Raw genomic sequence first — 209,638 nt, 5'->3', positions numbered from 1 at the left:
AATCTTTTTTTGTGTGGTACATTTATTTTTACTGTAAGCATTGGATAGTAATCGTTTGGGATAGCCTTTGTTGGTGAAACGATCACATAAAATTTTTGATTGTTCCTGGTAATCAGTATCCAAAGTACAATTTTTTCTTATACGTTGGTATTGCCCGTATGGTATATTTTTTAGCCAATTCGGAAGATGGCAACTCTTATAATCTAGGAAGCTGTTAACGTCCACTTTTTTAAAAAAATTAGAGGTGATGATACTGTTAGATGGAATATCTTTCTTAATTAAAAGATCCAAAAACTCTATACTAGTGTCACTATAGTTAAGGGTAAATTTAATGCCCCATTCATTCTGGTTTAGAAGATGCACAAACAGAAGCGCATCATCATTAGTCCCCGTCCACACCATGAATAAATCGTCGATATAACGACGGTAAAAAAACACAAATTTACTGTACATCTCAGAGACTTGGGACTGTGCGATGAGCTCTGCCTCAAAACGACCCATAAAAAGGTTGGCAAAACTTGGGGAGAAACGAGAGCCCATCGCACAGCCCTTTATTTGACGAAATATATCATCTTCAAAAGAAAAAGCATTATGTTCCAAAATAAAACGTATACCCTGTAATATAAAAGTGGACTGAGCTGACGGTAAAGAAATATCATTGGTGAGATAATATTGTGTAGAATTTAAACCTAATTCAATGTCAATGTTGGAATAGAGTGCTCCTACATCTAAAGTGATAAAGGAAAAATTAGAAGGTAAAGAAAGTGACTGTAATTCAGTAATCAATTGTGAAGAATCTTTAAGAAAAGACGGTAGTGCCCAAACATATTTTTGAAGAAATAAATCAATATAATGGGAAAGATTAGATGTGAGGGATCCCACCCCCGAAATAATAGGTCTCCCTGGTGGTTTCTTCTCACATTTGTGCACTTTAGGAAGATAATAAAAATAAGGAAAATTAGTATTAATAATAGACAAAAAATCTTTCTCATTTTTGTTCAGAAAACCTTCATTCATCGCTTCTTGTATTAGAATATTGTAAGCAATAGTGTATTCATGGTTAGGATTAGTATCTAATTTAATATAATAATCAGTGTCAGATAATATTCTGTATGCCTCCTCAAGATAATCCGTCCTGTTCAAAAGAACAGTGCCCCCCCCCTTATCAGCCGGGCGTATTACTAATTGAGTATTGGATCTCAGAGAGTCTAAAGCATTTCTCTCACCTCTTGTTAGATTATCCCTATGAGTATCATTGTAAACTGTGCTATTAATATCTCGTAGCTCATTAAGAACTAGTGATTGGAAAGTTTCAATAAAGTGACCCTTATTGTGTGCTGGATAAAAATTGGATTTATTTTTAACCGGGACATGGTGGTATATATCAGGCGGGGCATCAACACTACCACTAGAGAGAGTGGGCAGTAGATCATCAGATTCTTTTAATTTAAAATGCCGTTTGAGAGTCAATTTGCGTATAAACTCATTTATATCCAAAAAAATTTTAAAATTATCGGGATATGACACTGGACAAAAAGAAAGACCCTTACTAAGTAAGCTAATTTCGTTCTCCCTTAAATTATGTGTAGATAAATTAAATAGTTTAACAGTTTGTGATTGTGTTAACAGAGGTCTATTTTTCCTTTTTTGTCTTTTTTGTCTAACCCCTCCTCTGCAGCCTCTAGGTATGTTTTTCTTTTTCTTTTTGCTTCTGACTGGGGGGACGATGTTGGATTCGGAATTTTCTGAAAATATTTCAGTATGTTCTGTGTGTTGTTGTTCACAATTTGTGGAGCATGTATTGCAGCCTCTACTATTACAGGTCGGGAGTCTAAAAAAATAGATGTATCAGATAAATTGGAAGAAGTAGTACTAATTCCTGCGGCATTATCTATATCTGATCCCTGGAAAGGCAATGTCAACGGATTTTGTGACGGTGTGCCATATATGGAAAAATCAAAAACAGTATCTGCCTCAGATATTGTCTCAGAGTCAGACATCGAGGAGTTCGGCAATGCATCGCAATTGGAAACAAACGCATCGGACAACATAATACCAGTTGAAGCTGTAAGTACCGCATGGTGTGAACAGTCTCCCACCGATTCAACTGGGGCAGCAGTCACAAGGGGTTCCATATTAGTAGTAACAGTAGGGTTAGAAGGTAACTTTTCTTTTGGAACCATGGTGTGATTACCAAGTGTGTTATATGGTCTACTGGAATTAAAAAAAGTGCGACTGGAAGAGTGTGAATAAGCTCTAGAGGCAGAGTTGCGTTTCTCTGGATTTGCAACAGGTTTGGATCTGAATCTGGGAGCCTGGGTGTGTCTCACAGATGGGCGTCTGCTAGGCTGTTGCAGGCGGCCAGCTGCAGGAGTAACCCCGCTCACAGTGTGGCCCTCAGTGTTGTAAGTTTGTTTTTTGGGCCATTTTCTAATTTGTTTGGAGAGATAATCTTCTCTGTCACGGTTAAAAGAAAAAGAAAAACATACCTAGAGGCTGCAGAGGAGGGGTTAGACAAAAAAGACAAAAAAGGAAAAATAGACCTCTGTTAACACAATCACAAACTGTTAAACTATTTAATTTATCTACACATAATTTAAGGGAGAACGAAATTAGCTTACTTAGTAAGGGTCTTTCTTTTTGTCCAGTGTCATATCCCGATAATTTTAAAATTTTTTTGGATATAAATGAGTTTATACGCAAATTGACTCTCAAACGGCATTTTAAATTAAAAGAATCTGATGATCTACTGCCCACTCTCTCTAGTGGTAGTGTTGATGCCCCGCCTGATATATACCACCATGTCCCGGTTAAAAATAAATCCAATTTTTATCCAGCACACAATAAGGGTCACTTTATTGAAACTTTCCAATCACTAGTTCTTAATGAGCTACGAGATATTAATAGCACAGTTTACAATGATACTCATAGGGATAATCTAACAAGAGGTGAGAGAAATGCTTTAGACTCTCTGAGATCCAATACTCAATTAGTAATACGCCCGGCTGATAAGGGGGGGGGCACTGTTCTTTTGAACAGGACGGATTATCTTGAGGAGGCATACAGAATATTATCTGACACTGATTATTATATTAAATTAGATACTAATCCTAACCATGAATACACTATTGCTTACAATATTCTAATACAAGAAGCGATGAATGAAGGTTTTCTGAACAAAAATGAGAAAGATTTTTTGTCTATTATTAATACTAATTTTCCTTATTTTTATTATCTTCCTAAAGTGCACAAATGTGAGAAGAAACCACCAGGGAGACCTATTATTTCGGGGGTGGGATCCCTCACATCTAATCTTTCCCATTATATTGATTTATTTCTTCAAAAATATGTTTGGGCACTACCGTCTTTTCTTAAAGATTCTTCACAATTGATTACTGAATTACAGTCACTTTCTTTACCTTCTAATTTTTCCTTTATCACTTTAGATGTAGGAGCACTCTATTCCAACATTGACATTGAATTAGGTTTAAATTCTACACAATATTATCTCACCAATGATATTTCTTTACCGTCAGCTCAGTCCACTTTTATATTACAGGGTATACGTTTTATTTTGGAACATAATGCTTTTTCTTTTGAAGATGATATATTTCGTCAAATAAAGGGCTGTGCGATGGGCTCTCGTTTCTCCCCAAGTTTTGCCAACCTTTTCATGGGTCGTTTTGAGGCAGAGCTCATCGCACAGTCCCAAGTCTCTGAGATGTACAGTAAATTTGTGTTTTTTTACCGTCGTTATATCGACGATTTATTCATGGTGTGGACGGGGACTAATGATGATGCGCTTCTGTTTGTGCATCTTCTAAACCAGAATGAATGGGGCATTAAATTTACCCTTAACTATAGTGACACTAGTATAGAGTTTTTGGATCTTTTAATTAAGAAAGATATTCCATCTAACAGTATCATCACCTCTAATTTTTTTAAAAAAGTGGACGTTAACAGCTTCCTAGATTATAAGAGTTGCCATCTTCCGAATTGGCTAAAAAATATACCATACGGGCAATACCAACGTATAAGAAAAAATTGTACTTTGGATACTGATTACCAGGAACAATCAAAAATTTTATGTGATCGTTTCACCAACAAAGGCTATCCCAAACGATTACTATCCAATGCTTACAGTAAAAATAAATGTACCACACAAAAAAAGATTTTAGATAAGATGACTAATAACCACAAACATGAAACTACTTCTGAAGATCTCAATAAATATGGCATTTCTATGGTTACAGAATATAATTGTGGTACACAGGAAATTAAAAGGGTCTTAACGAAACATTGGGGTATTATTCTCAGTGATCCTATTCTAAAATCAATTCTTCCCAAACAACCTAATGTTATTTTCCGTAGAACTAAAACATTACGTAGCCATCTAGCACCTAGCAAACTCCGTAAAATTACTTCAGATATGGAAAATAGTAATAATACAAACAAAAATAATAATACAAAAACTAGATCTGTGGGCACCGTACGCTGCAATGTAGCGAGGTGCTTATGCTGCAATTGGATAACAGATACCCCAGCACCAACATTTACCTCTATAGTCACCAATGAGATATTTTTTGTCCGTGAAATGTATTCTTGTTCATCACAGTATGTTATTTATCTCCTAGAATGCCCATGTCACCTGCAGTATGTGGGACGCACCATTCAGACGGTGCGGTGCCGCATGAACAAGCATCGAGCTAATATTAAAAATTCATTTTTATTGCATAGTGTCTCTCGACACTTTTTTCTTAAGCATAATTCTGACCCTAGTAGTTTGAGACTCACTATTTTGGAACGTATAGGAGAGAATGTTCCCAATAGATACAAGCAGCTCATTAATAGGGAATCGTACTGGATTTTTAAACTTTGCTCTTTGTCACCAGATGGCTTAAATGAGACACTAGAAAATACGAAGGTATAATTTTTTAACTTTATATACTTATTTTTAAATATATATATATATATAAAAAAAGAAAAAAGAAAAAAAAAAAAAAAAAAAAAAAAAAAAATTTTAAGGTTTTTTTTTTTTTTTTTTTTTTTTTTTTTTTTTTTTTTTTTTTTTTTTAAAGTTTTTTTGGAGGGTTTTTTTTTTTTTTTTTTTTTTTATACATTTTCTACACATTATTTTTATTTATATACATATTCGTTTTATATACTCTTATATATTATTGTATTTCAATGCAATGTAGTATATAGCTATATGCCTTTCTTTATTGGTGTTACAGGTGTCTGTGTTGATTGAAGTGGGAGGTTCTGAGTCCTCCTCCCCTTTTGATGTCATCTTGGTTTGTGATATATAGTGCTGTTCTGTTTTATCAGTATCATGACTCTTGAGAAAGGAACCGGTGCGGTTCCGAAACGCGTTGAGTCTCCACAATAAAATATATTTTTATTACTCACTGTGCCTCGATCTCAAGTTGGACCTGCGCCCCATAATCCGTGTAGTCTGGAGTTGGAGGTTGTTTGCATCAAGGGCTTGCAAAGGCAGGCTTCCACCCACAGACAGCCGTTTCGGGGTTTTTGCCCCTCGTCAGTGTGGGGTAGGATTCTGGCTAGTTGGGGCAATGAAAAATCAACCAACAAAACACAGTAATCACTGAACTCAAGGAGAACAGCGAAAAAAATTCCAATGAAGTACTCAATCAAGAGTCTCCACTGATGCCCCCAAAAATTTAAATATGCAAAACAAGAGTCCGTGGAGCCTCAGTTACGAGTCTCAAAACACGGGATAGCCAGATATCTCTAGCCTGTTGCCAACGGGGTGCCTCCATGATGGGGAGAGCACCACACCACCCTGATAGATAACCCCTTAAGTCCCACTCGGTTGCGAGTATTGGAACATAGACAGGGAAACAACAGGGTGGCCCCTTTTGTCAATGTCTAACTCAAGGTGCGAGTATTGCGATCATGACAAGGGCTTGCAAAGGCAGGCTTCCACCCACAGACAGCCGTTTCGGGGTTTTTGCCCCTCGTCAGTGTGGGGTAGGATTCTGGCTAGTTGGGGCAATGAAAAATAAACCAACAAAACACAGTAATCACTGAACTCAAGGAGAACAGCGAAAAAAATTCCAATGAAGTACTCAATCAAGAGTCTCCACTGATGCCCCCAAAAATTTAAATATGCAAAACAAGAGTCCGTGGAGCCTCAGTTACGAGTCTCAAAACACGGGATAGCCAGATATCTCTAGCCTGTTGCCAACGGGGTGCCTCCATGATGGGGAGAGCACCACACCACCCTGATAGATAACCCCTTAAGTCCCACTCGGTTGCGAGTATTGGAACATAGACAGGGAAACAACAGGGTGGCCCCTTTTGTCAATGTCTAACTCAAGGTGCGAGTATTGCGATCATGACAAGGGCTTGCAAAGGCAGGCTTCCACCCACAGACAGCCGTTTCGGGGTTTTTGCCCCTCGTCAGTGTGGGGTAGGATTCTGGCTAGTTGGGGCAATGAAAAATCAACCAACAAAACACAGTAATCACTGAACTCAAGGAGAACAGCGAGTTTGATTGAGTACTTCATTGGAATTTTTTTCGCTGTTCTCCTTGAGTTCAGTGATTACTGTGTTTTGTTGGTTGATTTTTCATTGCCCCAACTAGCCAGAATCCTACCCCACACTGACGAGGGGCAAAAACCCCGAAACGGCTGTCTGTGGGTGGAAGCCTGCCTTTGCAAGCCCTTGTCATGATCGCAATACTCGCACCTTGAGTTAGACATTGACAAAAGGGGCCACCCTGTTGTTTCCCTGTCTATGTTCCAATACTCGCAACCGAGTGGGACTTAAGGGGTTATCTATCAGGGTGGTGTGGTGCTCTCCCCATCATGGAGGCACCCCGTTGGCAACAGGCTAGAGATATCTGGCTATCCCGTGTTTTGAGACTCGTAACTGAGGCTCCACGGACTCTTGTTTTGCATATTCAAAATATGAACAAGACAGAGTACAGGTTAGAAAATACTCATAATTTATCATTTATTCAATTGAAAGTGGACAATGCAAGTGCTCACTTCTTGCCATTCCACGTCTTGGGATGGACATGGATGACATGGAGTGGCGGATGTATATCCTGAACATTGTGTTAAGGCAAAACCATGGCTGCAATTAGTGTCCATTAGTTGAAAGATGTCACTGCTACATTGTTTTTTGAGCTGTGAAATGGCTGTTTTATGACTCAATGAACAGTCCAAAAAGGCTGCAAAAATGGACCAAAAAGAAAAAAAACACAAAAAGGCATTTTGGACCTTTTTGTTGTTAAAAATAGCTACAAAAACCGTGTGGGGACATAGCTAAAGGATGTTGAGTTTAGACTTTTATCCTTGTTCAAACAGCAAGTAGGATAATATTCTGGACGTAATACTACATATAACTTCGTAGAATAACTGCAGAATATATACTCCATATAACCACACACTATGAATTTGTCACTGTGGTCACAAGTTTGACAAATTGTTATTATGTACATTTTAGGTTACAAAGTCAGCAGAGAGCACAGAACACATACTAAACCTTAAAGTGAATGTAACACCTTGATTTTTTTTAACCAATCTGTGAAACATTTTGTTCTAATATATTTCTATTTTGTTTGGGGGTTTTCATCATGCCTGTTTTTAACAGCATTTAGAGAGCTGCTTTACAGCTCTCCCCAGGCATAATAGTTTGGAGAAGATCCTATTCATTTGTATAGAAAAGTTTTCTAGGCATGCTCTGTGACCTGTGCAGAGGTCATTGTGCAGGGGAAGGGGTGGCGGGCCTCTGTCTATCAGCTATTTAAAATGTGTGGTATCTATATATACTGGTGTCAGATCCTATTAATTTATATAGAAGAGTTTTCTAGGCATGCTCTGTGACTTGTGCAGAGGTGATTGTGCAGAAAAGGGGGAGGCGGGGAATTGTCCATCAGCTATTTAAATTGTGTGGTATCTATACATACTGGTGTCAGATTTCATCGTTCTCCTGTCTGTGATCATAAGGAGGACAGTACTGAAAAAATTCAGCGCTTAGGCTAGGTTCACACTGTGTTTTCAGCATCCGTTTAACTGATCCGTTTTTTGCAAAAACCGGATGCACTTGTGTGCATCCGTTTTTGATCCGTTTTTCTATTGACTTCCATTATAAAAAAAAAAAACGGATCAAAACGGATGGTTTATTTTTGACGCACAATAAAGTACTGTTGACACTACTTTTTTGACCGTTAAAAAAAACGGATCCGCAGTGTGAACCCACCCTTAGCATTAATTTCTTATATACCTCTGGTAAAATGAATGTTTAGCTCTGTATGGTTGCTATGAGTAACAAAGAGAATCTTACTATATAAAACAGAATAACACTTCCCCTAGGTCATCTTCTGATGACACGTCCCATCGGGTATACTTTTCTTTTATGTGAAAGTCTTCTACATGAAAGGGATAGAATTATCTGAAAAGAACACATTTCTCAGTTCTACAATTCACTCTAAAGCTTATACTACAACTTTAATTATGTTAGATATGTGAACATGAAACCTCTAACTCCAAATGTATTGCCTTCAATTACAGTGCCACCTACAGGCTATTCATAGGAAGAGATATTACTTTGATTTAGTATGAAAATGTTTATGCATCTTTAAAAAACAAAAAACAACTGGATGTCTGAAAGGAGAAGTGATTTTTTAAACTTTTTATCCAGCAGGAGGGGAACATAATAAACAATTGCTACTTACCTCTCCTCATGGCTTTGCAGCGATGGAATGCCGCTTTGGGACCCTTATTGGGCTCTGGGATCTCCTTCAGCTGGAACATCAGGACCTTCGTTGCAGTCGCTGTTCAGCTGATGGCGCAATCCATGAGCTGGTTCGGTATTTCCCCTCGAATTGTGACATTAGAAAATGCCTTCCGATGGGGGTCCCGGAGCCTGTGACGTGGCGTTTTGGGGCACGTATTATTACTGTTAGCGTATGACAGCAGAATCATAATGCAAAGTTTGTGTGTAGTCTGTTACCATGGAGACACATGGGTCTGCATAGGACCTGTACAAAGAATGCTTGAGTCCGATCATTTGGCATTTAAATACCTGTGGCTGACGAAGTTGGATGTGGCCCTAGGGAGTCTAGAAAAACATGGATACAGATATAGGCTATTTTCACACATCGTAAGAGACTGGCTGTTCCGTGACCCAGCCGGGTCATTCCGGTACTGGCCGGATGATCTTTGCAGCCGCAGAGTTCTGATGTGGGCGCATCCGTGCGCGCCCGCATCAGAACTCTTCACAGCACACTATGGAGCGTACGGCTGGAGCTGCTCGCTCTATAGTGTGCACTGACAGGGTTTTCTGCGGCCGCTATTCACTGAATAGCGGCTGCAGAAAACTGATAAGTCAGGCTGCATTCACACGTTCCAGGAAGTTGTCCGTGCGCACGGACAATTTTACAGCCCATTGCTTTATATTGGGCTATTCAGACGTTATGTGATTTCATGGATCTGTGATCCGTTCCGTTAAAAAATAGGACGTCATTACTCGGAACGGATGCACGGAAAGGATTCCCCATAGAAATCAATGAGATCCGTGTTTTTCACGGATGTACACGGATGTGACATCCGTGTTCATCTGTGAAAAACACGGATGGGATGTAATCAATGTAATTTAAAATGCTTTAACACAGATCCATGAAAAAAACGGACACGGGTACAAAACTGATGCAAAACGGACTGTTTTGCACGGATCACGGAGGTTGCTGCCAGACCACAATCACGGACCGGGTAAACCACTGAACGTGTGAATGCAGCCTCAGTATACGCTCCGGCTGGGATCTTTCGCGGTGCCGTAGAAAACTATGTGTATACACTCTGGCTGGTATTCCATAGAAGACTAGGCAACGTATCTTTCCGTAAAAAGCAATCGGCAACAACAGCCGTACTTTTACGAAAAGATACCTTGTGTGAACATAGGCATAGGCTGTATCCATGTTTTTCAGACAGCCTTAGGTTTCGATCATCTCTATTCAATACTGTTTGCAAAGCGGCATTGATTTTCATGTTAGGCGCATTGGGACAGTGAACAGTAATTTGGTGATAAATGGGACATTTAACTATATGATAAATCTATCTATAGTAAAAAGGTAACGTCTTCATAATGCTACACAACATTTTGCATCCTGTTCGGCAAATACATCATAAATAGACTGAAAAGCCATGTATATAACATATCAGATGACATATGGCTGCCTCAGCAGCTGCACAGCTCTGCATACTCCTTGTGTTCCTCTAAACCCAATATCAGTCTGGCAGAACAATAGGGCCCAAGGGTCTAATTCAAATTTGTTGCAGACATTTATGCAACTGTGTCATTTATCTGAATGGACCTTGCAGATATCTATGCACATGCTGCAGAAAAAAAAAAACATTTCAGATTTAGATTGTGAACATAACATTTGGACGTAACATTAGAGATAAAGTCCAATCAGCATTTTATTACCAATGGCTGAAGAAATTGGATGCAGCCCTACATGAATACAGTCTATGGCCTATGGCTGTATTCATGTTTTCCAGGACACCCTAGGGCTGCATCCAACTTCTCATTTAGAAATCAAATCAATGACACACTAAAAAGTAGTGGATTATATCAGACTCCTCCATGAGAGCATATAGTAATATAACATGGCAGCAGCTCTTTACCTTTTATCATTTACCCCCAATACCGTCTCCAGTCAGAACATGGAGGAGTGACCACTATAGTAAAGTTAGACTGCTCCTACATGCATTCTCTGTGAGGTCACACTAATAATGTGTCCCTAACTCCCATATGACAAGTCTTCAGCGTCCTCTATCATCATTCACATAGTCCCAGTTTCCTGTGTTGCTTCCTCTCATTGTGATCTGTACTTCCTTCAGTAGCTTTATACCGCTGAAGAGGGCAGCGGGTCTGTCTGTAGAAGCCCAGAGACTACCCTGACATCAAGTGTGCATGAGTGGGAATTATCTATTGTTTCCATATCCGCCCTTGTGGTTTATGGTATTAATGTCTTATAGGTATCTTTTAGCATTACGTCCATCTAATGTACACTGAACAATTGCAGTGTATCCACCATTAAAGTTGTGCTCTGGAGATTTTTTTTTTTAATTCAACTGGTTTCAGGAAGCTATACAGATTTGTAAATTACTTCTAATTAAAAATCTCATGTCTTCCAGTACTTATCATCTGTTGATTGTCCTGCAGGAAGTGTTGTTGTTTTTTTCAGTCTGATACAGTGCTCTCTGTTGCCTCCTCTGTCTGTGACAGGAACTGTCCAGATCAGTAGAGATTTTCAGTAGGGAATTTACTACTGCTCTGGACAGTTCCTGACATGGACAGAGGTGGCAGCAGAGAGCACTGTATCAGACTGGAAAGAATACACCACTTCCTGCAGGACATACAGAAGCTGATAAGAACAGGAGGACTGGAGTTTTTTTTTTTTTTTAAGAAGTAACTTACAAATCTATATAACTTTCTGACACCAATAAATTTGAAGACATTTTTTTTTCCAGAGCACCCCTTTAAATTCAAGAGCTCGCCTTCTGATGTACGTCTTGTAGGATGCTTGTGGGATACATTAGCATTTTTTAGATTCATAATACACTTGTCATAAGATACATTTTGTATGCCGTATTCTAATACCAATAATTCATCAAAATATAAAGTACCAGGGTTGATATATCTTGCATGTATATTTAGTGCGTCTTCTTTGAATAGTTACGCAACCCAGAGCAAATTTGAAAGAAAACCTGTCATGTGGGTAATGCTACATAGGGACAGATAATTATTATTTATAGCCATACCTTGGTTAGAGGAACAAGAAGTACCTATAGCTTTGTAGTATAAAGCCACAGGGATTGAGAGTGGCTCCAGGGACATGGCTCTGCCTGGTGCATGGCTTCTTATGGTACATTCAGTCAGTCAGGATCATACAGCTAGCCAGTAATCATATGTAAAAACAATATATCAAACTATACTTTACACAATACTTGTATAAATCCCTTCTAATTGTATAGAAAGCTATCCTAGCATTTAGAAATACAATACCAGAACTATGTGAATGGGAAGTGGGAACGAACCAGGTAGCATTATGAAGGGAAGATGAAAGATACGTATCAGCGCACATTATGATGACACTTAGCAGGGGGCTGAATAGGTTCAATAAATGAAACCGTCCTTGTTTCAGAATGGAGAGGTCAGGTACACACAATGACATCATTCCCAAAAAGAACAAAGGATGAACTTTGCTCCATGTTTCCACTTAGCAGACCGTGTGTCTTAGGTAAATAAGAGACTTGCCTGCATAGGACTATGCTGCATGACTCATCTAGAAGAATTGATCTTCTCCAGATACCATTACTTGGAGTGGAGGTGGAGTGCAATATTCAAAAGGAATTGGGTAGATTCTCTGTTTAAGTGAGTTTTACATGGTTGATATCAACTTCCCTTCATTTAATAGCCAATGTGATCTGTAACATATGTGTAAATCGTTTAATTTACTAAAAATTAATTCATACACACTAAAAAAGTAATCGAAAGTCTTGCCCACTGGGTGCCTCTCTTCCCTGCAATCTGATTTGTTTGTTTTTAGGCTCAGTCTGTCTCTAGTAACAAAGACACCAAGACAGAACACAGCATGTTGGGGTGTGGCTTAGCAACTACTATGTGCATGAAAGAGGGAGAAAGACCCCCCCACCCCGGTTGTCCCGCCCCCAGTGCACCAAAGCACCTAATTAACATATGGATTTAATTGAAACGGTGCTGAGGATGAAGGTGACAAACTTACCCTTATCCCCAGCGCCCCATGCACAATAGGGACAAATCAGCATGTTAAATTCCTCTAGATTTGCTGAGAGTTTCCCTTTAAAAAAACTTTTGCCATCCCAGGCATGAGGCCATCTTACCGCGGTGTGATTGTACACACTATTTGTAAATAGTATGCCGAGGGCCTCATTATTTTTATGGAGATTTTGGGATCCTGAATATGATGTTACAACTGGCTCTTGCTGAAGTGGTAACTGCATTCACAGTTTGCTCTACAGGATACTGTATATCAAAAATCTCCCTGGAAGCATTAAATTCTGTGCTTTTCCACAAAAACTACATACTCGAAACAGGAACTTGCTTAGAACCACATTACCTGCTATTACTTCTAACACACCAGGTCAAAATATATGCGCTTGCAAGTAGGAAGGCAAATATATTACTTGTGACGAGACTGCCATCTAGTGGCCTTTGTGTTACATTTTGAGAGGGTTATTTGTAGCTAATGCTAGAAGAGCAGGAATTGTGGACTGTATGTTTGCCATGCTGAAAACATTCTCTCTGTCGAGTTTTGGGGCTCCGTTGCTCGTATACCTCAAAAAGAAATTCTGATGTATAACATGGCGTAGCCTTACAATTTTCTATGCAAATGTCCCACAAGCAAATTGCTGACATTCATGACAAAACATAGTCACTGGTAGCTAGAGTCACGCTGCAGGTAGACGGCAAAACACCCTACAAAGGTATGCTAACATATACCAGCAATAGAGCCCTGAAAGGCAATGTGAATAGGGTTCAAGGTGTGCAAACATGATACTAGCATCAAATGAATGCTAAAACATAAACGAAAACACATACCGGAGCGTTCTTATCACCCCATGTATATGACATGGGTGGTTTATTCACAAAGATGAATCAGCATGGAGTGTCAGTCAGTTTAGGAGCTACTACATATGGCAAATATAGCCACAGGTCACATAAAGGTTACATAGTTAAAATGCATGATTGGCACAAAGTTAGAAAAGACAAAGACAAACAAGAGTAAGAACAAGAGTAAGGTGCTAAATATGAAAAATAACAAATAATAATACAGTTTTATCCCTTAATCTACACATAGCAGAGACAGCCAGTGTGTGGGCTAAACTAATACACGGTATATTGGTGTCTGAATCTGATGACATTATGGCTGCCTCCAATAGGTACATACAGCTGGGGCAAACTTCATGAACAAACTACATTTCTAAAACTCTACAATTATTCTGCAAGAGTGCCACTTAGTGGTAGAATAGCCTTAACCATTTCTTTGCAGGGCATGTCTTCTGCAAATTATAAATTGCCCCTGACCCTTTTGACATAGTTGTTACATAGTTAAAGGGGTTATCCAGCGCTACACAAACATGGCCACTTTCTTCCAGAGACAGCACCACTCTTGTCTCCAGCTTGGGTGGGGTTTTGCTGCTCAGTTCCATTTAAGACAGTGAATGGAGCTTAATTGCAAACCGCACCTGAACTGGAGACAAGAGTCGTGTTGTCTCTGAAAGTGGCCATGTTTTTGTAGCACTGGATAACCCCTTTAGGGTCTGTTCACACGTACAGACTTGCTGCGTAAAACTCGCACAGAACTCGCATCAAACTCGCATGAAAGTATCTGCGTTTTCTGTGGTGTTGAACTTGCCTGTGAAAATCATGTGAAAATCAAAACTCGCATGTAAAAATCGCACCAAACATGCAGCGAGAATACACATACATTGACTTGATAGCAATCAGTATTGCTGTGGAGAAACTCACAGTGATAAATACGCAGCGAGTCTATACATGTGAACAGACCCTTAAAAGGAAACTAACAGCAGGTTAGAAGCATCTAACCTGCTGATTTCTTCTCCTGGCTCTATCTAACAATCCGTGGAAGAATGAGCAGTCCGACCAAGCAAATCTTTTGACAGGTCTCTAGGACATGACATGTCACATGTTTTTTAAAATGTACTTTGTTTTCATTTCAGATCAGGCACATGGCTGGCAAAGATATGTCATGCAGGACACTAGGCACACCCTACTACAGGTAAGTATAGCCAGTTGTTTTTTTTCCAATGTTCTCCCAACTCTTTATCATTTTGGTTTTCATACTCATTTGTAGTGTTCTTTAATAGATAGGAGTTGGGGAATGATTTCAAGTGGTTTACATAAGTGCTTGTTTGTGATCGTATATCGTTAACCGGAGAAAACAAAAAAAATTGCTTAGTCTAAAAGGACCCTAATCCCCTGAATATGAAGGCAGAACAGGCTCATGAGAAAGGTTTGCACAGGGCACAGCCAGAGGACAGGAGTATCTCTACAGAAGAAATTAATCCAGCCTTGGTGTAATTCACACACAGCATTTTTTTAATATTTCATGTAGCTATTTGAGTAAAAGGGGTATGAACTAAGGGTCCTTTTACATACACAGATATCTGATAGATTTATCTGACAGATTTATGAGACCAAAGGTAAGAATGAATTTAAAAAGAGGAGAAATCTGTCTTTTCTTTATGGCCTGTTCCTTGTTTATAATCTGTTCCTGGTTTTGACTTCAAAAATTTGTCAGATAATCTGTCAAATATCTGTGTGTGTAGAAGGACCCTTAAGGCCCTATTACATGAAACGATTATCGGCCGTTACGGCCAATAATCGTCCTGTGTAAGAGAGATTTATCTAACAGATCTTTGAAACTAAGCCAGGAACAGAGTATAAACAGGGAACAGGTCATAAAGGAAAGACTGAGATTTTTCTTCTTTTCAAATCCATTCCTGGTCTTGGCTTCAAAAATCTGTCAGATAAATCTCTCTGTGTAAACGCACCATAATAGAAGACCATAATCAGCCGAATAGAAGACCATAATCAGCCGGCATGAACCATGTTGGCTGATGGTTGTCTGTCGTTTGTCTTTCAACATGTTGAAAGACAACCGACTAATATAGCAGCGATATGCTGCCATCGCTCTGTGGAACAGGAGAGGCGGCAGCAGACCGCCGCTAACTTCTATCAGCTACCCTTCTGGCTCTCACCCGCTCGCTGCCGACGCATGTAACCACTGAGCATAACCACATGGAACAGAAACATCATATCACTTCAGTATCACTGCAGTTCCCAGTCTCTCACTGAAGTGAACGGGAGCTAGGTTTTGGAAGATGACAATGCATGGTTGTTGGCATGGAAAGCAGTGCAGCTTTCATGCCAAAAATCATATAAGCATTACCTATGTGAACCTGTCCTAAGGTCTCGTTAACGCAAATGAAAAAAAAAAAAACATTTAAAAAAGTTGTGTTTCTTCTCTTGTGTTTCTGCCATTACAAGTCATGTGATTCTTTCATCATGAGATTCAAGGCAAATCCTGAAATAGTGCAACACCTATTAAGGCCCATTTACATGGTGCACAGTCTGTGATTGCAGGTGACCCATGGATGATACTCAGCGTGCTGCCTGCGATCATGGACCACAAGGGAAGGGAGTGCAAATCTATGGAGCAATTGCATATAGAATGTCTACGGTCTATGCATTTGCCCCGAGCAAAAGAATAGAATCCACCATTATACAGTTGATAATGGGCAAATGCACAGACTATGGCATTCACTGTCATGTGCTTTGGCTCACAGACTAAAAAATATAAATTTTAAGCTGGTAAAAAAAGAACTATGACATTTTTGTGTGATAAAAAAAACCACATAAAAATGGTAAAAAAAATCATCAGAGCTGCAACGTGCTGCATTTTGAAAAAATGTTGCTGATTTTTTTTACAATAAAAAAGTTTTAAGTTGAATTTTTAGTTGCATTAAAGTGTTTTTTTTTCTAGATTAAAAAAAGGGGGGGGGGGGGGGCAGATTATTTTTCCTAAACTGGCAGTGTATCTGTTCTTAGGCTTTGGGTGGGGTGGCAGCTTAGCTGCACTGAAGGGGTGGATGAGCTATATTATCAGACACAGCCAGTGGATAGTCAAGTTTGTGGAGTCAAAACAAACAGAGCTGGGGGCCCATTGTATGGCTTATGCCACATGCTGAGCTAATATAATGGCCACACTAAAGGATATATTGTATATTTACATGTTAAAAAAAAAATCCAGAATTACCTTAAGGGTATAAACACACACACCGTATACGCAGCGTATTTACTGCTGCGATACGCAGCAAATACGCAACAAATACGCAGCAGATTAGATCTAAATAACTGAAAACAGCATCAAGTCTTCACCATCAAATCTGCTGCAGATCTGCTGCGTATCTGCTGCATATACGGTGTGTGTGTTTGTACCCTAAGGGTACAAACCCACTTGACGTATTTGCTGCGTGAATCAGTCTTAAAAATAAGCAGGCAAAACGCAGGTTGGCTTTATACAATTGTTCTGCTTTAAAATACGCAATTGCGTATTTTTGAAGCGTGAAGCTTGTTGTTAGCAAAGCATCAGTTGTTAACAACCTGTGCGAAAAACGCATGTAGCTTCACGCTTCAAAAATACGCAATTGCGTATTTTAACGCAGAACAATTGTATAAAGCCAACCTGCGGTTTGCCTGCTTATTTTTAAGACTGATTCACGCAGCAAATACGTCAAGTGGGCTTGTACCCTAAAGCTCAATTTGCAGGACACAGAGAATACTGTCTGTTAGAGGTGCAAATGGTAAGAAACTAGATTCATCATTAAGGGCTATTGTAAATCATGATATGTAGGATACAGAAGTACATTCATGTGGTCATATGTCTTCTATGGATCTTTGCGTAAACTCAAATGTTAACTCAGAATTACGAGCATTTGTGATTTAAGGCCCCATATACATTACATATGTGTAGGCTGAACCTGTTGGTATTGGTGGGACGACCAGCTATCTAGTGTGTAAGGGGGCCAACTGACTCCCCCCCGACACATGATGCTGGACTTGTGGAAAATGATTGGACTTGTTGCATTTCAATTGCCAATTACTTTTGTTCTTGAGGAGATAAACTGCCTCTGGGGGGGGGGAGGTTAGAGGCGCCAGGCCTGAAGCAACTGTATGAGCAGGTGAGGTGAGTTTGCTGGCTTTGATGTTTTAATGCAGAAAGGCAGACAGTTAACTATTAGGTTTTCCTAGAAAAACCCTTTAACTAAGCCGAGCATTCATGTATATGAGGAGATCAGATAGCTATTGGCTGACAGCTATCTTGTGTGTTTGGCTACCTGACATTGCCAGTCATGTATGTCCACACAGAACAACAGATCAGGCAAGTTGATAACTAACATGTTTCCCACATCATCTATCATTGGGGGTAGTTGAAACACCCCATATACATTACTGGGGAGATTTATCAAACAAGGTGTAAAGTGAAACTGGCTCAGTTGCCCCTAGCAACCAATCAGATTCCATTTTTCATTCCTTACAGACTCTTTAGAAAATGAAAGGTGGAATCTGATTGGTTGCTAGGGGCAACTGAGCCAGTTTCACTTTACACCATGTTTGATAAATCTCCCCCTATACTTTCAGTGAGCCCCATCAGATAATCAGCTTTGTAGCAACTGACCTCTTACCGGAGGAGATTTGGCTAGGCACCGTGCAGTGTTTTACTGTATATCCTCAGCGGTGGTGATATGGATTGGTAGGCACCCGAGAACCCCCAGCGGGTCTGCCTCTCATAATATAAATGAGATTCACATAACATATTATTTCAAGTCTAGTTCTGAAATGAGTCCAGGTAAATCTGGCTGAAAGAATTCCACAATAAAGTACCCGACAATCAAAAATTAAAAAGTATTTGGCAGATTTAAGGCAAATCCAGACAGTAACACACACACATACCATACAATAATAAGAGGTTAAAATGATTTGTGATAATTTACAAGATTTCCAACAAGCGCAATTCATTCCAGTTGGGTGTAAAATTAAAGAAAACTGTCAGCTAGAAAAGACGTCCCAAGCTGCTTTCATGACTTTGTAGCTATATGAGCAGTGAGACTATCCATAGCTTTATTGTAATTGTTCAAGGCTGCAATCACCTAAAAATATGCTTTTTATTGCTGCTCTGAAGTGTCAAAGAGGCGTGGTCAGGGCAATGAAGTGCTCTGGTCATACCTCTATGACACTTCAGAGCATAGGTGGTTGCAGCTTTGGCAATTACAATAAAGCAATGGATAGTCTCACTGCTCATATAGCTATGTAGTCATGAAAGCAGCTTGGGACGTCTTTTCTAGCTGACAGTTTCCCTTTATGATATAAAACAAGTCAGCCACAAGGCCGAGCGCCGCTCTTCAAGTCACGGACAGGTGGTGTTAGGAGGTCTTCCAAACTCTGTTCAGAACTTTAACTACTTCTTCATAGATGACAAAGACAATGGCCACATCCAGACAAACTCTGCCCAACCGTGGCACTGTGCCCTTATAAAACCTAAGAAGGAAAAATATTATAGGCTGATTAATAGATATGAATTATAAATGGTATACAGTGTTAGGGGTTTTGCACCTGCTCCCATTACAATTTGCTCATCTGTGTCACATATTCATCAGGATCCGTTTAAATTGGGATGCGGACATATACATGCACATACTGGAACTGGCCTGAACATAGTCAACAACTGACTAGTGGGGTAATTTCCCCTACAAATAAATTTAGTCTCTAGCAGAATACATCCTACAGGCACCATACATAAACAATGTCGGAAGACCTGCAAAGAATCCACATATAGGCTTAGCCCCACTGACATCAGCCGGGTGGCTTACTAGACAAACGCCAGTGTCCTCTTGTGGCTGGAGGCATAATGCTGCCACTGACCAGAAAAAATGATGGACAGGGCCAGGAGCTAATTTAACTGTATGTGCTCCTGATTAGGATAACGTCTAGTTAAAGGGCCAGCGTCAACACCTGGTAACACCTGCCCGAGTGCTGGTGTTGGCCCAGGTTGGCTGGTAGTGCATCTGGAATTCCGGATGCAGATCTGGAGCTGTCTGGAATTCCAGGTGCCCCTATTGGGTTCTATGAGCCATCTGTGTTGGGATTTCAGACATGTCCTATAATTTCCAGACCTATTTTCTGGCATGGACACCCTTCAGTAAAAATCCTGAAGGGAGCCCATACCCTATAAAACCCTATAAGTCAGGAAATGTATCCAGATTTCCTGATAAAAAAATTTGCATAGATTTTCGTGACATGTGCAGGGGGCATGGGAATGTGCTCCAGTGGGAGCCAAAAAGAATTGAGTGGTGGGCCGACATGTATTGGTGGGTAGGACAGAGTGCATAGCAAAGTGTTGGCTGTCCACTCATCAGGTTATGATAAGGCAACAATGTATACTCTCCAGCGACTGCATCAAAAGTCATGGTGGTAGCTAGAATTCATGACATATACAACTCACGGCAGGTCACAGAGGAGTTTATGCTATGAAATGGTGCCCCATTGGAAGCTGGGATTGGATTTTATTTTGAATCCGTCAGCTGAAATTTAAGTTTACAATTTATTGCCATTTTATTATGAATACATTAAACTATGTTACTTACGCCATGGGACCCTCATTGCGAAGTATCTGGCTTGCACAGTCTAAAGTGTTCTTGTATTTGTGAGCCTCCAAACCCTGGTAACCAGAACATAGGTATCACATAATACGGTACAAAAGAACTCAATATCAACCAAATATATTGTCCATACCATAAGCACAATAACCAGCAGTATCAGGCTCTGTTCATATTGGTTATTTTATCCATGATGCCAATCTGAACAGGACAGCCATGAATGGGCGTAAAAGTTTGTAATAGCTGAATACTGACATTATATGACCTTATCAAGTATCTGAACAGATCTGCAGTGATAATAGCCACATTACCTGCATCCTGGTCTTGATGACATCTAGAGGTGTATTACCAAAGACACTAGCAGCCCCAGCAATGGCGCCAAATAATCCTGTGACAATAGGATTCATCGATCTTTGGGGATCATCACCTTGAAAAAGAACAGTGGTTACATAGAATACCTGGTAAAACATGGACATTCAAAGAAAAGCAATTAATCATTGTATCTGGAACATCAAATATGGGACAGCACTGCATGTATTCTAGATTGCCAACTTTTAGAGGAACTTATTAAGGTTTGGCGATGGATCACATCACATTTTCCCCTGACATCTGAGGTATATGGCAACGCTCTGTCAAAAAGGGATGCAAACATACACCTCTGCATACTGCAGGCATCTAGGTTCGGGACATTTTCGCATGTATGTTTACTTTGCACGGTCTCCCGCACTTTTGTGTCCCACAAGGTAAACATATACATGGAGAAATGGCCCAAACATAGTTGACTATGTTCAGGCCATTAAACCAAATGAGGCTATGAATGTGGTGTAAAAAGACAATAATAAGAAAATGCCATATGTCGCTTTAGACTTTTACGCCACATTATTTGGACCTAATAACATGAGATTGTATGAGAATGTTTCAGCACAGACACATAATAACAAGGCTGCCTGATAAATATCTATGTTCCATATTGTTACACTATTAATGTCTATGTCCATTAAAATAGTCATCAAGACAGTGTGGGCTACATTCATCTTAACACATAGGAGAGGACAGACAGTTATGGATATCAATAGGACATCACAGGCAATAATTTACATTATGACTTTTGGACAACATGTAATATTTTTTAACCACTTTTAGGTTTAAGGAGTATTCTACTCAAACATAACTTTTCATATGTTGTTGCCCATGGTGAGACTATCAATTCATTCCACACTTGCTATTACCCATTCAGTCTCCTTCCTCTAGTTCTAAGCTGTTGTTTCTGCTGAAGACACAAAAATCTGTGTGTAAGCTTTTCTCTCCATCACCCCCTCCCCCCCTTCCTTCTGAGACGGCTGATGTAAACAGGTCCCTGGCAGGTTTTCTCTGCAACTCTTTAGCTTCTTTGTAATGCTGGTAGGTAGTTGCTGATGAACTCACTGTGATTAACCCTCGCGGCAAACTTGCTACAAAGTTTTAGACAGGGACTTGTTTACATCAGCTGTCTCGGAAGAGAGGGGGAGGAGGGGGAGATTAAAAGAAAAGCTTACCCACAGTTTTTTGTGTCTTCAGCAGAAAGCAGCAGCTCAGAACTAGGGGAAGGAGACTAAATAGATAACAACATGTATGGAATGAATTTTTAGTCTCACCATGGGCAGCAATATATGAAAAGTTGTGTGTGAGCGGAATACCCCTTTAATGAAAAGACATGTACCACTCCAACCTAAAGAGCCTCTATGGCTGGGCCCTATTACATGGGGGGGTTATTGGCTGAACAGACAACTATCACCCTGCGTAATAGGGCTATGGATCAAGCCATAAACAAGCAAATGCTCATTTGTCGGCTGATCGGCCTATGAAAATTATTGCACATCTTCCTATCTAATATGTGTGCCCGACGGCCACTAGAAAGCGCCACATGACTGATCAAGCCATGTAAAGGTCTTAGGCCATCTTATAGGGTCCTTACTGTTAGAAATATCTGTATCTCTTATTATCAGCCTCTACCAGATACAACTTAAGTGTGTCTAAATGTTCATTCAAATATTTATATGCAATTTATAAGTAAAGTGTATACATTATTATTACACATTACATTGATAACAACCAGAAAAGTGTGTCACCAGGTTACTACTTACCTAAGTACCAGTTTCGTAGAGAGGTCATGACATAGAACCGGATTGCCTGATTGGAGCCCTGCTTTAAAATAGTGGGGGTTAGTCCTTGATATGTCCCTCGCAGACCTGTATTGTAATAAAGACATATAGACAATTTTTAAAGGGGTACTCTGTAGAAAAAAATGTTTTTAATTCAACTGTTATACAAATTTGTAAATTACTTGTATTTAAAAATCTCAAGTCTTCCAGTACTTATTAGCTGCTGTATGTCCTCCAGGAAGTGGTGTATTCTTTCCAGTCTGACACAGTGCTCTCTGTGGCCACTTTCTATGTGGATTTCCTACTACTCATAGACAGAGGTGGCAGCAGAGAGCACTTCCTTTAGGACATACAGCAGCTGATAAGTACTGTAAGGCTTGAGATTTTTAAATACAATTGGTCTGGCACCATTGTATTTGAATTTTTTTCTCTGACTAAACCTACATCAGTATAATGAGAATTGTCTTCTCTATTTACAAATCTATCAATACAAGTGCCAAGAACATGAACCCACCTTGCTCTCTGATAATTTCCCGCACTCCTTGGAAAAAGCCCCGATACCGGGGTGCAGAGGAGGCCTGGTCATGAATGAACTTTACCTGTCAAGAGAGAAAAAAAATGAAGCCAAAGAGTTCAATGTTCCAAGGAGTCATCTGCAGCAGATCCCTTTGCTATAGATTTGTCTCAGATTTTTTATGATGGATTTGACCTATACACAGGGTAAAATCAATGGCAAATCCACGCCAAAAGCCACAGGTCACAAATGAAGACTTTGCAGATTTTTTTTGTGGACAAGATCAGTGGCAGAAAGAGTCTGCAGGGGATGAAAAAGGAGAGATTACACTTCTATGGTTATGTTCATACAACGTCAATAAAAGAGAAAAGGCAGCCGTTTTTTCTATTTAAAGCAAATGTACCATCAGGATTTGCGTATTACCCATGTATAGAATGACTCTGATGCGGGAAAGCCGCTGCCGGTGTACGGCACCGTTCTATTCACGGGTACTGGACCAGGGGTGAAGCATTGGAGGCGGGCTGGCCTCCAGTGCTCTATGATGCCTCTATGAGACGGCTCCATTGATTCTAATTTAATCCTCATTTAATCACGGGTGGCCTGATATTACAGCACACACTGTGATATGTACCCTTGGTGACCATGAGAATGATGCTTCTTCTTCTGTACCATTCATGTGTGCAGTGCTTTACTCTGACTGTTCTTTTGTTTTATTTATTTCACAAATGAAAAAATTAAACCTTAAAAGAAAAGAAAACAACATATACTCTAGTCTATGATATACATTAACTAGTGGATCCAGCTCTATGGAATGGCAGTTTTCTGTCCAACAAAACAATGGTAACCCTGATGAAAACCACTTGAACAGAGGCCAACCTGACACTTTTGTTGGCTTCCATCTGGTGGCTGGGGTCTATGAATATGTTTACTGTATGCATTGGGAGATTATGAAATGGATTATTATGGATACTTTTTGTCCACAGACACAGCACAATGAGCATCTCTAGAGCATAAACCACCATGGTGCACATTAAGAGAGCAGGAAGATTCACAAGTAAGGTGTCACTATTTGGGTGAAAAAAACACACATACCTTTATAGTTTCCATAGGACATACGATCAGAACAGCCTCGGAAACCCCAGCTCCTAGACCACATAGAAAACTAGACTTTCCATCCAGTTTCCCTGAGGAACTCCTTGCAAAGTTACTAAGGAACTCAAACGTGCCGAATCTGAAAAAGAATATATCATGGAGAAAGCACAACATTAAAACTGAGGAAAATCTCTCAAAGAAGTACACTGTAGGACGCCTCATCTAGGCTACATTTCCCATGTGGCATTACATGGTGGCCATTCAAATGAACAGTAGTCCATGTAATACATGGAGGCTCTGAGCCTGTCAGAGAGTCTCTTATCTGTAGCCATTGGGGGAACCAATGGTAACCACATGTCCTAATGGATATATGAATAGGGTTATAATTGTTATAATTTTTTATACTATACAATTTTATACCTTTCATCCCTGACCCCTTACCTCACTGCAGACTTAGGGATGGATCCATATAGCAATGAGCTAAGACCTCGATATAAACCTCTGACTCCATGATCCTGTACAGTGAGGGTGACACAGTGCCCTGTGGTGAAAGATAAGAGGTCACATTGAAGTTGTATCTGTTCTCCATAGCAGAAGGTTTAAATGGTTTTCTTATGTGACACAGTTATGGCATATAGGTTTGTCCCCGCGACTGGACTTCAATCTAGAAACGTCTGTAACTCTCATATACAGTAAGGTAAAGTGACCATGTGCCACCTCTCCCCTCATGAATGGTAAGGGAGCCCCTAATTTGTGAAAAACACAGATCCCATAGACTTCAATTGGGGGATCCTTGCCGTGATCTGCCTCCGTGCTGGGACATGTCCTATTTTTGTGCGGTGCAGATTGCAGAGCGGCTCACAGCATGGATCGTGTAAATAGATTCATAGGATTCAATGTCCCCTAACACTATCCGTGGTCGCGGATCCGCAATCATAGGCAGTTTTACGGGACGTGTGAATAAGGCCTAATTCTCAAGATTGGTGAATTATTATTTTTTTAAAGAATTTAAGATTGGTGAATTTAAAAGAAGTGACGGGGAATAAGGGCAGTGATTGGGTTGGCTGTAATCTAAGATGTCTCCATCCTGTTTCCATCTGGGGTCAATCTGCCAGTCACCAAAGACATGAGGTTTTTGCCCTGATACAAATCTTACAATGGCACATATTGGTTAAATCTGCACCATAAAATCCACAGTGGATTATTATCATGTGATCCTACCCTTAAAGATGTTTTCCACTTAAAACCTATATTGCAGTTTCCATTGGTTTGAATGACTATTAATTATAGAATAGAGGATTCTATCTGAAGTGCTGATTCACACTGGCTTCTTCTTTGAATTACTATTTTCAGCATAACATCAGCCGTGTACTTTCCTTGTAGAATACCGAATTAAGATGTGGAGGTATGCGAGGTTGAATGTGTCACCATCAAAGAGACAGAACGGTTCCACATAAGCAGTTCTGACATGTGGTGAGACAGACTGAGGGCACAGCTGAGCAGTTTCCCTTGTTGGTGCAGTGATGCATGGTCCAGCCACCGCTGCACGTCCGGAGATCAGGAGTGCGGAGTGAATCACCAGGAGACAGTTCAGCAGATGGATTATCACAGGTCTATTTCTTCTGCTCGACAATGCAATATACATATCAACTATGTGGATCATTTATTTATTTTTTTATTTTTACAGCTCACATAAAAGATCACATGTAATATACTTACTTTGTAATAAAGTCTGTGTTAACATTTGGCTCCACCATAAAAACTAAATTCATGGATAGTCACTAGAGATGAGCGAACCGGGTTCGGGTTCGAGTCGATTCAAACCCGATCGTTCGGCATTTGATTAGCGGGGGCTGCTGAACTTGGATAAAGCTCTAAGGTTGTCTGGAAAACATGTATACAGCCAATGACTATATCCATGTTTTCCACAGGGCTTTATCCAGCTTCGGCAGCCACCGCTAATCAAATGCCGAACGATCGGGTTCGGATGGACTCGAGCATGCTTGAGGTTCGCTCATCTCTAATAGTCACGTGGCTATAGACTGCTATATGTAGACATATGAGGAAAAACTCAATAAAAACCAGATATTGAACCAGATATATGAGGCTAGAGATATACCCATAGTAGCCAATATGTATATATATGAGGCTAGAAATATCTGTATGCCCACAGCATCCTATATATATGAGGCTAGGGATCTTTGTATACCTATAGTAGCCTATATATGAGACTAGGGATAAATGTATACTCATAGTAGCATAATATATATATAAATAATATATATATAGCTAGAAATATCTGTATGCCCATAGCAGCCTATATAAGACTATGGATAAATGTATACCCATAGTAGTCTATATATGATACTAGGGATATATGTTTCCCCATAGCAGCCTATATATGGTATATGAGGCTAGAAATATTGGTATGCCCATAGCAGCCTATATATATGAAGATAGGTATATCTTTATGCCCATACTAGCCTATACATATACATTTAATTATTAGCTGTAGACTTCCACATGCCATTTATTTTCTTAAATTGATGGAGAACAGCAAAGAAAGGGAGAAAAAGTATGTATCTTAATATGTAGTCACAACACACATCATGATAATATATTTAACAGATTCTTACCTATTCCCCGATAGCGAGGAGGATTGGCCCGCTCATCCAGCTGAAGCTGGGTCTTGACATATTCTGTAGGGAAGGTAATGCAGATTTCTATGCCCCCGGCGATTCCACCTGACAGACACAAATCACACTGCCTATCAGTGAAAAATATTTTTCTAACACCACTGCTATATATAATATATAAGTAAACAAATGATGATCATTATCTACATCCATCCTTATCAGAGACCAGCACTGAAGATCCAGTGAACAGGCAGAAGCGACAAGACCACCAGGGAGCGTGGAGAGGCAACATATATACTTTTATTAGTTACTATATACAGCAATGGTGGCACGATTATTGAGCCATGAAATAGGCTCAGTAGGCAAGCGCCGATCTAGCAGATCGGAGCTTGCTTATCCGGAATACGGGGACGTGTAATATGGCCATTGGGCTGCATTCACTGCATTTGCAGTTTTTTTGTGTTTCTTTGTTTACATAGTTGGAGCCTCATTGATGATGCGATATCTACATGGACTGTCTGCGCTTTGCCAAGTAATTAGCATTACAAGCTTCATTACAGGTCTATGTTTTTTTTTAACGAACTGACAATGCTAATCGCATGGCAATGCCGAGCTAGTCACTGAAGAGTAGACAAAGTTGCAGAGACCATATAATTATTTAGCCTCTACTAATGTAAACAAAGAAACACAACAAAACTGCAATGTGTAAACTCAGCCTAAAGGCCCTATTAGGGTCCTATTACACAGAGTGATTTTTAAAGATTAACGACTAACGATAAACAATGGCAAACAAGATTGTTTATCATTAACCTGAAATCGTTCACCATATTACACAGAGCGATGGTCGTTAGTTACGATCGTTATTGCGATCATTACTATGATCGTTTACTCCTTCTGATCCCAGCAAAACAATGGACAATGGGCAATTAAACTGAACGATTAGTGAACAAATGCAGAACTTGAGCGAACGAATGTGGAATTACAGCAAACGATTAACAATATTTTCAGGTTCAGATCTAAATCAATGATCAACGACATGCAAACAATTTTTCGATCGTTGCTTGCAATTCCACAGAACGATTATCTTTTAAATTCAAACAATATAACGATTTTTCACACCATAATCAGCCTGTGTAATAGGGTTCTTACACAGGCAGATTATGTGACCGATTTTTAAAACCAAAGCCAGGAATGGGTTTGAAAGGAGGAGAAATCTCAGTCTTTCCTATATGACCTGTTCTCTGTTTACAGTCTGTTCCTGGCTTTGGCTTCAATGATCTGTCAAATAAATTTGTGACTGTAATATGGCTATTATGAAGAGTAGAAGTCGGATCTGTTTTTTATTAGGGTTTAAGAGCTATAATAATAATATAATAAAATTCTTACAAAACACTCAGTCCAGCATGCTTTATTACTGCAATCAGTACACAAAAGGAATGTGTTTGGGTTATATACTCTTAGGCCCCCTTCACATGTCCGGAAAAAACATCCGGATTTCCGGACTCATAGGCTTGCATTAGTCACGGACACCCTTCCGGATTTTTCCGGAAGGGTGTCCGTTCCGGAAAATAGGACCGTATTTTTTAGATCCTGTCCTATTTTCGTCCGGAAATACGGCACGGACGCCCCCATAGAAGTCTATGGGAGCGCCGGAACCACGGACGCTTTCCTGATGTACATCAGGAAAGTGTCCGGGGTGCCGAATTGTCTGTGCACCCCCACCGCCGTAGCCCTCTCCCCCCAACCTCACCAGCCGCCTCCACCGGCCTCCTGCTGCGCCGTGCTGCCCTCCTCCCATTCGCTCTGCTGCTGGACCCCCCGCTCTGCCCCCCACCCCCGGACCTTAGCGCCCGCCGCCCAACGCCCCCCCTCCCCCAATTCCGTCTCCGGACCTCAGCGGCCGGACCCCCGTTATGCCGCCGCTTTATTCCCCCGCCCCCGGAACTCAGCGGCTCTACCGGACCCCATTCTCCCCCCACCCCCCCCGGATCTCAGCCGCGGCCTGACAATCCCCCACCCCTCCCCCGATCTTAGCTGCCGCTCAGTGGTGCCACCAGACCACTCCATTCTGCCGCCACCAACCCCCCCCCCCCCCCCCCCCCCCGGACCTCGGCCTGCCTCCCGACCCCCCCCCCCCCCCCCCCCCCCGGCCTCAGATTGCACAACCCCCCCTCCACACACACACATATACTCACCTCAGCGCCTGGCCGTCCCCCCTGGACCTCACAAGCGATGACAGAAGAGGAGAAAAGAAGAAGAGCAGCCAGAGCAGGATCGAGGACAGGTGAGATGACACACTACAACCCCCACCATGCCCTGCTGACAGGTCATGATGGGAGTTGTACTTCTGGAGCCTGTGGCCATCCACGTTGCAGAAGTATAACCCTCACCATGCCCTGCTGACAGGTCATGATGGGAGTTGTACCTCTGCAGCCTGTGGCCATCCAGGTTGCAGAAGTACAACTCCCATCATGACCTGTCTGCCGGCATGATGGGAGTTGTAGTTCTGCAAGCTGTGACCATCCAGTTTGCAGAACTACATCTACTATCATGTCCTATTTTATTTCTTCTGATCAGGAAATCCTGAAGGCTTTTCCTGATGGTTTCCTGATGGTAAAAACGGATTACTGTCAGGAAATCCTGATACTTTCCTGATGACATTTGAGGCTTCCTGATCAGGATTTCCTGACAGTAAAAACTGACACGGACGTGTGAATGGGGCTTTATATAACTGAACTATTATTGTCACCTTAAAGATTCAGGCTTTATTTTGGGGTATTTTACTCAAATTACGTTTTTAATATGCTGTTATTCTTGGGAAAAACATAACAAACAGCCTATTCTTACCTTTCAGTGCTCCCCATGTCCTCCTACATAATCTTTGGGTCTCTGACTGAAAGATCCCACCTCCACATCTGAGATGGAATCATCTCAGCAGTGACTGCCCGCTCAGCCAATCATTGGCTGATAATGACTGAGACAGGACAGTGCCGCAGCCAGTGATTGGCTAAGCGGGCAGCCACAGCTAAGATATGTCTGTCTCTGTATGTCTAAGATATGTCTGTCTCTGACCCAAAGATGATGTAGGATTACACCGGGGGAGTGCAGAAAGGTAACAATAGGCTATTTGTTATGTTCTTCCCAAGGGCAGCAACATATTAGAAGTTAATTTAAGCAGAATTCCCCTTTAAGAATGGTTTAAAATGTTTGATCAGTGGTAAGTCAGTTCCCTTGGACCAAAGTATTTGCTTTTAGAAAGACTATCGTTAATAATATTGAGGAGTATTTAAAGGGTCCCTGTTACTTCTGACACATATTACATGCATGGGCTCTATCCAGTAATTTCTATGGAAGATGAGGATTTTCAAACATTGCAAGTAAGAAGAAGCTACATTCACAATGGCAGAGCTCATTGCACATTAATGACATGCAGTGGAATTACATGTGCAGGTAAAAATTCAAAAAAATACTGGAAAAAAATACACAATATTCAATCAATTAAAAAAAAAAAAAAAAAAAAAAGACAACTGGCTCTCTTAAAGGAGAAGTCCGGCCAAAATTTATTTTTAATATGTTGTTACTTATGAAAAGTTATACAAATTTCTAATGTACATTAATTATGGGAAATGCACATATAGGGCTATTTCCCTTAATTTAGCAGATCAGGAAGTGTTAGAATTCTCTCAGATCCAGTGAAGTCACGACGAAAGGTGTCATTCCTATGGAGTATTGTTTCTATGGATTTCTATGTAATGTAATGTAGTGTAGTGTACAGTGCTTTATTGAATTAATACATTTATGGAATACTTTGGGGACCAAGTGTCCCTGCTCCCCAAAGTATTGCATAAATGTATTCATTCAATACATTAGGATATCACAGTAAGCCCGCCGATCTGCCGCATTCCCGCCGCACTCCCGCATATACACTGAACTACAGCTCCCATCATCTGCTTATAGTATGAACAGGTGATGGGAGCTGTAGCTGGGTAATGGATATGACTTGCCTGCGATGCCACTGCTTATGCCGCCGGGCGCAGGGGGGAGCCGCTCAGTACACAGGAGCGCTCCCCCCCCTCCTCCTCCTTCTTCTGGGATACCTTCTCCCTATACCACTGCTGACTCCCCGCCTGGCCGCCGCTCTCATATACCGGCTCCCGATGCATCAGTGCGGACACCAGGAAGTATCAGGAGCCGGTATATGAGAGCAGAGAGGGGCGGCCAGGCGGCCAGTCAGCAGTGGTATAGGGGGAAGGTTCCCGGAAGAAGGAGGAGGAGGAGGGAGCGCTCCTGTGTACTGAGCGGCTTCCCCCTGCGCACGGCAGCATAAGCAGTGGCATCGCAGGCAAGTGATATCCATTACCCAGCTACAGCTCCCATCACCTGTTCATACTATAAGCAGATGATGGGAGCTGTAGTTCAGTGTATATGCGGCGGATCGGCTGGAGTGCGGCGGGAATGTGGCGGATCGGCGTGCAGCAGAAATGCGGCGGGCTTACTGTGATATCCTAATGTATTGAATGAATACATTTATGCAATACTTTGGGGAGCAGGGACACTTGCTCCCCAAAGTATTCTGTAGATGTATTCATTCAATAAAGCACTGTACACTACATTACATAGAAATCCATAGAAACAATAAAGTCCCATAGACTTCTATATAGAGAGCGCCCCCTGCTGGACACTCCATAGGAATTACACCTTTAGTCGTGACGTCACTGGATCTGAGAGAATTCTAACACTTCCTGATCTACTAAATTAAGGGAAATAGCCCTATATGTGCATTTCCCATAATTAATGTACATTAGAAATTTGTATAACTTTTCATTAACAACATATCAAAAATTAATTTTGGCCAGACTTCTTTAAATTTACAGAGCTGCATGACAGCTAGTATGGATTTATACTGACAAGTCCTGCCAGATGTCATTACTCTATGGTATAGTTAACGCAGCTGGCTTTTGTGTCACAAATTGGTTTTCTTATGTAGCTGAATGATAAAGCGCTATAGGACATATGAACCTCATTGCTCATCATGTGCTCAATCCTTCATGACAAGCAGTAAACAGGACTATTAGCAAATACCCTGGAAAAAGTGTTGTTCAAATCTAGCAATATGAACCTTATACAAGAATCTGGACAGGGTCTAAAATAGTTAGTACTACAGCCATATAGCACTGGGGTCCAGGGCTTAAATCTAAACAAGGGTAACATCTTTATCCTGGTTTCTTCCGACACTCCAAGATATAATCAGAGGGATAGGGGAACTCCACCATTCCCCCCCAAATGCGCAAAAAGCATATAGGTGTCCTACCTGATCCCCCACCAATTGTTAGACACCTTTCCCACTTGTCTAGTCTGCTCCTAGCCCCAGATATAAACTTTTATAAACAAACCATTTTCCATCATGGCACCAGGCTGGGAAACTGCATCTCCCAACATGCACTGCACATCAAGACCAACTGCAGGATACCCTCCCCTGTCTTGGTCTGCTTCTGCTTTGCACAGTTAACACAGTGGGGGAGATTTATCAAAGGGTGTAAAATATAGACTGGTATAAACTGCCCACAGCAACCAATCACAGCTTCTCTCTCATGTTACCAGAGCTGAAAGCTGAGCTGTGATTGGTTGCTGTGGGCAGTTTACACCAGTCTATATTTTACACCCTTTGATAAATCTCCCCCAGTGTCTCTCTATCTCTCTCCTTCTGTTTATCTATTCATCTACATAAATAGATTACAGAAAGAGAGATGGAACAACAATGTCTTCTTTCCCCTATACTGCTCAAGAGAGGCTGCTGTTTCCCTGCAATTGGCTGCTGTGCACTGATTAGCTGAGCAGGACACATGCAGCCACAGTGCCAAGCAGGTAATGTATGCTCTCGGCGGCGGGCTGCGGGCGGTTGGGGGTTAACTATCACAGCGGGATGTCATTCCCGCTGCGAGTATGTGTCTCATAGGCATGAATTCCACTGGATCAACAGCGGGAAATCCGCTGCAGATCCGGTAGCTGTGATGGCACCCTAAAGCAGTATTACCATCCCTTATGCTGGGAGGGGGTTGCCTGGAGCGTTGCTTTAAGGGCATATTCACACACAGTGTAAAAATACATTGTTGATCTGAGCTAACAACAGACACCAAAATGGGCAATGAAATCTGTGCAGGAGTCAAGGTCTGTATAGGACATTATCAGAGCCCGATATGAATAATGGATGAAGAGTAAAAATTTCCCATAACCAATTTCCTAATGGTATAGAAAATGTACTAAATCTAATTTGGACGATACTGAATCTAAAAGTAGCTCAGTCATGAGAGGCTGGTGATGCAGAAGCCAATCTGAACCGCAGCCCAGACAATACGAAATGCCATTACTCTAATGAATAAAATCTTGTCTGACTATAAATAAGGATAAGATTTGCGTTCCAGATCCCTCCAGGTTGATGTTTTCAGCAGATGGAATCTGTCTAGGTATGGCATCCGTCATTTATTTACAGCAAGAAGTAAAATACCATTTGTTCTGGCTCTATGCCAGCACAGTCAGTAAATAAATTGTGTATGGATCACGCAGAGTACTTGTTATCTATGAAATACAATGACAGCCTTCAGATATAAGGCCAAAAATCCATTTTAATTCACCTGACGTCAAAAAAGCTGTTCAGCTGGAAACACGGAAAACAAATTTAAAAGCATGATGGATTATCTGGCAACTTTTACATCTCTCATTTCTTGTCATGTTTGATAAATAGAGAAAGAGGCATTTTTCTCTGATAAGATATATTACAAAGTTTCTCCTCCTTGCCTGTACTATTGATTTATGCATAGTGGGTTTATAATGACAGGTACACCTTGAACCCTAGCTTGGGTCAATTTATAATTTCAACGTTCTTTTGTTTCATTTTCTCCCAGAAAAGTAGTTTTTTCTTAACCCTGTCTGTAATATAACAGATGTTTGTAGCAGGAGCGGGGTCTTCTTTCTATATTCTGACATACATAATCTTTATTGTGCAGGGCACAGAAGGAAACATTAGCCATTTAAAGTGGTTGTCCAGAAAGTTAGATTTTAAATAGAGATGGTGTAAGAATCAGACATACTCACCTAGTGTAATCCCCACAGCTCCTGCTCTGATGCCATTTGGTTCCCGCTAGTCACTGCTTCTTCCTGCTTCTGAAACAAGTTGCCTCAGCCAATCACTGACTGAGACAGGACATCGCTGAGGCCATTGATTGTCTAAGCAGACAGTTTAGGCTGAGAGGGCTTGTCTCAGAAGCAGTAAGGGCCAGATTACACAGCTTAATGACTTTCTGTAAGTGAGCGCCGATCTACTAGATCTCCTGGATCAGCGCTTACTTACTGAGCCCATACACTGGCTGAAAATTGATGTCTGTGCAGCCCATGTAAAATAATAAACTCCTACATACCTCTCCAATGCTTTCTAATGTCCATTGTCTGAAGTCCCAGGCCGCTCAGTCAATCATCAGGACAGTAGCGGGATGGCAAGCTAGCATGATGGCAGGGAGCGTGGAGAGGTATGTAGAATTTTTTTTTTTTTTTTACACAGTCCCCAGTGGTCAGCTGTGCATCGCTATTACACGGTGGCTCATGGTTTTAGGTCTGGGCCTAAAGAAATGATCAGCCGATGATTGTTTCATCAGGTGATCGTTGTCTCTATTACGCGAATCGATAATCGCTGGAATCGGTTTATTATTACTCTGTGTAATAGGGGTCTAAATTAGGGATGGAATGTGTCAGATCAGGACTAGTGGGGGAATTAAGTGGAGGTGAGCAAGACTTATGGTGTGTTTACACCGGCAGATTTATCTGACAAATTTTTAAAGCCAAAGCCAGGAACAGACTATAAACTGAGAACAGGTCATAAAGGAAAGATTGCGAAAATCTGTCAGATAAATCTGTCTGTGTAAACACACCCTTAGGCTATGTTCACACTACGTAAGTTTCCGGCCGTAGCGCGTTCCATGAATAAGCGGCCGGAGACTTACGTAGTTTGCGTATAATGGAAAGTATACGAAGTACGGCTGCACAGTTCACACTACATATGAACTTACGCCCGGATCGTACACGGCAGCGTAAAAAATGAACCAGACCATTGTTTGCGGACGAAAATGCCGTAACTTACGCCCGTAGCGTTACATGGGGTCACGTACGTAGTGGTGATTTCTTCATTTTTGCAGCTTTTTGTGCCGATCCAAAAGGTTCTGTGGGGTGTCCGGGGCTAGGCGAAGATTTCCAAGTAAAAGACCGCTGTCAGATTGCTACGTAGGGCGCTCGGGAAGCGTAAGTAGACTTCGGGCGTAAGTTAGCGGTCCGGACGTAGCCGGCCGCAAGTAACGTAAATCTATGGCCGGAGTTTACCGCATATATGTCCGGCCGCGAAGATATGCGGCCAGACATATACGCAGTGTGAACATAGCCTTAACCCCTTAACGACATCGGGCGTACCCATACGCCCCCGTTGCCTGGGCTTTAAAGCAAACGGGCGTATAGGTACGCCCGATGTTTCCCCGATTGCGGTCGGGGAAGATGGCCTGCTATAATGTATAGCAGGCCATCTTAGCTTCACGGCACGGGGGGTGGTTAACACCCCCCGTGCTTACGATCGCCGCTATAGGCTGATCAATTCAGATCAGCCAATAGCGGCGATCGGAACCTTTCCGGGTCATCGGTAACCCGATGACCCGGGAAAAAAATGGCGGTCGGTGCTGTCCGAGGACGGCACCGACCGCCATTACTGTAAAAAGTAATGGTGGTCACCGTGCCACCGGCCCGATCGCCGTGAACGGCCGGCCGGCCGTTCACGGCGATCGGGCCGGTGGCACGGCGATCAGAGTCCCACAATATAGTAAATACCTGCCCTGGACCCCTCTGCTAGGTAGCCGAGGGGTCCAGAGCAGGTATTTGTACATTACTCACCTGTCCCGGGCTCCTGATCGGCGTCTTCCGGGTTCGCGGCGTCCTCGTCTTCGTTCGGGTCTTCGGCTTCCTCCGTGACGTCACGTTCGGCTTCTCTCGGCTATTTTCGGCTCCAGCCTCGTCATTTTCCGGAATTTGCGCTCTGCTGCCCTCTAGCGGCTGATATGTGTAATACACTTATCAGCAGCTACAGGGATGTTCAGAATATAGAAAAAGTTTTTTTTTTTTTTTTCAAAATTTTTTTTTCTATTTTCCACACCCTATCGCCGCTGAGTGTTGATCAGCATCGCACGAAAGTGCGCTGCTAATCAGCAACTCCTCCTTTTTGGCGTAGGGTGTTTTTTTTCTATATTCTACTGCCACGGTCTGCTGATAAGTGCCGCACATAAGTGCGGCATTTATCAGCAACTCCTTTGTTGGCGTAGGTTTTTTTTTTTATACTTACTGTAAAAAAACACGTAAAAAAACACTACATTACACCACACTACATTGAATAAAGTTTGACACTACACCACTACATACCCCATATACTAGTCCCCGTATAAAGATGGCCCCTAGGGTGTTTTCGGTGTCGAACGCATACGTTATTATTGCCTCCGACACCGAAACAGCCAGTGAGGATGAATGGGGGGATCCTTCTTTCCTCCATTCATCCTCATCCTCCTCATCATCCAGTGACGTGTCTGGGGGTAGCTTAGCGTACGCTGCCCCCCAGACACGTCTTTTCCGCCAGTACCGTTCCAATAAGAGATGGCGGTATGGTGTGAAATTCTACAAACTGTGTGAGCGTACCTCAGGGTACACTTACAGATTTAGGGTACGTGCTCACTGCGGAATGGTGAAGGATAACCCTTTGTGCATTCTGCAGCTGGCACCCGCCGGCGGACTGATGCGGGCGCATGTCTCCACCCGTGTCATAGACTCCATGTTATGCATGGGCGGATTCCATCGTCCGTCCAAAGAATGAACACGTTGGACGGAGAGCGGAATCCGCCCGTGCATAGAACGGAGACGTGCGCCTGCATCAGTCCGCCGGCGGGTGCCAACTGCGGAATGCACGAAGGGTTATCTGTCGCGATTCCGCAGTGTGCACGTACCCTTAGAGTGTATGTAGGAAGGGACACCCGAATCCAGCCCCCAGATGCCCCCTCCCCCCCCCATCCTCGGAGTTAGTGGGAAGATCGTCCGGGAACTGATCTTCCCACTGTTGGATAAAGGTCACCACCTGTACGGGGATAACTTTTATACCAGCACCCCCTCCTCTGGTCTCTCGCTGCCCAAGCTACTGTAGCTTGCGGCATGATCCGAACATATCAGAAGCCGTAATAGCGCCCTAATATTTAGTAGCCATGGAGCGGACCCAGCGCTTCTGGATATGAGGGACCCCGTATCGCACCAGGACAACATTTTCCAGGTGACGTCCCCCACACTGGAAAACAGGAGACCCCAGAAGAAGTGCAGAGTGTGGCGTAACAGGGGGATCAGGAAGGACAACATTTACCAGTGTGACACCTGTCCTGATCACCCCGGCCTCTGAATACAGGATCGCTTCAAGGTGCACCACATGTCATTGGGGTTCTACATTATCTAAATTCTGTCCCTTATTCCTATTTCAGGGGTCACGTTGATCCAGGGATTATTCTGATCGCCATTATGGAGTCGGGAAGGAATTTTTCCCCTGTGATGAGGCTACTGTCGTCTGCCTTACGAGGGGTTTTTGCCTTCCTCTGGATCAACACAGGTTGAGTTTGATGGACACCTGTCATTTCCAACCTTATAAACTAATAATTGGCCTAATACCCCCAAATAAATTAGAATTGTCCCTTTTCCCCAGCTAAGTAGGTATGGCCGCCATTCCCAGTAGAGGATGCCATGATGCAATTACAAAGCCTCTGTGCGGCCAGGACAGTAGAAACCCCCCACAAGTGACCCCATTCTGGAAACTACACCCGATAAGGAATCTAACAAGGGGGGCAGCGGGGATATGGCCCCCTGGTTACGGCCACATTTGGGACGTGAAAATGAAAAAAATTGTATTTTTTATTTTCTCGGCACATGTTCTACGTAAGTGCCCGTCACCAGTGGGGTCCATATCCTCACTGCACCCCTTGTTAGATTCCTTATGGGGTGTAGTTCCCAGAATGGGGTCACTTGTCGGGGGTTTCTACTGTCCTGGCAGCACAGGAGCTTTGTAATTGCGACATGGCCTCTATCCTCCATTCCAGCCTCTAAATGGCGCTCTGTCCCTTTGGTGGCTTGCCCTGTGCCCATATGGCACATTATGCCCACATGTGGGGTATTTTCGTACTCAGGGGAAATTACCCTACACGTTTTGTGTTCATTTTCTTTTTTAACCCCTTGTGGAAATGGAAAAAAATCAAGGCTAGACCAACATTTAGTGTAATTTTTGTAAAATTTTTACTCTAAATCATTAATCTTGTCATGATTTTTTCATTTTCACAAGGGGTTAAAAGATAAAAAAAAACATTTAATGTGTAGCGCAATTTCCCCTGAGTACGGAAATACCCCACATGTGTACATAAAGCGCCATTCGGGTGCAGGGTAAGCCTCCGAAGGGACGGAGCGCCATTTGGTTTTTGAAGGCTGGATTTGGATGGAATGGATTTCGAGGGGCCATGTTGCATTCAAAAGGCCCCTGTGTTGCCAAGACAGTTGAAACCCCCCACAAGTGACCCCATTATGGAAACTGCACCCCTCAGGGAATGTAACAAGGGGTGTAGTGAGCATATGGACCCCACTGGTGACGGGCACAAATGTGGAACAATGTGGCGTGAAAATGAAATATTAAATTTTTTACACTATAATGTTGGTTTAGCCTTGAATTTATCATTTTCACAAGGGGTTAAAAGAGGGAAAAAAAACAAAATGTGTAGAGCAATTTCCCCCGAGTCCGTAAATACCCCACATGTGGACATAAAGCGTCATGTGGGCGCAGGGCAAGCCTCCCAAGGGAAGGAGCGCCATTTGGATTTTGGAGGTTGGATTTGGCTAGAATGGATGATGAAAGCCATGTCGCATTTACAGAGCCCTCGTGCTGCCAAAACACTGGAAACCCCCCACAAGTGACCCCATTCTGGAAAATGCACCCCTCAAGGAATCTAACAAGGGGTGCAGTGAGGATATGGACCCCTTGATGACGGGCACATTTGTGCCATGAAAGTGAAAAAATGAATTTTTTTACTTTTACGTCACATTGTTCCACATTTGTGCCCGTCACCAGTCGGGTCCATATGCTCACTGAACCCCTTGTTAGATTCCTTGAGGGGTGTAGTTTCCAGAATGGGGTCACTTGTGGGGGGTTTCCAGTGTCTTGGCAGCACAAGGGCTCTGTAAATGCGACATGGCGCTTGAAATCCTTTTCAGTGAAATTCAGCTTCCAAAAGCCAATTGGCGCTCCTTCCCTTTGGAGGCTCGTCCTGCGCCCCCTTGGCACTTTATCGCCACATGTGGGGTATTTCCGTACTCGGGAGAAACTGCGCTACACATTTTGTGTCTTTTTTTGCCTCTTATCCCTTTAAGAAAATGAAAAATTGAAGGCTAGAACAACGTTTTAGTGTAAAAAATTAAAAAAAAAATTTTCACGCCATATTGTTCGGAAAATCTGTGAAGCACCTATGGGGTCCAGATGCTCACCGCACCCCTTGTTACATTCCTTGAGGGGTGTAGTTTTCTAAATGGTGTCCCTTTAGGGGTGTTTTTTAGGTTTTGGCACCCCAGAGCCTCTGCCAACCTGAAGTGGTACAGTCAAAAATGACCAAATATAACGGAGGCGTTGAAAATCACTAGGCGCTCCCTTATATCTGAGGCTTGTGGTTGCGTCAAATAGCGCAATAGGGTCACATATGGGGTATTTCTATAAACTGCAGAAACGGGACAATAATTATTGGGGTGCATTTCTCTGGTAATAGGTTTATAATTATGAAAAATATTGGATTACAATAAAATCTCTGCACAGAAAATTAAAATTTTCAAATTCCTTACACACTTAGCTTTTATTTCTGTGACTCCCCTAAAGGGTTAAAACACTTTCTGGATATGCTTTTGCAGAGTTTGGGGGGTGCAGTTTCTGAAATGGGGTGCTTTGTGGGGCTTTCTAACATACAGGCCCCTCAAATACACTTTAAACCTGAACAGGTCCCTAAAAATATCTGATTTTGAAATTTGACTGAAAATTTGGAAATTTGCTGCTAATGTTTTAAGCTCCCTATTGTCTAAAAAAAATGAAAGATAGTTTAATAAATGCCACCAACATAAAGTAGACATGTTGCTAATGCTATTTAAAGGGGTTCTCCAGTGCTACAAAAACATGCCCACTTTCTTTCAGAGACAACACGACTCTTGTCTCCAGTTCAGGTGCGGTTTGCAATTAAGCTCCATTCACTTCAATGGAACTGAACAGCAAAACCCCGCCCAAGCTGGAAACAAGAGTGGGGCTGTCTCTGGAAGAAAGTGGCCATGTTTTTGTAGCGCTGGATAACCCCTTTAATATATAATTTATGTGGTATAACCACTTTCTGTATACGCAAAAAAGTTTCAAAGTTGGAAAAATGCATTTTTTCACATTTTTTCACATTATTTGGGATTTTTTCATAAAGATTTGTTATGAGTATCGACTCCAATTTACCAGACATGTAAAGTACAATATGTCACGAGAAAACAATCTCAGAATCAGCCGGATAGGTAAAAGCATCCCGAAGTTATTAATGACTAAAGTGACACTGGTCATATTCATAAAATTTGTCTTTGTCATTAAGGCCATTTCAGGCTCTGTCCTTAAGGGGTTAAAGTAGAAGTCCGTCCAAAATTAATTTTTGATATGTTGTTACTTATGAAAAGTTATACAAATTTCTAATGTACATTAATTATGGGAAATGCACATATAGGGCTATTTCCCTTAATTTAGTAGATCAGGAAGTGTTAGAATTCTCTCAGATCCAGTGACGTCACGACGAAAGGTGTAATTCCTATGGAGTGTCCAGCAGGGGGCGCTCTATATATAAGTCTATGGGACTTTATTGTTTCTATGGATTTCTATGTAATGTAATGTAGTGTAGTGTACAGTGCTTTATTGAATTAATACATTTATGGAATACTTTGGGGAGCAAGTGTCCTTGCTCCCCAAAGTATTGCATAAATGTATTCATTCAATACATTAGGATATCACAGTAAGCCCGCCGATCCGCCGCATTCCCGCCGAATATACACTGAACTACAGCTCCCATCATCTGCTTATAGTATGAACAGGTGATGGGAGCTGTAGCTGGGTAATGGATATCATTTGCGTGCGATGCCACTACTTATGCCGCCGGGTGCAGGGGGGGAGCCGCTCAGTACACAGGAGCGCTCCCCCCTCCTCCTCCTTCTTCCGGGATACCTTCCCCCCTATACCACTGCTGACTCCCCGCCTGGCCGCCGCTCTTCGCTCTCATATACCGGCTCCGGATGCATCAGTGCGGACACCAGGAAGCATCGGGAGCCGGTATATGAGAGCGGAGAGCGGCGGCCAGGCAGGGAGTCAGCAGTGCTATAGGGAGAAGGTATCCTGTGTACTGAGCGGCTCCCCCCCCTGCGCCCGGCGGCATAAGCAGTGGCATCAGTGGCAAGTGATATCCATTACCCAGCTACAGCTCCCATCACCTGTTCATACTATAAGCAGATGATGGGAGCTGTACTTCAGTGTATATGGTCCGGATCGGCGGGCGGCGGGAATGCGGCGGATCGGCGGGAATGCGGCGGATCGGCGGGCTTACTGTGATATCCTAATGTATTGAATGAATACATTTATGCAATACTTTGGGGAGCAGGGACACTTGCTCCCCAAAGTATTCCATAGATGTATTCATTCAATATTGCCCTGTACACTACATTACATTACATAGACACCCATAGAAACAATAAAGTCCCATAGACTTCTATATAGAGAGCGCCCCCTGCTGGACACTCCATAGGAATTACACCTTTCGTCGTGACGTTACTGGATCTGAGAGAATTCTAACACTTCCTGATCTACTAAATTAAGGGAAATAGCCCTATATGTGCATTTCCCATAATTAATGTACATTAGAAATTTGTATAACTTTTCATAAGTAACAACATATCAAAAATTAATTTTGGCCGGACTTCTCCTTTAAGGTCCTGTTACAGGACAATTATCAGCCACACAGGTCAATATTCATCCAGAAAGAAGAATAGGCTGTGAATCCTGTCTAAGTCCTGTGTCACTCTGCAAAAGTTTCCGCAAGCTCCTGTCTTGTTAGAACCTGGCAGAGAATGCAAGTCAAGTTCCTTCTAATCCCCTCAATTTTGGATAGATACCAACTAGGGGAGGGGTCAGTGATAAGAGAGAACTGTGGGGGAGGATTCCTGCTGCTGCAGAGTCATTGGTCCAATGGTCTGATCCATGTGGAAAGGCACAGTGGCTCCCAGGTTACATACATGACTATTTCCTACATTATCTCATTATCAAGTGGAGTACTTTTTGTAAATCTTGTGTTTTTTTTGCTTATTATGTTACATTATCTACATTGTCTAAAGCTGGGTGTTCATCATTTACTGCAATTAAATGATGCAGTAACGCAATAAAAATGCATGTGTGGAGATGGCCTCAGGGTATATTCGCACACAGCAGTTTATTGCAGTAATGAAATGAAGGACGGCTGGACGGCAATTAAATGATTATTTACTGCAAAATCATGTAGTAACGCAAGTGTGAACACAGCCTCAAGGGCTTAAAGGGGTATTCCGCTCAAACATAACTTTTGATGTGTTGCTGCTAATGGTAAGACTAACAATTCCTTCCATACTCTATACCACTGGGTGAGGCACCAAAGAGGTAGTAACTAATTAAAGTCCTATATGGTCATAAACACTGGATGGCCAAGCCGAGCTTCATCTGGTCAGTCAGATCAGCCAGTTTGCTGAGGGCTAAAGCCAAATATAAAAAGTCAACCTTTTATTAGGGATTAAAGAAGCCATCAGGGATAGAATTGTCATTTCCAGGGATTATATGAGCCAATTTAAATAACATTTCTTCATGTGAACCACAGCCATAGGACTTCAAAAGGAGAACTCAAATCTGATCAGGGTGCTATTATCCCTCCAATAGTCCTAAACTCGGGTGAATAAAGTGCACACTCATCTTACTACATCTGTAACCTTGTTTTGTAACATGAAGCCAGATTTGACAAATAAATGTATCAAGGGAGTGTGACAAATAAAGTAGTCTAGCCTGGAGACAAGCGGTCAATCAACCCCACCCAGTCCATGCTTACTAGTCTTGCAGCTTCTGAGATGTAAGAGAGCGATATGCATAACACAAGCCTGGCTCCGGACCTCAGCAAACAACAAACGGCGTCTGACTGTCACGTCTCTCCCCCCCCCCCCCCCCCCAATACATAATATGAACACAGGGTGGAGCAGCATAAACCGCAAATTTTAAGGGTCCATTTACACAGAAAGATTATCTGACAGATTATCTGCCAAAGATTTGAAGCCAAAGCCAGAAACAGACTATAAACAGAGATCAGGTCATAAAGGAAAGCCTGAGATTTCTCCTTTTTTCAAATCCATTCCTGGCTTTGGCTTCAAATCTTTAGCAGATAATCTTTCTGTGTACATAGACCCTTAGAACTACAACATTCCCATGTATGATATAAGCTTTACTTGAATGTTTACATCTCTATCACTATCAAGTGTCCCCCTACTGCTTCTTGTCCTATTACTACTACACCAGGGTTCCCCAACCTGGGACTCTCCAGCTGTTACAAAACTACAACTTCCAGCATGCCCTGGCAGTTAGTGATGAGACGTCTCTGGTTCTATATTTAGTGCACAGCACTTGTAAACATCCAGGATATCTGGCACACAAACAGGGTGACTCATCAAAATTAGTCATAAAAAAGTCATTTTTATACTATTTATTAGTAGATTTGTAGCTACCTCCTTAAACAGGACCTGTGACCACTCCTGACCTGTCTGTTTTAGCAAATAAATAAAAATCCCAAGAAATAACAGTTCTGGAACATCTTTTCCTATAGCTCTGTGATGTGCCATTCCTCTGTTATCCTTACTAGAAATCTTTGACTAAATAACCAACTGGGTGTTACCAGATAGTGGGGTGTCCCTACGCTATGTGACACTATCCAATCAGAGCTGACAGTGCCAGACTGTAGAGACATGCCCACAGCTGGTAACACCCAGTTGGCTATTTAGTCATAGATTTCTAGTAAGGATAACAGAGAAAGTGGACATCACAGAACTATAGGAAAAGATGTTCCAGAATTGATATTTCACGTCCATGTATATGCTAAACAGGTCAGGAGTGTTGACAGGTTCTCATTAAATCACACCCAGAATACAGTTTAAAGTGTATGGAACTGCCATTCTGTAAGTATTCCCCAACATGTGGCTCTCCAGCTACTGCATTACTACCATTTCCACCATACAGCTGTCCATCCATGATGGGAGTTGTAGTTCTGTAACAGCTGGAGGGCCACAGTTGAGGAACACTGCTGTAGGGTACATGATGTGGAGATACACTTACAGATCAGTCATGGATTTTTTTCCAGACATGTTATTCTGACTTATGAGAAAGCTGGGTGACCTACGACCCTCATTATAGCCATATCTTACAGATTGCTGACACGTAGATCTTACAGAGAGCCATCCCCACTAGTATATTGCTGCATTGCCTTTCAGGAGTCTAAGAAAGCTGGGTGACACGGCAATGACAATCTTAAAAGGTCCCATATAGGATGTTGCTCCATTTTATAGACTCTTGATGAGTAGATCTGATTTGTTGTACAGAGATCCACTGCTTACTAGTATTGCCCAATTTGTGGCTCTCCAGCTATTGCAATGCTACATCTCCCATCAGGCTTGGCCAACCTCAGTTGTAGTTAAGCAAACCGCTGGAGTGCTGCAGGTTGGGAGACAATGTCCTACTGTATTGCTGCATTGCTATTGAGGAATCTGAGAAAGTTGGGTACACCCCTATGAACATCACAAGAAGTCCTCCAGGGGAGGTCATCCAGGTTTCCCAGACTCCAGACAAGTATATCTCACTTGGTATACAGAGATCTACCCCTGCAACCTGTGGTTCTCCAGCATATACATGGTGCCGGTGACAACTCCTACCATGCTTGCAGCTGTCAGTGCAGGATAGGAGTTGTAGTTTTGCAACAGTGGAAGAACTACAGGTGGAAAACCAATGTACTGCCTTTTAGGGGTCTGAGAAAGCTGCGTGACACAACTTAAAGGGGTACTCCACTCAAACATAACTTTTGATCCTTTGATCTTGCTTTATCTGCAACATTGTAGCTTCTTTGTAATGCTGGGAGGGTTATTCTGTCCCTCCCAGCATTACAAAGAAGCTACAATGCTGCAGATACAGCCAGGAACTTGTTTACATAAGCTATCTCAGAAGGGAGGGAGGAGGAGGGGGAGACAGAGAGAAAAGCTCATACACAGATTTTTGTGTCTTAAGCAGAAAGTAGCAGCTAAGAACTGGGGGGGAAGGAGACTGAATACACAACAAAAAGTATGAAAGGAATTGTTAGTCTCATTGTGTTTCTGCGGAATACCCCTTTAAAGACCCCAAAGGGGGTGCCACCCAGGTTTCACAGACACCTGCCAAGTGGATGTGACCTGCTATACAGAGCTCCATCCCTGGTGTATTGCTGCACTGTCCTTCAGAAGTCTGGGAAAGCTGGGTGAGCTGTAATGTCAGCACTATAATTTGCCACTAAACTTTCCCTAAATGAAGAAACAGAAGAACAGGAGGAACAATTCAAGGACTTAAAGCGTTTCTAAGTGATTCTTAGGCATAAGAGGTGAGTGTGGGCACTGTGCAGGGAGCCTGGCATCATGTGCCACCCGGGGTAAACACATAGATCATGACTGCTCTGACCTTAGCCATAAAAGACTTGGAGGGGGAGTACTCACCAGCCAATATGGCTTTGCCAGGGTGTGTGATTTTCCCTCGCCCTCCTCCTGGAGCAGCAGCCGCCAAGGACCTGGGGACCACCCGCTTGTTTCCATTCACTGCAGTCCGCGACAACCCGCAGGGCCCCTCTGTGACCGTGAACGGCTGCAAGATGGAAGACATGGCTGCGGAGGAGGCGGCAGCGCCGGAATACAACTACAGAGACCACCGAGCAGCAAAGACCCTGCGCCCGGCCACGCCCCCTTTATTAATATGCCAGGAGGTCTCCCCGCCTGACAACACTGATTCATGGCAATACAGCCACACCCACTCATGAATATTAAATAACATATGACCGTAAAGACCACGCCCCCTGTAAGAGTAGCCGCTCCTGTACACGAGGCTTATTAATAAACAGTAGGCGGAGGGCGCTCATTGGTTCCTCGGTCACTCCTGTGTATCGTCTATGTGGTTTGCGGACTGGGAGTAAAGGGGAGGGACCTGTCACCTGATTGGCTGGGTGTGTACTATGGCGATTTGCTGATTGGCTGGTGTTAGATAAGGCCAGACGAGAAGATGAAAGAGGGGCCGAGTGATTGATAGCCGGTCTCCTCCTGTGCCTCGTCACCTCATACACCTGATGTGGTGATAGTGACTGCTGATGGGCGGTTACCGGGCGCTGCTTAGCCCGCCATAGCCCCGGTCATACCTATACGTGACAAGGAGGGCGCCCATGTATATATCATGTATCCTGCTTGTAGATGGCCACTGCCTTCCCAGACGCCCAGCAATTACCGACTACTTCAGCTCCACTACCCTATTCTTTTTTTTCCTAGCAAAATAGGCTAGAGTATGATTTTTCTTTATACAGAATACTGTTATATGGTGGCTGCTAGCAGTGGGGCGATATGGGCTTCTCTGCTGCCACCAATGTCGGTGTCAGGAACTGCAGGGCTACACAAGCCTTGGGGCCCATGCACACTGAGCAATAGGTGAGAAATTAAAGAAGAAAGTTTTCTGCTTAAAATCCCTCGCTAAGGCTCCGTTCCCACTGAGCAAAACTGGCGGAATTGTCCGCCGCGGAATGCCGTTAGCCTCCCGCTCATAATGGGAGTCTATGGGAGGTGCGCGCTCCTGCTCTGTTCGCACCGAAGAATAAACATGTTCATTCTTCAGCGCGGACAGGGCAGGAGCGCGCGCCTCCCATAGACTCCCATTATGAGCGGAATTCCGCTAGTTTTGCTCAGTGGGAACGGGGCCTTAGGGTATGTGCACACTCTGGAACCCAGGCGGATCACCCACCATTGATTGCGCAGCTCGCCCCCGCTCCCGACCATGTGCATCTCTGCCTGTGCAATGCAAAGAAAGAATCCGTTCATTCATCGGGGGAACGGCGGAATCTGCCTGACCAAAGAATGGAGTCTATGACACAGGCGGAGATGCGAGCAGGGACAAGCTGTGGAATCCGTGGTGGGTGATCTTCCCGGGTTCCGTTGTGCGCACATTCCCCTATGCAGCCCTGGCAGACTAGGAGCTGAATTTGAGCGGAATTCAAACAGAATTCTATAGGACTTCTCTAGTGGAATACGCCCAAAGAAGTGAGGCCCTGTACATAACATAGAGACAGTGAGGCAGGTGGGATTCCAAGTGGAGTCCGCGGCAGGGATTCCGCTCAGAATGTCCGCCTGTGAATGTACCCTCATAGTGTATAAATAAAAACGTAAACATTTATTTAATGAAGTTTATTACTCCAGTGATAATGAAGTTCATTACTCCAGTGATTGTGAAGGGGGCAGGACCTGTTTATCAGCAACTTGGGAATAATGGTCCTTTTACACGGAACGATTATCGTGCGAATTTGCACAATAACGACCGCATCTGAGCGATAATCGTACGTGTAAACACAGCGAACGATCAAGCGACGAGCGAGAAATCGTTAATTTTGCTCTTTCAACAAGTTCTCAAATCGTCGTTCGCTAAAAATTCGCAGGTCGTTCAGTGTGAACAGTCTTTCACCGATGTCACCTATGTGTGAGATAGGCTTAAGCGATCGCAAAACGATTTTTCCGTATCGTTCCATCTAAACTCTGATCGTTATAAAAAACACATTGTTCATTCGGAATCGTTAATCGTGCGATCAGGTGAATTATCGCTCCGTGTAAAAGTACCATAACCCTCCCAGCATTACAAAGAAGCTACAATGTTGCAGATACAGCCTGCCAGGGACTTGTATACAATAACTGTTTTAGAAGGGAAGGGGGGGAGGAAGGAGAGACGAGAAAAGCTTACACACAGATTTTTGTGTTTTCGGCAGAAAGCAGCAGCTCAGAACTGGAGGAAGGAGACCGAATAGATAATAACAAGTATGGAAGGAATTGTTAGCCTCAACATGGAATGCAACATATGAAAAGTTATGTTTGAGTGGAATATCCCTTTAATATGTGTAAACACAGCCTAAAGCTGCCAATACTCACTGAGATGTGTGACAAGCCAGTCTCTTCAGGCCTACTGGCACTGAGCGCATGAGAGTCCTCCCTGTGGCTTGCCTGAGAGGAGGTCTGAAGCCCATGGAGCATGAGCCAATAGATTGTATGATACCCCATACTGCACTGTGTGCACTACAACTCCCAGCATGCCCCACACAACAGCTGGAGAGCACTAGTGATATATAGCACTACTCTCCAAGCAGGAGGAGGATGATGGGAGCTGTAGTTTTGCCACAGATGAGGGGCCACAGGATAGAGTTATATTGCTGCAGTGGGTGGGGGTCTGGAATTCAATAAAAAAAACTTTATTGACGCAAAAATTAAAGCAGCTTTTGTCTGGGACAAGTGACTCTATCCCTATCTGCTGCATTCTGCTGAGTGATGACCGCATGGTGTGAACCCCTCCAGTAATCTGCTGTGCTGATAGAGAAGACAATGCGGCCGCCATGTTGGAGCCCAGACAAGGATCGGCGGCATTTGTCGCTTGTTTACCTTCGGCTGGAGATAACCTGAGCACAAACAATGGAAGCCCCCGAGCACACAGACTACCGGCAGGGGACACGGGGCGGTCACTGACGCCACTCACAGTATGCAAAGCGCGGGAGGAGGAGGAAGCCGCGGCCACGCCCATGCTGTCATGGAGACGCGTCCTCCCCGCTTCCATGGTAACCGCCTTGTTTGGCTGCAAGGAGATGAGCGGCTGAGAACGGGAGGCAAAAGGAGGAATCCTCACAGCGGCCATCACCAGGTATCCGGGGGAGCAGCTGCTGCAGAACCTCTTGAGAAATAACAAGAGAAAAATATACAGAAAGACTAAGCTTATTCCGTGCAGCTTATATGGGGCAGTATGGTGGGGCACATAGTGACTGATAGGGACAGGGTGCCCGGTGTATGGGGGATACATGTATGTAATGGACCAGTATGACCGCCTGCTGTCTGGGGCACTGGTCCCACAGCCCACCGACCCACTATGCTGTAGAGAGGTGACACATGGTGTTAGTGGAAGACCCCTTTAAGTGCACAAATCAGTGAGAGATTGGTAGAATACATGTATAGGCCCAGTGCAGTGTGACAGGGGATATACTGGGCTGTGCACATAGACACACTGCAGCCTGTAGTCACATAGCAGCTATACACATACACTGGGTGAGCAGGGAACATTATCCCATTGTCTCAGTGTTATTCTGTCACTTGTGTGATGTCATGGATAGCCGGTTACCTTTATCTGCCTATCAGGTGGTGTATATACCTGTATTCCCATCACGTGGTTTATATACCTGTATTCCCATCACGTGCTGTATATACCTGTATTCCCATCAGGTGGTTTATATACCTGTATTCCCATCAGGTGGTGTATATACCTGTATTCCCATCATATGGTGGTGTATATACCTGTATTCCCATCATATGGTGGTGTATATACCTGTATTCCCATCATATGGTGGTGTATATACCTGTATTCCCATCATGTGGTGTATATACCTGTATTCCCATCATGTGGTGTATATACTTCCTGTATTCCCATCATGTGGTGTGTATATACCTGTATTCCCATCAGTTGGTGTATATACCTGTATTCCCATCATGTGGTGTATACACCTGTATTCCCATCATGTGGTGTATATCCCTGTATTCCCATCATGTGGTGTATATACCTGTATTCCCATCACGTGCTGTATATACCTGTATTCCCATCATATGGTGGTGTATATACCTGTATTCCCATCATGTGGTGTATATACCTGTATTCCCATCATATGGTTTATATACCTGTATTCCCATCAGGTGGTGTATATACCTGTATTCCTATCATGTGGTGTATATACCTGTATTCCCATCATATGGTGGTGTATATACCTGTATTCCCATCATATGATGGTGTATATCCCTGTATTGCCATCATGTGGTGTATATACCTGTATTCCCATCATGTGGTGTGTATATACCTGTATTCCCATCATGTGGTGTATATACCTGTATTCCCATCACGTGCTGTATATACCTGTATTCCCATCATATGGTGGTGTATATACCTGTATTCCCATCATGTGGTGTATATACTTCCTGTATTCCCATCATGTGGTGTATATACTTCCTGTATTCCCATCATGTGGTGTATATACCTGTATTCCCATCATGTGGTGTATATACCTGTATTCCTATCATGTGGTGTATATACCTGTATTCCCATCATGTGGTGTATATACCTGTATTCCCATCATGTGGTGTGTATATACCTGTATTCCCATCATGTGGTGTATATACCTGTATTCCCATCATGTGGTGTATATACCTGTATTCCCATCATGTGGTGTATATACTTCCTGTATTCCCATCATGTGGTGTATATACCTGTATTCCCAGAAACACAATCTTTTCTTTCTAGTTCCAGATTTCACAGCACAGCTGACAATGGCCAGGCTTGTCCAACTTCCACCAAAGTTCCTACCTAAGGAGTGGAGCCTTGCTAACCAGACCCAGTATGCCAGCGCCGAGGTTCAGAGGTCAAGATCTGAAAGGCTAGTAGCTGAAAGTCAGCGACTAGTTGATGAGATTGAAAAGACAACACAGAAAACGCAAAAGGATGTCAACAAGAAGTTAGGTAGGACTTGTGTATTAGTGACTAGACTGGCAAAGCAGATCTTCTATGAACTCTATGTTCAAAGGACACTTCAGCCAAAAGCATTAGCACAGCTTTTCACCTTACCGTTTGCTCCGATTTACCCAACACAACATCAGCCCAGGTCCCTGCTGAGCTCAAACTGCTATTCTATTCTATTTCTAATGTTTGGCTAAACTCAGTATTATACTATAGTTCACTTTTCTTCAGAGCTGTACTGTGTGCACAAGTACAGACACTTGTCTATATAAGTATAGGAAGAATGTGGGAATTTGCAAGTGGCAAAGCAGACCCCCATGTTGGGACTTACATTTGTAAGACATTTATGGATATTCTATAAACGCCTATAATGACTACAGACCTCTGGACTGCCTCAGTGTCATGATCCTCATCACTTTATTTTCCTATGAGACTGGCCAAATTGTAAAATCTCATCAGGTTACCTAAACCTAGTTGTACACACTAAACATCATCAAATCCTAGGCACCTTCCCTGACTGAATATAAGGGGCTTTAGAATTTGATGACCCATTGAAGGGGTTATCCAGCACTACAAAAACATGGCCACTTTCCCCCTACTGTTGTCTCCAGTTTGGGTGGGGTTTTATAACTCAGTTCCATTGAAGTAAATGGAGCTTAATTGCAAACTGCACCTGAACTAGAGACAACAGTAGGGGGAAAAGTGGCCATGTTTTTGTAGCGCTGGATAACCCCTTTAGCATTAGATCAGACTGCCAGGCCCCTGCGGATCAGCTGATAGAAGAGGCCAGTATGTTTGTGCAGCGGGAGAGAGAGCGGGGAGGGCGGCCGGTGGGATGGACAGGTGTGGTGGGTCTGGGGGAGCGCGGACTCCTGGATGAATGGGTGCGGGTGGTCTAGGGGAGGGCGGCCAGCAGCATGGATGGGTGCGGGGGGGGGGGGGGCTAGGGGAGGGTGGCCGGTGGGATGGACGGGGGGGGGGGGGGGGGGGGGGGGGGGGGGCTAGGGGAGCTGGTGCCTGATGGATGGGTGCCGGGAAGCCTCTTCCTGCCACCCGGTGAGTGCACAAGCTGCTATGGATGACTGCAACTCGTGGCAAAATTACAATGTAATTTCTCCATATACTGTACCCAGGGCCGTCTTAACAGCATTATGGGCCCCTGGGCAGAGGTGCGAATTGGGCCCCCCCCAACCGCCGCCATCAAATCCCCCCCATCTTTGCATATAGTGCCCCCCATAGTAGCCAATTCCCCCATATAGTGCCCCCCATAGTAGCCAGTGCCCCCCATAGTAGCCAGTACCCCCCATAGTAGCCAGTGCCCCCCATAGTAGCCAGTACCCCCATAGTAGCCAGTACCCCCCATAGTAGCCAGTGCCCCCCATAGTAGCCAGTGCCCCCCATAGTAGCCAGTACCCCTATAGTAGCCAGTGCCCCCCATAGTAGCCAGTACCCCTGTAGTAGCCAGTGCCCCCATAGTAGCCAGCACCCCTATAGTAGCCAGTGCCCCCCATAGTAGCCAGTGCCCCCCATAGTAGCCAGTGCCCCCCATAGTAGCCAGTACCCCTATAGTAGCCAGTGCCCCCCATAGTAGCCAGTGCCCCCCATAGTAGCCAGTACCCCTATAGTAGCCAGTGCCCCCATAGTAGCCAGTGCCCCCCATAGTAGCCAGCACCCCTATAGTAGCCAGTGCCCCCCATAGTAGCCAGTGCCCCCCATAGTAGCCAGTACCCCCCGTAGTAGCCAGTGCCCCCCATAGTAGCCAGTGCCCCCCATAGTAGCCAGTACCCCTATAGTAGCCAGTGCCCCCCATAGTAGCCAGTGCCCCCCATAGTAGCCAGTACCCCTATAGTAGCCAGTGCCCCCCATAGTAGCCAGTGCCCCCCATAGTAGCCAGTGCCCCTATAGTAGCCAGTACCCCTATAGTAGCCAGTGCCCCCCATAGTAGCCAGTGCCCCCCATAGTAGCCAGTGCCCCCATAGTAGCCAGTGCCCCCCATAGTAGCCAGTACCCCTATAGTAGCCAGTGCCCCCCATAGTAGCCAGTGCCCCCCATAGTAGCCAGTACCCCTATAGTAGCCAGTGCCCCCATAGTAGCCAGCACCCCTATAGTAGCCAGTGCCCCCCATAGTAGCCAGTGCCCCCATAGTAGCCAGTGCCCCCCATAGTAGCCAGCACCCCTATAGTAGCCAGTGCCCCCCATAGTAGCCAGTGCCCCCCATAGTAGCAAGTGCCCCCATAGTAGCCAGTGCCCCCCATAGTAGCCAGTGACCCCCAAAACAACAAACAAGTTACTCACCTGTCCGGCGGCCCCAGCAGCTCCTCTCCCGGCAGCGCGCACTCCCGTCATCCTGCGGCACAGGCAGCGGGATACAGAGAGACTGCTTGTGCCGGAAGTGTCCGGCTGCACGACACATCCAGGACACAGGCAGCGTCTCTGTACCCCGCTGCCTGTGCCGGAGGATGTCGGGAGCGCGCTGACAGGAGACATCAGCTGCTGGGGCCGCCGGACGGGTGAGTTCCTGGACTGCCCGCCCCTTCTATCGCCACTTAGCTGAGCCGATCAGAAGCCCAGGAAAGTGCTGCTCATTGCACTTTCCTGGGCTTCTGATCGGCTATCAGCTGAGAAGCGATAGAAGGGGCGGGCGGAGGGGGTGGCTCAGGGCCGCTCACTATGCATATGCATAGTGAGCTGCAATAGAGGGGGCGGGCAGGACGGCTTCCTTGCGGTGCTCAGCACTGCTTGGAAGCCGTCTTCGCTTTATAAGACGCACTTAGTTTTATAAGTGCGTCTTATAAAGCAAAAAATACAGGTGTGTCCCAGAGGGCAGGGGCCCCCTAGGACGCAAGGGCCCCCGGGCAGCCGCCTACCCTGCCCAATGGGTAAGACGGCCCTGACTGTACCCCCTGCTGGACTCTTCATAGGAATTACAATTTCTCTGATTCGTGATGCCACGGTTTTTTGAGAAGTCTGCCTGATCTACTAAATTGAGGAAAATAGCTGTATATGTGCGTTTCCCACAATGAGTGTATATTAGGAATTTGTTTAAATTTGTCTAACTTTCCTTATGTAATAACATATAAAAAATACATTTTAGCCAGAGTTGTCCTTTAAATAGGATAACAGTATCTAGCACAACTGCTACAGACAGTGTTGTGTTTGCAGGAAAAGAGCACTTGTAAACATTGAAGAAGTCACCGTGCTCGCACAAGCAAAATGGCCTCCTCTATCAGTGGATTAGCAGAATTCTTGTAATTTGGACCTGCTTCAATCTAATATCAGTGGCCTATCCTCTAGATGGGACATGAGTTTGTAAGACTTTACTTTGTACAGCCACATAGTTAAATTCCTGCGTACACCCCTGTTCTGTATAAGTGTCATGTATCTCCACAGAGCAGAGGCTGGATGAGATCCAGTTTTGGAAGAAAGAATTGGACAACAAGCTTGAAGACACAGTAAATGATATAGAACAGTTGCTGGCATATAAGACCCGTCTGGAAAAAGCACTAGAGAGCTGCATGGAGCCACTGTCCATAGCACAACAATGTCTAGTAGAAAGGTAATGACTGCAGTGTATTCAGAGTTCCATAAGAAGCTACTGACATTTTGAGACCACCAAGAGGCTTATAGATAAAGTGCTTAGGCCTCTAATTTCTGGGAACAGAGTTTTCATTTGTGGACCAGGTAGAGTATTATCTACGAATGTGTCAGTGTCACGTCAGATGATGATACGGAGGTAGCTTTAAAATACCCATAATGTAAAATAAAAATACATATATATATTCTTGCAGTCTTTCTGCTGTCCAACCTGCCAAAGCGTATGTTTAACATCCTGATCACTTTATTATAGAGCGAAAAGAGTTGGTATAGATCTGGTTCATGATGAGGTGGAGCGGGAGCTTATCAAAGAGGTGGAAGTGATCCAGGGAGTGATGGCTCTGCTGCAGAGAACACTGGAGCAGATTACTGAGCAGATCAGGTACGTTTCACATCACAAACTTACCTTGTTGTTCACCACAGATTTCGGGGGGGGGGGGGGGGGGGGGATTTTTGATTTTTGAAGTGTTGTCAACTACTGAAACCAATATGGCAGATGGCTTTTTAATAGTTATCAGCAGGGCTCTGTAAATGCGACATGGCGTTCATCATCCATTGTAGCCAAATCCAACCTCCAAAATCCAAATGGCGCTCCTTCCCTTCGGAGGCTTGCCCTGCGCCCACATGGCGCTTTATGTCCACATGTGGGGTATTTACGGACTCTACGTTTTTTTTCCTCTTTTAACCCCTTGTGAAAATGATAAATTCAAGGCTAAACCAACATTATAGTGTAAAAAATGTAATATTTCATTTTCACGCCACATTGTTCCACATTTGTGCCTGTCACCAGTGGGGTCCATATGCTCACTACACCCCTTGTTACATTCCTTGTGGGGTGTAGTTTCCAGAATGGGGTCACTTGTGGGGGGTTTCAACTGTCTTGGCAACACAGGGGCCTTTTGAATGCAACATGGCCCCTCGAAATCCATTCCATCCAAATCCAGCCTTCAAAAACCAAATGGCGCTCCTTCCCTTCGGAGGCTTACCCTGCACCCGCATGGTACTTTATGTCCACATGTGGGGTATTTCCGTACTCAGGGGAAATTGCGCTACACATTTAGTGTTTTTTTTAATCTTTTAGCCCCTTGTGAAAATGAAAAAATCATGACAAGATTAATGATTTAGAGTAAAAATTTTACAAAAATTACACTAAATGTTGGTCTAGCCTTGATTTTTTCCATTTCCACAAGGGGTTAAAAAGGAAAATGAACACAAAACGTGTAGGGTAGTTTCCCCTGAGTACGAAAATACCCCACATGTGGGCATAATGTGCCATATGGGCACAGGGCAAGCCACCAAAGGGACAGAGCGCCATTTAGAGGCTGGAATGGAGGATGGAGGCCATGTCGCAATTACAAAGCTCCTGTGCTGCCAGGACAGTAGAAACCCCTGACAAGTGACCCCATTCTGGAAACTACACCCCATAAGGAATCTAACAAGGGGTGCAGTGAGCGTATGGACCCCACTGGTGCCGGGCACTTACGTAGAACATGTGCCGAGAAAATAAAAAATACAATTTTTTTTTCATTTTCACGTCCCAAATGTGGCTGTCACCAGGGGGCCATATCCCCGCTGCCCCCCTTGTTAGATTCCTTATGGGGTGTAGTTTCCAGAATGGGGTCACTTGTGGGGGGTTTCTACTGCCCTGGCAGCACAGAGGGTTTATAATTGAATCATGGCATCCTCTAATGGGAATGGCGGCCATACCTATTTAGCTGGGGAAAAGGGACAATTCTAATTTATTTGGGGGTATTAGGCCAATTATTAGTTTATAAGGTTGAAAATGACAGGTGTCCATCAAATTCAACCTGTGTTGATCCAGAGGAAGGCAAAAAACCCTCGTGAGGCAGACGACAGTAGCCTCATCACAGGGAAAAAATTCCTTCCTGACTCCATAATGGCGATCAGAATAATCCCCAGATCAACGTGACCCCTGAAATAGGTATAAGGGACAGAATTTAGATAATGTAGAACCCCAATGACGTGTGGTGCGCCTTGGAGCGATCCAGTATGCAGAGGCCGGGGGGATCAGGACAGGCGTCACACTGGAAAATGGTGTCCTTCCTGATCCCCCTGTTATGCCACACTCTGTGCTTCTTCTAGGGTCTCCTGTTTTCCAGTGTGGGGGACGTCACCTGGAAAATGTTGTCCTAGTACGATACGGGGTCCTTCATATCCAGAAGCGCTGGGTCTGCTCCATGGCTGCTAAATATTAGGGCTCTATTACTGCTTCTGATATTTTTGGATTGTGCCGCAAGCTACAGTAGCTCGGGCAGCGAGGGACCGGAAGAGGGGGTGCTGGTATAAAAGTTATCCCCATACAGGTGGTAACCTTTATCCAGCAGTGGGAAGATCAGTTCCCGGACGATCTTCCCATTAACTCCGAGGATGGGGGGGGGGCATCTGGGGGCTGGATTTGGGTGTCCCTTCCTTCATACACTCTAAGGGTACGTGCACACTGCGAAATGGCGAAGGATAACCCTTTGTGCATTCCGCAGCTGGCACCCACCGGCGGACTGATGCGGGCGTGCGTCTCCGTCCGTGTCATAGACTCCATTCTATGCACGGGCGGATTCCGCTCTCCGTCCAACGTGTTCATTCTTTGGATGGACGATGAAATCCGCCCGTGCATAACACATGGAGTCTATGACACAGGGGGAGACGCGCGCCTGCATCAGTCCGCCGGTGGGTGCCAGCTGCGGAATGCACAAAGGGGTATCCTTCGCCATTCCGCAGTGTGCACGTACCCTAAATCTGTAAGTGTACCCTGAGGTACTCTCAGAGTTTGTAGAATTTCACGCCATACCGTGATCTCTTATTGGGACGGTACTGGCGGAAAAGACGTGTCTGGGGGGCAGCGTACGCTACGCTACCCCCAGACACGTCACTGGATGATGAGGATGAGGATGAATGGAGGAAAGAAGGATCCCCTCCATTCATCCTCACTAGCTGTTTCAGTGTCGGAGGCAATAATAACGTATGCGTCCGACGCCGAAAACACCCAGGGGGCCATCTTTATACGGGGATTGGTATATGGGGTATGTAGTGGTATAGTGTCAAACTTTATTCAATGTAGTGTAGTGTGGTGTAATGTAGTGTTTTTTACGTGTTTTTTTACAGTAAGTATAAAAAAAAAACCTACGCTAACAAAGGAGTTGCTGATAAATGCCGCACTTATGTGCGGCACTTATCAGCAGACCATGGCAGTAGTATATAGAAAAAAAACACCCTACGCCAAAAAGGAGGAGTTGCTGATTAGCAGCGCACTTTCGTGCGATGCTGATCAACACTCAGCGGCGATAGGGTGCGGAAAATAGAAAGAAAAAAAATTTGGAAAAAAAAACCTTTTTCTACATTCTGAACATCCCTGTAGCTGCTGATAAGTGTATTACACATATCAGCCGCTAGAGGGCAGCAGAGCGCAAAATCTGGAAAAAGACGAGGCTGGAGCCGAAAAAAGCCGATGGGGACCGCCGGAAATAGCCGAAGACTCGATGGAAAGACGGAGGACGCCGCGAACCTGGAAGACGCCGATCAGGACCCCGGGACAGGTGAGTAATGTACAAATACCTGCTCTGGACCCCTTAGCTACCTAGCTGAGGGGTCCAGAGCAGGTATTGACTATTTTTGTGTTCTCTGATCGCCGTGCCACCGGCCAGATCGCCGTGAACGGCCGGCCGGTACCGGCTGGCCGTTCACGGCGATCGGGGCGGTGGCACCGTGACCACCATTACTTTTTACAGTAATGGCGGTCGGTGCGGTCCTCGGACAGCACCGACCGCCATTTTTTCCGGGTCATCGGTGATCGCCGCTATTGGCTGATCTGAATTGATCAGCCAACAGCGGCGATCGCAAGTACGGGGGTGTTAACCACCCCCCGTGCCGAGAAGCTAAGATGGCCTGCTATGATTTATAGCAGGCCATCTTCCCTGATCGCTGTGTGCGAACACACAGCGATCAGGGAAACATCGGGCGTAAATTTACGCCCTGATGCGTTAAGTACCAGGGCGCGAGGGCGTAAATTTACGCCCGATGTCGTTAAGGGGTTAAAGGGTTTATCCAGCACTACAAAAACATGGCCACTTTCCCCCTTCTGTTTCCAGTTTGGATGGGGTTTTGAAACTTAGTTCCATTGAATTAAATGGAGCTTAATTGCACCTGAACTGGAGGCAACAGTAGGGGGAAAAGTGGCCATGTTTTTGTAGCGCTGGATAACCCCTTAACCAGTGCTTCTCAATTCCAGTCCTCAGGTCTCACCAACAGGTCATGTTTTGAGGCTATCTCATGCAAAGGACACCTTTGTTAATACCTGATGAGTATAATTATATCACCTGTGAAATACTAAGGAAATCCTCAAAACATGACCTGTTGGTAAGGCCTGAGGACTGGAATTGAGAGGCACTGCCCTAGACGACCTAGGACATACCGGCAAGTCCTTAGCTATGAAGTGCACTCCGGAGCGGAGTGCGCTTCATACCAGGTGGGGGCCGGCTGCAGTGAACAGCCCGGCCCTGACCGTTAATGACAGCCTGCAGCGATCACGGGACCTGTGTGAAAGCCGACATTCAGAGGTCAGTGCTGACTTCAGAGGAGATAGCCTGGGGATGTAGCAGTAAATTAACTATTTGTTGTCCTGTTTTGGTGCCTCATCTCCCTCCACCCATCCCCTCTCTATAAAAGAACCATGAAGACAGGGGGGAGAGCTTCAAGCTGATTTGTCATGATAAAAATGCATTTACCAGCTAATAAACCCAATTACAAAGTTTCTTAAAATCGCCTGTACTATTGATTTCTGAAAAAAAAAAAAAAAATTAAACAACAGTGACACTTTAACCCATAGCTGCACCAGGACGTTATTTAACGTCCTCGTGCCGCTATGGGAGTTCAGAGGGGGGTCGCGCGGCGACCACCCTCTGAACTGCCGCGATCCCGGGTGCCGCGAGTAGCCCGGGCTCGCGGCTATTAGCGGGCACGGTCCGATCGCCGTGCCCGCTAATTAAGTACTTAGAAGCAGCTGTCAAAGTTGACAGCTGCTTCTAAATACTTGCGGTTATACATCCCTGGTGGTCTAGTGGGGGGATCGCCCCCCTGCGGCGCGATTGCGGGGGGGCGATCCCTGCATCCATACCGGGCCGGGGTCTGCTCCGTAATGGCGCTGATCCCGGCTCGGCATTCTATTGCTTTTGGCTGCAGCAGCCAAAAGTAATAGAACACCGATCTCATGGATTCATGCAGTATAACTATACTGCATGGATCTCTATGAGAGATCAGAGTGCATATACTAGAAGCCCCCAGGGGGGCTTCTAGTATATGTCTAAAGTAAAAGAAAAAAGTATTTTTAATAACACAAAACCCCCTCCCCTAATAAAAGTCTGAATCACCCCCCTTTCCCCATTTTATAAATAAAAATAAATAAATAAATTAATAAACAAACATGTTTGCTATCGCCGCGTGCGTAATCGCCCGAACTATTAATTAATCACATTCCTGATCTCACACGGTAAACGGCGTCAGCACAAAAAAATCCCAAAGTGCAAAATTGCGCATTTTTGGTCGCATCAAATCCAGAATAATTGTAATAAAAAGCGATCAAAAAGTCATATATGCGCAATCAAGGTACCGATAGAAAGATCACATCATGGCGCAAAAAATGACACCTCACACAGACCCATAGACCAAAGGATAAAAGCGCTATAAGCCCGGGAATGGAGCGATTTTAAGGAACGTATATTGGTTAACAACGGTTTGAATTTTATACAGGCCATCAGATACAATATAAGTTATACATGTTACATATCGTTTTAATCGTAACGACTTGAGGAACATGCATAACAAGTCAGTTTTACCCCAGGGCGAATGGCGTAAAAACACATTTCCCCCAAATAAAAGAAATGCGTTTTTTTTTTTCAATTTCACCACACATATAATTTTTTTCTGGTTTCCCGGCACATTTTAGGCAAAAATTACATCTGCCTTAGCAAAGTACAATTAGTTGCGCAAAAAATAAGGGCTCATTTGGGTCTCTAGGTGGAAAAATGCAGGCGCTATGGCCTTATATACACGAGGAGGGAAAAACGAAAACGCAAAAATGAAAACTGGCTGTGTCCCCTAAGGGTTAAGCAAATACCAAGAAGGGCATAAAAGAGGGTTGCTTCAGATGTTCTAGCACTGCAATAGTTTAGTCCTTTTATCTATTATCAACAGCTACCTCCCTCCAACCTCTACATAAAAATAGCTCAATAGTGAGACTGATCATATGATAAAGCATGTTAAAAATCCACTTTATTCATTTCATCCATTATCTATGTGTATCGGCAGTTTCATTCCATTTTTAAATTATGTAGCATGCAACAGAGTGGGGCAGAATAGCAATGTGGAATTTACTGTATGTTCTGTATATGGTCATAAAATTTGCCCATAGACACCTTAAATATATACTGTTATTTTCGCGTTTGTATTTTTTTTTTTTTAAAGTTTTTTTCTTTTTGGAAAAGCTTCAATAAAAAAAAAAAATGAATGATAAAAAATTACTACTATTATTTTCTAAACTGTGTTGGAAAAATTATATCTGATAGCTTTCCATGCAAACTGCTCAAGTGGTTGCACTAGTTGTTCTCTATAGGGGCCCATATAACAGTGTATGGCTTATTGTTTTCTAGGTGTACCTCTAGCGATTGCATTTGTACACTATACAATTTTCCGAATCTCTGATTCCTTTATGTACCATTGCACACTGATGACCCATTGGTTCTCTAATATGTGCAGGTTGAGCCGTTCAGCTAAATATGCACTGGAGAAGGATCTAAAAGACAAGTTTGAAGCCCTGAAATTGGATAATCACTGCAGCACATTAACCAACAACACCCCGGACATTGCATATGCATCCAGTGTGGTAACAGTCCAGGCAAAGTAAGAGATGGCACAGCAAACAATGTTGCGTTATAATGCATTTGTTAAGTAATGCACACAAATAGAAAGCATCCAATTGGCTACTTTGTGCATAATGTAGAAATCTAGTAAGATATTACCTGTAATAAGTAATGTAGTGGTCTGCAGTTTTCCCCTGTGAAATGTTGGATAACCCAAAACCCATTCATATGACATATATAACCCTGTGTAACCTATGGAGATGGGAGGGGGCGGAGGGAGATTAGTCGCCAGCAGAGAGCAGAGAACGAAGGATTACAGAGCGGGACCTGTGTAAAAGCTGGTATTCAGAGGTCAGAGGACTTCAGAGGAGATAGTGATGTAGCTATGAACTCTTTGTTGTCCTGTTTTGGTGCCTCATTTCTCTCCACCCCTCCCCTCTCCATGAGAACCATGATAAAAATGCATTTTTCGGCTAATAAACCCAATTACAAAGTTTCTTAACATCGCCTGGACTATTGATTTCTGCAAAAAAAAAAATTAAACGACAATGACACTTTATGCATATTCGAGTTTGTCCAAACCCAGACTCTGTTCATTTGATTACTCTGAAGAAGTTAGATGCAGCACCTAGGAAGTCCTGGAAAACATGGATACAGCCTACGACCATGTTCACATGCTGTATGAACATCGGACATTGTTTGACACGGCTGCTGCTTGCCGTGTGAAACAGCCAATGTCTTAGATGTCAACGGCCAATACTGCAGTATTGGCCAGGTTAAATTCACGGTTTCGTCTACATGCAATGCCTGTGTTCCTATAAAGTGCTCATGCTGGTCATTCTAGGTCCATTGCAAACGGCCGTTACACTGCCACTACAGCTAACACTGATCACAACCAAAAAAGAAAACATTCAATTCATAGACTCAACCTACAGATAATTGATAAATCTCTGATCCACCCTTCATCTAATATTATTTCCCCATCAAATCTAGAGATCCAGAAAGTTAGATACCTTTTGCAATAATATACAATGTGTATCCTCCAGGACGCCACCACCCCACCCACACCAGGGGTGGTGGCGTCCTGGAGGATACACATTTTATATTATTGCAAAAGGTATCTAACTGTCTGGATCTCTAGATTTGATGGGGAAATAATATTAGATGAAGGGTGGATCAGAGATTTATCAATTATCTGTAGGTTGACTCTATGAATTGAATGCACTTGCACTTTATTATTTATTATATTTATTATAGTGCCCTACTATGTGACTCTTGAGAATATATCCCCCTGTTCTGTGACATTTGTTGTTGGTCAGAGATCTCAGCATATGTGATCTGGTTACTGTAGAAACACCTCCAGGATAGTCACTGTTCTTTTTAATGTTTGGTCTGTCTCTCTTTTTTATGGTAATGGTTTTAATGTATATTCAATAAAGATATATAAGTTGTTTGCTACGAAAAATCAGCATTTGTTTTCTTTTTTGGTTGTGATGAGTATTGGCCAGGTGAAGATCACTTCATTTTAATTGGAATGCAGGCACATTTGAGTATGCCCGCACTCCAATTAGCCATAGAGCACAATGTAAGATACAACCGGGAGCTGTACTTTACATTTACATAGTGAAGGCAGATCTTGGTTATCAGGGCTGTTTGTTTGTTTGATGATCTATGTTTATTTCTTACACATTGAACAGAATAAACACATTTAGCTTCTATCAGGAATCTGGACAACACGTCTAACAATATTGTCTTGTTTTAATTATTGTTAGCTCAGTAGCACCTAAAGAATGGGAAGATTTCAGCAACGCCAACATAGAAAAAGCAGAAAAGCAGAGGAACAATGCTGTAGCCCTGCGGACTCTGATTGACAGCATCTTATCTGAAACAGCCTCTGACATGCACAAGCAGTGCGATACAGTCAATTTTGCCTTCAAAAAACGTGTAGCAGAGACAAAGGATGCAAAAAACAAGCTAGAGGTTCACTTGGCTAAGGTAAAATAGAATAATTACTATGTATGCAATTAATATGTTTAATTTTCATATTGATTACAGTAAACTAGACTGCTTCTGGCATCTACACTTACACGCCTCAAGATTTGCTTCATAGTCTACAGTGAAAGGTTTATTGTATATAAAATCTTTATTTTCTTTAAAAAGGTTATGGATGAGATTAGTTCTCAAGAAAAGAATATAGAACTTCTTAAGAAAGCCATTGCAGATAAAGAAGGACCGATCAAAGTGGCTCAGACTCGTCTAGAGACCAGAACACTGAGACCCAACGTTGAGCTGTGTCGTGACCCCGTACAATACAGACTTGCCAGTGAAGTCCACGAGATAACTACAAATGTTGAAAGGTAAGTGAACCATAAGGATCATGTATGGAATTTTACTGTGTGATAGATTACTACATTCAGAGCTGCCAACAGCTACCATACAGGCAAATGGTTAGAGCCCTTGGGTGCTCTAACCATGGCCCATGGCTTTAAGGAAGGATTCCACATTATTTTTTTTAGGGATGGTCCCGAACGCTCGGCATCAGATCTCCGCTGTCTGCCCGCTTCGTGGAGCGGGTGGATACAGCGGGAGGACTGCCTGGAAAACAGGGATACAGCCTATGGCTATGGCTGTATCCCAGTTTTCCAGGCGGTCCTCCCGCTGGATCCGCCCGCTGCACGGAGCGGGCAGACAGCGGGAATCATTACCGAGAGTTCGGGTTCGTACGAACCCGAACCGAACTCGGTTTGGACCATCCCTAATTTTTTTATTTCCACGACCTGCTGCAGGCTGGTGCATATACTTATCTTTGATAATCGGTGTCCTATCGGTACTGTCACAGCTCTTCTGAGCCTTCTTTCGTCAGGGCTATTGAGAGCCGGAAGTCAGGGTCTCCAATGCATCTCTATGAGAACACTTTCATAGAGATGCATTGGACATTCTGACCTCCGGCCTTCCAGGTCATGCGGGCGCCTGCTGGATTTAAACGGCGCCATTGGAATGGAATGTAGCTGCATCATGGGACACTGATCATTAATGGTAAGTATATGCGCTAGCCTGCAGCAGGGGAGGGATAAAAAAAATTAATGTGGAATGCTTCTTTATCCCTTTCACGACCTGGGGTCATTGATGCATCGATGCCCAGGTCGTTTTTGGTCATCAGCTTATGAGATCATAATGATCCCATAAGCTGATGTCCATATGTCTGCCCCCTGCCGCTTTTACTATCTTGTGACAGCGGCAGGGGAGAGAGGGGACGGGGCAGAGCTCGCGGCCGCACGCCCAGCGCGGTTTCGGTGCTGAGAGTTGCGGCGGTTCCCCCACTACGGATGACACAGGCACAGCTCCTGCGCCTGTGTCATCCTAGATCGTAAATTAACGTCGCTGCAGCATCAGGCATAGGCTTCAGCGACGTTAATTTACTGTGCAGCAGTGGAAGGAGGGTAAAGACCAATCCACTTTTACTATTTTTGCACATTAATAGTACACTTTGGGGGCACAGAACTGACATTGATTTTGTGAAGTAATGGGTGAAGAAAATGTTACATATTTTCTTTTACAGACTGCGTGAGACTCTGAGCCAGGCAGAAGCTGAGCTGAAAGGCTTGATCCGCAAGCAGCTCTCTCTAGAGGAAGAGATCCAAGTCAAGGAGAATACTCTGTACATCGATGAAGTGATTTGTATGCAGATGAGGGAAGCTATCTCAATTAACAACTTCTAGATTCTAATAAAGTCCATATCATAAATGTTATACAGTTGCATTTCTGCATCCCAGCAAGTCCTTGCTCAAGGGCAAATGTAATGGCTGAAAGGATCCTAGATCCCTATGCTGCTTTCTGTGTTAGTCATCAGACCCACAGTGTGGCTGACACTTGCGACTATAATATGGACTCAGAAAAGCAGCTGTATTTATACTTACAGCTGTAATTATACTGAATTTATTGTTAAGATCCTAAAACAAGATAAAATATAAAAGAGGATAGTATTTAATGTGTTATATGCGTTTTATTATTCACAAACCACACATCAAAGCAAATAAAGGGGTTTAATAAATTTAGGAGCATCATACCCGAGTTCACTCTGCATTAATACTGGCATATGAAGCGTTAGTGCAGTAAGCTCCCATGTTCACTCTAGCTGCAGGCAGACAGAACGGTATGTTATAAATGTATGTCTATGCAGAGTATTTGGAGTTTGGTATCAGAATATCAAAGCTCCGACTGCTGTAAAGTATTATGAAATTATAGGGAACCAGTCAGCACATTTGTGCTGATTGGGCTCCCAGAATGGCTGCACAAACCTCACAGCCAGGTCTCCTGTGGTGTCGGGGGGTTCCGGGCTCCGTAGGCTTCATGTCGGGTAAAATGCTTTTTAATCCTGTGCGCAAGGCAGGGAGAGAGACGTGAATTAGTTATCTGGGCTGTGACTAGTCGTGGCTCTGTGTCCTGTCAGCGAGCTCTGCAGAGCAATTGACCAGTTAGCGTTTTAAAAAGTGTGGAAATTCATGATAGACCGATCAACCATCTAATGATCTCTGACAGCAGATGTTGCAAGTGTGCAGGTATTCTCCCTAAAACTGGGTATTATTCAGATTATTAGCATTCTGATGACAGCTATCTATAAGGCTATGTACACACATAGGGGGAGATTTATCAAACATGGTGTAATGTGAAACTGGCTCAGTTGTCCCAAGCAACCAATCAGATTCCACCTTTCATTCCTCACAGACTCTTTGGAAAATAAAAGGTGGAATCTGATTGGTTGCTAGGGGCAACTGAGCCAGTTTCACTTTACACCATGTTTGATAAATCTCCCCAATAATGTCTAATTAGCGTTGTGCTATTTTACAGCGAATTGAGCAATTCTTGGCAAATAAGGTTGAAAAAAACATAAGACTCCATCAAGTTCAACCTACAGAAACCCCTATGAGGCAGATGACAATTGCCGCATCACAGGGAGAAAAATTCCCTCCTGACCCCAATGGCAATCAGAATAATCCCTGGACCAGCATATCACCAGAAATCTAATGCCCATAACTTGTAATATTATATTTATCGAGTAAAACATCCAGGCCTCCCTTGAACTTATTTCATGCCATGACAATATCACATGGCAGAGAGTTCCATATTTTCACTGCTCGTACAGTTAAGAATCCCCGTCTGTGCTGATGGTGAAACCTTTATTCCTCTAGACGTAGAGGATTAACCCCCTTCCCCCCCCTTCAGGCAGTGGTATCACTGCTTGAAAAAGGCTGTTTGTAGCCGAAACGTCGCGCACTGGTGTGATATTAAAAGTGGACACTTCTTTGGATGTGCTGTCTCCTGCATTGTTCTCCAGCTCTGCCCATACACATGAAAGTTCCGCTTGGTTTAACGTTCATGTATTCACATTGGAGAGAGGAGAGGTAAACTGCGGACAGACTTCAGGCAGGGTCCATTCACCTGTACAGGATCTGCAGCAGATTTTATATACCGTGTTCAGCAACATAGTTTCATTGCTCCTGTACACGTGAATAGACACAGACAAATGATATACAGGTATATATTGAATGTAATCCTTGAAGAAAAGTTGGTAATCCAGCACTTATGTGGAGAAGTGTACTTTATTTGTTCAAATGGAATATGTACACTGGAACACCTCAGGTGAGCAAGGGCGCTCATGCACTTGAAACACGCCTGATTCTGTGGGGCCACTGCACTCTAGGTGTTCCGTTGTACATATAGCACTTGAACACACAAAGTACACTTCTCTGCATAAGTGCTGGATTAACAACTTTTCTTCAAGGATTGTATACAAACGCATTTGCCAGATATGAGTCCGGGCACCAGAGAAGCACTAATCGGTGAGCTGACATTATGTTCCATATAAGCTTGTGGATGGTGCGTTGAACCATACATAGAGTAAAACAGGCAGAAATTCCAAGCGGAATCCCCGCCACAGACTTTGCCCGGAATCTCATCTGCCTCAGTGTCTCAATGTAATGTGTTTTGCGCCTCCGCTCAAAGAATTGACAAGTCAGTTCTTTGACAGAGAGCGGTGGAACGCAACACATTACATTGAGACACTGAGGCAGGCAGGATTCTAAGCAAAGTCTGCGGCGGGGATTCCGCTTTGGAATTTCTGCCTGTTTTACAGAGTGAACTGGGCCACAAGGCCAGTTTCACACATAACGGAGTCATAGGGGACTTTGTGCTGTGAGTTCACTGCGAAATCTGCTGTGATTCCTGACACTGTCAGTTTCAGTAGGTGTACATATTCGCAGCGAACTTTTCATCCCTCTCAGAGTATGTAAACCTTAAAAGGGCCGCTGAATGGTAGAGCTAGGCCCAGTAATGTATGCACCAGGCCACCGCAGCGTTTACATAAAATTCTGCTGCAAGAATGTAAAGCTGACAGTGTTTGGAATCCACTATGATTCTGTTCTGTGTGAATCTGGCCTAAGGAAGTGACAATATCACTTTAATGCTACTAACCATACTGGACATTACAGAGCAGTAGTCCACAACCTGTCACTTTCCAGCTGCTGCAAAACTACAGTTCCCATCAGGTGCATGAGCTGGTTAGCAGTCAGGAGCCGACTTTCCCGATCTCTGAGGTTAGAGAACACGGCTATGGACGCCGGTAACTGAGCTCCAGCTCCGCCACCAGTTATCTCCTGACAACTCTCCATACCTTCTCGCACTGTCATTACCGCATAACGTCAACGGGACTATAATTTAAAAGTAGTACTGTAAGATCACGTGATTCTTCTCGCATACGTCATTGGCTAAACCCCCACGTCTTACGTCAAACCCTACTGGCGCCAGACGACAGTAAAGGCGGGGCCAGGACGCTGTTTCGCAAATAGAAAACTGCCGGAAATGACGTACACATAGCGAGGCTCCTCCCACAGGAAAACACCGACTTAGAAAAGTGTTTTCAAAAGAAGCTGTAGGCGGAGTTAGCGCATGTTGCCTGGTTACACGGGATGTGACGGACTGGGTCCTGCGCGCGGTGCAGGCTGGGTATTTAAGGCCTGGCGGGGCGCACGGCCGATCATGTGTCCGTCGGGAGGGCGGGGAGGAGGGGTCAGGGACCGGCTCAGGCGGCTTCTTAGGGACGTTTTGAATCGCCAGTTGCCGCCAGTCGCCTTGCTCCTGCCCGCCGCCCTTCTGCTCCTGCTGTTCGTGTACTGCTTCCCCCTGCTCAGCGCCCTAGTGCTGTGTGTACTTGCCGGCTGGGCTTACAGGAGCTCCGGGGGACGCTGGTGGGGACAACGTGCTGTCGGAGCGGCCGGAGGACGGCAGAGGCCTGTGCAGTACCGGAGGCTCCGGGAGCCGGCCGCCAAGTGGAGTCCCGTCTCCTTGTTGTTACTTATGGGCAGCTACCTGGGGAAGCAGGAGCCCCCGGCCCGGGGAGTGGGGCGGGGGACCCGGGACCTGAAAGAGAGGCTGACCAGGCCCAACCCCGCCGTGCTGACCCCTGCCAGGCGCCTCTCCTTCAGGTGGGTATGGACGGGGCACACGTGACCACCCCGAGCTGCTCCAGCGGAACGCGTGTGCTGTAGGGCCTCGTTCACATTATAGGTCTGGCACATGCTGCTGGAGTACATGGCTGCGTTTCTGGCTGTTGTGCGGATATTGGTTTATTTCAGGGAATTGATTGGTTGTAGTCACTGTAATGGTGAATTTACACAGATTTCTGACAGGTTTTTGAAGCCATAGGCAGGAATGGATTTGTGAAGGGAAGTCTTAATCTTTCCCTTATGACCTGTTCTGTTTATAGTCTGTTCCTGGCTTTGGCTTCAAAGCTGTCAGATAATCTTTATGTGTATTAAAGGGATATACTCTATCTAAATGTTTGGTTCCTAGAGATCCTCCCCCTAGAATGACTGGCGCCCCCAGCGTGTGTGTCCGCTGCTTTATTCTTTCTCTGCCACTTCTGACCACTGCTCAGCCCATGGCAATGACTGGTGCCGTACACGCTAGTCATACCTTAGGGAAACTCCATCTGTTGCTCCGGTCAGGGGGTCTCTAGTGGTCGGACCCCGACTGATCAGCCAATTGTTCTCCATCATGAGTATCTTCATGTGTACCTTGTATCAGTGGATTTCACACTGAGCACAATCCCCTGCCATACCCTGTGCTGTCATTCCCTATGGCTTTACATTCTTGCAGCGGATTTTCTTTCCACTGCCAGAATTTAGCCCCTGTCCGCGCTCCCGCCTGCTTCTCCTGCTCCCGGATGGGACAGAACTGATTGGCAGAGCGGGAAGTCAGGGAGAACATTAAAGGGAACCTGTCACCCCCCGTGGCGGAGTGACAGGCTCCGACCCCCCGTTAGAGCCCCCTATACTTACCTAATCCCGCCGGGTCCCGCTTCTGGAGGTGGTCGGGTGATGAAGATCTCAGCCGCTGCAGCCCGGCACGCGCGCTGAGAGATGAGTCCAACGCTCATAGAGAATGACGGAGCGCTGGACTCTCCTGTCATTCTCTATGGGTGTTGGACTCATTTCTCAGCGTGCGCATCGGGCTGCAGCGGCTGAGATCTTCATCACCCGACCGGATCTAGAAGCGGGACCCGGCGGGATTAGGTAAGTATAGGGGGCTCTAACGGGGTGGGGGGGGGGCGGGAGCCTGTCACCCCGGCACGGGGGGTGACAGGTTCCCTTTAAATCTTGGTAAACTTTAAATCTTAGGTAGACTTAGGTGTAGAAATTTTCAGGATTTTTTATTAAATCTTTTTCTTTCAAATCAACTAGTGTCAGAAAGCTATGTAGACTTGTAATTTACTTTTATTTAAAAAAAAATCTCAAGTCTTCCCATACTTATAAATTGTTGTATGACCTGCAGGAAAGTGTTTTTATTTTAAGGATGACACAGTGCTCTCTGCTGACCTCTCTGGTTGAGACATGAACTGTACAGAGCAGGAGAGGTTTTTTATGGGGATGCATAGAAAACCGAGAAAGTTCCTGTCTTGGCCACAGATGTCAGCAGAGAGCACTGTCAGACTGGGAAAAAAAAACACTTCCTGCAGGACATACAGCAGCTAATAAGTATGGGAAGACTTGAGATTTTTTAATAGAAGTAAATTACAAATCTATATAACTTTCTGATATCAGTTGATTTGAAAAAAAAAAAATTTCCGCTGCACAACCCGTCTCCCTTATCCTTTCCAAATCCCTTACATTCTTGTTTTTTTTTTTTCTTCCAACTTTTCAGGGAGACGCCTGTTGTAACCAACCGGACATTCATGAGCCCACGCAGGCGGTACCCTACTCACCAGCCGCAATACAGTATGCCGGGATCTCTTCCTTCAGTATATGAGGATGGCTTTCCCAGGAAAACCCTGCTGTCTCCTAAACATTATCAGCTGCGCAGTCCGGTGACTGTGAAGATTGCACGTCCTGATCCGAACATCACTCGTTCCCCAGTGTAAGTGGGCTGCTTATTGCAGTAATGCTGGTGATGTGAGGGCTGTAGGCTAAGCCAGCATGGTGTTTTTGGTTGGTCGCACGTAGTCAACAAGTTACAAAAAAATCTTCACTTTTCTATGGGTAACAAAGTTTCTTCTTTATAAAAGCAATACAGTTGTAGAAACGTCACCATGACTTCTGTGCAGCCAGATGTATTGCTGCAGCACTAGCTTTATAGTCCACTTGAAATCTGCACTTGTATTCTGTAGATAAGTGTGCACACCAACCTTCAGGGAAATCACTTATTTTTGGGGATAGCCTTCAAATTTAATTTTTTTTGTATTTTGTAGTAAGAAGCTTAATTTATTGGATACGTTGGCTGTGTATCAGTTAGCCAAGAAATAGACATGCAATAAGTCTGCTGTTATCTTATAAATGTGAGCTAACACTTGTACGATGAGTATTTTATCTTAACCTCCAGTGTTTATGTATGTAGTCTGAGCCTTAAAGGGGTTGTCCAGCGAAAATCTTTTTCTTTCAAATCCACTGGTGTCAGAAAATTATATAGATTTGTAATTTTACATCTATCCAAAATAATCTGAAGTCTTCCAGTACTTATCAGCTGCTCTATGTATTATTGCATTAAATGTCGTTTTTCAGACTGGCACATTCTCTTCTGACATCTCTGGCCGAGACAGGAACTGTCCAGAGCAGGAGAGGTTTTCTATGGGAATTTGCTGCTGCTATGAACAGTTCCTGACTGAGACAGATGTCAGCAGAGAGCACTATCTCAGACTGAAGAGAAAGCATTTCCTACAGGACATACAGCAGCTGATAAGTATAGGGAGACTTGAGATTTTTAAATAAAAGTAAATTACAATCTATATAACTTTCTGGCACCAGTTGATTTGAAAGAGAGATTTTAGCTGGACAACCCCTTTAAGATATCACGTTTGTGGCAACACAAACCTATTAGATTAGTTACAGTACATCTCGATGTAGACACTTTTTGTTTTTCATGAAATTCTATAAAATGTATATATATATATTTTTTTTTGTCAGTTTGAATAGTCTGCTATCTCCTCACCTGGCTTCTCCATCAGTTACAATTGCACCTCCAGATCCTTGTGCAAGGGAGACTGTGCTCAATGCCATCAGGGAGAGTCGAAAGAGGATAAGCAAAGATGAAGACTACAGTGCTGATAGAGGGATGGAGAACAAGAGAAGGTAAGAATTAAAAATGTGGTCAGGTGTAAAGAAGTGGATAAGCCTATAAGTTTTAGAAGCTTAAATTGACGCTTAAAAGACTTGTGTGGACATGGTGTTTCATTCAGTTTGGTATATTACACAACAAAGTTCACCAAGCAGAGTTACACTTTACCTTAGTTAACAAACTATGCTGAAATGTTGCTGTAAACTTTCTTCTAGGAGACAAGTGAGCAGTGGAAGTGGAGAATCTCCATCTGAATCTCCAGTGGTTAATGGCTCCTTGTCTTATGTCTCAAAGTAAGTAATGTGTGTTCTGGTCCCAAGTGAGTGCATTCTCTGAAAACATAGCTGTTCACCATCCTGGGTCCCCATGCACCCACTATATGCAAAGTCTCCTTTTGCCCTAATTCCTCCTCTTCCCCCCCCCCTCCCTCCTTGGATCTTTAGATGAGCAGACACTTTCTGTCTGACTGCAACATTCATGCATCAGTAACACAATAACAGTGCTTGTCAGCAGCACATCTCCCCATGTAGGGTCTTTCTACATTACCAGATCTTGGGGCAGCTGCAAACAAGCACCAGTCAGCGAGATTGACCCTTGTTAGCAGTGTCTTCGCCAATATTCAGTGGCAATGGAAACTGACAGCGCAGATCTGTATATTCTGGATGGCATAAGCAATGCATACATACCTTCAGCACTGCTGGGTCATCCGGCATCTTCACGTTGTTTTGGGCTGACAATGTCACAGATGCGGCTCTTTGTCACTGAGTTCGCTTACACAGGGAGATGTGTGGCCTATAGCTACATACTTTGTCGCAGTCCAAAAGATGCCATCAGCCGAGAATCTAGCATTTTCCCGCTCCTTAGATAATCGCTGTCACTTTTACACTGGCCAGTTATCAACCAAAGGAGCACTTCTCCTTTGGTTGCTCCTAGCCCATAATGGCCCTTTAACCCCTTAAGGTCAAAGCCAATTTTCGTTTTTGCACTTTTGCTTTTTTCATTTTATGTTTAAAAGTCCATAGCGCTTGCATTTTTTCACCTAGACGTATATGAGCGGTTATTTTTTGCAAAACCAATTGTACTTTGCAATGACAGGCATTATTTTTCCGTAACATATGCTGCGAAACCGGTAAAAAATCATTTGCGCTGTCAAATTGAAAAAAAAAAGGAATTTGTTTTGATTTCGGGGAGTTTTGCATTTACGCCGTTCGCCCTATGATAAAACTGACTTGTTATATATGTTCCTCAAGTCGTTATGATTACGATATGTAACATGTATAACTTTTCTTGTATCTGATGGCTTGTAAAAAATTCAAACCATTGTTAACAGATATATGTTCCTTAAAATCGCTCTATTCCCATGCTTACAGCGCTTTTATCCTTTGGTCTATGGGGCTGTGTGAGAAGTCATTTTTTTGCGCCATGATGTGTTCTTTCTATCGGTACCTTGATTGCACATATACGACTTTTTGATCACTTTTTATTACATTTTTTTCTGGATTTGATGCGACCAGTGCGCAATTTTACACTTTGGAATTTTTTGCCGTTGACGCCGTTTACCGTGCGAGATCAGGAATTTGATTAATTCATAGTTCGGGCGATAACGCGCGCGGCGTTACCAAATTTATTTGTTTTATTTATATTTATAAAATGGGAAAAGGGGGGTGATTTGGACTTTTAATAGGGGAGGGGATTTTTTATTAATAAAAAAACATTTTTTTACTTTTATTTTTACTTTAACTAGAAGTCCCCCTGGGGGACTTGTATATAAACAGCACTGATCTCTCATAGAGATCAATGCTGTGTATATACACAGCAAAGATCAATGAGATTGGTGATAGATTGCTATGGCCTGCTGCAGGCCATAGCAATCTATTGCCGAGCCGGGATTAGCGTCATTCCGACGCTGAGGCCCAGCACGGGCAGAAGAACAGATCTCCCGATCGCGGGGGGGGAAATCCGTCCCACTAGACACCAGAGATGTGAGGTCTGAAGCCTCCAAGTGCAGCTGTCAGGTTTGACAGCTGCACTTAGAGGCTTAATTAGCAGACGCGGCAACGGGACCCGAGTCGGCTAATAGAGGCACTGCCCGGCTGCACATGTCAGCCGGAATCAGCGCCACTCGAGCGGGGTCCCAGCGGGGCCCCGCTCTGAACACCCCCTGCAGCACCATGATGTATCAGATACGTCATGGGTCGCTAAGGGGTTAAATGGCGGATGTGATAACTAGAGATGAGCAAATTTACAAATTTACAGTAATTAAGCGAATAGCTTCCTTATATCGGCAATCTGCCTAAAAGGCAGACGGCTGGTGAGCAGATTGCCGTGCTAAAGAAACGCTTTACTAAGTTATTACTGTAAACTCCCTCATCTCTAGTCATAAATTTTGAAAATGGATGGACAAGCGTATAGGGGATTTATTGCATTTATCTTTATCTTAAATTGCTGTCTGCATATATTCCAGTGTGCCTTGTCCCTTTTCTCTCAAATGTTTATAAAGCTTTTAGGCCTTTACCCACACACTCAATGTCTCCTTTAGGTCTGACACCTTGAAACGAGCCCTGAATACACATCTTCTTGATGAGACTGTTAACAAGCGCTCCCGTACCTCCTCCAATAGTTCGCTCAGTAGCTGCACAATGAATGGATTAACAATGCCAACTCATAATGCAATCACAAGCTCTTTCAGTTCCAGCCGAGTACTCCTGCAGGTATTGTATGGGCGGAAAAACAATTGTAGACCTTTTTAAGGAAGCACACATCAGGTCTAACATTGTGTTAATGCACTATTGCTTTACTCTTTAGAAAAGAAAGAGAAATTGCCCAAATACGTCTGTAATTTCAAGGTCGCCTTCATCTCGGAGCCAAACACCAGACCTATCAGCCAAAAAGGCCAGGTAATATCTGTACCTGAACAAAGCTTTTAGCAAATGCTGTTAATTTGCATAGGGGTTGTCTCATCTGACATATTGTGAAAAAGCCATAAGTAAGCTTTAAGCAGCCGCAAGTCTCTCTTGGGAGTTGCATCCCAGCAGTGGAGGTTTGGTGAGGTTGCAAATGCAGCTTGACAAGCCTGTTGCCTTGTTTAACATAAAAGGGTTTTCTCATGAAACAAAGTTGGTAAAATAGTATACTTTTAATAGAGTACAAGTATTACTGCTCTTCTCCCTCATGAATCTGATCACATCCTGGACACATGTCTGAACTGTGACTTTGCTGTTGCCATGTGAAGAGCCCCCCACAATCCGCTTTAATTTATGTGCAATTGATGATTCTAATAATGGAGCTGGTCAGGAACCTGCAGTTGAACTGCACTTGTGACCCCATAACAAAGGGCCATAGGTTATCAAAGCAAAGCAGGCACATCTAGGCCTAGTTAGTTTCTTTAAAACTACACTTTCAGAAATGCCTGTGTGCTTGAAATATGTTTCATTTCACAATGCATTTTGTTAGACCTATTTATCTTTATTTTTTATCAAGTTATCGTAATTTGAATTTTAATCTTAATATTTAGTTCTGACATAAAATCTGTTAGTAATCCTCTTATGTCGTGGTTTCCTGTAGAGAAGAGATGCATGACACAAGTCAATCTACTCCTGTGAAGTCGTCTACTGGGGACCAGTCTGAGCAGTGTAAGTTAAGAACATATCTAGCAGTCTAAATGATGCATGATAAACATTATATAACTTCTATTACACATTTGTTATCTGGTACTGGAGAAACCTTAAAGAATCTGTTTACTAAACATTGTCTGGTGTTAATTTTTTTTTTCTAAGCAAAGTATGCCCAAGCTGCATGACTGCAAGTGGCAAATTCCGTTTTTTCATTTTTTTCATGTACTTTTTTTTTTTTCCTTAGTCAACGAAACACCTTCCTCAAAGTCATCTGCGTTAAACTCCTCTGATAATGGAAGTGGTGGACCTCGTAGGAAGAAGGTTTTGTTGGTCTGTTCAGGGCGTGGTGATCAGTACCCATTGGTAAATATATTTCAGCCTGCTCCTACCATCCCCTTTTCCAAACTTCATGCAGTCTTAAAAATGTCTCTTCCTCCTTGTAGCCCCCTCCACCTGTGGTTGGATACAAGATTACATCAAAGGACTTGGATTCTGAGAAAAAAGCGTTTTTGCAGAGGCTTAACAAGGCCCTAGAGGAAAGTGCTGGTGAGTGAACGATTTACTAGATTGGCACAAAGACTAATGGTCCTTTTACACGAAACGATTTATCGTTTGAATTTGCACGATAACTATCGTATTCGAACGATAATCGTACGTGTGAACGTACGTGTGAACGATCAAACGACTAGCGATAAATCGTTCATTTTGATCTTTCAACATGTTCTCAAATCATCGTTGATCGTTCGCAAAAAATTTGCAGATCGTTCAGTGTAAAGTCTTTAACAATTTCACCTATGTGAGGCTTAAACGATCGCAAAGCGAATTTATCGTTCAGTCTAAACGCTGATTGTTATAAAAAAAACATTGTTCATTCAAAATCGTTAATCGGGCGAATTATTGCTCCGTGTAAAAGTACCATAAGGGCCCAATTACACAGGACTATTTATCGTGCGAAAAATAAATTATCGTTGGAATTTAAACTATAATCGTTCTGTGTAATTGCAGGCAACGATCAAAAAATTGTTTGTATGTCGATCATTGATTTAGATCTGAACCTAAAATTATCGTTAATAGTTAGCTGTAATTCCACATTCGTTCTCTAAGTCCCACATTTTTTTTGCACATTCATTGTTTTGCTGGGATCAGAAGGAGTAAACTATCGTAACTAACGACCATCGTTCTGTGCAATATGGTGAACAATTTCAGGTTAACGATAAATCTTGTTTGCTATCGTTAGTCGATAATCATTAAAAATCTCTCTATGTAATAGGACCCTTAGAGTAAAACGTCAGTTCTAAAATGACAAAGGGATTACACTTGTAGTTACTCCTTCTACAGCAACTGTAATAGATTTGTACTGTGGTCCATGTGACTGCCTAAACTTGTAGCTTCTTGAAAAATACTGTATACTTACTAACCTTCTTTTATCTTTATTTATAGATTCTATCCCTGCCAGCTCTGCACCATCAACGGCAACTGTCACAGCATCGCCTCTCTTTAGTTTATCTACAACATCATCTACTCTGACATCCCAGACCTCTACAGTGAGCAGTAACCCCTTGCTACAGAGTCTAGCTAAAATGCAAAGCAAAGAGGAATCAAAAGGTGAGGAAGCTGGCAATTTCTGTGTGCATATGCAAACGTGATTAAATACAAGCCTACTGTGGGTGGCACGTTTTACCCCTAATTTGACTACTGTGTCTTACGGAGGCTAGGTGGTCATTGCATATGGAGCAGGCTCAGACCCCGAGACCACTTCATGCGATGGCTCTATATTACAGCCAACACCTGTTTTAGTCAAACATCCAGCAGTTTAATCCTGTACATGGCCCAATCAATGGCAATTGTGGCCTTTAAAAAGGTACCATACTTGTCAGGATGCTTTAGGCCATGTTCAGACATCACATAACTCCGTCCGTTCTGTGATCCGACCAGTGTTACTAAAGATCATCTCAGCTGGTATTGCAGTACAGACCGCATGATCTTTTTTGCTGAATTCAGGCCGCATCAGAATTCACCGCTGCACACAATGGAGCGTGCGGACGGATTGCAACAACTGCCGAGATTTATACCAAACATATGTTGTGTGAACATAGCCTTAGTATGTAAAGCCAGCCTTGGTCAAAGCTAGAACACACACACACACTTTCCCACTCCTTTCCCTTGACTACTTCAGTTATTTTACATATTTATAAATTAGTATTTGTAAATGTATATATTTTTTTTTTCTTCCTTTTAGAACCTGTACAGGCTGTTGCTGTAAGCCTTCCCAATCACAAGGTTCCCTTGTTGGGTCTATCTTCTCCTCCTAAAGATGTCTTGGCTCCTCCTCAGAATGCCTCCCTCAAACTGACATCCCAACCAGTTGCAGCTGCTCAGAGCATCGCTACATCTCAGCCGGATGGTGGGGTCCAGAACAAACCTGAATCAAAGAGCAGTCTTCTCCAACTACTTACACAACAATCAGGAAGCGATTCACAATCTAGTTTTAAGCCTCTATTTCCCAACAATGTGAATGCTAATCCACCAAGTGTTTCCTCCAGTGCGCCATCAATGCCCTCTGTCTCTTCAACAAATACTTTTAAACCAATATTTGGAGAACCAAACGTGCAGCAGAATCCACCTTCAAATACATTTAAACCAATATTTGGGGACTCTACGCTTCAGCAACCTGTCACATCTGCATCCCCCTTCACATTTCAGGTGAATTCTAATCCCACGTCCACTGCTCCTCCATCTTTTCCTGGATTTGGTACCACAGTGACCAATACAACTCCAAACACGGATGGCACTACAAAACCATCACTTTCTCTGCCCACATCCAGCAGTGCCGCCACTAGTTTCAGTTCAAACTTCTCTGGTGTAACCTCTAGTAGCACGGCACCCTCTGCTCCCACTAACACATTCTTAGGAAGTGGCACAAGTTCAGATTCTCAGACAAAGACCACACTTGTATTTGGGCAGGCGCCTACCTCACAAGCAACACCCGGCTCGAGCATGTTCGGGAATGCTCAAAATGCTCCATCTCAACCCCTACAGTCTGCGTTTGGGTCTACAACCTCTGCATTTACAGCTGCACTTAACTCAAATCCACCATCTTTCCCTGCTAACTCCAGCACATCTACTTTTAACAGTAGCTCAGGGAGTAGTGTACAAGGAGATAAACCTGCCACCAATACCCTTGCTAGCTTTGGGACATCAGGCGGCCCATCCGCATTTGGATCAGGCACTCAGTCCACTTTTGGGAGCAGCTCTCAGACAGCATTTGGAGCAAACCCCCAACCTACGTTTGGTTCAAATACAAATTTTACATTTGGATCTGCTCCTGCAACAACAAACCCAACAGCTTTTGGCACAATGAATAGCACGCAAACAAACAGTACCCCTGCAACAAACCAGTTTGGTGCTTCAAAGCCCTTTGCCTTTGGGGAAAAGAACACTGCGATTACCTTCGGTGCAACCACAAGCACTCTGCCTGCCCCAGTCATGAATTTTGGAAACTCTTCAGTGGCTCAAAATAGCACATCTTTCAGCTTTGGGACCCCTGGACCAACAGAAAGCAAGCTGTCTTTTGGTGAGTGTAAACTTGTGTCAGCCCATGTGTTGGTGGTTCACTCCCCCCCCCCCCCCCCCCCCCCCCCCCTCCCCTCCTTTGGATAGCAAAGCCAAAACTTAACCATACTGTCTGGCAACCACTCTGCATTATTGGTCAGTTGGGGTCTCTGGATGATGATGCAGGGTCATTTTAATTTATTTAAAGGGGAACCAGAATTAAAATTTGACTGCAGGCAGGGGGAGCATAATAAAGCTCTATTTACCTGTTTCCATAGTGCCGTGTCACAGGCTCCCAGACCCCTGCCGGAACTAGTTTTCCCCTGGGTTCCATTGTCATGTACCCAAAGGTGTCCCGTCCGTCATGGACCAGTTGAGTGGGCAATCAATCAGCCAGGTTGTAACAGGTTGAGCAGAAGGCCAGCTGAGGTCCTTCAGCGGTAACACTGATACCTGTGCTACTGCACTTGCCTCTCCCACTGAGTGACTAGCAGGACTTGCAGCACTGCTAAAACCCTGATTGGTGTAGGCACACTACTGTCAGTGGTGGCCTAGGGCTGTGTACGCTAACCCTGAAAGCCAGATTACTAGAGTAAGGTTAGTGCATGTACAGTGGGTCTCTTGGGCTTCTGCTAAAGACTGGAAGAGTACATGCCTCTGCCAAGCAGGATTTCAGCAGATGGGGTGGTGCAGCAGTAGAGGGTACTGTATGTCCGAGCTATGCTTCTGTGGCACTAGCTGGATGTAAAAATGCTCTTTAACATGGAGCCGTCATTCTCTGAGCGTCTGACTCGTCTCTGAGCGCGCACTGGGCTTCTGACGGCGATATCTCGGCAACAGGGGCGGGTCCAGGAGCGGGGCTTCGTGCATGGGGTAAGTATAAGGGTCTCCATCAGGGGGTCGTCCGGGCTGTGCCCCGACACAGGGGGTGAAAGGCCCTCTTTAAGAATCTGCTTTGTTTGCACTGTGCACGATTGTCCCTTTTTTTCCTAATACACACCCATTTTTAATTTGACTTTAGAATAGAGACCTGTGTGCTCAGGAACTTATTACAGAACCAAATTCAAAATGGGTTATCGATTTAGAAAAATGGCTGTGTAGTTTTTTGGTTTTTTTTTTTTTGCCAGAAAACTTTCCCAATCACTGGAGATGCACTTTAATGTCCTAAACTGAAGATGGTGTAAAAATTACTCTGACTCTAGGCTGATTCACTTGACATAAGTCTTAACTTTAATTTTTTTTTTCTTCAGGAACTCCTGCTACACAATTTGGTCAAAATGCATCCCCAGCACCTGTTACGTTTGGGACACCTGCAACACCATCCTTTGGCAGTCCTGCCTCCTCTTTTGGTAAGACACATATTTGTGTGGGGTTTTTTTCCCCCCCCCTCTGCAGCTTATCTTTCCTGTGTTCCTTATAGGAAGGGGAAAGACTCCTCTGGCAGCAGTTTATCTTCCTGAGAACAAAGGGCCAGGCAGTGAGAATCTCCCATCTCCACTGATATCTGTTGGAGACTTTGGATACCCCATACACTTTATACTGCCAGGCAAACCCGCTGTCAGCCAACAATAGTTGAAAGTGTATGGGATTCTTTTATGGATTTAACTCTTGTGTCATTCGCATGTTACATAGATTTTTTTGTTCTTGCAGTGATTAGTGATCCTACAGTAGTTCTTTTAGGAGTTGGCCTTTGTGCCTGACGGTTACAGAATAGGGTCAACACCTAACTCCTTTCCCTCACTTTCCTCCCATGCAGTTTTAATTAATGAGAAAGTGATACAAAGTCTGTAAGGTATTAAAAGGTATGAGGAGAAGCCTTTGGTTCTCAGGGATATTAAACAGGTTGTCCAGAGAGTAATATGTATTTTCACTGTTCCTGGTTTAGTGCTTCCCAGTCTCCTCTTGGCAGTATATCTTCTAAGGTGGGAAGAAGCTGGGAACCATATTGCGGTGGTCACATACGAGAAAATCCATGCCACATAATATTGCACCTGCCATCTTGGTATGCATCTAAGACGAGACTGAACCAGAAATGGAGTGAGAGAACCTAATTTTTCTGCTGCCTAGACTACATCTTTAAACCACCTAGGTCTATGACACTGATGTGACTTCACTTGTCATATTTATCAGTGGGGGCTCCACAGGGGGCTGTAATGAAGGAGATGCCAAATGCTTCTCAGAAGTAATGTTCTGATAAGTCTGCAGAGTTCTAACAATAAATGCTGCGTTCACATGTTCTATATTGGCTAGCAATCTTGGGAAAAACCTAAACTACTATAATAGAACAATTTGTGCTGCCTTCTGTGTCTGGACCCACTCCTGGTCTTGGCTAAAAATACATAGTATTCCTTCTGTCATGTCTAATTTATCTTTTTTTTTTTCTTTATCCAGGTCAAGCAAATCCTGGCTTCTCAATTGGAGTAAACTCTAAACCTTCAGGAGCCCGGCAGCGACTCATGGCACGGCGCCAGCATACACGGAAGAAGTAGAAATGAAGAGCTGTATCCTGTTCTTATAAACTACATGTACTGTCTTTTGACACAGTCGGCATGGTTTTCTTGTAAAGGAAAAACCAAAATGCGCTGAATTTGACCACAACTAAGTTGGGAATTGACACTTTTTTTTTTTTTTTTTTTTTTTTTTCCCCCTCTCGAGGCAAGGTCCAGTAACTATTGCTAACCTTTCCGGAGTCTTTATGGAGTGATGTGGCTACTGTAACATGCATAATGACACTGCCAAACAGTTCAACTGGTCTTGTTCACCCTTGCCACCTTGCTTTATGCACTTTTTCATCTGGACAGAGAGGCCTTCCTGTGGCCAGGAGCAGCAGGCTTCATCCTGATTTCTGTATAAATGTATTCTATACAACTGCTTGTACTTCAGTTTTTTTTTACGATCAGTTATTTTGCAGTGCCTTTTTTTCTTTTTACCCTCTTTACTTGATGATCTAGGTAACTTGATATTCCAGCTATTGCTGAGCTGCTCAGTAAGGGAAGGAGTGCCAAAAGCCTAGACCCACTGTACCATGACAATAGCAATGTTCCTAATGATATTTAAAACCTCTTAACAATCTTGAAACTGACCACACTTTCTGACTCACATAGTTGTACAGATTTATTAATAGATTCAAGGGAATCTTCTTCTTTCACATGGAATGCTTTTTTGCTAGGATTTCTACTAGCTTTTGGAGGAATCTGCCATTTGTGTAACTTCCTTGTGTAATGGCAGCTTAGTATAGAGACTGATATACTTTCCTATTTGCCAGAATGGTAGAATCAGTCTGAATCAGTGAATGCATAGTATAGTGTATTTAGAAGGGGGAGCTTTTCTCTTGCCTCTTAATGGTGCGTTCACACCTACAGGATCTGCAGCTGATTTTCTGCAGCAGATTTTATTTAAATAACTGAACACAGCATCAAATCTGCTGCAGATCCTGTAGGTGTGAACGCACCCTAAGAATGTATGTTTGGCTGCTGTGTATGCAGATGGACAGCAGCCATTTATGAGAAGAGACCAGGGCACACACTTCTCATGAATACACCATACTAGACTAGGAGTCTTCTATATTCTGTGCCCTTATGGCTAACAGGAGAGTGGTCCTAGCTCCATTCTTTGCAGCACTTGCATAAGGCAGCTTTATTTAATGGCAGATCTACTTTTAACACTTCACATGCTCTCTAGCTTTTTAACTTAAAGCTTTAGGATGTTAGGACTGTTCTAGTTGCAGAACAGTTCTCCTTCCCCTCTGGTGCAGATTGTAAATTCAATAACAAGCAGGCAACATCTTAACTTATGACTGTCCATACTCTGTAACTTGTCAGTCACTTTATTTGTGTTGTGAAAAATGTATTTGTAAGCTACCTCTAAGGGGAAGAGTGAAAGTGAAACGCATGTTAGAATGAGACTTGTGTGCAGCAGATACTGGGATTGTTTTTAGTTGTTGTCTGGTCTGTGCGTCCACTAAAGTGATCCATCCTATTGCTTGATGGAATGAACTTGGATGGCTTACGGCTCTGTGTGGCTGAGCTGTGGCCCATGCTTGAGCTCACAACTTCAGGCGTTGCTCTGGTTAATGGTGATGCTTAAAATCTGATTTAGAGGAGTGCAAGCCGCTCTGGCTTATAATTTCCCAATGTTAACAAATGTCTGTGCTGAAGTATTTGATGTATATAGTAAGAACTTTAGAGAAGAACAATGCTGGGGTAAATGCAAGCAGCCATTCTTTACTGTTATCTTACAACCTGTGGCTCTCCAGCAATCTTCATTACCATGATGGGAGTGGTAGTTTTTGAACTTTTGGCAAGCTATGAAGGACTGCTGATCTATAGACTTCATTTTTTAGTGGTTTCATTTTAACTAAAGGCCCTAATAATCACACTTTAGGGCATTTTCCCAATGCAAGCTTGTCTAGTCTGTTTTGCACAGGAACACTTTTGTTGTATGTCATTTACCTTTTACAACTGTGCGGCCTCTGTCATGCTTGTACAGATCAGTATAGCCATTCTGTTGTATGGTATACAGGAGCCTGCTGCAAAATGGATAAACATCCAGTAAATGGTATACAATCTATTTTATCATGGAAGCCTGTAGGTGATTACATACAGAAGGTCTTCAGTAAGAATTTTCTCCCATATCTCGGTACTTGGGGATAGGGGATTACCCAGTGTTACTGTAATGTACCTGATGCTCTGAATCCTGGATCTGTCATCTCCAATGGAACCTCAGACCTCTTAGCTTTACAGCCCAAAGTACTACTGTGAGGTTAATAGTACTGAATCTGCTGTGGACAATGTGTATGGCTTTGTGTGTTGGAATGTACATAGTTTTGTAAGCTTGCTGTTTTGCCTGGATTAGAATTGGGAGGATTTTTAGAAATTTTTCGTTTTTATAAATTCTTATGTCTTAAAATTCTGATTTTGAATAAAACAAAATTGCTAAACTTCTTCTGTCGACTGCCAATTCATCTACAGTTTTCATTTTACCAGTTATCCCAAAATAAAGGGAAATCAAGTTTTGAAGGGGTCATCCAGGTGTAAAAAAAACTTTGCTGCTTTCAACCATTTCCATCTGGTGGTGGTGTGTGGTATTACAGCTCTGTTGGAGTGGTGCTGTTTCTCGGAGAGAAGTGTTTCTAATCCTGCCAAATAACGGACATTATTTTAAAACTGCCAATGTTTTGAAATAACGATAATTGTCATTTTAAATGGCGACCATCCACCCAATTTCAACAGTGTGTGAACATTGCCTTTCTGTGCTTTCAATCCACTCCTAGTTTTGCTTGCAAGAATACTGTGTGGGAACATAGCCACAATATCTAATTCATGCTTAAAAGGAATCAGTCAGCTCCCTGGCACTACCTAAGGTGCTGACAGTGTGCTGTAGCTGGCAGCCCCCCAGTAAGCATGGTGCCTTTTTGGTAATTTTCCGTGCAGCGGATTATGTACAATCTTATGTCTCCTACTGTCACAGAGCTGTTGTTCGTGCCACACTTGTCATGCATCCTCCCCACCTCTTCATGAATAATCAATGCTGCCCGGCCTCCTGCTTGCTCAGCTGTCGGCAGATCAGTACTCTGTAGGCAGGTTATGTCTAAGGGTACAAACACACACAGTGTATACGCAGCAGATTTGATGTGTTGAGTTAATCTGCTGCGTATCGCAGCAGTAAATATGCAGCGTATATGCCGTGTGTGTTTGTACCCTAAAAGAATCTTTCCTCTGTAATGTGTTGGAGCTGTGGTCTAGGGGTAACTCCCCTGTCTAGAGACCTGCCAGCAGTTCATTCTCTGGTACAAATCCCCTGATGGAAATTAATTTTTTTTTTTTTATTTTTTTTTTCATATTTTATCATTTTTATGGCTATGTTCATGCATAGTATTTTTGCTCAGTATTTTGCATCCAAAACCAGGAGTGGATTGAGAACAAAGGCTATGTTCTCACACTGTTGAAATTAAGCAGATGGCTGTCATTTAATGGCAAATATTGGACGTTGTTTTTGGGTTTTTTTTTAAGTAATTTACCATTAAATGACAGCCATCCACTCAATTTCAAGTGTGTGAACATAGCCTTTCAGTGTTTTCAATCCACCTCTGGTTTTGGTTGCAAAATACTGACCAAAAATACTGTGTGTGTGTGTGTGTGTGAACATAGCTTTAAAAATTATACAATAATCAATTTAATTTCCATCAGGGGATTCAAACCAGAGCATGAACTGCTGTCAGGTCTCTAGACAAGTGAGTTACCCCTAGACCACAGCTCCAACACATTACAGAGGAAAGATTTGTTTCAGACATAACCTGGCTACAGAGGACTGATCTACAATCTAACAGCTGAGCGAGCAGGAGGCCGGGCAGCATTGATTATTCATGAAGAGGAAGGAGGATGCATGACTAGTGTGGCACGAACAACAGCTCTGTGACAGTAGGAGACATAAGATTGTACATAATCTGCTGCACAGAAAATTACCAAAAAGGCGCCATGCTTACTGGGGGGCTGCCAGCTACAACACACTGTCAGCACCTTAGGTAGGGCCCGGGAGCTGACTGATTCCCTTTAAAGGAAACCTTTAGCACCTGGGACAGACCCGAGTAGTGTGTTCTATTGTGTATACCTGTCTTGAAGTGATCTGTGCAGTAGATTTGCCACATTGTTTCCCCAGACCCTGGAACCAAGTGTTGGAGAGGAGTAGTGGCTTGGTGTTTGTGCCGCACTTTGGCATGCCTCACCACTATTTCCTCCTCCATGAGTCCCCCCGGTCTCCTGCTTATGTCATCATCTTGCGAACATGCGCCTCCACTCACAAGAATTGACATCACAGTGAGGTGGGTGGCATTTTGAGCAGAGTCCATGGTGTGGGTTCCGCTTGGAATTTCTGTGTGTTTTTGCTCAGTGTGAACATAGCCTAAAATATCCTGGGCGGGAATGTGATGGCGTCTGTATCTCATATCGCTGCTAAATAGGCAGATTCATCCCCCTCTCCTAAACACACACTGGTCTGCAATACAGTCTATTACAAAACTAAGCTGTAATCTAGACCAGGGTTTCTTAACCTACGCTACCAGTACCACAGGGTGTATACGCTGCAGGTTGAAGGGTTATGTGGAAAGGGTAAAAAAAAAAAAAAAAAAAAAAATGAAAACTTTTGCTTTTGTTGCTGGGCCATTGCTATCATTCAGCAATGTCCCAACACAAACCACCGCTGCTCCCCTGGATTCTCTTATGGGCCCCCAGCACCTTCAGAGGAATGCTCACTGTCACTGCCCCGGGCAGGGGACAGTAAGAGGCAGCGTGTGCAGCCAGCCGACCAATATACTTAAATGCAGTGGCTATTGGCAGCAGAGATGCCTGTGAGGCACGTTTCCTACCTGTAGAGGGGCTTTTTTTTTTAAACCTATCCCTGATGAGGGCTTACTGCAGGTGCCGCCACCATTCTTGTGCAAAAGCTTCGGTTGCAGGCAGCTGTGTATCAGCCTGTCAGCACAGGAAGCTTGCTGAATCAAGCTGGTGACTGGCTCTCCCACCCCCAAACACACACGCCTGTACTATATATGGGATGTTGGAGGGTGTACTACATTGGACTGCTGCTCAGGTATGGGGGTTATAAGACATGGGGCTGCTGCACAGGGAGGAGGTTATACTATATGGGCTGCTGTACAGGGAGTGGGGTAAACTACATGGGTGTATCTTGCTGCAAAGGAGAAGATATGTGACTGCAAGGGGCCATCTATCTGGCTACAGGGGGGGGGGGGGGGAGTATTTGGCTGCAAGGGGAAATATCTGGCTATATGGTAAAACATGTGGCTGCATAAGGACATATCTGGCTGAAAGGAGGCACACCTGGCAATGGTCATAGCCAGCCAGGGGCGTAGCTAATGTCTCCTGGGCCCTGGTGCGAGAGGCCAACTTGGGCCCACCCCCCCCTCCTTTCACGACCAAGTGATGCTATTGGTGTGTGTAATATATATATATATATATATATATATATATATATATATATATACACATACACACACCAAGACAGATATTACCAATAACACCAGCATATTGGAAGAGAAAGTATTATCACCGTACATATTACCGCCATACTGTTACCGACCAAATCCTGTATACTGAGACCTATATTACCAGTAATACCAGTATATAGGAAGGAAACATTACTGCCACACCACAACCACTACCATCACCACCATATTGTTACTGACCAAATCCAGTATACTAAATCACCTCATCCAGTGATATAGAGGTGGATGCAGCTCTACACAGGCTCTATACACCATATACATTACTGTGCAGTTATATCAGGTGACTCACAGAGGACGTCTTCTCTGATCGGAGTTCTTCCCTTTTCTTCTTCTCCATTTGCCCTGGGCCGTTATGAGAACTTCTCCGAGCCACGAATCCACAGAATCTGCCAGACAGACATATTAGTCTCCTCACTCTGGCACCATCCTCATCTATATACACACTGCACATCTGTACTGTCCCCTTTACACCCTCATTTAGTGCCTGACTCTATGTGACCCCCTAATAATATATGCCCCCCTCTGTGTATTCCCTCTCCCCCTATGTTGCCCCCCCCAAATAGATGGCCCCTCTCCCCCCATGTTGCCCTCCTTATAGATGGCCCCCTCTCCCCCCACCCTCCCTTATAGATGGCCTCCTCTCCCCCCTCCATATAGATGGCCCCCTCTCCCCCCACCCTCCCTTATAGATGGCCCCCTCTCCCCCCACCCTCCCTTATAGATGGCCCCCTCTCCCCCCACCCTTCCTTATAGATGGCCCCCCCTCCCTTATAGATGGTCCCCTTCACCCCCCCTCCCTTATAGATGGTCCCCTTCCCCCCCCCCTCCCTTATAGATGGTCCCCTTCCCCCCTCCCTTATAGATGGTCCCCTTCACCCCCCCTCCCTTATAGATGGTTCCCTTCACCCCCCCTGCCTTATAGATGGTCCCCTTCACCCCCCCTCCCTTATAGATGGTCCCCTTCACCCCCCCTCCCTTATAGATGGTCCCCTTCACCCCCCCCCCCTCCCTTATAGATGGTCCCCTTCACCCCCCCTCCCTTATAGATGGTCCCCTTCACCCCCCCTCCCTTATAGATGGTCCCCTTCACCCCCCCCCTCCCTTATAGATGGTCCCCTTCACCCCCCCCCTTATAGATGGTCCCCTTCACCCCCCCCTCCCTTATAGATGGTCCCCTTCACCCCCCCCCCCTCCCTTATAGATGGTCCCCTTCACCCCCCCCTCCCTTATAGATGGTCCCCTTCACCCCCCCCTCCCTTATAGATGGTCCCCTTCACCCCCCCCCCTCCCTTATAGATGGCCCCCTTCACCCCCCCCTCCCTTATAGATGGTCCCCTTCACCCCCCCTCCCTTATAGATGGCCCCTTCACCCCCCCTCCCTTATAGATGGTCCCCTTCACCCCCCCCCCTCCTCCCTTATAGATGGTCCCCTTCACCCCCCCTCCTCCCTTATAGATGGTCCCCTTCACCCCCCCTCCTCCCTTATAGATGGTCCCCTTCACCCCCCCCTCCTCCCTTATAGATGGTCCCCTTACCCCCCCCCCCCCCTCATAGATGCCCCCCTCTTTCCCCCCACCTGTACAGGCTGATAAAAAACAAAACTTAACTCACCTGACAACGCGCTCCCACGTTGATCCTCACTCCTTCGGTCTGTCCCCGGCTGCCGGGGGTGTCGCGTCTTATCCCCGGCAGCGCGCGCACCCCAGAGCTCCCTGCGCGCCGGAACCGGAAGTCAGGGCCCAAGGCGCGCAGGGAGCTCTGGGATGCGTGCGCTGCCGGGGATAAGACGCGACATCCCCGGCAGCTGCGCAGCAGCCGGGGGAAGACAGAGTCGGACTCTTGTGACCGCAAGCAAAACAATGCTTGCGGTCACAAGAGTGATTGAAAGGGAGGGCCTTGCGGGGCCCTGAGGGCCCCCCTTTGTGGCGGGCCCGGTCGCGGTGGCGACCCCTGCGACCACGGTGGCTACGCCACTGTAGCCAGCTCCATGGGGCATACCTGTCTGCAAGAGGCATATTCAGCTGCAGGGGGGAATACCTGTATATCTGACATATGGAACATCCTGCTGCAGTCAGAAATACCCAGCTTCAGAGACATATCTAATTGCAGGGGCATATGCAGCATATCTGACTCCAGGGGACATATCTGGCTGCAATGGGGTATACCTGGTTGTAGGGGGAATACCTGGCTGGGTGAAAATCTGGCAGTATGGGACATATCTGGCTGCATGGGGCATACCTGGCAATAAGAGGCATACTGTATCTGGCTGCAGTGGGCATACTTGGTTGTATGTGTCATACCTGGCTACAACAGCCATACCTAGCTACTGGGGACATACCTGGCTACATGCCTTTCTGTCTGATGGGGGCATATCTGACTACAGGGAGCATTACATCTAGCTACAGGGTGGGCATTATTACTGGCCACAGGGGCTGTTATTGGGAAGGGGGCATTAATCATGGCTACAGGGGGTATTACTAGGGAAGGGGACATTACTGATTATTGGGGGGGGGGGGGGGGAATTATTACCAGGTCCTATAGGTCGATCACATTGTTATTGGAGGATCTGATATGGGAATTAGTTGCTCACATGGGGGTACTGGACTTGATGGACACTGATCTAGACAACAGGCCATTAACTTTTGTTTGACGGTTTTTATGCTACAAAATGCCATTGTTGTTGTGTTCTGGCGGTTTTGAGTTTGTGTGAATGTTTTTAACTTGGGCAGTTTTTCGGGTTGGCATTTTTACCTGAACACGGATATCAATGCTGAAGTCTGTGTTTGGGTCAAAATGACGACCCGAATGCACCTGTTTCAGAAAGGAAGGGGTTAAGTGACCCCTTCCTTGTTGAAGTGGGAATGAACCCCCTGTGGGCCAGACTGTGGTCCAACTGGTCTTCTCCCCATACTCTTGTCATCAGTGGCTGAGCAGGGACACTGCTTCAGCAGCTGATTGGCTGAAATGACCCCTGTGGCTTGCCATCTCTGCCAATCAGCTGCTGCAGCCCCTGATTCAGTGTCGCCACCTTTCAAGAGGTAGAGCCTGGCACATGTGTAGCTCAGTGTGCCAGGCTCTGCTGCAGAAAGAAGACATGTGGTGAGTATCAATAAAGCCCCCAGCACTGCACCCATCCCAGCAACAAAGGGGGGCATTTAACCCCCTTCCTTGCTGGGATAGGTACATTGTGACACCAATGTGGTCCCATGGGATTAAGTAAGAATGGCATGCAACCAGAGGATTGCATCAAATTTGGTGGACTGTCAATGACCGTTTTTTAATATAAAATGGTCAACGAGGGGTGTGAGGGTGTTAATTTTTGAATAAAAAGACTTCAGCATTGTTATCCGTGTTCAGGTAAAAATACCAACCCGAAAAAACTGCCCAAGTTAAAAACATTCACACAAACTCAAAACCGCCAGAACACAACGACAATGGCATTTTGTAGCATAAAAACCGTCAAACAAAAGTGCTGTGTGAGGGCACCCTTAATGGCCTATTGTCTAGATCAGTGTTTATCAAGTCCAGTACCCCCATGTGAGCAACTAATTCCCATATCAGATCCTCCAATAACAATGTGATCGACCTATAGGACCCGGTAATAATTCCACCCCCCCCCCCCCAATAATCAGTAATGCCCCCTGTAGCCATTATTAATGCCCCCTTCCCAATAACAGCCCCTGTGGCCAGTAATAATGCCCACCCTGTAGCTAGATGCAATGCTGCCTGTAGTCAGATATGCCCCCATCAGACAGTTGTGCCTTCCTGCTCTGTGGCATAAGCCTTTCCTTTAACATGTCCAGGTAGGACTGACCGGTGACTGTACACTCTGCAACTAAGGAACCATAGACTTTACATCTGCTTATTGCACAGAAGACATAAGCGGGGGGGGGGGGGGGGGGGGGGCAATTATCTGTCTGGTAAGGACACATGGTTTTCCTGAGCTTCGCATTATAACATAGTGGTGACTGACCTTCCCAGTGATGTAAAAGGTCATCTCATCAATGAATGTCAGCAGATTCATCCTCTTACATTTGGCTCTGCAAGTCAATGCATTCCAGTTTGGGGTCTGGTTTTACCTCCGGAAGATGAAGTAATGTGTAAGATTTAGTAGACCTGTAGTTCCATACTAGTCAGCTAGTAGGACTGTGCTTATACACAGGTTAAATCCTGTTTTCGGTCTCTTCCAAAGGCTCTTCCTATTTCTTCCTGGAAGTTGCACTGTGCTGTCAGCTACAGACTTCTTGCTTTTGATGATCACTCACTGAGCATTTACCACAGATGTCACTTTAACAACAGGCACATGCTTTTTAAAATCCTCCTTCATGTTTGTAATTAAGTTAATTTATCTCCTCACTCTAGTGCTACCCACCTGTTGTTAGGCTCAGTCCATTTCTAACAAAAGAAACCAGGATGGAAAACAGGACGTGGGAGGGGAGGGCTTAGCTAGTGCTATTGACCTGTGAAAGATTTTTGACTGTGCACCTCCTTCAGATGGTCCCCCTTGTGACTGGAAGGTAAATCAAGGCTTCCCTCTTAGTTCTGACCACCCATCAAGCTCTGGGCAGTCATCCCTTGTATTCTTACTACTGTATATACAGAGTGCTACTGCCTGTATATAATCTTCCTTATCTTGTCATCATACGTTCTGAGCTTATTGTAACCCCTTTCTTGCTGTGCTGATATTTCATTTCTGCTTATATAGCACCTTGTAAAGACATCAGTGCATCATTAACCACTACTCCATATGCTATCTACATTACTGTAGATCATTCTCTGGAACAGTGCACATTCGCCAGTACTAAGTCGTACCAGAGAAGAGTATGTGATGTGACTGGTTAGAGATGTTAGGGAAAGGAGGTCTTAGTGTGAGTACTACTGGCATTAGCTGAGCACTGTGGACGGGACTCACAGAGGCTCAATTACAGCAGTGGGGACCTAAGTATCTAAATAAAGAACAAAACCATGCATATGTTAAAAAATATTTTAAGATGACAGCTACATTTAAGGTTAGTACAAATCCATGGACAAGGCAGAGGGCAGCAGATAGATAAATTATGACTGATTTGTTTTACGCTTCTTTTTCCTATGCTTTTTCTTTGCGCAGCTCGATGATTCTTGACTGATACATTCAGACTTCCTTTTGGACTGAGAACCATCACATTTCTCATTCTCGACATTTGAAGCATTTTCTTGATGCAGACCAGGAGGCTCCTGTTCTTCAGATGTTCTGAAAGTTAATTATAATATACACTTAATAAAACATTATATATAAACTCACGTTAGCAGCAATTGAGTTGTTTGCTTGCCTTCTCCTATCAAGATGACATATCAATGCTGCAAAAACATAGAAGACTGAGGCACCAGTGCCAAGGGATGGAGGGATTAACAGGTTATTAATAGTTGTTTTCTTAGTTTATAACCCTTTCTCCTCTTAGCTTCATTTCAATGTCCCAAACCACCCAAGCTAAGCACCAATACCTTTTTCTTTTTCCTCTGTTTTACAGCTGGATAATACACCCATATTTTGGCATGAAAAAGGTGTCTGTAACATGGCCAAAAAAAAAAAAAACCCTAAGAACTTTAATACCCTTATAAAAGTACCAGACACCACCCCTCTACAGTTCACATACAGGGCACTATTACACGGCCCAATACTGAGGAGAAAGCAAACCCTGACCTGTCAGGTCAGCGCTCGCTTGCTATCTGTGCTATTACACGCACAGACCGAGTGGGGAGCTGCCCGAACGATCTGAAGATGGCCCATAGAAAATACGGTGCGACAGGCGGCAGGCCGCCACTATGGAGATTGGGGTTTTAGAATATGCTGAAAGACAACGATCAGCCAACATCGTGCATGCCAGCCGATCATTGCCTTTCAACATGAGCTATCACACAAAACGATTATCAGCCAATAATAGTTTCATGTAATACGACCCCAAGTTGTATTTAAATTGAACCTGTAATCACCTTAACGCTGCCTGAACCTAATGATCCTAATGAACTTTGCCCGCGCCAGCAGTCTTAAGTCACAGATATCTTTTTAAATTTAATATGCATCATTGTTCAGGGAGATCAAGATTTGCAATGTTGATTTTTTTCTTACCTCTTTTCCTCTGGGCTCTTGCGCTGAAACAGTGCTACGAAAAATCCATTGGTCAAGGTTTCTGACAAAGAGGCTCGTATACAATTCTCAGATCCAGGGAATGTGTTCAGTCCACGCATTGGCCATGAAGGAAGAACATTAGCCAACCTGCAGGATGCAAAGGAATGACACTGTAATATATATTGACATGATGTAATATATATATATATATATATATATATATATATATATATATACACACACACACACACTAAAGGCTGAGACCACATGCATATACCTAAAGTCTGTGTGCTGCTTCAGAATATCCTTCACCACATCCTCGTTTTCCTGCTGGTGTATGGAGCATGTAGAATAGACAACATACTGCACCGAAGGGAATGTGAGAGCGTGGGACACAGCCCGCCTTTGGAAAGCTGACAGGGCCTGTAGCCTCTCTTCCTTTTCAGACCCTACCTCTTCTGTGAGGACCCTCATCCGATCCGGCATGCCTAAGAAAAATGTGTATGAGTATGATCCCATGGTACATCTATTGCATTATGATAAAACCATGCACACAAATGGTGGCCAACAGCTGAATGATTCTGCAGGTAGAAATTGGAATAGTGTGCCACTACCCACCACATGTGGATGGAGTTTCACCTGCATACAGTAGCTGCACCATGGGACCCTACCCATGGGTACTCACCCGATCCGCTACAGGATGGATCCACCAAGATGTGAGTGACTTTCTGATACTTTGCTTCACATGGGTTGACTGTGAGAAAGTCCTGGTTGGCCAGTTCTTGACATGTGACTCCAGCACGCAGCAGCAGCGTACTCATAGTTGCCAAGCGTTTTGTGTCCAGGTCAAAGGCAAAAACCTTTCTGAAAATATTAATGTTTTAAGAGCACCGATTTTATTTTTCACAACAAGGTCATAGATAAACTACTTGTCATTGGTCTATTGCACTGAATTTTTTTTAGATTAAACCAAACTAGACACTACAGAATTTTATGCCTGTACATTTACGCAGGCTATACTTACCCCTTATTCTGTATTATGGCAGCCAGCTGACTTGTTTTGTTTCCGGGAGCAGCACAAGCATCAATTACATGGGCCCCTACAGGAGGGTCCAGAAGTAACGGTGGGATACAACTTGCCTGGAGAAGCTTAGTATTATTAGTAACATGTCTGGAGCAAACAACAAGTGTTTAGTACGTGCATTATATACAGGGGTATACTCACCTTATCCTGCAGTATCAGATGCCCAGCTGTGTATAAGGAGTCCTTGTGAAAGTCTGTACTGGGTGGAAAAACCAGGAGGTTTGGGATGTGAAGATCTTGAAGGAACTTCTTCCCAGATTTCTGTCCAAAGTCAACCAGCTCCTCAAAGCTGCATAACAAAGAGAGATTTTCTATTATACTGGTTTGGTGATCTTTAATGTTAAACTTCATTAGCTTTAGCCTTTTCGAGGATAGCAGAAGGTCTCCAAGATGGAGCTGACTGTAAATAAAACAGAGGCAGAACTCCACAGTCACCCACAAATATGGATGGGCAGCTGACCACACACATAACTCAGACTCCTCCATAATATCACAGGAAACTAAGGCAGGTGCATTGGTCGCGGCTGAATGGTGTATGGCCACATGTCTATCTGAAGCAATCCTATGGACAAAAGCGGCATCAGGACAAAAAGGAACAACGGGTGGATATAGTACTTCAATAGCAAATGGAATTAATAGCTCATATAACTATTATCATTATTATTAACATGCATTATATTACATTACAAGGAATCTGGATGACCCCTTTAAGCTGGTAAATCCACTTTATTTCCTTATTGTGTATTTACCTGCGAGCTTTGCCCAGGTAGGTATAACCTTGACGCTTGAAGTAAGTTATGACATCATCCATGGAGGTTTTCAATGTGTTGACACGTACATAGCGTGGCAAAGCAGGGTCTGGCATAATAGAATTGTTTAGATGGGACACCATAGACACATTCATGTTTCTCTGACTACTAGCTGGAGCTTTTCCTACATACCATGTGATGAGCCTCCCATTGATGTCACCAAGTCCTGGTTGCTGCTGACCTTCTTTTTGACCTTTAGTTTTGCAAGCTCTGCATGCAGTCTTGCTCGTTGCGCCAAGACGGTTGACTTCCATCGCCCCCCACATTGAAGTCCTTTCCCGAAAAGCAAGTCGTACACCAGCACCTAGGATAGAAAGAAACTGCACTGACCACACAATTTATTCCCAATACATCAATTCCACATATACTATATAAAGTACATGAGGATAACATTTGCCGACACAGACGACAGAACCAAAGCAAACAGTGGGTCATCCTGACAGGAAAGGAATGTCCAGATAAGACAAGAGCTTTAAAATGGAACTATCAGCGGATCAGATGAATCTAACCTGCTGGTATGTCCCTACTGCACAGGAGACACAGAGGAGGAGGGTATGTCTCTTACCAACCTCCTTGGCGTTGTTTCTGTGCGGTTAATAATTTGCTCCACGGTCTGGTGAGACCATTAGGAGCACTGGGGCACCCGTTAGGAGCACTGCCCGCCCCCACAGCACCGATCAGGCCCCCGGCTGCTGCCATTGCTACACACTTTAAACTGTACCTAAATCATTGTATTCTCATCTTGTACTACGTACCTCCCCAACGTTTGGGGGCGTGTCATGTCATATATTATTATTTCTTTGTATACTGAACAAAAACTCAATAAATAAAATAAACTGCACCTAAACCTTTATTCAACTTCTGATCACTACAGAAGTTGTGATCGGTGGGGTTTGTCCACTGATTTCCAGAATTAAGGGGCTTTTTTGTTTCTGGGTTCACACTGCGTTTTTGCAATCTGTTTTTTTTCATCCGTTTTTTTGAAAAAAAAAAAAAGGATGCATTTGTGTGCATCCGTTTTGATCCGTTTTTCCATTGACTTCCATTGTAAAAAAAAAAAAAAAAAAAAACGGATGAAAACGGATCAGTTTTTTTTTGACGGACACAAAAACGTAGCTGACACTATTTTTGTGTCCGTTAAAAAAAACGGATCCGTTTTGATCCCTTTTTTTTATACAAAATAGAAAAAGGATCAAAATGGATGCACAAAAATGCATCCGTTTTTTTGCAAAAAACGAATTGCAAAAACGCAGTGTGAACCCAGCCTAAGAAAGAGACAAAGCGCATGGTCAAAAACTTCTGCCCCTTTGTAGGGTCTCAGCAGCTGGTTCAGAACTGACATGTCATTACGACGTGTCAGAAGGTAAATGAAAGTTTAGGTACACTTATAGTGTCACTGTCGTGTTGCAAAACTTTTAACATGTCATAGAAACAGGTCAAAAGTTTTGATCAGTCCAGGTATGAGTATTCAGACCTGTACTGATCAAGAAAACGAGGAAGACTTGCTGCAGCGCAGTCCACTCCTCCCTCTGTGTTAAAAAAGTAAAAAAATAAATAAAATAGAGAGACACACCAATAATGTAAATCTATGGAGCACGTCTCTTTTTTACTCACTTTGGCCAAGCTCATAGGCAATTTCTTAGGTCCACGAAGCAGCTCTGAGTTGTTGATGACATCTTCAATCACAGAGGAGTAGCGCAGCGTCTCACAGAGCAGGGCATACAACTGGCGCACATTCTAAGAGGAAGGAGACAAGAAGAGTGTGAGCTTCGGGGCCCCAGGGACCAGCATCACCCTCACTGGGGCTAGTACTGCAGGTAGACCCATTTCAGCGAGCACCAGAGCCCCCCTCCCCTTACTGTACAGCTGGGGGGGGGGCCTGATGTCAATGTTACAGCCCTGGAGAACCCTGCAAAGCCTAGTGTAGTTTACCAGTGATACTATTCTATAGGGCAGTGTTCCAATCTGTGGCAGCCAGGGCATGCTGGGAGCTGTAGTAGCACAGGTTGGGGATCTGTGCTTGCACCTCTCATCCAGGCACAGTATATAGGGTCCTGGGTCTGTGCTTTAGTCACATATAACATGGTGTCACCTATACACTTCCTAGCATGTCCCTATATGTATCTGTGCTGTGCCCGTATAGCTGTATAATACCCTCATATACAGTCTGTACCTTAAAGCCACTGTCATACACCAGGGTCTTCACAGCCCCCTCCTTCCGCTGCAGTTTATCGAGGATTCCGGCCGCGGTTTGGTAGAGAGCCATACTTCCTCCCGGTGATCGCCGGCACACACGTGTCTCCTAGTGCTGCGACTGCCATAGAGTGTGTACGTGTCACGACACCAGCCGGCCGCTCGCTTGACGGCTACAGCAGCAGCGGTAAGTGCGACCTCTACTGGGCACTGTAGGATTCGCAATAGTCACGTGCTACGCGACCGTGTTGTATCTCTATGTATCCTCAACTACTGTAAATAGTAAATAGTAAGCAACCAACAGTACCCATAGATAGGTGACACCTCTGATCAGGTGTCATGGTTGTGCCTCACTACACACAGGTGACTCCTCTGAGCCACTGACCTCATTGTGCCTCACTGCACACAATATATACTGTGATAGACAGATCTTATAGCCTGGGTCGGTCTGAGACAGAATAATCAGCCTTCAAAGTACCCCACCAGTCCACCTAACAACATTAGAATCTTGACACAGAATGCAGACTCAGGCTATGTTCACACTACGTAAGTATCATGGCCGTTGTAACAATGGCCGTGATAACTACTGAACTTACGTAGCGCTGTATTCTAAGGAATCCCGTCCGGAGTGTATACACATAGGGGGCTGATTTATCAAACATGGTGTAAAGTGAAACTGGCCCAGTTACCCCTAGCAACCAATCAGATTCCACCTTTCATTCTACAAAGAGTCTGTGAGGAATGAAAGGTGGAATCTGATTGGCTGCTAGGGACAACTGAGCCAGTTTCACTTTACACCATGTTTGATAAATCTCACCCATAGTATATTCAGTGAATAGCGGACGCAGGAAACCTGTCAGTGCGTACAATGGAGCGTGTGTACACTGTGGGGGACATGTATCATGTGGCGTATCTTTTTTGTTCGGCGGAAAGAGACGATTTGCGAATATTTTATCCGCAAATCGGCCGTTTCGACTCGATTCAGCATTTTTTTCACTTAAAGATACGCCGAAAACCTACTTCAGCCCTCAGCTGGCGTAGATTTTCGGCTGTGCGCACCAGAGCGCACGGGATTTATGTAGAGGCAGTCCGCCTCTACATAAATCTCCGTAGCGCTGGATATGCTTGGACATTTTTAAGTCCGGCGTAAAAAACGTCGGACTTAATAAATGTCCCCCTTTGTGTCCATTGTTAGCAGCAGGGAATTCGGATGCGGGCGCACACGAATGCACCCGCATCCAAAATCAGCGGCAGTGAAGATCATCCTGCCGGTACTGCAGTAGTTGACATAGAATGTTGGCTTAGAATTTCTAATGTTTACACAGAATGAAGGCTTAGAATGTTGTCATTAATTGTATGCTTTGAATGTAGACATTAGGCTGATTAGACTCCTGGTTCCCGCACCTGATCTTTTATCATCTGCAGATTGTGCTAAGTTGGCGGGGTTCACGGCAACTGTGCCACTTAGCCCCGGCCACTGCACCATCGTAGGCCCAGTGACGTCATTGGCACTTAGGCCTCGCCCCCTCGATGCCCATTTGTATGGGCTGACCTAGAGGGGGTGGGTCCTAGACACTTAGGCCAGCCTGTTTAAATGGTTGGCGAGGGGGCGGGGCCTATGTGCCAATGACGTCATGGTGGGGGGGGGCCTACGGTGACATTATGGGCGGGGCTAAGTGGCACAGTTGTCATGAAGCTCCGCCCACTTAGCACAATCTGCAGATGATAAAAGATCACTTTTTTCTTGAACAAGCACCATGACGTATGATGTAAAGTAAGGTATGAAAATTGCTAAATTTACCCTTTACACTTGTGAAGAGAAGTCAGAATGCAAAAAGGGCTGACAGTGTTTAGTTGCTGATTGGCTCTACTGAGCTCTAGCAAGTGTTCAAGAACTTGTAATCACATCATCACAGCTTTTAGCTGATTATAAGTCTGTGTAAGTTTTGTAATGATTTGTGCAACATAGAAGTAAAAAACTTCTCAGGTTGGGAGAAGAAGAGTGGCCCACAGAGGGCGCAGCCCCATCTGGCATTTGCAAGAATAGCTTACAGCTATATATACAGCATCTGTTTCAGGTGATTGGCTAGGTCAGCGTTTCCCAACCGGGGTGCCGCGGCACACCGGTGTGACGGGAGAACCCGCCAGGGGTGCCGCGGGATCCCGGTGGGAAATGTGCGCTGTCTCTTTAAGCATCCCGAGAAGCTGCGGCCGCGCAGCTTCTCGGGATGCATGGATCACTTTTATGTTCCGCCCGCACTATGAGCGGACGGAACATTAAAGCGATCAGAATACAGGAGCAGGAAGTTTCAGCATCCTGCTCCTATATTCACTCCCATAGGCCGCCGACACTTCATGCCAGCAGCCTATGGGAGGCCGGGACGTGACCTCTCCGGCAGGCGTGATGATGTGACGTCATCACGCCTGCCGGAAGTCCCGTCCCTGCGGCTCGCAAGATGGAGCCCGAAGAGGAGGAAGAGCTGCTGCCTGCAGCCACAGCGCGGATTAGGTGAGTAGGATGTTTGTTTTTTTTAAGGGGCAGAGCAGGGGGCATTATTAGTATATGGGGGCACCTCTGGGGGCATTATTAGTTCATGGGGGCACCTCTGGGGGCATTATTAGTATATGGGGGCACCTCTGGGGGCATTATTAGTTTATGGGGGCACCTCTGGGGGCATTATTAGTTCATGGGGGCACCTCTGGGGGCATTATTAGCTCATGGGGCACGTCTGGGGGCATTATTAGCTCATAGGGAAACACCTCTGGGGGCATTATTAGCTCATGGGGGCACCTCTGGGGGCATTATTAGTATATGGAGGCCACCCCTGGGGCATTATTAGTATATGGGGGCACCTCTGGGGGCATTATTAGCTCATGGGGGCACCTCTGGGGGCATTATTGGTATATGGGGGAACCTCTGGGGGCATTATTAGCTCATGGGGGCATTTTTAGTATATGGGGGCACCTCAGGGGGCATTATTAGTGTATGGGGGTACCTCTGGGGGCATTATTAGTATATGGAGGCCACCCCTGGGGCATTATTAGTATATGGGGCACCTCTGGGGGCATTATTAGTTTATGGGGGCACCTCTGGGGGCATTATTAGTTCATGGGGGCACCTCTGAGGGCATTATTAGTATATGGGGGCACCTCTGGGGGCATTATTAGCTCATGGGGGCATCTCTGGGGGCATTATTAGTATATAGAGGCCACCCCTGGGGCATTATTAGTATATGGGGGCACCTCTGGGGGCATTATTAGTTAATGGGGGCACCTCTGGGGGCATTATTAGTTCATGGGGGCACCTCTGGGGGCATTATTAGTATATGGGGGCACCTCTGGGGGCATTTTAGCTCATGGGGGCACCTTTGGGGGCATTATTAGTATATAGAGGCCACCCCTGGGGCATTATTAGTATATGGGGGCACCTCTGGGGGCATTATTAGTTTATGGGGGCACCTCTGGGGGCATTATTAGTTCATGGGGGCACCTCTGAGGGCATTATTAGTATATGGGGGCACCTCTGGGGGCATTATTAGCTCATGGGGGCATCTCTGGGGGCATTATTAGTATATAGAGGCCACCCCTGGGGCATTATTAGTATATGGGGGCACCTCTGGGGGCATTATTAGTTAATGGGGGCACCTCTGGGGGCATTATTAGTTCATGGGGGCACCTCTGGGGGCATTATTAGTATATGGGGGCACCTCTGGGGGCATTTTAGCTCATGGGGGCACCTTTGGGGGCATTATTAGTATATAGAGGCCACCCCTGGGGCATTATTAGTATATGGGGGCACCTCTGGGGGCATTATTAGTTCATGGGGGCACCTCTGGGGGCATTATTAGTTCATGGGGGCACCTCTGGGGGCATTATTAGCTCATGGGGGCACATCTGGGGGCATTATTAGTTCATTGGGGCACCTCTGGGGGCATTATTAGTTCATGGGGGCACCTCTGGGGGCAATATTAGCTCATGGGGGGCACCTCTGGGGGCATTATTAGTATATGGGTGCACCTCTGGGGGCATTATTAGTTCATGGGGGCACCTCTGGGGGCATTATTAGTTCACGGGGGCACCTCTGGGGGCATTATTAGTTCATGGGGGCACCTCTGAGGGCATTATTAGTGCATAGGGGGCACCTCTAGGGGCATTATTAGTTCATAGGGGGCACCTCTGGGGGCATTATTACTTCATGGGGGCACCTCTGGGGGCATTATTAGCTCATGGGGGCACCTCTGAGGGCATTATTAGCTCATGGGGGCACAGCGGGGGATCCTACATACAGTGGGCACAGCAGGGGATCCTACATACAGGGGGCATCCCACATTCCTACTCGCTTTACTGCACATAACACCAAACAGCGCAGTTACTTTGGGAGCCAACAGGAGGGAGAAAGGAAAGGAAGCTGCTAGAAATGTGCGGAGCCTACATTTTTTGTCTCGCAGGTTCTGAAAAGATGAAACGTATCTGGAAGAAATCATCATGGAGGTCTGGGCCGGATGGAGAGGAAAAGGGAAAGTGACGCCTCAGATCAAAGAAGACGTCACCTGTGAGTCACTGTATGACGGTTTTCTTATTTTGTAGAACATTATTTAGTAGGGGTGCCCCGAGGTGGAAAAGGTTGGGAAGCACTGGGCTAGGTGATAACTTTTAATTTTGGTAGCTGTTTAATACAATAAATTCCCTAGTATGGATTTGTTAGGAGAATAGGAGCCCTGCATCCTCTGTTCTGCATCTGTGACCACCTTTAACACTGAAAGCAAATCAATAGCCAGCACTCTACTTACATTTGTTTACACTATGCAGTTGCTGCTGCTGCTGTGGCTAAGGTCCCTAATACAGCAACAGATTACCTAATTTTTTAAGACACAGCCAGGAATGGATTTGGAAAGAGGAGAAATCTTAGTCTCTCCTTTATTACCTTTTCCCTTGCATTCACATGTACTGGATCCGCAGCGGATTTCACGCTGCGAGTTTGTTCGCTGTGAATTTTCATTCCGCTACGGATATCTGACCCAGCCCCTTTAACCCCCCGCATCCCGCCGCCTGCAGCCCTGGCCCGCAGCATACATTACCTGGTCAGCGCCGCGGCTGGTCGGCGCTGCGGCACACAGCCGCGGCGCCAACCAGGTAATGTATGCTGCAGGCCGGAGCTGCGGGTATGTGACCCCATAGACCTTTACTATACCAGGATCCGCAGCAAATACTATACTATAAGTATACAAAACTGGGCATACAGGATCAACTTAACTCTGTGTTAGGGTACAAACACACACGGCATATACGCTGCGTATTTACTGCTGCGATACGCAGTAAATACGCAGCAGATACGATCTAAATAACTGAACACAGCATCAAATCTGCTGCGTATACGCTGTGTGTGTTTGTACCCTAAGGGTGCCTTCACACCTACTGAATCCGCAGCAGATCCGGTAGGTGTGAAGGCAACCTAAAACACAATTTTGGAGACTTAGGGTGCCTTCACACGTATCGTATCGCTGCGTATTTAACGCTGTGTTTTTATCGCTGCGTGTTTGGTGCGATTTTTACATGCGAGTTTTGATTTTCACATGATTTTCATGTGAAAATCAAAACTCGCATGTAAAAATCGCACCAAACACGCAGCGTTAAATACGCAGCGATACGGTACGTGTGAAGCTACCCTTATAGTCTGAGAGAGGCCAGTAGCTAAGTGTAGGGTCCAACTGTCTTTGAGGGTCATTTTAACATGGTGAGTTGGTACATTCTATTTGATCAAATGGTTGGCTTACGACCTCATTTTTTTATTTAAAAAAAAACCTTTAGAACAGGTTTTTATTGTATGTACGCTGGGGGAATTATATACGATCAGTCCTGACACTTGCAATTTGCTGCAGCATTTTTCTATTTTTGTCTGTATGTTAGCCACAACAGTGTGCAAACGGCATGGTGTAAACAAGTGTGAGTGGGGTGCTGGCTATTCGTTTGCTTTTTGTGCCACATGTGGGATGTGTGGTTACCTCCTTTTAGCCGTGCACTCCACCCATCTCCTGTGGGTGTTTTACACAGAGTCCATGTCACTTGCTTATCTTCCCTAGTGACATGACTCTTTCACTCACTGAGTCCACTCGGCAGCAGGAGAGAGTATGAGGGGAGGGGGGAGCTGCCTATGTGCTGGGAGTCTGTCAGGAGGGAAGATAAGCAAGTGACATGTGACAAGTGATGGCTTGCAGTTGCTCAGCCAATGGGAGCTGAGCAAGCTGAGTCACCTGACAAGGCAGGGGAGAGGAAGGCTGGTGTAACAGGAGCTAGACCAGCCCTCCTGCTGATGACTCATCATCACAAGAAGGAGCTGAGAGAAGAAACTGGGGACGACAGTAATTAGGAATGTATGAGTTTAGTGCACTTCCTGGTGGGGTGTGGAGGAGGGAGAAGACAGGGAAGGGAGGCAGATAGGTGATTGAAGCATATTACACAGTGAGGGTAGCTTCACACGTACCGTATCGCTGGGTTTTTAATGCTGCGTTATTATCGCTGCGTTTTTGGTGCGATTTTTACATGCGAGTTTTGATTTTCACATGTAAATCATGTGAAAATCAAAACGCGCATGTAAAAGCGCAGCGATAAGAACGCAGCGATAAAAACGCAGCGATAAAAATGCAGCGATACGGTACGTGTGAAGGCACCCTTATATAACTTTGTAATGTGCTTCAATTACTGAGAAAAACTTTTTCATTAGAGTTGTCCTTTAAGACTGAAATCAACTGCAAACTCAGTTCAGACAAGTGATTAAAACTCTTTCTCCTTTCATGAATGGCCTTTATTTATGGATTTTATTACAGCAAATATTACACATTTTTACAAATATATTCATTTGTTACCAGTAGTGTTTACCATGAAACGGAGATTGTGATGTATTACATTTCCTTATTGTTGGATTTATACTATCTGTATAGTCTTAAATAATCAGATGTGATTTCCCTTCCTTACAACTACAGTGCTGGTATTTATTGTTAGGTTAAAAAGCCGCAGTATTCACAGGATTTAGAAGCATGAATTACATTTATATTAATGTCCCTTCTTATAAATTTGCAGATTACTAGTTGACAGAGATCTCCTGTTGGCCTCTTCAGTATTGTCTGGTAATTAATAACATACACTGGAATAGCAATTTTGTAGATTTTAAATGAGATACATTTTATGAATACCACCTATATTCGCGAGTCTGTGCACTAACTGGTACCTAAAGTGTCCATTTAAGTGTTGTGCCCCATCAGTGTCAAGTGACCTACACCTTTCATTCCCTTTGTTCATCATGCTGAACCTTTGTAATCTATACCTTGTCTCTGAGTAACACTTTCTATGAACACATTCTTTGTATTTTTATATTGTTTGGTATAGATGGGTTCAAGCTGCCCAAAAACAAAGCATAGGATCTAGATGAGGTACCCAGGTAAGAAAGGCTCCTCCGTTTGATTGTCATTCTGACACTATATTTTTTAGGCAAATTTATTAAAGAGGTTGTCCAGTTTATAAAAGCCACTTTCATTCAACCCTTTAGGAGTCCACAATTCAGAATTCCAATCTCTTAGCCTGTGTACAGAGTGATTATAAAGAGTGTCTTATGCTACATTTACACGGAGCGATAATTCGGCCAATCGATCGTTTAACGATTTTGAAGCAACGATTTGGTCTTTCTAACAATCAGCGTTTAGACAAATCATTAGAAAAATCATTATTGTGATTGTTTTTAAGATCGCTTAAGCCCATCTTTCACATAGGGTAAATCTTTGAAAGACTGTTTACACAAAGCGATCTGCGAATTTTATCCCTCAAATGCAATCGTTATTGCGAAAATTCAAACAATAATCGTTTTGTGTAAACGCACCATTAGTCCTCTACCGCTTTTCACAGACAACCCATTGAAATTATTAGACACAGTGCAATGCTTTAGTTCACCTGTGGTGGCACTGCAGGGAAAATGAACATTTAGGGGGAGATTTATCAAAGGGTGTAAAATTTAGACTGGTGCAAACTGCCCACAGCAACCAATCACAGCTCAGCTTCCAGCTCTGGCGAAAGGAAAGCTAAGCTGTGTTTCGTTGCTGTGGCCAGTTTGCACCAGTCTGAATTTTAAACCCTTTGATAAATCTTCCCCTTATTGTCTGGTTTTCCATTATTTCACAGCTGATTGCCAAGTGGAGCAGCACATGATAGACTGGAGGGAGAGATGCTGAACATGGGTGTATATATAAGTAGTTTTATATTAGTAGATTTGCAGCAGATTTCATGCTGCGAGTTTGCCGCGAAATCCGCTGCGAATCCTGCTACTGTGATTTTCAATGGGGTTACATACCTGCAGCAGAATTTTCATTCCACTGCCCGTATGTAGACGTCGGCCCCTTTAACCCGCCGCCGCCCGAAGGCTCCCGTCTCCCCCGCTCAGCTTATCGGTGACTGCTGCGGGGCTGTACGTGAATCCATTATGTGTGAAGCTACCCTAAATGTTGCTCTGATTCATAAACCTTAGAGTTGAAATCCATGTTGTAGCAATGATATGGCAATTATTGATGTGTTTACCACCCATATTCCATGAATTTTAAGATGGGTTATGCTGTGTCCATAACCACAGTGATATACTGTGAGAGGGTACGCCTGCTGTGTATTTTCACCCTCTATCCCATGGTGCCATCAGACCAGGGAAGCATGCATAAATCTATATTTAACTAATCTCAGTATTTCACTAATAGGCTATGTTCACACAACATTTTTTCCTCTCCATTTGAGTTTAAAATGTTGGACGTCATTTTGCTCTTTGGCCGCCCATCAGTACAATGAAGGCTGTTGGTACATTATTCTATTTTAGGTGAACTAACTGGCCATGGACAAAAAGAAATTTGGTCAGCTCTCCTACAACAACCTTTACACTAGGCAGGTGCATGTTGCTATGGCTGAAATTGCAAGCACACAAAATCACAAAAACTGCAACAGCTTGTTACACGGACAGGTCAAAAAGTTTTGAAATGAAGGTGCTCAAACCCCCACCACTTACTAGAACAAGCCAGCTGAGAAACCTGAGTGCTTCACTCCCCTTTTCATTGCAGGAAATCCAGGAGTTACATAGATTTTATATAGAATCCATCTGCTGCAGTGAGATGGGGAGAGAAACCCTCAGCTGAGTGCTTCTTCCAACTCTAAGGGGCTGTTCACACACAGTAAAATCAGCAGAATTAACATGTCAATTCTTTAAGCAGAGAGTCGTGGAGGCGCACAAGCCGTCCTATTGAAGCAGACGGCAGACGGGATTCTGCCGGTTTTACTCTGTGTGAACTGGCCCTAAGACCTCCCAGTCTAGGATTTTGTCAGTCCCAGCACGCAGACCCCCACCGATCAAATGTTTATGCTATGTTTTTTAAAGTGACAATGGCTCTTTAAAGTGATTTCTGACCTGGTATGATGTGCTATATATTACATGAATTGTTTTATAAAGGTTTTCAAAACAATTATGGCGCTTTGATGGCTCCTGACAGTGGCAATATAAGAGGTTGAGGATTGGTTCCCCTCTCTTGCCAGCATACGTCCAGAACTGGGTAAAGCTTTCCTTGGAATTCTGCATGAAATGTGTACAGATGTATTAGGTCATCTGGGCTGTCTGCATTATAAAAAGTAAGCTCCCCTTTCTCATAATTTAGGAAAATGCCAATGCGCTCTGGACGGGTTTGGATGGGCAGACAGACACTGGGAGACTTGAAGGCTTCATAATAACGTCCTTCTTTAAGGCCAATGAGCCATGCCCCTGCCTCTGGTGATCGGATCATCTTGCCTTTACGGCTTACTGTGCCCTTCACCACACCGATTCTCCACTTCTGTTTGGTACCGACAATTACTTCCCAGTAATGTTTGCCTGTTGAAAAGCCACGTGTTGCCAGTACACAACTGCTATGTTCAAAGCCCTCGGGATTGCTGCCACGACGGCCAGTGGGTGACTTGCACTGCACCACAGTATTTCCTCTGGACAACTCCAGCAGTGGATGTGCTGTGAGGGGGTCGAGTTTCAAAACCTCTGGAGCTTTGGAGATTACAGAAGATAAGTATATTGTTATAAAACAGAAGGTACAACTATTAAATCGGAAACATTTTACTGGATACGAATAAAATACCAAACCCACTACACCTTTTTATTTTCCTCAGAGGGGCATCTGACTATGAAATATAGAAAAGAGGACAGCCTTCCATGGCGTAGATCATTGGGGGAAAAAGATGCTATATGAATATCACACAAAATACAAAAATGGAGCAAACTTTTCTTTCCAACCAACACTGATACTTTGAAACAGAAACCACTAGTTATATTTTTGTAGTCCTCCACCGAATACCTTTTTTAGTAAAGACATGAGTACAGCCCAGCATGTAAGTCCAATACATATCGGTCCTTTGTACCCCTTCCTCAGGGACAGAAGGGGTACGAAGCCCCAATATGCAACTTGCAGTAAATGTTTATTTATAAGCTGGGCTGTACTCTTTACTATGTCTTTACTATGTTGGCTGAAAAGATAAATTTGCTCTCCATTTTTGTATTTTTTTCTGCTTTTCATTGTGAAAACGGTGGATTGACCGAGATTATTTGGGGGATTGTGAACTGAGGAGTCACCACTCACCAAGTGTAAATGTAAGTTTATTAAGTTAGGTTGTGCAACGAATGAGACACAACATTCTACAGTGTTTGTGATGAAGACCACAGCCACTCCTGAGGATCACAAATCCAGATTAAACACCACACCTTCCACTCTTCATGCTGTATTACACGGCTTGATTATCATGCAGTAAGGGCTGTAGATCCCTAATCCCTAAGGGATATGATCAAATTCCGGAAGATGATGAACTGGCCAAGCCATTCCATCATTTCCCTGAAGAAAGTCAGGGATTTGATCAAATGCCTGACCCCTTTCAGGGAAATGATGTAATGAATTCTATAATTTCCCATGCTATATAGAATTTGCTTACTGAATTGCCTCTCTGCTCCCCCTGCTTGTCCGCTTTGCTCCCCGTCCGCCACCTCTCTGCTCCCCGTTCCGCTCAGTTCCCCTGCAACATGCCTGCCGGGAGGTGTGTCGCTCTGCTCCCCCGTCGCCAAACATAGAGCCGGGTGACTACTGACTTGTTTATTCCATCATTTCCCTGTAAGGGAAATGATGGAACGTTGTGGTCATTTCATAATTTCCCTAAGGATTTGATCAAATCCCTGGATTCTATAATTTCACTGCAACATATATATATATCGCTAGCGATGCCCATGCAGCCCTTGCTTTAAAAATGTAATAACAAAGTTCGTACATTACCTCTGCCCACTCCCTGGTGTCCTCCTGTCTTCTCCCTGCAGATGCTGATGCCACTACAGAGCCGCCTTCTGAGGTGACAGGCCGCTCAGCCAATCATTGGCTGTGGTGGTCTCGTCCTGGCCAGTGTTCGGCTGAATGGCTTGTCACTTCAGAGACTGTCTGTAAAGTTGCATTTCGAACCGAACTGGCTTCTTTCTGAAGTGTCAATGGACCTGCGCCTGACAATCCTGAGATTTGGAAGAATGGAATGTGTGGTGTTTTATCTGACCAGGAAAGTTCTATGCTGATCACTTAAGAATTTAGATGCCTACTTTAATGCACATGTGATGTAATCCTTCAAAAAATTGCCTTTCATGAATATCTGTTCATACTTATACTGCAGGGAGCACTTTTGTGGTTAACAGATATCCAGGATTAGAAAAACATGGCCGCTTTCTTCCAGAAACAGCACAACTGCACCCAAACTGGCCACAAGAGTGGTGCTGTTTCAGGAAGAAAGCGGCCATGTTTTTCTAGGCCTGGACAACCCCCTTTAAAATATTATTAAAAGGGATTATCAGGGGAATTATGTCTACCCTTAATCATATTATCATATTCAGGGTGGAATAATCACCTGCCACTAATCCCTGCAACTGCCATTTTGGCATTGTCAATTGTTTCTGCTTAGAGCTTTTTGCTTTTCTCTTGACATATAAGAAATGTCCATACAGCCAATCAGTGGCTGCAGTGGTGCCCTGTCTGGCTCTGCACTATTACACGGAACGATAATCGGCCAAATCAGCCCGATCAGCCGATGATCTGTAATAGCGGTGCGCGGCCGAGGCTGATGATATGCAAAAAGGAATACATACCTATGCAGGCTGCCGGGCTCCTCTTTCTCTGTGCTTCTCCCCGGGTCCTGCGCATCAGCCGCTGGGGCCAGTGATTGGCTGAGCGGCCTGTCAGCTGAGACAGGCTGCTCTGAAGGAGCCCTGCAGCCTGCATAGGTAATGTATACAGTTTAAACAAGGGCTGCAAGGACATCGGTAAAGATGTCCCTGCAGCCCTTGTTAAACGATTATCGGGCGCCCAGTAAACGAGCGCCAATCTAGCAGATCGGCGCTAGTTTATAGTTATTATGGGGCCCCCATCGGCCCGTGTAATACCACCCTAACTGGAGATGAAAGCAGGAAGCTCTGGGCAATGGTGACTGGTAGCATGAGAAAGGCACGGGAGGGCTTTAGCAGCAGGTCATTTTATTTATCCTGTCCTCAGCATACTTTTTGAACTTCTTGTTTATTGCCCCAACACATCTAAAATTAAAAAAGAAGGTAGTGTGGATCCCATTAGCCATATCTGCACCATTTAGATATCTGTGTTATGGTAATATAGATTATTGTTATGTCTTATAGAATATTTAATGAACTTGAAGATCCTCACAAGGCAAACACCGCCGCTGCAGCCGTTTCCAGACTGTTAGTTTGATGTCATCTTGTCGGATTCCAGGCTTAAAGAATACAGCACTATATGATGTGTCAGCACAGCGAGGGAGAGGAGGCTGACAACTGCAAGAAAGAAATGCAACTTCACTTTTATTTGTCATGTGCATTATATACAAATGTGACTTAAATGTGTATAACTTACCTGGAAGTCACTGTAGCATAGTTCTGTCAACAAAAGCAAAATGGACAAGTGGTTAAAATATATCGTAAAAAGAAGCAAATTATTTATTTTCAATGAGGTGAAGAATACATGGTCTGTTATGAAAACATCCAGCCATTGTTAATAAAACGAGAACTGTTATAGCAACATAACAGTTATAACAACCTAGCAGTCAGGAAGAGTGTACTGGACTGCCCATGCATGGACATTAATGACTTCCCTATACTAGTCACTAGACGCCATGAAATGAGCATACGTACTGTGCGGCTGTAATATTCAAAATGACTGAGCAAGTAGGACAACAAATCTGCATCACTGCCATGTGGGAAATAAAACTTAATTTTTATTATCATAGTAATAAGTCCATCAAAAATATGAAACAAGTGATACCATCACCATGATTAGGGCAAAAGCCGATATAAACTAATGCAATTACTGTAACATATTTTGTTTTGTACATAATGCTGACACAGGGGTTGCTTTTTGTACATTGCAATTTACATTACTGCCTAATGGTCTAAGTGCACATATTAATGACACCTAGCCCTGTGATTGCTCCTAATTAAAATAGACACGCCAGCACCAATCTCGAGGCAGTGTATACCAAGACACCTGGGTCACTAGTAGCTTAGCTACACTAGGGCTATTTGTAGGGCCCATTCACACTGCGGAATCTGCATGGAAATTCTGTGAGGAACCCCCACGCGCAAACTTGGTGCCGAATCCTGCCTGCTATCTGTTTGAAAGGGAGCGCTTGCACGCCTCTGCTCTCTGCACGAAGAATTGACATGACAATTCTTATCATGCTTGGACAGCTATAGCTTTGCATTGCGATTTAATTTATCTGTGATCTGATTATTCTTCCTACCTATGGCAGTCTGTATAAGCAGATCAGTCACAGCAGCCACAGGGGCCATCAACAATGTGCTATAATGTACTGATTATATGCCACTGTCAGTTTTAACAGCAGCATATAAATTGTTAAATGACTGCCATCAATGTGATCACTGATGATGGTTAGTAGTAGCAGTGTCTGCCTACAACTATACTCCTCCTACATGAAGCTGACATAAATGACAGATCAGCAACACGCTAATCATGCAAGTGTTCACCATTCTCTAAATGACCACTAGGGGCCACTGAAGAGAAGTGTTATGCATTACTAATAGAGATGAGCGAACCTCGAGCGTGCTCGAGTCCATCCGGACCTGATCGTTCGGTATTTGATTAGCGGTGGCTGCTGAAGTTAGATAAAGCTCTAAGGTTGTCTGGAAAACATGGATACAGCCAATGACTATATCCATGTTTTCTACATAGCCTTAGGGCTTTATCCAACTTCAGCAGCCACCGCTAATCAAATGCCGAACGATCGGGTTCCAATAGACTTGAGCACGTTCAAGGTTCGCTCATCTCTAATTACTAATTCTCAATGGTGATTTTTGTCTAGAACTACATTCACAGAAAAACCTTGATCATTCTACTTCTTTTAGCAATAAAAAAGAACCCTGTAGAATTGTGAACTTCACCTGCAAAATGTAAGCAAGATATCTGTAAATTTCACTCACATTTCAGTGATTTCTGACAGCCTTGGGCTATGTTTACATGATGTTTTTTCTGTCGTTTTTTTTTCTCTCAAAATGAAATCCGTCGTTTTGCATTTTGGGCACCCATCATTACAATGTTGGCTGTTGGTACATTATTTTAGTTAAGGCCTTCTGGTCATTTTTTTAGGGCCTTTTAGAGCCCTTAAATTTAGTAGCAAAAACGGGGAGAGGATGGTGAAGAAGAAAATGTGTGTGAACAACTGTAAATACCGTCCGTTGTTTGCAAAATAAAGTCCGCAAATAACTGCCGTGAATATTAATTTGAAGTCCATTCAGATATCCGCTATTTATTACACCATGGAGGACATTTAATAAGGAGTCTAAAGTGTGTGACTATTCTAACGAAGGTTGGTGTATATCTTGTTCCAATATCTTGTGGCTGATTTATTAAAGTGTAGCACTGCCATAGTGAATGCATCTAAGTAAAAACCCGTAAAATTGGTGCAAAAAGTAAAAAATATAAAAAAATGGGCAAAAAAAAAAATCGAAGTTTGCCCTATGTGTATTGGATGGCCGTCATTTCATTTACTTCAATTATAATTCGGTAATAACAGACGTTATTTTTCTTTTTTTACGCAGTGTGAACGTGCCTATGCCTGTTACTCCCAGTCTGACTGTGGATCTAATATCCAGAACTGACAGCTCCCCATGTTGTTCTCAGTTTAGTTGGGTAGGGTAAAGCAGGGACTTGCGTCTGTAATATGGGGCAGAAATGTACCTGTATTACACCCGAGTGAAAATGGTCTTTATGAACACAGACATGTAGAGTAACGTCTCACCTGGATGAAGTGCAAGTGATTCTCATTTCCCAGGTTCTCCAGTTGCCTCTCTTTGTCTTGTACAATGCTCAGAATCTCATTTCTTTGCTGTAACTGAATCTCAATGGAATTGATGAGTTCTGTAGCTTTTGTGGACACTAACTTCAGAAAATGAGACTCTTCTTCTGCAATGTATCTTTGGAGATCACGGAATTCTTTGCAGATTAAACGCTGAAACACGTCCGATTCATTCTGGAAAGTATAAAGACGGAATCCATTATTTTGTCTGTGGACACAGATTGTATGGCACCAAGTAGGCCCTGCATTAATGGGTTTACCAACTGCAGATTGTATTAAGTGGGCGTGGCCTCGTAGCATTAGCACCACTTAGCCCCACCCACAACGGCACCGTTGACTCCGCCCCCGTGGCGCCCATTGGTTGGCCAAAGTAAAGGGGGTGGGGTCTAGACCTTTCGGCCAGCATGTTCCAATGGCCGACGAGGGGGTGGGGCCAACGGTGCCGTTGTGGGCGGGGCTAAGTGGCGCTAATGCCGCGAGGCCACGCTTACTTAATACAGTCTGCAGTTGATAAAAGGACACTTTTTACTTGAACAAACACCATGACGTATGATATGAAATAAGGTATGAAAAACGCTAAATTTACCCTTTACACCTGTGTAGAGATGCAAAAATGCAAAAAAAAGGAGGTGCAGTGTCACTTTAAAGTGTACCTGTCAATATAAAAAAAAACGTTTGCAATGCTTTTGGGTCTACTCTTCTTCCCTGATGTTTTTTTCCCTGTGTGTTTGTCTGTGTCCAGTCTTTGTTAGTCTGAGTTTGGCTACCTGCTTAGTTGAGAGCCTCTTTAGGGCCAATGGGTTTTTTTTCAATCTTTTTTTGTTTTGTGTTTCTTGTTGGACCTTTACCAACATCGTACTAATAAGTTGTGTAAGTTCTGTCTACTTCTTCTAGAATAAGCACTGACCTTTAGTGTATATAAACAGTATATAACAAAAATGTAAGGTAATACCTGAGAATTAAAGGGAAGGCAACATTTGAATTTTAATTATTCACAGTACAAAGTGCATGTCACAGAAAAAAATGGCATGTGTAAAATTAATAATACAGGCATACGCAGTATAAGCATATGTACTGTAGTATAAGGCTATGTTCCCTCTAAGTAATAATATTGACGGAAGACGGCTGTCTCGTTGAATAGACTGATTCTAATGATGATCATGATCATTATTAACCCCTTCCCGTCAGTAATCTGTATATATACGTTCCTACTGCACATACCCTGTGCAGTGGGAATGTATATATATGTTCCTGACTGAGGGGCTTCTGATGTGTGCGAGACCACTGCAGTGAGAGCCGTCCCGCACACATCAGTGTGTCCAGGGCCGGAGGTAATGAAAGCCAGCTGCGATCCAGTAGCTGTGTCTCATTAACCCCTTAAATGCTGCAATCTATAACGATCGCAGCGTTTAAGCTACTCAGTGACAGCACAAGCTTCTGTCACTGAGTGATCGGGACCCACGCAGCCATGCTGCAGGGGTCCTGATCACATGCACCGACGGGCAGGGGTAAGCCTCTTACCTCCGTCCTGTCGGTTCGGCGACCTGTGCATCAGGCAGGCTCTATGCATAGATCGCCGATAACACTGATCTATGCTATGCTATGCCATAGCATAGATCAGTACATGCAATCGAATGATTGCATATTTAACTGTGAAAAAAGTGTAATAAAAAAAAGTTTTTTAAAAGTATTAAAAAAAACCCTTATAACCCCCTCCAAATAAAGGTTAAAAAAAAAACCTTGCCGATTATGAAAATAAAAATATTAAAAGTAAATAAACAAACAAACATATTACATATCGTAGCGTGTGGAATTGTCCGATCTATTAAAAAATAACATTATTGTTCCTGCACGGTCAATGGCGTAAACGGAAAAAAAATAAAAAATACACACCAGGATTGCAGATTTTATTAAATTAAATATCAGAAAAATAATAAAAAAACAATCAAAATTTTTCTTTTATATCAATATGATATTAATAAAAACTAGAGATCATGGCGCAAAAAAATGACACCCCAACCAGCCCTGTAGGTGGAAAAATAAAAGCTCTATGGCTCTTAGAAGGCGGGAAGGAACATTGCATTAATTTGACCCGGACATCCGAATATCAAAGGGCTGTCTTGAAGGGGTTAACGGCCATCTAAAACAACCGCCTTTCCTAATATTTTTCCGAAGTGAGAACAAAGCCTATGGCTAAGTTGACATGATGAGATTTTTCGGGCCATTATTGGGGAAGGTCGTCAAAAAGATGTCCAATATTTACTGACATCTGTCTATAATCATCATGATGTATACAGTGTAGGCAGTGTTCATTAAGCTAAATACAGTACATCTAAACTGTGACTGCTGGGGAACAAATCTCTGGTAGTTTGCTACAATGTGGAGTCATTCTGGAGTCCAGACTAAATTGGCAATTCTATGCCCATTTCATGATCAATTGTCAGCTACCAATAATTTAGAGGACTTCTCTACAAAACCTTCCTACATCAGAAATTCCCTTTATAGAAACAGACTCTCGGGACAGTAAAAATGTATTACATCATGCCAACCAGAGTTTGTCATACCAAAATACAGATGCATAGGCATGACACTAATGAAAACTGCTGGAAAATACATGGACACTTCCTATAAATCAATAAACAGAATTAGAGAATGTGCCAAGGAACTACTCAGTTTTTCAAATCAGGGAAAGCAATTTCAAGGGAAATAAGTCACTGCAACCTTGAAAGGTCCATGGAAATTAGGGAACATTGCCAACCATGTAAAATTTGAAAGTCATCTGGGTCAGATTATTCTGAGTGAGTTATTATTCTTAAGTGAGTTTCTATGTAAACAATCAGTGTATTACCATAAGTCATTTGCAGGTGCATTAACCACACTCCTAGAATTGTACCAATGTGTCTATATCCAGCTTTACTTACAGCTTTTCTCACAGTGTTGGGGATTGTTTGATTTTTTTTACACATATCTGCAAACAGACCTTTCTGTTATATAAGAGAACAGAAATGAAATAGCTGGTGATATTCCATAAGTCTCTGTCAGCTTACTACTATTTCTTAAAATGCGACTATCAGCATGCATGCTCAGCTCAGTCAAGTGTGCATATTTATTCCAATGAGAAAGGAATCAGACACATACCCCACAGAAACAAAGGTCAGTGCATGTTGAAATCCAATATTACCAATCCTCCCCTGTCATCTGCTGTCAGACAGCTGGCATGAGATTGTAAACTCATCCCATAGATGTCAGCAGCTTTGGAAGACTTTCATTTTATGTATGGGCAGCTTCATATTTCTCTCCATGTATAAATGGAATTTAGATGCAAATGCTCTTTAATTAAGATATCGCATTCCCTAAAAACTCCTTGTGATCTGTGTCAAGATTTGTAATGTAACAATTATATCAGCTAGTACAAGACATGACTCATTGATTTGCTTGTTCCTCTATAGTCTTGGATAATAGTGGTGGGGGCAGTGTATGGGTAGGACCAGTGATAATTTACCAGAGCAGCCTTATCTCACACCCTATGAAGGACAAGCCACAAGGACACTTGCCTTGGTGCTTGAGTGTGACTGCCGTCTAATCACAGTGTGGGTGTGCGATAGAGTAAACTCAAAGGAAAACAATGAGCTCACATTGTACGAGCACAAACATGGCATTTTGGTAAACAACCAACTTCCGTGATATGGAAAGTTTTCATTGAAAATACAAGAAAAGAGTCTATAAATGTACCAGTCATTCAGGTATCATGTCCTAATATTACATAAAGTATGTAAAATATTTGTAGTACAGGGCATTTTTAACATTTTGGAGAACATAAGACACACATGACACTTACAGCCCACCTTTTACCAACCGTCACTGGCCCAGGTTGTTAATGGTGGGGCATTATTTGGTCTTCCGTAACCAAATCTGTGTTTCTAACAGCTCCCATACACAGGTTTATTAAGGTGAGCGTTTGGGGCTGTGTCCCTTTGTTTCTGATTGGCTCTCCTTGGAGAACCAAGCATGCCATGTACAGACTGTATAGGGGAGAGACAAGCATCTATGTATGCATGAGGAGAGACAAGCATTACTGATCAGAAACAAATAGTACCCTTTAACACCAGGTTTCTCCAGCATGGTGACACTTTATAATTTGCCTATCACTCTCCACTGTGGACTACTTGTTAAAACAGTCCCTTGACAGTAAGCTGATCGCAAAGTGTAATCCAGCTGGGACCCCCAGTGATCTGTGGAGCTCAATGACAGAATGAATTTAATTTCCATGTAGTGCCACCACAGAAGAAACTGTACCTATTCAAATCAATGGTTTGTCTGTGTGATGCAGGACATGACAGGTTCTCCATAGTGAGACACACTCTTTATAACTGCTCTCCATTCAAACCAAGAGATGAGGACCCCATCTGTTAATTTTTAACAAGGTCACATGCAACCTAAGGGACCCATTGTCCAAAGTGGAAAACACTGCTTGTCAATCACCCCGCAGAGGGTGCCAACAGGACAGAGAGCTATGACTAGTCACAGGCCAGATAACTAGTTCATGGCTCTCCTCTTGCCTCGCGCATGGGACTAAAATACATTTTACTAGACATGAAGACCACGGAGCCTGGAACCCCCACAGGAAAGCCATCTGCAACGTGAGTGCAGCCCTTTTGGGAGCCCAATCAGCACAAATGTGTTGATTGGTTCCTTTTAAGGAGTGTTTTTTTTTTATAGGATGACATAAAGTCTACTGTAGTTGACATGAGACAACAGACTAAATAAAACCAGTCTTTTGTTATGTAACTCAAGTTCATCCACTGCACTTACTAAGATCCTGTTCTTGTTGTTGGTGAGTTTGCTTATCTGCTCCTCCAGACCTTTTCTCTCCTTCTGTAACTCAGTCATCAGTGCAGACACTTCTTCCTGGAAAGCATTATAACAGAATGAATTTTTGTCATTCAAAAGGAACCTTAAAAAAATCCCTGTCACAACAGTAATACAGTGTTTTTAGGGAGGCAAACTATATGAGGCCCAGGCTAACTAGGGAAAGCTCCTGCACCCCAAAAAAAAAACAAAAAAACCCCCCCAGGAAGACGCAAAGAGTGAAGGGGGCCAAGTGCTTTTAATTAGGGATGGTCCGAACCTGGTTCGGATGGGGTTCGTACGAACCCGAACCATCCGCAATGATTCCCGCTGTCTGCCTGCTCCGTGCAGCGGGCGGATCCAGCGGGAGGAACGCCTGGAAAACTGGGATACAGCCATAGCCATAGGCTGTATCCCAGTGTTCCAGGCAGTCCTCCCGCTGTATCCGCCTGCTGCACAGAGCGGGCAGACAGCGGGAATCCGATGCTGAGCGTTCGGGTTCAGCCGAACCCGAACCTCGGCGGGTTCGGACCATCCTTACTTTTAATGTATGATGGTCTCCTGACTCTTCCCTAATGACAGATGCTTAGGGGAACGGAAAAAAACAAATATGATGAACTTCAACATGCAATATCCTTGTTTCTCTGGGAGAAAAGCATCTGCCAGAGGGGTCTAGCAGCAAATTTTGCATAAATCAATAGCACAAGGGGAAGTGAATGGAAAGACACAGAGAGAGGCAACTAAGAGCTCTAAGTCTCCTAAGTGGGATGGCTAACACAGCTCAGTACTGCTCTATAATGTCCTCCATGATGGTTCTTCTAGTGAGGATCTGCTATGGAGATAGAGAGGAAGAGGATCACATGTTCTATTTGTATGCAGTGTATGGGAGACATCATAGCAGCTAGTCTCCACCCACAAATGAACATAATTCTATTCCTCAGGTACAGACACAACAGCTTATCCTGAAAAGATTGTTCAAAGGTTAGTGATCATTCGTGTTTATGGTCAGCTTCAATAATGGGGTGTTCATAAAAAATCACAGGAGGCAGGGGGTTCCCTTTGACTCTCTATCTCCCGTTTAAAAAAAAGGCTGGTTCTCCCTTCTTTAATTTGAAAATATCAAGATTCCTATAGAAAGTTAACAGAGTGCAAAGGGATCAATCTTAATTAACCTTCCTTATTGGCCTCATAGGGCTCGTCGCTGGTTTCTGAGATAGCTTTCGGTCAATGGCCCATAAACACCAACCTTCTATTTTTGTTAGAACACTGGACAATTGTGTATAGCAGAAATATTTCTGCTATGAGGACTTTGTCGACTTGGAGAGTTAAGTGAGGCAGTTTATGGACAGTTTTATTTACATCTTTGTAAAAAGCATCTTAAATATATTACCCCAAATAAAGCATGTGATCTAATTCATTTCATGCCATAAAATGTGAAGTTTACCTTCATTCTACTGTATACACTGGTGAGTGGTTTGATAGGGTGTTGTCGATGGTCCCCAATAGTGCCGCATAGACCACAGATGACTTCCTGGTCCTGTTCACAGTAGAGGCACAGTGGATTATTATGACTTGGACATGTCTCTGTTGCTGCTTGCTCTTCACTCAGTATTTTCAAGGTCTCAATCAGACGCTTTAGTGTAACATTAGGTGGAGAGGAGCTGTAGTCCACCTCTTGCCGACACACCGGGCACAACAGAAGGATGCTTGATTCCTTCATTAGTCCCCATAAGCATTCTCTGCAGTAGGAGTGACCACACTGCAACATAGCAGGATCCTTAAACACCTCCAGGCAGATTGGACAAGTCAACTGGTTTTCCAATAGAGGGATCCTGATATTACAAGCCATTCTTCTTTATATTGACCTGTTGCAGGACATCACAAACATGATATTTTGAACTACTAGAATCACCTAAGCAAGAACTCCTGGCTCTGGCTTCTAAATGGAGAGTGAGCCGCTGCCAGTCTCCTCCACCTTATCTCTCAAGTGCAAAACAACTGAAATCCAACATACCTAATCTAATTCTCCCCTGACATCATCTGTCTGGAGAAAGTTGGGAGGCACCCACACACACCTTTTTGGACAGCAAAGTTTATTTTATTCCCTTGTACTAATGATTTATGCAAATTTGTTTATAATCAGAAGTACATACATAACAATTTCCTTGAGAATCATGGTTTTTAGATGCATGTGGCTCGTTGCTTTGTCTTTCTCAGAACTTTGCCAGAAAGATTGTTTGGCCATGTGTGAACAAAAGTAACACTGAATACAGATTAAGGGCCCTATTCCACGGGACGATTATCGTACGCATAATCGTTAACGATAAACGATCCAAACAGCCGCTATTGCGAAAGACCTGAAATCGTTCACCCATTTACATGGAACGATAATCGTTACTTATGATTGTTCTTGCGGTTGTCTTGTCGTCGCTATTGTGTTTGTCACTACTGCGAACGACCGAACAACGTCTTATTCAATGCGAACGATTTGCGAACGAGCAACGATAAAAATTGGTCCAGGTCTTATTAAACGATTAACGATTTCGCGTTCGGTCGTTAACTGCTATTCAACCGAACGATTATCGCTTAGATTTGAATGACTTAACGATAATCTGAACAATAATCGTCCCATGGAATAGGGCCCTAAAATGCATATAGCTGTGTCTGTGACGTGATCGTTCACCGGACAATTATTTACTCAATAGCTTGAGGAGGAAGGTAAGTATAAGATTTTTTATGCAAAATTGAAAGTGGAATACCACAGCTCCTAAAAATTGGAAAACTTTATAAAGTTTAAGGTATAAAAGTATAAAGTATAAAGTTTTGCAATTTTTAGGAGCTGTGGAATTCCACTTTCAATTTTGCCTAACATACGGGTAACGGCCCAAATCTTAGCCACATGCTCCCTCTATGAGAAACCGCTGAAGCTTTTCATTGTTTGGATAGGATTTTTTTATGTTTCTTCCCAGGCTTGGCACATAAAAAATACAACTCAGAATACTCATAACATCTGACATCTAAGATCTCATATCTATGAGCAATATATAATTTATTGAAGTCTACAGTTCATTTAATTGTTTACAGTAGGCAGTATATATGATGCATAGATCAATTCTGTATCAATATCTGGAAGCATGAATGATAAAAACGAAATTCACATAAAGTATCATATCATATGGTCTAAAAAACATACCTGCTGTTCAGTCAGCGAGCAGCCAGCATGGTCCTTGGAAATGTGCGTATGGTACTTGTGTGTAACAACTCCAGTGACTCCTTATCTACAGTCATGTGAGGTGGGTGCAGTCATTCTGTAAGCTAATAGTGGTGGGGAGGTACTGCGAGGAAAAATATATTAGAACACCTGACCATATTAACCCTAACACAAGTATTAAAAAAAAATAGAAAAGAATCTCAGGATATTACATATTATACCCCAGACCCTTACCTGGCTGGCATTCTCAATATCTGGCTGCCTTAAAAGGGACATACCTGTGGATGGGTTTTGCCTGATAATGCAGTTTGGCTCAACTGATTGCAGATAATGCCTCTGTAGGCAGGTTATGTCTGCAAGAAACTGTTTAGGGGCTGTGGTCTAGGGGTAACTCACCTGTCTAGTGACCTGCCAGCAGTTTGGTCTCTGGATCAAATCCCCTGATGGACATGACATAGAACTCTTTGTTTTTGTTTTGTTTTTTTCTCATTATTGTATCATTGTTAAGGCTATGTTCGCACACAGTATTTTTGTCAGTATTTTGCAACTATAACCAGTAGTGGATTGAAATCACAGAGAGGCTATGTTCACATGCTGTTGAAACTGAGTGGATGGCAGCCACTTAATGGCAAATAATTACTGTTTTTTTTAAAACAACGGCCGATATATTCCCATTAAATGATAGCCATCCACTCAATTTCAACAGTGTTTGTATAGCCTTTCTATGTTAGCAATCCACTCCTGGTTTTGGTTGCAAAATACTGACCAAAATATTAAACAAAAATACTGTGTGTAAAGATAGCAACATAACAAGTGTCACTGTCGTTAAAAAAAAATTTCTGCAGAAATCAATAGTCCAGGCGATTTTAAGAAACTTTGTAAGTGGATTTTTTAGGCAAATATGCTATTATCTGCATTAAAAAAGCCTTTTCCCAGGTCCCCCCTCCTCTCCTTTCTGTCATCCACTGCTCAGAATCGGGAAATCTCGACAGTTTTTTTAATCAGTCAGACCCTGTCTGAGCTATGGAGAGGGGAGGGGGGAGGAGCGAGATTAGTCGGCAGCAGAGAACAAAGGATTACACAGCATGCATAGAATGGTGTCTATGGCACGGGCGGAGAGGCGTGCGGCCGTGAGCACGTACAGGCTACGGAATAGGCTTTTATCGGCGGATTTTATCCGGGCAAATTCCATAGTCTGAACCCACCCTATCTGAGTGTTTCTTTCGGACATAACCTGCCTACAGAGGACTGATCTGCAATCAGGGACACTGGCTGACAGCTGAGTGAGCAGGAGCATTGATTATTCATGAAGAAGAGCGAGGAGGAAGGAGTGGAGAGGTGTGCCAGAGTGTGGCAAGAACAACTGACAACAACGACCACTGTCTGAGCTCATCAATACCTAGTGGGAACATAGCCTAAAAAGGGGATTCTTTACTGTAAGAACAGTGAGACTATGGAACTCTCTGCCAAAGGAAAAGGTCATTGTGAATTCACAAGAGTTCCGTAAGGGCCTGAATAAATGTCTGGGGTGTTATAGACTCTGGAGATTTGTTGACCTAGGGATTTATGGTGAAGAAAATTGACTATAATGAGGATTCCTCTCCATCAACATTGCAGGAGAATGGGCTAAACCTGATGGGGGAGATTTATCAAACATGGTGTAAAGTAAGACTGGCTCAGTTGCCCCTATAAACCAATCAGATTCCACTTTTCACTCCTCACAGACTCTTTGAAAAATGAAAGGTGGAATCTGATTGGTTGCTAGGGGCAACTGAGCCAGTTTCACTTTACACCATGTTTAATAAATCAGCCCAGATGGTCGAATGTCTGTTTTGAACCTTACAAACTGATTGGGATCCAGCAATTTTTTTTTTTTTAAATTAAATGTTTTAACGAATGCATGTGATACGCTCAGAGAAAAAGTGAGATATCAAATAACAATGTACCATAAAATTCAAGGTCAGTACAGGAAAAAAGCATCTAAAAAGCAAAAGCTCATCTGCCTGCTATAGAGACAGCGCCCCACACAGGCTCAGCTTGCTCCGCAGCCCGGCTGCTGCTGTATCTTTAGGCTGCCTCCCCGCCTCCTCCAGAATGATTGACAGCGAGGGCTGGCCTGAAGATAGAGAAGAGCGGGCTGAGGCTGTGCGGAGTGGGCGCTCACAGTGCCACAGACACACTTCTGTGACACTCTCAGGCCGGATTAAAGATATTTTGTTTTTTACCAAAGATTACACAGTTTCGCCAAAGATATGTATGTGATGCTGGGATCATTGACTGGAAACAGGCAGCACGGATATATGCATATCCGTGCTGCCAGTTTCCCTTTAACATTTTTTAGGCTAATAGATGGATATTTTGTTTACAGTGTAAGGACCAGTTCACACTGAGCAAATTCGGCAGAATTCTGTGGGGGAGCTATCCGCCGCCGAATCCCACCTGCCTCAGTGTCAAACAGGTTGTCTATGGGAGGACTTGCGCGCCTCCGCGGCCCTCCGCTCAAAAAATTGACATGACATCGGAGGAGAGTGGAGGCGTGCGAGCCCTCTCATAGACACCCTGTTTGACACTAAGGCAGGTGGGATTCCTCAACGAATTCTGCTGAATCTGCTCAGTGTGAACTGGCCCTAAAGTAGAAGCAGCCAACGATTGGCAGATACTACAAGATGAGGCAGATACTTAGCAGTTGGCTTTGAGGTGCAATGCATGCTGGGAAATAGTTTCCCTGCCGAAGTTATCTTGGCTTGTAACGGTGGTAGCTAGAAAGATGGGAGATGGCTCAAAATACTCAGGGGAGTTGATAAGACCGGCTAGGTTTGGGAGCATTTCATTTGATAGCTCTTGGGTGGAAACCCCCTTTAACTGCATATAATATCGTGTGCAAAGTGTTTCGGAGACCCATCCTGGCACATGGCGCCTGCAGTTAGGATATAGGCCACGGCTAGTGCTCACCATTCTCATTGACATTAGGACTTATCACTTTCACATTCACTTTAAGCAGCTTGCAATTAGCGATGAATGGAAAGTGCTTGCAGACATGGCTACAGCTAGCCATTCACTCATAACTGTGGTCCCACCCGTGGGTGCTAGCACTTTGTGTAGGCGCCTTCATGCATTATTAACTGGAAGTTCACACAGCTGAAATACTGCTACAGATTTGTATTACCTTCAGCAGATTAGTCAAAATTCCCATATAATCTGCAGTAATTTAGCCCTGTGTGAACAGAACCTATAATTTCTTATTTTTGTATATAAGCAATGTATATATAACTCAGCAGCGCCCCCTCACACCATCACACAGGCAGGAACTGCTCCTACCCCACCCTCACTGCGCTACCTCAGCAACAAGACACTGGGTCGCGCTGATTGGCTGAGCCGCTGCGCTCCTGTTAGAATGTGCGCTGTGATTGGCTGATATTACCCACACGTTCACTAGAGGGCGCAGGGTCGCTTATGGGGAAGTAGCGTTGTGGCGGGAGTTCCAGACATGGCGACAGAAGGAAGTGGTAGCAATGGGATCCAGCCGTCTCCTGGGGTCCCGAGAGGCCACGTCCGGCATAGACCGGTGAGATGGCAGCGCAGGGGTGGCAGCTACTGGCCCGGCGCCTCATTAGTCTTCCTCCGCTTTGTATCGCCGTGTATGGCGGCGCCTCTGGCGGGCTCTGTCCCTCACAGCAGGCTCTGTATTCATGGCGGCGCTGGTGGTCTAGGGCGAGGACGGGGGAATCAGTAAAGGGGGCTGCACTCACAGGAGCGGCCACAGGGTGAGCAGAGAGAGTGGGTACGTTTCGGGTGGGGGGATACAGGGTGCAGGGCGGGTGAGGGTGGGCACACACTGTGGAGGGGGGGGGGTCGGGGGGGGCTGCTGTCAGAAGCAGTAGAAGCAGTAACCCAGCCCATTGAAGAGACTGAGGACACGTAATGCCGTCTCGGAGGGTGCGGGCCAGGAGCAGGGAGCGTCACAGGTTGGACTGAGGTTTGATGGTGCTATGCAATCTGTGGGGGTGGATGCATCTAGATAACAACTTTATATTGGGAAGATGGAAAGCTATGGGTGGGCAACGTATTAATGCAAAAATAATTTTGGGAGGAATACTCCTTTAATATCAATAGAGTCAGTATGGGTGTGTATTGTACTGTATAGGTGGGTATTGTACTGTATGGCTCTGTATGGGTGGGTATTGTACTGTATGGGTGGGTATTGTACTGTATGGGTGGGTATTGTACTGTATGGGTGGGTATTGTACTGTATGGCTCTGTATGGGTGCGTATTGTACTGTATGGCTCTGTATGGGTGCGTATTGTACTGTATGGCTCTGTATGGGTGCGTATTGTACTGTATGTCTCTGTATGGGTGCATATTGTACTGTATGGCTCTGTATGGGTGTGTATTGTACTGTATGGTCCTAAATGGGTGTATATTGCACTGTATGGTTCTGTATAAGTGTGTATTGTACTGTATGGCTCTGTATGGGTGCGTATGGTTCTATATGGGTGTGTATTGTACTGTATAGCTCTGTATGGGTGTGTATTGTACTGTATGGTTCTGTATGGGTGTATATTGCACTGTATGTGTGTATTGTACTGTATAGCTCTGTATTGGTGCGTATTGTTCTGTATGGGTGCGTATTGTACTTTATGGTTCTGTATGGGTGCATATTGTACTGTGGTTCTGTATGGGTGTATATTGCACTGTATGGGTGCGTATTGTACTGTATGGTTCTGTATGGGTGTGTATTGTAATGTATGGGTGTGTATTGCACTGTATGAGTGTGTATTGTACTGTATAGCTCTGTATGGGTGCGTATTGTACTGTATGGTTCTGTATGGGTGCGTATTGTACTCTATGGTTCTGTATGGGTGCATATTGTACTGCTGCGTTCACACTACGTATATTTCAGTCAGTATTGCAACCAAAACCAGGAGTGGATTAAAAACACAGAAAGGATCTGTTCACACAATGTTGAAATTGAGTGGATGGCCGCCATATAACAGTAAATAACGGCCATTATTTCAATATAACAGCCGTTGTTCTAAAATAACAGCAAATATTTGTCATTAAATGGCGGCCATCCACTCAATTTCAACATTATGTGAACAGATCCTTTCTGTGTTTTTAATCCACTCCTGGTTTTGGTTGCAATACTGACTGAAATATACTGACTGAAATATACATATACTGACTGAAATATACATATACTGACTGAAATATACGTAGTGTGAACGCAGCCAGAGTCTGAGTGTGTATTGTACTGTATAGCTCTGTATGGGTATATATTGTACTGTATGGTTTTGTATGGGTGCGTAATGTACTGTGTAGTTCTGTATGGGTGCGTATTGCACTGTATGGTTCTTTATGGGTGTGTATTGCACTGTATGGTTCTGTATGATCTTGTCTGGAGTGTATATTGTACTGTATGGTTCAGTATGGGTGTGTATTGTACTGTATGGTTCTGTATGGCTGTATATTGCACTGTATGTGTGTATTGTACTGTATAGCTCTGTATGGGTGCGTATTGTTCTGTATGGGTGCATATTGTACTGTATGAGTGTGTATTGTACTGTATGGCTGTATATTGCACTGTATGTGTGTATTGTACTGTATAGCTCTGTATGGGTGCGTATTGTTCTGTATGGGTGCATATTGTACTGTATGAGTGTGTATTGTACTGTATAGCTCTGTATGGGTGCGTATTGTACTGTATGGTTTTGTATGGGTGCGTATTGTACTGTATGGTTTTGTATGGGCGCGTAATGTACTGTGTAGTTCTTTATGGGTGCGTATTGCACTGTATTGTTCTCTATGGGTGCCTATAGTACTGTATGGTTCTGTATGGGTGCGTATTGGACTGTGGTTCTGTATAATCTTGTCTGGAGCAGATTTACAGCATCTCCATTTTAAATTATTGTCCAATGATCAGGAGCAAACAAAAACAACACAAATGTGAAGCCTAACATGTATAAACATTACACATTTATGCACATACAATATATGCATACATCTACTGAGACATTTATTGCACACATTTATAGATATTACACACATACACCTTAGGAGGAGCATAATAGCTACAGGTGGGAGAGATGGAGGCTCTGCCCTGCGGTCTTGGAGTTAAATATAAGCTATAGAGGGTGGGGGACACAGCAGCCAGAAGTGTGTGAGGAGGGTGCAGCCTTAGAGGAAACAGGGCAGCAGCCATGTTTCTCCTGGCCTGGGGACTCCCTCCCTCTATAGTAGGGAGTGCTTGCCCTTCTGGCATTTGCCAGATAGCCAGTCCGGCCCTGCCCTTAAGAGTTTGTCTGCAAATCTGCTACGTGTATCCTTAGCCTGAAGCGTATATACACACATAGCAGAACTTTCTGTGATGGTCATATAAATGGAGCTGATACTCAGTTGTAGAAATTTCTGCACTGTGGGAATATTGCCTTATAGATTCACTCATGAGACATCAAATATCTTAAGATTCAGCTTTTTCATAAGAAAAAAATATAGGAAGAAAAAAAGAGTAGAGCTTTACTAAGGGTCCTTTACATTAAAAGATCTTTATCTGAGTATGACCGCAAACCAGTATCAGACTGCATAGACTCGCCCTGTCGAAGAAAAGAAATGTAACACCCACTTGTTTTATATTGTTCCAGGAAGAATAACACGGAAAGCACAATGCAATGGCCTTATTTCAGGATTGGTATTTTATGGGGAATATAATTATTTGATCAGGGGAGTTGAGCAGTCTTTTATAAGGGAATTTGTTCTTTTATTACATGGATAGTAACTTTACCCCATACTTCACTATTGTTTCATATGTTTTCCTTCTAGTCTGTGTTTGAGAGACTGGCACAGAACATGGAGGATATAACAGGAGACAGAGGAGTGTTAAAAGAGGTGATCCGAGCCGGAAGTGGAGAGAAGGTTCCCTCTGATGCCACAGTAATCTGTAAGTAATGTGACCTATTGAAGTATTGAGCAAAAATGAGACCCCAGACTAAAAACTATCAAATAAAAAAGTGGGAACAGGATAAGAGGTGTCAGCAGAGAGAACTGTGTCAGACTGAAAAGAAAACAACACTTCCTGCAGGACATACAGCAGCGAATAAGTATGGGAAGACAAGATTTTTAAATAGAAATAAATTACAAATCTATATAACTTTCTGAAACCAGTTTATTTGAAAGAAAAAAGATTTTCGCTGGACAACCACTTTAAAGCGACTCCGTACCCACAATCTGACCCCCCCTTCCCCAAACCACGTGTACCTTCGGATAGCTGCTTTTAATCCAAGATCTGTCCTGTGGTCCGTTTGGCAGGGGATGCAGTTATTGTCATAAAAACAACTTTTAATCCTACAGCGCTGTGTCTAACGGCCGGGGCTTACATTTGTATATGCATTAGGCTGGCACCACCTCTATGTCCTTCCTCCCCACCCTCCTCATCATTAGGAATGATCCAGGAACATTTACTGCTGTTTAAGCTTTGCACAGGTGTATTAACAATCCAGCCCATGTGCCGGGCTGCCACAGGTGGGGAATAGGAAGCAATCTGCCTGGAGTATTCCTAATGATGAGGAGAGTGGGGAGGAAGGACAGAGAGGGTGTGCCAGCCTAATGCATAAACAAATGTACGCCCCGGCCGTTAGACACAGTGCTGCCAGATTAAAAGGTTTTTTTTAATGAAAATAACTGCATCCCCTGCCGAACGGACCCCAGGACAGATCTTGGATTAAAAGCAACTATCTGAAGGTACAAGTGGTTTGGGGGGGGGGGCAGATTGTGGGTACGGAGTCGCTTTAAACAGGTTGGTGCTCTATGAATATCAATGAAATGTACATTTAGGCTGGGTTCACACTATGTATATTTGAGGCTGTATTTGGTCCTCATGTCAGGTCCTCATAGCAACCAAAACCAGGAGTGGATTGAAAACACAGAAAGGATCTGTTCACACAATGTTGAAATTGAGTGGATGGCCGCCATATAACAGTAAATAACGGCCATTATTTCAATACCACAGCCGTTGTTTTAAAATAACAGCAAATATTTGCCATTAAATGGCGGCCATCCACTCAATTACAACATTATGTGAACATAGCCTTTCTGTGTTTTCAATCCACTCCTGGTTTTGGTTGCTATACAGCCTCACAAATACAGCCTCAAATATACATAGTGTGAACCCAGCCTTAAAAGGCATGGTATCTTAACAGATGAAAGGGTTTAAAGGTTACCCATCGCTACAAAAACATGGCGGCCACTTTTGCACCACTCTTGTCTCCAGTTTAAGTGTGGTTTGCAATTAAGCTTCATTTACTTCAATGGAACTGCGTTTTAAAAAGTCACCCAACCTGGAGACAAGAATGGTGCAAAAGTGGCCATGTTTTTGCAGTGCTGGATAACCCCTTTAACAGTGGAGACCCAGGGTCAGCAGATCCACTTCTGCTATTCAGAGTGGAAAGCAGTCACAGATAGCATATTTCTCTGTAGCAGACATGCACCATTGGGGACAGTCCTTTGATGTGAATGGACATTGTGTAATACATTGATGGTGGCAAACTTTACACTTATGGGGACCAAGCAGGGAGACACTATGGGGGAGATTTATCAAAGGGTGTAAAATTTAGACTGGTGTAAACTGCCCACAGCAACCAATCACAGCTCAGCTTCCAGCTCTGGTGAAAGGAAAGAGGAGCTGTGATTGGTTGCTGTGGGCAGTTTGCAAGTCTAAATTTTACACCCTTTGATAAATCTCCCCCCATGTGATCAGTATATTATGTAGAGCCTATTCTTGCCCATAGGGGAGAACTCCTTGTGTCATCCAGTAACTAGATGTGATGTTGCTTTTTTACGCATAAAGTAAAACAATATTCAAAATTCGATCTTCTTACCTCTGCAGTAAAGTTTTCTGGATACCTGGAACATTCTGACATGCCATTTGAAACAAATAGATTTCGACGTTTCCCCCAGCTAATGAAGCTTGGTGAAGGTGAGACCAGAATGTATTACAGAAGCCCCCTTAGTTCATTGTTTGTAGGAAGAAGTGATGTTACTTGTGTTACAAGGTTCCCTGGAAAATAATTCATACGGGAGACCATATCTTGCAGCGATGGAAACAGTATCCAAATGATAAGATGGTGAATTGTTTTACCTAATTTACTAGTTTTTAGAATGTAAAAATGGATTCACCCGTCTTTCTGGAGGATATGTCTATCTTGGAGCCCATTTTTTATTGCTCTAATGCATCGAATATGGAATGAAGCCACCTTGCAAATAGTATTTATCCATTTTATGTATACAGTGCCTATGCAGAACTGTGCATCTCCGTGTAGTTTGATCATGTAGCCATGTGTTTCCCCCTCTTATTTTCACTGCTTGCAGAGATACATTTAGCAGGCTAAAGTTATTCTGTAAAATGGCACAGAACATCTGAAGTTTTCAATTGGAGTTACAGTGGTGCCTTGGATTACGAGCATAATTCGTTCGGGACCGTGCTTGTAATCCAAATCTACTCTTAAACAAAAGCAAATTTTCCGATAAGAAATAATGTAAATGCAGACAATTGGTTCCACACCCCCAAAAAATCTTCCTTTTTTCACAATATTTTATTGTAGTTTTTAAAATAAGAAACAATAAAGTATCGACGAAAATAGCAATAACAATGCAGAGCATCCAGATGAATCAAAGATACAAATAAACTGACAGTGTACAAGATTGTACAAAATAAAGCACACATTTGTATCAATAAATACTACTGTTATAAAACAGGTAGAACACGGTATGCCGAACACACGAAGGGAAACAAGAAATATATAACGTAGCAAATTACAAATGAGATGACTTATTTTGCATAGAGATATCACCACTGTGTGACAGAACCGCCAGAGCAGCAGTTACAGATGGTATGACCTATTGTGCAAAGTTATATCACCGTTGTGTGATATAGAACGGCCCGAGCAGCAGTTAGAAGTGCGAAGTTGGAAGGGATAGGAGTGGTCATGTAGAAAAAGGCACAATTGGTGGGTAGATATATGATGTATGGTTTCCTAACAATTATATGTGCAAGACAGAAGTGTAGCTTGAGTAAATCCCTTAGAAGGCAAGGGCGAACCAGTCGGTATGTAAGTATATTAACCAACCCCCTAACCAAGTTAAATGAAGGAGTGAAGGTTTATCCAGTTAGTGATACCACATAGAGAGGCACCCTGAGCCTGACGTATGGAATCAAAGAATATCCCTACATTGTCCTACAATGAAGGGGGACAACACAACAGAATCTTAGAGGAAGCCAATAGTGCTATATAGATTCCGGTGACATGTCACAGACAATCTCCGATGTGTGCATGACGTTATGTGAAGCACACAATGAAACAATATATATAAAATATGACCCAATGTAAATAGTGAGGGTTGTGATGAAAATTTGAAGACTGCCAGAGCTGTATTTCATAGTGAGAGGTCGTATAAAAGAGACAGGTATAAAAAGGGCAGCATAGGAAGTTACAAAATTATGTAGGGCATAGCACCCTTGAAATGTCTTACAGTAGAGGGGAATGTTACATTAATGCCTCTCTAAAAACTAATAGGGGGAGATTTATCAAACATGGTGTAAAGGGAAACTGGCTTAGTTGCCTCTAGCAACCAATCAGATTCCACCTTTCATTTTCCAAAGAGTCTGAGGAATGTAAGGTGGAATCTGATTGGTTGCTAGGGGCCAGTTTCACTTAACACCCTCTTTGATAAATCTCCCCCATAGTGTGTATTGTATCTTCAGAATAAGAGACTTCATTGACACAATATTGGAAAAGGTTACCAACATGACATCTCCAGAGAAAACTTAGAACAGACTGGAGTAGATAGTCTAAAAATCGACAAGATTTATCACCGTGGCTCAGGCTGTTTACGTATCGCTAGACTGTCGGTCCAAGTTAACACCTCTTATTTGTTGCTTTTTGAACATCTAGTCACACTTAAAGGAGAACTCCAGGCAAATGTGTAAAATCTCAGGGCAGGGTGTGGTGGAAACATAAACAAGTTATACTTAAGCCTCTATTACACGGGGTGACATAAAAGAGCAAACGAACGCTGACAGCGCTCGTTTGCTCCTCTTTTACGCTCGCTGTCGCTGCTATTACATGTGTCTGCAGCAAGCGGGTGAGTACAGGGGGTGTTGCCCAGCTGTTCGCTAGATCGTCCGGGCGATGGCAGCAAATGGCTGCTATCACAGTCATGTGTCTTTTAACATGTTAAAAGACAAACGACAGCAAACTCCAGGGAGCATCCTAACAATAATGATTACAACTAAAAATAAAAAAAATTTCGGCCTGTAAATTAGAATGTAATCAATGGACAATATTTGTGAAATTGTGTGGTCACAATGGTAAATGGTGCACATTCATAAAAGTTTTTTTCAGTTTTTGATTATAGTCTGTTTTTTTTTCCTTGCAGATGTCACCCTTATTGGTATGGAGCTCAGTGTGCTGTCCATGCAGCGTGGAGAATTGTCGCGGTTCCTTTATTCACCAAGCTATGCATATGGTACAATGGGTTGCCCTCCACTCATACCTCCAGCTGCTACTGTTCTCTTTGAGATAGAGATGCTGGACTTCCTGGATACAGCAGAGTCTGATGACTTTTGCAATTTATCTCTGGTAAGCTTTGTATGTAATGAATGGATTATATTTGGATTCTTATATAAAGCAAGATAAGTAGTTAAATGAGAAGTCCCACTAAGACTAAAATCAGCAGGCAGGGGGTGAAAGGGAAAGTAATAAACGTGTAAACTCACCCCTCCTTGCACCACGTAGTGCCGCTCCAGGGTCCCGTTCCCTGCCCGCTCAGCCAATCAGCAACAGGGGCGAGGCAATCACTCAGCTAGGCCGTAATGTTGCTGCTGGGAGAGTCGGGTACATTACGTACCCGGTTTCCAGCTGCAGATGTCAGTCACCATCAGGACCCTGGAGCAGCACCACGAAGGCTCAAGGAGGGGTGAGTTTACAGGTTTATTATTTTCTGCCCTGTCTGCCTGACTGCTTATTTTAGTGTTTGTGGGACTTCTCATTTAAGTCTCTTATTTGTTACAGCGCCAACAATCAACATTTCCACTTGAAAAGAGCCTGAAAATTGCTGCTACAGAAAGGCAGTTTGGTAACTACCTTTTCAAGCGGAACCGGTTTTATGATGCCAAAGATAGATATAAACGGGTAAGTTGCACTTCAGGGGTGGTAACTGGTTGCTGGGTTGTCTTTCAACCCAAAGTGGTGGAAATACACCTGACTAGATAATAGTGGGATGGTTTAGTGTTTCTGGTTGCATCCTGGAGTTTTGTTGCAGACATTTCTGTAAGAGAAATTCACTTTTATGCATTGGAATGTCAATTTTAAGCCATTATGCTGTTGGTTGTGATTCTTTTCAATTCATTAATGTGGGGCACGCCCTTAGTAAATCTGCAAGATTTTTCACAGAACAAAACTAAAACCCAACCATCCCGCTGCACTACAAGTGGCTGGTTTTTACAATAGAAAACCTGTCAAAAAATGACGGTTTGCTTAATAAATCTATTGGTTGTTGCGGGTTTTAAAGGACACACCCACGACAGGTGTGGTGGGGTTTTGGACAAAAATGACGGGTTTGTTGGGTTTTCTGTCGGGTTGTATGGCATACCTTTAGTAAATGTGTTGAAACAATAAACAGACAGGGAAAGTGGACAAAAACCCTACAATTTGCTGCCGGTAACATGTTAGTAAATCAGCCCCTCTGCTACTTAGTGACTGTATACTATGTTACGCCATTGTAGTCTTTTTGTTTATATTATGTGCAATATAGTTCATGTCATATTTATTTACAAGTAATGTAATATTACCATTTTCCAATACCTCTCATTAAATTTTTTCCATATAAACAGGCTTCTTTATGTCTCTTGCGTCAAGTCTCTACAGAGGAGGAGAAGAAACAGCTTGATGCCGCTTGTCTGCTTGTGAACTTGAACTTGGCGCTTACGTATCTAAAGCTGGAACGTCCACCTAAAGCTCTGATATGGGGAGAGAAGGCTTTGGCAATAGACAATCAAAATGCAAAGGCTTTGTTTCGCTGTGGGCAGGTGTGTATTCATAGAGTAACATGACTTACAACTGTGCATTAGCTTTTCTTTATCTGGATGGTAAGTGGAAGATATTACAAACAGGTTATGAATAATTTTCATGAACCCCAACTATATAATCTGCTGAATATTCAGATTCATGTTGCTCTCCCCAAGGCTTCTCTGAGCTAGAGTGTCCTATGGCGATCTAAGACTGGTTCATTAGAAACGCCAAAAGACTCAGTATTTTAGCTGTAATAACAACACTAAAATACATTATGGACATTTAATACTGTGTTGTGAGCAAAGAATGGTTACCATTTGTGTGCCACAAGGGTCTCTTCTAGATCCCATTCCTAAGTGATATAGGAGAACAAAAGAAGCAATTACACAAATGTATATTATTATTTTTTTTTCTTTCAGGCTTCTCTTGAGTTGAGAGAATATGAGAAGGCACGCACCTTCTTACTGAGGGCCCAGAGGGTGGAACCATTCAATCTGGAAATTAACAGTGAACTGAAGAGGTTGGCAAGGTATTACTTTATATTTTAAAAGATACAGGGTTTGTAAAAAAAAATGTAATCTTATCGAAGCTTAAATGGATCGTCCCACAAGATTGTTAATAGTTATATTTAGAGCCAAATTCTCAATGTTATTTGTAGTTACTTTCTAGCTAAAGTACATAATCGCCAGATATTCCAAGAATAATGTGAGTATAGCACCAACTTCTGTTTCTTTTCAATAACTTTAGTGTGTCCACTTCAGTAAGTGGCAGAGGAGATGCTAAACAAGACCAATTGCAGTCTCCTCTAAGTTTTAGAGGCATCTGGCTCACCATGCCAAAGATCCCTCAACATACCTGGTGAAGAAAAAACAGAAGAAAGACTAAGGGGCCTTGTACATTGTCCGATTTTCGTCAAGAGGCATTGCTAGAAACGCTTCTTTGACCGATAATCAGCCTGTGTAAAAGTGTCAGTGATCAGCCAAGGAGCTTATCTACCTATGTAAACAGGATGTGCAGCTGACAGCAGTTTATTCAAATGGGCGCATGAACGATACAGTGATTGTCCGTGCGGCCTAGCAGTGCAATTGATTGTGCCTTCTGAAGGCACTGCAAACAAGTGCCGATCTTGCTGAGCGGCACTTGTTTGCTTCTGTAGACCGCCCCCTATTGGGCTGCCTTAAAGGACATAAAGCATGTGTGTCCACTTTAACACTAACTAAAGTAGACGCTTTTACACAGGACAATTGTTGGGTGAATGAGCATTTGTGGGAAGACTCGTGTACGATAATTGGCTTGTGTAAAACGCCGTGGCTACATTTAATCTTTTGTGCGGGCAATAAAATCATTGTTATTAATCATGCAATGTTTTGTGTAAGTGGGTGCGCAGCTGACAATGGTGAAGCCACACAAGGACCACACAATTGATCTAACAATTTATGGAGCCACAAATGACTGAGCTGTGTAAAGGCTCAGTAAATGGATGCTGACCAGAGACTGGTGCTACGTTCTCATCCCATGTAAAAGTGCCTTTAAATAAATTGAGTCTAATTTGGAGTAGCAAATTGACTGGATCAGAAGAATACCATAGGTTGTAAATCATGAGTAGACATGCCATATGTGTTGCTTCTTTAGGCAGAGGAGCCCAGGACCAGCTAAGCAAGTAAATTGCACTGTTTCCTATTTTTCCCAGATTAATGGCTGTTTGTGATGGCTCACATTCACTGGTAGATGTGAATAGAACCCTATCATGAGCATCCCAATTGCTATTAACTAGTTGTGGCATAAAAGGGGCCTCACATACAGTAGGAAAAATAAGTATACAGTAATACACTTATGGTTTCGCAAGTTTTTACACCTACAAAGAATGAAGAGGTCTGTAATTTTTGTAAAATTAATTACAGAAAATCACATTTGATTATTAAGTAATTATGCAGCATTATATTTTATGACATAAGTATTTGATACTGTAGAAAAACAGAACTTAGTATTTGGTAAAGAAACCGTTGTTTTTGCTATTTCAGATGTAGTTCTTGACCAGGCTGCACACACTGCAGCAGGGGTTTTGTCCCACTCCTCCTTACAAATCTTTCAGGTTTTCGGGACTGTCGCTTGGCAACATTGAGTTTATGCACCTTTTCTGTTGGGTTCAGGTCTGGAGACTGGCTAAGTCGCTCCAGGAACTTGAAATGATTCTTACTTAGCCACTCTTTAGTTGTTCTGGCTGTTACTGAAAGAAGGATGTTGTTGTGCAAAATCTCACTATACATGGCACCATCTATCCTCCCCCCAAACTTCAGTATGCTGCAGTTGTCCCTTTGCAGAAAAGCACCCCTAAAGTATGATGTTTCCACCCCCATGTTTCATAGTTGGTACTGTGTTCTTGGGGCTGTACTCCTCCTCCGTCTTGCAAACACAGCGAGTGGAGTTGATACCAAAATGTTCTATTTTGATCTCATCTGAACACATGACCTTCGCCCTTGTCTCCTCTGGGTCATCCAGATGGCCATTGGTGAACTTAAACGGGCCTGTACATGTGCTGACATGAGCAGGAGGACCCTGCATGACCTGCAGGACTTAAATCCATGCTGGTTTAATGGGTTACTAATAGTAACCTTTGAGACTGTGGCCCCAGGTCTCTTAGAGGGGTAGTGCGGCGATAAGCAATTATTCACTAAATAACACACATTACAAAGTTATACAACTTTGTAATGTATGTTATGTTAGTGAATGGCCCCCTTCCCCGTGTTCTCCCCCCACCCACGCTAGACTCGGAAGTGTAGTGCTCTATACTCACCTGATTCGGGTTGACCCCCGTCTGCCATCTTGTGATAATGATGTCATCCCTCGTGCCGGACGCCCTCTGCTGCGTCATCAGCAGCTCAGCCGCGATTGGCCGAGCATAACTGTGTGCTCAGTCAATCGTGGCTGAGCAGCTGATGACGCGGCAGAGGGCGGCCGGAAGATGACATCATTGTCTCAAGATGGCAGACGAGGGTCGACACGAATCAGGTGAGTATAGAGCACTACACTTCCGGGGGTGGTGTGGGTGGGGGGGAAAACACGGGGAAGGGGCCATTCACTAATATAACATACATTACAAAGTTGTATAACTTTTGTAATGTGTGTTATTTAGTGAATAATTGCTTATCACACTACCCCTTTGATTTCATCGACCAGGTACCCTCATGTAGTTCTGGGCTGATTCTTATCTTATTCAACATCATCCTTACCCCATGAGGTGAGATCTTACATTGAGCTCCAGAACGAGGAAGATTGACAGTCATCTTGTTTTTTTTTCAATATCTAATAATTGGTTTAACAGTTGTTGCCATCTCACTAAGCCGCATGCCTATTGTCCTGTAGCCCCTCCCAGCCATGTGTAGTTCTACAATTTTATCCCTGGTGTCCTTAGACAGCTCTTTGGTCTTGGCCATATTGGAGAGGTTGGACTGTGACACAACAATTACAACAGGGTGAGTAACGAGTGCTTCTTAAAGATAAACTAACAGGTCTGTGAGAGACAGAATTCCTGCTGGTTGGTACCTGATCAAAGAATTCATGCAATGAAATGCAAATTAATTATTTAAAAGTCATACAATATGATTTATTTATTTTTTTGTTATAGAGTCTGTCTCTCACAGGTAAAGTGAACCTACGATAAAAATTTCAGACCTCCCTATTCTTTGTAGATGCGAAAACTTGCAAAATCGGCAGTGTATGAAATACTTTCTTTCCCCACTGTACTTTTCTTACACCAAGGCCTCTATTCTGTCTTTGTGTAAGAGCCCTTTTACACAGAAAGATTATCTGCTAAAGATTTAAAGCCAAAGCCAGGACTGGATTTGAAAAGAGGAGAAATCTCAGGCTTTCATGTATGACCTGATCTTTGTTTATAGTCTGTTCCTGGTTTTGGCTTCAAATCTTTGGCAGATAATCTGTCAGATAATCTTTCTGTGTAAAAGGGCCCTAAGATGTAGGAAATAAAGGAGTGACTGTGTAGATTTAGATTGTTACAATAAGTGAATAGTGAGTTCACAGTATACAGGTCTCTGATACAGAGAGGGCTGATGGTAAACAGGCATTTTGGAAATATGATGTTTTGTGGAAGTCACAGTCACACATTAAAGGCAGTAACTGCTCTTTGCATAGCCTCTTACCCCTCGGAGGGGGCAGAGTAGTGACATTGACGTAATATTGTACCCACCAACCCCCCCCCCCCCCCCCAAACAGCTGTTTCTGTCCGGTTGATAACAATAAGTCCTTCCCGGTTTTGTCTTTTAAAATGCGCCTGGTGCCATGGTTAGGGTCAAAAATTATCTTTAAACCGCAGCTGCCGAGTCAATGAGGAGTGGCCTAGAGCTTCTTTGCCCTAGGCCATGTCTCATTGACTCGGCTGCTGCAGATTGAAAGATAATTTTTTAGCCTAACCAAGGCACCGGGCACATTTTAAAAACCACAACTGGGAAGGACTTATTATCATCAAACAGACGGTACCAGCGGTTTGGGGGGGTGGGTTTGTGGACACACTTTTTTTCTTGCATTTTTGACTAGTGGGTAGTTCCTGTGGTGTTGTGATGACACAGAAATCTGGTAGATTCAGTAGACAGGAGGCTGACATTGACATTTCCCAGTAGCCCCTGTCCTTCTGTTTTTTTTACCTTTTGCATGGAGTAAAAAAGTGGAAGTAAACTTTTTGTTTTGTTTTTTTTCCCCTTGCAGTTATTACAAAGAGTACAAGGAACAGCAGGTGGAGATTTGTGTTCGTATGTTTGCCCCTAAGTCATCCATGGCAGCGAAGCATTAATGGAGATGGTGGCTTTTGATGACAACCTCTGATTTCTCATCAGTTTCTTTAACAATTGTCAAAATGACAAAAGGTTTGGGGGATTTATATTGCACTTTTTTTTACAGATTGTTTATGGTTTTGTTTGTGACATCCAGGAAGACTGTAGGTAATGTGTTTGTACTTTATGAAAGTAATAAAGGTTTCTGTTTAAAAACCTGGCAGTAGTTCTGGTCCTAGTGATAACCAATATACACAGTGGTACCTTGGTTTTTGAGCCTTTCACTACTGGAACTGCTCAGTAGTCGAACGAAATTTTGCCCAGAAGTAGCACTTGGTTCTTGAACGTTTGCTCGGAGCTCAAACTCCGTCTGGTCTCTCAACCCATGCGGGAATCTCTGCTGCAGCAGAGAGAGCGCAATGTCGGCTGATTGTTGCCTTTTTCTAAGAAAATGATAGCGATGGTCTGCTGCATGTTGCTCTGTGCAATAAGAGCAGAAGCAGCCCGATCTAAGAATCGTCCGGGCAGCCCCTCCCCCAGTTCCCTGCTCCTTTCGCTGTCTAACTTTATGTGAACAGGGTTTCAAAGACTTGTATTAACTGGCTGGCACCTTTCCAGAACATTAATTGCCACTAGGTTGTGGTTCCCACCAAAAAGTGTAAGTAGCCAACTGTTAACTTCCTCAGGGATGCCTATGTGCAGAGTAATTTATCCTATTTATAATCATAATAATAGAAGGTATAAAGCAATGATGAGTGCAGTCAGCATGTACTCGTGTGATCAGACAACATGATGGTCAACATAGAGGCCGAGACAGGAAGCAATCCAGGGTCCCGCGAGAACTGACATCCCTAGAATTGCTGGCAACTGAGCCTAGGTCAAAGTAACACCACTGCTATTGTACAATATGTCCCAATCAGCATGTGTGAGTGCCGTTCAGCCACATTACTAAATCAGGTTGCCTGATCCATCTTTGATGTTATGTCCTTAAAAAAAAAAAAAAAGTCAAAATGAGGTATTATTGTGGCCTCCACGTGCCTGTTTGACCTCCCCACACCTGACCAGGCTCCTGATGAGGTGGCGGATAGTCTCCTAAAGGAATCTCCTCCCAGACCTGAACTAAAGCATCTGCCGACTCCTGGACTGTCTGTGGTGCAACGTGACGTTGGTGGATGGAGCGAGAAATGTCCCAGATGTGCTCAATGTGGAAAGGACCAGGAGCACACCTAGTCAGCCAGTAGATTCCCCTCTAGGTGGAGAGCGCAGGTGGAAGCAAGTCGTCCGGTCGGGGTGTCTCATATGATAAAGAGATACAGGCCCCGCATTATAGGAAAATAGGGGTTTATTTGCAACGCGTTTCGGCCCACCGAGATAAATACAGGGGCCTTTAAGATGCTTGATAAAGGCCCCTGTATTTATCTCGGTGGGCCGAAACGCGTTGCAAATTCCAGAAGGTGTCCTGGCATAAGATTAAATCCTGCGCTAAGAAAAGTATTGAAATGTATCTTCCCTCTGCCATTATAACATCTGGAACAAATTTCACTTATGAAGCAAAATGTCCTCTATTGATGGGGATTATACCAAGTTTATATGTAGTTACCTTTCCTATGGGGTTGCTGTTAAATTACTTTAACCTCATATCACTATATACATCTTTGTAATAAACTATATTAAAAGGGGAGTGGAAATGATTTCCTGTGCTGGAAGTATATGAATAATTTCTGGTTATGGTGATGGTAAAGAAAAGTTTTATATTATAACTCTATGCAGTGCACTTTAATTATGCCAATGTTTCACCGTCACCATAGTAGTTAATTGGGAACAGATCTTCAGCTATGTTTGCCTTCACAGTTGCATGTTAGGATCCTAAAATGTCACTAGAAACCATTGCTTTACTATAGTATGTTGAGTTACTATAGTACATCTTAGCCAAAAGGCAATGGATTTAAGGGAGAAGGCTAGTAAAATAAAAAGAAAATCAGAAAAGCAGGGGGTGTGGGAAAATAATAAACAAAGTAAACTTGCCCATCCCTACATAGCGCTGCTCCCAGGTCTCGCTGATGAACTCTGCATGTCATTTTTGGCTGGAATCCGGGTATGTCACGTACCTGGCTCTTGCAGCTGCAAAGCCATGGCCAAGCTGAAAAATTGCCCGCTGTGGCGATTGCCACGGTCAGTGATTGGCTGAGCGGGCAGTAGCTCAGCCAGGTACTTGATGTTGCAGCTGGAAGAGCTGCAGGTGGCTGGAGGCTGTCAGATGTACCCAGAAGTGGGGCTACGGGGCACAAGGACGGCTAAGTTTACTTTTGTTTATTATTTTCCTGCACCCCCCCCCCCCCCTGCCTTTCTGAAATATATATATATATATATATATATATATATATATATATATATATATATATATATAATTTATCATTTCATGGGACTTCTTTAACTAGTTAAAGCAGTAAGTACCAAATGCACCCAAATGTACTGTTGGATAGCGGCTGCACCCTACACATTCTTTTTTGTGTTACAAGGTAATGGAGTACTCCATTTAAATACAGCGATGGAGAATGTAAAAGTTGGGCAGGCAGAGGAAGAGGTTATATGTTTGGGAAGTGTGTGCACTACTGTACTTGCACCGTTTAAAGTGCCACTGTTGTGTTTTTTGTTGTTTTTTTTTTTTTTTTTCAGAAATCAATAGTACAGGCGATTTTAAGAAATGTAATTGGGTTTATTAGGCAAATATGCCATTATCTGCATTTAAAAAGACTTTCCCCAAGTCCCCCCCTCCCTCCTCTCTCTCATTCACTGTTCTTATCAGGCAATCTTTACTCTTTTACAGAAGACCTGTCTAACCTGTAGAGAGGGGAGGGGGGAGGAGGGAGATTAGTCGCCAGCAGAGAAAAAAGCATTACACAGTGGGACCTGTGTGAAAGCCAGTATTCCGAGGTCAGAGAGGTCAGTGCTGACTTCAGAGGAGAGAGCCCGGTGATGTAGCTGTAAATTAACTCTTTGTAGTCCTGTTTTGGTGCCTCATCTCCCTCCACCCCTTCCCTCTCCATAGAAAACCATGAAGACGGGGGAGAGCTTCAAACTGCTTTTTCATGATAAAAATGCATTTTTTGGCTTATAAACCCAATTACAAAGTTTCTTCGCCTGTACTACGTACATACGTCCTGGGCCGCCTAGGGAACTTCAGAGCGGTGCCGTGCGGCAGCCCCGCTCTAAACCGCTGCGGTCCCGGGTGCCACATGTAGCCCGGGACCGTGGTTATTAACGGGCACGGTCCGATTGCCGTGCCCGCTAATTATCAGCTGCATTTGGAAACTAACTGCAGCCGTTTCCTGGTGTCTAGTGGGGTGGATTGCCCCCCGCAACTGGATCACGGAGAGGCAATCCTTGCTTCTCACCTGGGCTGGGGTCTGCGCCGTAATGGCGCTGATCCCGACTCGAAACTCGATTGTTTTCGACTGCAGCAGCCAAAAGCAATCAAGTGCCGATCTCATGGATTTTATGCAGTATAACTATACTTCATAGATCTCAATGAGAGATCAGTGTACTTATGCTAGAAGTCCCCCAGTCCCCCTAATAAAAGTTTGAATCACCCCCCTTTTCCCATGTTATAAATATAAATAAATAAACATGTTTGGTATCGCCATGTGCGTAATCGCCCAAAATATTAATTAATCACATTCCTGATCTCGCACGATAAACTGCGTAAGCGCAAAAAAATCCCAAAGTGCAAAATTGCGCATTTTTGGTCGCATCAAATCCAGAAAAATTGTAATAAAAAACGATCAAAAAGTCACATATGCGCCCCATAGACCAAAGGATAAAAGCGCTATAAGCATGGAAATAGAGCGATTTTAAGGAACATATATTTGTTAACAATGGTTTGAATTTTTTAATTTAATTGGTTTGAATAAAAGTTATACATGTTACATATCGTTGTAATCGTAATGACTTGAGGAACATTTATAACGACAGTTTTACCCTAGGGTGAACGGCGTAAAAATAAATAAAATAAAAAAAGCGTTGACTTTTTTTTTCTGGTTTTGCAGCGTACTTTATGAAAAGATTCAGCCTGTCATTGCAAAGTACAATTAGTGGCGCAAAAAATATGTGGGTTTCTAGGTGAAAAAATGCAAGTACTATGGCCTTTTAAGCACAAGGAGCAAAAAACGAAAACGCAAAAATTAAAATTGGCCCGGTGCTCTAAGGGTTAAGGGCTTTATAGCAATTTTAGAACTGATTGGTTCCCTTTAAGCCTACACTATTTCTGCTGTGGACCACACTGCATCTGACTTTGTTTTATTACTTGGTTAAAAAAAATGACACCTCTTCCTATGTTGGTTTGTGTGTAGGTTGTCACTGCCCTCTCCCTTCATGTGTTCCTCGGTGTTGTAGTCTCCCGCCCTTGTCTTCTTCCCGCCCTTCCCTAGATGTTGCCGCTTTTTATTTTTTACTTTTCCTGAGTGCCAGCTCTTTTCTCTCTCTGCATGATGAGATGTGCCTCATTTCCATGGATGGCCTCCCCGTTGTGGGAGTCATTTTGAAAGCTGTTGTTGGTAATGTTGAGCCATGTTGTCTCTGACTCTGTCCCCTTTCTTGTTTGTGCACCCAAAGGTGCTTTGTCCTTGTTTTGACGTATATACAACTAATGGTATACGTGTATTTTGAATACATTTTGAAAATGAATAAAATTTTAGAATTAAAAAAAAAATTAAAAAAAATGACACTTTGTGCACAAATAACTTGTAGACACCCTGGCGTGATTTATGAAAGGGTGTAAAATATAGACTGGTGTAAATTGCCCACAGGAAACCAATTACAGCTCAGCTTTCAGCTCTGGTAAAATGAATGAGGAGCTGGAATTGGTTGCTGTGGGCAGTTTACACCAGTGTTTATTTTACACCCTTTGATAAATCTGGGCCATTGGCCTTTTATAGCCTCAGTTCTTCCATTTTACACTTGTTGATATGAAAACAGATTTTGTGCAGATCTCAATGGTAATTCTGTTTTTCTTCCACAAGGGAGCGCTTTTTGCCTTATCTAGCCGAGAGGAGGAAAAAACAGAACTAAGCTGCTATTTTAGGTCCTGTGATCAACACCTGAGCTCTGAAGCAACAGGGACATAGGATAGGAATTCCATACAAATGATTGTTGGCATCAGTATATGTTTGGCACACTTGTGATTATAGAGATCTGAAGAAAAGGACACATCTATCTAGATATTGAGCCTCTCTTATAATCACTGCTCATAGGAACCAATCACAGGCATGACATGACATTCTATATTCCATATAAATCAAGCAATGGAAGCTGTTTTTTGATTGGCTGCGAGTGGCTTGTTATTCCCCTAGAGTTTTGATTTCTCACATACTTATACGTGTATGCAGTAGTTGCCACATTTCTAGAGGCATGTGATATTTTTTGAAGGGATTCAATACAAATAATAGGTTTGCTAATTTTTCTGTGCAAACTTATTCTACGGCGCTGTACATTGAACACAAATAAGGAAAATAGCACACGTGGACTGAAATCAAAATTTTATTCATAAATAACTAACCATAAAAATACCTAATATAAGGAATTGCACAAATCTATAAGAACAAAAGAAGCTGTTTATATGGCCAACACTAAAATGTACAAATATGCACATAAAGTATTACACATCTATACAAAGAATGATAGGTGCTAAAGAGACACCACACACACACACACACACACATATATATTACACACACTACCGTTAAAGTTTGGGGTCACCCAAACAATTTTGTGTTTTCCATGAAAAGTCACACTTATTCACCACCATACGTTGTGAAATGAATAGAAAATAGAGTAGAGACATTGACAAGGTTAGAAATAATGATTTGTATTTGAATTAACATTGTTTTTACATCAAACTTTGCTTTCGTCAAAGAATCCTCCTTTTGCAGCAATTACAGCATTGCACACCTTTGGCATTCTAGCTATTAATCTGTTGCGATAAGCTGGAGAAATTGCACCCCACGCTTCTACAAGCAGCTCCCACAAGTTGGATTGGTTGGATGGGCACTTCTGGCGCACCATACGGTCAAGCTGCTCCCACAACAGCTCAATGGGGTTCAGATCTGGTGACTGCGCTGGCCACTCCATTACCTATGATAGAATACCAGCTGCCGGCTTCTGCTGTAAATAGTTCTTGCACAATTTGAAGGTGTGTTTAGGGTCATTGTCCTGTTGTAGGATGAAATTGGCTCCAACCAAGCGCTGTCCACTGGGTATGGCATGGCGTTGCAAAATTGAGTGATAGCCTTCCTTATTCAGAATCCCTTTTACCCTGTACAAATCTCCCACCTTACCAGCCCCAAAGCAACCCCAGACCATCCCATTACCTCCACCATGCTTAACAGAAACATTCTTCTTTGTGATACAAACACCTCAAACTTGGATCCATCTGTCCACAACACTTTTTTTCCAGTCTTCCTCTGTCCAATGTCTGTGTTCTTTTGCCCATCTTAATCTTTTTCTTTTATTGGCCAGTCTCAGATATGGCTTTATCTTTGCCACTCTGCCCTGAAGGCCAAAATCCCGCAGCCGCCTCTTCACTGTAGATGTTGACACTGGTGTTTTGCTGGATGAAGATGCCAGTTGGGGACCTGTGAGGCGTCTGTTTCTCAAACTAAAGACTCTAATGTGCTTATCTTCTTGCTGAGTTGTGCAACGCGGCCTCCCACTTCTTTTTCTACTCTGGTTAGAGCCTGTTTGTGCTGTCCTCTGAAGGGAGTAGTACACACCGTTGTAGGAAATCTTCAATTTCTTAGCAATTTCTCCCATGGAATGGCCTTCATTTCTAAGAACAAGAATAGACTGTCGAGTTTCAGATGAAAGTTCTCTTTTTTTGGCCATTTTGAGCGTTTAATTGACCCCACAAATGTGATGCTCCAGAAACACAATCTACTCAAAGGAAGGTCAGTTTTGTAGCTTCTGTAACGAGCTAGACTGTTTTCAGATGTGTGAACATGATTGCACAGGGGTTTTCTAATCATCAATTAGCATTCTGAGCCAATGAGCAAACACATTGTACCATTAGAACACTGGAGTGATAGTTGCTGGAAATGGGCCTCTATACACCTATGTAGATATTGCACCAAAAACCAGACATTTGCAGCTAGAATAGTCATTTACCACATTAGGAATGTATAGAGGGTATTTGTTTAAAATTAGGACTTGTTTAAAGTTATCTTCATTGAAAAAGTACAGTGCTTTTCCTTCAAAAATAAGGACATTTCAATGTGACCCCAAACTTTTGAACAGTAGTGTGTGTGTATATATATATATATATATATATCTATATATAATATATATAAAATTATGGGTGCAACTGCACCTATAGTGGAACATGCATCTGACAAATAGATTGCTTAACTAAATATATAGAAATAAATCACACCTAAAAAAAAAACATGTATATCAAATCATAATGTGACCATAGTGGCTTCCCCTGTTTTTCTGCTGTGAACTGGGGTTTGCCATATGTAATGCTTATTAACTGGTTTTATACATTTCCGTGGCTCCTTATATTGGGTATTTTTATGGTTCATTATATATGAATAAAGTTTGCAGACCGCATTTGTGCCCTTTTCCTTATTTTTGGCTGGTAGTTGCTTTAGCACTTGATTGTTTTTACTATGGGGTTTTCTCTATAGGTGGCATAATGCTATACACTAGTCTTCATTTATATCAGTCCCTGTGGGGCTTGCAGTCTATGTCTATGTTCGCACAACGTCAAAAATTGAGAAAAGGCGCCCAATTTTGATATTTTAAAAAACGTTAGGTTTTGCCTGTTTTGTTTAACTGACTGCTATGGCAATGCATTGAAGTTAACAGGAAGACGGACGTCCAATGCACACAATACGTTGAATAACAGACGTTTTTACCGCGGAAGTCCAAATAATGAACATGATCATTCTTTTCAGACGCCTTTTGTAAACCCCGGACGGTTTTTATTAGTTGTTCACACACAGTTTTTCTTTTGTCACTGTTCTTTCACCGTTTTTACTATAAAACTGAATTGAGGGTATGGGAGGAAGCCCAAAGAAATATGGAGAGAGTATACATATTCGATGTGGATGTTGCCCTTTAGCAATTGAACCCCAGATCCCGCTGTATAGTGCGACCTATTGGAGGTAGCTTCTTTACAATCAGTATCTGACCCTTAATCTTAAAGTGACTCTGTACCCACAATCTGCCCCCCACAAACCACTTGTACCTTCAGATAGCTGCCTTTAATCCAAGATCTGTCCTGGGGTCCGCTTGGTAGGTGATGCAGTTATTGTCCTAAAAAACAACTTTTAAACTTGCAGCGTTGTGACAAATTGGTGTGGCCTAGAGTACCCGTGTCATAGGCTTGCACCACCCCCTCTGTCCCTCCTTCCCACCCTCTTTACCATTAGGAAGGCCCCTGTGCAGGTTTTTTTCTGTTCATCACCTATGAGAACAACTGCACATGTGCGTTAACGATCCAGCACATGTGCAATGTTTAGACAGGTGATGAATAGGAAAAATCCTGCCTGGGGCATTCCTAATGATGAAATGGGCGGGGAGGAGGGACGGAGAGGCGGTGCAAGTCTAATGCACAGACACTCTAGGCCACACCAATTTGACACAGGGCTGCAAGTTTAAAAGTTGTTTTTTAGGACTATAACTGCATCACCTACCGAGCGGACCCCAGGACAGATCTTGGATTAAAAGCAGCTATCCGAAGGTACAAGCGGTTTGGCGGGAACAGATTGTGGGTACTGAGTCACTTTAAAACTTGATCAGAGATTTTATGCCAAACCAGAATTTTATCCAAATATAATCTCTGATCATGCTTTAAGGGTTGGATGTTAATTTTAAGAAAACCTACCTTCAATAAGTGGGGTTACAGAGCAAGTTCTTTCCTTCTGGAAATTAGCTACTTTCCCCTAAAGCCACACATTCCCCTAAATCCAAGACCCCAGCACTGTAAGGCAACAATTCTAACTACATGATGTTAATAATTGCTTGCCTTTTGGTTTGATCAATATGTGATGTAGGCTTAATTGACCACCTATGCCCATCTGACCTCTGGGACCCCAAATAATATTGTAATCAACTTGGGTATTGTGGACAAGCCATACCACTTAAAAAAGAGAGTCATGCAACTTTGAAGCATTGTGTAACCAGAGCCACACCCATTTGCCATGAAAAAGGGGTTTAAAAAAATGGTGTACTACAGGTACAGCACATTTTCAATAGTAAATCTGAGCCAGTGACTTTTTTTTTATACTTTGTGAATGCAGGATCCAGTAGATGTCCCCAACAATGTATTTTTCTTTGGTCCCCTGCTTGATAACTATTGGTACTGCAGCTTCTTTGAGAACCCTGGGGCCTTTTAGGATGCAAAGACTAGACTTAATGGATTGCAGAGATTGATTCATGTTTTATATCTAATGAAAGGTTTTAACAATTCATGCTGTATGTTATCAAATACGGCAAACTTCATAAAAGACGCGAGTTTTTTTCTTTTTTTTAATATTTGCAATATTCGTAAGTCAAATAAACTTGCTGTGAATGTCACTAAACATTAATTTATTCTGCTTTAATAAAAATTTAAAGCTCTGTCAGGACATGAATCTCTCATAGCACTGGGCAAAGCAGCTGTAAGAGTTTAATATTCTTTGGAGGTGTCTGATTTTGATACAAGATTTCAGTAGCAGAGGAGAGATTTCTATAATTTATTCTAGTATATCCACTTTGATCTGTTGGGGAACGCTAACCTTTGAAGGAATACTAGTAAATCTATAAGTTGCAGTGCATTAAACATTGACAAGTTCTGGGTTAGATCTTAATGGAATTTGCCTGGTTTGCCATCTTTTTCAATCCTTTACTTGACATTGCCCGGCCTATTTAGTTATAAGCTCAAATCTTTCTTATAAAATTTCTGTTAATCTTTGTCATATAAATGTTTGGTGATACTGTACAACAGAACTAAACACATTATGGCACCTAAAGCTAAACTTTTATATGTTGTAGACTTTGTTAGGGTACGTGCACACTACGGATTCCCGACGGAAAACCGCTTGCCTGCTCACTGACTCTGGTGGCCACTTGTAACCTGTTCGGCGGAATCCGTCCATGCATAGAATAGAGTCTATGGCATGGGCGGAAATGCGCGCTGCCGCCAAAGTCCACAAGCGGGTGCGAGCTGCGGAATCCACTACAGGTTTTCCGTTGGGATTCCGTAGTGTCCACGTACACTAACATGGCAATGTGACTTGGGTATAGCTGGGGGTGGCACAAACAATGAGAGTTAGTAATAAAGTATTATTAACAGTTACACTACCGTTCAAAAGTTTGGGGTCACCCAAACAATTTTGTATTCTCCATGAAAAGTCACACTTAGTCACCACCATACGTTGTGAAATGAATAGAAAATAGAGTCAAGACATTGACAAGGTTAAAAATAATGATTTGTATTTGAAATAACATTGTTTTTACATCAAACTTTGCTTTCGTCAAAGCATCCTCCTTTTGCAGCAATTCCAGCATTGCACACCTTTGGCATTCTAGCTATTAATCTGTTGAGGTAAGCTGGAGAAATTGCACCCCACACTTCTAGAAGCAGCTCCCACAAGTTGGATTGGTTGGATGGGCACTTCTGACGTACCATACGGTCAAGCTGCTCCCACAACAGCTCAATGGGGTTCAGATCTGGTGACTGCGCTGGCCACTCCATTACCTATGATAGAATACCAGCTGCCTGCTTCTGCTGTAAATAGTTCTTGCACAATTTGGAGGTGTGTTTAGGGTCATTGTCCTATTGTAGGATGAAATTGGCTCCAATCAAGCCCTGTCCGCTGGGTATGGCATGGCGTTGCAAAATTGAGTGATAGCCTTCTTTATTCAGAATCCCTTTTACCCTGTACAAATCTCCCACCTTACCAGCACCAAAGCAACCCCAGACCATCACATTACCTCCACCATGCTTAACAGATGGCGTCAGGCATTCTTCCAGCATCTTTTCATTTGTTCTGCGTCTCACAAACCTTCTTCTTTGTGATCCAAACACCTCAAACTTGGATTCATTCGTCCACAACACTTTTTTCCAGTCTTCCTCTGTCCAATGTCTGTGTTCTTTTGCCCATATTAATCTTTTTCTTTTATTGGCCAGTCTCGGATATGGCTTTTTCTTTGCCACTCTGCCCTGAAGGCCAAAATCCTGCAGCCGCCTCTTCACTGTAGATGTTGACACTGGTGTTTTGCGGGTACTATTTAATGAAGATGCCAGTTGGGGACCTGTGAGGCGTCTGTTTCTCAAACTAGAGACTCTAATGTGCTTATCTTCTTGCTTAGTTGTGCAACGCGGCCTCCCACTTCTTTTTCTACTCTGGTTAGAGCCTGTTTGTGCTGTCCTCTGAAGGGAGTAGTACACACCGTTGTAGGAAATATTCAATTTCTTAGCAATTTCTCGCATGGAATAGCCTTCATTTCTAAGAATAGACTGTCGAGTTTCAGAAGAAAGTTCTCTTTTTCTGGCCATTTTGAGCATTTAATTGACCCCACAAATGTGATGCTTCAGAAACACAATCTGCTCAAAGAAGGTTTGTTTTGTAGCTTCTGTAACGAGCTAGACTGTTTTCAGATGTGTGAACATGATTGCACAGGGGGTTTTCTAATCATCAATTAGTCTTCTGAGCCAATGAGCAAACACATTGTACCATTAGAACACTGGAGTGATAGTTGCTGGAAATGGGCCTCTATACACCTATGTAGATATTGCACCAAAAACCAGACATTTGCAGCTAGTCATTTACCACATTAGCAATGTATAGAGTGTATTTGTTTAAATTTAGGACTAGTTTAAAGTTATCTTCATTGAAAAGTACAGTGCTTTTCATTCAAAAATAAGGACATTTCAATGTGACCACAAACTTTTGAACGGTAGTGTAGGTTATGTATACTATTTTGGCAGTATATTTAGAAAGAATGGGACCACCACCCAACTTTGGTAGGACAAGCCAGGCAAAAAATAGAGCTTCTAAACTGCAAATCTATATATACTGTAGACATTATCAATACTGCCCCCCCCCCCGCCCAACAAAGTCTATACCCTGGCGAGGGTAGCTTTGTCCATGTTGTGACCAACATTAATGACTTAGTAGACCATAGTTTAGAGAACGGGCTCCCAGGGATTCTAATCACTATTTTCAAATACTGGCCAAACTTTATAGTAATAGCCAGATCCATCCAACCAAAATGTCACCATTTTACCATTTTAAGCCAAAGCAACCCCCTACACAATGGGGGTGATTTATCAAAGGGTGTAAATACAGACTGGTGCAAACTGCCCACAGTAACCAATCACAGCTCAGTTTTCATTTTATCAGAGCTGAAAGCTGAGCTGTGATTGGTTGCTGTGGGCAGGTTGCACCGGTCTATATTTCACACCTTTTATTAAATCTGGGCCAATATGGCCACTGCCACTGTAGAAATTGAGAGGCTATCAGTCTGCACATTGCGTGAGATTCCTGCTTTGCTGGAGAAAATACTACAAACACCTCCAGGAAAAGGGATGGAATTGTAAGGGATGTTAATAAAAGAGAGGGCAGGCATTTGGTGAGTCTGAAGAGCTTAGTCTGGTCCCAATCCTAGTTTGGGCAGCACGTTTAGATTGGATTCACTGTTAACCCATTCCAGACCCATGAGGTACAGGTATGGCATGGGTGGGGTGAGGGAGTATGACACGGGCTTGAAAGATGAAGATTCTAAAGTGCTATGTTTCTATACGGCCAGGGACACTAAGAATTCAGATAATTTTCTTTGTTTTTGTTATTTTAAATCTTTTGTTTTATTAATATGTAAAGTAGGCAGTTCAGTGGGGAGCGGGTCTATAAAGATCTGATTTGTGTACCTGCTGCCACCTTATAATTATTATGGTGGCACTCTGCAGTGGCATCACCCTGGCACCTATTACTGCAGAGTGCCTGAAAGAGGGAGCAAGCTGGTGGCTGAATAAGGCCTGTAGTCCCGCCACCATGGACTGCCTAATTTACATACCAATAAAATTGTAGATGTACCAAAAACTGCGCTGAGGATGAAGGTAATTAAATGTTTATTCTCAGCATTTGAGAACATAACAGCAGGTTAGAATTTACTTATGGTATCTGCATGGTTTTGACAGTTTTCATTGGTGCTCAGGGGGTCTGATCATTACCCCTGCAATGTTATCCCTTGGCATGACTGATCTGCTGATGAAATGCTGATGGAGTACATGGTGTGGATGGGGAAATACTGATAGGGAGGGTACAGGTTGGGGATGAGTGACAAACTAATACTGAATTGGATGTGGACCTCTGTCTGTTACAGTTTATAACATATATATCAGAATGACAGCTATCTGCTCCCCCATTAACCTGATCATTCTCCCCTCTGCATTGTATTGGTAAACATTCAATCTGTTCAGTCCTTATCAGGCCATGAAGTGGGATAATAGACTGTTCATTGTCACATTTCTGCTGTCAGGGCTGTGTGCAGCATTTATACAGAGCTGTATAGATCCTAATACATTGTGATTAACAAATCTTCCCATTCCCTGAAGCAATGATTAATGTATAGGATGTTTCTGTCATGTCTCGCTTGTTTTTTGCTCGTAGGATTACTTGATGCTATTGAAGGTAAATGCCAGTGTCCCCGCTGCAGGCACCAACACATTTCTAGATCTCACCGTCTTTCTTTTCACAAAGGCTTGAGTTAAGTCTGACATAGGTTTCCTTTAGTTTCTCTAGCTCCCCTGCTTGACGCCTAAGCCAAGAACAGGCCTCCTATATGCCGCTTCCCTGCCAGCGGCTATATTCCTGTTTAACCTGGTATTTGAAGCTTTATGTGTGGAATCTCCTGTCTTGTCTTCTTAGTCTATGTTGCGATCCATGCCAGCCCCGACTTACAAGCTCAGGTTGTAACTTTAACACCCCCTCCTTTATCTTCCCAGGCAGATTGTTGGTGCTGCCGATTGCTGGCGCCTGTGGGAAGAGAGAGCTGTGAAATCCTAGCACCTCCACCCCCCCTTACTTCCTTCCATCACCCCCCTGGTTTGTGTTGGCAGGTAACCTCAAGACTATGATTTTACTGGCTCCCGGATTGTGGCCAGTGCGATGAAAAGCTGTTCTGTCCCAGGCATAGGAAAAAGCCACATGCTGCCTTGTGAACACAGACTGCTCTTCTTGTGCATCCTGAATGAAACGGTTCAGAGAGAGGGGGATTTACACCCCCTGATAAGGAATTGGTTAATAGTAAAGGGCACGAGGGCACAACTATAAAATAAACACCCATAAATGTTATTGTCGTGATTCAATTCATGAAATAATACTATGGCTGTTTGTTTGCTTTTTCCACACAGGGCTCATTGTTGGCCCCAATTTCCAGACATACAGTTATATAGTAAGTGAAGAAGACTGGTATACTGTACGAGTGTTGTAGGGTAATGGATACATTGGTTATATGAGCATCAGTGGCTTTAAGTCTTAACAAAGTCTGCAGTGTAGATTGCCAATGTCTACTACATTTACTTAATAGCATAAAAAAGTGGATTGACTGGATTTCATCATCATACAACATTTGAAGTATGATCAAAATTTCTATTTCATTAATACACTCCTCAACATTGCCATGCTATCAGTGAGGATATTAATAGTTGTCTGAGGAATGTTCTGCCACGCTGAATGCACTTGGGCACACAAGATCCACCGCTGGCAGCTCCCTTGGCAATTACCGACCAATGATGTCCCAGAAATGCTCAATGGGAGGCAAGTCTGGAGGCCCTCTAGGCCATTGTAGCATGTTTAGGTCACACGGGTTGCATACAGTAGCCTGAGCCACATGCAGCCTGGTGACACTTTAAGGAAATAGTCATACTACTGGTTACCTGACCAAATTAATGTAAGATGTTAGTGTACCTGTAATGAAGATTAGAGGGATCCAGCTACTGTACAGAGTAGGACCAGTGTGACGTTACCTTTTGAAGGCCTTCTTATGACATGGCCCACATGGTCTCCAATCTTTGGCTTTCATTGTGACCATAGACAAAAGCAGGACTTATCACTGAAGAGGACTTGTTCTCCTTGGTGTTGCAGTTTCAATGTTGAAGAAGGTTTATCACAAAGGACCTACTCCTGGCATAATGTGTGGTAGGTGGACCACTATAGTCTTCATTCTTGGTACACCAAGCGTTCAGTCAGTGTTACATTGATTTAGTCGGGGAACCATTAGTACAGACTTTTCTCTGTTCCCGGAGCTGTCTCAACCCGACAGGCCACATGTTGCTAGTGCTACTGTGAACAGCCTGTGTGGCCCTCAGCGGATCTAAATGATTAGCGTGCCCAAGTGCATTCAGCATGGCAGAACATTCCTCAGACAGCCATTAATGAACTCACTGATTGCATGCCAAGGCGTATAAGTGTGTGTGTTTCTGCACTCCATACTGAATAAATCAAGATGTATTGAGTATATAGTTTCCATTTTTCATCATTTGCATATCATTACCATGTCCGTCAATCCTGGGATTTCCATCATTTCATGAATTTTCCTTTTTGGTCTTGCAATTTCCATGTTATTTATTAAAGTTGTATAGGCCCTTTAAAGAGGGTTCACGCTGTTCATTATTAAGGGACCTTGCCGGATACAATAATAAAGGCAATGCCAATGATGAGGTGACTAGTACTTTCTGTAATTATGGCTGTCACTAATGGCAGGAAAGGTATCTATGACATTTATTTTCCCATATGTCTAATTACTAAATTGCTGTTTATACGTGAGCCATGTCCCATCTGTCTCACTCACCTTCAGAACAGTGGAAAAATGCCAGTCTTCAGCTCTCGGATAGAATAACACAGTAACAGACTGGTACCTTTCCACTGAACAGGGATTAAAGGATAGGTTCAAACTTCTCACAATTAAAGAGTCCCCATTAGCCTGAAGGGGTTGAGATTCTGCCTTTGGTTTTACATTGTCAGCCTTTCTATGGATTGTTGGACAGTAAGCTGGCAGTAAAGAAATGATGATAACTGCATGGATCTAGTCATGAGGCGCTGTAGTGTTTACTATTATATCTGGCCAGCAGAACCAAGAAGCAGTGAACTGACCACTGACTGATCAGTCCTCTTGTCCTGTACATGGTAAATATGATTGGCATTGGAAATGCTCTAGGTGGCTATACACATTAGATAGAATTAGGTTAATGGGTCAACAAATGTTGATTAAAGTGATTCTCTACCCCCCCCCCCCCCAACCACTTGTACCTTCGGATAGCTGCTTTTAATCCAAGATCTGTCCTGAGGTCCGTTTGGCAGGTGATACAGTTATTGTCCTAAAAAACAACTTTTAAACTTGCAGCCCTGCAAAACTGTTGTGGCCTAGAGCCCTAGCTTTGCACCACCTCTCCGTCCCTCCTCCCCTCTTCTCTGCCCTCTTCATCATTAGGAATGCCCCTGGCAGGATATTTACTATTCCTCTACAGTGAACACTGCACAGGTGCCTTAACGATCCAGCCCATGTGCTGTGCTTACACAGCTGATGAATAGGAGGCATTCCTAATGATGAAGAGGGCGGGGAGGAGGGACAGAGAGGGTGTGCCAGCCTAATGCATAGTCACTCTAGGCCACACCAGTTTGACACAAGGAAGCAAGTTTAGAAGTTGTTTTTTAGGACAATAACTGCATCACCTGCCGAACGGACCCCAGGAAGATCTCGGATTAAAAGCAGCTATCCGAAGGTACAAGCAGTTTGGGGTGGGCAGATTGTGGGTACAGAGTCTCTTTAATAAAAGATGAACATTTTGCATGCACAGCCATACACATATTGGTTCATATTGGCCGTCACAGCTGTTCAAACTGGCTATAGATGATGTTGTATGATGATAGTCTGCCATCAGTTTGATAGAACAATAAGTACAATTTCTCTCTTAAAAGACAATCTTCTATTTTCATCAGCTTTAATATTAGTTTCCCATCTCAACTAATAGAGTAATATTCGCAGATCTCCTTATGGAAAATATTTTTGTAAATACATTCATTTAGCAAACTTGCCTCTTTCTCTTGATATGCCCACACTTTACCTCTCATTGTTAACAGCTTGTATTCTAAGTTACGACCATAGATTGTGATATATATAGATATATAGTGAGAGAGAGAGAGTGGAAATGTATGGTTATGGAGATATAGTTTATATATACTGTATAATACATATGAAAATGTATACTATATCTATATCTACAGTATACCAGCCAGACCACTGTTTTTGAACGTAATCCTCCACTCCAAGAAGCACAGGTGTATCAGATGCAGGTCACACAATGGAGCACAGTGTAGCATGAAACTAATAAAAATTATTTTATAACACCTAAAGTACTACGCTTTTCAAAGCCGTACCGGCCTCTTCCGCAGGTGCATAGACCACTGTTTTTGGAGCATAGTGGTGGTCAGTAACCTAGAATAAGGTAGTACCCCTGTATGTTCCCCCAGTAGTTTATAGACCCCCTGTGTGCCCCACCAGTAGTATATAGACCCCCTGTGTGCCCCACCAGTTGTATATAGACCCCCTGTGTGCTCCCCCAGTAGTATATAGACCCCCTTTGTGCTCCCCCACTTGGATATAGACCTCCTGTGTGCTCCCCCAGTTGTATATAGACCCCATTCTGCTGCCCCTAGTAGTATATAGACCCCCGTGTGCTGCCCCCAGTAGTATATAGACCCCTCTGTGAAGCCCCAGTAGTCTATAGCCCCCCTGTGTGATCCCCCAGTTATATATAGCCCCCCTATGTGCTCCCCCTGTTATATTACCCCCCTGTGTGCTCCCCCCCATTTATATAGACCCCCCACAAGGACAAAGCAGCCACTTGTGACCGCAGGGAAAACACTTTCTGCAGCCACAAGAGTGACTGACAGGAAGGGAGACAATGGCTCCCGCCCTGTCAGTGCTGCTGCTGCATGTAATTATGAGCGCTCATTACGAGTGCTCATAGTTACAGTTCAGATCGCAGCAGCGAGTGGGGCAGTGGCCCTGTCCAGCAGTCTTGAGCACAAGAGCGGGGCGTGGGGGCCCCCTGGATGTTGGGGGCCCCAAGCGATTGCATGGGGTGTTTGGTGCCAAAGACCGCTACTGCTTGTTAGATGCTGTCTGGGCAGGGGAGACTCCATTACAGGCATTCCTCGTCCGTAACGGAGTCTCTTTCCGGACCCGCCCTTACGGTGTTAAATGTGCATGGTGCTTTTAGACCAGTACTTACATGCAGCTAGACATGTTGGTAAACTGATTCATTTTAACCCCTTAGTGACCGCCGTGCTGCCTTTTCACGGCAACCACTAATGGGCTTTATTCCGATGCGTATGCCTTTTAACAGCGTACGCATCGGAACAAACTGCCGCCCGGTGGCGACAGCAGTCTGGGGGATCAGCGCTGACCCTCTCCTGTGACCGCTGTCCCCCTCCTGTAACTGCCCAGAGCGGAGGATTCTCCGCTTCGGACAGTTTAACCCGTTAAATGCCGCTGTCAAAGCATGACAGTGGCATCTAACGGGTTCCGGTGTGTACCGGACGGCGCCGCAGGTCCACTTACGTGATCGGAGGTCCCGCGGCGCCGTCTGGTCCCCCCGATATCTCCATGGTAACTCCTGGGGCCTAATGAAGGCCCCCGGGCTTACCATGGATAAGCCATCCTGCTGACAGGGGTGGCTGTGCTACTGCCTGTCAGCAGGATGGTCACATGATACAATACACTGTACTGCAGAAGCAGTACAGTGTATTGTATACTGTGATCTAAGTCTTACACTAGTGTACAGTAATGTACACTAGTGTAAAAAGATAAATAAAAGTGCACCAAACACAATCCCCCCCAGCCCCCCCTCCCCATAATAAAAATTCATTACATTCCCCATACACTATAAAACATTACATAAAAGTGATCAAAAACACAAATCCTATACATATTTGGTATCGCTACGTCAGTAACGACCCAATCTATAAAACGATATCAATAATTATATCGCACGACACACGCTGTAAAAAAAAAAAAAAAAAAACAGTACCTGAATAGCTGTATTTTATCAATCTGCTTTAGAAAATACATCATAAAAGAGATCAAAAAGTCATATACATATAAAACTTGGCATCAATAGAAACTACAGATCTTCCTGCATAATATAAGCCCAAAACCAGCTCTGTCGCGCAAAAGATAAGAACGCTATGGATCTTGCAATGTGGTGACAGTTTTTGTGGGTTTTGGCTAGGAAGATTCTATTGCGCCAAAGTGGTAATAGTTAAAAAAAATCTACACAAATTTGGTATCACTGTAACCGTAATGACCCAGAGAATACATGTATTATGTTATTAGTGACCGCCAATATGAATTTTTACGGTGATCACTAATGGGCTCTATTCTGCTGCCATCAGCTTTTTATGGCGACGGCGCAGAATAGTGCAGCAGTGCGGGAAATGCCCGCAGCCCCCTCCTCTCAGCTACTGGAAGTCGCTGAGAAGTTGGGGCAGAGTGTGGGCTCAGTCCCAGCCAGTCCCCGCACCGACGATCGCCGTTATTACCAGTATAACGGCAGCCACCGGTAACGGGCACTGCATGCTTTCATGTCCTCTCACCGTTATTCCACAGTGAGAGGAGATGAATACATGTTCCCCCCCCCCCCTGTCCCCCCTGGAATAACCTTAGTGTTCACAGTGATTAATTCCTTAGGGTACAAACACACTTGCCGCATCGGCAGCGAGTTCCTCGCTGCGTATTCGCAGCGAGACTCGCTGAGGATCCCGGCCCTGTGTACTCAATGGCAGACAAACTCGCAGCAGGGATGTACATCCCTGCTGCGAGTTTGTCCAAAAGCCGACCCGTTAACCCCCCCGCCGGAGACTATACATCACCTGGTCCCGACTATACATCATCTGGTCCTTTGCTGATTCCCGGCACTTCCCGCTCAGCCAATCAGTGCGCTGCCCCACCGCAGCACTGATTAACTGAACGGGCCGTGAAGACGTCGGGAGCCCCGTAGCCGGGATTAGCTGGTGCATAGTCTCCGGCGTCCGGGTAGTTAACTGGGCGAGCTGCGGACAAACTCGCAACAGGGATGTACATGTTCACTCTGCTGACACTACAGCGGCACTGCAAATGCACCCGGCGCTCAGAAACTTCTACAGCAAAATCTGCACTAAAAGTAGCCAGTGAACACCCCTAGATAGTCGGTAAACACCCCCAGATTATCCGTTACCACCCCAGATAGCCGGTAAACACCCCCAGATAGCCAGAAAGCACCCCTAGATAGCCAGTAAACACCCCTAGATAGCCAGTAAACACCCCCAAATTGCCTGTAACCAACCCAGATTGCCCGAAACCAACCCAGATAGCCAGTAAACACTTCCAGATTGCCCATAAACACCCCAGATTGCCACAGACTGCTCGTACCACCCCAAATTGCCCGTCACCACCACAGATAGCAAGTAAACACTCCCAGGTTGCCCGTCACCACCCCAGATTACCTGTAATCTCATTTGAAAATGTTTTTTTTTTAGCAACTGCACTATTCTAATAACCGATACTAGCTGCGGTTTTGCACCAGCAAAATGACGCTCCTTCCCTTCTGAGCTCTGCTGCGTGCCCATAAAGTGGTTTATGCCCACATATGAGGTACCGTTGTACTCAGGAGAACCTGCTTTAAAAGTTTGCGGTGCATTTTCTCTCCTGTTTCTCATGAAATTGAGAAATTTCAAACTAAACAAACATATTATTGAAAAAATTCATTTTTTTTCATTTTTACTTTCTAATTTTGAATCCTTTCCTCTAATACCTGTGGGGTCAAAATGCTCACTGCACCCCAAGATGACTGAGGGGTGCCCTTTCCAAAATGGGGTGACTTTTGGGGGGTTTCTCTTCTGGGGACACTACAGGGGCGCTGCAAACGCACCCGGCGCTCAGAAACTTCTTCAGAAAAATCTGCACTGCAAATGCTAATTGGCACTCCTTCCGTTCTGAGCACGGCTGTGTGCCCATACAGTGGTTTATGCTCACATATGGGGTACAGTTGTACTCAGGAGAACCTGCGTTACAGATTTTGCGGTGTGCTTTCTCTCCCTTTCCTTGTGAAGTTGAGAAATTTCAAACTAAACAAACATATTATTGGAAAAATTCTAGTTTTTCATTTTTACTGTCTAATTTTGAATACTTTACTGTAATACTTGTGGGGTCAAAATGCTCACTGCACCCCAAGATGACTTCTTTGAGGGCTGCACTTTCCAAAATGGGGTGACTTTTAAGGGGTTTCTCTTCTGCGGACACTACAGGGGCTCTGCAAAAGCACCTGGCGCTCGGAAACGTGTTCAGCAAAATCTGCACTGAAAATGCTAATTGGCGCTCCCTTCCTTCTGAGCCCTGCTGTGTGCCCATACAGTGGTTTATGCTCACATATGGGGTACCATTGTACTCAGGAGAACCTGCGTTACAGATTTTGGAGTGCGTTTTCTCTCCCTTTCCTTGTGAAGTTGAGAAATTTCAAACTAAACAAACATATTATTGGAAAAATTCTAGTTTTTCATTTTTACTGTCTAATTTTGAATACTTTACTGTAATACCTGTGGGGTCAAAATGCTCACTGCACCCCAAGACGTATTCTTTGAGGGGTGCACTTTCCAAAATGGGGTGACTTATGGGGAGGTTTCACTCTGCTGACACTACAGGGGCTCTGCAAACGCACCCGGCGCTCAGAAACTTCTACAGCAAAATCTGCACTGAAAATGCTAATTGTCGCTCCCTTCCTTCTGAGCCCTGCTGTGTGCCCATACAGTGTATTATGCCCGCGTATGGTGTACCTTTCTACTCGGAAGAACCTGTGTTACAGATTTTGGTGTGCCTTTTCTCTCCTGTTCCTTGTGAAATTGAAAAATTTCAAACTAAACATACATATTATTGGAAAAATTCGAGTTTTTCATTTTTACTGTCTAATTTTGAATACTTTCCTCTAATACCTGTGGGGTCAAAATGCTCACTGCACCCCAAGACGTATTCTTTGAGGGGTTAACGTTCCAAAATGGGCTGACTTATGGGGGGTTTCACTCTGCTGGCACTACAGGGGCACTGCAAACGCACCTGGCGCCTGAAAACTTGTACAGCAAAATCTGCACTGAAAATGCTAACTGCCGCTCCTTCCCTTCTGAGCCCCACTGTGTGCTTATGCAGTGGTTTATGCCCACATATGGGGTACCATTGTACTAAAGAGAACCTGCGTTACAAATTGTGGGGTGCTTTTTCTCTCCTTTTGCTTGTGAAAATGAGATACTTTAATCTGAACGAACATATTATTTGAAAATTTCTATTTTCCATTTTTTTCCGGCCTAATTGTGAATACTTTCCTCCAGCCCCTGTAGGGTTAAAATGCTCATTATACGCCTAGATTAATTCCTTAGGGTGTTTAGTTTCCAAAATGGGGTCATTTATGGGGGTGTCCAGTATACAAGTCTCCTAAACACACTTAAACTAGAACTGGTCCCTAAAAAAATTAATTTTTAAAATTTCATGAAAAATTGATAATTTGCTGATACATTTCTAAGCCCCGTAACACCCAAGAAAAGTAAAATATGTTTACGAAATTATGCCTGAATAAAGAGGACATATTGGTAATGTGACCTAGTAACTAATTTATGTGATACGACTTTCTTTTTTTAGAAGCAGAGAATTTCAAAGTTTGTAAAGTGCAAATTTTTCAAATTTTTCATTATATTTTTATGTTTTTCACAAAAAACACAAAAGATAGTGACCAAATTTTGCCACTAATATAAAGTACCATATGTTACAATTTCAACAATCTCAGAATCGCTAGCATATGTTAAAGCATCACTGAGCTATAAGCGCATAAAGTGAGACAGGTCAGATTTTGAAAAATGAGCCTGGTCATTAAGGCTCAAATAGGCTTGGTCCCTAAGGGGTTAAAGCGTAACTGAAAACAGTATGGGATGAATTTAATAAGAGACTGGCATTTACTATTAGAGCCTTAAAGTGACACTGTCACCCCCTTTTTGCATTATGACTGCTCTCCACAGGTGTAAAGAGTAAATGTTACAGCTTTCATTACTTATTTTATATTATACCTCATAGTGCGTTTTCTGGTAAAAAGTCGTTTTTATCACCTATGGACTGGTGTATGTGGGCGGGGCATCGCGGCCTATGTGCCACATCGCTCCGCCCCTAGCGACACTTAGCCCAGCCCCATCCATGACGTCATCGTCGCATAGGCCCCGCCCCCTCAGCAGCCATTGGAAGGGCCAGCCTAAAGCTTCAGGCCCCACCCCCTCAGCAGCCATTGGAAGGGCCAGCCTAAAGCTCTAGGCCCCACCCCCTAGATTGCACCACACCAATGGCCACTGAGGGGGCGGGGCCTATGTGACAATGACGTCACAGATGGGACGGGGCTAAGTTGCGCTAGGGGCTGAGCGATGTGGCACATAGGCCGCGAGGCCCCGCCCACATATACACAATCCACAGGTGATAAAAACGACTTTTTACCAGAACAAGCACCATGAGGTGTGATATAAAATAAGTAATGAAAGCTGTAACATTTATCCTTTACACCTGTGGAGAGCAGTCAAAATGCAAATAGGGGGTGACAGTGTCACTTTAAGGTCAACAATGCTAGAGTGCCCAATAATACCTCTTAGTACATGTGGTGCATTTTTGGCAGCCCATGTGTCTTTGGACTAAGATGTAGCCCACTTATCAGCGGGAGTAGAATTCAGGTATCATTTATACCAATTTCTTAGGCCTTATGCACACTTTCATTGTTTTTTTTCTGCCCTGTATATTGTGTCCGCTATTAACATTTGCATTTTTTACGGATAAAAAAAACAATTGGGACGTTCACATTGTCCGTATATTTACGGATCCGCATTCTGCAAAAATTACTAACAAGCTCTAGTATGGAAGGTAATTGCGGCACAGATTGTTCCAGCAATGGACTCACAATTGAACTACATTCAGGCAATTTTCGCATTTTTTTGCACTTACGCTGTTTACCGTACATGAGCAGGAATGTGATAATTTAATAGTTCGGGAGAATACGCAAGCTCCGATACCAAATATATTTATTTATTTTTAAAATAGGAAAAGGGGCGTGATTTAAACTTTTATTAGGGGAGGGTTTTTTTTTTTACACTGTCAAGTCTAAGTTTCCACTGTCAAGCTACTCTGGCAAAAACTTTATTTCTTCTCAAACCAACTGGTGTCTGAAAGTTATATAGATTTGTAAATTACTTCTATTTAAAAGTCTTCCAGTACTTATTTCTGAAAACCCCCTAGACTGGGTCCAGCCATATGCTACATGAGAACATACCCCTCTCCCCAAGTTATTCACAGGATAAGGGATAACAAGACCTATAGAGAATTAATGGAGCACTGTCCCTACTGTTTATTTGAGGGGGACACGTTCCCCACATTCTCGTGACTGCTGGGACCCCCACCAATCAGCTTGATATCCCCTACCCTGTGGATTTTGCAGGGGGAGGGGGCAGCTACCTAGCCCACACCTGCATGTATGGGAGTGGGGGCACAATACTTTGCCTTGCCCCTCATGCTGTTCACACACACAAGAGCCACTGGGTTGTGTATACACAATGTATATTTATGGAGGTGTCCATGTTGCTATGATTGGTGTGACCCTGTCACTTTCAAAAACCTTTTGACAAACCTTGCAGATGTAGATATAAATCTTGCGATGTATGTTTTGAGTATGCCTTTAATCCAGGGATACGCACATACATGCAGGAGTTCTACTATCCACTGCTCCATCCTACTTGTGCTCATTGTGCAGGTGATAGATCTGTGTAGCAGGCAGATGTCCAGCATTATAACTCTGCTATATGTGAAGGATCCCCAACTCCAAAGCATAATAAGTTAAACCAAAGAACGCAAATAAAGACACAGAACATTGTAATCAGGTGCCAAAAGGTCCCAATTTTATTTAAAATTACAGGACACTGAAAAAGGCAAACCCCCGACTCACGAAGAGTCACCCTCCAGCACTCAGGCGAAGAAAAACCCCCTGTGGAGGAAACCTCGAGGGAGCCATGGCTGGAGAGTTGCCCCTCCCCTGGGCTTATAGGGTAATACCATACTATAAATATAATAAACTGGATGTGAGAGAGATCTCGCTGCAATATGTCACCTTATTGATGGCTAGGCGGCTGTATCTCTTCTCCCTCACCGATCCAGGTGCACTTCTCTAGAAGGTGGAGACTAAAGCAGTGGTGGGTAGTCTAAAGCAGTCCACCCCCTTTCCCCTGCTAGAACCTCCAAATTACATCAAGGGGCAGTAAAGTAGTCAAGCTCAAGGTCCTCTGGCGCATCCAAGATGGCACTGATCAGGGCGCGGTGCATTGCGTTATGGAACCTTCTTTATGACATAAGCGTTTGTCATCACATTGCACGGTTGCCATGGTTACTGCAGGTAAACACATCTGAAGTATTAACCCATTAACCCCTTAACGACAAAAGGCGTATATTTACGCCCTGTTGCCGTTAAGGACGTTCAGAGCGGTGCCGCGCGGCGGTCCCGGTTGCCGCTTGCAGCCCGGGACCGCAGGTATTAGCGGGCACGGTCCGATCACCGTGCCCGCTAATACAGTAATCAGATGCAGCTGTCAAACATGACAGCTGCATCCGATTACTGGACGCAGCACTTCCCTGGTGTCTAGTGGAGGAGATCTCTCCTCCGGGATGTTATCCCGGAGGAGCGATCTCCATTTCTGAAGCCGGCCGGGGACCACTCCAAGATGGTGCCGTCCCCGGCTCGGCACTCGTTTACTTCCGGCTGCAGCAGCCGAAAGTAAACGAGTGCCTATCTCATGGATCTCTGCAGCATATCTATGAGAGATCAGTGCACTTATACTAGAAGTCCCCCAGGGGGGCTTCTAGTATAAGTGTAAAAGTTAAAAAAAAAGTGTCATTATTAATAAAAAGCCCCCTCCCCTGATAAAAGTCAGAATCACCCCCCTTTTCCCAGGTTATAAATAAAAGTAAATAAATAAACATGTTTGCTCTCGCTGCGTGCGTAATCGCCCGAACTATTAATTAATCACATTCCTGATCTCGCACGGTAAACTGCGTCAGCGCCAAAAAAAAACAAAGTGCAAAATTGCGCATTTTTGGTTGCATCAAATCCAGAAAAATTGTAATAAAAAAGCGATCAAAAAGTCGTATATGCGTAATCAAGGTACCGATAGAAAGAACACATCATGGCGCAAAAAATGACACCTGACACAGCCCCATAGACCAAAGGATAAAAGCGCTATAAGCCTGGGAATGGAGCGATTTTAAGTGACATATATTTGTTGACAATGGTTTGAATTTTTTACAGGCCACCAGATACAATATAAGTTATACATGTTACATATCGTTGTAATCGTAACGACTTGAGGAACATATATAACAAGTCAGTTTTACCCCAGGGCGAATGGCGTAAAAACACATTTCCCCCAAATAAACAAAATGCGGTTTTTTTTTCAATTTCACCACACTTTGAATTTTTTCTGGTTTCGCAGTGTACTTTATGCAAAAATTCAGCCGGTCATTGCAAAGTACAATTAGTGACGCAAAAAATAAGGGCTCATGTGGGTCTCTAGGTGGAAAAATGCAAGTGCTATGGCCTTTTAAGCACAAGGAGGAAAAAATGAAAACGCAAAAATCGAAATTGGCCCTGTCTTTAAGGGGTTAATGATTGGCGATGCACTTTACACACTTGTGACTAAGCAAACAGCTTATGGCTAGGCCACACTAGGAACATGAAATAATATGGTTTGATGTGGCCCATAGCAACCAATCACTGCTCAGCTTTAGTTTCTAAAATTACTTTGGTAAAATAAAAGCTGAACTGTGATTGGTTGCCATGCGCAATTTAGACAGTCTAACTTGCCCATAGCAACCAATCAGAGCGCAGCTTTAATTTTATAAGACCTTGTTGAGATATGAAAGGTGAGTTGTGATTGGACAAATCAGACTGTGTTTTGTCTCTGACAGTTGAATAAAGCTTCTCCATTGCTGTAAAGTTTATGATGATGATGATGATGATGATGATGACTAAAAACACATGACATCAAGCTTCCCCATAATGCTTTGCATTCAGCCCTTCCTCCATACCAACCACACTTGTGGTTCAAAGACATTTCTATACACTACAATTCCCAGCATTTCCGGTCACTTAGTTTAGCATCCACTGGTATACGGTTATATACGGCGAATTTGATAACATGAAGGAGACAGCTGACAATCTAATTTAATTGTATGATGAAAGGGCGGCCAAAGAGTATTATAAATAAAGCTGGGGAAATGAATAGAGAAGGAGGGGATCCCTACCTGGAAATCCTCCCGAGTAAAGACAGTATGGGTAACACTACATATCCCAGGCTTTCATAGGAAATCTGTGATCACCTTATTAGTTGATCAATGGAGAAACTGATTGACTGTACTCAAGGGGTTGTCAAGCTGTTTAAAAGTAAAATAGTCCACAGTATTAACCCCTTAGCGACCCATGACGTACCTGGTACGTCATGGTGCCGCGGGGGGAGCTCTGAGAGGGGTCCCGCAGGGACCCCGCTCTGAACGGCGCCGCTCCCGGCTGATATCTGCAGCTGGGGAGCGCCTCTATTAGCCGGCAAGGGTCCCGTTGCCGCGCCAGCTAATTAAGCACTTCAATGCAGCTGTCAAACCTGACAGCTGCATCAAAGTGCTTCAGACCTCACGTCCCTGGTGTCTAGTGGTACTGATCTCCCCCCGCAAGGCGATCGCAGGGAGGAGATCCGTTCTTCTGGCCAGCCCCAGGGCGAATGGCGTAAATGCAAAACTCCCTGAAATCCAAACAAATTCCGTTTTTTTTTTTCAATTTGACAGCGCAAATGATTTTTTTCCGGTTTCGCAGCATTTTTTATGGAAAAATAATGCCTGTCATTGCAAAGTACAATTGGTTTCGCAAAAAACAAGTGCTGGGGCCATGACATACACAGAACCAGGTCGAAAATGACTGAAATTGACTTCCAGCGGCTGTGGGAGAGAAGCGATCCAGGGGCACGGGGACTGGTGAGTATAGTTTCTTTACTATCTTCCCACACTTCACTGCCTGCCTATCATTTGTTATGAGACTTTTGTCAGCTGTGATTCGTGTTCCAAACTGCTGACCCTATTAGATGCTGTTAGGTCAAGAAGACACATGGTACCTTATATATATTTGTCTTTGATTCTACAGCATAGAAAATGTTTTTATTCTCTGGTAGAAAGAGTCAGACTGGGAGGCCCACCTTCTGCCGGGGAATTCTGCTGTGGGCCAGTCCGAGCTTGGAGTTATGCACCACCCCACCCATGCTTTTTTTTCCTTACACCATATAAATAAAATGTAGCTCAAATCCACCAAAAGAAAAAAGTTTACAAATTTAAAGGGGTAGTGCGGCGGTAGAGAATTATTCACAGACTAACACACATTACAAAGTTATACAACTTTGTAATGTATGTTATGTCTGTGAATGGCCCCCTTCCCCGTGTCCCACCACCCCCACCCGTGTACCTGGAAGTGTGGTGCGCTATACTCATCTGTCACGTGCCGACACCCGTCTCCCATCTTCAGTGAGTGACGTCTTCTTCGGGCAGACGGCGAACAGCTCCGACTGTCCCGAATGCCGGCCGCCCTCTGCAGCGTCATCCGATGCTCAGCCGCGATTGGCTGAGCATAACTGTGCTCAGCCAATCGCGGCTGAGCACAGTTGTGACGCGGCCGTCCCTCCGAAGATGACGTTTGGCACAAGATGGAGGACGGCCCTCGACACGGATCAGGTAATGTATAATGCACCACACTTCCGGGTACACGGGTGGGGGTGGTGGGACACGGGGAACGGGGCGATTCACAGACATAACATACATTACAAAGTTGTATAACTTTGTAATGTGTGTTATTCTGGGAATAATTTTCGAGTGCTGCACTACCCCTTTAACCAACTGTCTTCGTCAATTTTAATTGCAAGAAATTGGAAAGTCAAGGGGGGATGCCTTTTACCGTATTCATGATGAATACTACCATTAAAATGATAGAATGTGCCTATCTTAATTGCCAGCCATGTTGTTGCAGTAAACCATGTCATGCAAGCACAAATTCTATCAGTCATCTGCCTGAGTACATATACATGGCTCACAAACTATTCCTACATGGTCAATTTTAGGCATCATTTGGCCTCCTTTAATGAGGGAAGATGTTTCTCAAGCACTTGAGGCTCATATGTAGGGAGCTAAGTATAGAAAGCATCCAAAGTGCAAAGGACATGTGGCTATCGATCTCCCCGTTGTATGCAATAAATGCAGATAGCAGAATGTTCCGCACACTTGTATCCAGGGCAGACACTGCTCTTCTTTAGTTTCCTATCCTTGGCTTGTAAAGTTTATTCACTCCAAAATGTAAATTAATTGTAGTTAAAAACCAATTTACAGTTGATAAATCCTATTAAATTCCATTGACTAGAAGAAGGCTATCTGCTGGATATATAATGGTATTAAACAGACTGGACTTAAACAGTTAATTTCCTGTGCAAAAATAAAAGTGGGTAAAATATTGAGGTTAGTATTTCTTAAATAATTATTCTTTATCTCCTTCATATCTGTTCATACAAAGTTAAAAAGCAGGCCAACCAGACAAAAGAGCGGGGTATATCAGAAGTAATGTATCTGTCATACTGTATATGTGTATGAGACACTGATGAATGTGTGATACATATACACTATTGCTTTGCTATGGTCATATGGTATTTACATTATGGCACATTTACATAATGGTCAGTGACTAATCCAGATGAATGTTTTATTACGTAGGATAGCTTTAACTTTTATTATTATTATTATTATTATTATTATTATTATTATTATTACTGATTTGTAACTTGCTCCTAAAAATGTAGCTATTGGAAGCTGTCAATTACTTTCTGTGTTGAGTATTAGAGCTTCTACTGGGTCCTGTACAGTACAAATAAAAAGGAGTTGGTTATAGATAAAAAGCACATACAGTACGGGCAGAGTTATACATGTAGCACAGGGAGAGTGCAGTGCTGTACATTTAACAAAGGCAAAGAATGGCATAAAGCAAAGCTAGTGAGCAATACATTACATGTAGTAGGGGTACAGTAGTACAATATTTACAGTATTTCTAATGTACATTAATTATGGGAAATGCACATATAGGGCTATTTCCCTTAATTTAGTAGATCATGGAGTGTTAGAATTCTCTCAGAAACAGTGACGTCACAACAAACGGTGTAATTCCTATGGAGTGTCCAGCAGGGGGCGCTCTATATGTAGAAGTCTATGGGACGTTATTGTTTCTATGGGTGTCTATGTATGAACAGATGATGGGGTAATAGTACCAGAGCCGATCTCCATCATTGCCGATCCATCATCGCTGATCCGCCACACTCCCGCCGCCCGCCCGCCAATCCGCCACCGCACTGGACTGGACTATATACACTGAACTACTGCTCCCATCATCTGCTCATAATATGAGCAGGTGATGGGAGCAGTAGCTGGATTATCGCTATCACATGCCTGATGCCGCCGGGCGCAGGGGGAGCCGCTCATCACACAGGAGCAATCATGACCTGCGCTCCCCCCTCATCCTTCTTCTGGGGTCCGCTAAACTTCCCCCTATCCCACTGCTGACTCCCGCCTGGCCGCCGCTCTCACATACAGTGGTGTCCGCACTGACCGTCCTCTCCCACACGTGCTGGCCAGGAAGCATCGGGAGCCTGTATGTGAGAGCGAAGAGCGGCAGCCAGGCGGGGAGTCAGAAGGGGGAAGTTTACCAGACCCCGGAAGAAGGAGGGGGGAGCGCAGGGGGCATAATCGCTCATGTGTGATGAGCGGCTCCCCCGGCGGCATCAGACGTGATAGCGATAATCCAGCTACTGCTCCCATCACCTGCTCATATTATGAGCAGATGATGGGAGCAGTAGTTCAGTGTATATAGTCCAGTCAAGATCGGCGGGCAGGCGGCGGTGGGAGTGTGGCGGATCGGCGATGATGGATCGGCAATGATGGAGATCGGCCCTGGTACTACTACCCCATCATCTGCTCATACTAGGAGAAAATCATGTGGGAATAATACTGTGTATATGTGGCGGCAGCAGCACCGAGCAGGGAGGGAGGGGGGAGGTAGATGCACCGGGACGTCTCTCCCTCCCTGCTCGGTGCCCTTCTAAAGTACTGATTGAATTCATTTATGGAATACTTGCACTTGCTCCCAAAAGTATTCCATAGATGTATTCATTCAATAAAGCATACTGTACACTACACTACATTACATTACTTTACATAGACACCCATAGAAACAATAAAGTCCCATAGACTTCTACATATAGAGCGCCCTCTGCTGGACACTCCATAGGAATTACACCGTTCGTTTTGACGTCACTGTTTCTGAGAGAATTCTAACACTCCATGATCTCCAAAATTAAGGGAAATAGCCCTATATGTGCATTTCCCATAATTAATGTACATTAGAAATTTGTCTAACTTTCCATAAGTAATAACATATCAAAAAATAATTTTGGCCAGACTTCTCCTTTAAGAAGTGGTCACAGGTCAATAGAGATACAGTATACTACAGCCATCTTCTAGCAGGCAAGTTAATGTAGGGACGGTGTGCCTATGATTGTCAGCTGCAGACAAAAGTGCAGTAAATAGTTTCGGGCGGAATAGGAGAAGCTTTTTGAGAAAAGTGATGTTTTTCTTCACTTTCTGGGCTATGTTATAAATTTTAGTTATTGGTGTTTTTGCATGGAAGATGATTCATTGCCCCAGTGCTATTCAGTTACTGAGTCCCAATGATCACTCAGAGCTAGAGGTCATGAAGGATGTTTTGCTGTGTATTCATTGGCTAGATTACAGACTTCCTTTTACTCTCTTCAGAGCAGCGCTCATTTTTGAAGGCATTCCTTTCATAGAAGTAATTGGAAGGTGATGTTTTGGGATTTCTGAGCAGGCTGGGAATCCGGTAATTGACCAGACCAATGACTATCCATTACAGATTAATAATTGAAGTACAGCCAGAATACATACATACGTATTTTGATTTAGTTCTGTAAAGGCTAAACTTGGCAGGATAGGCACGGGTACACTCTGTAATGTTCCCTCTGTACAAAACTAACGGGGTATTAAGAGTATTATGGCCAGTCTTTTTTATTTCACTAAGATAGCTGGTCTCATTGGTTATGGACCATGTGGAGTTATAATTTCATATTCTATAACATACAGTGACAACCTTAGGACTGCTTAGAATGCTGACTATTTTGTTTGTAGTCAGGACTGCCATCAGGACAGTACAGATGGCACTGGTGACAGAGGCTTAGGTTAATGAGATGTCTGTCAGCTGCCCTCCGCCTTCAGTGACTTGTCAGCTGCTCTCTACCACTGCATTGAACTCATAGAGTTACACTATTTAGTTATGCTAAATGAATAATTTTACAGGTATTCGTATACTCTTTTGTCCCCTCCAAAAGACCCCCGAATGTAGGCATTGAGCCTGAAAAGAAGCATTAACATAGATTATTCCCGCTTCCTTTCTTCCCACAGAAACCTTTTACTTCATAAGGTTATGTTCACACTGAGCAAATCAGACAGAATTCCACCATGCTCAGTGTGTCATTGCCTGTCTATGGGAGAGCGCGCACTCCTCCGCTGCCGCGGCTTTCAGCTCAAAGAGGTGACATGTCACTTCTTTGAGCGGAGAGGGGAGGAAGTGGATGCACGCGCGCCTTCTCGTTCACTCACTGTAGGACACTGAGCTTGGCGGGATTCTGTGGCGGAGAGCTCTACCGCGGAATTCTGACGTATATGCACAGTGTGAACATACTCTAATGATGATATAATCTGTTCTCTAAGACATGGATACCAAATGTACATAATGGCTAGCCCAAGCTACCCAAACCTGACTGTGTTGGGCCCAGGTATTTATGACAACCCAGTTACATAGCTTCTAATTATTTGTAAGGAGTTAAGGAATTGCAATGTCCACCTTATATGTGACTAGATGGTTATAATGTACCCTTCCATGACAGCTGCCATAGAGTCATTAAGGCCTTGGGTGTTATGTTTTATTATAGTGTGTTATAGTTGGGTAAAAGAAAAAGATTTTTGCTGCAGTCCCCTTTAACTATCCCAATATATATGTCTGTGTATATGACAGGGAGATGGTGAAGTAGGCTAGAGGAACTGTTCAGAGATGGTGACATAACTTGTGGGTTGAGGCTAGAGCTCAGAGACAAGATCCAGCAAGGTCTCCTGTGACATCAGAGGATGACACGTTATCTACCGAGAGCAAGAGACAATACACATTTTATGGTTCTTAGTCCTATAGTCATATTAGTGATAGCAGTTTATTATAAAGTTATATGTCTTGTGGTGTGTTTTATTTAAATGCAATTGGTACTACAAATTGACAACTTTTCCAACAACGTTAAAACTAAACCTTTTAACACAAAGACAACTAGACCTGAATGGAGGTAAAATAGACCATGGCCTGTTTTCATTAAAAGGTATTCTCGTTTGTTTAAAACTTCAACCATATTAACTGGCTTAGAAACAGCTCCAGATAAAATCAGCATAAGGCTATGTTCACACTACGTATGAGACCGGCCGTTCCGTGACCCGGGAATGGCCGGTCTCTGTCCTGATCATCCCGGCCGGTACTTAAGTACCGGCCGGATGATCTTTCCGGCTGCAGGGTTCTGATGTGGGCGCATCAGCGTGCACCCGCATCAGAACCTCCCACAGCACACAATGAAGCAAGCGGCCGGAGCCGCTCCCTTCATTGTGTGAACTGACAGGGTTTCCTGCGGCCGCAATTCATTGAATTGCGGCCGTAGAAAACTGACATGTCAGTTATTTGCGGGTCCGCACGGGATCCCGGCCAGAGCGTATACGAAGTGTATACGCTCCAGCCGGGATCCCATAGAAATGTAGGCAGGCCGTACTTTTACGTAGTGTGAACATAGCCTAAGGGTGCATTCACACGTACAGGATCTGCAGCAGATTTCATGCTGTGTTCAGTTATTTAGCTACATTGATATCAAATCTGCTGTGGATCCTGTATGTTGGAACGCACCCTAAGTCTATGTTCACATAACGTATATTTTAATAAAAGTACGGCCGTTGTTGAAATCGGCAACAACGGCCGTACTTTTTACGGAAAAATATGTTGCCTTGTCTTGTATGGGATCCCGGCACATAGTGTACACTCCGGCAGGGACCACTAGCTGAGCCGCAAATAACTGACATGTCAGTTTTCTGTGGCCGCTATTCAGCAAATAGCGGCTGCAGAAAACCATGTCAGTGCACACTATGGAGCGAGCGGCTCCGGACGTTTGCTCTATAGTGTGCAGTGGAGAGTTCTGATGCGGGCGCACAGGGATGCGCCCGTATCAGAACTCTGCGGCCATAAAGATCATCCTGCAGCCATAATGATCTTTTCAGAAACCGGCTGGTCTCTTAAGGACATGTGAACATGGCCTTAGGGTGCATTCACACGTACAGGATCTGCAGCAGATTTGATGTTGAAAATCTGCAGCAGATTTTATATCAATGTAACTAAATAACTGAACATAGCATCAAATTTGCTGCTAAACTGCTGTGGATCCTGTATGTGTGAACGCACCCTTAGGCCAGGTTCACACTTAGTAAGACAGCAGCAGTTCTGTGACCCCGCCATGTCACAGAACGACCACTGTCTGTGAAGTTCATCCCAGCCGGTACTGCCAGTAGTGGCCAGATTAACTTTATTTCTTTTTAATTGGAATACGGGCACATTCGGGTGTGCTCACATCCCAGTTACCCATAGCCAACAATGTAAAGTGCGTCCAAAGCTGCACTTTACATTGTCCGCTCTGTCAGTCTTGTGCGCCTGCTATTCAATGAGGCGACATTACGCTAAAGAGGCCTGGCAACAAAACAGAGGAATAAGCTTGGGAGGGCAGTTGCCTCCCTGGGAACCATTACTATTGGCCAAAACACCAGCCCATGACAATGGCTGCCAGCCAAGAACCCCTAAGAGTGGGAAATAATAATAAAAAGCACAGATCCCCAACAAGCAGGGTCACCTCGGGGTTAACTGAAGCCCCATGCAGCCCCCTTCTTAAAGGTCCAGGTGCTGTATATATTTTTTTATACTTAATAATTCCTTTGGGTGTCATGGTATAAGTTTTTACAACCTGTATCTCTCTTTGTGTTTCCATAGACAGTGACTATAAAGTTACGCCAGTGATTTGAAATTTGTGTGTCTCTCCAGTCTTGTGGCTATTTGGAGATAAAATTGATAATCCCTCTCGTTGTATCTAAAATAAATCTGTAAGCTAGTAATGTATTCCTGTGGGCTATGACTGTCACAACAGCTGTTGTGTAGCACAATACTAAGTGGTAAGTTAGAAATGCCTGAAAGAGAAACCTGACTTCCCTCTTTATGAACCAACTAGCCACTTGTGCTGCCATGGACTTTCTTGTGTGTCTGCCTTCCTCAGTACACAGGCTGTTGACTCATGTTTCCAAGTCTACAATGCTTTGTCAGGTAGAATTTACGAGCAGGCAGATCTTCCTTACAGCTCTCAATCTGTCATAGTCTATATTAATCTTTGTTGTTTGGATAATTATGGCAGACAGGAGTGTGTCCGTAAATCTTTACAGAGGGTCTTGCATCTCTACAGCACTTCCTTTATGAGTGGCACCTGTTGGCTTTACAGCTGGCGTTAGGCTTGGAGTATTATTCAACAACAGTTTATGTTGTTGTCTGCTATCTGGGCAAACATCAATCGGCCGCGACTGTAATCTTCTGCTGGTGTTGGGGTATGTAGTCATGTGGGTGGACCAACTCAGTGATTGACAGCTGTCTGTGTAAGTGTAAATAAAAAGAACTGTTGATTAATTAGCAGGACCGCCCACTTGACTAGTTAGCACAGAATAAGCAGGAATTTCCATGAATACTACTTATCCTGGAATTCTTCCCATAAAACTACAACATGATGCCTGCTGGTTAGACTAAACATGACAAGTTCCCTTTAAGCTATTCATGTATTCTATTGATGGCCATTCATATAAATGGTTGCTATAGATTTGGTCTGTAGCAGCCACTGCAGGGAAAATACCTGGCAGGTCATGGCTTCTATAGGGAAAAACAGCTGTAAAAGGCAATGGGTGTGGACCCGCTTTGGGCCACATCAGGAAGCAATGTCCCCTCTAGATGTTCACCCTTTCTATCTCTCCAGGAAGCTGGACTTCTACAGCTAGAGGACACCAGGTCGCTCCACAAGTGTTGTCCATGTGTGAGCAGCAGCTGGTGCATGGCACCAGAAAACCGGCAGAGTAATCGTAGTCAGCAGGCAAGATCGTGAGCAGAAGAGTCAGCACAGTGCTAGGGACCAGACAGGAATCATAGAGAGGTGATGGGTCAGGGCAGGCGGCTTCAGAGGCAGGTCAGACAATCTGAGTGGGCACATGGTACAGACAGGGGTCAGGAAGGAAACAAAATCCAAAGAACGGGCACAAGTCAGGATACACAGGAATACAGCAGAAACAGCAGGCAGGCAGAAATGCAACAATGCTCAGACAAGGATGGGCAGGTGGAGCTAGTTTAAATAGATGCAGATGGCTCTGGATTGGCAGACGTCAGTAGCAGATGGAGACAAGCTGCCTTTATAAATCCAGAGCAATTTGCCCATGCTGCATAGTGGCCAGAGGTGTCATTGTAGCAGAAAGGGAAGGAAAATAGCTAAAGACGCGATCAGCTCCAGGATGAGCATGGACTACAGCAGAGGAGCGAACAGGATGGTGGTGTGGTGTCTCACTATTGAGTGCCTTATGCACCTGTTACAAAGTTCTCTCTCAGGTTAAAGTGGTAATGAGGTATTCTAAAGTTTCACCACTTTGTGTTAGTGTTTTATTTTTGTATGTATTGCACAGCTGAAGTCAGTATTGGGTTATTGTTGTTGTTGTACCATGTGTTTGTTATTGACCAATAGGAGGTGCTTTCTCTTTCTGAAGGAGGAGTTAGTTAGCTCCGTGTGGGAGGAAGTCAGTTGAGTGCAGTCTAGTCTAGACACAAGAGTCTGTAGATGCCGCAAGAGACAACTAGTTCTTTCACAGCTACTACTTTATCTATTATGCAATGCTAAGCACTTTAAAGGGAGATGTCATCAAGGAACACCCTAACCCATGCTCAGAACACGTCTACACAGAGCAGGGCAGTATCCTGAACTATCCAGAACTAGCCTACATAGGACAAAGCAGCCAATACTGAAGGTCTACATATCCTATCGTGCAGTGCAGTTAACTGGGACACCCCCAGACACTAAGCTATACCCAGATAACCACGGATGGGGCTTGTATTACCCTGACAGGACGAGAAGCTCGCAACTGTAGGGCAGAAGGTGGTCAGACCGACGTCTAAACACAAATACAAGTAAACACTTCACTACAAAGTATACACAGCTACATTGGGTTGGGACTCCTCTAACTCACTCCTCTCTTCTACTCTACTCTTCGAGCACTTCTACAACTACCTCTACTCTCAAGCACTTTCTCAAGAACAACAAGGTCAATGTGAAGATTTATCTATTTTGTAAAAGTGTATTGATATAGTAAAGAACTTGACAGTAAAGCTTTACTATTTTTAGATCACTTGGACTCACTGGTTATATTCTATAAGCACCAGCACCTATACACACAAACCGCAGACCTTGGGTAACTTTTTCCCCTTTCTGTGGGTGGCGGTACCGAAAGTCCAGGTTGGTCAGTTGCCACTCAGGACTGCTGTGACAAGAGCCCAAGGGACCCACTACAACCCGGCAGGTTACTGACCATTGCGGAACACAGCCAGCCACATAAAAAAGCAGGTATCAAAACCACACCTGTGTGCTGGACAATCACTGGTATCACGACTATAACATCACTGGCTGAGCTGACACCAACACCGCAGCTAGCCACCACAGTGGCACCGCTGGTGATTATCGTCCAGCAGAGTTACATCAGATATCCCTTGGCTCCTTTCAGAAAGGGACTGTTTCTGATGATACAAGTTCTGTAACCATGGTGGTATGGCTATGTCTGTTAAGTTTACCCAAATAGGACTTTTTATGGGTTAGTCGGGGAGATATTTGTTATTTATTGCCTATTACTAGCATAATCAATTGCACAAAGCCCTTTCAGAGAGCCCACTGGGATCCCAATCCGGAAAAGCTTGAATCTAGGATCTTCGGATTAGACATTAATCTGCTTGATTATTGGTAAAGTGCTCCTCCCCTTATGGAATCTTTCCTAGTTTGTTATGTTGTATGTAACAGTTTCTCCTAGGTGATCAGCAGTTGGATCTGCTGTCCCTACTAAACAGCCTAGCCCAGACGTACACTGATGTAAAGAACTACCTGTTTGTACTTTGTCCATTGGGTAACTTTGACCATTAAAGGTGAATAGTTCCCAAAGCCCTGAAGGTATTTTGTTTTCACATTTCAGCTAAAATACATGATTTAGCGTTTGAGTTTCCTGTGTGGTTATTATTGTCTGATGAGTATTTTCCACATTACATGGGTATCATGGAAATACTTTCCAAATACTATTTCCCAGTACCTGTTTCTCTATAACTGTTGTGTTCTTTACATGGTTTCTTTTTTCTGACTAAAAAAAGAATAGCAACCATCGCAAATATTTGGTTGATATTTGATTGCTGTGTGTTTAAAGGGCTGAGTTTGTTTCTCAAGGAAAGGTTTTTCCTCCCGATGAGGTAAAAAAGTGTATTCTGCAAGAAAAATACTTGTAAATATAAATGCTTTTGTTGCCAGGGCCATATTTACCATTAGGCACCCGTGGTCCAGTGCCTAGGGCAGCACCTTGCAGGGGGGCAGCACCAGGGAGCAGGGGGATGGAAAAAATATTTTATTTTGTTTTTATTTTTTTACTTTCCCTCCTCCCATTCAGACTTGCCAGTAAATCTGGTGTCTTTTCCGGGGGTGGGGTGGGGGGTATGGTGGTATTGGTCAGGTCTGGTATCGCCAATAGGTGCGTGAAGATGGGGTGTCTTCAGGTTTAGTGCCTAGGGCAGCAGCAGCTGATAATACAGTCCTGTCTGTTGTCCTTCTGAATTGTTAAAAAATAGTTTCAATCATATTTAGCCAGAAAATCTGCTGTTCATACAGACAGATACACAGCAGCTGTCAGTCAATGGTTAGGAGGCATTTGGGGGGCTCCTATTACAAATACAGTCAACTGTGTTAGTCTGCTGATAGCTAGACGTGTGATATGCTCCTAAATATTGCAGCAAGTTATGGCAATAGATCAGCTTTTACCCCTTGGTATATATGGGGCACTGTTGCCAATCTGTTCCCCTGTAAAAATGGTAATGTGAATATATGAGAAAAGAGATGACTTCACTGCCATTCGTTATGTAGAATGTATACAGGTATATATAAAATAAGTCTGCAGCACTCTGAATATTAGTTGTATATCGGGTGCCAGCTGTCCCACCTGGGTCCACCGCTGTAGTATAGATATTCCACAAGAAGGATACAACTGCGGCACTCCCAAATAGTGAAAAAACAGTGATTTATTGGCTTATGGATACACAAAGCAACGTTTCAGATCCATCCATAGGATCCTTTCTCAAGCAAGTGAATACAAAATCTCTTTCGAGGATATATATAGGCAAATACACAAGTAATTCAATTACACAATTAGTGATAAATATTCTGTTTGCAAAAAAACACACATTTGAAAATACAGTGTTATATGAAAGGAAAATATGTGAATTACATATAAAGTGGTAACCATCTTGGTGTGTATAGTGATATAGTGTATATAAGTGTACATAAAGTTATTAGTACTAATGATCTAATTTGGAGCAGCTATGCTGCACTCACCATGGGTGAGTCCCCGGTATAGCATTATTCATAGACATCCTTTGTTTCCTGGCTGACACCCATGGTGAGTGCAGCATAGTTTTTTCACTATTTGGGAGTGCCACAGTTGTATCCTTCTTGTGGAATATATGTCAACACATTTGCATAACAATGCTGACAGTTTGCTAGACTGCAGGACAAGGATTCATATTTACCAGTCATTTTTTTTAAATGTTAACAATGGCTTTTGGTACTCAAATGCCCCCAGGACTTATGGTAGGTCAAAACAGTGGGACCAACCAGGAGGTGTATGGTAATTTCAGGCACGCAAGTAAACTGTAGAGATACAAATATATATTTTTTTACTTTTTATTTTTATTTGTGAGGTGCACCCCTTATTGTATACAAGATTTTTTTTGTCTTTTTTTAAGCAAAATATAACTCACAGCGGCTGATGGGATTAGTAGTCTCGTATTCTTGTATTAAGTAGTACTCTTATAGGACATTTTAGATAAAGTGCAAACAGTATAATCACAATCATACGCATTCCACTGGCAGAGTTTTAGCCACATAGCAGTACTGCAAAGGGGGTACACAGCCCTTACTAGAAGACATTTTGAATATGAGCAAGACAAAGTCTGAAGTAAGGCACTCATTGGACATAGAGAGGCAGGGGAGCAAAAATGGTGACCCACGTGTGGTAAGTGCCATCCTTTTGTCCTGCTCATATGCATTAAAAGACAGGAGAAGATGACATGGCATGACTTTGCCATGTACAAAAATTAGACAAAGTACACTGTCTGCCCGAGTCATGTTTATCTGCCCTTAATTTTTAATTACATATTTACTTGCATAGAATTGCCAAAATAAAAAATAATTCCAAATATATTGTTTCCCATAAATGTTGAGCAAAAAAATATATTTATATATATATATATATATACCCTTACCTGATGAAGTGTCCATTTAAATGGTTTAAATCCCTGCTAACTCCCTTGGTGAACAGTTGTTATCTTCCTCACCAGATATCCCAGATTTTTCCTTATGGTGGCTTGTATATTTCTTACAGCCTTCTATTGAGACCGCTTAGCTAATCACTGGCTGTGGTACTGTCCTGTCTCTATCAGTGGTTGGCCGATCTGCCTGTCACTTCGGAGACAGCTCCAGAAGTTTCAGCAGTGGTTGTGGTGAGCAGGGAATGGGCAGCAGGACACCGAGGAGCATGGAGAGGTAAGTATAATGTTTATTACTTTATATAGAAAGCAAGGGCTGCACAGACATTGCTAGCTTACTGCACGATCATTGAGCCATTTAATAGGCTCTGTAAGCGAGCGCCGATTTAGCACGGATTACTGCTTACTGTGTTAATCGTCCCTAAGTAGTGCCATACCCTAGCAATATACCATTAGTTTAGGAAGATCCGACAGATCTACTGACCTGTCTGTTCTAGTTTTTGTATTCCCCATGAAATTCCAACTCTGACGCACTCCCAGCAAGAACTGCTTATAGAGAACTGAATAGTCCATCCATCATGTTTTACTGTTTTGATACAGTGTTATTCCTATGTGTCTTCTCTTCATATACAGTACTTACATAATTCCTGCTATAAATCTCAAACTTAGATTTATCAGCAAACTAGGCTTCTTTTCCCACTGATTCACTGTGGAATGCTGCTGTCTCAGCCCATGCCAAGTGCTTGGCCTTGTTTTCCTTGCACAGGCCGCCACACATCTTTTAAATGATTTCATAATTAAAACCTTTGTTTTTTATTGAGCATCGGTATGTGTAATAAAGCTGCTGTTCCACCACCGGTCTGAAATCTATGATCTATCCTGAGCATAATCCAATAATAAAATAGTCACTTAAACCCTATTTAAGGCCCCCATACATATTGGGCATGTGTCAGCCAAATCTGACAATTTCGCTGGGATCGGGACCTCTAAACCCACCCTGACATGTTATGTTGGACAAGGAAATCTGACATGTTGAATTCATATAGGTGACCCTTTTGTTCTTAGGGAGATAAGTCACTGCTAGTGCTAATCATATATGTATATGGGCTGATTGGTAGATGCTGTCAGCTGAATGAACATTTGTCTGCCAGCTATTGATGGTGCATGGCTTAACTTTTGATCATTTGATAGTATGCTCACTTTGGTCTTTTGACTGTTGGGTGCAAATGATTGAGTTTTAACACAGGCTTTTAGAGGTAATTGCACAGCCCCTCATGGTTGAGATCACATGGCAATGTCACTTTTTATGTTGTGATTTTTGTACACTCTTGCTCTAGCAACAATTTGATACCAAATTTATCTGGTTGTGTCACATTTAGCAGCAATAACTGCAACCAAATGTTTCAAATAATTTGAGATCGGTTTGTCATACACTGATCATACCTTTATGCCTGTCAAAATAGTGGGCAATCCTCCCTTCGGCTCCACTCTGTCTTCTATTGGCTATGTCTACTATGGAGGAGCCCAAATACTTATAGCACTGACCCCACCCAACAAAAACAGAGCCTGCACCACCCCATTCTTGGAGTTTAAAGAATCACTCCACTTTTCCAAAGGAAATTTTACAGTGTCAGCTGCGTCACAGTCACACCACATGGTTCTCACCATCTGCGCCATTTCCTCTATTTGCAGTTAGGCCTGCTTGATGTACTAAAGGCGGGTCTAGCGCCCCCAGTTCACCGATATTAGGCCCACGAGACCTAATTGCAGATGGTGAAACTGGCACATATGGTGGGAATCTGGCGGTGGATTGAAAAATGGAACATGCTGTCGGGATCTACTCACGTTTGCTGACCCAGTGACATATAAAAAAAAATGTTTTCCTTTGGAGACGTGGTACATTTGCTTTATGGTGGACACCGTCAGCCCTCATATGTTGGTGGTTATGGTGGTCTAGAAAGGACAGGATGAAGCAGGCTGACATATACTCTCCTCCTGACGTTCTCTACAGCACCTTCATCTTTAGCTCTCTGCCATGTGAGACCTGGGAATTTTTTTTTTTAAAATATTTAATCACTATTTAATGGAAAAACACAGAGATTTGATTAAAATCAGCCCTCTTACATGATTAATTCTGCCATAGGCAGGGAAAATGCATCATTTCACCCTTTCCACTCAATCTAGACTTTGCGCTCAGTTGTCCCCAACTCATAAGAGTGACCCAGGAACCAAACTACAGTACACTGGACATCTGGAGAAAAACAAAACAGTTTATTTAAGAGTTCAGGAAGAATTTATCCAGCAAAACAGGAATTAACCAATTACCTACATGAAAGGTCGGCCCTAAAGCCTCTATGGCAGCTCCTGTATGGAATGACAGGGCTCCATAATCCTATGGTCAAACCGCAGCCAGCTGCTAAACGTAAAAGTAGCCTGAAACTGATGTAACTGGGGAGCCATCAGTGTGAGATAAAAATAGTCTGCAGGCTGTGGCTGCTGGAGAGGATGATGGCAGGGGGATGCTCAGTGTCCCTCCAGTGCCCTGTGTCCCTTAGTGTCCCCCCTGCCATCATCCTCTCCAGCAGTCACAGCCCGCACAGCTCTGGGAGTCGGGTTGTGACATCACCATTTTATCCAGGAAGTGACATCACCATGTTATCCAGGAAGTGACATCACCATGTTATCCAGGAAGTGACATCACCATGTTATCCAGGAAGTGAAGCCTTGATGCAGTAGTAAGGGCAGGGAAAAAAACACTTTATAAGCATTGTATAATTTTTTGTGGGGCAATACAATACTTTAATAAACATTTTCGCCAGACTTCTCCTTTAAAAAGCATGCTCTAAGAGTGGTGTTTAAGGCATTTAAGTGTTTTCTCTTAAAAAAAAAAAAGACTCTTTACAGTAGAAAAAAATACCACTCAAAAATGCCTTCATAGTGTTTTTCTTACAAACTAAAGCTTTTTATGAGCTGGACCTCCAAGCAATATATGACACGTTGTACTTTGCAGAACATGCTAACAGTTATACTTTTTAGGTGAACTGTAACACAAGAGATTAAGTGATGGGAAATGCCAGATTTAAACTGTACAGTGGTCTTTTTGTCAAGTCTTTTTCCAACAAAGTAAATTGAAGTTTTATTTTTTTTTTCTTGAGGAAAAAGAAATTCTTAAACTGTTCCTGTGCTCCTTCTTAGAAACTACTGAACCATGGAGTTGGCAGCTTGTATCCTACATAGATATTTACTTAAAAAATGGTCTCATTTGTAAAATAGAAAAGTTTCTATAGTTCAGTGTTTTGTAATGGTTAAAGTGTTCCTCCAGCCAAATAAAAACTCCACTTGCTCCCCAATCCTTCTGTGCAGCAATTGTGTTCAGTGTTTCTCTTGTAATCTCAGCTATTTGTGGTCCAGACTTCTGTTGCCTTTGGTTTTTGACAAGCTACTTCCTGTCAGCCATATTGGCTCTCATAGGACTAATATATCAGTCTCCCATTCAAAAGTCTGCCTCACTATGTTGGACTGTTCCTCATGACAACTGTCAAAATTACTGTAAAAAACTGTAGCCTCTCAGTGTTTCTCTCACTGTGTTCAGCCATGCCAGATGGAACCTATGACTGTAGCCATGGAACTCAGGATCATTTCCTGTTAAATTCCTAGAATTTAAGAAAGAATTTTTTAAGCTTTTTTTATTTATACAATGATGTATTATTTATCTGTTTCTGGCTGCTTATATGGGGTAAATATTTTCTATTGCTTTTTTTGTCACCACTCTCATTAGTTACTGTACCTAACAGATATGTCAGCCATGCATACTAGGGTCAATTTCATAGGAGACCCTTTTAACCAGTATGTCTTTGGACCATTGGGGAAAACCTGGTACCTGGTGGAAACCTATGCAAACATGGGGAAAACATACAGGTTGCATGAATGTTGCATGTGGGTTAAAGGGGTAATGAATAACCTTACATTTATCCACATTAAACTTCATTTGTCATTTCTTTTCCCAAGCCTCCAGCTTCTCCAAAACCCTCTGTAATATGATATTATCCTCTGTGGTGATTACTTCACCCAATTTAGTATCATCTGCAAAAATGGAGATTCTACTCTGTATCCCTTCTACAAGGTCATTAATAAACATGTTTAAAAAAAAAATTGGACCCAACACGGACCCCTGCGGTAACCCATTAGTAACTGTTACCCAGTTAGAGTATGTTCAATCAATGACCAGCATCTATTTTCTATTACTCAACCAGTTAGTTACCCATTTACATATATTTTCCCCTAGTCCCAGTATCCTCATTTTATAGACCAACCTTTCAGACGGCACAGTGTCAAATGCCTTTGAAAAGTCCAGATACACAACATCCACAGCCTCCCCCAGGTCCAGTCTATAACTGACCTCCTCATTGAAGCCGATCAGATTAGTCTGACAGGACCGATCCCTCATAAATCCATGCTGGTGCTGCGTTATAAGATTATTTTAATTAAGATACTCCAGTATAGCATCCCCTCAAATACTTTACCTACTATAGATATTAGACTTACCAGCCTGTAGTTTCCAGGATCTTTCTTTGAACCCTTCTTGAATATTGGTACCAAATTAGCTATGCACCAGTCTTGGGGAACAATCCCTGTCATTTTAGAACCTTTAAATATTAGGAATAAGGGTTTGTTTAGGGTTCTCACACAGCAACTGTGTTTACCCAGAATTACATGGTGGCATATTTATGGCTTTTGGGTTTCTCTTTAATATGGATTGCTTATCATTGCATATTGTGACATGCAGTTGTCATATGATTGTATATGATTATGGTGATACATATGATAATGACAATCCTTCCCACAACATGAAAGTAAAATCATATTGAGACTTTAGGATTGAAATAAACAGGCTAAAAAATGTGCAAGGTGCCATAGGGTAATAACATAAGAGAGATATGATAGGTAAAAACAGTTTGAGTCTAAAACTGCTCACCTGGTGGTGTTGTGCTAAGAACACAACACCTTTATGCATTGCCAGTAAAGAAAATGATGATGATGAATAGCCGAAGCAGCCAGGTCCCAAATGCAGATACCACGGTCCTAAGCCAGGGGATCAGGAAATGGAAAGTAACAAATCAGGTGTCAGATCCACGGATTTACCCGTCTACCACAGGAACCAGAGTAACGGCGCTTGACTGCTTCAGTGTTCAGTAGGTACAATAATAAACTTTAATAGTCTCAGTGCATGAGACTATTAAAGTTTATTATTGTACCTACTGAACACTGAAGCAGTCAAGCGCCGTTACTCTGGTTCCTGTGGTAGACGGGTAAATCCGTGGATCTGACACCTGAATCGTAGGATTGAAATAAGGATTTTGTTTACATCCATATCTGGATTGCCAGTACCAATTACTCTGTGTACATAGGCTTTTCACAGCCTTAAGGCCCTATTTCACGGAATGATTATCAATCGGTCGTCACAGCCGATAATCGCCCCGTGGAATAGAAGGCAATGATCAGCCAACATCGTTCATGTCGACTGATCATTGCGTCGTTTGTCTTTTAAACACGTTGAAAGACAAACCACTCATACAGCAACGATATGCTGACGTCGCTCCGTGGAATAGAAGCGGCGGCAGCAGACGCTGCTGTATGCTATGGGCTGCCCAGACCTCCCCACATGGATTAGCGGTGTCAGCGAGGGGAGAACGAGGAGCAAACGAGCGCTAATAGCGCTTGTTTGCTCCTCTCAGTCCGCCCCTGGAATAGGGCCTTTAGGCCATGTTCACACAACGAAAGTTCCGTACTAATCACGGCCGTTGTTGCAACAGCTGTGATTGGTAAGGAACCTACCATATTTTCCGGCGTATAAGGCGACTGAGCGTATAAGACTACCCCTGACTTTTAATCAGATTGTCAGGGATTCTCCTTATACGGCAGAAAATGTTAACCCCTGCCTGACCAAAGCCCTGCTGCAGTCAGGCAGGGGTTAACTGCAGCTAAACTAATGAAAAAAACTAACAGTTAACTCACCCGGGCCCGTTCCCGGCCTCCGCCCGTCTTCTCCTCTGCTCCCGTTAGCGGCGCAGCCAGTGTGACTACACGGACTGCACCGGGGATGTCCCGAAACTCTCCCCAGCAGCAGTGCGTCTAATCGGAGATGCTCGGCTGCTCGGGAGAGCTTCTGAAGAATGACAGAGGCTTCGGGTACTTTTGGAGCCTTCCAAAGCCTCTGTCATTCTTCCGAAGCTCTCCTGAGCGGCTGAGCGGCTCCGGTTAGACGCTTGGCTGCTTGGGAGAGCTTCGGGCATCCCCGGCGCAGTCAGTGTACGTCATACTGGCTGCGCCGGCAACTGTAGCGGGGGAGAAGACGCGCGGAGGCCAGGAACGGGCCCGGGTGAGTTAACTTGTTTTTTTTTTAAATGGTCGCCCCATACGGTGACCATACCCTGCGTATAAGACGACCCCCGACTTCTGACAAGATTTTTCGGGGTTATAAAGTCGTCTCCGGAAAATACGGTATGTTGAGCTGCAGGCAGAGGGAATCCCGGCTGGAGTGTATACACAGGGTATACACTCTGGCCGGGATCCCTAGCGGCACCGTAAAAAACTGACATGTCAGTTTTCTGTGGCCGATATTCATTAAAAAGCGGACGCAGAAAACCCTGTCACAGTGTGCTGTGGGGAGTTCTGATGCGGGTGCGCACGGATGCGCCCGCATCAGAACTCTGCAGCGCTAAAGATCATTCGGCCGGTACTGCAGTCACAGAATGGCGGGTCTCTTACCAAACATAGCCTTAATATGTTAGAAGAGGTCGGCTTTTGAACCTCATTGGCACATAGATAAGCTTTGATTTCTGCCTGGGACTCATAGTCATTTTGATGCACCACTAATCTTTCGATTTAGCTAAATATTCCCAAATCTCTCTGTTGGATGACACTCCATATCACAGTAAACTTATATATTAAAAAAAAAAAAACAATAGAAAAATCACAAATCACTGCATCCAATGTAACCTAGCCTTACAGCACATCTTCATTTTCAATAATGTCAAACTCAGCAAAACAGATAAAAAAATCTTTCTCCGAGATAAACATTGGTCAGCCTATGGTCACATGACCATTCTAGATAAATATACACAGCTTGTGGTATATACAAAAGGAACAGTCCCTGCTTTTGATATGTACAAGTACTTCTTCTGTTTCTTAAAGGGGTAAATCTTTCTCTTTTAAATCAACTAGTTTCAGAAAGTTATATAGATTTGTAATTTACTTCTATTAAAAAATCTTTTCTTCCCATACTTATCAGCTGCAGTTTGTCCTGCAGGATGTGGTGTATTCTTTTCAGTCTGACACAATGCTCTCTGCTGCAACCACTGTCCGTGTTAAGAGCTGTCCAGAGCAGGAGCAAATCCCCATAGAATGCCTCTACTGCTACTACTCTACTGGACAGTTTCTGACATGGACAGAGGTGGCAGCAGAGAGCGCTGTGTCAGACTGAAAAGAATATAGCACTTCATGCAGGACATACAGCAGCTGATAAGTATGAGAAGACTTGAGATTTTTTAATAGAAATAAATTACAAATCTATATAACTTTCTGAAACCAGTTGATTTGAAAGAGAGAGTTTTGCCGGAGTACCCCTTTAAATGTCTCAGTGTTTGACCAGCAAAATAGAGTTGCACAAGGTTTAATAATTTTAGGAAATCATACATATTGTTAGGTGAAAATCATTAATTAAAAGACTACAAATATATTGAGTCAATGATAATTTCCTCTTGTAAATTCAGGCAATGGATTACAGACTAGGGGGCATCGAGTGCACTTCCATATTGTTCCCTTTTTCCTTGTTGGCCGTTTTGTAGAAAAAAAATGTCAAATATATCAACTAAAAGAATGAGGATGATTGATGTAGGACAGAATCCTAAATACAAAATGTCGAGAAGTACACAACGTCTAATTAAGGCTGAACCATTTTTACTGCTTACTCAGTATTTTTAACTTTCATTCTGAATATTTCTTTTTTTTTTTTTACGCATAACTTTTACCATGGTGGTGAGGTAGGATCTATTTTTATTTATATATTCCCAACAAGGTACAGGCTGTTACATTTTCCCTGGAGTTTACTAATACTGGGGTTTTGGCTCAGGTTGTCAAATGTTGCCTGTGCAAACAGTTCTTTCTGCTGTTCCATGCCGGCTGGTCTTAGCTATTTGGGGCTTTGTGAAAAAATATTTAGTAGAAAATATTAAAAGCTTAGAAATACAACCAATGATTTTTTTTTTTTTGTCCCTTGCATTTAATATGAATAATTAAAGGACTGTGCGAATTGTTTTCCTATTTTGTATAATTATTTTTTATATCCTTCCCCTATACCGACCTGAATGTCTCCATGGCAAGAGTATACAAGTAACCCCTATATAGTTTTATCTTGATGTCAGGCTCTCCTCCCTCTTTCTCCTGCTAACCTACCAAAAAAAGATTTTCTAAGGATTACCCCCCCCCTCAATAGGTGTCCTTTAAATTGTCTCTCTATCTCAACCCAAGATATGTCCCCAGGTATTATATACCTCACCTCCCCCAGATTTACTCGCCACTTAGGTATTTACTCCACACTTAGTCCCCACCATGGTCTCGCCTCCTTCCCTCCCCTAGGTATTATTTCAGTCTTACCTACAGGTAGTGCTGATGTTGGTGGTCGGGATTCTAGGCTAGCACTGACAACATCACAACAATAAGAAAAAGGGACCAAACATGAAAAGAAAGCAACTTTGCTTTCAATGCATCAATGCCCAGGTCGTTTTAGGACATCAGCTTATGGGATCATAATGATTCCATAAGCTGATGTCCCTATGTGTGCCCCCATTCCTCTCTCCCCTGCCGCTTTTACAATCTTGTGACAGAGGCAGGGGAGAGAGGGGAGACATAGGGACATAGGGACATAGGGCCTGAGGCTTCTGGTTTCCATGGCTACCATCGGGGCCCAGGAATCACTTCGCAGAGCCCCGATGGACAGCGGACAGAGAATTCTCCCTATGTAGAGAGAGAATTCTCTGTCTGGAGCCCTATAGATGCTGCAGTTGTACTGACCGGCTGCACAGCTCCGGTGCTGAGAGTTGCGGCGGGTCTTTGGCTATCACTGATAGCCGGGACCTGCCGCGGATGACACAGGCACAGCTTCTGCACCTGTGTCATCCTGCTGCGTGAATTATCGTTGCTGCAGATTCAGGCATAGGCTGTAGCAACGTTAATTTACTGCCCAGCAGAGGGAGGGGGTTAAGCTACAAGTAGAGCTGACAGATTCACTTTAAAGTGATACTGTCATCCCCCTTACTCTAGCTTAATTTTATCAGTTAATATTGTCGACTAGGCGGGGCTTCACGGCACTTGGGCCTCACCTCTCAGCTCAACTGTCATGAAGCCCCGCCTAGTTGTCTCTGTCCACCGATGAATTGAAATGATTTTAGAGCAGAAAGAAGACCCAGACAAATTTTAAACAGTTATATACAGTGGTACCTCGGTTCTTGAACTAAACTGGTTCTGGAAGGTAGTTTGAGACCCAAGAAGTGTCTTCCCATAGGAAATAATGTAAATGTGTTCAATTGGTTCCAGCAGCCGCCAATAATTACCTACAATACTCATGTATTACATTGATATGTGCCCAGTATAATCACTACAGTACATTACAGAACAGCACTATACTGTACAGAAACATTTAACAAAACCAGCAATTATAGTACAGTAGTCACCAACCCCTCACTCATCCTTTATTGTATAGAGCCCCCCCCATCCCAGCACTGTAAAGTATTAGAGATGGTGGTGCAATGACTGTACTACTACTGTACTGTATATGCACTCCAGCAGTCTTATACAGTACAGGATGGGAGATGGTGGTGCACTGACTGTACTACTACTGTACTGTATATGCACTCCAGCAGTCTTATACAGTACAGGATGGGAGATGGTGGTGCACTGACTGTACTACTACTGTACTGTATATGCACTCCAGCAGTCTTATACAGTACAGGATGGGAGATGGTGGTGCACTGACTGTACTACTACTGTACTGTATATGCACTCCAGCAGTCTTATACAGGATGGGAGATGGTGGTGCACTGACTGTACTACTACTGTACTGTATATGCACTCCAGCAGTCTTATACAGTACAAGATGGGAGATGGTGGTGCACTGACTGTACTACTACTGTACTGTATATGCACTCCAGCAGTCTTATACAGTACAGGATGGGAGATGGTGGTGCACTGACTGTACTACTACTGCACTGTATATGCACTCCAGCAGTCTTATACAGTACTGTACTGTATGTGAAGCCTCACCCAGGGCCGGCCTTTGGGGCCTGCGACCTGTGCACTTGCACAGGGCGCATCACTCCCGGCCAGCTGGGGAGCGCTCAGGCAGAGCGCTCCCCTAACTAGCCGTCTGGCGCCCTCCTCCAGTGCCTGTTCCTCCCGGGCTCCCACCTGCCTTCCCATGGGCGCCGTGTACTGTCCTATCAATCTTGTGACCGCAAGCAGAACAGTGCTTGTGATCACAAGATTGATCGGACAGTAAGCCTACAGCTGATGCGTATTCCCTTGGGATTCCCCAGCAGAGCACGCATCAGTGACCTCAGCATCAGCCGGCGGCCTTGTACTTCTGGCACAGAGAGGAAGTACCAGCCCCGACGCACGCTGAGGTCACTGGTGTGTGCGGTGCTGGGGACATGCCCAGAAAGCGCGCATCGGCCGGGGGCGACACTGCAGAAGACGAGAGCCGCGGCGTGGGAGCAAGATGTTAGGTGAGTTATGTGTTTTTGTTTTTTCAATCTGCACAAAGGGGGCCAATCTATATGGAGGCAGATAACATAAAGGGGCAATCTATATGGAGGCAGACAACATAAAGGGGCAATCTATATGGAGGCAGACAACATAAGGGGGCAATCTATATGGAGGCAGACAACATAAAGGGGCAATCTATAAGGGAGAACACAACATAAAGGGGCAATCTATATGGGGGCAGACAACTCAAGGGGGCAATCCATAAAGGGACAAACACCATAAAGGGGCAATCTATAAGGGGGGAGAGAACATAAGGGGGCAGACAACATAAAGGGGCACTCTATAAGGGGGGAGACAACAGAAGGGGGCAATCTATAAGGGGGCAGACAATATAAAGGGGCAATCTATAAGGGGGGACAACAAGGGGGCAATCTATAAGGAGGCCATCTGTAAGGGGGATGGACAACACAGGCGGGCCATCTATAAGGGTGACAATACGGGGGCAATCTACAAGGGAATGGACAACACAGGTGCCATTTATAAGGGGGACAACACAGGGGGGCAATATGTAAGGGGGACTACAAAGAGGGGGCCATCTATAAGGGAAGGCCACTGAGAGGGGGGCCATATACTATAGGGGGACCACACAGAGGGGGTTCTCAAGGATATGGACATGGGGCCATATATAGGGAGGACTGAAAAAGGAGCCATCTATAAGGAGGCTACATAGAGGGGGGCATATACTATAAGGGGGATCACATAGTGTCAGCCTACTCACTAAATGAGGGTGTAAAGGGGCCAATACAGATGTGCAATGTATAGAGAGATGAGGATGGTGACAGAGTGAGGAGCCTGATGTGTTTGTCTTGCAGATTCTGTGGATTCGTGGCTCGGAGAAGTTCTCATAATGGCCCAGGGCAGAAGAATAAGAAAATTAAAGGGGAAAAACTCTGATCGTAGAAGATGTCCCCTGTGAGTCACTTGATATAACTGCACTGTAATGTATATGGTGTATAGAACCTGTGTAGAGCTGCGTCCACTTCTATATGACTGGATGAGGTGATAGTGATCTATGTACAGTGGATTATTCCTTAGCGGCGGTGGTGTTAGTCAGTATGCAGTGGTATTAGTCAGTTTGTGGTGGTATTATTTGTTGCTTGTTATCTGGTACTGTGTTTTATTGGATTTAGTATACCAGATTGGGTCAGTAAAAATATAGTGGTGATGGTAGTGGTTGTGGTGTGGTGGTAATATTTCCCCCTTGTATACTGGTATTATTGGTAATATTGGTCTCAGTATACAGAATTTGTGCAGTAACAGTATAGTGGTAATATGTATAGTGATAATATTTCCTTCTATATACTGGTATTATTGTTAATACTGGTGTGTATATATATATATATATATATATATATATATATATACACAGCCCCCCCCCCCTCAATAGCATCGCTTGGTCGAGGAAGGGGCCCAGTTATCAGCTGCTGCATTATCCACAACCAGCTGCCAGCATAGTGCAAGTGTATGTATATAGAATGTACATAGTGTGTGTACTGTTACATAATGTATAGTCAATGTGTAGGTGTGCATGTGTGTACTGGAGGTTTATATATGCATAATGTGTGTTTAAATATGTGTGACATTGTATATGTGTGTACTATATAATGTGTATGGGGTGTGTACTGTTATATAATGTGTTTGTTGTGTGTGTTCTGTTATTTATTGTATTTTCAATGTGTAGGTGTGCATGTGTGTGCATAAGTAGTAGTTGTGTGTATGGCTGGTGGGGGTAGTATTTGTGTGTATGGCTGGTAGGGGTAGTATTTGTGTGTATGGCTGGTGGGGGTAGTAGTTGTGTGTATGGCTAGATAAGTAGTAGTTGTGTGTATGGCTGGTGGGGGTAGTAGTTGTGTGTATGGCTAGATAAGTAGTAGTTGTGTGTATGGCTGGAGGGGGTAGTAATAGTTGTGTGTATGGCTGGTAGGGGTAGTATTTGTGTGTATGGCTGGTAGGGGTAGTATTTGTGTGTATGGCTGGTGGGGGTAGTAGTTGTGTGTATGGCTAGATAAGTAGTAGTTGTGTGTATTGCTGGTGGGGGTAGTAGTTGTGTGTATGGCTGGTGGGGGTAGTATTTGTGTGTATGGCTGGTGGGGGTAGTAGTTGTGTGTATGGCTAGATAGGTAGTATTTGTGTGTATGTCTGGTGGGGGTAGTATTTGTGTGTATGGCTGGTGGGGGTAGTAGTTGTGTGTATGGCTAGATAAGTAATAGTTGTGTGTATGGCTGGTGGGGGTAGTAGTTGTGTGTATGGCTAGATAAGTAGTAGTTGTGTGTATGGCTGGTGGGGGTAGTATTTGTGTGTATGGCTCGGGGAGGTAGTAGTAGTTGTGTGTATGGTTGGTGGGGGTAGTATTTGTGTGTATGGCTGGTGGGGGTAGTAGTTGTGTGTATGGCTAGATAAGTAATAGTTGTGTGTATGGCTGGTGGGGGTAGTAGTTGTGTGTATGGCTAGATAAGTAGTAGTTGTGTGTATGGCTGGAGGGGGTAGAAATAGTTGTGTGTATGGCTCGGGTGATAGGTGTTGGATGTCGTCTGGAGGAGTGGGAGGCTGTAGGTGCTTTATGTCACCTTGAGGGGGTCTCAGCAGATCCCCTGGGGAAGGGGGGGCCCTGGAAAAAGTTTCGCACAGGGCGCCATCTACCTTAAGGCCGGCCCTGGCCTCACCAGTGCTAAACTCACCAGGTACAACCCACCATCCACGCTCGCAAAAACGTTCAGATACTGAGCACTTCAAGACTGGGTGCCCGAAAAGTGTTTGAGAATCGAGCAAGAGTTTGAAAACCAAAGCAAAGTTTCCTTGAAAATACAGTTTGAGTTCCAGGCAGTTTGAGAACCAAGGTACCACTGTATATATATCGAATTTGCAGCATGTAAGCTTGTGGAGTGTGCAGAGAACCGCACAGGGGGGTGACAATATCAGGTCTAGCAGGTGTAGCTGTCATTTCAAAACAATTTTGATATGTTATAGAGAAGTTTCAGAAATTTTGATCATTCGGGTCCGGATACTAACCATCTTCACTGAGACACAGAGTATTTATCCCCATTCAACTAATGATCAGTGGGGTTCTCCGCTCCTGGACCTCCATCCATCAAAACTTTAGACTTGTCACTTTAAAGTGAGATATGTGACCTAGTAAGCGCCATTTATACCCCTGTATGGTATAGATAGAAGGACAGTAGAGTGGGCTGGCAGGCTTGGCTGGTAACTGGCTGCTTCTTCTTCCTTCACACTTTTCACAGCTTAATCAAGAACCGCCAGTGTATGTTCTACATGCCTGGAGGAAAGGTTGAGTGGCTGTGGAGGGATAGGAGGAGACATAGGAGAGCTGCATTTCTTCGTCTCCCCTGCTCGTCTGTAACTAGAGCCGGGTCAGGAAATGAGTGTGGCTTTCCGTGAAACACTGGGCACAGACGCTGAATAAATTGGTGAACAAGGAGCGATATTGTGTGCCCGGCGGCTCCCCCTGGCAGGTTGTGCTTTGTTTGGCGGGGGAGGGGGGCTTCAAGAATGCTGGAAGTGTGCTAAGTGCAGAGGAATCCAGAGGGGTCTTAACCCTTTGACTGCTAAGTATAGATATATAAACTGACTATAAGATGCAAAGATGTGTGGTAGGGCTAAATCCGGAAAGTTGTTGGAAGGCCAGTAGCAGGGTGCTGTCTTTTTTATTTTCACTGTCTATGTTTAATAGTGGGTTTACCTATGATACATCATGGGACCTATGACTTAACAAATGTTCTAATAATTCACTAGGACTTTATTTCTGCAGTTCGACTGTAGCGACATTGGTGATGCTCAATGTGTTAGGCTACGTTCACATCAGCGTTTGACCATCCGGCACCATTCCATCTACCTTTTCGGTTTTGGAGTAAGCAAAGCGGAAACTGTTGGATCCGTTAAAATCCCCATAGATTCCCATGATATTTTAGTGTGCTCCGTTTGCCCTAATTGTGCTCCGTTGGCATGCAATCCGTTCAAGATCCGGTTTTTTTGAACGGAAGAAAAAATAGTGTCTGCAGTATTTTTCTTTCCGCTTAAAAAAACGGATCACGAACGGAAAGTGCACTTCGGGTTTTTTTTCACATTGTAGTCAATGAGGATGGATCTAAACGGAAGGTATTTCCATTCACATCCGTTTTTTTCATCTGTTTTTGCACTGAGCATGCGCAGAAGCAGCAAGAAACCAAAGAAGAAAAATAAACGGATAGAAAAACGGATGCTGACTGATGCAAACGGATGCAAACTGATGTACAAAAGTCAGTTTTTTAAAGCCAAAATACAAACGGACCATTAAAAAAAGATGAACATTTTGCAATCAGTTTGCAACAGTCTGCTCTTCAGTTTATGCTCATCCGTTTAATTAATATAGACGGATCCGTTGGAAACAAAGAAAAACGCTAGTGTGGCCGAGCCCTTACGCTCCTGCTTCTTCCGGTCTTGATAGAAGCAGAAGTAAAAACCTGTTGAGCATTGGGAGAAAAGAACACAGCAACACCATGGTTGTAATACATTGGCTGTATCTGGGTCAGCACTGATCTTCCATCATGGTTTATGCACTTACACTTTTAGGCCATGTTCACACACAGTAAACTAATGGTAAAATATGGCTGTATTTTAAAGTTAAAATACTGCCAAATTTTCAATATAATGATGTGTTTTAGAGATGAGAGGAATTTGAGCATGCTCAAGTCCAATCATTTTGGCATTTGAATACCGGTGGCTAAAGAAATTGGATGCAGCTCTAGGGAGTCTGGGAAAACAGGATTACAGCCATAGAGAATGTTCACACTGAGGAAAAGAGGCGGAAATTCCGAGCGGAAAAGAAATTACAATGACATTGAAAAAAACGGGCCATTCTATGCAAAAGTAAACAAAATGGGATAGGGGCATCAACCAACACCTTGATGGGAATTTTAGTTTCCTGTCACTTTATACCCAGTTTACAAAATATAAGCCTTAGAATTATTTTGCATGTTAACTGTTTTCTTTACTGTAGAGCAGATTATTTTGGTGCTAAATAAAGGACGATTCCAATAAGCTGATTGTGATGCATAGTGAATCGTATGAGGAGGTTATGTCCATTGGGAGTTCGGATCCGGAGCACTGTCTGCAGGCTGCATGATGTCACAGATTAGTCTGCGGAGCGCAATGAGCTTCATTAAAGTGCTGCCTGCAGGGGTATTGGTGTACTACACAGCCTTGATGCAGATGTGAGCACTGACTGTGTGCAGCCGTAATGTGTCTGGCGAATGGCTTCAGGCTAAGAGAAGAAATCATTTAAGAGCACAGTGTTAATAAGGGACTCAAATCAAGGACGTCTGCACAGGGGCTGATGTCTGAGTACTACACATAGGTCTTGTGTTATGAATGGAAAATGTATTTCAGACCAGTGTCCCACAGAGTAGAGTGATGTCATTGTCTTGCCTTGGCTGAGAAGCGGGGGTAATGTCAAAGAACAGCATTTTGGAGGGAGGTTAAACTTAATTGATGTTTGTACAGGCCAAGAAAGTGCTAAGTGTGAAAGATTTGGATGTGTAGAATATTCAGAACTTCCACTCCAGTGATAAAGTCAGGGGTGAGAACAGGATCCATGTCTGTTTTATAGGGCCAGAGGTGTGCTCTTTAGAGTGTTAAACAGTGGGAAAACTTCATGAGGAGCTTTCTAAGACCGCTGACACCAGCATAAGAGAAGTGCCTGCAGCAGAGGACTGCTAATGCTCCCTCATTCGTCCTGACACTTGTTTCTTTTCACTCTGCGGAATCGACTTGCTGTATAAATAATCAGCTATTTCCAACCAAAATGAAACAGGAGCCGGAGCTGTGAGAGACAAAAGCAGCTTTCATAGAGAAGCTCATTTTGAGCGCCTGGAAAGCCTGGCTCCATCCCTCCACCCCCATTACATCCCAAACCCTGGGATTTCCTTTAACATAGCTGGGGTTGGGCAATAGGGTCTGGGACCCTAAACATCTCTATGGTATAATAGCAAAGAGTCTACAGTGTGCACTAACCTTGTCAAATAACAGTGATTGAAAGGGATATTTTGGGCAGGAGGGGCAGGGAAGAAAAGAATAAAGACACTCTACTTACCTGTCTTACCACTCCTGGAGCTTTCACCGGGATCTCCTGCGCCAGTGACGTCACAACCAGGCTGATGGATTACCATCTCAGCCAATCAGTGGACAGGACGCTGCTGCAATCACTGATTGGCTAAGTGGCTGATCCATCAGGTCGGGTATTTTCCCCTGGGTCCTAAAGACAACAGAACCCGTGGGGAAAATGAGTCCCGGCAGGGATCCTGGAGCCTGTGATTTAGCACGGGGAGGGGTACTGTAAGTAGGGTGTCTTTAATATGTTCTCCCCTGCCTGCAGCCAAAGTTTACTTGTTTCCTGGAATACCCCCTTTAAACTTCTTTCATTAAATGGAAAATAAGAACGGCAGGTATAGTCAACTTCTATTAAAGCAGTTCTCATATTTCATTAATTACCTTATTACATTATATTTATACAATCCCAGCAGAGCCTCATAATAAACATTATATGATGCCATGTACAGTAGTTCATGACAAGGTTCTGAATATTCCAGTATATGTGTGCTTTAAAAGCAGCCACTACAGTGGCTATATAGACCAACACAGTGTTGAGTGGTTTTACTGAAGAACAAGTGGTAAGTTGACTCTAGTTTTCAGATGCAAACTATTAACCATTTACTAGTGTAAAAGCCCACTATAAGGCTATGTTCACACATCGTACAATACAGCCGTAATTTCAATATAATAATGCACTTGATTGAAGTCAATGGGAAATTGGCCGGCAGTGCACATGATGTAAAGAATAATAGGCGAGATTGATTATGACCGTCCAAATAATAATCATGCTCATTAATTACCACCTGTTTTTGAAAATATGTCTGTTTTTCACTTGTTGTTTTATTTTTACCCAACATTTCTATTGTATTTAGCTTTTATCTTACTGTATGTGAACATGAGCCTAATATCGAAAGCAACAAATCACCGACACTGTGTATCTTAGCTCAGATGTAATCACAAAGTCCATTTATAGCTCTTTGTTGACTTGTGTCTCCATTGATTATAATGGGGCTGTGTCATAGAGGGGGGTTCCTAAAACTGGGGGCGGGCCTGCCGCCTCCACTGCTTCACCCCAGCCCGGTACTCGTGAATAGAACGGCGCTGTAGACAGGAACTGGACCGTGGTTTAAAAAAAAAGCACATCGGCACCAGCTTCCCCATGCCGGCGCTGTTCTATACATGGGTAATACTTAAAACGAATGTACCTAATGGTACATTCGCTTTAAAGGTAAACTGACAATCCTACTCAGTGACTGACCACTTTCCCTATGTGTCTATGTATACAGAAGTAGCTGTCAGTCACTGATATAACAATCCACCTGACTCCTTTCTATGCTTGGGAGTCCAGGGTGGTCTTATTGGTGATGGATGTCTTTCATTGTATACAAAGTCATATAAGGAAGGCTGTCAGTCACTGACTAGGACCACCCACTGGACTCTTGACAAAACGATATATCAGTCTGCTTAACTCCTCCTCCTAACATGATGCTTGCAGATAGGACTGTATTTTTAACGTGACAAGTTTGTGGAGGTGAATCAATTGAGGTAATATTATGTTATCTATATAATAAAAATCAAAGTCTGTCTGTCCGTCTTCCAAATGCCTGAACCATTTGACCCCAAATTTGGCCCACAGATACATTGGGTGCCCGGGAAGGTTATTGCGAAGGTCCCGTCCCCGCCAGATGTACAGGAGGGGAGGGGGAGGAGCACCCCATAGAGATGAATGGGAAAATCTTCACACTGCAAACACAGGTGATATAATTAGCTGCAGCAGCTTGCCAGCAGAAACGGCAGTTGGGAGCCTTAGCAACCAATAGGATTACTGCTTTCATTTTCACAGGGAGCTGTGGTTGCTAGGGCAGCTGCCTCACAACATCCACAGAAATAACTGGTAGACCCCCTTTTAACACCACCATACCAGACCTAACCAATACCACCATACTGTGACTGGATACCACTGCCATACCAGACCTGACCAATACCGCCATACTGTGACTAGATAACACCGCCATACCAGACCTGACAAATACCACCATACTGTGACTGGATAACACTGCCATACCAGACCTGACCAATACCGCCAAACTGTGACTGGATAACACCGCCGTACCAGACTTGACCAATACCCCCATACTGTGACTGGATAACACGGCCATACCAGACCTGACCAATTCCGCCACACTGTGACTGGATAACACCACCATACCAGACCTGACCAATACCGCCATACTGTGACTGGATAACACCACCATACCAGACCTGACCAATACCGCCATACTGTGACTGGATGACACTGCCATACCAGACTTGACCAATACCGCAATACTGTGACTGGATTACACCGCCATACCAGACCTGACCAATACCGCAATACCGTGACTGGATAACACCGCCATACCAGACCTGACCAATACCGCCATACTGTGACTGGATAACACCGCCATACCAGACCTGACCAATACCAACACACTGTGACTGGATAACACCACCATACCAGACCTGACCAATACTGCCATATTCTGTGACTGGATAACACTGCCACACCAGACCTGACCAATACCACCATACTGTGACTGCTTAACACTGCCATACCAGACCTGACCAATACCGCCATACTGTGACTAGATAACACTGCTATACCAGACCTGACCAATACCACCATACTGTGACTGGATAACACTGCCATACCAGACCTGACCAATACCACCATACTGTGACTAGATAACACCGCCATACCAGACCTGACCAATACCACCATACTGTGACTGGATAACACTGCCATACCAGACCTGACCAATACCCCCATACTGTGACTGGATAACACTGCCATACTAGACCTGACCAATACTGCCATATTCTGTGACTGGATGACACTGCCACACCAGATCTGACCAATACTACCATACCAACCTTCGAAAAGACACTAGATTTTCTGGCAAGTCTGAACAGAAGGTGGAAGATTAGAAAAATAAAAAAAATTAAAAAAGTTGTTTCCTTCCCCCTGCTCCCTGGTGCTGCTCCCTGCAAGGTGCTGCCCTAGGCAGACCACGAGTGCCTAATGGTAAATACGACCTTGCAGGTATACAGGACACTACAGGTATACAGGACCCCAAAACTATACACTACAGGTGCACGGGACCTCCACCACCTATATACTACAAGTATACAGGACCCCAAACTATACACTACAGGTATACAGGACCTCCACCAACTCTATACTACAGGTATACAGGACCTCCACCGACTATATACTACAGGTATACAGGACCCCAAACTATACACTACAGGTATACAGCACCTCCACTAACTCTATACTACAGGTATACAGGACCCCAAAACTATACAGTACAGGTATACAGGACTCCCCAACTATATACTACAGAACATTACAGGTATACAGGACCCCAAAACTATACACTACCGGTATACAGGACCTCCACCAAAGGTATACAGGACCCCAACACTATACACTACTGGTATACAGAACCTTCATCAACTATATACTACAGGTATACAGGACCCCAAATTATACACTACAGGTATACAGGAACCCAAAACTATACACTACAGGTATACAGCACCACCACCAACTCTATACTACAGGTATACAGGATCCCAAACTATACACTACAGGTAGACAGGACCCCAAAACTATACACTGTAGGTATACAGAACTCCACCAACTATATACTACAGGTATACAGGACCCTCAAACTATAGACTACAGGTATACAGGACCCCCGAACTATATACTTCAGGTATACAAGATCTCCACCAACTCTATACTACAGGTATACAGCACCTCCACCAACTTTATACTACAGCTATACAGGACCCTCAAACTTTACACTACAGGTATACAAGACCTCTACCAACTATAAACTACAGGTACACAGGACCCCCAAACTATACACTACAGGTATACAGGACCCCCAAACTATATACTACAGGTATGCAAGACCTCCACCAACTATACACTACAGGTATCCAGGACCCTCAAACTATAAACTACAGGTATAGAAGTCCTCCACCAACTATACATTACAGGAATACAGTACCTTTACCAAGTATATATTACAGGTATACAGGACCCCCAACTATACAGTACAGGTATACAGGACCTCTACCAGCTTTACACTGCAGATATACAGTACTTCCCAAACTATACAGTACAGGTATACAGCCCCCCCCCCAATTATACACTACTGATATACAGGACCTCCCTCAACTATACACTACAGGTATACCCCCCCAACTACACACTACAGGTATACAGGACCCCCTCAACTATACACTACAGGTATACAGCCCCCCCAACTACACACTACAGGTATATAGAACCCCCTCAACTATACACTACAGGTATACAGTCCCCCACCCCCCACCCACCCCAAATATACACTACAGGTATACAGGACAGATGTTTGAAGTTTTTAGTTTATTTCTAATGTGCATAAGCTACAATTTACATAAACAGTGCAGAACTGTCGGGTATATAGGGGCATATAGGGCTACTGGCGATTTTCCCTTAAACAAAAAAAAACAAGGACATAGATTGGCCTCCTGGGCACCTTAGAATAAATCTAATTAACACACTGACATTTTATACCCGGGCAGCGCTGGGTACATTTTCTAGTATTGTATATTATATGAAATATTGTTCTTTACATTGTACAGATGTAACTAAACGTAGATCGTTGCTTATAGATTCGTTAGACAATTCAGTACTGTAATTGTATTATGCAAGACTACTCCTATATGTAGGTACTTGCATATTTCTTACAGTCTTGCTAGCATTGCCTACCTGGGGATTTTGTCCTTGCCTTAAGTTAGGCTACTGTCATGATGTCTTCTCATCGTCTGATCATTTTCTTACTTACAAAACTTCTTACAAAAATTCTCTCCCACAAGTTTTGCTTCTATTAACGATACTAGAGGAAACACCAAATAGCTTTTCTCAGCATGATTTTAGTGAACTGCAGCAGGATATAAAAGAAACACAGGAATTCAGCATTGAAAGCAAAAACTTTATACTCAGGCGCTTTGAATTTTACTCCTACTCCAGAAAAAAACTCATATGTATGATCCTGGTTCCAAATCCTTTTTTTCAGTCCTAGTAAAAAAAAAAATCAAATCCTTACAAATAACATTTTTAGTATGGAAGAAAAAACTTTTTTCAGTGTTAGTTTCTATCATTGCACAGTAAAATGGTTAGGTGCAAAAAATGTTCTAATCTCTTTAGCATAGTCATAAAAACATAGTACTGTAGCCTGTCATTCATTCATATTGTTACAATGGCTCCTGTCAAGAGGTGGAATATATTAGGCAACAATTGAACAGTCTGATCTTAAAGGAATAATATGCAAAGTAAGGATCTGAGAAAATCTGGCAATGGTAAAATGGTGATGGCTACATGACAATGTTAGTGCCAGTATGCTGTTGGTACCTACCAAAATGTGGTACGAGGATGGACAGCCTATAAACCAGCAATGGCTTATAGGTGGGCAAGGCTCAGTGATGCAGGTGCATGTCTGGTCCAATCTTACAGAACAGTTAGTAATAGCTATTACTGTAATAGTAATGGATAGTACAAATTACAAATAGATATTCGATCGAATAGTAAGGTATTCGATCTATCGAATATTATGGAATAGTTCGCAGAATATTCGATAAATATTCGATAAGTGTTCAAATCCCCCAGCTTCTGGTTTTTACCTCCAAGTGGTCGAATAGATGTTTTTCTATAATCGAATACTTGTTCCCACAGACTTTAATGGGATCGAATATTCGATCGAATATTCAAATATTCGGGAGATATTCGTACGAATATCGAATATTTGAATATTTCACTATTCGCTCATCACTAGAGCATAATTCATTCCGGAACCGTGCTTGTAATCTAAATCACTCTTAAACCAAAGCAAATTTTCCCATAACAAATCACTGATATGCAGGCAATTGGTTCCACACCCCAAGAATAAGGATTTTATATTCTGAATAACATGTAGAACAGATGAATAAATAAATAAATAAATAAATAAATAAATAAATAAATGTCAGTCCATGGAGTCTAATATTTATTTTATTTACTTATGCATTAATCCTTTTATATCTATTCTGATTTGTTGTACATATATGAATCTATTGACTTATTTATTCTTTTGCTCTGCTTGGAACACTTGTGGTCTAATAATGTTCGCATAGCTATTTCATGTTTATGTTTATATCCACATTGCTATACAAACCATGTGCTGATCTTGCACATCTGCTGGTGATTGATGGCCGAACCCCCTGGGGTCATTGACCCGGTAGCTCTATTCGGCCATCTTATTAGGGTATAGCTATATAATGTACACATGGTGTCTACTCTTTTATGCTTGAGAAAGGCCTTTATTATATATGTTAAAGGGGTTGTCCGGCGATAAAAAATTATTCACAGAATAACACACATTACAAAGTTATACAACTTTGTAATGTATGTTATGTCTGTGAATGGCCCCCTTCCCCGTGTTTCCCCCCACCCACGCTAGACCCGGAAGTGTGGTTCATTATACTCACCGCATCTCGTGTCGTCCACGGTCTCCGATCCTCAGCAGTGACGTCTTCTTCGGGAGGCCGGCGGATCTTCCCGAGTGCCGGCCGCCCTCTGCAGTGTCATCCGAAGCTCAGCCGCGATTGGCTGAGCATAACTGTGCTCAGCCAATCGCGGTTGAGCAGCTGATGACGTGGCCGCGTCACAGGTAATGTATAGCGCACCACACTTCCGGGTACACGGGTGGGGGTGGTGGGACACGGGGAAGGGGGCCATTCACAGACATAACATACATTACAAAGTTGTATAACTTTGTAATGTGTGTTATTCTGTGAATAATTTTTTTATCGCCGGACAACCCCTTTAAGGCCTAAACGCGTTGCAATAAAAGTAAATGTTTTACTACATCCTCCGTGGTTGGAATAGACCTTTTGTGAGTTGACGATTTTGGCTTGTACCGCTGTGTACATACTACAGTACTTCTGCGCTGATCCAAGTTGCATGGGGTTCCTGCTCTGGTCCTGTAATCAGCTGGTTACGCTATCTGCACAGGCACATTATAGCAGCAGTATGTATAGCTGAGTGTGAGTGCAGGCACATTATAGCAGGAATGGAGAGAATGGGAAACACAATGGCTGAGCTCTCTGTCCAGGTAGAAAGGGGTTATAGCTATGAAGAGATTACCTTCACAGTCCTGTCCCCTGATGTAAGCCCCAGCCTGAAGTGGATCTGCTATGATTTGGAAGTGAAGGGAGACTTCCTGGGTCAGAGTACAGTGCTGTAGACCACCCTATGTAGGCCATGCCCTTCCACCACTCCCGCTCCCACCCAGTACAGGGAGCTCTTACACCAAAGCAATGCTCTTAAACCAAGTTACAATTTTGAAAAACTGTGAGCTCTTCTTGCAAAATGCTCTTAATCCAAGTTACTCTTAAACCAAGGTACCACTGAACTGATAAAGGTAGTGCTGGCTGTGTTAAAGAGGTGTCAGAACGCACAGTGAATTGCATCTTGCTACATATAGGGTTGTGCAGCCTCTGACTGGTAAGAGAGGTGTCCTGGCCTGATCAATACCATTTTCTTATGCATTGTGTAAATGGCCATGTTGAATTTGCATCCCTTTTTTTTTAACCTTCCCAATGAATTTGCATCACTTACAACTAAAAGAAATGGCACTTAAGATTTAAAATGGGGGGATGACAAACTGTTGGAGAAAAGTTCAGCAGAGAAACCTTGGGTTCTGGCTTTCATCTCAACGTTACTTAGACGCACACCACCTACCTAAATATTGTTACAGATCAAGTCCAACCTTTCATGGCAGCTGTTTTCCTAATGACAGTGACCTCTTTCAGCAGAATAATGTGTCTCACTACACTGCAAAAATTGTTCAGGAATGGTGTGACAGAGTTGAAGGTGATGACTTCTGAATTTCCCAGATCTCTATCCAATTGAGCGTCTGACGGATTTTCTGAAAAAACAAGTCCTATCTATGTAGGTTCCACCTACAAACTTAAAGGACTTAAAGGATCTGCTGCTAACATCTTGGTGCCAGGTCACACAGGACACCTTTGGGGTGCTTGTTAAGTCCAAGCCTCGGAATCAGAGCTGTTTTGGCAGAAAGTGATGTCCTACACAATATTGAGCAGGTGGTTTTAATGTTGTGGCTAATAGGTAACATTAGTACTTTTAATTTTTTGGACATGGGGGGGGGGGGATTCTTTAGGTGCTATGTGTGCAGAAATAACTGATGTTCCTGGTGATATTTTGCGCGGTGAAAGGAGACACTCACACCTTCCATAGCAGCCGCTTCTGGCTCGGCCAGATATACATTAGCAGCCAAATAATACTTGCCTTGGTTTGGATGGTGAGAAAAGGGAACAGTTTATTCATCCTCAAAGAAAATATTTTTTCCCTCTTGATGTTTCCAGCTTGTCAAACCAATTTAAATGTGAACAGATATTGTAAATCTTTATCCTGAGTCTATATTTTCTATCCTTATGGTATTTAATTTATTCCGCACTTAATCTCTAGTTAGAAATGGCTGCATAAAGTAGACGGTGGCATTTATAGTGCAATACTAAGTTTGTTAATATCCTCATATTTATTGCTACAAGTAACCCGATAAAAATAGGCTTTGAATGGTAGAGTAATGGCAGTCCTGCAATCTGGAAATCTATAGTCAAATATAATCTGCTAATCTGGGTTCAGTACTTTGGTCTGTATTTTTAGCCATACTCAGATAAAACTAGAATGGAAACATATACACCTATGTTTCTGTGGTTTGGATTCACTGTTAGTTTTGGCTAAGAAACCTGACTAAAATACTATATGTGAACCCAGTCTTAGAAGCAATACTGTCCCCGGCCTGTATCTGGTATAGCAGCTCATCCTTAGTTAGGTAAAAGCCAAGTTACTGTACAGTATTAAATACTGTACATCTTGTGGACAAGAGTGGCAAAGAAGAAGAAACTAAACCGAATTCAAGAGGGCAAAGCCTGAGATTAGTTAGTAGATAGAGATGAGCGGACCGTCTGAGTTTTGGTCCGACGGTATCGGCGCTCTCTCGTCATGCCTTTGATCCTGGCCGCATACTTGCGCTCTCATGAATATGCAGCCAGGATATTTTAAGGAATTCAACAGGGATTCCCTGGAATATCCTGGCCACATATTCCTGTGAGCGCAACTATGCGTCCGGGATCACAGGCATGATGAGCGAGCGAACTGCTTTCGGACCAAAAGACCGAGCAGTTCGCTCATCTCTAGTAGTAGATACTTGGGGGGAAAAAAAACTTACAGCAGATGTGGTTGGTAAATCCACAGTAAAGGCCCTATTGCATGGAACAATAATTATTAGCCGTATTTGGGTGATATCGGCCGTTACGGCCAATAATTGTCCCGTGTAATAAAAGGCAATGATCAGCCAACATGAATGATGTCGGCTGATGGTTGCAGTCGTTTGTCTTTCAACATGTTGGAAGATAAACGACTGTGATAGCAGCGACCTTGCGCTGCCGTCGTGCCGTGGAATAGGACTGGATGCAGCAAACCGGCGCTATCCTCTATGGGCTGCCTGGACGATCCAGCGATCACCCGGGCAGCCCCCCCGCAGCTCCTCGCAGCCCCCCCTGTACTCACCCACTTGCTGCCGCCGTATGTATTAGCGGAGGCAGCAAGCGGGGAACGACAGCACTTGTTTGCTCCTCCAGTCGCCCCGTGTAATAGGGGCTTAATTACATTTAAGCATGTTTGGTCTAAACATATATTTATCCTAAGATAAAAAGAAAAAATGTAAATAATATAGGGGCAGACTAGATGGTCTTTTGTGGTAACAGTCTGCTATGTTTAAAAAAGGAAGTAATCTATCATTTATGGTGTGTTTACACAGACAGATTTATTTGACCAGCATTGGACTGGACCACCAGAGGCTCCTCCGGTGCCCCCCCCCCACACACACACAAAGTACAGGCTTGTGCAACTTCAGTGGAAATGGCTCAAGACAAGGAAATGTGGCTCAGTGTGTGGCCTCCACGTGCCTGTATGACCTCCTTACAACACCTGGGCATGCTCCTGATAAGGCGGCGGATGTTCTTTCCTGAGGGATCTTGTCCTGGACCTAGACTAAAGAATCCACCAACTCCTGGACAGTCTGTGGTACAATGTGGTATAATGTGCTATTGGTGAATGGAACAGGACACGATGTCCCAGAATTGCACGTTTTATTCAGGTCTGGGGAACAGGCGGGCCAGTCCATAGCATCAATGCCTTCATTATGCAGGAACTGCTGACACACTCCAGCCACAGCAATAGGAGGAACCCAGGGCCAACCACACAAGCATATGGTCTCATAAGGGGTCGGAGGATCTCATCTTGGTACCTAATGGCAGTCAGGCTACCTCTGAGCACATGGATGGCTGCGTGGCCCTCCAAAGTAATGCCACCCCACACCATTACTGACCCACTGCCAAACCAGTCATGCTGAAGGATGTTGCAGCAGAATGTTCTCCATGGCGTCTCCAGACTCAAGTCCAGCGTTCTCAGTGTGAACCTGCACTCATCCATGAAGACAAAATACAATAGAGACCAAAACAGCCAGAAAGGATGAGAGCAGAGAAATGGTCTGGGGTCACCACCTGCAGAATCTCTCCTTTATAATGGCTGTCCTGCTTATTGTCTATCATTTCTACCTGTCCTCTGTTCCATTTGCACAACAGCAGGAGCAATTGATTCACAATCAGTTTTGCCTCATAACTGGACATGGTGATTTCACAGAAGTGTGACTGACTGAAATTACATTGTGTTTTTTTTTTAAACTTCCCTTTTTGAGCAGTGTTATATGAATATGCTGTAATAGTGAGAACTAAAAATTTTACAGCAGGTATTGGATGCACTTTACACTCTGGATGCATATCTGAATATTTGTTAAAGGAGGGAAAATTCTTTCAAATCAACTGGTGCCAGAAAATGCCAAAGATCTGTAATTTACTTCTATTAAAAGATCTCAAGTCTTTCCGTACTTATCAGTTGCTGTATGTCCTGCCAGTAGTGATATATTCTTTCCAGTCTGGAGAGCAGGAGAGGTTTTCTATGGCAATTAGCTACTGCTCTTGATGGTTCCTGTCACAGACAGAGAAGAGATCAGAGAACATGAGCATGTGGCAGACTGGAGAGAATACACCACTTCCTGCAGGACATACAGCAGCTAATAAGTACTGTAAGACTTGAGTTTTTTTAAATGGAAGTAAATTACAAATATCTGACACTTTCTGGCACCAGTTGATTTGAAAGAAATATTTTTGCTGAACTACCCCTTTAAGTCTCTTTTAATTAGGCATCAATGTTGGCTATGAGCTAGCCTATTCTTCCACTATGATTCACAGCAGGTCACTGACTAAAATCATGGTAAATATAGTGGGCCACCATGGCCATGCCACTTTTATGTCACGCCTCACCCACTTTATCTAAAGTGGTTAGCATAGTGTAATTCAGACAGAAAGTCACATGTTTATTGTGCATCTGTGTGTTGCACAATAACTTGCAACTTTTTTACACGAGAAATGAAGTGTTAAATTCTTGATAACTTTCCCCCTTTGTGTCTACTTTGTTACCTCCTTCAAACTTCCAACTAGCAATAAGGATCCAGTTACTGAAAACTCCCCGGTGAATTTCCAACACTTACATTTTGATTAAATAGGCACTTGAAAAAGTTCAACAAAAATGAATCATTGGGACGCTGTGTTATATTTTGATAAGCTGTTAAGTCATGTGATCCCACAGTGTGAGTCATGGTTATGTGTGCATGGTCAGCACAGTAAGTTCATTGCACAGTGAACTCCGATCAGCTGCTTTTAGAATAAGGCAATGTTCCCACACAGTATTTTTGCTCAGTATTTCGTCAGTATTTTTCAATCACAACCAGGACTGGATTGAAAACACAGAAAGGCTATGTTCGCACACTGATGAAATTGCCATTATTTAATGCCAAATGATTACAGCTATTTTGAAGGGAATATGTCACAAGGTTTATTCTGCCTTAAATGAAGGCAGCATAAACTAGTGACAGAAATGCTGAACAGGTCGGTGTGTTATTTTTGTTCAGCCATTCAGGTCTGGGGAACAGTCAAGTGATTCCATAGCCTGTTCTGCCGTCCTCCTAATATGCAGGAGAACGGATTCTTGTCGAACACCACCACCCTCCAGCTGCTGATTGACAGGTGACTGCCTATACACAGCATGGATAGATAACTGCCAATCAGCAGCTGTGGGCGGAGTTTTCTGCTTCTCATGAATATCCAGGACTACTGGTCTCTTGCACATAATGGAGAAGACTACTTGACTTAAGGTATTGCCGAGTCCCTTCGTCTACCCCTTATCTCCCACTACACCCACTTCACCCTTACTTCCACACACACCCTCCCCTTTAACCCATGAAACTGAGGACATGGCACATAGGTCACAGCGACACACGTTTCGTGTTCTGTTGAACACGAAACGTACGTCGCTGTGACCTATGTGTCGTGCTCCCTCTCCCTACAGCTGTTTTTAGCTGTTTATGCTTTGAAATAAAGAGGAAGATACACTACCGGGTGAGTGCCATCTTTTTTCTCTATGGATTTATGGGGACAATATATCTATTTGCTATAGAGCACCTCCTGAATGTATCCCTAGCGTGTCTAGCATGTTTGAAGAGTGATCACTACAGATCCAGGATCTAGTGGTGCCGGGTCTATATCTCTAATTGTATTGCTTATTAACAGGTTAGATTTGTCTAACTTATACATAGTTCCCCTTTAAGACTGTCATACTCATACGCTGATGGTAAATTCGACCTCATCCCCATGCAGTCCTCCAGATTTACTAGTTTGGTGTGTGCTCGACCAGTCACTTGCTAGATGGTAACCTGTGACACCACTTCTGTGGTGGTCGGTCGGAGTATAGCTTAGCCAGATGGTACACTGTCAGTGCCAGCGCCGGTTGGGCACACAGGTATGGTGGCACACCTGCTTTTAGTTTAGGAAGGCTAGCTAAACCCTTTCCCTTGTGGTTGGTGACCTGCCAGGTTGTGAGGGGGTCCCTTGGGTACTTTTCACGGTGGTCCGGAGTAAAGCTGTAACCCACCCGGACTATCGGTACCGCCACCCACAGAAAGGGGAGATGACCCAAAGATGTGATGTCTACTGTGTAGGTGCTGGAGTAAAGACCACTGAGTCCTGTTAGCATAAATAGATCTTCTTTACTATAGGAATACTTTGTACAATAGTTGATAGCTGACAAGAACTGTACTGAGGACCTTTTGTTTTTGCCCACCAGTGTCGGTTGACCCATCCTAAAGGGTGACACGAGCCACAGACTTTGTTACCTGGGTTAAGCAGAGTGGCCAAGGTTCCCTGGTGACACCTGCGCTGCGAGATAAGAGTTCAGAGCCTTAACGCAACTTTGCTCTATCCGGATCAGTTCCTAGCTTACTGCTGCCTGTGG

At 43.5% G+C, this 209,638-nt stretch overlaps 6 protein-coding genes and 1 long non-coding RNA gene across 14 annotated transcripts; 4 read left to right on the top strand and 3 right to left on the bottom strand.

The window, feature by feature from the left end:
- Positions 1-18,730: 18,730 nt before the first annotated feature.
- Positions 18,731-48,663, bottom strand: LOC138767758 (tricarboxylate transport protein, mitochondrial-like). Of its 2 annotated transcripts, none has more exons than XM_069945516.1 (9): positions 48,485-48,663; positions 26,639-26,746; positions 24,444-24,543; positions 24,003-24,141; positions 22,911-22,995; positions 22,379-22,483; positions 20,567-20,682; positions 20,244-20,317; positions 18,731-19,137 (listed from the first exon to the last, which is right to left on the bottom strand). In XM_069945516.1, the coding sequence occupies exons 1-9, from the start codon at positions 48,654-48,656 to the stop codon at positions 19,023-19,025; spliced, it is 1,014 nt and encodes a 337-aa protein (XP_069801617.1). In that variant the 5' UTR covers positions 48,657-48,663; the 3' UTR covers positions 18,731-19,022. The 2 variants fall into 2 exon arrangements, with proteins under 2 accessions (XP_069801617.1, XP_069801616.1); XM_069945515.1 differs by lacking the exon at positions 48,485-48,663 and adding an exon at positions 45,527-45,743 and having other exon boundaries at positions 18,911-19,137.
- On the top strand, positions 48,401-64,803 carry TEKT1 (tektin 1). The gene is made up of 8 exons (XM_069946279.1): positions 48,401-48,740; positions 50,379-50,594; positions 53,982-54,147; positions 54,439-54,567; positions 60,951-61,094; positions 62,827-63,049; positions 63,215-63,411; positions 64,614-64,803. Exons 2-8 carry the CDS (start codon positions 50,405-50,407, stop codon positions 64,771-64,773), a joined length of 1,209 nt encoding a protein of 402 aa, XP_069802380.1. The 5' UTR covers positions 48,401-48,740; positions 50,379-50,404; the 3' UTR covers positions 64,774-64,803.
- Positions 64,804-67,888: 3,085 nt separating this feature from the next.
- Positions 67,889-81,693, top strand: POM121 (POM121 transmembrane nucleoporin). The gene is made up of 13 exons (XM_069945176.1): positions 67,889-68,535; positions 70,253-70,465; positions 71,509-71,673; positions 71,875-71,952; positions 74,199-74,370; positions 74,465-74,556; positions 75,224-75,291; positions 75,518-75,636; positions 75,717-75,819; positions 76,714-76,878; positions 77,513-78,847; positions 80,076-80,174; positions 81,217-81,693. Exons 1-13 carry the CDS (start codon positions 68,000-68,002, stop codon positions 81,312-81,314), a joined length of 3,243 nt encoding a protein of 1,080 aa, XP_069801277.1. The 5' UTR covers positions 67,889-67,999; the 3' UTR covers positions 81,315-81,693.
- Positions 81,694-91,815: 10,122 nt separating this feature from the next.
- NSUN5 (NOP2/Sun RNA methyltransferase 5) lies at positions 91,816-97,712 on the bottom strand. 2 transcript variants are annotated; one of them, XM_069945940.1, is made up of 10 exons: positions 97,634-97,712; positions 96,459-96,581; positions 94,977-95,148; positions 94,785-94,893; positions 94,177-94,324; positions 93,976-94,091; positions 93,637-93,815; positions 93,229-93,439; positions 92,952-93,098; positions 91,816-92,075 (listed from the first exon to the last, which is right to left on the bottom strand). In XM_069945940.1, the coding sequence occupies exons 1-10, from the start codon at positions 97,697-97,699 to the stop codon at positions 91,901-91,903; spliced, it is 1,446 nt and encodes a 481-aa protein (XP_069802041.1). In that variant the 5' UTR covers positions 97,700-97,712; the 3' UTR covers positions 91,816-91,900. The 2 variants fall into 2 exon arrangements, with proteins under 2 accessions (XP_069802041.1, XP_069802040.1); XM_069945939.1 differs by lacking the exon at positions 97,634-97,712 and adding an exon at positions 97,018-97,499.
- LOC138767991 (uncharacterized) lies at positions 97,163-110,668 on the top strand. 3 transcript variants are annotated; one of them, XR_011358900.1, is made up of 4 exons: positions 97,163-97,224; positions 104,115-104,161; positions 104,421-104,472; positions 109,750-110,668. It is a non-coding gene; the product is annotated as an uncharacterized lncRNA (long non-coding RNA). The 3 variants fall into 3 exon arrangements; XR_011358899.1 differs by lacking the exon at positions 97,163-97,224 and adding an exon at positions 97,240-97,326; XR_011358901.1 differs by lacking the exon at positions 97,163-97,224 and adding an exon at positions 97,356-97,400.
- TRIM50 (tripartite motif containing 50) lies at positions 105,135-124,227 on the bottom strand. Of its 3 annotated transcripts, none has more exons than XM_069945941.1 (8): positions 123,665-124,227; positions 120,481-120,622; positions 118,732-119,152; positions 117,252-117,347; positions 112,383-112,613; positions 109,982-110,004; positions 109,778-109,902; positions 105,135-107,088 (listed from the first exon to the last, which is right to left on the bottom strand). In XM_069945941.1, the coding sequence occupies exons 3-8, from the start codon at positions 119,134-119,136 to the stop codon at positions 106,523-106,525; spliced, it is 1,446 nt and encodes a 481-aa protein (XP_069802042.1). In that variant the 5' UTR covers positions 119,137-119,152; positions 120,481-120,622; positions 123,665-124,227; the 3' UTR covers positions 105,135-106,522. The 3 variants fall into 3 exon arrangements, with proteins under 3 accessions (XP_069802042.1, XP_069802043.1, XP_069802044.1); XM_069945942.1 differs by having other exon boundaries at positions 123,924-124,227; XM_069945943.1 differs by lacking the exon at positions 123,665-124,227 and adding an exon at positions 123,451-123,469.
- FKBP6 (FKBP prolyl isomerase family member 6 (inactive)) lies at positions 123,901-138,547 on the top strand. 2 transcript variants are annotated; one of them, XM_069945944.1, is made up of 8 exons: positions 123,902-124,063; positions 127,316-127,433; positions 129,378-129,467; positions 131,927-132,129; positions 132,562-132,681; positions 133,383-133,577; positions 133,980-134,089; positions 138,280-138,546. In XM_069945944.1, exons 1-8 carry the CDS (start codon positions 123,986-123,988, stop codon positions 138,362-138,364), a joined length of 999 nt encoding a protein of 332 aa, XP_069802045.1. In that variant the 5' UTR covers positions 123,902-123,985; the 3' UTR covers positions 138,365-138,546. The 2 variants fall into 2 exon arrangements, with proteins under 2 accessions (XP_069802046.1, XP_069802045.1); XM_069945945.1 differs by lacking the exon at positions 132,562-132,681 and having other exon boundaries at positions 123,901-124,063; positions 138,280-138,547.
- The last annotated feature ends 71,091 nt before the right edge of the window (positions 138,548-209,638 follow it).

Source organism: Dendropsophus ebraccatus, chromosome 11 (assembly GCF_027789765.1).
Source record: "Dendropsophus ebraccatus isolate aDenEbr1 chromosome 11, aDenEbr1.pat, whole genome shotgun sequence".
Lineage (NCBI taxonomy): Eukaryota > Metazoa > Chordata > Amphibia > Anura > Hylidae > Dendropsophus > Dendropsophus ebraccatus.
This window is presented reverse-complemented; position numbering and strand designations above follow the sequence as displayed.

What these genes read in the sequence shown, in the direction of transcription:
- LOC138767758 (XM_069945516.1), bottom strand. Translation starts at nt 48,656, where the DNA reads ATGGAAGCGGGGAGGACGCGTCTCCATGACAGCATGGGCGTGGCCGCG. An exon ending in TCCTCGCTATCGGGGAATAG is followed by an intron (nt 24,544 to 26,638) that starts GTAAGAATCTGT and finishes CTTTCACCACAG; the next exon opens with GGCACTGTGTCACCCTCACT. An exon ending in GGAAATTATCAGAGAGCAAG is followed by an intron (nt 22,484 to 22,910) that starts GTGGGTTCATGT and finishes ATTACAATACAG; the next exon opens with GTCTGCGAGGGACATATCAA.
- TEKT1 (XM_069946279.1), top strand. Translation starts at nt 50,405, where the DNA reads ATGGCCAGGCTTGTCCAACTTCCACCAAAGTTCCTACCTAAGGAGTGG. An exon ending in CAGATTACTGAGCAGATCAG is followed by an intron (nt 54,568 to 60,950) that starts GTACGTTTCACA and finishes TAATATGTGCAG; the next exon opens with GTTGAGCCGTTCAGCTAAAT. An exon ending in ATAACTACAAATGTTGAAAG is followed by an intron (nt 63,412 to 64,613) that starts GTAAGTGAACCA and finishes TTTCTTTTACAG; the next exon opens with ACTGCGTGAGACTCTGAGCC.
- POM121 (XM_069945176.1), top strand. Translation starts at nt 68,000, where the DNA reads ATGTTGCCTGGTTACACGGGATGTGACGGACTGGGTCCTGCGCGCGGT. An exon ending in GGGATGGAGAACAAGAGAAG is followed by an intron (nt 71,674 to 71,874) that starts GTAAGAATTAAA and finishes ACTTTCTTCTAG; the next exon opens with GAGACAAGTGAGCAGTGGAA. An exon ending in GGCCCTAGAGGAAAGTGCTG is followed by an intron (nt 75,820 to 76,713) that starts GTGAGTGAACGA and finishes CTTTATTTATAG; the next exon opens with ATTCTATCCCTGCCAGCTCT.
- NSUN5 (XM_069945939.1), bottom strand. Translation starts at nt 97,110, where the DNA reads ATGGCTCTCTACCAAACCGCGGCCGGAATCCTCGATAAACTGCAGCGG. An exon ending in ATCTGATACTGCAGGATAAG is followed by an intron (nt 94,092 to 94,176) that starts GTGAGTATACCC and finishes AAGCTTCTCCAG; the next exon opens with GCAAGTTGTATCCCACCGTT. An exon ending in AAGCAGCACACAGACTTTAG is followed by an intron (nt 93,099 to 93,228) that starts GTATATGCATGT and finishes TGCATCCTGCAG; the next exon opens with GTTGGCTAATGTTCTTCCTT.
- TRIM50 (XM_069945941.1), bottom strand. Translation starts at nt 119,136, where the DNA reads ATGGCTTGTAATATCAGGATCCCTCTATTGGAAAACCAGTTGACTTGT. An exon ending in TATGCTACAGTGACTTCCAG is followed by an intron (nt 109,903 to 109,981) that starts GTAAGTTATACA and finishes TCTTTCTTGCAG; the next exon opens with TTGTCAGCCTCCTCTCCCTC. An exon ending in GCAGCGGCGGTGTTTGCCTT is followed by an intron (nt 107,089 to 109,777) that starts GTGAGGATCTTC and finishes TAATCTCCAAAG; the next exon opens with CTCCAGAGGTTTTGAAACTC.
- FKBP6 (XM_069945944.1), top strand. Translation starts at nt 123,986, where the DNA reads ATGGCGACAGAAGGAAGTGGTAGCAATGGGATCCAGCCGTCTCCTGGG. An exon ending in ACTTTTGCAATTTATCTCTG is followed by an intron (nt 132,130 to 132,561) that starts GTAAGCTTTGTA and finishes TATTTGTTACAG; the next exon opens with CGCCAACAATCAACATTTCC. An exon ending in CTTTGTTTCGCTGTGGGCAG is followed by an intron (nt 133,578 to 133,979) that starts GTGTGTATTCAT and finishes TTTTTCTTTCAG; the next exon opens with GCTTCTCTTGAGTTGAGAGA.